Genomic DNA, 288,358 nt, shown 5'->3' on the forward strand with positions numbered 1-288,358 from the left:
CTTTCTCCTCTTTCATTCCTTGTCCCAAACCCATATTCTCCTGTAACCTTTTCTTCTACTCCTTCCCCTACAACCGCATTCCAGTCGCCCATGACTATTAGATTTTCGTCCCCCTTTACATACTGCATTACCCTTACAATATCCTCATACACTTTCTCTATCTGTTCAGCTTGCGACGTCGGCATGCATACCTGAACTATCGTTGTCGGTGTTGGTCTGCTGTCGATTCTGATTAGAACAAGCCGGTCACTGAACTGTTCCCAGTAACACACCCTCTGCCCTACTTTCCTATTCATAACGAATCCTACACCTGTTATTCCATTTTCTGCTGCTGTTGATATTACCCGATACTAATCTGACCAGAAATCCTTGTCTTCCTTCCACTTCACTTCACTGACCCCTACTATATCTAGATTGAGCCTTTGCATTTCCCTTTTCAGATTTTCTAGTTTCCCTACCACGTTCAAGCTTCTGATATTCCACGCCCCGACTCGTAGAACGTTATCCTTTCGTTGATTATTCAATCTTTTTCTCATGGTAACCTCCCCCTTGGCAGACCCCTCCCGGAGATCCGAATGAGGGACGATTCCGGAATCTTTTGCCAATGGAGATATCATCATGACACTTCTTCAATTACAGGCCACATGTCCTGTGGATACACGTTACGTGTCTTTAATGCAGTGGTTTCCATTGCCTTCTGCATCCTCATGTCGTTGATATGACACAGAGAAAATGTTAGTGCCGGCCTGGGTGGCCGAGCGGTTCTAGGCGCTACAGTCTGGAACCGCGCGACCGCTACGGTGGCAGGTTAGAATCCTGCCTCGGGCATGGATGTGTGGGATGTCCTTAGGTTAGTTAGGTTTAAGTAGTTCTAAGTTCTAGGGGACTGATGACCTCAGAAGTTAAGTCCCACAGTGCTCAGAGCCATTTGAACCATTTTTTTGAAAATGTTGGTGGTCCATACAGACCAACGAAATTCTGAAGAAAACAGTAACAACGACGTGTAATCAAACATTTCTTGAGTACGTTTTTGTAGGGTTGAAATTAGTCGGGCTTGAATTTAGAAGTACAGAGACAATGAGGAAATGAAGAGCAAACCGGGGCTAAGAAAAAAATATAAAACTGATAATATTTTTACCAGAGGGAACGGGCAACGAGATTTTTCCTGCCCTCTTCGCCGGAGTAGTGCCTGGCCTGTATGAAGAGCAGCTCCACGGTTTCCATCGCTCTCGCCTTCCGAGCAGACGCCCAGGAATTCTGTCAGTTGACGGTCTTCGTCGGCCGCCGGAGGTGGCGCCGAAACACTTGGGCCGTCTTAAATTTCCATTACGGCGGCTAATTAGATCGCGAGTGGCAATAAGGCGGCCGGCGTCTGAACACAGGGCGCTCGTTTTCTCGCCCCCGCCGGTAACTGGCTTACTGCTGCGAGGAGGCGGCTGGCGGCGGCCGGCGCCGCGCTCGCTGCCTGCCTCTCGTCAGCCTCCTGCTACACGGCGGGACCCTCACGTCGCTACGGCAGCAGCAGCGGGCGGCACCTGTAGGGCTCATCTTCTACACGTCTAACGAGGGATGCAGTCATTTACATTTACGCTTTATACTGATTTATCTTTCCTGGTTCATCCGGTAATTAATCAAATCGTCTGTTTGCACGATGCAGAAATGGAACTGGTTAGTAAAATCGTGGAGAGGGAACTGCCAAGGTGTGGTTACCCAGCAAAGAAATATTTTTGTCATATTTCCTAGAGTCGTCTTGCCTCACCATTTTTTTGAAGATATGTTTGGATGCTGTAGTAGACCTTCTATGAAAGCAACTCCTCATTAACAATAATTCAATCACAAGGAAAATGGACTACGCTCGGTTATTACTGCCTTAATTTGAAATAAAATTAAAATTAGTAAAAAACAATCTCGATCACAGAGACAGTTATTAAAAACATGGAGGGTTTTTAATAATTTTTTTCTTACTCGAGCGGTGAAAGGCGCTGTAGTCATTGACTGTGCGGGTGGTCCCGGCGGAGGTTCGTGTCCTCCCTCGGGCACGGGTGTGTGCGTTTGTCCTAAGGATAATTTAGGTTAAGTTGTGTGTAAGCTAAGGGACTGATGACCTTATCAGTTAAGCCCATAAGATTTCACACACATTTGAACATTTTTTGAATAATTTTTTTTCATAATGCGGGGCAACAGTCATAATATATTTCTTTAAAGTCAGTACCGCCATTAGACTGTTGTTTATTTAAAGTGTTATATTTACACTTACACAATCATCATTTCGGCTTCAAAGTGCCACTATCAAGTGTTTTCTGAAAGCAGGTTAGACAATAACAGTGAAATACATAACAAGTGATGATTACCGATAAGAATCCTTATTTGTAATGCTTACTTACAAGTGTTGTAAATTGCCTAAGATGACATACTGTCGTATTAAAATACTTATTAGACACATTGTCTAAGAGTCGATATTTCTGGCAGAGCCTACTACTTTGTTTCATTACTGAGTACACCGTCTTGACTGAATGACAATTGGCTAAGTTTCCAGAATGAGATTTTCACTCTGCAGCGGAGTGCTAGTTCTGCATGGTTCGCAGGAGAGCTTCTGTGAAGTTTGGAAGGTGGGACACGAGGTACTGGCAGAAGTACAGCTGTGAGGACGGGGCGTGAGTTGTGCTTGGGTAGCTCAGGTGGTAGAGCACTTGCCCGCAAAAGGCAAAGGTCTCGAGTTCGAGTCTCGGTCCGGCATCCAGTTTTAATCTGCCAGAAAGTTTTTAATTGGCTAAGTGTCAAATTGTCTTGGTCAAAGAAATTCCTGTTACAAGCAGGTGGCCTTTTTTAGTCTTTGGACTCAGTGCCCGGTAGGATAGGAAAGGTTAGGAGCAATTTATTTTCTTTGGTAGTTGTTACATCTTTGCATCATTCCAAGCGAAGGCGGGGAATGGCGACGTGCTGTTTTGGTAGTTGTTACATCTTTGCATCATTCCAAGCGAAGGAGGGGAATGGCGACGTGCTGTTTGCACCTTAAATGCTCTTCCAACCATCAGTAGTAGACAGCTTAACACAGACAACGAATCATGCAACACTAGACTTACTACAACATACAGAAATGCAAGTTACCGGAACGGCAGTCACATTTCGCAATGTATATTGCGTAATTGCCTAAGAAAAGCAGACAAAAATGTCTTACCAATGTTCTATACAATAGATCTTAAAAGGTAGCTGAAGCATAACACTAATTCAGAAACTGATGACTGGAGATAGCGTCATAAAACAGTCAAAGAACGATATCATCCAACTGCTTGCCAACCTTCAAATGTCTACACACTATCGCCGATGAAGCAGACTAGCATAGACGAAGTAAATGTTAGAACACGGCACGTGGCATTAAAAGTACACAACCAGAGACTGTTGCACACCAGCTTCATTTACGGTGGCCCAAATCCGATATGTAACTGTCCAAAGCACCCTCTAGGCAGCGACCTATGAACGATCAGTCACACAATCACATAACCTACAGCACACTCCGGACCGACTTGGGCCGAGAACTTCCATTTAATCGTCCAAAGTTCGTCCCACATCAAGTAACTGGCGTTGCTAGCCGCGTTTTGCTATTCAGCCGTGCCTCCATTCACCAACTGCCTCCGGGCAAAACGTACGTGCAGCAACTATATCAATTACCTATGAACGACGCTAGAATCAATTCGACCCGCAACACGGCTCAGATATATTACAGTTTGTAACAAGTTGTACAAAAACATACGCAGCGTGACCCAGAACTCCACCAACAATATCTTAGAAGTTTTTCTGGGATATTTTCCGAGGATTTTGATGTAAAGTACCCACAGGCCCCTGCGGCTAGTTACAGAGCAACTGCCTTTCGTTTGATGTCATACCCGCTGTGTCGGTATTGCGCTGAAATATCTGCAGAACGGTTCAAATGTCGACAATATGTCCTGTGTGCCTTGTTTGGACAGAAACTTGTCGATTCACTCTCTTGGTATTTTGTGTTGAAGGGTTACTTCACTCTTGGCCCTGAAACTTGCATTCACAACTGCTCGGTCCTATCTTGTGTTTTTTTTTTCCAGCAGTGTTATTTGTACGTTAACAGGGATACATACCAGTATGGGTAGGTTTACTGAGGAAGAATCGGCCCATATATGTCTCGTCTTTGGGTTCCCTGAATGAAGTGGAAATGTGGCTTGACGACGCTCTGTTCAGCTGATCCCCGTCGACGGCGGCGACGTCATCGCAGTGTTACTTCGGTATACGTGCGCCCATGAATAACCACATTCTTACGTTTTCCTACGTTCTGACGATTGCATATACAGGCCTTTTCACCTTGTGAAATTAGTTTCACTGAAGCAAATGTAACACTGGTATGAGATGATAATAAATAACAATTACAATATTACTCTGTAACGAGACATCAAGCACCGCGGGTCCCTTATTTAAAAATAGTCAGAAAATATCCTTGAAAAACCCCCTAAATTTTCTCAGTGCATTTATTTTCCACCCTGTGTATTAGCTATCTCGTTACCTGTCGAAAAGTTAGTCTGCGTTCCTCCAGATTTGTTTCGTCCATAAATTAGCTGTAAGCTATTACTAATTTAAAACATCCATCCACGTAATATTCCAAAACTTAATAATAATGACGGCTTCTAACAACAAAATGGAAATGATCGTAGGGCACTGTTGGCCGGGAGGCCCCATACGGGGGAGTTCGGCCGCCGTATTGCAAGTCCTTGCTAACAACAAAATTTCAGAGACACAACATAAAGAAGTACAGAAATGAGAAAGAAAAGTTAGCTTTTTATTGGTACAAAAATGTGTCGGGAACGACAAATGAAATGTGACACTTAAGAGTAACTACAGGGTGTTCAAGATAATGGTCGAATACTTTAGAGGTGGTAGTACTCATCGAAGCAGGAAAAATAAGTCCAGGAAACGTAGGTTCATAAACGCATACTTTCCGAGACAAACACGTGTTTATAGGAAGTGCTGCGCGACGCTTGGTTGCGGATATTAGCATAGTCGTTGGATTGGCGCTCCTCAAATATGTCGGCATGGTATTATGATGTCTCGCTCACAGTACTAAAAAAATGGTTCAAATGGCTCTGAGCACTATGGGACTTAACATCTGAGGTCATCAGTCCCCTAGAACTTAGAACTACTTAAACCTAACTAACCTAAGGACATCACACACATCCATGCCCGAGGCAGGATTCGAACCTGCGACCGTAGCGGTCGCGCGGTTCCAGACTGAAGCGCCTTTAACCGCGTGGCCACACTGGCCGGCGCTCACAGTACTCTACCTACCATTAGGTGGTCTGTTGTCGCTTGTGTGGTTCGACTCGAGCTGTAGGTTACGTTAGTTTGCGTCGTGTTTGTGTGCCTTGTACTGTTAGCCTTGGGTACGTATCATGGTTTCTCACTTTTTTCCAAACGCGTATTCACTAATGTGTTTACTGTGTGTTTCACTCTCTTATCTGGAGAGTGCTACACAATCAACTGCTTTATCCATATTACCTACAGCACTTTCAGGCCCTAACGCCACAGAATCATCAAGGCAGACGGCGGCTCTCAGTGGCTGTTGCAGAAGTGTGCCGCAGATCCCTGTTCATATGCAACACTTTGTTTACCAATGAGGCAGGGCTCACTAGAGATGGTGTTGTGAATTTCCATAAACATCAGGTATGGGTAGACGTAAATTCCCAAACAATTCAGGAAAGATGGCATCAACACTGATTCTCAATCAACGTATGGGCAGGCGTACTTGGCGATAGATTAATAGATTAATAGGGTCACAAGTGCTACCACGAGGGTTAACTGGTGCGCATTATCTATACTTTCTCATTAAAGCGTTGTCTACCTTGCTGGAGTCTGTGCAATTGCAGTATTTAATGCAAAAGTGATTCATACATGAACCACATTTCACAAAGTGCGCGACCATCTGACGCAGACGTTTCACAACCGCTGGACAGGTAGGGGGTAGGGTACACCTTGGCCTGCTGGTTCCCCAGACATCAATCCCCGAGGCTTTTTATTATGAGGAAACTTGATGGAATTGGTCTACGCCACGCCAATCGACGATGTGTGGACATTGCAGGGTCTCGTCTTCAGTGCGTGCAATCAGGTACAACAACGGGTTATACTTCAAAGAATGCGTCACTCCTTAAGCCGGAGGGCAGAGGGGTGCATTGTCATGAATGGACGCTACGTTGAACACCACCTGTAAACACGTGTGTATTACAGAAAGTATGCATTTCGGGTCCCATGTTTAACGGGATTGTCTCAGAAAGTATGGACTTCAGGACTAATATCTCTTGGAATTATTTTTCTCCTTTCGGTGAGGACTACCAACTCAAAGTATTCGACACTTTTTTTTAACGCCCTGTATAGGTAATTGCATCGCATAGAGTACTCTAGGTGCAGATCCATTTTCATACTACGTTTTTAAGAGCTTCATACAGCCGACGATGTAATGGAGTGTTTGCAATTTCGACACTTTCACGCCAGGCGAGGTACTGCGTATCCAGTCTCCCTTTGAGATAAGAAGCGCACGCCCAGTTGTGCATCAATTTTGCTTTTCTTTCGCCAAATTATAGTACATACTTAGAAGTAATAAATACTACTGTAATACCATACGCATGTTCAGCGTTTTCCAGAAGATCTAGTTCAGAGTTTTATGAGCCTCTCGAACACAAGAGCGCCAGACGTCAGCATGTAACACAGCGGAGTTTACCATGACTGCCACGTGCCGACGTGTGCACGTGGGCGGTCGCACAACGCCGCATACAGAGCAAGAGCCGAGTAGGAAGGTGACAAATTCAGGAACTTTTTGATAATGATTTACCCAACGATGCATCTATAGTTTTCCTATAATTTTATTTCATTTACAATGAAAACCGTTAACGTAGTTTCCGAGAGAAAAGAATCCCCCATGGAAATGCTTCCTAACATAATGAGGTCCTTTAGGGGGATTCATAATTTACTCCAAATGTTGGCAAGTGTTAAAAATCTGCTCAGATGTTACATAGGCATCTTCTTACTTGTGTTTAGTATAGAGATAGTGGGAAAACTGCTTTTCAGGCGGTTGAGACTGCGCCAGTTGTGGGAAAAAGGATATGGTCGGTTAGTGTGTCTCAGCAGGCACGCTCTGGCCACCCAAGAAAGTTGTAAATGGTTCTTTTTTATTTATTTATTTAATTTATTACTTATTTAAAGTCTGGAGACCACCGGAGGGTGGCGCCAGCGGCCCATAACACATCCAGCTCACTCAGATTCAGCATATTGATAGGTTAGCAGCTTCAGCCATCGTCATCGCACTAACCACATCTTGCCATAGGCATTTACCGCTGCTCAGTACTCTGAACAGAACACAGCAGTTTCTTTCAAGTTCGCTAGCTGTTTCGTTAACTCAACAAACTCGTATATCTCGCGCTCTGACTGAAAAACAACTGTGCCAACCTTCTGGTAAGATAACTTGAATCATACGCCGTTGTTACTTGTGGCTGCTTCTCATAGTTTAGTATTCTCTCTCCAATGTGATCGTAGTTCTGTGTGCTTAGCTATGGTACAATACACGTCCTCTAAGTCGTTCGTCATTGTGTAACTATAGTGAAGGCCGCCCTCGGGTTAATATTGTGTTTTGCTGAATTCTAATCTCCGTCTCAGTTCTACCACGTCAGTTTATTGATAGTGTTGTGATGTTCACTCACCTTTCCCCAGTTTCCAAACAAATCAACTACGCCCGGGAAGCAGTAAAGATGCCGACGACTTACCGGGTCCGATGATGGCAATGTAATCCATTCAGAATGGCGGTTGCATCTTAGTACCTATCGCGACCGCAAACTGGGACAGGCTCCTTTAATTTTCGCCACCTGCGTTTGCAACAGTTATTGGAGATAGCGGGGTGAGGTATCGGAAGCAGAATAATGCTGCGTCCTAGTCTAATATCAGACACTCATCAGTATGATGACTCTTTATTCGCCATTTAACGATCCATATTTTACAAGCAGGGTAATTGGAGATTTGTAGTGGATCGTACCGAACGAGTGAGCTGCTCGGTTATTAACTGTTGATTACGAACTCGATCGCTTATACAGGGTGGAGCAAATGAAAGCGGGGCGGAGAACACAGTTCCAGGCATCAAAGAAACGCAGCAGAAGAAAGGAAATACAGTACTGACCTGACTCTAGAAGATGCTGTAAGCGACCACTGTTCATCTCCTGGCACTTTTGGGCACTGTTAAGCAATTTGCTGAAGGCGGATCGAAGCTGGAGTGCTGGAATTCCTGCAGTCTCATTCGAAATGTTCTACTGCAGTTCTTGATAGCTTTGAGGGTTGTTGGGATACACTTTAGGCTTGACGGCTCCCCACACAAATTAATCGCAAACTGGCAGTTCAGGTGCCCTGGGTGGCCAGCTAAGGCTGCTACCAGACTGACCTCTGATAACAACTCTGTCAGGCATGAAGACTGTGTTAATGTGCTCCAAGGTTCGACCAACTTTACGGACAGTTGCTTCATCCTGTTGGAAGCAACTGTACGTCTTTGTCTCCTCCATTAATACTGCCACAAATGGTTTCCACTCGCTGGGACCACTTTTATTTGCCCCACCCTGTAAATGCTGATTCAAAAAGAAATAATTTATTTCAGTTGTTTATCACAGAAAACCTATGACACATAGAACCCCATTGGACATGTCATTGGATAGAAGAGGTTCGAAGTTTTGATACAGCTGCACTGTTGTGTGTTTCTACCAACATGGCGGTTACACCACAAAAGAAATCAAAAGCACAATAACCCTGGCTTCGTTGTGGGCGGTGGTGGGGTGGGTTGACTGCTGTGGCCTGTTGTGGGGTTGTGAACCACTGAGGACTACGGTGGGACGAAGCCTCTCCAGCGCTTCTAGGTCCCCAGTTTAATACATACATACACGATTTCACGTGTATGCTGTTAACATTTATTGTACTAATATTTTTTACCACGGGTGACGAATCTTCTGGATTCTGGGTGAAGAATTCGGGATTTTAGCCTATAAATTGCAGGACCAAGGCGTGCCAACACAATGCGGTGGATAGGGCTCACTTCGGTGGGTAAGTACGTTTAAGTCGTAAGAAAAGCACAAATGTATCAAGAAATTTTGATTTAAATGTGTCTGAGGCTGCCAGGTAAGTCGGAAAGCTAGTTCCCCTTTTTTAGATCTCTAAAACTGCCCAGGACATATTCGAGTTTTTTGCGCTATGATACTAACATTTTTCAGTCCGGTTCCCAACTTTTACTCTACTGTAATTTTGATATTAGACTGCTATAGCTTGGCAGCCGATATAGATTTTTGTTGACTCAAGGGACGACTAATCCAGTATAGGTTCTTTTATTGTCTTACGAACTATGTTGTTTACTTCGCAACAACGGATAACGTTTCCACAAAACCACAGAACGACCTTTGATTACATGTACTTGCGTATCTACTTACAAAATTAGAAACGATTCGCACAAATTTGGAACACAGAATTGGCGCGTGGAAAAATCCTCACAAAAAACATGTTTCTTGCGAGTAAAATCCAAATGAAGCTAAATTTTTGAGACCAATTTTTCGGCTATGTTCTAAGAATGAAAATTTTATTTATTTGAATTACTGTAAGCCGTTTCTGCGTATTCAGTTCACAAGAGAATGAATTTTACGTGCTACATTCAACTCGGAGTTAAACCACCGCATCTCGACAACGGGTAAACAACCTAGAATAAAGAAAAAGTTTCGTTTTGATATTATCCATTTACCTACTTTAGTGCGAAGTTTGAAACGATTTGTTCAGTTTTAAAGTACAGAAGTGGCGTGCTTCAAAACCCTCCCAGAAAAAAAAAATATATATATATTTTTTTCACTTATTTGCACGTAATCCGAGCGGTGGACATGAAAATGCTGCAATTAATTGAGAATTAGTTTCAGCCCAGTTAATATCCTTTCCAAAAGGAATTAATCGATACGCACAACTTGCCTGGACGCCGGATCCGGTTCATCCTTCAAACTGTGCTTAATATACTCTCACATAGCTTTCCGAAGCAAAAGAAAAAAATATACTAGTTGTGAATATCTTCTGGAGTTCCACGCATTATTTTAGTGCAGTGGATAAAAACAGTAAGGTGAGAACAAGGGTATCCATCATTGTAAACAAACTGTGGTCAAGGTAGGTGACCTTGTGGGAAGCACTTAATGAAAGGTTGATAAAGCTCAGTCTGAGAGCTAGAGCCGTGAATACAAAGGTAATGTGAATGAACGACCACACTAGAGATCCACTGTTGAAGTCAAAGGAAAATTTTGACCTGAACCTGATGGAAACTATATAATCCGTGCCAAATGACCATGAACTCGTACTGCCAGGAGAGTTTAATAGCAGAGTATGAAAAGAAAAGGTAACGCTATTGGAATATGTGAGGAGGGTGTTAGGAAAGAGAATGGGAAAAGGTTAGTGGACTTATTAGAGCAGTATGGATTACCAGCAGAAAATACATTATTTGCTCACAAGGATATACACAAATTTATGTGGTATAACCATACAAGATGGTTGAAATCAATTTATGATTATCTAATTTTGGGGCAAAAGACAAATAAAAAAATTCAGGATGTCAGATTTAAAAGAAGGGCAGATCATGAAAGTGACCATCTTCTGGTGCAATGTCAAACTTATATCCCCTATTCTTTCAGGAGTAATGGTGAAGCAGCGGACAGCATTTTATAAATAGATTACAGGCAATGTTGGAATCGCTAGTAGGATAAATAAAGTACGAGGTGTAACAACATCAATGAACTGTGTTCTGTGGTAAAAAAAGATAAGTAGAACAACAAAGACGAGAATGTATAAGACTACAGCGCAGAGTTTAGTTTTGTAAGGAGTAGAAACCTGAGACTTTAGAAAAAATGGAAAAAAATATGGATTACTTAAGACGATTTCAAGCTGTACTAGGCAAGATAATAGAAGAAATGACGCAATCCAACAAAGGATGAAAATGGATAGGGATATCTGTGGTGACATCCAACGAAAACAGCTGATGTCGTTTGGCTGTGTGAATAGGATCAATGAAGGCAACATACAAAAGAGGAAACAACGATGGATACCATCCCAACGGAAGAAGTGGTTCGTCCACGACGCAACCTGGCGAAATGATGTGGAGGAGGCAATGCAAGCAAGGAATATGGACGCTGAGGAAAGTCGAAACAGAAGAAGATGGTGACTGGGCTAGAAGAAGCGACACCAGCCGTAGATAATTCTGAAAAAGAAGAAGATGCAGTAAGACAGATGATCGAATAGCTAAATGGCCACTGGGCCTGGCTAAAACCAAAAGCTTTTTACTCCATGTTTTCTAGTTCAAAGAGCAAACCCCCATCAAAATCGCGATCCTGCGAGCGCCCTTCTCAGACATATCAGCGCCGTGATGATAAAACTGAAATAAGCTAATTCAGCTTTGTGAAGACTGAAGTTATATCTGCGACTGACTGTTGACAGCAGCTTCAATTAAAACCATTTGCAGAAATACATGTGAGACTCATTATCAAGCGATATATTGTTTTTACGTTCTCATTAGTGCGTCTTTTGTTAAGGTAATGGAATATATTTTCAGGACAATATCGGCCTCCAATTTCGTTACTAAGTATCTGATTTTCTCTGTATGTAGGAAAGGCTGTATTTGTTGTCATTTCATTTCGATTTCACGTAGAAATATGAAACTTGGAAAAACCAAAATATTACAAGAGTGTACGCTCGATCGGCCTACAATAAAACTAATGAAAGTGGCTTGGAGCATGAATCTGTTTCTCTCATGACAATACGTAACATAAATGAAGGTATATTTTTGTTTCAGAAGAGAGGAATATTGACACAGAAACGTGATTGACCGTTTAGACTAATAATTTAGGTTTCAATTTGTGTCTTATTTCTATTATATACCTTTTAAAGATAACGCCAGCAAGAATGGAAAGTAGGATATACAGTTGTGTGGAATGAGAGAACAAGAATAAATTCACTTCCTGCAATGTATAGTTGGTTTTATATGACAAAGGCCTGCAACGTGTTGGATGTGGACCTTGCGACCTGGCCATATTCAAATCCTAGTCTAATATAAAATTATAACTATACAGGAATTTTAAGATGATTTAAGTTAGTGCGTACTCCTCCAAAACACAAAAGAGGCTCCGGTTCAACCATTGTCAAAAAGTGTACGATTGTTACTGCTCAGTGTTGGATAACGTTGAGATCTTTATTCCAGTTGGTCAAATGGTTCAAATGGCTCTGAGAACTATGGGACTTAAGGTCATCAGTCCTCTAGAAATTAGAACTACTTAAACCTAACTAACCTATGGACATCACACAGATGCAAGCCCGAGGCAGGATTCGAACCTGCGGCCGTATCGGTCACGCGGTACCAGACTGTAGCGCCTAGAACCGCTCGGCCACCCCGGCCGGCCCAGTTGGTCATATTTTATAACATCATCAGATGGGACAGTAAGAAGAGCTAAACTAAAAGTTGTTAGTCATAGCAAAATACTGAAATCGCTTTCTAAAGGATGGCGGATCAAACGCCGGTCTGACAATCCAGATGTTATTCAAGGCTGATGATCGGAGGATTAATTCAGAAACGACTGTGACACGCCCTATATTATTTCATCCTCTTTCTGCAGTCAGTGATGGTTGTCCGTCTATGATGAGATCCTGATAAAAAGGGCGTTAAAACTCAATCTTCCTTCTATTCTCGAAAGTAATCATCCCCTCTGTAACGCCACTGTGACTGAAAATTAGAACTCTTGTTTCTTTTTAAATATTTTTTGACCAACATTGGACCTCTTTAATCAACATTATGAGTTATGTTGTTCTCTTTGTGTTGGATCTATACTTTTTCACTGTTTCAGATAGTACCCTTCTCTCCTCATCCGAAATCACCCTTCCCATTCTCTAATTTTTACTGCTAGTGCGATATGTTTGTCCTGAAGTGTCTTGAACGCGTCTGTCTTTATTTTCAAATCCTCCATCACAATCTGTAATTTCATCATGTCCTCCTTCATCTCTGCGATCCATCTAATGCTGCTCTTATTATTTTATAACTTCTCTATTATTCTCCTGCTAATTCTACTTTCTGTTGTCGAGGAAAGAGACCTGTTTCTTTTTCATTGTACTTGTCACTGTTTATATTTCTTTTCAAACTGTTATTCTCTAAACTCCATCTTTTTGGTATTTTTTTATGTATACATGTTCTGACTATCGATCTTTCTCTTTTGAGTAATTTGTCTATTGTTACCGTGTTGTTTTTTTTAATGTAGTTTCGCTAGTCTATGTTATTTGCGCCTGTATGCCTGTTTTGTAGTGTTTCAGTCTTGTGGCTATTGAGAAGCATTCTTAGTAACATATGTATTTCAATCAGTTTGTTTATTCTATTCTGCCGTAATGATTTCTCATTCAGGTTGTGTGTTATTGTTTCTCCCAAGTATTTAAACTTTTCAACAATTTTTGTGTCGTGTTCTTTAATTTTAATTTTGTTTTCCAGTTGCGGTTTCGTTAGTACTATTCCTGTTTTCTCAAAAGATGTTTTAAAGCCAATACTCTGGGTTATTTCCTGTAATAATTGTATTTGTCCTTTGGTTTCCTGAATGCTATTGGCGAGAAAAGAGAGATCATCAGCAAATCCAAAACAACTCAACTTTTTATCCCCTTTTTGTGTTCCAACCTCAGTGTTCTTTGGATTGTTCTTGTACCATTCCCTCATTATGTATTCAAGGGCACAATTGAAAAGAAGTGTTGACTGACCGTCTCCCTGCCAAGAACCAAAATTTACAAGAATCATTAAGGAAGCTCCCCTTTGAATTTATTTTCGAATTTTTATTTGTTAAGATAAATTCTATTAGTTTAATTAATTTTCGGTGGAGTTTGAAACGTCTCAACATTTTGAACAGTGTGGGTCTATGGATAAAAAATATTCTTTCTTAAAATCTATATATGCATTAAATGACTTCTTTCGTTTGCAGTAATATGCCATGACTAATTTCAGAGTAATTATTTGTTCGGCACAGCTTCTCCAAGGTCTGAAGCCTGCTTGGTATACTCCCAGTTCCTTATTCAATTGTTCTTTTATCCTATTGTGTAGAATCTTGGAAAAAATCTAGAGAAAAATCAAGTAGGTACAGTAGAAGAGCGAAATTTCTTTATAGTTTTCTGGATCACTTTTGTCTCCTTTCTTATGAAGTGGGTTAACTGTAGCCGTGGTCCATTCTTCTGGGACTTCTTCTGTTGCCCAAATTATTTCTAAAATAATATGGAAAGATGTCTGCGTTGTTTCACCAGCATGCTTCCACATTTCCGCAAACACTTGATTTTCACCACATGCTTTGTAGTTTCTCATTTCCTCAAGTGCAATTTCTATTTCTTGTGTTGTAGGTGAGTCTATATATTGTGGTTTTGTTTTTACAGGGGTGCCTTTTAGGTTTATCACAATTCAAGAGCCTGCTGAATTCTTCTGACAAGATTCCATCTTTATTTCTCAGTAATAGTGTGTGAAGATTGTAGTTACGTAATTGGTTATCAATGTATTGTAAATAATCTCTTGAATTGGTTTTGTAGTACCTTTCTTCAGTGGAACTCAGTAGATTCTTTTGGTATCGCCAGTTTGTTTTTCTGTTAATTTGAAATAATTTTTTTCGAGTGTTTTTGAGGTTAGATGCATTCTCTTCTGTTTTGTGGGTTTTAAATTTTGTCCGAGCTTGCATTTAATAGATTGCCCAGGCTACAAAGTTTATCACGTATTACTAATTTTATTTAATAACGTAGCATAAAAACCAATGATTCTTGTTAAATAAAGATTAAAAATATTTCTCTCTGCAGTAGAAGTCCACAGATTTGCCACTTTCCAACAAATCAGAACGCTGTTGTGGGTGGGGAGAGGGAATAAGACAAGGAACTCTACCTTTCATGTTAAATGCACATGCACATATTAGTTGAGCTAACCACTCACGACCCGCCTTGACAACTTGGACTCAGACAGCGGCTCTCTAACTTCCTTCCAATCTTCAAACAAGCTCTTCTACACACCTTGTGTGGCTAGCATTTCAGGAAGAGAGTATTCACCGAACCAACGTCTTTACGAAAGTTTAGAGGTTATTTTCTTAACGAATCTTTCACTCTGCAGAGAAGAGAATACTGTGTGGAAGCAGAATGTAATTGTTCTCCGGACCGGAGCTCGAATGCTGAAAGGAGCCTTCCCTCCGAAAGGTAAGGTTCCACTGTGATTTTAGAGGAGGACCATAAAGTATGTATTTTATTTGTCTAAAAACTGAAGAAATGAAATGGAGAATCTATTACACATTGTGTTTGGGGTAACGTAAATAATAAGATAGAACGGTTAAGATACACAGCGTTCAGCAACAATGTGTTGGTATCTTGTCTTTCTATTTATACATGTAGATATCATAGAACGTCCTTTCTTGTTATAGCTAGCGCTTTAACCCTCTCGTCACCAAGCTTTTTCACACCTCTGTTTTACCAAGCGGGGTATTTGGACTACCCTAAAAGAAATTTTTGTATTTTATTGTAATATTTGTTCTCAGATTTCGTTATTTCCATTGAATGGATTTATTTAGTATTGAAAAACAGCTTTTCAGGTTATTGGAAGTACTTAATCAGATCACAGATACAAAGTACAAAAAATTTTTATATCTTTCAGTAAATTCAGTACTCAACGAACAGAAAATTAATAATCTATGTACCTCAACAGTCACCGCAGTAGAATAACACAAGACTTTTTTCAACTTTTCAGTCAAGTACATTTTTGCACTGTATGCACTTCACAGTAACAGTTTCTTCCCTGTGTATATTACAAACAGGTTTCTTCCACGTTACACAACAGAATCTTGTTTTCCGATCTTCGTTTCTCTTGCAATCTTGACATCGTTGTGGCGTTGGTAACTTGGAACACTGAGTCTGGATCACTGCTGTAGTAATTGCAATACCACAAGCTTTCAGTGCATCTTGTACATCTTTATGAATACTGTTGATATTTTTGGCTCTTTCTTCCATGTTCCCTTTGCTGAGTCCAAATGCCAGTTCAGTCATGAAGAGTGTACGTTGGCTTCGGTTATTCTTCTGCCATTCAGGAAATCTCTGAGTGTGCAGAATACATGCATTCAGTGCTGCAATATCTATCATTTCCACGAACATTCTTAGTGGCCACCGCCTCGTTCTTCTAACACAACTGTACTCTCTTGTCATTTTGTCCCCATTATCTACAGCACCTTTGGTTTCGTTGTAGTGCAGTATGATTTCGGGTTTGTGTTCACTTTCTTCACCACTCACTTGTGTCTCATTATGCTGAGTAGAGAGTAGTATTACCGTCTTTCCCTTCTTTGGAACATAGGAAACTAGGGTCAAGTCACTTTTGAAACCAAGCATTGAACAGTGAACTTCTCCCTTTCTGTTTGGCAAATAATCCTTCGGAATCTCTTTCTTATTGGAACGCAAGGTACCAACCAATGTCGTGTTTCGTTTTAGTGGTTCAGCAGGCAATGGAAAACTAGTGAAAAAATTATCAGTTGTTACGCCATGGGCATTATTCAGAAATGGTTCTATCAGATCCAAAACAACTCGCTGTCCTTGATTCACTTTCCGAGTATTGTCCACCATTCCTGTGTAAATTTGGATCCGTAACAAGTAAGATATGTTCACATCAGCACAAAGCCAAATTTTAATGCCATATTTGCTAGGATTGCTCTTCATACAAACCCTAAAAGTGCAGTTTCCTCGGTACGTTACTAATCGTTCACCAATAGTCACGTATTCATAAGGAATGAAGTTCTAGCACAAATTAGATTGAAATTTGTCGAACACTAACCTGATGGCTTGTAGCTTGTCCTTGGTTTCTTCACTTCTCTGTGCTCTTGTGTCTCTTTTGTCAAATCGCAAGAAATTCAGTATAGACAAAATTCGGTTTCTTGACATGGCAGCAGAAAAGAATGGTTGCCGAAAGGCAACATTACTTGCCCACAGATCGGAAGCACTTGTGCGATGTCAATGAGCTCAACCAGCTCCTATTGGAATTGCTAATACTTTGTACACTTCAGTTGCATTTATATCTCTCCATGTCATTTTGTTCAAAGAATGAGCTGCATTCCACATAGAAATTACTTGTTTGGCTTCCCTGTTCGTTTTTTCTACACTACTGGTCATTAAAATTGCTACACCAAGAAGAAATGCAGATGATAAACAGGTATTCATTGGACAAATATATTACACTAGAACTGACATGTGATTACATTTTCACGCAATTTGGGTGTATATATCCTGCGAAATCAGTACCCAGAACAACCACCTCTGGCCGCAATAACGGCCTTGATACGCGTGGGCATTGAGTCAAACAGAGCTTGGATGGCGTGTACAGGTACAGCTGCCCATGCAGCTTCAACACGATACCATAGTTCATCAAGAGTAGTGACTGGCGTGTTGTGACGAGCCAGTTGCTCGGCCACCATTGACCAGACGTTTTCAGTTGGTGAGAGATCCGGACAATGTGCTGGCCAGGGCAGCAGTCGAACATTTTCTGTATCCAGAAAGGCCTGTATAGGACCTGCAACATGCGGTCGTGCATTATCCTGCTGAAATGTAGGGATTCGCAGGGATCGAATAAAGGGTAGAGCCACGGGTCGTAACACATCTGAAATTTAACGTCCACTGTTCAAAGTGCCGTCAATGCGAACAAGAGGTGACCGAGACGTGTTACCAATGGTAGACCATACCATCACACTGGGTGATACGGCAGTATGACGATGACGAATACACAAGCTTCCAATGTGCGTTCACCGCCATGTCGTCAAACACGGATGCGACCATCATGATGCTGTAAACGGAACCTGGATTCATCCGAAAAAATGACGTTTTGCCATTCGTGCACCAGGTTCGTCGTTGAGTACACCATCGCAGGGGCTCCTGTCTGTCATGCGGCGTCAAGGGTAACCGCGGCCATGGTCTCCAAGCTGATATCCATGCTGCTGCAAACGTCGTCGAACTGTTGGTGCAGATGGTTGTTGTCTTGCAAACGTCCCCATCTGTTGACTAAGGGATCGAGACGTGGCTGCACGATCCGTTACAGCTATGTGGATAAGGTATCTGCCGTCTCGACTGCCAGTGATACGAGGCCGTTGGGATCCAGGACGCCGTTCCGTATCACCCTCCTGAACCCACCGATTCCATAGTCTGCTAACAGTCATTGGATCTCGACCAACGCGAGCAGCAATGTCGCGATACCATAAACCGCAATCGCGATAGGCTACAATCCGACCTTTATCAAAGTCGGAAAATGATGGTATGAATGCTCCTCCTTGCACGAGGCATCACAATAACGTTTCAGCAGGCAACTGCTGCTTTTGTACGAGAAATCCGTTGGAAACTTTCCTCATGTCAGCACGTTGTAGGTGTCGCCACCGGCGTCAACCTTGTGTGAATGCTATGAAAAGCTAATCATTTACATATCACAGCATCTTGTTCCTGTCAGTTAAATTTCCCATCTGTAGCACGTCATCTTCGTGGTGTAGCAATTTTAATGGCCAGTAGTGTACAATGATGCTCATGATTTCCTGTGAGATAAGTAATAAAAGTGACTCTCTTATTATTTTGATTGTTCTTACATCATTCACTGGGTCAGATGTTACGTTCAAAATGTTGCGACGCCGATGTCGCCCACCTTTTGGTGGTTCACTAGAAAATTGTAGTCCACTTCTAGAAACAAACAAATATCCAGTGTCTTCGTCTTTCTCTTCTTATTCTTCTTCATCGTCATCCTCTTCTTGTTCTTCTACTTGTTCACATGAATGTGTAGTGTCTTCTGATATTTTATCATCAGCTTTATCTGATGCTATGATATGGTCTTTGTCAAGAGGTTCCATATATTCATTCAGTTCATTATCCATGTCCCATTCATTTTCATTGTATCTGACATCAGAATTGTAAAGAATTTCCATGAAGTCGTCGTTAGAAAGTCCTTTTACATCCTTACTTGCAGATGAAATACTATCTTGTGTAATGTCAACTCAACAGTGAACGTCAAATTCAACTCAACAGTAGTAACCAGCTACAATAACAAATATTGGATCTATGACAAAACTCAACGAAGAAGATGAATGACACATATATTTACCAAAATCTTCTTTTTCTACAAATAAGAAAATAAGGCATTTCATACCAAGCGGGGTAGTCGCACAATCCCACCAATAAATGACTTGAATAACAATGATAAAGCCAAAAAAATTAGACATTCATGATTGTGAATTCAACGTCAATCATTTTAGTACAAAATCATGTAACCAAAGGCATGTCGCCCTTCAGATAACGTTATTATAGGGAAAAAATCAACCTGAGGTAGTCATAATAGCCCGCTCGGTAATGCAAGGGTTAAACACTTACGCTAGGCGCTTTACTTCAGTAACAAGCAGTCACGTCGACAATGAGGTCCTAGACGCAGTATTTATCAGATACAAGGAAACACTTACCAGTCGCCTTCTTGCAGAAATCATCTTGACAGTTTACTCGGAAAGACAAAAAGAAATAAGCATGACTTTATTTCACAAACGAATCTGTAGCAGCATTAAGGAAATCTGTTCTGTTGGACGAATGGTTCAACTAGCAGAGCAGACAGCATCGTGAGTCAGTGTCCACAAAACTCCAAGGAAGACCCGAATGTGTCACACAAAGACTTATCACTAAATGAAGACTTTCGATCCCAATCCGCACGTGATTATTGTGTGAGCTAACCACGTTGATCCCAGTCTCCAATATTCAATAGCACTCAGGTCTGATCTGAGACTGCTGTCAGCACGGATGAGCCTGCCTCAAGTGCCTCGTCAAACTCTGAGACTAGTTGGGAGGGGGAATTGTCGAAGGCCTTGGACGCCGGTATTCTCCCACAGGTGGAAAATTGTTGGAAGTAGGGAAGTAGTGGACTGAGGAAATAAGGAAATAGCCGTTGGCAATAGAACATGTCCACCTACTTCAGCACCGGCACATTCCCACACATTTTTCTGAATGAGTAATAATAGGAAAGTAACTGCTTCTACTTTTCGTGATAAGTTGCAGAAACTGAAGATACAGTGATAGGTTAGAAAAGCTGGAAATTATCAGTCGTTCTGTAGTGGTGTTATCAGTAGTGCGAGAAAAAGTGACCATCCAATAATATTACTGTCAGAACATAGTTTAGTACAGAGGAACATAGGAAGGAAGGTACTGAGATGAAGGCCTCATTACAGATAATAACACAGATGGAAACTCAGTGTAGCACAGAATAGCAAGATAAACTACATGTGTTAGCCTGTGCAAACCTCTTCTACTCAGTACAGCTATAATAACATCCATCCATTTGGACCTCCTACTCTAGTCAACCGTTGGTCTCCCTCTACAATTTTCATTCTCCCTCCCCCCTTCCCCAAACCCCTGCCACCCCCCAAAAGAAAAAAGAATCATTTCCAAGTTGACGATGCTTTTCTTCCAAACTGCATTTTATGTCGTCTATACTTCAGTGATCGTCAGTAATTTTGCTGCCCAAATAACTATTTTGATGGCAGTGTCTGGTCATGACATTAGATACGTAGACACTGCCGATTGCGATCTGGACTATTAAAAAAACTTTGTATATAAAAATTTTTAGCTTTGACAGATAGGAGGATTCATCCACTACTTTTAATTTCTCTTTTCTTCTAATATAATTACCTAAATATTATTTGATATATTCGAATACCTTCCACTGTCTTTGCCCTGGTTGATGTTAGTCTTATAATTTATTTTAAGGATAATATCAACTCCGTTTAACTGATCATCCAAGTATTTTACCCTGTCTGAGAGAATTAAAATGTCACTGACCCACCTCAAAGTTTTAATTTCTTCTCCCTCAAATTTAATCCCTTCCCCACATTTCTGTTTTGTTTCCTTTATAGCTTGCTCACTACTCATACTGAACAATATAGGGAATAGGCTACAACCTTGTCTCGCTCCCTCCTAAACCATTGTTTGTCTTCCATGCCATTCGACTCTTATAACTGCAGTCTGGTTTCCGTACAGTCCCTCGATAACCGTTCACTTAATGTATTTTATCCCTTCACAATTCAAGCAGAGTACTCCAATCATCGTTGCAAAATTTTCATCTGAATGTAAAAATGCTGCAAAATTAGGTTCACCTTTCTTCATCCCATATTCAAACAGCTGCTTCTCTTACCTCCAAAGGCTCCTTCAGTGCATTGTTTCCGTCTTCTCTTTTCCTCATTTCAATATCTTGTGCACTGTACATGAAGCGCCAAAGAAAATGGTATAGGTATGCGGATCCTAACATCAGGAATACGTTAAAACATCAAATCTTCGACATCGCTGCGGGCGGATGAAGATCAACTAGTATCAGCATACGAACCTTTAATGAAACATCGATTATACAGGATTTCGGAGCCGAAGGCCCATTCGTGTACCCTTGATGACTGCACAACACATAACCTTACACGTGGCCCGGGTCCGTCAGCACCGACATTGGATTGTTGATGACTGGAAACATGTTGCCTGGTCGGGCGAGTCTCGATTCAGATTGAATCGAGCGGATGGACGTGTACGGTTATGGAAACAACTTCGTGAGTCCAGGCCCTTCATGTCAGCAGGGGACTGTTAAAGCTGGTAGAGACTCTGTAATGGTGTGGGGCGTGTGCATTTGGAGTGATATGAGATCGCTGATAAGTCTAAATGCGAATCTAACATGTGTCACGTACGTAAGCATCCTGACTGATCACCTTCATCCATTCATGCCCCTTGTGCTTTCCGACTAACTTCGGCAAGTGCAGTAGGACAATGCGACACCCCACAGGTCCAGAATTGCTACAGAGTGGCTCCAGGAACACTGTTCTGAGTTAAAACACTTCCTTTGGCCACCAAGTTCCTCAGACATGACTATTATTGAGAATCTGGGATGCCTTGCAACGTGCTTTTCAGAAGAGATCTCCACCCCCTCTCACTCTTACTGATTTGTGAACAGCCTAGCAGGATTCATGGTGTCGGTTCCCTCCACCACTACTCCAGACATTGCTCGAGTCCATGCCACGTCATGTTGCGGTACTTCTACATGCTCGAGGGGGCCCTACACGATGTTAAGCAGATGTACCAGTTTCTTTGGCTCTTCAGTATAGAAGTACTACTGGTCATCGCCTTTTTGCCTATTTGAAACTTGGCAACCTTTACTATTTCGTATCCCAAAATTACTCATTCGTCTTCTATTTCTATGGCTTCTCCTGTTTCAAACTGTCGCTGTCCAGTGCTCCTTTGAAATCTATACACAAAAGCAGTCACTCATCTGTGAAGAAGTAGAAGACCTCTATGAACCGTTACAGCAATTTGCAGTACAGTTGTATGTCAGGGGATTTTGCTGCAAACATAGACCAGAACTGAAGAACGAATCCTCACTGGGAAACTTCGCTATGGTACTGGAAAAAAAAAAACTGTATGTCAACATCAGAAATATTTCAGAAGAGGTACAATATGTCCGCATCCGACTCATTCGTTGAGAACAAAACTTACACAAAACCGGTTAGGTCGAATGGAACTACAAGGGAATTGATTATATTTTATCAAATAACACGGAAATTAGGCCGGCCGGAGTGGCCGAGCGGTTATAGGCGCTACAGTCTGGAACCGCGCGACCTCTACGGTCGCAGGTTCGAATCCTGCCTCGTACTTAGGTTAGTTAGGTTTAAGTAGTTCTAAGTTCTAGGGGACTGTTGACCTAAGAAGTTAAGTCCCATAGTGCTCAGAGCCAGCACGGAAATTAGACACCATGTGAGTTTGTTAAACCAATACAGAATATCGAATTATCAATTAAAATACGTTGTAAGCACGAAGAAGGTGAAGGAAATGAGAAAAAAAATACGAGGCACTGGAAGGAAGCCATGAGTTTCAAGCAAACAATAGCAGAGACGTTATAGAATGCAGTAATCCGATATTAAGAAACTTCATTGTTTAGCTACAACATTTCCTCACTTAAATTAGTGGGAACTAATAAAAATGGAGAAAACTGGTGGATCTCGTTGAATGTTTGTCCAGTTGAAGAAATGTGTCAAACTTAGAGACGATTAATAATTATTATGAATAAAATGACATTCGAAAAGTAATGGCAGATTAAGTGTGAGAAACTGTTAGAAGTATCAAGAAAGGAAAGGCATTGGAAGACGAATGTGCCTCTGTAGTAATGGCTACAGCTGTAGGCAAAGAAAATAAGGGGAACTTGCAACAGGACTTATAGAACGGTTTTATACCCAGACCGTTCCTCAAAACTGTAACAAATCTATAATTTGCCTACTTCACAAGGAAGGGACAGTTAATAGCTAAGATACTACAAAGAAATCACCAAATCTTTTGATAAATTTTCCTACTGCATAAGAACAGGAAGCACTGGCTTCTAGTATAACAAAAACATAGGCTGACGTTCGAAGTAGATTTTTCGTCAGGTCCAACGAGAAGGAAGATACAGGGAGAAGTAAGTCCGTGTGACTTACTGTCAAGCTTGAGATACATTAATTTTGAGACACATTTTCTATCAGTTTCAGCTAAATCTGTCAGACCACATCTTGAGAGAGCCAGTATGATAACAGCGAATAACATGTGCGTCAGTCCTTAAACTTCCATTAGATGTCAAGAAGGGGAAGCAAACTCGAGACTGGGAGAAGAGTCGGAGAAGTGAAACAATATTCAGCAATCCGAGAGAAATTTTTTAAATCTGTGAGCCAGAAAAAGTAAGAAGTAATAAGTTTTAATGGAGCATATGTGAACCATTGTAGTGTTGCTAACGACGTTCATCTCTATTATATTAAAAACATAAAACTAGATATTAAAAATATCTAGATTCTAAGTCGTCTGACGGTCAGTTTTAATTCAATTAACATAATTTTTCAGTAACCACGACGGAAATAAAACAGTAAAAATTAACAAAACTGTCATACAATAGGTTCACAACATTTTTGTATTCAGCTTAGCTGAGAGTAAGAGAAAGGAACAAAAGAGTAAAAGTCAGTGAGCAGTTTTGGAAATTCAAATATAACTTTCAGAAATTAAATTCCATTGTGTTCAAAACTGATACTGAGTGCCAAATATCTGTTGACCACGATGCTGGTAACATGTCATAAAACAGAAAATGCCTGCATGTGAAGAAGTGGCTATGTGTACACAAATGTAAATGATAGCTCAGAAGCAGAGGTATATCTTGGAGTACACGTGGCGTAAGAACACTTGCAAAGTATTGATGGTGAATCCATAAAGGAAGGAGGACAAGAAGGAAAAGAAAATGCAATCCAGTTGTGTAAAATGACTGAGCAGTTCTTTTCAGTCAGCAGTGGTAATTGCAGCTGTAATTTGAATATCTACGGTGAAGTAGAATGAGAAAGTTGTAGTTTTGAATTATAGCATAAGCATACTGATATTAAAACGTAAATAAAGTTTCACAACACTCTACATTACAATAAATAAGGCTACGTCGTTGTATAGACATAAGTAAATTAAAGGACTCAAAATGCGTAATACGATGATTTCGCAGAAAATGTAAAACTATGTGAAAAGCAGTATATGTCAAGAACGATTTTCCATTCTCCTTCACCTTTAACTTTCAAAAGCCAATTTGGTACTAAAATGAAGATGAACCGAAGAGCACATTAACGCAGAAATACGCGAACACTACGTGTTATCCACGCTCACCGCGTGAAAGTTATGAAGCTATTAATAAACTGAAATGGGCTGCTATCTCCGTCACAGGAGAAGTCTTTAAGCTTATCTGTCTCCCGGTGCTGCCTACGCTGTATCCAAAAACGGCCCTAAATGGCTCTTCCAAAGTAAGGTACTCGGCGAATATATTTAAATGGAGCGCTCTATCCGAATCTAGATATCACGACTACAATTTAACAATGACGATTTTTAAGACCGTCTCTTCACTGGAAATGCAAAGACTGCGCATGATCACGCACTACTGATGACTTTGACTTATGATAATTGTGTGTCATTTTAGAATATTTATAATTAAAATACTTGTAAGGCGAGAGTTGTTATAATCTACAATGTTTCAGTGTTTCAACATAAAGATACGTTTAACATTCATGTTTTGAAAATGCGTTGATGTCATTACAGCTGAACATATAAGGGGCGATAAAGGAGTTTCAGTTTGAGGCTGTTGCTGAATCGTTTATGTAACCCAGCGTGACTTAGATGCAGGTACATAAAGACCGACACACAGGCAAGGGGTTAGCGTGGCCTATCAGAAGGAAACATTTTGATTTCCCCTTACAACGTGGCAACAGAAAAATTTATTAATAAGAAAACGAAGTTTGCACCGATATCGGAAGTAATGTTATTTGTTGTAGGATCTTTCATTATTGCAAAACCTAAAAACAGTAATGAGAAACTTTGTTTTGGGAAACCTACTTTATACAAGGAGACTTCTCTGACACGGTATGCGTGTTGCAGCATGTGGCGAAAAATTGTTATGAAAGAAAGACAACCATATCCACACAGGCTGTTCAACTTAAATGAATACTTGACTGGAAACTAATGGTCAGCTTCGGCCTCAGGTTATTGAAAAGTACTTGAAAGGATGTGTTGTAATCCATCTGCACACCTGAAAGTAAGCTAACTCTAAACTCACCAGTAGTACTTGATAAGGTATGTGTTGCAATCGAAGAACATGTCTGGAATAGGTTACTCTTGCTTTCTTTTTAATTTATCAAGAGCCTTGTGCCTGGCAATGAAATGTAGCTTATTAAGTTTTCCTGTACGGTAATGTAATATCATTTGGTCTGCTGCTTCTGTTAGACCATCTAATTTTTTTAAATACTTACATCTCGCATAACTACATTTTACATAAGAATTTTTTACATTGAGTTCTGAATTGTTGATATATCATCCTGTTAGTATTTAAAATGTACGGAAATGAATCTTACGGCTGTTAGTACATAACATAATAATTACGTTGTTTCGCTCAAGACTCAAGTCCAAATACAATTCTTCATTCTCGGTTCCTACCGTGCGATAACAACACAGCTTGATTCATTATAAGCTTCAGTTAACAGTTTTATAGCTGTTTTGTGCATGCACCTGGTGGTTTGTAGTAACAAATATATACAATGAAATTAATCGTAAGTTTGAATCAATTTGTCCCTATCTAATCAACGGCGGATGAGCACGTAAACATATATTAATTTAATAGCACGACTGCTGCTTTGTGCTGTTTCACTGCGCCCTAATAAATTATCTTACCTCATCAGAGACAAAGCTAACGAGCAGTCGATGAATAAACAGTGCAGCACAATTATTTGTGAAAAATTAAATCTGAAATTAGGTAGTCCGTTAGGACAATAATGTAACTTGATGCTAGTGTTTGATTTATTCTGTTTTGTTTAAGACAAAAAAATAAGTCATATAGAATGATTGCTTTACAGACGCTAAGAGAGTGAAGGAGCGGCAAATTTCGTAGTACTCTCTTGCCCTTGGGATGGGAAACTGCCCCTAAGGGGGGGAAAATCAGCAATGATCAACGGCATGAGGCTGCAGAAGGGAATGGAAAACACTACATTAAAGACACGTAACATGTATCCAAATGACATTGGCCTGTAATTGAAAAAAAGTAACATTAATGATGATCTCTCCATTGGCAAAAGTTTCCGGAATAGTCCCCAATTCGAATCTTTGGGAGGTAACCACGAGGAAAAGACTCAATAACCGATAAAAGAATAACGTTCTACTAGTCTGCGCGTGGTATCTCAGAAATTTGAACGTTGTAGGGATGTCACTACATCTGAACAGGGAAATTGGAAGGGTATATATAGATATAGCGTGGGCCAGTGAAGTGAAACGGAACGAAGGCAAGAATTTCTGGTCAATAAGTACAGAAAATGGTATAACGGGAGTATTATTCGTTTTTAACAGAAAGGGAGGGTAGAGAGTAAGTTACTGTGAACAGTTCAGTGACAGGATTGTCCCCACCAGAATCGACGGCAAACCAAACCCGACAGCCATAGTTCAGAAATGCATGCCTAAATAGCAAGGACAAGATGAAGATACAGAAAAACTAAGTGAGGATATTGAACGGATAATTCAGTAGGTAAAGGGAGGTGAACATCTAATAGTCACTGAGGACTTGAATGCTGTTGTAGGGGGATGTAGTAGAAGAATGGGTTACAGGAGAGCATGGGCTTGGTACTAGGAATGACAGAGGAGAATGATTGAGTTATGCAATAAATTTCAGCTGCTAATAACCAATAATCGGTTCAAGAATCACAAGAGAAGGAGGTATACCTGGGAAAGAGCGTGAGATATAGGAAGATCTCAGTTACATCGCCTCATGGTCAGGCAGAGATTCCGAAATCAGATACTGGATTGTAAGGCGTACCCCTGAGCAGATTTAAACTCAGATCATAATTTAGTAATGATGAAGAGTACGCTGAAATTTATGAGACAGGCAGGAAGAATCAACGTGCAAAGAAGTGGGATACGGAAGGATTAAGGCATGAAGAGGTACGCCTGAAGTTCTCAGAGGCGATAGATACTGCAATAAGGAATAGCTTAGTAGCACTGGTTATAAGCGCATTCCTGACCAAGAGAAGTCTACTAATAAAACTTAACTTGAGAAAGAAACTTATGAGAATATTCGTTTGGAGCCAGTTATGTATGGCAGTGAAACATGGACTGTGGGCAAACAGGAAAAGAAGAGAATTTAAGCGTTTGTAATGTGGTGTTATAGGAGAATGTTGAAAATTAGGTAGAATGATAAGATAAGGAATGAAGAACTTCTTTATAGAATTGGTCAGGGAAAAGAACGTACGGAAAACACTGACAAGTTGATCTGTTAAGACGTCATGGAATAACTTCCTTGGTACTAGAGGGAGCTGTAGAATGTAAAACTGCAGGGGAAGACAGAGACTGGAATACATCGAGAAAATAGTTCATGCAGAAGCTAACCTTTTTGCGCAACTCTGGAGACCTTTTCGGTTTGTTCCCAAGTAATAACGATACAATATCTTATTCATAACATACTACCAGACTATTTGTCAATATGCCTAATATGCTCATTTCATAGCTGATTTCAGTACGATTTAAATGGTTTATCATAAGGATATGTAATATGTTTTACTTTAGCTGTTGTTATAATTTTACACATAAACAACAATTACTTTTATACTACTTATTTTCTAATTGTGGGTTTAATTCTACGTAACTTTTCTCTTTCTTTTGGTTTCACTTCAATCTCCAGACTCTTTGTAGCTTCACTGGAAATGATCTTAGTGTTTTACCTGAATATACGAAGCTTTTGTGTTTGATACGGAATCTCAAATTATTGGTTCAAATGGCTCTGAGCACTATGGGACTTAACATCTGTGGTCATCGGTCCCCTAGAACTTAAAACTACTTAAACCCTAACTAACCTAACGACATCACACACATCCATGCCCGAGGCAGGGTTCGAACCTGCGACCGTAGCGGCCACGCGGTTCGAAACTGAAGCGTCTAGAACGGCACGGCCACACCGGCCGGCTCAAATTGTTGTTTAGCGTCCCTAACATGGCAGTGGCTCAGTTTTACCTCTGGACCCAGTGGGAAAAGCTAGAAGGCTCTGAGCGCTATGGGACGTAACATCTGTGGTCATCAGTCCCCTAGAACTTAGAACTACATAAACCTAACTAACCTAAGGACATCACACACATCCATGCCCGAGGCAGGATTCGAACCTGCGACCGTAGCGGTCACGCGGTTTGAGACTGAAGCGCCTAGAACCGCACGGCCACACCGGCCGGCGAAAAGCTTGAAGGCTTCCGTTTGCTCGGCTCGGTACGACTCTTTGGACCTCTGGAAGACTCATCCTTAGCTTTTCGGGCCGGCTGTACACTGCACCTTACCAGCCACGTTCCGCACAACCGAACCTTCCGTTCTTTAACCAGTTCATAAGTAAAGCAAATCTGCTTGTAACGTCACAACAGGTGAAACCAGCTTATATACAACGAGTGCAGCCTCTAAAGATATTTTACCTGCTCATCAATATAAAACAGTTGGAACATTACAGTTTAACTCGTTGTCGATGACGAGATCGTTACGGACGGAGTACATTCGCGGACAGGAAAGGTTGGTGAGGAAGTCGGCTGCGTTCTCTTCGAAGGAAACATCGTATTATTTCTGTGTAAGAGAAACGTAATCGACGGATCCTGATTCGAACCATAGTGTGACTCCACTGACTTTCCACTTGACCACAACGATCAACCGCTGGTCTGTTTCGTTGTAACACTCACTTTCGAGTTTAGAGTAGGTTTCGTTTCGATCGCGTGTGTTGTCAAAACTGGTAATAAGTGAAGAAAATTTACGGTGCACCTAATCTTGTAATTAAATACATTTTCCGACTTTGGTTTCATAGACAAATGACAGTTATTACAAAAGTAGAAATTTGATTCCTATTCTGACGTGTTGTAAATTTGTGTAATTAGTCTAGAACTCAATAGGCCTGATTTAGACGGGTATGCTTCACATATGGGAACACAACGAATCGCATGGTCCTTAGTCGTCAATCACATCTTTGAAGCAGTATTTGCAGGAACGATGACGTAACTGAAAACACTTTCAAGAATACTCATCCTTTCGACATATCACAACATTATTATAGCCAAGTGAATTACTAATATATCAGATCGCTCCTTTTAATATAGGATTGTAGAAAAGGGAAGATACTGATGTTTAATTTTCGAGAGTAATGTAATGCGCGATGGTGCTCGAGGAAATATCACAGGGGCTGGATTTCATTTGTATTATCTTGTGTTCCAATACAAGTAGACAAAGTATCTAAAAATCACTCGACACCAAGTCAAGTGGAAGCAAATTCTCTAGATTTACTCTTCGTACACTTTTCTAGATTGGAATAATAGCTTGGATGTACTCACCAGAAGTCAGAGTCCAGTCACACGGGATCTGCAACAGAAATAACGCTGATGTAAGAACGGACGTAGCATGTATTGCAATGAAGATAAGAGGTAGGCTATACTTCAGTAACAGGCCAGACACCACAACCACTTGCTGGAGGTGGTATTCCTGCACAAGTGGCAAACAAGAGATGGGACCCGTTGCTCCTGCTTTTCGCTTTTGCCCACACCTGCGAATCTGGTGTTGTTACTCTCGTAAGGGCGAGAACGCATTGGCCAACACACAAGCAAGGTTGTCTTAGTTGTTGCTTTTCATATCTACCGCAGCTATCTGTTGCTGACAGTTTAACATATTTCTCAAATCTTCTTTGAATCATAATGTATAATCATCATCTCAAATTTCAACTAATTGTTTATTTACTAACGGCAGAGATCAAAAATTTCTGAGGACAGCAGTTTCTGTTATAGACGTAGAAAGAAAAATAGCCACAGAAGCCACACAGGCTAACCATAACATGAGCTGGAGAATTCTAAACCTTGTTTCTTTAAATTTCCAAAAGAAAGATTGGTGAATATACGAGGGCTGTCCAGAAAGTAAGTTACGATCGGTCGCGAAATGCAAAGGACTATGAAAATCCGATAAAGCTTTGCAAAGATGTGTTGGGAAGTGTCTCTAGTATGACTCTAGGTAGAATTATGTCGCTCTTTCCGTTCCTGAGCTCTTAGTGAGCGCGTAAAGATTTTATAGAAAATAGTGTCTCCCACCAAGTACGAGGGCCTGGTGAGAATTTTTCCCTGAAGCTATGCAACCAACATTACATAACTGTCGTGCGGTTTCTTCTTCAAGACAATTCTCAGCCTCATTCTGCAGGGGCAATGAAGATGCATCGTTTCAATTGGAAATGTTTGCTTACCCACAATACAGCCCGTAATTGTCTCCCACTGAGTTTCATCTCTGCTCAAGCGAACCGCTGGCTATAAAGACAACATTTTGGCACAGACAACAAGCTTTAGGCCAGCGTAGAGAATTGGCGGAAAGCACTGGCGGCTGCATTCTATGATGAGGGTATTGGAAAGTTGGTACAACGCTACGACGAATGTCTGAGTCAGAACGGCGACTACGTAGAGAAGTAGCAGAAAGGTGTAGCTAACTGTTACAAAAGAAACATTTCTGATTTTAACTGTGATTTTCATTTCGCGATCAATCGTAACTTACTTTCTGGACAGCCCTCGTATATCTGTCACGCTCATTAATGCGTGTCACTACATATCAGTTACAAAGACGCAAGACAATTGGATCAATCCAAATCAGTTTTTATAGTGCATCTTTTATTCTAAATAGAGTTCTTTACAACCCCTGGTGATACTAATGAGACCCACAGACAACAATACATAACTGCCGTAACTGATAACGTCTGTCATTCGACTTGCTATTGCAGCAGACGCTGATTACACACGTTGACCATTATAAAACTATACGAAAAATAACCTAAATTATTTACAAACTACGGCGTGCACACACTTTATTCAATATGAAACGTCACTACAGATATTCGGATTTAGGTTTTGACATGTTCGACATGCCTGCCCTCATTGGCGATGGTGTAGCGCAGATGAATAGCGAAATTGGCTGCATGATTCGCTGAAGTGCCTGAACATCTATGCTGTCGATGACCTCCTGAATGGCTGTTTCCAGTTCGGCAATGGTTTTGGGGTTATTGTTGTACACCTTGTCTTCAGTATAGAACCACAAAAAGGAGTCGCATGTGCTTACATCCGGAGAATATGGAGGCCAATCGAGGCCTAAGCCAGTGACATCTGGGTACCCCAGAATGCGGTCCCCAAAGTGCTCCTTCAGGACATCAAATACTCTCCTGCTTCGATGGGATCGCGCTCCGTTTTGCATAAACCACATCTTGTCTAAATCAGAGTCAATTTGGATACTGAGGATGAAATCATATTTCAAAACATGTATCGTTCGGTAGTCAACGTGCCATCAAGGAATATCGCACAAATTATTCCATGACTTGACATTGCACACCACATGTCACCTGTTGAGTGTGAAGAGACTTCTCGATAGCGAAATGCGGATTCACAGTCCCCCAAAGGCGCCAATTTTTCTTATTGACGAACCCATCCAAATGAAAGTGGGCTTCGTCGCTAAACCAAAACATACAGCACATACTAATTCCCATCATGCCCCGCTACCAATCGCGCTGTTTGAACGCCCTAACGCAAACCATTCAGAAGTAATGTCGATCTTCTTTTATAAATGAGTTAAAAGTTTTCTGGATGTAGTACCGCGTCATAATGTATAAAGCTACTGCTGGTGGAGAGAAACGAACGTTTCAGCCACGGTTGCAGTGGCCTTCCTCTGGATCTAGCAATTATATTCTTTCAAATAGTTCAATAGTTGTCACCCTTTATGTTGGACCTATGGACAGATAGCCTATTAAGAATTCGCCGTAAGAAGGCATTGGCACATGCGTACATAGAGTATTTTTTGGATTATTCTATCATAGACATGGTTTTACTTTTCCCAGAACAGAGCGAAAATGTAGGTAGTTTCATGATTATGTTTTTGGTATGGAGCAACCTAGATGGCAGTATACGGTAGTGAAAATATGTAGACATTTGAATAAACTACTCGAAATTTTAGACGTCCCTTGCAGAAAGTTATGGTTACTTAATGAACTTTACCACTGCCTCGAATTTTCCCTCTATAATGACAAACAAATGAGGTAGATTCTGTCAAGGGACCAACAAAGGCAAAAAGAAAAGAGAGCATTGACTTTGTGATCAGTAGCAGGCGCCAGGACGCCGTGTGTATAGACCCTCCGTTAGCGGTAGTTATACACAGACAGAAAGTTACTTTTTTGTGGCCAGCAGTAGTTTGACTGCTTTATTGCGACCTGCCACAACTTCCTTTTCTGTGACAATCATTTTATCTCTGAGTGGCACTCACGCCCAATTATTTATTGTTTTATATTTTAGTCTTTGTCATTCCCTACAGCTTTTTTGCTCTGCGGCCCCTAGTAAGACGGGAAATACCTTGTGATGTCTTAACACGTACTATTTCCCACCTCTTCTACAACTTTTTCCATACATTTCTGCTCCGTAGAAAAGATCGTTAAAAAATGCGTACCGAATATGGCTCACAATGAGCCATGGACCTTGCCGTGGTCGTGCGGCTACTGTGTCTCCACGTTACTGTTATCCGTACCGTGGGTCTAATCACGACGGACGGGTATGTGCTGGGAGACCTGACGAAGATGTGGTTCCTGAAGAGGGTCAGCAGAGGGGCAACTGTCTATATGATAGATCTTGCCTTGTAACATCAGCTAATATGGCCATACTTTGCTGGCACTGCGAACAGCTGAAAGCAAGGGTAAATTACAGCCGTTGTCTCTCCCGAAGGCATGCAGCTCTAGCATTTGGTTAAATGAAGATGGCATCTTCTTGGGAAAAACATTTCGGAGGTATAACTGGCCCCTATTCGGACTTCCGTGATCAGGAAAAACAAAACTGCCAATCTACGTATCGGAATGTCGAATGTTAGATATCTTAATCGGGAAGGTAGGTTAGAGAATTAGAGATAGATCAGTTCTAATGATGATGAGAAAATGGGAATGTGGATAAGCTGCTATGAACAGCTCAGTGAAAAATTATCGTAGTGAGTGCACAAAGAAGTTATCCACCGCAGTAGTAGAAGTTTATATGCCAACTAGCACCGCAGATAATGTAGAGATGGAAATAATGTATGATGAGGTAAAGAAAATATTTAGATATATAATGGAGAGGAAAACTTAACTGTGATGGGGGACAGAAATTCCATAGCACGGAATCGAAGAGAAGGAAAGACAGTAGGTGAATATGGAATATGGACTAGGGAAAGAAAGAAAAAGCAACCGGGTAAAAAGTTTCACAGTGTTTCATTTAATCGGTGCAAACTCTTGGTTTACAAATCAAGAAAGAAGGCTGTATACGTGGAAAAAATCGGGAGACACTGGAAGGCTTCAGATTAATTGTGTAATGGTAAGAAGGAGATTTTTTGAACCAGATTTTAAACTGTGAGTCATCTCCAGGGACATATGTGGACTCTGTCGACTAAACTGAAGAAATTTCAAGAAAGTAGAACATTAAGGAGATTAGACCTGGATAAATTGAAAGAACCACAGGTTGCTGAGAACTTCTGAGGTGTTGTTGTTGTTGTTGTTGTGGTCTTCAGTCCTGAGACTGGTTTGATGCATCTCTCCATGCTACTCTATCCTGTGCAAGCTTCTTCATCTCCTAGTACTTACTGCAACCTACATCCTTCTGAATCTGCTTAGTGTATTCATCTCTTGGTCTCCCTCTACGATTTTTACCCTCCACGCTGCCCTCCAATACTAAATTGGTGATCCCTTGATGCCTCAGAACATGTCCTACAAACTGATCCCTTCTTCTGGTCAAGTTGTGCCACAAACTTCTCTTCTCCCCAATCCTATTCAATACTTCCTCATTAGTTATGTGATATACCCATCTAATCTTCAGCATTCTTTTGTAGCACCACATTTCGGAAGCTTCTATTCTCTTCTTGTCCAAACTATTTATCGTCCATGTTTCACTTCCATACATGGCTACACTCCATACATATACTTTCAGAAATGACTTCCTGGCACTTAAATCTGTACTCGATGCTTCTGGAACCGCGAGACCGCTACGGTCGCAGGTTCGAATCCTGCCTCGGGCATGGATGTGTGTGATGTCCTTAGGTTAGTTAGGTTTAACTAGTTCTAAGTTCTAGGGGACTAATGACCTCAGCAGTTGAGTCCCATAGTGCCCAGAGCCATTTTTTTTTGTACTCGATGTTAACAAATTTCTCTTCTTCAGAAACGCTTTCCTTGCCATTGCCAGTGTACATTTTATATCCTCTCTACTTCGACCATCATCAGTTATTTTGCTCCCCAAATAGCAAAAACTGCTTTACTACTTTAAGTGTCTCATTTCCTAATCTAATTCCCTCAGCATCACCCGAGGTAACTCGACTACATTCCATTATCCTCGTTTTGCTTTTGTTGGTGATCATCCTATATCCTCCTTTCAAGACGCTATCCATTCCATTCAACTGCTCTTCCAAGTCCTTTGCTGTCTCTGACAGAATTACAATGTTATCGGCGAACCTTATTGTTTTTATTTCTTCTCCATGGATTTTAATACCTACTCCGAATTTTTCTTTTGTTTCCATTACTGCTTGCTCAATATACAGATTGAATAACATCGGGGAGAGGCTACAACCCTGTCTTACTCCCTTCCTAACAGCTGCTTCCCTTTCATGTCCCTCGACTCTTATAATTGCCATCTGGTTTCTGTACAAATTGTAAATAGCCTTTCGCTCCCAGTATTTTACCCCTGCCACCTTTAGAATTTGAAAGAGAGTATTCCAGTCAACATTGTCAAAAGCTTTCTCTAAGTCTACAAATGCTAGAAACGTAGGTTTGCCTTTCCTTTTTCTCCTGATAACGACATCCTCTTGAGTAGTCCCCGCCCGGAGATCCGAATGGGGGACTATTTTACCTCCGGAAAATTTTACGCAAGAGGACGCCATCATCATTTAATCTTACAGTAGAGCTGCACGCCCTCGTGAAAAATTACGGCCGTAGTTTCCCCTTGCTTTCAGCCGTTCGCAGTACCAGCACAGCAAGGCCGTTTTGGTTCTGAGGTGTTATAAGGCAAGTATTAACTACAATAGGAGAAAGGAATACAGTAGAAGATGAATAGGTAGTTCTGAGGGGAAACAGCGAGGTGAACAGATGATCATATAGCTAAGAAGGCAGGACATAATAGAAATCCTTGGATATAACAGGATATGTTGAATCTGATGAAAGGAGAAAACGGAAAAACAGAACAAATGAAATAGGCCGAACTATCCGACATATGATTGCGCAACGGCTGAACAGGAATGGATAGAGAACAATTAATTTAAATAGCGGAAAGATGGATACCACCTACACAAAAATTAAAAAGGTCTTTAGACAGAAGAGAAACAGCTCTATGAACATCAAAAGCTCAGATGGAAAACTAAAGCTAAGTAGACAAGGGAAAGCTGTAAGATGGAATTTATGGAGGGGCTATACAAGCGAAATGGACTTCAGGCAATACTATTGAAGGCGAAAAGGACGCAGATGAAGAATCTGCGACATGAATCTGACATAACACTGAAAGACCTAAGCAGAAACAAGTTTCCTGGAGTAGACGACATACTGACATTCTTTGGAGAGCCAGCCATGGCAAAATAATTCCACCTGGTGGGAATAGAAATCTTTTAGACGTGGTGCTACAGAAGATTACTGAATATTGTATGGGTAGATTGCGTAACTAATGAGGAGTTGCTGAACAGACTTGGGAAGCAAAGAAATTTGTGACGCAACTTGACTACAAGAAGGGATCTGTCGATTGGACACATTCTGAGACAGCAACAGATTACTAATGTAGTACCAGAGAAAAATGTGCGGGCGCCAAATTGTAGTGGGACATCAAGAGGTGAATGGAGTAAGCAGGTTGCAAGGATGTAGGGCGCAGGAGTTGTTCGGTGGTGAAGAGGCTTGCACAGGATTGAGCAGCGTGGAGAACTGCGCAAACTACTCTTCGAACTGATGACCGCAACAAGAACAACAACAATCTAATATCATATGGTACTTCTTTCGGCAATGCAAAATTCAATGAAAATTTATGACGTACCGTGAAAACAGAACAGTAGGCTTGCGACTGCATCTTTCTTCACTTTCTCCCCTTTATTGAATACAGAATTTTTTAGGTACGAAATAATTCGTTAACCCTCTCACCTAATCCTTCTACTGAATTCCAGACGGATAAATCTGATTTTAAACTGACTTTTTGAACTTTAAAGATTATTATTTAACAATATTTAATTCCCTCTTCACATTTTCCAGTATAACTGAAAGTGAGGTCGTGGTTTATAAGTTTTTAATGAAATATTAACCTTTGGCCGAACCACACGTAAACATCGGTAACATTAAACAGCTCTTTAGCCGTGTGGTTTATCATCACGTATATTTGGTTGAGACACAGCTTAATAATGTAATAAATTCTTTCCTATTCAAACAGATTGGTTATCCCCATAAGATGATCTCGAAGCATCCTTATAGTAATCTGTGTGCAGAAATCGTTGCACCTTCCAATCAATACCACAAAAAAACATGCTGAGAGCGGCACCAGCACCTCTCTGACGAACAGAAAGAAACTGAAATCCGGCTACACAGAGATACAGCCAGCCCTGACGCGCCTCACACCAAGCTTCGCGGTTTCGCTTTTCTGGCGACTAATAACTGGCTTGCTGATCCAGCAAAGAAACTGTTTCCTACTGTGGCATGTTGACAAGCACATTTTTATGTCCAAGCATACGACAGCTAGCAGCCAGCATTGACTAAAGTATACAGAAAGTCTTCAGATAGCTTCCTGAAAATTTCTCCCGTAAGAAGAGTGGTGTTGGACCCTGAGTTAGGATTTCCGTAGTTCCTCGGGCTTCAGATGGTTGTGACGCTATCTACAATAATGCGACCACCATTTTCTCGTTTGGTCTGTGTCGTCACCAAATTAAACAATGAATTGTTCATCCCACTGTGAGCGGGACATAAAACGGTGGCCCTTCTCTTAGTACTGTAGAATGATTAAAAGTATTTCATGTTTCAAAGGTCTGCTGGAAAACCACTGGAATAAAATTCATTGATCATTATTTCATGTTATTGGTAGAATTCATGACCTGATGTCAGTAAAAAGGCGTTACTTGCATCGCTTTATCGTTCTCAAAACCAGAGTGCAATTATTGAAATCCAAAATTGGAAAAATATATTTTAGGCTAGCTCTAGATGTTACCAGAGGCTTACCAACGAATATTTACCGGGTATTGCTTACCGTATGCATAACGTTTTGCCCATTTTTAACGGAGCTAATTTTCTTGGAGTTTAATCGAAACAATTTTAAAATCTATCTGACCTCCAGTCTGGAGTGTTTCACGGAGCTTGTAATATTTTTCCCTGCAGTCTATTGTCGTACTGTTTCAATAATGATGAACGGTTTCGTTCAGTTACAGGGCATCTTCAGAACAATAGTATTTGGAAAGCAGCCAGTCAATTTCAGGTGCCGTACGCAGCGTCCCTAAGTGACTAAAGTATACAAAAAGTCTTCATATAGCTATGTTCTCTCCAGCTCTGTCAGTTTAGAAGTACATCTGAAAACACTTCTACTAGATTAGAAGCAGAACAGATAACTAACATATTAACTGGAAATTAAGTAAAATTTCTGTCGTGTAGTTCTAAGCTTTGCCTGCAACTCATGCAGCTACATTTCATGGTTAATATCCCGCTAATGTCGATAACACACAAATATTCGTGCAATTTGGCATTACATTCAGTCGTTAACTGCACTTAATAACGACATGATTCGGTATTCGCTAATATGTAGTACGTTAGCAGCTAACGCAGAATTCATAGAATCCATCCTTGCAATGTACGAAGCTGTATTTAGGTAATGTGATTGCTGTGAATCAAAGCAAAACTGGTATAACAGTGCTTCATGATAATCAATGCGTTTCGTACTTTAACATGCAGCAAATTCAAACGAGCAACTGCCTTGCATATACCGGTGAGTTAACGAACGTTTTACACAAGCACTTAGTTCAATTTCTACTCCATGTGTTAAATACGGGCTCAGTGAAGAAGACCCTGTTTTCAAATGTAAATATCTAGAAAACTAAGATAGAAAGACGAATGCAACAAAGGGTAGGTTTCTTGTGGGAATTTGTACAGTAGTATCGAAATAGTTCGAAATGCTGCTAACAGACTGTGCTGTACCCACTGCAGCTCGGTCACTGTCAGCATGTATAATTTTACTCGTCCTCAGTCTGCAAGCAGACTTTGCAATCACATCACAACTTTTTCGAAATGCCCACCACTCGCAATACGGAGGTCGAGCAGGCGAACAATGAAATTTGCCATCACATACTGCAGTTTCTCAATGGAAATGGACTGAAATGAAATACAAACCGCCGATTTAAGCTCATCCAGCGTGGCGGGGTGTTTCCAGTAGACAGTGTCTTTCAATTTGCTCTATTTTCGAAGTATTCATGAAGAAAGCGAAATACCTGTTCGGTGCGGTGCGGTGCGGTGCGGTCTGGCCCAATCTTGCATTAAGAACTCGATGACTAGTCTATCCTCCAATGCTAGCTGCGTGGCACCAAACTGATCATAAGTTGCTAATTAAAGTTCACTAGTCAGCATTTCTCGCATAAGAAAGGGTCAATAACGCCTCTGCTGCATACCTCAGCCAAACAGTAACTTTGCGGTTTCGCATCACGCAAATGGCGATTTTCAGAGCCTTAAAACCTCTGGTTATGTTTACTCACGACCATTTAGGTGTGAAACTGTGATGACGAGAGTTAATTCGTAAGGAGATCAGAAAATGAAGATCTCCTTGACTCATCACTCTCAGCGCCAGTTGTAAGTAGACGGTAATCATCGGGAGATATTTTCTCCCATGCTTCAACTGTTTTCCAGTTTCCTGGAAACTTTCTTAGCTCTTCAAGATGTCAAAAAACATTGACGAATTTTGTATTATGGGAATTAGTTCCTGGTCCAAGTCATTTTCCACTGCCTAACGTTTCGTCTCCATCTGCTAGAGATATCGTCCGAGGCTATAAAATTACAGATAACAACTCAAACAAGATTAGAAAGCTGAACTGGTTATATGTATCTACGCAAAGGTCTGTTAGTGACGTCGCCAGTCCACTGCCTAAGATCGAGAATCCGGGAAGGCTTGTCCTATGGAAATTGTAGTGGGGAAGTGTTGGCGTTATTTACTTCATTTAACATTAAAACACAGAAATCGTCGAATTCCGGTTCTCTTTTCCTTCTAAAGCTGTTTTTGTAGATTTTAATTTCCGTGGCTTTGTCTGGTCTCATGCTGACATGTCAATACAGTTAAAAGCATATTACCGTTGAATCGAATTTCATGGTTCCCTCATCCCTGTGCAGGATATGCTACCACTAGTCTAACACCGTTTCCCACAAGACGATTTTTGAACTACCATCTGAGTGGAACTTTCCTGGCAGATCACACTCCATTGTAGAGTGAAAATGCACTGGGCTGTCTGGGTCTTAATAGTCTCTGATGGTGTATTTGGAGAGGACACTTCAAGTAGCCCATTATGTAATACCTATAACACCGAAATCATCAAGCATGTAATTAATACATGCCTTGAAAACCTGCAATTTACGTGCACTGCCTGGTAGAATATGTGAAGCATGCAGAAAGGAAAAATGAAACTTATGGGGATGGGATGATATGTTACGTTATTTCAGTAAATACAAAATCGGGTCAAATTTACAAATATGATGGCAGTATGAGAGGCACTTATCAGTACTATGTTGCACCTCCTCTGGCCTCGATGCATCCACTAATTCGGTTGAGAAGGATGTCATATAGCAGTTGAATCCTTTTCTGAAGCAACTTGATGTTCAACTGCTGCAACTTGTTCTTGATACACTGCATACTGACACTGGGGAATTTACGTTCGAGTTGGTTTCACATATTTTATTTCAGGGACAGACTTTGACGACCACGGGAGCACGAGATCTCATTTGAGAGGTGAAGCATGAGGACGTTCCCATACTAGAATCCCATAACAGTTGTAACAAAGGATTGCTTCCCTCAGCTTGACGAAAAAGGTAACACTGCCCCTCCGAAACATAGGATGAGACTTCTCCCCAAGGCCCCGCACTACTGAAATAGTCATCAGAAATACTGAAGAAACGTGATTCATCGCCAAACACAGTGTGACGCATTTCATCAGCAGTCCATGCTTCCCAGTCGCGACACCACTCCTTGTGCACTCGTTTGTGTTGCAGTGACAACGGCAGCCTACGGCAGTGGATGGTACTTCGCTAATCCATCTGGTGTTAGTCTCCAAGTAATAGTCCTGGATGACACAGAATGTTTTAAGTAGATCACTGCATGTTCATGAATGACAGGGGTGGATGCTGGAGGGTTACAATGCGCTTACTGCGCAATCCAGCGAACCTCTCTTGTGATTGCCAGGGTCGTCGACGGAACACTTGAGGGCTATGCCTATCATCACAGTCCAACATTTGAATGCCACATAAATCTGGATACTGCATGATTCTACCAGCCAGCGGAAAGGACACCCATAATAAGGCCCCTTTGAAAATCTGTCTAATTCTGATAACGTTGTCTGATACTAGTACCTGGAATCGGCGTGTGCTGCACAGTGATCCCTAAAGCTCTAAAACTGGTCAGGCTGTTTATGTACCCTACAAATCTTGATAACACTAAGCAAAAAATGCACTAACGCACTCTGGTCTGGTTCACAGAGAATTGCGACCCCCAGATATCCGCCTATGTTGTGTACTTGTACAAAGTTACAATGGCAGCCGACCATGTGGCGTTATCTCAGACTGTGCATATCAGACAACATCGTACATAGGTCAGAAATGTGGAGCAGTTCCCATTTTCTGATACACGGTCCAGTCAGTAATGTGAAAATCTGTCAAAAGCATGAATTACCAAGTTTAGCAAGGCGGACGTGCGGGAAGAATGTCATTGGGCTTGTTGAAGGTATCGACAGGGATGTGGAGCCATACAGACGCAATTGCCGTGACCAGATCAGATAGGTTTCTCGGTTGAGGGTCGATGACGTGAACAGCCCGATCGAGGTACTCCCACAAATTCTCAAATGCATTTAAATTCCGTGAGTCTAGTACCCACGGAAGTGCGGTAGACCCATCCTGGTGCTTTTCGAACGAAGCTCGTACACTGCGAGCTGTGTAGTAATTGGCATTGTCCTGCTCGTAGATGCCCTCGTGTCGACGAAGAAACAAACTGTATATAGGGGTGAACATGGTCCCCTGGGATAGAAGCATACTTGTGTTGATCTATTGTGCCCTCCAGAATGTACAATACATGAAGGGAGGGTATCCAAAGACTATAAGGCTCCCCTCTGTGGCTTGATCCCTTACAATGATTATTGCAGAGCCAAGTACGCCAACCGTCGTCTGCCTGATGGAAAGTTAAGCATGATTCATGTGAAAATGCCACCTGTTGCCACTCAGTGGACGTCCAGTTACGATAATGGCCTGCAAATTCAAGCATTCGTCACCTACGAAAGCCAGTCTGCGTGGGTGAATGAACCAGGCGCTTGCTGCGGAGGCCCATACTCAGCAACGTTCGCTGAACGGTGGTTGAGGACACACAGTTGCACTCCCTTACTTCATCTGGGTGGTCAATTAATAAAACGTTCTCGGTTTTCAAGCCGCGTTAATTCAAATAAAATCCTCGAGCTTTCGATGACCATCTCCGTCATCGTCGTCAGGAGTTCACTGACTACCGTGGCTGCTATGGTTTCTCGCTTATACACGCATGATGACATCATCAGTAGCCAATTAGATAGACACGATGTGGCGCGAGCGCATAAGTCAGCCCGGGCAACTAGCACAGCTATTGCTCTTGGCAGCACCGGTGACGGCAGGTGGGGCCAGGAGCAGGCGTCACGTTTGAAACTGCCGCTCCCGCGTCGCGCATCTGTCTCTGCTTTCCTTCGATGTCCAATACCCGCCCCCATGCCGTGCTCAGTGTGTATCCCTTGTCTCTGTTGAAAGTGTTGATATCCAGACGAATCTCGGCCGCTTCCTTTATAACGGAGTCACAATATGTAGACGCATGAGTCTACACTTTTGTATTTTCTAACTGTAATTTACGTCCGTTTTCTAGGCAACTTGTCAAGCTCGCTTTTTTTTATATGGCGCTTGTGCTCAATACAACGCTCCGCAACCGTGCGAATTGTTTGTCCGATATACATGCTGCAACATTCATAGAGTACACCTTACACGCCGGACACTCCAAGAGCAATGTTGTCTTTGACAAGGCGCAACATAATCTAGTATCTTGGGGGCGGGCGGGAACACTGGTCTTGCCCATGTTTCTGCAGCAGACGCCCTAACTTACTGCTAGTTGCTCCACAGTATGACAGGAATGCAGTCCGTTTAGACTCTTCTACTGATTCACCAGATGTCTGGTGGTGGTTGCTGTAGCTTTCAGCACGCGGAAGATTATTTGAGGTCTCTGACACCGCTTGTGAAGGTAAGTGATTAATTTCGTTGCTATATTTTGGTTATCAGTGCTATGTAAGAAATGGCGTGCAACAAATATTTTGTGATTATTTCTATAAAAGAACATGTGACATAAATGGATCCTACGGCGTGTTCTTCACGCCTTGCCGGACACACGATTGTCTTTCATCATCGGTCAGACATAATTTCAGTTTTTAAATTATATTTTCTTCACTTTTTTCGGACTGACACGGTGGTAAATGAGAAAGAAAGTAAGAGGAAATTGCTCGAAGAAAGCATGAAGATAAAGAAGAGGAAACTGATGGGTCAGAGAAATCAGACCTTGAGATCATCACCTTTCAAACAACATCTATAGGAGAAAAAATCTCCACCGAACATGCGGAAAAATAGGAAAGGCTGAGATAGAGTGAAGGCAGCTGAACCAAAATTGGGTGGTCGGAAAGAAAATAAACTCAGAGGGGGAGACCGTGCAAAGCTAATTACAAAACGGCGAAGAAACACGTAATGTACTGCAAATAATTAGTCAGCAGAAAAGGCTAAAAGTACATTATGTGTTTGGAGTCATTTGAAGAAGACTGGATGCAGTGTACTAAACATTTAGGATGGGCACCTATTGGGAGTGTGGATTTGGAGAATATTTTTTATGTTGTTGGCTATTTCTGGAAAACGGTGATCTAAGCACCAGTGAACTGAGCTGAAACGGTAACAAAATGTTGTCATGCTAATGTGTTCTCTCATTGTTAGTAACTAACAGTGCAATGTGTCGTTAGCAGCTGTTATTACAAAATAAAAGAAAGGCAAAGCGAACCAGATAATTTCTATAAGCCTTGTAATTGTAGCTCTTCTACTTTCGAAGTAATTACGTATTACCTATAGGAAAACTAAAATCGTTGCTGTGTGAAATCATAGAAGGGTACGAGAACAGTATATTAATATTCCGATTAACACCACAGTTACACAGAGGAGTCAAAAAACTTAGTCTTCCGATACCGCATGACTCTCCTCTACTCAACGTAAAAAAAAAAAAAAAAAAAAAAAAAAAAAAAAAAAAAAAAAAAAAAAAAAAAAACACACACAGAGAGAGAGAGAGAGAGAGAGAGAGAGAGAGAAAGAAAGTGGGAGGATCTTAGTGTAAAGTATTAGACAACTCTACATGCTCTTCTAGTGAAGTGCACACACTGTCAGGAGTTCTTAGCATGATATCTCGTGCTTACTCTACACGTGCTGCAGCGAGCCCCGCTCTCCTATCCTCTGCTGAGCAGCATCCAAATGGCGTGCCTCAGTTCCCCAGAGCACCGCCGCTGCACTCAGCCAATCATCCGCTGCGCCGCAATCGAATTTCCATCCGGCCCCGGAGTCGGCAGGTATTACAAAATATGTAAATTAACTCGCTCCGGGCCGCTCATGAATATCGATGAGGCGAAAACGGAAGTTGCCCCGCCTAGCTGCGCTCCATTGCGTCCTCCCTGTACCGTCACCCCTACCTTCTCCTCCGTAGATCCTCGTCTCATCCGGTTGGGTTGCCTCTTTGGAACAATTCATCTTAAAAATGCTTTTATACCTGCATCACCTCTTTAATTTTAGCAACCTATTTTCACCGTTACTGCATAACTACCATACTTATTTCGGCTTTAATGTTAGGCTTAGACAATCGACGTATAGCAACGTCGAGAAACTGATGGCGCTATAAAAATGTTTTGAATAATTGGTTTCCTTCAAATCTTTTACACAATTACCAAGATAACCAGAACAGTGCTGCTTTAGTAAGATATTTTTTTGACCGAATGTATGCCAAATGAAAGTTAGACAATGGTAGCACCGTATTCAGAATGTCCATATGATATCTACTCATAATGTCAAATCCAAGTGGGAGACCAATAGAGAGCGTGAGCGCACGGCTAAAACTGTAACGTACATGTCGGAAACACAATATACTTTTCGTTGAATGACGTCTAATTAGCTTCTATTACAGACAGCTCTCAAGGAGGTATTCATCCGCTCATCACTTTCATGTGAACAGTTTCTAGTGGGATGAATTGTGTTGCCGAGCACAGTTTACAACTTGATGATGTAAAAAATGGTGCAAATGGCTCTGAGCACTATGCGACTTAACTTCTGAGGTCATCAGTCACCTAGAACTTAGAACTAATTAAACCTAACTAACCTAAGGACATCACACACATCCATGCCCTAAGCAGGATTCGAACCTGCGACCGTAGCGGTCGCTCGGTTCCAGACTGTTGCGCCTAGAACCGTACGGCCACTCCGGCCGGCTTTTGATGGTGTAATTAGTATTAAGATGTGACTACGGTGATAGATTTACGGTGTACTGTGTGGCGTCTACGATCCTACATTCCACTAATACATGGTAAATGCTTTTAAGAACTTTCCTGGGAGAAGAAAAACTTCTTAGCCAAAATCGTAATAAAACACTGCATTGAGGGTGGAATAACCAGACACAGGGGACGAAGTCTGAAACATTTGTATTTATAGCCACGCATTATGTCATTGTAGCAGGTTAGGCGGTTATTTGCACTCTTTTATCCAAAGTTCTCAGCGGTCCTGTCAGCACCGTGGCATCTGAATTATCTACGGTTTCCCCTGCCCCTGCATTTCTTTTCAGCACTTGAATGCCTTGGAGCGGCGCAGCTAGAATGTTGCATTTCATTACACAGTACTCTGACATATTATGCTGAGTAGACAAGACGGGTTGTCGACGTTACTACTTGTATTTGAAGATGGTCCATAGTGATCGAAACACAAAATCTAATTAAAGAAGTGCAACTGAGACAGAATATAAATGACAATAGTTGCTCAATCTCTCAATACGATTATGTCGACTATAGTTACTACTCTGTATTATACGGTTTGCATAACGACACTCTCGGTGGCATCAAAGTGCGTTGTTTGCTCTCCTTGCTACGACTGTGCTTGATGTATGGAAATGTTACGAGTTCGCAATGTTTTTTGTGACATTGGCACTAGTTGTGTGCTCTAAATTGTGACTGTGACACAAGGTCTGTGTCGAGCAGTAGTTTCTAAAATTTATTAATGCTGTGCAACAGAAGTACCGATGTATTGCAAACATCATACTTTAGACATTATGTGTCGCTCACTTTGATCTGGGAGTCAATGGTGTGAGTCCAGTCTGTGCTGAGGGGGTTTTCCTCTGTAGGCATTCTGATATTTCTTGGTGTTGATCACTAATTGGCCTATATCTTCTAACAAGCTGTTTCACGCCCCTGTTGACCCTGTTGAAGATACTATCATTAATCCTTACCATATTCTTCAAATAGCCATTGGCGCTTCGTAGTAAATCGAATGTTTTTCGTTGAGTCTGTGCTCTATCACCCCTAATGTCTTTGTCTATCCAAGATGCCACCTACCTATTATAGCGTAGGGCCCCCGCAAGCACGCAGAAGCATCGCAACATGACGTGACATGGACTCGAATAATGTCAGAAGTAGTGCTGGAGGAAATTGACACCATGAATCCTGCAGGGCTGTACATAAATTAGTAAGAATATGAGGGAGTGGAGATCCCTTCTTAACAGCACTCTGCAAGGCATCCCAGATATGCTCAATAATGGTCATGTCTGGGAGTTTGGCGGCCAGTGGAAGAGTTTAAACTCAGAAGAGTGTTGCTGGAGACGTTATGTAGCAATTCTCGACGTGTAGGGTGTCGCATGTCCTCCTGGAATTGCACAAGTCCTTCAGAATGCGCAATGGACACGAATGGATGCAGGCTGTCAGACACGATGCTTACGTCAGATTCGTATCTAGACATATGAGTGGTCCCATATCTCTCCAACTGCGCACGTCCTACACCATTACAAGGCCTCAACCTGCTCGAACAGTCCCCTGTTGACATGCTGCGTCCACGGTTTCATGAGGTTGTCTTCATACCCGTACACGTCCATCCGCTCGATGCAATTTGAAACGAGATTCGTCTGACCAGGAAACATGTTTGCAGTCATCAACAGTCCAATGTCGACTCTGACGGGCTCAGACGAGACGTACAGCTTTGTATCGTGCAGTCATCAAGGGTACACTAGTGGGCCTTTGGCTCCGAAAGCCCATATCGATGATGTTTCGTTAAATGGTTCGCACGTTGATACTTGTTGACGGCCCAGCCCTGAAATCTGCCACAGTTTGCGGAAGGGTTGTATTTCTGTCACGTTGAACGATTCACTTCAGTCGTCGTTGGTCCCGTTCTTTCAGGATCTTTTTCCGGCCACAGCGATGTAGGAGGTTCGATGTTTTATCAGATTCACGATAGTCAGATACACTCGTGAAATGGTCGTGCGGGAAAATCCCCACTAAATCACTACCTCGGAGATGCTGTGTCCCATCGCTCGTGCGCCGACTATAACATCACGTTCAAACTCACTGCCATTGTGGCAGCAGTAACCAATTTAACTACTGCGCCAGACACTTGCTGTCTTATGTAGACGTTGCCGACGGCAGCTCTGTGTTCTGCTTGTTTACATGTCTGTATATTTGAATATGCCTGGCTATACCAGTTTCTTTGGCGGCTCAGTGTATCAAGTGTACGACGCAGCGCTGCGGAATACAAGCGTACCTTCTCTCCGACTCTTCGATGCAGTGGCAGCCGCTTTCGTACTGGTTCATTCCTGAACCAAGCATAAGTTTCGTCTTTGGCTGTTGTCGGAGAAAAGTTTCGTTGCTCTATTTCCCAAACAACATGCGGTCATGGCTGAAGAGAAAGGAGTCCCAAGAAAAGGGAGTCCCACGAAGGTTTTGGAAGATATTCGTGGAGGACGTCGCGGTTAGCGCGAGAATAACAATGCGATAACTTAGTGAAATGTTGGAAAAGGTAAAAAAATTAACAGGGGGGTTAAAATCCTAATGATCGAATCAGGCGGTCAGCTGTAAATAACTGACATAATTTTGTATCTACAGCAGTCACTTGTACAAGATATTCCAGACCCATCGATTTCAAAACAATCCTAATGAGTAGCCGGGTGAACGCAGTTACTATGGTAACTGTTTCAGGAATTTGCTGACACTGCAGAAAATATACAGGAACTTATAGCTATTGCTAGATCACAAAGAAGTATTTCATCGAGAGGCTGAAATCAATGGAACGTGCATTCCCATCTGAGGACGTGAATGACGCTGGAATGTTGTTGTTAGATGCGACGTATGGTGAGACACAGTATCTGAAGAGTTTGTTACACATTTTGGATTTCCCTACTGTTTTAGTATCTGCTTTCAGTGTTTACTTAACGACGGCGACTTGTAATTTGTACAATACCTCTTCATTTTCGAAACATTTCTGGTGCTACTTTATAGTACGGATCTAAGATGTGAATTTTTAAAACCGATATATACAAATATAATATAGGGTAAGGCTGTTATTACAAGCACTAATGAAACCGCTACCACCCTTCCCCCTCCGACCCTTCCATTTACGCTTGAGTTTTGGCCAAGATTTTCGAGACAATCGGTGTGTGTCGAGAAGAATCCTTGTCTCACTGAGAAGACTGAAATATTTCTACTAAACGCGACGACGACACATGGAACAACGTCTTTCAACTGTACCATTGTACAGTGCATAATAACACTCGCTGAAACAATTTTGCATTTTTTATTAAGGTAAGAGAAGAATGAAATTTGAAGACATGTAGTGAACATCTCAGATATACACATATCAAAAGGGTTTTCCATCACCTCGGTTCCGAGAGTTCCGGAACCTGTACACATAATTGGAATAGAGATCAACATAAACGTAATTTTCGCCCGTTTTACTGCTTACGAAAACCACACATTGCATGTTGTAACATCATACAGCGAGACCTTCAGAGGTTGTGGTCCAGATTGCTATACACACTGATACCTCTAATACCCAGTTGCACGTCCTCTTGCGTTCATGCATGCCTGTATTTGTCCTGGCACCTATCCACAAGTCCATCAAGGCACTGTTGGTCCACATCGTCTCACTCCTCAAAGGCGGTTTGGGGGAGATCCGTCAGAGGGGTTGGTGGTCACGTCGTCCATAAACGGACCTTTTCAGTTTATCCCAGGCATGTTCGATAGGGTTCATTTCTGTAGATCATGCTGGCAACTCTAGTCGAGCGATGTTGTGATCCTGAAGGAAGTCATTCACAATATGTGCACGACTGGGGCGCGAATTGTTATCCATGAAGACGAATGCCTTTCCAATATGCTACCGATACCACTATCGATCGGAGGATGGCATTCACCTATGGTACAGCTGTTACGGCGCCTTCCATGACTGCCAGCGACGTACGTCGTCCCCACATGACGCCACCCCAAAAAAGCAGGGAACCTCCACCTTGCTGCGCTCGCTGACAATGTGCCTAATTCTTTCAGCCTGACCGGATTGCCTCCAAACACGTATCCGTCGATTGTGTAGGTAAAGTCATGTGCGACACTCATGGGTGAAGAGATCGTGATGGCAATGCTGAGCGATTCATTCCGCATGTTGTTGGTCCCATATGCATGTTGTCGTGGTTGCACAGATGGACTTCGCCAGGGACGTCGGGAGTGAAGTTGTGCATCACGCAGTCTACTGCGCACAGTTTGAGTCGTAACCCGACGTCCTGTGGCGTCATGGGAAACATTATTCAACGTGGTGGCGTTGCTGTCAGGATTCTTCCGAGCCATAATCCGTAGGTAGCGGTCATCCACTGCAGTAGTAGCCCTTGGGCGGCCTGAGCGAGACATGTCATCGATAGTTCTTGTCTCTCTTTATCCCTTCCACGTCCGAAAAACATTGCTTTGGTTCACTCCTGCAACGCCTGGACACTTCCCTTAATGAGAGCTCTTCCTGGCGGACGCGATCGAACGTCGGTATTGAGCGTCTAGACATGGTTGAACTACGGACAACACGAGCCGTGTACCTCCTTGCTTGTGGAATGACTGGATATGATTGGCTGTCGGACTCCCTTCGTCTAATACGCGCTGCTCATGCATGGTTGTTTACATCTTTGGGTGGGTTAGTACACCTCTGAACAGTCAAGGGGACTGTTTCTATGATATAGTATCCAAAGCCAACGTCTATCTTCAGGAGTTCTGGGACATGGGGTGATGGAAAACTTTTTTGACGTGTGTATTTGAACTAACTTGTGCAACACTTGATACTGAAGCCAGTGACGGCTCGTAATCACACATTCACAACTATCTCGTAAACTGTTCGTTTGCTGATCCGTGTTGCTGGAAAGGTTTTGCTTCAGCTGTCGTATATTTTTTGCCGTGTTAGTTTTTGTTATTAGTTTTGGTACACCGTACACACGAGGGGCGTTCAACATGAACTGACACATTTTTTCCTCATTCAGTTTCGGCTGAAAATAATGCGGAATTTGTTGTGGAACATCGTGGAACATTCCCGCTTCAGCCACTGTACTTTCATGCAGTTCCCATACCTAGCGGCGTTACACATATCCTTCAAAATGGCTTCTGTAACGTTTGCAGAATGTCTACGGAGACATGGCAGGGAGAAAAAGCACCGTGAGTCGTTGGGTGAACCGTCTGTCGTTAGTGCAACAAGGTCGAACAAACCTGGCCGATCTCCCGTGCTCCCGTGCGCTAGCCGGCCATACACCGCTGTCATTCCTGTAATGTCGGAATGTGCAGACACTCTCATTCGAGGTGATCGATGGCCCACAACCGAACACCTGGCTGCACAACAGGACGTCACTTTTGGTAGTGCTGGCACTCCACTAGTTGGTGTATTGAAGGTTTTGCGCCTGTTGGGTTCCTCGCTGACTAACGGAAGCTCCTAAACAGCTAGGAAAGACCACCGAAATAGCTTTCTCTTTACGGGGCTGATCGTGTCAATTTTTTTTTCGTACTTCGTCACGGGCGATGATGCATGAGTTCATCTATCGAAAGCCACGCAGGGTAGCCGCGAAGTCTAAGGTACCTTAATCCTAATTAAAACCGAACTGCTTTCACTAAAAGTGCTCAATAATTAATGAACACTCCTCGTAGTGTCATAACTCAGAGATACACTATCAGGCATTCCCGCCTACAGTGTACGTACATGCAGAATCTTGAGCACGGGTGATCTGAATATGGTTCAAATACCTCTGAGCACTATGGGAATTAACATCTGAGATCATCAGTCCCCTAGAACTTAGAACTACTTAAACCTAACTAACCTAAGGGCATCACACGCATCCATGCCCGAGGCAGGATTCGAACCTGCGACCGTAGCGGTCGCGCGGTTCCAGACTGAAGCACCTAAAACTGCTCGGCCACAGCGGCCGGCCGATCTGAATATGGTTGTTTAGCGACCGAAACTAGTAATCAACCGTCAATTGTAAAGGAATACATAAGGAGTGATAAAAAAAAGTTTCCGTTCGAAGACCGTACAGTCCACAGTCGGTATGCCAGTCACGTGAAATGGCGGTGAGGATTAAGGCAAACATCCCACTGACTCAGAAGGCTGAATATACCATTTGGTAAAACGCTGGGTCCTGTTGCATGAAGAAGTCCTTAAGCGCTTGCTGAAAATTCACATCCAACAGGAATCCTCCTCTTTAAGGAGCCGAAGGCGTGATAATCGCATCAGTAGAGATTAGAATCATAGGATGGGTGCTTAAATGTCTCCAACACGGTTGGCGTAGCTTCTGCCTTACATTTGCAGTACGGGGATGTCCGTTATCACGAAGCAGCTAGGAACCTGGTGCACAATTCTACAATGATGGTTTTCGACAGACATTATACCCCATACACATTCTACTTGTCTACTTAATTACGCTGCTATTCACAATAAAGTGCCTGGCAGAATGTTCAATGAAGCACTATGAATGTCTACAGGTGTTTGTCCTTCGCAAACCAATAAAAGAGTGACAGCCAAGGACTCATTTGGTAATAATGCCGCCATAGTTCACGTTTCCGCGTTGATCACACGCACGTCGGAAAGATACGAATGCCACACTGCTCGCCGGCCGGAATGGCCGAGGGGTTCTAGGCGCTTCAGTGTGGAACCGTGCGACCGCTACGGTCGCAGGTTCGAATCAAGCCTCGGGCACGGATATGTGTGATGTCCTTAGGTTAGTTAGGTTTAAGTAGTTCTAAGTTCTAGGGGACTGATGACCTGAGCTGTTAAGTTCCATAGTGCTCAGAGCCATTTGAACCATTTTGCCACACTGTTCCATTGCCCATGTGTCAGACTTTAATACCCCCGACGGTGTCGCGTAAGGTTGCATACACGCTGCAGCAGCGCCCACAGATGGAAACTTCTTGATCGCCCCTTATGTTACTGCGAGCAAGACATCTTGTACTTTTGTATAAATTTAATACAAAGTCTCAGAAATACATAAGATCCCTTATATCTGTCACCTGAAGATCTCAGGTATTGCAAATTCATTCACAGTTGCTCACAGCTGCCTGGAGATGACACTCACCAGTGAGATCAGTGTCTTTTCCTAATGCGAGATTCGTCATTTGGGATTAAAAAGTTAGGTAGAATCCTTAAATATTCCGTCTAATTATCTTTACACTTGTATCAGATCAGGGTTTGCCTTGTGGTGATGAAATCTGAAAATAAGACAAGTTTCAAATGAGGCTACGAACAGTGAAGCTGATGAGAATTTAAATGTCCTCGAGTACTTGCGAGAGTTTGTAATTATACATCTGACACGTCGAATTTTCGCGTCCGCGCGATAAAGGGCAGTGCGGCCGCTGAAACAAGTACAAGACGACGTCGCCGCAATAACGAGCTACATGGCTTAATCTGCGTTACTTCCAGACTCGCGTTAACAAGAGTGCGGCGGCGTACGTATAACGCAGCCGCGTCTGTCGACGGCCGAGAGGGCGGCACCGGCAGAGGTTGATATCCTCATTTCCGGTCCACCGTTAAAACTTGAGAAGTTGGTGCAAAGTTGTATTAAAGGCGAGCCGGCGGGCCAACAGGCGGCTATCCGGCTGCGGCCGGTGCTAACGGCTTGTTGGAATAAATCGCGGCGCGCGCACAGAGGAAGGGCTGCACGGTGCGCGCCACTGGTAACCAGGATGGGCCGCCCTCAGTCTAATTTCCTGGCGGCATGTGGGTGTGCGTGGGCGCGAGCCGGCTGTGCAGTACAAGTGCGTGTCCGGCTTTGGAGTCCGTCTACACTCAGTGGTCCTTGCTTGTAGTTTCTAACAACCAGATTACTTTGTCAGTATGTTTTCTCTACGGAATCCCAACAGCATACACAGTCCAACTTCATTAATTTCACGTTCGACGTCAACATACCGAAACCACTCACAGGCGGCAGATGGCCGCACTAGCAGTGTAGGGAATATAAATCGTGTCGGGGGCACGTGGACAACTGTGGAGTTGGTATCGTAATATGGAAACAGAGAGCTTTATCTGACATCATTGGATTTTAGGCCAAGGGTGGTAGCACTTCCGAAACGGGTAAGTTCGCGTGCCGCCGTGAATAAAATATACCGTTCACGGGAAAATGGCGCTATCCAGAACCGGTGCCGAGTCAACTGTGGTGGACGACAGGCCATAGGGGTGACAGAGATGAACGAAGGCTGCAAAGAAGTGTACGGGCGAAGAGACATGCTACTGTTGAGCAGTTGACCACCCATGTGTCCTCGGTGTCTTTCGCGACGGCATACATCAATGAAAAGTTCTCCGTTTTCAACCCGCGTTCATTCAAATAAAATCTTCAAGCTTTCGATGACCATCTCCGCCATGGTCGTCAGGAGTTCACTGACTGCCGGGGCTGCTACGGTTTCTCGCTTATATAGGGATGATGACATCATCAGCAGCCAATCAGATAGACCCGATGTGGCGCGCGCGCACGTAAGTCGTCCCCGCGCAGCTAGCGGAGCTGTTGCCCGTGGCAGGCAGCACCGGTGACATCAGATGGCGTCAGGGGCAGGCGCCAGTTTGAAACTGCCGCTCCCGCGTCGCGCATCTGTATTTGCTTTCTTTGGATGTCCAACGCCCGCCCCCATGCTCTGCTGAGTGTGTACCCTCGTCTCTGTTGAAATCGTTGTTGTTTAAATGAACGTCGGCCGCTTCCTTTATAACGGACTCCCAATATGTAGATACATGAGCCAACACTTTTGTATTTTCGATCTGTATCCGCTATGGCCGAATTGTCAAGCTTCCTTTATTCTATATGGCGCTTGTGCTCAGTACAACGCTCTCCAACCGTGCGAATTGTTTGTCCGATATACATGCTGCCACATTCGCAGGGTACACTATACACGCCAGACACTGGAAGAGAAATGTCCTCTTTAATAGAGCGCAACGTATCTCGTATCTTGGGGGCGGCCCGGAATACTGGTCTTAGCCCATTTTCTGCTGCAGATGTCCTAACTTACTGTTAGTTTCTCCACAGTATGACAGGAATACAGTCCGTTTAGCCTCTTTTACTGATTCACCAGATGTCTTTCGTCGGCGGCCCTTGTAAGCATTTGCGATGTCTCTTTTGCTGCATCCGTTTTCCCCGAAAACGCGTTTTAAGTTCTGCAATTTAGACTGTAGACGGTCGTTGTCAGAGATAATCTTGGCTCTACGAACCAACGTGTTCAGGACCGCTTTCTTGTGTACAGGGAGGTGGAAACTATTGGCGTTCAAGTACCGATCAGTGTGTGTTAGTTTCCGGTACACTGCATGACCATGCTGGCTACCTGCCTTCCGCTCAACCAAAGCATCCAAGAATCCATCTCGACAGTAAATTTAATGTTGGGAAGGACACCATTCATGTGATCAACGAACTGCTGTAGTGTATCTTCACCATGAGGCCGTACCAGGAAAGTGTCATCAACGTATCGTAGATAGCGAGACGGTCGTAATGTCGAAGTTTGCAGAGCCTGCTCCTCAAAGTGATCCATGAAGAAATTTACGACTGCTGGAGGCAGTAGTGATCCCAAGGCTGGGCCGTCCGTCATCTCACAATATTCATCACAGTACAAAAAGTACGTTGTCGTTAGGATGTGACGGAACAACCTAGCGATTCCAGATGGAAAATGTTGGGCCAAAAGATCCAGCGTATCTTGTACTGGCACCCTTGTAAAAAGTGACACAACGTCCAGTCTAATCATTAGGCCGTTTGGGCCTATCTTCATTCTCTCGAGTGTCTCAACAAATTTCTGCGAGTTGACAACATCCTGTCAGATGTATAGCAATTCTATAGGTGGGCGGACTGCTTGCACTAACAATGGGCCTCAGAGGAACACTTTCCTTGTGTATCTTTGGTAATCCATAAAGCCTGGGAGGTCTGGAAGCACGAGGCGTTAATTTCTTCACTTCATCTGGTAAACCAGAATCCTTTAGTAACATCCCTGTCTTTCTGACAATGGCGTGTGTGGGATCACGACTAAGCTTGCGGTACGTGGCGTCTTCTAATAAATATAGCATCTTCAGGTGGTAGTCTGCAGAGTTCAGGACCACGGTGGCATTCCCTTTGTCAGCTGGCAAGACAACTAAGTCTTTATTCTCATATAATAACCGTAAGCAACCTCGTTCCTCGTGGCTAATATTAGATTTTGGTGGCTTAGCTTTCGCCAGAATATGGCTGGTAGTTAGCCTGACGTCCTGAGCTGCATCGTGAGTAAGATTCCTAATGCCCCGCTGTATTCCACTAATTATATCCAATATTGGCAGACGTCGTGGAGCTGGAGAGAAGTTAAGGCCTTTACTCAGCGATGATATAGAGCCCTCGTCCAGTTCTTGGTTGGAAAGATTAACAACCGTTCTATGGGCCTTATCGTATTTCACGATAGTTCTTCCGTGATTGAGTCGGTTGAACTTGGCACTTTTCTTTGACGTTGCCTTGGATAAACGTGCATGTTGTTGCGCTGCGCCGGCCGGGGTGTCCGAGCGGTTCTAGGCGCTACAGTCTGGAATCGCGCGACCGCTACGGTTGCAGGTTCGAATCCTGCCTAGGGCATGGATGTGTGTGATGTCCTTTGGTTAGTTAGGTTTAATTAGTTCTACGTTCTAGGGGACTGATGACCTCAGATGTTAAGTCCCATAGTGCTCAGAGCCATTTGAACCATTTTTTTGTTGCGCTGCCATGGCTACATCCACCAGCTCCCAAGCGAATGGTGACAATGTTGATGACAAAGACAGATGCTCGTACCTTGTCTGTCGTATCCGCTGTCTCGCTATGGCGAGACTGGTCCTTTTTCAAAATTCTGTCCACTGCAGCAGTTCGAATGTGGTGCTTGACTACTGCAAAGCGAGAAATTACCTCCTTGTTCCGGCAGCGTTGTAAAAATGCCAAAGAAACCAGCAGATGTGATCTCTTTTTCCGCAGTTTTTCTAACAGTCTCACACTGCGCATTATGTCCTCACCGTAGAGGAAAGCTACGTGTCCTCGGAGTCTTTCGCGACAAACATCTGTTCCTAGTCCTTACAGTACACTTCTGCTATCTGGCGGCGGAAAGGAAAACCACAGTAGTGGCCGTTACTGTAAGCCGGCCGGTACTGCACGACTCTCCTTTTCTTCATGTTGGAAACTACATTTTGAGGTGTTGCAGCTAGGTTATTCTTGAAAATTAGCCACGTTATTACATCTTACACGATGGGTCATTTCAGCCATACAGGGCATTTTCAACCGCAGTCGGATTCGATGTGTTGTACAATTATTTGTCTACAATATCTTATTAAAACGCGTTGTTGAGGATTGTGTTCCTAATGTTAGTGGTTGTATGCTAAAGGAATTGTAGCGTCTGGCCACCCAGACTGTAGAACGTTGCAAGAGCAACAGTTTGTATCCTCATCAGTTGCAACCTGTGCAGTTCCTGTCAGCAAAATAAACCGCGCAAGCTACGTTCACCCACTGGTTTCTAAGCCAGGAGACGCAAATGCCCCATCAGTGCACAGATGGCGTTAGAGATGTTCAGATGCCTTCCGATCTGCACATCTTAGCTGTGGACCACCGCTACTGGTACAAAGGATGAGCCAGTATAGCATAACCGTCCGCCTAACCGTACATGAAGTGCACTTCCCTCAGCTACCTATTCGAGTAGGCGTCGAAAGCCTCGGAATTATCTGCCCTGTTACCGTGGTCTAGTACGGACAATTCCTGCGAGAAGAAAAACGTTCAAGCGAATTTAATTGTTTTGAGGGCCGTAACTCGAAGCATTTCCACATTCATATTCTAATGAGCTTTTTTGTTGTCTATGTATGCGGAATACATAATTGAAATTTTGACCCAAGACCATAACTTCAGGTGTAGATTCAGTGTTTTAAGGCCGCCGACAAGTTGATCGAAGGCCCTCAGGTGGCCTCCTTTTAACCAACACACGGCCATCTCTGGCACCGAGGTAGAACTAGCTTTCTACAGAAAACACAACAGACATCCAAGCTGCCCTCCAATTCGCTCTCCCTTCACACCTCTGAAATTGCAAAGGGCGGTGGTTTGGAGTAAGTGAAATGTGTTCTAAAGTTCGTCTGGTTTCGAGCTGTCCTCGAAGTAACCGATTTGTGACAGGTCTTTGTATCATTGTGGTGCAAACCGCTGCTCAGACTCCCTCTCAGTAGTGCCATGTGGCCGTCCGGTGCCCAGCCTCCCCGTGAGCACAGTTATCAGTGATCATCTACAGTTGCTACATTCCGGCCAAGTGTTTCTGAAATATCGCAGAAGGAACATCCAGCTCCTGGTAGCCCTATTCTAAGACAAGATTCAAAATTCAGTGAGACGTTAACAGAGTCTTTGTCGCCTGAATAGCGTTGACTAGCATCAACTCACAACATCCAATCTCAAAGCACCTAACCCTCATCACGACCATTGCTGCTTGAATTTACAGGAAACCAGATTTGCGTCCTCATAGTGGATCTTCTAGCGCCACTTTTACGCGACTGGAGAGAATTTGAATAGACATCGCCTTTTAGATGTAGAAACACGCATTCCAACCTTTGTTTAGGTCACTGCATGGTCTGCCACCGCCGATTTAATGTGGTGACCCCGCTCTGAAATGATGTTAGATGACGGGGCAGCCCGTCTCACCAATACAGACCAGTCCTTAATCAGAGCTAAGTGCGTATACTATTGACATGTATAATTTGTCCATGACGCCTTAATCGGAACACAGTGAGTTATTTATTTCGTTTGCTGCTTTAGTAGATGGTATGCACCCCCTGGTTTGCAGAACTACTGGGTAATCGTAACTTGAGCGGAGTAATTTCTTACCAACAGGACCTACACTACGTGATCAGAAGTATCCGGACACCCTCCAAAACATACGTTTTTCATATTAGCTGCATTATGCTGCTACCTACTGCCAGGTATTCCATATCAGTGACCTCAGCAGACATTAGACATCGTGAGAGAGGAGAATGGTTCAAATGTCTCTGAGCACTATGGGACTTAACTTCTGAGGTCATCAGTCCCCTAGAATTCAGAACTACTTAAACCTAACTAACCTAAGGACATCACACACATCCATGCCCGAGGCAGGATTTGAACCTGCGACCGTACCGGTCACGCGGTTCCAGACTGGAGCGCCTAGAACCGCTCGGCCACTCCGGCCGGCAGAGAGGAGAATGGGGCACTCCTCGGAACTCATGGACTTCGAACGTGGTCAGGTGCTTGGGTGTAACTTTGTGTCATACGTCTGTACGCGAGATCTGCACACTGCTAAACTACCCTAGGTCTACTGTTTCCGATGTGACAGTGAAGTGGAAACGTTGAGAGACAAGTACAGCACAAAATCGTGCAGGCCGACCTCGTCTATTGACTGACAGAGACCGTCGACGGTAGAAGAGGGTTAATGTGTAATAGGCAGACATCTGTCCTGAACATCAGACGGGGATTCCAAACTGCTTCAGGATCCATTGCAAGTGCTATGACAGTTAGGCGGGAGGTGTGAAGAATTGGATTTCACGGTCGAGCGGCTGCTCATAAGCCACACACCAAGCCGATAATGCCAAACGACACCTCGCTTGGCGTAAGGAGCGTAAACATTGGACGATTGAACAGTGGAAAAACGCTGTGTGGAGTGGCAAATCACGGTACACAATATGGCGATCCGATGGCAGGGTGTGGGTACGGCGAAATCCCGGTGAACGTCATCTGCCAGCGTGGTAGTGCCAACAGTAAAATTCGGAGGCGGTAGTGTTATGATGTGGTCGTGTTTTTCATGTAGGGTGGGTGGTTGGGGGTGGGGTGGCACCCCTTGTTGTTTCCCGTGGTACCATCACAGCAGCGGCCTACATCAATGTTTTATGTATCTTCTTGTTTCCCACTGCTGAAAAGCAATTCGGGGATGGCGATTGCATCTTTCAACACGATGGAGCACCAGTTCATAACGCACGGCCTGTGGCGAAGTGGTTACGCTACAATGACATCCTTGCAATAGACTGGCCTGCACAGAGTCCTGACCTCAATCCTATAAAACACCTTAGGGATGTTTTGGATCGCCGACTTCATGCCGGGCCTCACCGATCGATGTCGATACCTCTCCTCAGTGCAGCACTCCGTGAAGAATGAGCTGCCATTCACCAAGAAACCTTCCAGCATCTGATTGAATGTATGCCTGCGAGGGTGGAAGCTGTCATCGAGGCTAAGAGTGGGCCAACACCATACTGCATTCAAGTATTACTGATGGAGGGTACCACGAACTTTTAAGTCATTTTCAGCCAGGTGTCCGGATACTTTTGATCACATTGTGTACACCTTTCAAATGCTTGGTAAATGCTGGCATCATGTCACCAACGCTCCGGACGTGGGTTGGCGGCTTCGGTGGCGATATTTTCCCAGGATGCTATTGATTTGGTGCTTAGATGTCTTATATTTCTTTCTTATACCCTCGATACAGCCATTTACACTGACAGTGGTTCGTATCTTCACCCTCCTTGTTGTCGGTACCACAGATTCGGTGCACTTTCGTTAGTTTATGAACCATCGGGTTTTTGTTGGGGTTATGAGAGGTGAGATTCAGATATATCCGTGCATGCAGGCTACGTTCACCGAGATCACGTAATCTGTCATAGACGCTAATGACCACAAAATGTAGCACCCCGTCGCTTTGGACTACTGTGTTCTGTAATGTTGTTCGGTAGCAGAACCTGCGAATTTCGTTCCTTTTTGTGGTCATAAGACGACTGTGTCACCCGCAAACGGAATCAGCATTTAGGACGCATGGGAGAGAAAAGTTACGCCACCAATTAGAAAGCTTCCATGGAGGTGTCAGCTGCTACTCTCAAACTTGGCTTTTCACTTAATCTAAGTGGTCACTAGACAGTGCCGTACGAGGTCACATACAGGGTGGTATAACAAATCTTTGCTACTTGAGTCAATATACTAACCGTATGGGTACCCAATTTTACAGGCATGATGTTCAGACAGTGCGCTGCAGGATTTGTGTTGATTTTAGCGGCGATACTGGTACGGGAGCGTAGGGTTGTAACACAAGCAGTGTAGGATTGTAACGCAAGCAACAATGTGCCTTACAGCTGCAGACAGTCACCAGAGCCTGGACAAGGTCAGCAGGGCTTTATTCATAAAGCTGTTTTATCAAAACAACAGTAATAGAGCTACTGCTCTTCGTTTGTATTAACGCGTTAAAGGAATATGGAGAAGTCCGCTTTCGGGATGGGTTGCAGAAAATGATTCGGTAGTTAGAATTAACTAGTGATTTGCGGATTGTTCCTGGGAGAGTCTGAAGGCCAGTTGCGCCAAATGTTGTTGAGGAAGTTACTGTTGCCATGGCTGAAAATGGTGGTCAAAAATGGTTCAAATGGCTCTGAGCACTATGGGACTTCTGAGGTCATCAGATCCCTAGAACTTAGGACTACTTAAACCTAACTAACCCAAGGACATCACCCACATCCATGCCCAAGGCAGGATCCGAACCTGCGACCGTAGCGGTCGCGTGGTTCCAGACTGTAGTGCCTAGAACCGCTCTGCCACCACGGTCGGCAGAATATTGGTCGCAATGTGCAATCTTCAAGCAGTGCACGGGCTTTGCCACTACAGTTGAACATTCCGTGGTCCACAGTTCAAAAGTGTTGTGAAAAATTGTGAAATGTAATCTCTAGTGTGGTTCCAGATTGTCGTGGACGTAGATGGGCTTCATGTTCAGTAATGGTTGTAACCTGGAACGTAAAAATAATAGGCGTCTAAGAAGTGTTACCTTCTGGCGTGAGAATTAAAATGTGTTTCTTTCGGTGGTTTATTCGTTATTTCTCTTACGCATGACCCTATACATGTTTCCACAAAGTTTCACTGTCGTAGGATCACTCATCTTTCATGGCGGCCCTCTGAAGTAAATAAAGATTAATTATAATTACCCTATATACCAGGTGCAACGTGCTAGTGTAGAATATTCACCATATCCTGTATGGGTATTTGACAACGTTGTCAATGAAGACTACCGTTTTAAATTATATAGCATACGTAGTCATTTTTTTTCATGTATACCGCCACAGTATAGTTTCGGAATTTTTCGATGGGTCGGCTGTGCTACAGAAAGAGACAGTTGTTTCCTGAAATGGCCTCTCCAATCACCAGATCTCACTCTATGTGACATTTTTCTGTGGGGACACATTAAAGATCTGGTGTATGAACCGCCTCTACCACGTGATGTAGCATAGCTCCGGGAGAGAACACGGGAAGCGACTGCCGCAGTCGACGATGCCATGCTGGAACGGGTATGGCAAGAATTCGATTACCGTATTGAGGTCTCCCGCGTCACTCATGGTTAGCATGTCAAATGTTTGTAAAAAGAACTTCCAGAGTTTCTCTTCAAAATGCTACATGCATGACATCTGTACAATGCTTAGTTCTGGTGCAGTAAATAATGGAAAGTGTTCCCAGACTGAAACACGTTGATACATCAAAGAGGATTGTTTTGAAATGAACTCCATCCAGGAAAGCCGCCAGGCATATTCGATAGGACGTGCAGGACGGCTCTTCTACGTCAGGTATCTCTGAGATAAAAAACTGACTTATTGTCACCAATACAATTGTCCACACGTACAGCGCAAGAACGTCGGGAGTGCCACCTATTGTTAAACTGCCAGTACAGCAACTACTGTTGTAGCTTCCCTTGACGCGGCAGTAGAGAAAAGCCGATAATGACGTGCCAGCGTCAAAAATGGACCCAGGAGCGACACGACATCGTTTTTGCAGGCAAGTGCCGATTCCACCTCGACGGCCGTATCCATGTATGGAGGCTCCGACGAAGAAGGACGTTGCCAGATTGCATATGTCATCGTCATATGGGCACAGCACCTGGCGTGTGGTGGTGTTTTTTTTCGGGTGGGGGGAGGTGTGGAGCGGTGGCGTGTGGGACCGGGACATTGGGTAGACAACGTTATCATTTGTGCTTCACATAGCGGTTCATTAGATAAACAGGCTTTACTCCTCTGTTTCAAGGCCGGTGGGTGGGTGCTATTCAACTCGTGTTTTGCCGTGGCCAGCAGGTCCACCATATCATTTACCCACTGATAACACCTGGTCATGAGTTGATGAGAGACAACACCACCCCGTCGTCCACAACGACAGAGCTGAGGTAGCACCCATTTGTCATTTAAGCTCATTTCGACTAAGTGCCCGTCCGGGCTATATCAGTTAGTACTGCAAGAGATTGCAACTCTGGGTCTACTATAAATCTCTAAATCACCAAAAAAAGTGTCCAGCTATACCAAATCTGCACAATAACTAATATCTTGTTACTTTTTATCCTTCCCGGTGTTGCAGTTTTGGTGGCGTGTAGTTTACGTTCGTATCAGTTCCTTCCTGTCCGGAAACACTCCGTATCTGCAAACATTTTTTGTAAATACGTTGATTGACATTTCGCTTACTTTGTAAATATCATGCCTTCCATTTTATACAGCACAATGAAAATATGGCTTGCATATGTTAATCAACACCTTTATTGTCACCAACTCAAAGCCCACAAATTATATGTTTTCAAATCAGTTACTATACTCGTGAAATTAGTGGTAAAGTACGGAAAATTATGCGTCATATTTATTGCGAAGCTTACGGCTGTTCTATTGTTCCTAAGTATGACTCATTTTCATTTCTTTGTATTTAAATTCAACTCTTTCCGGTGTACTTACTGCTGCTGCTTGATGAGCTGTGCCCAGTAGTTACACAGATTTGTATAACTCTCATCTAATCGGAACACTTAATACAGAATTTATCATCATTCGATGACTTCCGCAAAGAGTTACTGTGAATTAACTCAGTGTGATTGATCAGTGACCTCAGTCATCGACATTAGAAATACTACCGTGATTTGCTGACCTTTGTTCCGCAATGAAATCGCAGTCTGTCATCAACCGTTGCTCTGTCCATGAGCACAGGAATGCGCTGCATACGATTTTATAGGGAGCAATTCTACACATTACGTTCGCCAGCGATAGAAATAATTGCAGTTGATGCCGGGTCAGATGTTAATATGCGCAATACCATCAGTCACTGTGTCCTTTTTATCGAGAACACAGTTAAACACTTGTCATTTATTGGCAGTGCTGTTCCAGGTAATCGGGGCTACAGTGATTGTCACAATGTTGCCATGTACGAATGCACAGCATGTTCCCGTTTCTATAAAGTTAGTTTACAACCGTAAAAAAGGAAACTCAAAACACAGTGCTTGGGTTAACTTTTGCAAGATTTGATTAGGAAATGTCAAATCTGCCGCACTGAGTTTGAAGCAACTTATACCATGTACTTAATTCTATCAATAACCTCATTTAGCACATAACGGTTCAAAGCTGTTTTTCATCCTCGAAATGCCCCTGTTGAGATATTGCTGACAGTCCCAAGTATCTACGACAATTTAATAATATCACCTTACATGACAAAAATTACACGGATACGAGAACCATGTTTCATTTTTTATATGTTTTTTATATTCGTTACCTTTGGGCTTCCTAATCCGAAGTACTAAAACCATATTACAGAAATGTGACATTTCGCCATTCTAAAATATTTATCTTTAAAACAGTTCACACTACTATAGAAAAGAAGGTGCCGTTAGTCTGGGACAGAATGCGTAAACTCTACAGAGATATGTTCTATTGGAACATGTGCACTGATAGAACAGAGAGAATTTTAACAGAGCAGGAATGCGAGGACCACATGTTGAGACAATTCGGCATGGATCGCACAGGAGCTACATTTGTCCAGCTCAACTTTTGGCTATGTTAAGGCGTAATGAGGAAGTCGCGGTGTCACTGAAAACGACTGTCACTATAGTTGGCCATAACAACCGCCAATTTCGTCACCGTAGTGCATTAAAAATATTACAATGGACTGTAGATTAAAATCAAGTATTGAGGATGTCCTGAAACAAACTTGTTAAAATTATACAGATGGTTGACCATCCTAAATTGAGTATAGAATGAGTACTTGAAGATTAAAAAATTGTGACGTAACTATTAATTAATCGGAAATGTTAGCCATCTGAAGATGGATATAACAGCCCGAAACCGGTTATTGCTTTGAAATGCAGCATTCTGAAAAAAATATTTAAGGCTAGTTGCGCTTTTCACCAACAATCATTAACGGCAACGATGTCACTAGGTTCAGCATGGAAAAATTAACATTAAAAAGTGGTGGTCGAAAATGTTTAGCTTTTTATTCACATACAAAACACACTTTATAGCAACAACTTAAAAGTCACAGCAGCTGCTTAAAGTGAGAACTGTTTCAATGCATGCATTGCAACACAATCCACTGATAAAGTCATGATTTATTATCCTTCACGGGACTTTACGGCTGAAAGCATGACACAGACATTCTGTAGGGGTCATTTCCAGAACAAGATGATTGTAAGCAGTAGGATTTAGGCGCGCAAACACAACTGGTCGCAATAACAAGACATAGCTTACAATAACTCAGACTCCTTTATTAACCTGAAGTGACGTTTTATGTCGTGATACAGTCCGATGGGAGAATGAGGGCATAGCGGATGACTAGTGAACTGTATCTTATAAATGCGTATTCTGGCGTCAGAGATCTGAGGAGAGGTGGGATTTTCCGAGCCTTTATTGTTTATTTTCGTACGTTGGTGTTTCTACCACTATGTTTTATCAGTAAGGTGGCAAAGGAACACAGTATCTATGTATGTATTAAAGCGGGGACCTAGAAAAGACGGAGAGGTTTCGACCCGCCGTAGCCGTCTGGTGCATAACCCCACAACAGGCCACAGAAATCCACCCACCCCACTGCCGCCCCATACCGAACCCAGGGTTATTGCGCAGTTCGGTCCCCAGTGAACCGCCGGGAACGTCTCATACCAGACCAGTGTAACCCCAAATGTTTGCGTGATAGAGTAATTATGGACCGTGGGAACGGCGTTTGCGCAGCAATTACCGACACAGTATGACTGAGGCGGAATAAGGGGACCCAATTTGCATTCGCCAAGTTAGGTGGAAAACCGCCTTCAAACGATCCACAGTCTGGCCTGCACATCGGACCTCGACACTAATTCGCCGGGCGGATTCGTGTTGGAGACCGGCATGTCTTCCCGCTCGGGAAGCAGCACGTTAGACCGTACGGCTAGCCGGGCGAGCCAAGGAACACAGTACCCACAAAGATACAACCATAGCATTCTTCCTTGCAGAAACTCACATGGACTCGTTGAACCAGATCACTCCAACCACCAACCGTAATACTATTCAACTTCTTTGACTGATATGAATTATCGGTTGTGCATCACAAAAATTGCCCAAAAGTTCAGCTACGACTGTGACCTGCTATCCACAAAATAATGTTAATTGGGCGGTTAGTTCTTTGGACTAAATTAAAAGCTTCAGCGAAAGTTAATGTTTTGGGCACTTTCCTGTTGTCATCAAACGAACAATAACATTTGTCTGAAGACGTTTTGACAGGTGATGTGTTGGCGCTTTTTTCTGTGGAGTATTTGGCGTGGCCTCATTTGTAGCCATCTGGGAACCAATATTTTCATATGGAAATGATGCCATTTAAGAAAGCTCACAATATAAATCCTTGGTTCCTTGAACAACAAATATGGCTGCATAAATATACCCATATGTTTCTTTCACAATACATCGACAAACGGTTTCTTTTTCTTTTAGTTACAAAACATTATGTTGTTCATGTCGATATGCATTATCCATAGTACAGACCATTTTTATCATAGTGTTTCATCTGCAGCTGTGTAACTGAAACGGAATTCGAAATGTGAAGCTCGATACAATGGGTGTCTTTTAGCGTCGCATTATGAATATTGTGAAATTTAGATAAAAAAATAGTTATTAAGTATAGTGTGCGTTAACTACTGATACACCTCAAATTTGATTTCTGCAAGCTATTCATAAAATGTATTTTATCGTGCTAAACAACGCTGCTCAGGGTAGCCGCGCAGTCTGAGGTGCTTTTACATGGTTCGCGCGGATCTTTCCGTCAGTGGTTCGAGTCCTCCCTCAGGCATGGGTGTGTGTGTTGTCCTTAGCGTAAGTTTGTTTAAATTAAATTAAGCCCTATGTAAGGCTAGAGACCGATAAAATCAGCAGTTTGGTCCCATAGGAACTTGCCAAAAATTCCCAAATTTTCCGAGCAAAACAACGAGATACTTCCATTAGTAACTGAAAGGTAACACAGTTTGTACCATATAAAAATGATTGAGAATGTATGCAAAATCTAGTTTACTGACGCCATTTATTTTCCCAAAACAAAGACACATATAAATTATACAAAACAAGCTATGATTGAATACTGTAAACAACTAACATTTGGTAAAAACCGCAGTGGACAAGGTTGCTGGGTGGCAGATGTGAGTCAAGCACTCTGACCCTAAAATGTGGATGACACAATCTGAAATGATTAGATGCTGAGTAGACTTTGAGTGATAAATTTACAGAATTTTCTCTATATAGGTGCAGCTGAGAGCAAGTGGCAATTGAGATCTGTGCGCTCTGACAAGGCCGGAGCGGCAGTACATTACCCTGTCTGCTTCGTGCAACAATGTAACTTGCAGCTGGCGAGATATATGCGGCAGAGGCGAGACGCGAGGTGGCACCTGCAAATCGATCACGGCCACGAAAGAAATGCAAAATCCCATGGTCTAGTTATCAGGCAGATGGATCGCAATTTACTCTCTACCAGGGCCCTGAAATCATGGTAGATTTCAGTGTGTGACACATCCATTAGCTGGTCATACCAAGAACCAATCTGGCTCGCTTATACGACAGAGCGCGCAAGGATACCAAACGTCAAGACTGGTAAACCAAAAACGTAAAAGTGTGTCCTCGGCAAATGAGTAGTCCAACATGTTTGAAGTAACACCGTCAGTACAGTAAGTTCACCACGGGCTCCCCAGTCTAAACTACTCGCAAGTGAAGTCAATCTCAGGAAACATCCGAAGCACCAACTACACATGCCAGAGCATCGACCAGAAGTCTCCTACCAGACCAAAGTCCAGCACCTGAATGCCTCGCACCTCTTCAGAAAAAAAAAAAAAAAAAAAAAAACGGCTTCCCTCAAAGTGCACGAACGACACCACCTTCACGCCATCTTGAGCCAATCATAATGCTCTAGAGGCGCTAAATCTCCCCTTCCACACGACAGAATAAACTCCTGTCGAAGTAGGGCAAGAGTTAAGAAACATGCATCTCTGGAAAAAGAAGAAACCGGCAATTACTGGGTTTTTTAAGTTCTCGCGGAGGGGGAAGATATTTTTCTCCGACGTTGCATCGCTTCCGACAGCAACAAGCGAAGAGATAGACTCTCAAAGATCCTTATCGAAATCGCCATTGCCTTGGAGCTTGTTAGTTGTAGCTATGAGTTGTACTAAATATTTCTAAACGTTTCTCAGACGCTGGATTTTCTGATACAACCGAGGTGGCCGATGGAAGTGGGTCACAGGCCTATTTTCAATATCGGCGAACACGAAAATTGGTGAATTTTTGCAACTAGTGGTTCTGCACTCAATGCCCATTTTACGACTCCACTGTGTAGATGTGTCCCTTCAGTCCGTCGCCCCAGCCCAGATTTCGGCTGGTGCCAATGCAGGTATATCAGCATTGTTCTGCTGGAGACCTGCTTCAACAAGGAGCTGCTCTGTCTGCCCTGTACAGCTGTGGGCCTTTCCAGCAAGATTTACTGAGGGATGGGCTCGCTGCCAATTGCTTCCAACTCTCAACATACCACTTCTACCAGCTAAGAACCATAAAAATACCTCATGCTCTTAGTGCACTACTGGGCTCCATCAACATCTGCTCAGGCCCTTAACTTTCTAAGAGTCTCACTCAAGATGCGTCAGGTTGTAATAAAATCTGTAATAACTCTCTGTGAACGAAAAGTAGGTGAAAGATATAACGGATTTTTTACGTTGGGATAAATTTATTTTATTTTTTGTCTGATGTTTTCGATAAATAGCTGAATAAATTGTAATTAGGAATAATTTAATTAAGCAGAGTAGAAAAGCTAAAGTGAAAGAGATGTTCATTGGGCGGACATTGTCGTAATGTAATGTCGTTGCGTTGTTCGGTTGTTAAAACAAGTCGTTTGTGTTCCGTTCTGCTGTTCGGTCGTGCGCATATCTGAAAGGAATTATTCGGGGGCTAGAATAAACTTTCACATAATAGTTACGATTCGATGTTCCGACAAAAGGGGTTAACGTCAGTGTTAATTTGAATGGTGGGCGACAGGATTGGTTTTGATAGATACCTGAAAACGGACGTAACGAAAGTTGTTCGCATATCATCCTTGAACGTGACTTTTTAATTAATGATTGCGGGCTCATTAAAAGTTATTATCTCATGTTTTGTATCAATCCCTCTTTCATCCTACACAGTGATCATTCCTTAACATTTACGTCATAAGAAAAAGGATTATTAATAAAAGTGATGTTAAATGACAATTACGTGTTATACCGTTAGTTTAGAACCGACGTAATATCTCTGAAATGACATTGATATATAATTTGTGTTAAATACTGAACTGAGATAGGAAGTGGATTTAAATTAGCGAACATTTGATACTGAGACTATAGAAGCAGAAGCGCTTAAGGTTTCTCTTCTCTAAAATGGCAAAATAGGTACGAACTTTAACTCAATAGTCGATATTATGTATTGCAAAGACATTAGCATTTCATACTTATTTTGACGATGCGCTGTTAAACAAAGGTACGTTGAGTCTCTGTACGAGTAATAAAACTAAATGTAAAACCATAATTAATAACGGCGAACTCCGCTTTAACAAACCGTATTGCGTGTCGCCATCGGGCAATAACTGCTCAACCCTGGAGGCTTGTGTAGTGAAATTAGAAGTCGGGCATATAAAATAAACTTAAAAATCCATTCAAGCTACAGTGGAGTCGGCACAACACGATGTGGGCAGTTATAGAGAGTAACTTGTCCTCTCTCATAATAACATACTGATATGATTATTCGATATCATTAGCAAGAAGGGTTCGACGTTGATTTCTTCACTGATTAGAGGCATTCTTCCACTAGGTAATAGCGATGTAATATGTTAGCCGCGCGGGATTAACCGAGCGGTCCAAGGCGCTGTAGTCATGGACTGTGCGGCTGGTCCCGGCGGAGGTTCGAGTCCTCCCTTGGGCATGGGTGTATGTGTGTTTGTCCTTAGGATAATTTAGGTTAAGTAGTGTGTAAGCTTAGGGACTGATGACCTTACCAGTTAAGTCCCATATGATTTCACACACATTTGAACATTTTTTGTAATATGTTACCTTTTGAGCTGCACTCCCAGTGCATGCTACTACCACAGAAGGTGGTGAGTAATCAGTACTAAAAAGCCGTTGCTTCTCGGAGCGCTCCTTTTATCGCATACGTTTTGCGCCGCCCACCAGCTATGTTAATGTTTAATGCCCTTGGCGGGCCCTGACTCTCGTTCAGGTCGCTTAACGTCACCTTCTTCGGAGTCTCTCGGTCATAACGAGGCACCGTTATGATAAGGAGGTCCCGTAATATAAACAAATGCAGTCGGCTGACGACAAGGCGTTACTCTTTATGGACCATTCGCCCCTGGGGGGGGGGGGGGGGGAGAGGGGTAGGTGAAATCTTCCTCCACCTTCCACTTTTAGCTGTACTCAATTTTGCATTACAGACATCTGCCTCGAGCTACGAAGGTACAGACGGCAGTAATCGCGGCGTTGAACGTTTTTAGTGTGAAATACTCATTTTAAAACAAATTGAATCCAAACGGTGAAGTGAGTTTATTAGTTTGAATAAATGTTATGTGCTGTCGTCAATGAAGCAATGGTTATGTCATCTATGTATGATACATCAGATGAAGTATTTCTGCGATGATGGAGGGGCAGATCATGACACGTGGGTACACAAAACTTCACGAATGCACTGCATAGGAAATGCCGTGTTGTCTGACAGGGTTGCTTCTGTAAAATTGTAATATTTTTTTATAAGTAGAAATATACTACCACTGTCATTAAAATGGCGCTGCACGCGATTACAGAACTAACAGACATGATTTCCATGTGCATTCAAGCTGTATGAGCGTCGACGATCCGTAATTGAGAACGATCAGATTAAACTCATCGAGGATGATCTTTATCGTCTCTCCTTAAGTGGCACTGATTTCGCACCCCCACGTGTCGGTTCTAAGCGGTGGCGTGTTTGAAATGTTTTCCTTGGCCACCCTTAACAAAATCGCGTTGATTTCAACCCAAGACGCCGCGATTCTGAACTTTAAGTGCACAGGCGTCAAGAGAGGGTTTCTAATGACTTTCTAGTCGCGTAACACGTCCTCGGTGGCATTTGTCAGAATTATGGTGCAATTTGGTGTTAATGTGATACGTCATTAATACACAGCTCCCATGAACTTCTGAGGTCTGACGTTTTTTCTCATGTGTCGACACATTCCAGTTTGAAGCCTCAGGTTGACGTCGCAGGGAGCCACGCTTTATTACAATTACAGAGAAGGGTAGGAGGCACCTGCGACCGAAATTTCAAACTCCTTCGTCACAGTGGGAAAAACTTCAGAGTTTCAGGTAAGTGATCCAGTGTTGCGCAGTGTAATTTCGGCAATGTACCATTTTCCCGGTGTCAAAGATATTAATACTGGTCACAAGTCATAAAAATTTGTAACACGGGAAACTAGGAATTGCACACAAACTCTTCACAGATTTGTATGTATATAATTTCAAAAAGAAGCTATTGCTCAGAAATTGGTGGCGTCCTCTTCTGTTTTGAAGCTCATATTGTTTCTATATAGAGTGTTGTCAGAAACAGTCTGGAAAGCATTTAAGGTTGTTGCAGGTTAGGTTGTGCTGAGAAATAATCATTAAGAAAAAAATTCGGTTTGTTACGCTGCTTCCGAGTAAATAGATGTTAGTCAATTTGGCCGTTGTGCGCCCGAATTCCAGCGGGTCGCCAGGTGCAGTTAGTGACAGTTGTTCTCATAGATTTGATGATAAGTCACGAGGCTCCTCAGCCTCTGGATCGTTCTCCCTACTTACTACCGCCCGATGAGCAATTTTTGTAACAGTCGTTTTGTTTTAGGAAACTAAAGTAAGAACACGTCTGGCGACACAGTCTCTGCTGGGCCGCTTGAATTTGCGAGTGCAAAGCCTGATTAGCTACCTTCACTTCTAATAACCTAGGAAGCGGCGCGACGCATCTAATTATCTTCTTAACAATTATTTCTCAGCTTAACCTATCCTGCAGCAACTTTATAAGCTTTTTGGACTGTGAACATAACTGAGAGAAGATTACACAGGCTTTCCTACGAGGAATGGTCAGTATGCTGCGACAGGAACTATCATGAGAAAAAAATATTCCAGGTGAAGATGGGTTCTAAAACGCATACCTTAAGGACTGTGAGCTCCTGTTAAGTAGAAGAGATGTGTTTGTAGGTAGATGATATGTGTTTCACAGTAGCGAAGATGAACAAGTGCTCCTAGCTCTTAAGGAATGAGGAAGAAACACGAATAGCGCAACCACCAGACGGTGAAAGGGATTTCCAAAGCCCTCCTGAAATGAAGTTTCGCCTCCCGCGAACAACGACACCCTGTTGTTCGCTCACCACCTGTCCCACAGTGGGAGGGCCCAGCACGTCAGCACCCGAACCCGTTCCCCGCGCTCCTCCTCTCTTAACGTCATGTTATACATCCCCGCAATGGAATACAACCACGAAACAAATTTCAGTCTCCTCCATCGGCATCACTGAGCCATATGTCGATGCACCTCATGATACTGACAAGCGTTGTGTCTCAACAGAATGGCGTGTAAAATCCTTCGATGCAATCGTAAATCAGTCGTGAGAGAATGGGTTTCCCAAGAAATTACCACAGCAGGCCCTCTGAGACATGGCTCAACCTCAGTTCTAATTATTCACTACATGGCTATCACATAATTTGATAGGACAGTGTCAATGGTAAAGAAGGATCCGCTCTGCATGTCCGTTCGTGGGTACAACTTTTCCTGAAGTAATTAATCGGCACGCAAATAAGTTTTCAGGGGTCTGCAACTAGGATTCAGCTTTCTAAGAGAGACATGACGTTCTGCAGCTAGAATTCTGCTTGATATATATGTATACAGTTAGTGACTCGCCCTATATATGATGAGTCACTAACTATTGCCACCTAGAGTAACTCCGAAAGTATGATAGATCCTGAAAAGCTCGTGGGACAAATGTTGCATGGAACAACGGGCGCCATAATATGACTCTTGTTTTCTGTTGCTAGGTCTGGTCGCTTCAGAGATATGATGGTCAACTTTTTTTTAATAAACGGGACGCTATAGTTTGGTACTTATTTTCTGACAGCGGCTATCGAGACGAATCTAATTATGTTTAACAGAAAGGTCTCTGAAGGTCAACGAAGGTCACAAAGGTAGCATGAACGTCCATTTACAGAAGGTGTTCTAGGTCATGACCGTTGGTATCAATGCAGTGGTGCAATCTTCTTATCATGGATTGAGTGGTATCACTTCGGCACTTATCGAAGCACATGCTCTGACAATTCTCTCTTTCCTATATCGTGTAAATAGTAAATATTTGCCGAATGCGCCTTAGATATCTAACGTGCCATTGGCATGTAAACACCATTCGACGGTTTCGCAATACAACACTAATATAAACGGCAAGACTAGTATCGTCGGATCGGGCGAATGTGAATGATGTATTCCTTCTAAGAACAAGTCGAAATGCTTCTCATTTATGGAGAATACCAACGAAATTCAGTGAGAGCTAGATACTTGTATCCTGAAAGATATCCGCAACGTACTCACCCTACACGTCGTACATTTAAATATGTGTATGATAGATTGACAACAGCTGGGTCTTTAACGCATCGGAAACTAATCCCGCAAAGGAAAGTTGTTAACGAGGAAACGGAAATTAATACTCTTGCCACTGTGGTTCGAGATTCATGTGTTAGTTCACATCAAATCGCAAGGGAATCTGGCATGAGTCAGAGTACTGTTGTTCGTATTCTGCATCGCCATAGATATCATCCTTACCATATCAATCTCCAGCAAGAATCAACTGGTACGGTTCGTACGCGTCGCATTGAATTCTGCCGATTCAGATTCAGAGGGATGACACATCTACTAATTTCATTTTATTTACTGACGAGGCTATGACGAGGCTACTTTCACAATATTTGATATGGCAGTAGTTATGAAAAAGCACCTTTATGTGGGTAATTCACATTCAAATAACGTGAGCATTCACCTACATGTAGCACCTAAAATACGAGTCATATTCCAAGAATAAAAATTAATAGCAGAAATATCCGTAGTATTCGCAGCTGGTTGAAAGATACAAGTAGCTTAATACACCGTGTAGATATATTCGTCGATCGCGCGATTTTCGGCAGCCCGCCTGGCTCCGACCACAAAGCACACTGATAACTGGCTCTCTTGACTAGCGTATGTCGTGCGTGCCTTCTCTGCGCCCCGTCTGTGGTACAACACTAACAATACCAATTCGCCAGCAGTTAACAATTGCCACGAAACTTCGAGAACCAGTCTCAATAAAGACACTTCGAGCACATTTGGACGACGCAGTATGTAAACTGAGCATACAAGATTCTATCTTACATTATCTTCCGTCAAATAGACATTTCATATGTAAAACCAAGCTATCCTCTGCATACGTCTCTCTGTAACATCGGTTACCAACCTCATTGTGGCCGTAAAGTTCGGCAAAGCTGTAGTCGGAATAGATTCGTCAAAGAGCTGCACTGGAGTGGCCAAAGAGCCACTTGCGGCTCGTGAGCCTCGGTTTTGCCGACCACTGCCTTATACCAATGATCCTAACCGATTTACCCGTTCGTTTCAAGCCACTTCAATTCCCACTCAACGTATCGTTGGTAATAACATATGCAAGGGGGTCGAAGCCAGAGGAGGGGAAGAGCGTTAAAAGAGGATGGGCAGAGAGAAAGAGGGATGAAGTGGACACAGAGAAGAGGAAGGAGGAAGTAGATAGAGAGGGGGGGAGAGGAGGAGATAGACAGAGACAAAGGGAAAGAAGATCAATTCGTATATACGATTCCCACAGTTTTTACGCAATGGTACGTGCTACAAGCGGTACACCATTCCTTGCAGACATGTTGTATAGTCTGTGTTGATAAACCAACAAATTGGGCACCATCATTCCGCTGTGTAGTAGTGGTCACTTCCAACCATGGTATCCCTTTTCTGCTATTCTGTCACGTCTCCATGCGACCTATATTGTTGCACCCATTCCATACAACTGACTGGCTGGTAAAGCAAAGGATGAAATATGTCACAGGTTTAGTTTCATCTATGCGCCTAGTAAAAGTTCTACCCCATCTACACTGTCCAAAAGCGAAGTGTCTTCTTTCGGATGTGACCAATATCTTGTAATGCTGTAATGCGAAGAAAAACAAAACACAGTATTTATACTGCTATACAAAATTCCAATTGTAAGAAGAGGTAATTAGACATCAAAGAGATAAAAGTTAGCTGATGTGCGGTTAAAGGCTGTACAGTGAATCTGTAATTCGTGACACTTCTTCGTTCCTGCCCTGGCTATCTGGAAGCGCCAGCAGTGTTTTGGCGAAAATGATTGATAAGAAGGTGTGGTGGGGGGCGTTTGTGGCGCAGGTGGCGCCTCTCTGAATCACGACGGTGCAGTGTGACGTGGGAGGGTATCAGTCAGCTGTTCAGCTATCAGCGTGGACACATCTCCCGCAACCGAGTGCGATGACCATGGAGAGGCGGTTGGAATGTATGTGGCATCGCCAGCTGTCTGTGCAGGGATTTTTCGACGTAAGGGAACCTGCTGATGTTGCTGAAGCGGAGCAGGTGAAGCCGCGACAACCAGAGGGCCTCCGCCGGTATCCCCCTCCAATTACACCAGTTGGTAGCATGTGTCATGTATAAGGTGGAACTATGGGCCTCATGGAAAAAAGGTGACCCGGCTGAAAAAATGGTTCAAATGGCTCTGAGCACTACGGGACTTAACTCCTGTGGTCATCGGTCCCCTAGAACTTAGAACTACTTAAACCTAACTAACCTAAGGAGATCACACGCATCCATGCCCGAGGCAGGATTCGAACCTAGGCTACTGTAGCGCCTGAACCACTCGGCCACTCCGGCCGGCGGCCCGGCTGAGTCACGAAATTTGACTCTTAGTCTGATCACGAGGTGTGACCATTAATTGCAGACGTTGATCACGTAGGCTGACGTGAGGATCAATGAACTATTTCTGAGCGGATGTATCTGGAACATCTTAGGTGATTAGAATTTAGTAGACAGGAATGCAGTTATATACTTAGCTTTAATTCAGCATCAGCGGTGAACGTCGATCTTGACTTTGTACAATAATATTTACAGGTGCAGTTGTAGACTGAACTGCGAATACTTCCTTACAATTCTGACTGCTTCACACATATAGATCAATTGTCAATGCATAAAGTGTATGTGGCGCCTGGCTAGGTCGTAGCTACCGACATAGCTGAACGCTGTGCTAACTAGCGTCTCTGCAAATGAAATCCCTGGAGCTATAACATGTGAATCATTCCTATTCAAGTCAGCTGTAGAACTGGCCAGTGCTCTAAGACCAGCCGAGTGGCGACGCTTGGTCTGCTAGCGTCGACAGTGGCGACTTGCGGGTCCGATGTGTGTACTGACGAACCGCGGCCGATTTGAAGCCTACAACCCAGCAAGTGTGGCGCCTTGCCGTGACACCACAGCATATGCGTTGGACTCCTAGCAGAACGTCCTAAGTAGTTCTTAACTCCCAAGGAGTTCGTGGTGAAATCTCGATGGTGTGACAACTGTGGCGCACCATTCTTCATTCGGTATTCATGGTGCAAGTAAATGCTTTGTTTTGAACATTTCTTGAATGTGGACGATATCTATTTTGTGAAGTGTAATACATACATCCCATAGAAGGCCAATCGCTGCGCCTCCCAGACACTCATTCTCCGACCCCCTCTTGATGCACATGGTAAGTCGTTGTCGGCCAATGTTTTTCCTGTCATAATTTGCAACGCAACACTCTGAAATGAGCCTTGCTAAAGATTAAATCTACGACCATGCACTCAAGGATACCTTGTCATAAAAACAAATGTAAGAAATGGTTCAAATGGCTCTGAGCACTATGGGACTTAAATTCTGAGGTCAACAGTCCCCTAGAACTTAGAACTACTTAAACCTAACTAACCTAAGGACATCACACACATCCATGCCCGAGGCAGGATTTGAACCTGTGACCGTAGCGGTCGCTCGGTTCCAGACTGTAGCGCCTACAACCGCTCGGCGACTCCGGCCGGCTTGTACGAAATGACATCGCTATGAAATGCATCTGTAAGGACGCTGGTATCTGTCACTAAGTACGAGTGATTTCTGAATTATACTTCGAACAGCGTTGTTATTACCGTGGAGTGGTTTGACGCGCAGCTGGACTGCTACGACTGCGGGCTATCTGCGGCCGCCGTTACGCTGCGGTGTTACGGCTGGTGGCGCGCCTTCCCAGATAACCGCCGTCCAACATCGCCGGTCGTAACCGGCACGACGAGCCGATGGCTGTCCCGGCCTAATGGCCGACCGCCGCGCCACGTGCCCGGAAGTGGCTGGCCGCTCACGCGACTCCCAGACGCGGGGACGTATTCCGTGGCGCAGCAACTGTATCGCCGCTCTTCTCTGAGGCTCCTCACTGCTCACGCTAAATGTGGCTCTTCCACTCGGTCATTCGCAAGTGTGTTTCATTCAGTGTAGTCGAGCAGTACAGTTTAGAGCCCATGCACGGGAAACTGTGCACTTGATCCGAGGCTCAACCTTTCTCGAGAGAACAGAGCCCTTCCCAGCGAAACGATTCTGGCAGATCTAGCAATCAGCACGTTTCCAGCCAAGTCAAAGTGTGACTCTGAAGGCCAATTCGTGTGTACAAATAATTTCCGTCGTTTGCAAACACGAACAAGTGCTAGTTTGCTAGCCCCAACAAAAAAAAAAAAAAAAAAAAAAAAAAAAAAAAAAAAAAAAAAAAAAAAACCTGTTTATTGAGATTCTACTTAATTGTTCAGCTTTGCGATATTACCACATTCATGCCTTCCGCTTCACCTGATCAGGGCTATACACACACTACATTTTAGTTCATGATTCACAATAATTTTAATGTGATGGTTCAAATGGCTCTGAGCACTATGGGACTCAACTTCTCAGGTCATTAGTCCCCTAGAACTTAGAACTAGTTAAACCTAACTAACCTAAGGACATCACACACATCCATGCCCGAGGCAGGATTCGAACCTGTGACCGTCGTGGTCTCGCGGTTCCAGACTGCAGCGCCTAGAACCGCAGGGCCACTACGGCCGGCTTTAATGCGATAAACAGCAATGAAGTGGTGTAGTGGAATTCAACCAAGATCTGAATATATCTAATGACATCGTAGAAACACTGCTCACTAATAAATAATAAATTAACTTTTAGTACTACGACTACTGTTGCTAATAATACAGTTTGGAGACTGTCACCTGGCAGTCGACAGCGAGTGTCAACAAACAACATCTGATAGCCAGATAGGAGAGGGGAGGTGCGGAATCACAAGTTGTCTCTTAAGGCTGACAGCATATACACGTCATTTGTACGTCTGATCTGACTCTTTCCGGGGTCATGCGAATCTTACTCGAACTCTACAATGGTCCAGGATTAGTCCCCTTCATTAATTTGAAAACTACAAAAGGAAACAATGAGCAACGCTCAACCCAAAGCGAAGCGGAGTACACAAAGCGTTTGGCAACGGCTTCCGCGTTGTTGCTTAGGTTGTAAGTGTCGTAAAAGTGCTTGTTCAGGTACGACGTGTAGTGGTATATCCGCCACCACAGTTAAGAACTACTCCCGTCCAACACCGCATTACTGTGTAATAACAAAAATCCTCAAAGAGTTTGGCCTAGATAGGAAGCCAGAAGTGATTATCCAGCAAAACAACTCCGTCTGCAAAGTGTTCAAAGGAAAGGTGGTTGATGCCTCGGAAATCAGTACTCAGACACGGTTGGATGGACCGGCCGCTGTGGCCGAGCTGTTCTAGGCACTTCAGTCCGGTACCGTGCTGCTGCTAAAATCGCAGGTTCGAATCCTGCCTCGCGCATGGACGAGTGTGATGTCCTTAGGTTAGTAGTTCTAAGTCTATGGGACTGATGACCTCAGATGTTAAGTCCCGTAGTGTTTAGAGCCATTTGAAGTATTTGAACTGTTGAATGGACTGTCGCCTCTGCTCTTAAACTGTGTTTTGGTAAACGTCATCGGTGGATGGCGGGTATAAAACGGGTTAAGGGTCTATGAATCTTACAATCAACTGTAAGCTTTGTAGATGATCTGTAGATTTTACATACTTCGTGGATATTGCAGCAAAACAATGACCTGAAGACACACAAAGTGAAGGCTCGGCTTCGAATTTCCTTTGAGATGACGCTTTTCGTGACATACCCAAAATCATAAAGAAGAGAATTGAAAGCAAGATAAGGAAAAATTAAGCAGACAGAAACGTTTAGAAGAATTAGTGAATGGACGGAGAGTGAGAAACCTTTGTGTCATGCCTTATAAAAATGAAAATGGCCTACTAGCTAACGGTATCCTTCAATGTCGCAATTAAACGCTACCGAAGTGTTATTCGATCGGAGGTTCGGTGTGCGGCAGACACTTTTACAACTGAGAAGGAACGTCTCTAGAGGAATTTGACATCAAAGAAAGACTTCTAAGAAAAATAGTGGGTCTTATGCCCTCTGTTTGAAGGCACACTATCACCATGCCTACATATCGGTGAATACACACCCCAGTCGCTGACGTGAAGCGTTGCGTAGATGGTGCACCTACGCCCACAAACGGATACTTTTGATTGCTCCTTATGTATATGGACGCGGAGAAAATAAGAATTACCTTCATGGCCACGCGACCTAAAAGGCACTTATGAAAGGATATTAACCTGCTTTCCAGATACTAATACCGAAAAGGGAGTGTTTGCGGAGGAACAAGAAGATCTACAACAACTGGAAATTTCTCATGAACATATCCTGGAGTGTGATTCGCCTAAGGGGAGGGTTTCCAGGAAACAGCCGAAGCTGAAGTCAGGGAAGTCCTGGATCCAACAGAGAAAAAAATGACACCGGGAACGAATGCAGGAGCTTCGTGAAGCATTTAAAGTGGGGCAAAGGAGACAGTAGAACTCATGTGGATGCTAGGGGGAAGGGAAGAAAATAAAGAATAATGATACTAACAACAGTAATAGTGATAGTAGTGTATGGAAATTTATTTATGGGTGCACGAAAGTTATATTTTCCAACGTAGTAAATTTTGAAGGCAAGAAATTTACGTGGGTTTTGGAAATGAGAAACTTCTGGATAGTCATCTACATCTACATCTACATCCATACTCCGCAAGCCACCTGACGGTGTGTGGCGGAGGGTACCTTGAGTACCTCTATCGGTTCTCCCTTCTATTCCAGTCTCGTATTGTTCGTGGAAAGAAGGATTGTCGGTATGCCTCTGTGTGGGCTCTAATCTCTCTGATTTTACCCTCATGGTCTCTTCGCGAGATATACGTAGGAGGGAGCAATATACTGCTTGACTCTTCGGTGAAGGTATGTTCTCGAAACTTTGACAAAAGCCCGTACCGAGCTACTAAGCGTCTCTCCTGCAGAATCTTCCACTGGAGTTTATCTACCATCTCCGTAACGCTTTCGCGATTACTAAATGATCCTGTAACGAAGCGCGCTGCTCTCCGTTGGATCTTCTCTATATCTTCTATCAACCCTATCTAGTACGGATCCCACACTGCTGAGCAGTATTCAAGCATTGGGCGAACAAGCGTACTGTAACCTACTTCCTTTGTTTTCGGATTGCATTTCCTTAGGATTCTTCCAATGAATCTCAGTCTGGCATCTGCTTTACCGACGATCAACATTATATGATCATTCCATTTTAAATCACTCCTAATGCGTACTCCCAGATAATTTCTGGTATTAACTGCTTCCAGTTGCTGACCTGCTATTTTGTAGCTAAATGATAAAGGATCTACCTTTCTGTGTATTCGCAGCACATTGCACTTGTATACATTGAGATTCAATTGCCATTCCCTGCACCATGCGTCAATTCGCTGCAGATCCTCCTGCATTTCAGTACAATTTTCCATTGTTACAACCTCTCGATACACCACAGCATCATCCGCAAAAAGCCTCAGTGAACTTCCGATGTCATCCACAAGGTCATTTATGTATATTGTGAATAGCAACGGTCCTATGACACTCCCCTGCGGCACACCTGAAATCACTCTTACTTCGGAAGACTTCTATCCATTGAGAATGACGTGCTGCGTCCTGTTATCTAGGAACTCCTCAATCCAATCACACAATTGGTCTGATAGTCCATATGCTATTACTTTGTTCATTAAACGACTGTGGGGAACTGTATCGAACGCCTTGCGGAAGTCAAGAAACACTGCATCTACCTGTGAACCCGTGTCTATGGCCCTCTGAGTCTCGTGGACGAATAGCGCGAGCTGGGTTTCACATGACCGTCTTTTTCGAAACCCATGCTGATTCCTACAGAGTAGATGTCTTGTCTCCAGAAAAGTCATTATACTCGAACACAATACGTGTTCCAAAATTCTACAACTGATCGACGTTAGAGATATAGGTCTATAGTTCTGCACATCAGCTCGACGTCCCTTCTTGAAAACGGGGATGACCTGTGCCCTTTTCCAATCCTTTGCAACGCTACGCTCTTCTAGAGACCTACGGTACACCGCTGCAAGAAGGGGGGCAAGTTCCATCTCGTACTCTGTGTAAAATTGAACTGGTATCCCATCAGGTCCAGAGGCCTTTCCTCTTTTCAGCGATTTTAATTGTTTCTCTATCCCTCTGTCGTCTATTTCGATATCTGCCATTTTGTCATGTGTGCGACAATCTAGAGAAGGAACTACAGTGCAATCTTCCTCTGTGAAACAACTTTGGAAAAAGACATTTAGTATTTCGGCCTTTAGTCTGTCATCCTCTGTTTCAGTACCATTTTGGTCACAGAGTGTCTGGACATTTTGTTTTGACCCACCTACCGCTTTGACATAAGACCAAAATTTCTTAGGATTTTCTGCCGAGTCAGTACATAGAACTTTACTTTCGAATTCATTGAACGCCTCTCGCATAGCCCTCCTCACACTACATTTCGCTTCGCGTAATTTTTGTTTGTCTGCAAGGCTTTGGCTATGTTTATGTTTGCTGTGAAGTTCCCTTTGCTTCCGCAGCAGTTTTCTAACTCGGTTGTTGTACCACGGTGGCTCTTTTCCATCTCTTACGATCTTGCTTGGCACATACTCACCTAACGCATTTTGTACGACGGTTTTGAACTTTGTCCACTGATCCTCGCCGGCCGAAGTGGCCGTGCGGTTAAAGGCGCTGCAGTCTGGAACCGCAAGACCGCTACGGTCGCAGGTTCGAATCCTGCCTTGGGCGTGGATGTTTGTGATGTCCTTAGGTTAGTTAGGTTTAACTAGTTCTAAGTTCTAGGGGACTAATGACCTCAGCAGTTGAGTCCCATAGTGCTCAGAGCCATTTGAACCACTGATCCTCAACACTATCTGTACTTGAGACAAAACTTTTGTGTTGAGCCAACAGGTACTCTGAAATCTGCTTTTTGTCACTTTTTCTAAACAGAAAAATCTTCCTACCCTTTTTAATATTCCTATTTACGGCTGAAATCATCGATACCGTAACCGCTTTATGATCGCTGATTCCCTGTTCTGCGTTAACTTTTTCAAATAGTTCGGGTCTGTTTGTCACCAGAAGGTCTAATATGTTATCGCCACGAGTCGGTTTTCTGTTTAACTGCTCAAGGTAGTTTTCAGATAAAGCACTTAAAAAAATTTCACTGGGTTCTTTGTCCCTGCCACCCGTTATGAACGTCTGAGTCTCCCAGTCTATATCCGGCAAATTAAAATCTCCACCCAGAACTATAACATGGTGGGGAAATCTACTCGAAATATTTTCCAAATTATCCATCAGGTGCTCAGCCACAACAGCTGCTGAGCCAGGGGGCCTATAGAGACATCCAATTACTATGTCTGAGCCTGCTTTAACCGTGACCTTCACCCAAATCATTTCACATTTCGGATCTCCGTCAATTTCCTTTGATACTATTGCACTTCTTATCGCTATAAACACGCCTCCCCCTTCACTGTCCAGCCTGTCTCTGCGGTATACATTCCAATCTGAGTTTAGGATGTCATTACTGTTTACGTCTGGTTTCAGCCAACTTTCTGTCCCTAGTACTATATGGGCGTTGTGACCGTTTATTAATGAGAGAAGTTCTGGAACCTTTCTGTAGACGCTCCTGCAGTTTACTATTAGCACATTAATATTGTTATTCCCTGTTGCATTTTGCCTACTCCTACCTTGCTGCGTCTCAGGAGGCGTCTTGTCGGGCCTAGGGAGGGAAGTATCTAACCTAAAAAAAACCCATGTGCATTCCACACGTACTTCGCTACCCTTGTAGCCGCTTCCAGTGTGTAGTGCACGCCTGACCTATTCAGGGGGACCCTACATTTCTCCACCCGATAGCGGAGGTCGAGAAATTTGCACCCCAGAACTCCGCAGAATCGTCTGAGCCTCTGGTTTAAGCCTTCCACTCGTCTCCAAACCAGAGGACCGCGATCGGTTCTGGGAACGATACTACAAATAGTCAGCTCTGATTTCACCCCGCGAGCGAGGCTTTCCGCCTTCACCAATTCCGCCAACCGCCTGTACGAACTGAGGATGACCTCTGAACCCAGACGGCAGGAATCATTGGTGCCGACATGAGCAACAATTTGCAGTCGGGTGCACCCAGTGCTCTCTATCGCCGCCGGTAGGGCCTCCTCCACATCTCGGATGAGACCCCCCGGCAAGCAGACAGAGTGAACACTGGCCTTCTTCCCCGACCTTCCCGCTATTTCCCTAAGGGGCTTCATCACCCGCCTAACGTTGGAGCTCCCAATAACTAATAAACCACTCCCCCCGCGTGCCTGCTCGGACCTTGCTGAAGGAGCAGCCACATGTCCACTCACAGGCAGAGCGGGCGATGCTACACGGCCAGCCTCCACATTGACCCTCCGCCACGTGCGCCGCGAACGCCACTGAACCCGCCACTCCCCTTGGGGAGAGGGTGGCCCAACCGCGCCCAGTACACGCGAAGATGTCTCGACAGCAGGGACAGTGGGTGAAGCATGCAACACCTGGGGTGTACCTTGCGACGCACCAGACTCCACACTGCCGCTACACTCCGAGGCAGCAGCCTGAAGACGGCTGACCGCGGCCATCAACACGCTCAGCTGTTCGCGAACAGTGGCCAGCTCCTCCTGCGTCCGTACACAGCAGGCACACATCCTACCCATCCTAAGGAATCAATTTACTGTAGAGAGTTAATCAACTTTTAACTAGACTGCTAATTCACTAAAGGTGGCTGTTTATTCACTAAACTGTGGTTGCTAGGCACTTCTTGTAGAAAACAATGAAAATAGCACTACCTGTCTCTGGACTGTATTAAAAACAAACACTAGCACTACTGGCGCTATGGTTGACTAAAGGGACTCTCTGACTGTGTTCAAAACAAACACGAAATCTATGGAACTATTAATAGCACTCGACAGTTAAAGCTTCCTAAAAGCAAATACACACGGAAGAAGAAGTGACAAGTAAGAAAAATACAGTTAATACTTAAATTAAGGTAGCTCGCTGCAAAAGGCGATCATTATCGTTACTTTAGTTCTACATCTACATCCACACAGATACTCCGTAATCTATCGTACGGCACGTGGAGGTGGGTACAGTGTACCACAACTAGTCATTTCCTTTCCTGTTCCACTCGCAAATAGTGCAACGGAAAAAACACTACCTGCCTCCGTAAGAGCTCTAATTTCTCGTGTCTTGTGTAGGATATCATTACGGGCAATGTATGTTGGAGGCTGTAGAATCGTTCTGCAGTCAGTTTCTAATGTTGGTTCTTTAAATTTCCTCAATACTATTTCTCGAAAAGAATGTCACCTTCCCTCCAAAGATTCCCATTTGACTGGTTCTTCGAACCAGACACTAATAAATCTAGCAGCCCCCTCCGAATTGTTTCGATGTTTTCCTTTAATCCAACCTGATATGAATCCCAAACACTCGAGCAGTACTCAAAAATAGTACTACGTGCTGTCTCCTTTGCAGGTGAACCATACTTTACTAGAATTCTCCCAATAAACCGAAGTCTACCATTCGACTTCCCTACCACGCTCTTCAATTGCTCTTTACACGAGTGTATTTCGGAAAGTAAAGATACACCGTACGCCAGGGGAACAGAAGAGTTTTGGCGAGCAAGTTGGCAACACTGGTGTTAACCTTGAACCGTTAGCTTTCTCCTCGCGTTCGTTCGGCAGTTGAATGTTGCTTCTGGTTGGAGAAGGTCGTGTTTAAAATGGCTACGCCGATTCTGAATTCCGCAAATGCGAAGTGCGCTCCGTCATACGTTTTCTTCATGCAAAAGGTCAGCGACCAGCGGATATTCACAAAGAAATTGTTTCTGTTTATGGGAACATTATGAATCGACAAAATGTAACGAAATGGGTCGTTATTTCTCTGGAGGTATTTAATATCGCTTTGTCATGTTACGCCCAGATATTTAACCGACGTGACTGTGTCAAGCACGACAGTACTAATGTTGCATCCGAACATTACGGATTGTTTTTCCTACTGATCCGCATTAACTTACATGTTTCTGCATTTAGGATTAGTTGCCATTCATCAAACTAACTAGAAATTTTATCTAAATCATCTTTTATTCTCCTACAGTGACTAAGCTTCGGTACCTTCCCATACACCATAGCATCATTAGCAAACAACCAGAAATTGTTGCCCAACCTGTCCGCCAAATCATTTATGTATAACACTTCGCCGGTGCACTCCTGACGATACCCTTATATGTGACGAACACCCGCCATCGAGGACAACATACTGGTTCTATAACTTAAGAAGTCTTCGGGCCACTGACATATCTGTGAACCTATTCCATATGATCGTACCTTCTTTAGCAGCCTACAATGGGGCACCATGTCAAATGCTTTCCGGAATCTAGAAATACGGAACCAGCCTGTTGCTCATCATACATAAACCGCAGTATATCATGTGAGGAAAGGGCAAACACAGTTTCCCACGACCGATGCTTCGTGGACGTAAGATTCTCACTCTTAAGAGAATTTATTGTATTCGTTCTGAGTATGTGCTCAAGGATTCTGTAGCAATCCGATGTTAGGGATACTGGTCTGTAATTTTGCTGGTCCGTTCTTTTGTCCTTCTTACAAAGAGGAGTCACCTGCGCTTTTTTCGGGTCGCTTGGGACTTGGCGTTGAGCGAGAGATTCGCAATAATTGCAAGCTAGGTAAGGGGCAAATGCTGTAGAGTACTCTTTATATGTAATTAACTATTTTTTACACCATCGATGTTATTCAATTCCCTAACACAGTATATGTTCCCACCCTATTCTCACAGAAAACCACTTGAAATGAGATGGTTATCTAGTTGAAACGTTACAAAATTAAGTCTTATCCGTTGGCCTTATTGTTGCACTCCGTGCGCCAGCAGAGTAAACGTTTCTGAAAGGATTTGTGCAACTTACACTTCTCGACAACGTTCAAAGTCTCCCCCAGGCTGCTTCCAGGAGCGGCAGTATTATAACGTATTTACGCGTTTGTGGCTGGCACACTTGCGCTCCGGCAGACTGCAACGGTCGGGCTGCGGGAAACCGGAGAGGCCGCTAATGAATATATGTGAAGCTGACGCGAGTGGACACGGGCGAACGCGCGCGCGGGCGTAAATCACTGCGCGGCGGCGACACGCGCCGGCAGAGCTCACCACCGTCGCTGGCGGCAGCCTGCCACTGCACGCACTGTGCCCTCAGAAAGCGACTCTGGAACATCCTCACAAACACATACTGTAGCCATATGGCAGTGGCTGTCACAGTGCTACCTCAGGACAATGCCACGCCAGCAACGCTTTCGAGCTCTGTTCCTGATAGTTCTGACTAGCTGTCATGCACCTTGAGCGCATTATGGTACAGTAATCAGCTATGGCGAAAGAGGCACTGGACTGTAGTTGTTACCAGCCAGGTGCTATCTACCGATCTAACACCATTCGGAAGGATCGTATGTCAAATTTTGTTTATATAGCATCTGTCTTCGCTAGATAGCCGTTCCCGACTTGAAAGGGGAAAAAAAAGAAAAACAGTTCATCAGGTTACCTTCCATTATGAATGCGGATGCACTCAGCGCCTGTGATATGATTTATAAATTGTAGAGCGCAACAATGAGTCCTCCTTTTCCTTTTTTTTATGGTCTTATTTGGCAAATCAAGATTTCGGCATGCATCGAGACTAGATAATAGTGCATTCATAATGGGTGGGCACTTGCTGAAATCTCGGTTTGCCAAACAAAACCTGCAAAAAAAGGACGACTGATTGCTGCGCTCTATAATTTATAGAAAAACAGTTGTTTGCTGGACTCCCCCTTTAGGTGTCGAGAGCTGCCTAATTTTCTGTTAGGGTGGTCTGTAAGACGCTGGCTTCAAAATGCATCTATGCCATATGCTGTGGCGCACAACGCATTTTGTACGCCTCCCCTGGCGAGATCACTCCTGCTGTGGTGACGCCATTGGGCCGGCCGAGGTGGCCGTGCGGTTAAAGGCGCTGCAGCCTGGAACCGCAAGAACGCTACGGTCGCAGGTTCGAATCCTGCCTCGGGCATGGATGTTTGTGATGTCCTTAGGTTAGTTAGGTTTAACTAGTTCTAAGTTCTAGGGGACTAATGACCTCAGCAGTTGAGTCCCATAGTGCTCAGAGCCATTTGAACCATTGACGCCATTGGTGACACTGATAAATATGCTATCTCTAGCAGAGACCTCAACTTTCGTGAAACACTCAAGCTCTCCTTCTCAGCACTGAAAGTTCCTTCGATAAGACGGTGTCACTTGAGAAGGAATGCTATCCTTAATATTTTAAAGCTTGGAGATAACCTCTAAAGGTCAGTATACAAGTAAACAAAATACGCAAGGAATACAATTTCTAAGTTTCATAAACATATCTGGGAGACACTCGTTGGAAAAACGTTTTTATGACTAGATGACAGTGCACTACACTGAGTGACACAATTGCTGATGTGTGTAGAAGATCTGTAAATGGTAATTCAGATTTACAGAATAATTGTCTGTAAACATATTTACTGCAATCCGGGCAAACAAAACTTCTTCTAGTAAGAAGATTACATTTTCCAAATCAAGTAATTCAGTTTCAGAATTAGTCTTTCAGATCTCTTACTTAGCTTGTTTTAATTTCTAGTCTGATATTGAAAATAAAATACACATAATCCAGGCAGTCTATGTATGGTATGATTAGCAGAATATTGAGCTATAAAGTACGAATACAGATCGCCTTGAAATTCTATAAAGTGATGGCGGTTCCTGTCGGCTCTTGCAGAAATGAAAACTTTTTTAAAAATAAAATAAAAATATCTAACAGCTGAAATGAGATTCCTGAGAAGAATGAAGGGCGGGAGAAGCAGAGATGTGATTAGAAATTTGAAAGTATCGTGAAAGTTAGTGACACCTTATGAGAATGCTAAGTCATAGAATTGCCCAGAAGTTCCTAACTACAAACCGAAAGAAAAAAAGAGGTACTGATGTCTCCAGTACGATTTGAATGATATTTCTTCTGAGTTTGGAACGGGCAATAGCCTAATCCTTGAAAGGAAGATGATGATGCAGTAAATAAATTGAAAATAGAATAAGTAAATAAATAATGATCGACGAGGATTAATGCGTGCCGGCCGCTGTGGCCGAGCGTTTCTAGGTGCTTCAGTCCGGAACCGCGCTGCTCCTACGGTCGCAGGTTCGAATCCTGCCTCGGGCATGGATGTGTCTGATGTCCTTAGGTTAGTTAGGTTTAAGTAGTTTTAAGCCTAAGGGACTCATGACCTCAGATGTTAAGTCCCAAAGTGCATACTGATATTTGAACCATTTCATTCGTGCGTAAACGTGGCATCTAGCAACTGTCGTACGGTCTGTGACGGACTAGTAAGGTACACAGCTACCTTTTTCTACTTCCATCATACAATGGTTATTTTCGTGGACTTCTTCATCAGTGGATGGGTCACTGAGATATTCCATCTGCCGTAAGGGAATACATGCGGACCTACATTTTCAGGCTTGTAGGTGCCACCACCTTTCACAATCTATGGCTGTCCGTAGAACGGTGGTGCACCTGGAACACGTTGTGTCTCACAGAAATATTCTTCCTTAGGAACTGGAATACCTACAATCCGTGTTCCACATCAAATTAGCACTGTTTTAACAGGGAATAAACCACTCACAAGATAATTAAGATCAGGCGTTCCTCCCATACATTGGCAGTATTTTGTCTAAATTAGGGAGAATACTATTTGTAGTTCTTGTCGTCTTCAGTCCAGAGACTGGTTTGATGCAGCTCTCCATGCTACTCTATCCTGTTCAAGCCCCTTCATCTCGGAATACTACTGCAACCTACATCCTTCTGAGTCTGCTTAGTGTATTCATCTCTTGGTCTCCCTCTACGATTTTTACCCTCCACATTTACCTCCAAGACTAAATTGGTATTCTCTTGGTGTGGTGCCTCAGAACGTGTCCTACCAACCGATTCCTCCTTCTAGTCAAGTCGCGCCACAAATTCCTCTTCTCCCCAATTCAATTCAATACCTCCTCACTAAGTACGTTATCTACCTATCCAATCTTTATCATTCTTCTCTAGCATCACATTTAAAAAGCTTCTATTCTTTTCTTGTCTATACTGTTTATCATCCGTGTTTCACATCCATACATGGCAACACCCCGTACAAATACTCTCAGAAAAGATTTCCTGACACTTAAATCTGTGCTCGGTGTTTACAAATTTCTCTTCTTCAGAAATGCTTTTCTTGCCTTAGCCAGCCTACATTTTATGTCCTCTCTACCTCGACCATTATCAGTTATTTTGCTTCCCAAATAACAAAACTTATCTTCTACTTTAAGTGTCTCATTTCCTAATCCTATTCTCTCAGCACCACCTGATTTAATTCGTCTACATTCCATTATCCTCGTTTTGTTTTTGTTGTCCTCCTTTCGAGACACTGTCCATTCTGTACATATGCTCTTCCAGATTCTATGCTGCCTCTGACAGAATTACAGCGTCGTCTTCTCCGTGGATTTTAATTCCTAATCCAGCTTTTTCTTTTGTTTCCTTTACTGCTTGCACAATATACAGATTCAACAATAACGGGGAGGCTACAACGCTGCCTCCCTTCCTTCTCAACCAATGCTTCCCTTTCGTGCCCCACGACTCTTATAACTGCCATCTGGTTGTAAATAGCCATTCTCTCCCTGTATTTTACGCCTGCCAGCTTCAGAATTTGAAAGTCAACATTTTCAAAACCTTTTCTATGCGTACAAATGCTATGAATGTAGGTTTGCCTTTCCTCAACCTCCCTTCTAAAGTAAGTAGGTCGGATTCTACTGATTTTTCCATTCGTCTGTAAAGAACTGGTGTTGGTATTTTGCAATCGTATTGGTATAGTTTGTTAATTTTCACACCTGTCAACACCTGCTTACTTTGGAATTGGAATTACGATATACTTCTTGAAGTCTGAGGGCATTTCGCCTCTCTCATACATCTTGCTCACCAGACGGAAGGGCTTTGTCACGGCTGTCTCTCCCAAAGCTATCAGTGGTTCTAACGGAATGTTGTATGTTCCCGGGGCCTTGTTTCGATTTAGGTCTTTCAGTGCTCTGTCAGATTCTTCACGTATTATCATACCTTCCGTTTTACCTTTACCTACCTTCTCTTCCATTTTGATAATACTGCCCTCAAGTACACCGCCCTTGTATAAACCCTCCCCATACTCCTTCCACCTTTCTGCTTTCCCTTCTTTCCTTAGGACTGGTTTTCCATCTGAGCTCTTGATATTTATACAAGTGGTTGTATTTTCTGGGAAAGGCCTATTTGATTTTCCTACAGGCAGTATCTACCTCAACCGTAGTGATATACGCTTCTACATCATTACATTTGTCCTCTAGTCATCCCTGCTTAGCCAATTTACACTTTCTGTCGATCTCATTTTTGAGATGTTTGTATTCCTTTTCGCCTGCTTCATTTATTCAATTCTTATACTTTCTCCTTTCATCAATTAAATTCAGTATTTCTTCTACAACCCAAGGATTTCCAGCAGCCTTCTTCATTTTTACCGATTTGATCCTTTGCTGCCTTCACTATTTCATCTCTCAAAGCTGCCCATTCACCTTCTTCTGTATTTCTTTTCCCTGTTCATTTCAATCGTTCCCTAATGCTTTCTCTCAAACTCTCTGAAATCTCTGATTCTTCCAGTCTGTCCAAGTCCCATCCCCTTAAATTCTTACCAGAATACTTAAGAGAAGTAAAAGAAAAGAAGAAAAAGATAACTAAATCATCTTCCGACCGTCCACAAAGTACTGTATTCTTCGCTGATTGGTGAAGGAAGCCTGGGGTCTATAAAAAAATTTCATTGTGGTAAAGTCTACGTTGATCAGATGGCATGCACAGTACAGGACAATGTGTGGAACATGATTGCCACACACTCTTTTCGCAGCCCAGTGAGCAATAGCTCAGCAATGTGCCTTCTCCCACGAAACTATCGCCCACGACGAAATCCTTATCGGATTACATTATCAAGGTACTTGAGGAAAAATTTTTGTCGAAAGATCTTATTAATTGGCGGCTTTCAAGATAAGGACTGGAACGTGTTGCCTTCTGAAATGTTTCGAGAAAGACAAAACTCTATGCAAAATGATACATCTAGCGACATTTTTTATTTTGACCTATGAAAACTATACGGGTTTGCAATTCCACGAGGGTGTACATGAAATAGGCCTTAATGCACGCGGCTGCGCACCTCAGATAAAGCCGAACTCGACATAGGGATATGATGCAGCGGGCAGCTATGCACATGCACCACAGCGCTAATTTTTAGTACCAAGTTAGCGAAGTGCACCAGCAGTCTCCCGTTCGCACATTACGTGGAAAAGCATATTTGTTTCCAGTATTACCCACGTTCTGTAAAATTCTGTTCCCGTACGAACGAGCGAAAATTTAGGTTCATATGAACAACAGACGAAATTGGAACATGTACAAAAGTCGTTAAGTCCACCTCTCGTACGAAAACGAAGAACATCGAAAGAATTTAAGGCATTCTATGTGTATTCGAGGGCCCCAGGTTTCAAACTGCATCCAGCTATCCAGGTTAAAGATATGCGAGCTTTTCTGAAGACGGACGTTGCAGTAATCAGAGGTTTTGGAGAAATATTGAAAGGGTATAGTACCGCCGACATTGAAAATAGGTACAACATTCTTCGTTATTCTTGTCAGAACGACATATTTTTTGTAATAATAACTCAATGTCACTTAATACACCGAAGCCGGATACCAGTGTAGGAAAGAATGACAATTTATTTATTTAATTGATCACATGTGCAGTCCCACAACACTTGGCGCGCGGTGAGATCGATACCACGCGAAGAGGCTTAGGCGGGCGCTGCTGAGTTAAGCATGGGGCTAATCAAGGTGCGAGCTGACCTGAAGAACGACCATGTTTTCGGCACTCTGCCGCTGGACCTAGTATTGGTGTGCTCCATAAAGACAAAAGAGTGGAGACATGGTATGCATGTGAAATATTTGAGAGTAGTTTGGAATAATAATTTCTCTAGTTCAGGAACTTTTGTGGGGAGACTTAAATGTCAGGCAGGTAATATTAAGGGGATCGTAGTAATCTTCGGAAGTGACCAACGGTCACAATGAAACCACGTGCAGCAATAAATTGAAATACTTCCGAATGCTTAAGCTGAATTACTAGCGTGTGTACTATAAGTTGGAAATATTTAAGAAATGGCGTGTGCAGGACTTGAAATTAGAGACGAGTACTTCCACGTGGTGAGTACTGTGTTAGTCTCAATCTGTGTATGAGACAAAGGATAAAGAGAAGTACTCGTCCATGGTATCAGTTGAGGACTCGCGTGTGTGATGAATATGTTCTTAATATTACTTTGCGTGTTATGTATCCGTGTGACGCTTGATCCAAACTATAATACTCTGAGAGAGAAGCAAGGTGAGTCAGCCGTCTATCCAGCAACGCCACTTGGCTTGCATTGCACAGGAGGACGTGCATATATCCTCCAGAGTTCATAGTAGGAAAGAAAAGTTACGAAGTGGGGCAGTGTTGTATGAAACTGGGATGAATACTAATTGAAGTGGGAAAGCTGAAAGTGATGTGATTATAACGTTGTGACTATTCTTTGTATTTTATGTTGCCAGTTTGATGTATTTCATGAAATTTAAGTATGTGTGATTGGCATGGATGAGTAACAAGATAGATTCAGAGGCAGTGGGTTATGCATGTTCCATTTTGTACCACTCGGTCTGGAGGAAATTTTCGTGATGATGGGTGTGAGAGTCGAAATGTGAGATATAGCAAAAAAGATCCACCATCCCATCCAGAAAGTGCGCTGTAGTATTAGATAATTATGAGACCAGAAGATAGAGAATCACCAATGTAAATCCATGCCCACTGGGCGGAGTTTCTCACGTGCAATTGTTGTAGAAAATGTGATGGTGTGTTTAGGTTATAGAATTTATCGGAATAAAAAAGATAGTGAAAAGAAAAAGATTGGTGGCCTTTTCCTTCGAATAGTATGTTGTCATGATATCCAGAATTTATAATGTGTGCACCATTCATATTTAGTGCAATGGCCACGTGTTGACCAAAAGCCGTTGGGTAAGAAAGAAAATGTGGTATTGCCAGTGCGTAGTGAACAGTCAGAGTTGTGTAAACTACTAATAGTCAGATTTGCGTTATCCGTTTCCGTTGCGTAATATTCAAACAGGAGAATAATTTGTAACTTAATTGTGAGTACTAGAGCTCATGTTACTCGATAAATAAGAATGAATCCAATCGCTTGGCAGGCCACTCATCTTGCAGGCCTGACTGCTTGATGCCATGCCACACTATGAGCAAGGCATGTGGGTGCCTCTCAATATATATTCACACTTCATTTTTTACTCTTCTTCAATCTGTGTTGGCTGTTCGTTCATAATAATCTCATCAACGAGCAGACTTTAGACGCTTATCTTCCTTTCTTCGTGGAATAGTGTGTCCTAAGACCACTAGAGTCCCAAATGAATGTATACACCCCTCTGTAGCCCATGAGTATTACTTCCTTCCTTTTCCAGGCATGGCGGCTTCAAAAATGGCCGAAGGCAGGGTGAACCATGAGCAAAAGGAGTTCATTCTGACTGAGGACGAAAGTGGAACGCGTAGACAATTCATAATATAGTTCAGCGAAATGTATCAACGCTACTCACAATCATTCGTTGCGAGATACGTTTGAGGAAGAAGGATCTACCCAGAAAGCCCACAAGAACGATTCCGGAAGATTATAATAATCCACTGGCCCCACAAAAGAAAGAGAAGTCGTCGGAAGGTTTCATTACTCTACATAGTCTGACGACAAGCGGCATCATCTCGTTAGACGAAAACGAGCGTCCATCGCACTTTGAAGCGTGTCCAATGGAAAAGTGTTATTTCTGTATTACTCCACAATGTGAATGAGGATAATCCGACACGAAAATTGAATTTTTTGAACAATAACAAACAAGATATGCACAGGACAAACAAATCCCATACTTTTAAATTGGATGGGCCACTTAATCGGCACTATTATAACTACTGGGCACCTGAGAGTCCTCAAACGACACTGGAACCCATGTGAACCTAGCAGGAGCTACATTGAGGAGTGGTTTATCAGCATCTGGTTTGATTTTACCTTTTTTTAGCAAACTTTCCAGTAGGATGGAGCACGGCCCATATAACATCGCGGTTTAAGGGCCTAAATTGACCAACAACTGCCGGACAGGTGGATAGGATGAAGAGGCAGTAACGAGTATGCTCTACGCTCACCAGATTTTACCCATCGAAATTAAAGATTTACCCTTAAACTGCTTTTTAATGCCGGCTGATGTATCATTAGGAGTCTCTCTTGTGGAGCCAGCTCGTTCGCACATTTATACGTTGAAAAAATGCGGCGAGCCGATATGTCGACGACACAGCAACAGAAGGCGTGTTGTGTTCTCCGTTTCAACATGTGCAATTCAGCAACAACTGTGCTATGTGATTTTTGTCGAGTTTACGGCACCGCGTTGTCACCCACAGTTGGCTGATCTCACCGTAAGTAATTTATCCTTTGGTGCGCATTCGTGACAGACTCCATCTCTATGGCTGCTACTTCATCAACATGGGTGAACCGTCAAGTGACATAGCAACAGCTAATGCAGTAATTCCACACATGATCCTTCGAGATTGTTTGTACTCAGATTGTTCTCTCTCGTTCTTTTTTCTTTTTTTTGGGGGGGGGGGGGGAGGAGGTAATGGGGCTGTTGCGCATGGATTTTTTAAGTACCCAATCTGCATGCCTCCCCTTCCAACAACTTTGGGTGAATTGCGAAGCCACATAGCATCAATACTGAATGCAGAAACTCTCAGACATCATCGCGCGTTTCAGTATGTTGTGCTTACGGTGGAGGGAACATTGGACATTTGTGAAGGATAAATGAAAACTTCCATCCTAAACATAGTTAATAGTAACCCAAGAGAAAGTAAGCCTACATGTGTATGATATAGGGCCTACGCTTGTGAAATCGTATGATTCTTTTGAAAATAAAACTTTGTATTCCTAACGATAAGTTAAAATTTACCCCAAGTTTCTTGAATGATTGCTTTAGAAGATAAAAAGTTTTGTGAAATCGTACGAATCTTTTTCATATACCCTTATTATATTGTCACTTAATCGAAGAATGATACTTATTAAAACTGTAATATACCGGGTGATCAAAAAGTCAGTATAAATTTTAAAACTTAATAAACCACGGAATAATGCAGATAGAGAGGTAAAAATTTACACGCATGCTTGGAATAACATGGGGTTTTATTAGAACCGACAAAAAACAAAGTATTGCTCGACGCGTGAAAGATTTCTTGCGCGCGTCGGTTGGTGATGATCGTGTGCTCAGCCGCCACTTTCGTCATGCTTGGCCTCGCAGGTCCCCAGACCTCAGCCCGCGCAATTATTGGCTTTGGGGTTACCTGAAGTCGCAAGTGTATCGTGATCGACCGACATCTCTAAGGATGCTGAAAGACAACATCCGACGCCAATGCGTCACCACAACTCCAGACATGCCTTACAGTGCTGTTCACAACATTATTCCTCGACTACAGCTATTGTTAAGGAATGATGGTGGACATATTGAGCATTTCCTGTAAAGAACATAGCCTTTGCTTTGTCTTACTTTGTTCTGCTAATTATTGCTATTCTGATCAGATGAAGCGCCATCTGTCGGACATTTTTTGAACTTTAGTATTTTTTTTCTAATAAAACCCCATTTCATTCCACGCATGTGTGTCAATTTGTACCTTTCTATCTACATTATTCTGTGATTTATTCAGTTTTCAAATTTATATTGACTTTTTTATCACCCGGTATATCCCTGGTACAGTTAACTCAATACAAAATAGTTATCTGGTACCATATGATAGTGGAAAAAACAACGTAATCGGTTTCAGTCCTCAAAAGTCATGTTCAGGTACTATGGGTGGCATTTGTCGAAAAAGTGTTCATAAGTTGCGGCTGTATGAAACAAGATTCACATAGGACTAACAAATTCAATACGTTGCTGTTTGAAGTGATGAGGTCACTTTCAAGTTAAATGGTTCAGTTAATCGTCACAATTATAGCTACTGAGCAGCTGAGAATCCTAAAATGACAATGGAACGCCATGTGAACATACCAGGAACTACAGTGAGGAGTGGTTTATCAGAATTTGGTTTCATTGGACCCTCCTGTTTTTAGCTTACAGTAACTGGCGAAAATTACCTGTACTTTCTACAGGAATACCCCATGGCACTCCATAAAGCCCTAACATTTGTTTATTAAATGCCGCCCATACCATGTGAAAAGGGCTTTTGGCTGAAGCTGGTTATGATTGTAACATAAAATATTTATTGTTTCAAATATGGAAAAAAACCTTATCCTAAGATCGTAACTTCATGCAAATTTTGCGAAGATTAAAAAACAGGTGACTGCTGGCAGAGAGTGTAGTGATTTATTTCGGGCTTTGATTCATTAAAGCTCGAAGTTTGGATCTACGGTCAAGAATAAAGCGAGCTTGTGGCAGTGGCTCTGTGGTGATACTCTTGAGATACACTGAGCCAGCGCATTGTCGCCTCCGAGCCGAGATTGATGTCGCCTCCGCGATCCTAGCGCCTCGTGAGGCAGGGGTAGGTGTGGAGGTCTCCCTCGCTCTTTCTTTCTCTGTCTGCGCTGAATCCCAGCCACCCGGGTGATCAATCGACGGGGAATCCACTGCTGAAGAGCGGCATCAGCGACAAGAAATGACTCGTTTTTGCACCGTAGAGGTTCCGAAACCGTTCCGTGTCTCCTCTTATTCTCTGCTCCTCCGTTCTCAAATCCACGATTTCCGTCTCGAATTTTTTCTCATTTATTACATTTCGGAAATAACTCAGCCCCACAATATACTCCACAATACACGTCAAAAACTACAGAGAAAATATCACTGCGGCTCTAGTTGATGCCATAAAATAAGGGCATAAAAATGCACTTTTTACCTGTGAATGGTATTTATAAGCGAAGTGATACCCAGTCAGTTGTGATATTTACGGGAGTAGCAGAAATCGTGCCAAATATTGGAAATTTGTGGTAGGGTTCTAAGGGACCAAACTGCGGAGGTCATCGGCTCCTAGGCTTACACACACTAATTGATCTAAATTAAACTAACTTCCGCTAAGAACAATACACATACCCATTTACGAGGGAGGACTGGAACCTCCGACGTGTGGAGCCGTGCGAAGCGTGACAAGAGGCCTCACACCTCGCGGCTAACGCGCGTGGCGGGAATCGTGCTGTTACTGTACTAAGCAATTGTAACGTTCTCATTTGGCGTGGTGTAGAAACTAAGGAGAGTGGTCAGAGGCGCAACTTCTGACGTCTTTTAATTTACGATATGGCTGCATTTTACGCCTGACTGAGAGAGACGACCAAGTGCAAGAGAGGGGCACTCCTCGTAGAACTGGGAAAGCAAGTCATTCGTATAAAACAGATAAATTAATTTGCTAGATTTTTATCAGCATCACAGATGTAACAAAGAGCATGGTGCCAATTTGTGAAAGATCTATGGATGACGCACTGATAAGTGTTCAAAACGTGGATGCACTGTGTGTAAAAACCAGTCGGCGATGTCTTGCCTTAAATGCAAAGCCTCGTAGTTATCGCTTTGGAATTTGATCAAAAATATTTGTAGTTTCATTAGAATCGTTTGTACCTTTTACTGAAATAAATGACGAAAAACAATTTTCCATTTTTATTTATGCTCATGCCACTAATGTCAAGTTTTTGAACGTGAAAAATACAAGATATTTTAGTAACATCTAACTGTAAGTGTCCTAAAAAAAATGAGGGTTACTAATGATATCTGAAGGGCAAATATTTTTACATTTTGCTAATGGACATCAGAAATGAACTTTTATTTCAGCTCTTGTGGTAAATAAATGTGTGCTAACTTAGGCAACAGCGAAAGGGGAAGCAGAGATGAAATTTTAAATATTTGCTTATTTTCTCAAATGAAAGGCCTTACTGAGAAATTCCTGCTTTCAACATCAGATCGGACACAATGATCCCAGCATATCACAGAAGCTAGTTAGTCCGAAAAAACTGTGCTACTGGCCACACTCAGAGGCGTACACATTCCGCTCTTAAGATGCCCATGCCTGCCTGTTAGCCATGCAGGCTGACTGCCGCACGTTACCAGCAGAACGGGCTGGCTGCTTTACCACCAACGAAGTCAAGTCACGCCAACCCCAGGCAGGCTAAGGGAATCTTCCGCGGCTTCTCGTCTTCCCGCTGTGACTCGTTGCGTACGAGATAATTGTGCACGCTTTCCGTGTAGTGTTATGAGTAGGGTTCGGAAGTTGATGAAAACCCTTATTTCACTGTTAACAAGACGAGACTCAATTAAATATGTATTAACTTTCAGTCATTTAGGCCAGAAAATGATAGATTTTTTTCCGCATATTTAGGCCAGAAAGTGGTGGATTGTCTTTTCTTTTTTTACTTTTCGGTGTATTTTGGGATTATTTATTTCAAAATGAACTTACTTGTCTGCAAATTCATGCTCTTTCGATTAGTACTGGCTGTTGCCACCGAGCGAGGTGGCGCAGTGGTTAGACACTGGACTCGCATTCGGGAGGACGACGGTTCAATCCCGCGTCCGGCCATCCTGATTTAGGTTTTCCGTGATTTCCCTAAAATCACTCCAGGCAAATGCCCGGATGGTTCCTCTGAAAGGGCACGGCCGACTTCCTTCCCCATCCTTTCCTAATCCGATGAGATCGATGACCACGCTGTCTGGTCTCCTTCCCCAAAAAACAACCAACAACAACAACTGGCTGTTGCCAGTTCAAACTACCATCAGGTCGTTTCTAATACATATTGTCTGTAAAAAACAAAACCATCTCTGAAAGTCGAGATCCTTCGCACCTAAGAACCTGAAGATGTCCATTAGACTACAACGCCAACTGAAGTAAGGTTTTGGAATTCTAGTTGCTGTAACGTTGTTGAGTTTCAGTCAAATATGATCTAAGTTATGCCACTTTTAATTACTTTCTCTGGGCTGTGAATTCATTCTAAGTGGACAAAATAGTTCATTCTGAATTCCCCAGTCGCATTTTGGGAAACACTAATCCATTATTCATATTACATTAAACTAAAAGGTACATGTATGAAAGAATAAGCATTTTTGTCATACTAAACTTTCTTCGCACTACGTTGCATATCACTGAGCCATATTTCTTTCTACTTCAGTCAGTGTTAATCCTAAATTTAAAAATTTCTGTACACTGCTAAAAGGCTACAAGTCGTAAGAATACATTTCCATACACTTATATTTATGGAGTGGGGAAACCGCTACTCAAATTTGCAAACATGTCGTAACATCCTCGAGTTTCCCGTATCAGTGCTTAGTATATATTTACACAATTTGCATTGCGAAACAACTTCTTGTTTAATTGAAGCTGCCTCATAAACACACGAGAACTATTCCCTGGGCTCGGTTTCGTGACTGGTTTATATTCCCCACCTTAAATTCTTCTCAGTCTCCTTTAAGTCTGGTTTGTTCATTTCTCTGCTTTCACCGTTATGATAAATGAGCTGCATTGAAACTGCCTACCCAAAAATACACTGACGTGACGGAAGTCACTGAATAGTGATATGCACGTAAGCAGATGACGGTAATATCGCGTTCACAAGGGATAAAAGGGCAGTGAATTGGCCGAGCTGTCATTTGTACCCAAGTGAAACACGTGCGAAGGTTTCCGACGTATTATGGCCGCACGACGGCAATCAACAGACTCTGAACGCGGAATGGTAGCAGAAGGTAGACGCACTGGACCTTGCATTTCGAGAATATTTAGAGAATTTTATGTTTCGAGATCCACAGTGTCGCGAGTGTGCCGAGAATAACACATTTCAGGCATTACAGTTACCTACGGCCTTCACTTAACAACGGAGAGCAGCGGCTTTTGCGTAGATATGTCAAAGCTAACACACGAGCAACACTGTATGAAATAACACACAACAAATGCATTAGAACAGTACTGGCATTTGGCGTTAATGAGCTATGGCAGCAGACGACCGACGCGAGTGCCTTTGCTAATACCACGACATCATCTGCAGCGCTTCTGCTGTTTCGTGACCATATCGATCGGACTCTAGACGACTGGAAAACCGCGGCCTTGTCAGATGTGTTCTGATTTCAGCTGGTAAGAGTAGACGGTAGTGTTAGAGTATGGTGCAGACCCCACGAAGCCATGGACCCAAGGCACTGTAGAAGCTGGTGGTGGCTTTATAATGGTGTGGGATGTGTTTACGTGGAACCACTGGATCCTCTGATCCAACAGAACCCACCATTGACTGAAATTGGTTATGTGTCGTCGAATTGCAGACCATTTGAAGCCATTGAAAGATGGAGTTTTATGGATAACAACGCGCCATGTCACCAGGCCACAATTGTTCGAGAATGGTTTGGAGAACATTCTGGACAGTTAGAGTGAATGATTTGCCCAGCAAGATGGCCCGACGTGAATTCCATCGGATATTTATGGGACCTAATAGAGAGATTAGTTCGTATACAAATCTCTACACCGGCAACTGTTTCGGAAATATGAACGGCTGTGGAGGCAACATGGTTCATTATTTCTGCAGGAGACATGCAACAACTTGTTGGCCCCATGCCGTGTCGACTTGTTGCACTACGCCGTACGAAACGAGGTCCGACACGATATTAGAAGTTGTCCCATGACTTATCTCATCTCATTTAATACCTGGATAGTCTCGTTCGATTGATAGCACAAACTGCTGTCAGGTGCAGCAGGCTGAACGGGTCCTGCGGAGCTTGCCAAACTAGCGAAAACCCAAGTTGGCCTCTTTTAACCGCTCTGCTTCGGTACACATATACTCTCGTGTCTCCGCTGCGGCAGGCTGAGTTGCTTTAATGGTTGCAACCGAGATAGGGGCAGGCATTTTGGAAACAGAATTCATACGTCTATAGTCATACTAATAGAGTTCAATTCCGTGCTCTCGCCGCTGGCTGCGGTAGTTTCGCCGTTTGTGACTATTAAAAAAAATTGTACTGAATTCGTCGTCCCCTAACCTGCTGTGACCTTACACTCATATTTTTCTCCACCCTCTGTGTTCCACAGTGTCTCTACTCAGCAGTCTGCGCCAACGCGATGTGCACGTGACAGCCTTCTCGTAAACCGCTAAACCACAGTGGCCTAGCTGCTAGCTACTTGGGGAACACTTGGCGCGCGGTGAGATCGATACCCCGCGAAGAGGCTTAGGCGGGCGCTGCTGAGTTAAGCATGGGGCTAATCAAGACGGCTCTGTAGCGGTGCCCGGTCCCGCAGGCCATCAATCACTCCGAGTGCTGCCGCTGGCAGTCCCACGGCCTGGCCTGGCCTGCAACATTTGCTTGCATAGCGCCAAGTGCTTCCGTCGGCTCTGCAGTAGCAAATGAGGATTTCCTCTCCCCTGGAGGCAGAGAAAGATGAAGGGAAACCAGGCGACTGAAACAATTCTCGTGGATTACAAGGCATAATTTCATTTCATTTTGTTTTCCACTTTAATTTCGCTTTGTACAAGATGCAAAACACAGCCAAGAAGGCAGCGCCTGAAGCCTTCCGTACAAAGCAATTTTCGCTGCTCACGCTCCCTGGAACTGTGGTGGATTACTGCACGCAGATAGTAGGAGTCGGAAGCAGAATACATATCGGTACAGTAACAAGTGGGGTAACAATTCAAGCACATTACGACACATTTCAGACTCGCGCTGGTGAATGCAATTCGTAATTTTTCGATGGCTGGTTCAGTTCATTCGTCATGAGCAGAAAGTGATAATTTCCCCGCGTGCCGGCCGTCGCGATCATAATAAACACGTTTTTATAGTTGAAATAGAGTACTTAGTTCCATTAACCTAATTGACACCTTACAGGATGGTTGGAAAGGAAGTAGGAAGACTAGGGTTTAACGTCCCGTCGACAACGAGGTCATAAGAGATGGAGTTAAAGGTCGGAGTGTTTGAAGGAGGGAAAGGAAATGGGTCATGACCTTTCGAAGCAACCATCCCGGCATTTGCACGGTATGACGCAGGGAACTCAAGGAAAAGCTAAATCAGGATGGTTGGAGGTGGATTTGAACTTTCTTACTATGGAATGCGAGTTCAGTGTGCAAACCTTTGCGCCACCTCGGTAGGTTGGTACGGTCGGAAATTATGTGGTGAGGACACCTGATACTACCGCTAGCGCCGTCTGAAGAAGACTCTTCACTCAGTCGTGGAAGTAATATATAAAAGAATGGAACTGTCAACTCGGTGTTTTAGTAAATATATCAATGAGATAAAACAATGCAAAATCTCAAACACGTCGTTGTCGGGGATAAAAGTCTACACTTTGAGCGTCTGTTTGGCGACCCTCCTCGAAAACTCTACGGACTTGCGTTTTTTCTTCTTTTTCCAGTTGCGAGGAACAGTTCGCTCCTCCAATGACCTTCTGTACATTGCTGCAGGAAGAGAGGCAATTATTTGTTGTTTTACTTTAAAACATTTCTCAGAACCGAGCTTAGCCCGAATGCAACTGGCTATAATGAAGCAGCAATTTCCTTTTGAGATTGTTGACGCATGATCATTTTCCTAGGTTCGTATCTATGAGTAATCTTATGGCACCAGGCTCAGCAACACGCACATCAGGGTATGTGAGCACAGCTAACAGTTTCGCAGACACCAAGCGAGGTGAAGCTCTCATGTCATACTGGACAGGCATTCGTGCACAGGACCTCTGACCATCGAGATTCAGATAATACGGATTTCGTCATATCGCTTAAAATGGATGCTCGAATTTTTCCGCTGGAAAAACATGCCGATTTCCTTAACTAATATTTCCGAATCAAAGTTCGTTGTCCGCCTCTAATTACCTCATTAACTACGGGACATTAAACCATAATCTTCTTACCTTTACCAGGATGCTCATGGTAAGTCAGTTTTCAACACCGGTGATTTCAGTTCTTATGGATAAATCCGTGTGGAACGCTTCATAAATTTATTTATTTATTGCACCCTTTCGGCTACTGTAGGCATCAAATCAAAACTTATAATCTGCAAAGCTCGGTTCAGTGTCAGTACCAAAAATCCATGCCTAACTGCGCCATATGTTTTTGACATTGGCATTGAACCTTGTTTTGCAATTTCTGTGTTTTGAACTGATGATGTAAGCAGTCAAAACAGCCTGATAAATGAACAAATACGGTGTGTAACTAATGTAAGGGCAGAGATTTTTATATGTGGTACCTTAATAAGTACACCAGGATATTAATATAATACAATGAATGAGCTTTCAAAGGTTTCTGATTCTGGACTGCGCTTTGGTTTCTCATATTTAGTATTTTTTGGCTACCGACGTCAGTTTAAGATTAGATGTGTGATTATTTTTGACGGTTTTCCTTTGGCATCCTACACAGTATCCACGGCTGTGATATTGGTTATCACATCGCCATTTTTTTTCTTTTTTGCAGTAAATAAGTTGTGTTGAACTGTAAAGGTATAATTTTCACATGGGTTGCGCTAGTTTCAGATACTGTGTTGAAAACTGTTGTGTTTTGGTTTTAATAATTTACAAAAAATTTTTATCATTCTGTCTAAATTCTGTTTCTTATAATAACTTAAAAAATAATTTTTTTTGTAGCTATGTCTATCGCTCACTTAGCGATACTGTCAAAAAAGGTACTTGCTGTGTTGTAATGACGTAACGCTAATACTGTAAATGTGGTGTATAGGCTTTTTAGCTGTATTCTGACATGAACAAATCTTCAAAAATATTTTGTAAGCATTTGGGAATATTTATGCATGTCTATTTGGACTCATGGTTGTTTTTATATATCTTATTTGACTTTTTTTGGACAGTGTCTCTGTACTGCAGGGACACCTGAGTTGTGAGTGTGGTCAGTTCGTTTGATGCATTGGCTATTTCCAGTTAGTCCAAGACTATGTTATAGGAACCATTTTTTGTGTACCTGGAAATTCAATGCAAAGATTTTGTGTGTCTCTGGCGGAAGATTTGTATAGTAAAATTTATGAAGGTATGTTGTCAAATGGCTCTGAGCACTATGGGACTCAACTGCTGAGGTCATTAGTCCCCTAGAACTTAGAACTAGTTAAACCTAACTAACCTAAGGACATCACAAACATCCATGCCCGAGGCAGGATTCGAACCTGCGACCGTAGCGGTCTTGCGGTTCCAGACTGCAGCGCCTTTAACCGCACGGCCACTTCGGCCGGCAAGGTATGTTGTCAGTTAGTTTGTCTATGGATTAATGTTGCATGATTTGGATGACAATTTGTAGCGCTTTTTGTAATTTTGCTACGGATCCGAAGACGGTAACTTAGTTTTACCGAAATCGGTTGCCTGCAATATAGTTTTTATAGCGATCTCGGCTAAGAAGTTCTTCTCCTTCTAAGTAACCTACTTAAGTGATATCGCTAACACATGCATGTGCAGCTATGTTCGACTCGGAGACAGCCAGTTCGGGTCGAGGTAGCAGAAAATAGCTTTGACACCAATATTTGAACGGCAAACACATAGCGCTGTTCCTGACGACCTGTCTTAAAACTATTGCCACAGACTAAATTACAAGCAGTGTCTTAGCTGTGATGATGTGTTACATTGTTGATGTTTGTCAGATCAGTGCATACACGACTATTGCAATCAGAAGCACACTTTGGTGCTTAACGAGATGTATTTTGATTTACCATCTCCCTTTCCACTCTGGCCTTCAGAAAGATAACGATCACTACACTTACGGTCTACACGCGCTCATAACATTAATTTACACTGGAAAGGTCCTCTTAAGAAACAACACTTGCACTGCAAGAAGGAAAGCTGGCATTGTACATAAATGTAGAAGACCTTCCGGTTTGTCGACCGAATAATGTCTCATGGGTATATTACCTTTTTCTTTCTACGGGGAGTACTGTTGAATAATTCATTCTGGCTAGGCCATTGCTGTCAAAATTATACCATTGTACTCAATATCGTGTCACCTTATTTAAACTGAATTTTCTCCTGTACCTCTCCTAAAGGTATTGCACTCGATCTTCCAACTATCTGGCTTGTTAAACTAAACGCACTACATATGTCCCTATGTTGTTTCTGTTGACTTTCGTGCAAAGATTGGTTTTATGCTTCTATCCAGACTGTTCTATCCTATGCCAGTCTCTCCGTCTGCGTAATTACAGAAACCTGCATCCATATCCATTTGAACCCGCTTACTGTATTCGTGCCACAGCCTCACTCTAGAATTTATACCTCAGACACTTCCCTCCAGTTCCAAGTTAACGATCGCTTCATGCGTTACAATGCATCCTGTTAACCGATGTCTTCTTTCAGCCAAGATGAGCCATAGATTCCTTCTTTCCCCAGTTCTATTCAGTATCGTTTAATTAGTTACCCGATCTACCCACCTAATTTTTATCATTCATAGTGCCACATTTCAAAAGTTCTATTCCCTTCTTGTCTGAACTGCTTATCGTCCAAGTTTCAGTTCCGTACAAGATCACATTTTACACAAATTTCTACGTAAATACTTCGTAACGTTTACATTTATGACGCTTAATGAATATGTCTTTTCTGGAACGCATTTCTAGCTAAAGCCAATCTGTATTTTGTATCCTCTCTGCTTCGTCTGTCATCAGTTATTTTACTTTACTGTTTTTATCGTCTGACGCCCTAATCTAATTTTCTCAGTATGGCCTGATTTAGCTGCAATGCATTACATTACCCTTCTTTTGCTTTTGTTGATGTTTCGTCTTATAACCTCTTTTCAGGACAGTATCCATTCTCTTCATTTGCACTTTGGTGTCTCTGATAGAATTGCAATGACATCGACAACCCTCTAAATCTTAAAAAATGGCTCTGAACACTATGAGACTTAACAGCTATGGTCATCAGTCCCCTAGAACTTAGAACTACTTAAACCTAACTAACCTAAGGACAGCACACAACACCCAGTCAGCTAAATGTTAGAAGACATTTTTTCACTCTATACCTTGTTCGCGAAAGACAAAGGTACCGAGTTCGACTCTCGGTTCGGCACACAATTTTAACCTACCAGGAAATCTCAAAGTTTTTATTTCTTCTCCTTGAACTTCACTTTCTCAAATTTTTGTTGCTCAATGTCCAGATTAAATAACATCTGGTGTATGCTACCATCCTATCTCATCCGCTTCTCAACCACCGCTTCCCTTTTACGTCCTTAGACTCTTGTTACACTAGTTTCTGTACAAGCTGTACACAAACTTTCGCTCGTTGCAGTTTATCCGTGCTACTTTCAGAATTTCAGAGAGTGTATTACAGTCATCATTGTCAACATCTTCCTCTAATCTACTCACATAAGGCATAATAATATGATGAACACTTTCAACAGCCACTTTTAAAGGTTTTTCTGTTTCATGATTTAAATTTTTCGGATTCACTGTAAGACACCGATATAGGACTAAAGGTGATATTCACAGATTGCTTACTTATTGTGTTAGACCTGTGAAAACTGTGACGTTGATGCCATCAGTGCACCTATTGGTAGCACTCAGTCCCCGTATTGCTCAGTATCGGCGGAGTTAGGCAGTCAGAGCGGCTGCCACAGCCACGAATCGCAGGATGGACTGACAGTTCGCCAACGGGTCGCACAATGCAGCCAGTCAGCTGTCCCAGAGGAGGTGCAGCACCCAGTACTGCGAACCGGCATACATCGACGCGCGCTGAATAATAATCGTGCACATCGATTCAGGGATGAGGTGCTGTTACTGTATAATCAGCTTCCAGTGTGTGGTATCTGATAGGACATGCAGCATGTTCACACTGATATAAAAATGTCGACTGTAAACTTTTGCGGTCCGACTCGAATAGCAGAGCCACGCATTTTTCACACGTTTTCCATTCTCATCATCGTGATTACAAGTCTAAATACAAGACAAGCAGTCAAACGAAGAACGCACATTATTCTCTATATTCGAAACAGCTGCGCAGAATTGCTCAAGTAATATTATACAGGGTGAAAAGTATTTAAACCGACAAACTTGGGAGATTGTAGGGGACATCAAAACAAATATTTTTCCCTAATGTCATTTTTTCCTATAAGGAGTTTTTAAACCGGTAGAGGAAGATTTCTCTGGCGGCAAATTAATTAAACCAACAAACACTTGCCGGCCGAAGTGGCCGTGCGGTTAAAGGCGCTGCAGTCTGGAACCGCAAGACCGCTACGGTCGCAGGTTCGAATCCTGCCTCGGGCATGGATGTTTGTGATGTCCTTAGGTTAGTTAGGTTTAACTAGTTCTAAGTTCTAGGGGACTAATGACCTCAGCAGTTGAGTCCCATAGTGCTCAGAGCCATTTGAACCAACAAACACTTATCCATTTTTTATGACCAAGAGACAACACATTAACACAACCCAATTTCAGTTACAGTAGATTTTCAAAAATACCTTCAGTGACACGTAAACAAAGGTTACACCGTCAGATCATGTTCTGTCTGACACGGGCAAAAGCCCCAAGAGTATACCGAATTGTTCCTGCTGCTGTTACTATCCGGGAAACCAGATCCTCTTCTGATTCAAGAGGAGTTGCGTAAACAAGGTTGCACATCTCTCCCCACACAAAAAAGGCCTGATGTGACATATTTGTGGATCGAGCAGGCCATGGTACAGGACCACCTCTACCAATCTTCTGGGAACCGTCGGTCCAGTAATCGACGCACACAACGACTGAAGTGTGCCGGCACCCCTTCATGTTGGACCACATGCGTTGTCTTGTAGGGACGTTTTCCAGCAATTCTGGCAATGCTCTGGCGAGAAAATTGTAATAGTGCATGCCATTTAATGGCCTAGGTAGAAGATACGGCCCAATTAAACAGTCCCCAACAACACCGACCCACACATTAACGAAGAACGGCATTTGATGAGCGCGAGTAACTGTGGCATGTGGGTTATCCTCACTCAAAACATGCGAATTGTGCATGTTGAAGACTCCATCACGCCCAAACGTTGCTTCATCGGTAAACAACACAGAGGATGGAAATGCAGGATGCATTTCACTCTGTTTCAGGTACCACTGCGAGAACTGTGCTCTGGGCAGATAATCAACTGGTTTCAGGGTGTGTACACGCTGTAAATGAAATGGAGGTAACAATTGCTCTCGAAGGACTGTTCTTACATTCGCCTGATTCGTCTCCATGTTACGAGCAATTGCACGAGTGCTGATTGAAGGATCCCACTCCACATACTGCAAGACAGCTTCCTCAAATTGCAACGTTTTACCGTGCGACGGTGCCCCTGTCCAGGTAATCTGCTAAATGACCCGGTCTCACGCAGACGTTGGTACACAGCAGCAAAGGTCGTATGATGCGGGTTACAGCAATTAGGATGTTGTTGTTGATAAACCCGCTGTGCAGCTCGTCCGTTGTGGTGCGCTACGTAGTACGCACTAACCATATCAGTATACTCACTCCAGGTGTATCGCTCCATTAGTAAGCAGAGACAATGCACCACTACACTGGTGGAAAGCAGTCACCTACAACTGAAGATCGTAATACGCCTACTATCAACTGAAGATCGTAATACGGCTTCCACCTGTTTAAATACTCCTCATAGGAAAAATGACATTAGGGAAAAATATTTGTTTTGATGTCCCATACAACCTCCCAGAGTTTGTAGGTTTACATACTTTTCACCCTGTAGATTATAAATGCGACCTTGCAAATAATTATAAAATTTAATTCACTGAAACAGATACCCATAGAGAACAGAATTTCAGTGTGAAATTAGGTGGCAGTGATGTGTCCTGTGGCATGGGGAGGCAATCAGGCAGAAGAAAAGACTACAGATGCATTGAATGTCAGCGAAAGGATTTGGATTCCAGTCCACTTAACTCAAACGTATTAATCGAAAAACAAATTCCCCACGAAACAGCTGATAGCCCTTTTCTAATAACTTAGTATAAAAAGGAACGGAGGATCGAATAGAGAATATGACATTCTGAATGTAGTCGGGTACGAAACTAAAATTAAACATGAAATAATGTTCTGATGCTTATCACAAGTTATTCCATGGAGAAAGATAACCAACTAGGAAAAAGAAATGCCCGTGATCCACACTTAAGAGCATATGACACGATTCAGTACACTTCATAGTGAATGTACAATGAGAAAATAACAAGTTGTTATTAAATAAAAAAAGAGTACAAAGACGAGAAAGTCATATAAAGTTTGTACAGAAGAAAAAGAAATGTTCAGTAGCGCATATGTAATAAATTGTATTCTGATAGGTTAATGGAAGATCGAACCTAATATAGAGGCCATTTAGTCACAAAATCCCTTCGTTATTTTTATGGTAAGACCCTGCAGATACCATATATCTAAACGGAAATGACTTGCCTAGCCATACCAACACAGGAAATGTGACCAACTTTCTTCTTGCAACTTTTAACGGGCAGTTATATGCTTATCAGCTATGTCGTGTGTTCCAGTACATATAACGAACTACAATGGTACTAGGGTGGATAATGCCAATCCAAACGAAACTGTGGTCACTAATCTATGCAAAGGAAACGCACTACTAGTATATGTCGATTAATTTTCATGCGAGTACATCACTGTTACAGTTCCTGTGCACACACTGATCGAGTTCTCTTTTCTGCCGTCACCTGGAATTTATCTATTGTCAATAGAAAGTGTTAATGGTTGTTGAAATGTAACTCATAATAATTTTCTACGTCATTTAACATTTAGTTACGTACTTGTCCGCTAACTTGTGTTCATCAGTCAATTTCAAATGGAACATTTTTGTAGTTCCACTAGTGTCACGGAGATACAAATAGCATGGGCCAGAATCAGAAAGATAAATGCAACTACGAACTTCTCACATAAAAGAGCTCATAGAAACATGGAAATAACGGGAAGATTAACAAAGCAGAGCAAAAGTAGTATGATCAACGATGTTTACGTGTGCTAAATGGTTCAAATGGCTCTGAGCACTATGGGACTTAAGTGCTGAGGTCAACAGTCCCCTAGAACTTAGAACTACTTAAACCTGGCTAACCTAAGGACATCACACACATCCATGCCCGAGGCAGGATTCGAACCTGCGACCGTAGCGGTCGCGCGGTTCCAGACTGTAGCGCCTAGAACCGCTCGGTCACTATGGCCGGCTACGTGTGCTATGGCAGTATCTATAAGTCGTTTATTGTCATCAGAATAACCGGTGACAATACAATTATAAAATTAGCCTCAGTCAACACACAAATTATAGCCATTTCATTTACTGAATTTATAAGGAAGATTCTCGTACATCACAGTTTGAGTAAGTGCTCATCATGACCTATGGAGAGCGTATATGTTTTCTAGCCAGGTCGATTTCACTCACGTGAGATGTAGAAAAGAGCTACAAAAATACTTTTGTTGAAATATTTTGGTAAAATAAACTAAAAGACACAACACAGTAAATAACCGAAGCTTCATTATTGTGCCTTCAGTAAGGTATATGCCACGTTGTGTATCAAATTTTGAAAAGGAAAAATATGTAGCAAAGTACTTCATATTTATACAGTCACAGTGTTAGAAAGATGCAGAAACCGGTATGCGTTTCCTAGCACGAAGTGATACATATGATTACGTTCGGCTCGCTAGTTCAAGTACATCTTTATGCATACATTAATTAACTGTATATAACTTGCGTCTTTTGTACGTATTTTCTACGTTTTGTCTACCTTAAGCGACTGTGCTCATGATCACCTATACAATTTCACCGCTGTGATTAGAATATGTAATCTGTTTCATTTCAATAAACTTCGAAGATTTCTACCTTAAGGAAAATCACAATGGTCCTTTTGGAATTGATCTTACTGCGTTACTGAAATAAATGAAAATTACAAGAACAATGATTCTCATGGTATTGTATGTTGAGCGACCTAAAGATTTACATCATTTGATGTTATAGTTACTTATGAAACTCACCAACCTGCTGCACCTGCACGTGTCTGCTCTTCCCACTGCTATGACCGATTACCCTTTTCTCTAGCGCCAGAAATTCTCTTTAGTTACTCAAGTTAGAGTACCACCAGACAGAGCATTTGGAAATGTGCACATTGATCATAATTGACAACTACAGAACTAAATTTTCTATTCTTTCAGTGTCGGTCTTAAAATCGTAAGCTATAACTCCAAGAACAAATCTGAATTTGGATTATATTTGTGACAAAATTTTAATCAAATAATGCTACGAATTTTGTCAGATATTTCTTAGTTAGCGAGTAAAGGATATGGAGTCATTGATGTTAATGGTATGGGTTATCTGTGGGGGTTGTGTGGATATCCCGTGCCAGTTTCTTCAGATTCTTTCCCCCTCATTTTCTTTGGTTCTAAGCTTTCCGGCTGAACTGACGGAAAACAGGAGGAACAAGCTGTAGATTAAAAGGCACCCTCAGCATTCAAAATTCGCTCGCAAAAATGTAGTTTTGATCAAGATGTAGATGTATAACGCCAGTATATGAATGACAACGTGAAAGTCTAAGTGCTACAAATAAAACAATAAAATGCAGCAGGTTGCTGTAGTTCTGCAAATGATTTAAGCCACTGTCTCGGACGTCAACGGCCATTAACTGTCATAAATTAATGTTAGATATCATGAATATGTTACCGATAAGGTAAGCCTGTGACGAAGTAGTGATGTCAAAATGGATTTACTCCGCCGTCCGCTGTGGCCGAGCGGTCCTAGGCGCTACAGTATTGAGCCGCGCGACCGCTACGGTCACAGTCTCGAATCCTGCCTCGGGCATGGATGTGTGTGATGTCCTTAGGTTAGTTAGGTTTAAGTAGCTCTAAGTTCTAGGGGACTGATGACCTCAGATGTTAAGTCCGATAGTGCTTAGAGTCATTTGAACTATTTTTTGAAACAAAAACCATGAAATAAACAAATCAATTCGAGTTAGGTGAGGTGGCATAGAACAGTGTCCACCATGAATTAGAGCCATTCTTCTCACTATAGATACGGGATCCACTCCAATAGTAGACAGGAGTAACTCACAGGCTCGAGGAGACGTGAACAGGCAGCCATCGCTCGCCCCAGAATATAACTGAAAATTGGGAAACGAAACACATTGGACAAATAATTAACCACGTCTAGGACTCATCACACCCCATGATATACTACAGTCGCCGAAGAAGAGAGTCCATAAGTTTCTCAAGGCACGCCATATCCATCTTCAGCTACTCGGTGTTGGATTTTGTAGCGCTACCAAATTGCGACAATCTTCAAATTGTCCCCGCCATTTTCTGTTGAATTAAGATTGGTTGTTTCAGCAGCCAAGCGGGAGATAACCGAATGGCTAAGTGTCAGCGAAGCTATTAACATGTGGGTACAGCTCTGTGAACATGCACCATTGTGTTGACAGTAAACTCATCGTGAAGATGAGGAAGAATGGGCCACAGTTTGTCACTGATAGTGTCGAAATGAAAAAGTCGTCTTCAAATTAACGGTACCCTTAATGACTGGGCCATGGTAACGGTACGAAAAACAGCACTGAAACATCAGCGAACCACCTCTAGCTTGAACTACACCATCCATAAAATGAGGGTTAAGCGCTTTTTCGTGGTGCGGGTGCAGTCGGCGTCTTACATCGTTTGAAAAGAGCCAAATATTGTCTGGGGAGATCACTCTGGACGGCTCCACTCAGCTACTGTCCAGTTTTTGTGTTGTTGGCCCACTGAAGACTCTGAAGTTTTATGTGCAGCTGTGGGCAAAAGCCTTTACCTCATTGCGTGTAGTTCCATAAGCACTGTTGGTCTGGAAATAACGACCATCGGAAAAATGCTCCCGTCGAAACAAAAAATTAATAAAATGTTCCTTTTCAGAATGAGAAGTGGGGTACCAACTACCCCATTCTAGCTTCCTCAGAGCCTTCAAAAATGTTCCGAAAAGTATTTGGCATGGGAACATATTCGCCCCATTTTGAACATGCAACTCACCATAAACTCCCATAACCTTCCCTAACTCTTACTGTCACATACGAGACGATCGCTGCAAGTCGCTCGTACCCACACAGTCCCAACTGACCTTTCTCACTCACTCATTCACCCCAAACTCATTGTCATTATCTCCCGTGTCGCAGCCGCAGTCAACTTTGTTCTGTCCTACTACTACAGTTTTCTTTCACTGTCAGTATCTCGCTGCTTCTCTCTCTTACTGATAATATCGCATGGTACCTTTCTACAGCTGCTTCTCGCTGTCACTATTTTTCTCTTCCTCGTTGTAATTGTCGTATACTCTTTCACTATCACTGGTCTTCAACCACTTCCATTTTCTCTTTTGTTTCCTATTTATTCATTCACCCCATCCCCCACCCCCGCCACCTGGCTCTGTCTCCTTTACTGTTTTCCGAGTAGTATCCTGTCACTGCCGACTGTGTTATACTGCCACTGTGTTTCTCTCCTCCTCTCACACTGCCATTGTCTCCTTCGCTGCTTCTAATACGAAACCACTGTCTACTGTCTTCTAATATTTATTAGTTTCCCGTCACTTTACCACTACCACTGTGTTCTCTCTCAGCATAAAAAAGCGTGAGTATGTTCGCATCTCAAATATTTTGGGAAAATTTTGAAAGAGGCCGAGGAAAGTAGAATGAGGCAACTGGTGCCCCTCTTTTCGGTCCAAGTCTTTGTAATAAACTGGAATATTTAGCATTTTTTGTACTCTAATAGGAGCTTTTTTCGGCTGATTCCCTTCTTTTCCCTGCTATAGGGGGGCATATAACTCATACGAAAAGAAATGTATTGGTCCACAAAGTAAAAATAAAATAACGTGAAACTAATTTCACACTTCAGACCGGATTCTACAGGCAAAAATTTTTTGTGCGTGCTTCTGTACTACTAGGTGGTTTTCAGATGATAACGGAAAGACTTTGCAGCATATTTCTCCGTGCTACGTAATTTTATAAACACACTTCGCTTCACACCGCATTTTACGTGCGTATTTTACGTGTACAAGTAGGGTATCTTTGAACCTCTGTGTCTCGGAAAGGGTAAAATATGAAGAAAATTTTCAGAGATGTTCGCGATCGGGATCATAGGAATAAATAATAAAAATTTCATTCATTTGATGGGCATAGCCCTCTTGGAATGACTATGCACAGGCTAGTTTTTGATTCGCTGGTGACGGTGAAAATGTTTTGGTCGTTTTCGTAGGAACCACCCATGAACTAATGATGCCTCCATAGGTATCACCAAGCCCATCGTAGACTACATCAAATGCAAGAAGAACCAACCGATTTGCTCCATTTACCTAAGGAGGAGGAGGAGGAAGTGTGTAATATTCATACTTTGACCCAGTAGCGACACTAAGAGGTTACTTCTGTTCGGTATACAAATGGTCCTTTGTTGAAGGACTGTTCAAAACACTTAAACCTACCATGCCGAAGGTATGAACAATGGTAAAATCCCTTTTCTGTGCGCGGCGTTAAGTGGCCAGTGTTGTCGTTTAAAGAAGTGTCTAATACTCGACCCACTGAGTTTCTATCTACTTGACAGTGCAACAATTTCATGTATGGAAACGAATCCAAGACGTAAACCACTTAGGAACTTTACCATAACTGTAGTTGATGGGCCCCTAAAGCGGAGTTGCAGGTAGAGTAACTCACGGCGCGGCAGTGGTGTGGTGTGGCAGAACTTAGGAAGCCTGGCAGGCCGCTGGGCGTACGGCAAAGTTGCGCGGCAGCCGTTTCCATATGTCAAGCCGCGCGCCGGCGACAAGTTGCGACGTGCAGTTTTGGGAACGTGGCGCTTGGCATGGCGCCGCCGATAACTTTTTGGGTGGTAATGCGCGGCCGCTGATTAGGCTCACCATCAAAGTTTAAAGTTTTAATCAGCGGCGGCGCCAGACCATTAGGCCGTCTGCTGAATACTGCAGCAGCCGCGGGAACTCGCCTAGCCTAGGACGCGGGGAGCGCAGGAGGTGCGCGTGCGCGCGGAACAGCGTCTGTTAGCTGCCGTAAAAGCGACAGCTCAGACAACTTTGCTCCTGGGTACTCAAACATCAGCAATGCTGTTACTGCAAGTTACCGTACCAGGTCACGCTGGACAGCGCACAAGTTATTGAAATTCTCAACTGCCGGTCAACCTATTACGGGGCGCACAAAGTAACTTGGCCTCTTCCTGCGCAAACGGTGTGCCAGGGAGGGGCAGTGCTACTGGTGGTAGTGGTGGTGGTGAGGAAGGGGGGGGGGATGTAGGCACAACTAGCGCACAGTAGAGTAGGTGCAATTCGACAGCTAACGTCTAGGCATCAATGCAAATCTGATATAATCTGCTGCTAACAAGACAGAACAAACGTATTAACAAAATAAATTAAATGACAGTCAATGATCTCAAAAAACTGTTGTGAAACTATCGACGTCGCTAAATAATGGCCATCTTCAGATCTGATTGACACAGAAGAACCCTTACATTATATAAACACGACTATGACGCTCATCACCAATCAAAATCGATAGGCTCACGATAATTTGTGATAACCGAGCAGAATTATAAATCCCTGCCCTTCGTTACTCACTGTGCTTGTCGGCGACTATGGTTAAGCTTGTAAAACACGCAACATTGTATTTCTTCTTCCTTCCTTTTCTCTTTATTGTGCGATTAGAGCAGCTAGCGATTCCTGCAACTCTCTAGTACTGTTGTTAAAATATTGTTCCACCCCAAAATAGTATCGCAGCCTAACGCTAAAAATTTGTTAAAGTTCTTCTCTGTCGACACCAGAAGCAACCAGCCTGAATCAATGAGCGTCCCAGTCCGCAAACAAACCACGACATCTCGGCAACAATTACATATTGTCGTACTTGTGACAGGCCAGAGAATCACAAGGAAACCAGTTATAATACAAGAGTAATTATTCAGCCATTGATGCAACAGGAAAGAGAGTATGGAAGACGAAGTTATCAAAGTTTGAAGCCACTAGGAGAGCTGACCACAAGAGAAACCTAGTACACTTAATGTCAGTACTATCTCCGCCGCAGTAGAGCACACGGAAAGTGCCAACTTGAATGCTACGCCTTTCTTAGTCTCACTGTCAGTTGTTGCTATGTCATTGTACAGAGTCCAGGCTACGTCAGTCGACTATGTCTTCGCCTAACAATTTACAATTAATGGAGTCGCAAGTCTCGCTGGAGAGATTCTGCCGCTCGTAAGTTGCAGCACCGAGTCATCACTGGTATGTGCAAAGATCGTCTTCACTCTTCTGGCCTACTGGAAGCTTGACTAGCAGGGCCGAGAAGCTATACGCCAATCTCCTTTGGGAGTCACTGTTTCTGCTCACCCAATTCCTGCAGCCGACCTGATGCCGCTGCCTGTGTAATGGAAGGCCACAAGTAGAACTCTACATGACCAGGAGCACTACAGACTGGGCTGGAGGGCGGGAGCACGTCCTCAATAAAAGTGCTTCAGATATCCCCCCCACGGAGTCTGCCGCCGTCCATCGCGGGTCAAAGCAGATGCGACGCTTAGTGGCCAGCGATCTGAGACGACATAATGGTTGCCAAATGTGCCTTCTGTCGTCGCATCACCACTATCAGACGACACACGCCCGCTACTGCTGACTGAGTCCGCACCAATCTGGCCAGCGAATGGAGAAGACGGCCAGCAACTCAGACAAATTACGTGGTCCAGAATGCCATTCGAGGCAGGGAACTTCAGAGTCTTATCGTCCACCGAGTGAAGGCTGCTTACATTATGACACGTTAGAGGATCCTGGTTGCCTGTTACTGGACTATCTCTGAGCACTATGGGACTTAATATCTGAGGTCATCAGTCCCCTAGAACTCCGAACTACTTAAACCTAAATAACCTAAGGACAGCACACACATCCATGCCCGAGGCAGGATTCGAACCTTCGACCGTAGCAATCGCGCAAATCCGGACTGCGCGCCTAGAACCGCTCGGCTACGGCGGCCGGCTACTGGATTGGCCCACGGATTGATACGCAGACTGTTTATTGTTGTGTTAATAACGATTTTGCATAGACTTACGGACTTTCTGGAATCTTCCTTGCACGATAAAGTTTTTCCACTGACACCGATCTACTTTATTCTGAATTTGTGAACTGTAACTTTTTTGGTGTTTGTGTTTATTTTGTTTTGGATTACATTACTTACAAATGAATTGCAAATAATTATGCAGCACACGCAGATAAGTGGTGGGCCGAGCTGTTGCTGCTACGCACGCAACCCCAGCCGCAGCGTCAGCCCCTGAATCACGGCACCAGGGCACCTCGCCTCTCAGATTTGGCCTTGAGTGGCGCCCCTAAGCAGCTGCTTCCGGAGGCCGCCATGTATAATGCAGCGCAGGGCTAAGTGTACCCGCGGGTGTAGGCTCCTGGCGGCTCCCAGTATTCACGATCTGCGTGTACACGGACTGCGCGGCGGCCACCCACGCGCCAGTTATTATACAGTAAAGTGTTTTACAAATTAAATGCAGAATTTTACTTAGAAATTAATGAAAGGTCCGCTTCTTCGTTTCGTTAACAGACATGTGGCTACAGACCGAAACTAGACGTGCTTGATATATTGTGTTCTATTTAATCAGCTCGTTTTATTGCTCACTACTTCACACTGAAACAAGACTGTCTTCACGCCTATGTCTATCAGGAAGTAGCAACCGCAGGTGGTCTTATGTGTACTTGGTATGTCGGGTGAGGTTATGAATGTCATACAATACCTATTCTAGGGGACCTATTCACTACGTACGATGGATAAGTCTTAATAAACCTAACAGGTGCAAGTTGTTTTATTCATAAATCATAAAGTTAATTTGATAGAGTCCACCATTCCTACTGAATGCCAGAGTTAGTTACTTGGTTACATTTTCCGCAGATAAATGGAATGACTAGCTTGTCGAAATTAAGTGGAACTGTAGTTGCTTGATAAGTGTTAACATTAATGAACACAAAATGTTTAATTCCTAATCATGCAACTAAACTTGCAGACGAGGACATTTCTATTTATTTCATCTTATTGGCTACCACTTTTTACGTAACAGTTTCTCCATGGAATACAAACAGTTTACCGGGAGAAATGGTTTAAGGTTAGATTTAAATCTTGCTTTGCCATCTGTCAGACATTATGTGCTATTAGTCACATGATCAAAAATTTTTGATGGTGCGTATTGAATTCCCTTCTGAGCCACTGACAGCTGTAACAATGGGTGATTGATGTCATTTTATCCAATAGTTTAGTTGGTATGGACACCACTTCTCCTCTCAAACTGTTTTGATTAGTTATGACAAATTCCATTATTCTGATGGCGCAGTTAAGATGTGTAACTCTTTGAAGAAATACGAGGACTAAGGGCGAACACCACTTGTTATCCTTACTGCACGCTGTTGTGCAATCAAATATTTTTCTTCAAATCGATCAGTTTCTCCACAAAATTACTTCATGAGACATTATTGAGTTGAAATGTGCAAAAAGTATCAGGAGATTGATTCATTTCTTTCGAAGACTAGCAAGTATACGAAGAGCAAAAGTATCTGAACTTAATTGTTTGGGTAGCTCAGTAATCTGCTTTTCCGGTTGAAGTATTCATCAATATGTACAACTACAAATCGGGAGCATTCTGTCCTGTTTACTGACTCTTGTTCATGTCCTATACCAGTTGTTGGTATATCTCTGTTCTTAGCACTTTTATATTCATAAGTCCATCTTGATCACATATATTACTTTACACTTTATGACCGGTTTCGGCTTATAGCCATCTTCAGATCTGTTCTAATTGTAAATATTACAACAGATCTGAAATCGCGATAAGCCGAGATAGGTCATAAAGTGTAAAGAAATCAATGTGATCGAGACGGACCTGTGTAAATAAAAGTGCTAAAAATAAAATGATGGTGGACTCGTATACAGACTTTATGTCTGCAATTGATACATCTCTGTTTGTTGCACATAACTGAATATAGTGCGTTTTCTCACAACTAAGGGAAAGTCCAATGTCAGACTACTAGTTAATAATTCTTAGGGAAATATCATTAACCGTATCTTCTGTCACCTACTCTCTAACGAGATTTATTACAACACTAATATCGTTTGCAGAAGATACAAATTTAGAATTCCGTATGATGAAAGTTAAATGGAAGGTCATTCACGTCCTTGTGGGACTCCCTTCATGATTTTTTTTCATCTATTCACTAAAATTTTGGCTCCTTTCAACGTTGTTTGAATTATTCAGCACAACTTCATGCATTCGGTTTGTTATGTATGATTCAAAGTGGTTGGTGCAAAGCCATCACTTTCATAAAACTTAAGATTTTCACACAGAATATATTCTACGCACTCAGATACCTTGAAAAGACCACAAAAATAGCAACTTGCGATATTTTCTTAATTAAGGCTCGTAATATTTGGTGAATGAATACATAGGCAGTATTCTCAGTAGAGCAAACCCTCTGGAATCCAAACTATGATGTACTAAGTTGTTTCTAACTAAATGTGAAACTGCCCTTGCGTACAAATAACTTACAGGAATGAATCCGTGTGACGTCGTCGAAAACCGCCGATATTTCAATAGGTGCACCCCATGCTCCTCCTAGCATCAGTCCCGTAAGTTCCTTGAACATTGTATATGCCAGAAGAAATGAAGTGCTACTCTTGAATACATTCTTTCTTCGAATATCTTGCCTAAATATAACAGTAAAGAAATGGATGATAATTATTTAAGTCTTTTTTGACACTTTTGTTACAAAGAAGCTTAAGGATGGCGTATTTTAATTCGTCTGGCAGAATTTCATGTGGCAGTGACGCATTACATATATTACTGATGACGTTACTTATTAAGTTAGAACAACTTCTCACAATTGTGTTTGAAATTCCATCATCACCGTGTGAGGTTTTGCTTTATCGAATTTCTATAGTTATAGTAATTTGGGTGAACAATGTTGGTGCTAATTCTAACTAATTCATTTGTCATTTTTAATATATTCGCTTACATCGTCAAGTGAACCATTTAATCTTACTATACTACTGTTTGTGAATTATCAGTCACAACACTGTCATTTAATTTAATTGTTGTCGTGTCTCATACACTGACTGGTTGTCCTGTCTCCCATTTCACAACATAGTTTTACTCTTATTTTCTGCGTTATTACCTTCTGTCAAGTTGCGCATATTTCTGGAGATTTTAACCACTTACCTTAGAACACTACACTATTTTCTGTAGAACGCAAGTATCGTCGGAGTTAGATTTATTCAGGCGTCTATATGAATTTCCGTTTTCCTCTTACAAATAAATTTCAGTGCCTTTGAGTATCCATGTGGTACTTAATTTCTTGGTAAGCTTTCTGGATAAAAGCTACCATTAAATACTGACACAAATTTCTTGCTGAATATATTCAGTATCATAATACTGTTTCATTCATATGCAAGGTGGGGCAGGACGCCACAAATATATTAAGGGTGAATAAATACATCAAGGTATGTTTTCACGAAGTTACGGCGGGAATTGTGAGTTATTTCTGACGCTGAAAATTATTTTTTATCGTTTGCAGTCGCCGAATTATGATACCAACCTTGTTTCTTTCTAACGAAACTATGTGCATTTTTCTGTGTCTCTTGGAAGAAGCTTCTAAGGGTATTTCAACGACATAACAAGGGTGGGACTTGATCAATAGTATCGGGATAACAGCGCGGAAAACCATTTTCACACCGTTAGGAGATTAGGAGAACGGTTCGTGTGTTTGTTTCCACGTCTGTCCAGCCAGCTGCTCAAAATCTTGACCTTGAACATTGATGGACGTTATAAAGTGATCCTGGAGAAAGAAGACGCTATATTGAACTTTATCCGGAGTTAATAGCATCACAGGCTCGTGTCATGCCTGCGGGAGTCATCAGTATTTCCTAATAGATCTCTTGTTTTAATTTTCGTTAGAGATAAAAGCCCAGAAGTGTTAAGATTGCTGAGAGTACAGACCAGTTTGTGGTTCCTGAACGACGGTTACAATGCTCTTCAAAGGTTCTTTTAAGAAGATCCGTTATTAAATGTGAGGAATCTGAAGGACATCCGTCATGTGGATACTACACTCATTGCTCTATGTCCAGTGCGGGAGCAGCATACCTTAGAAACTCGAGATACTTCAGTGTATTTGTATACCCAACAACGAAACAGGGACCAACGATGAGGGTCCTGAAAAACACGGACCATGATTGACAGACCGGAAACGCTGTTTTTATCTACTTCTTTGAGCCGGCGGGGATCCTGAACGGACAGTTAGTGGATATTGCGAAGATTGATTTGCCAAACTGCATCACAATGAACTTTATATTAATAACATTGGGAGATTGCGAGAAGTGATTTGCAAATCCGGATCACTTTGAACTTTTCATTCATAACATTGGGGGAACTGTAGCCAGTTTTGTAAGTGATTGAAATGAAGATGCAGATGCAATGAAAAGTAAAGAGAATGAAATGCGATGGGATGTAGTGTTCGCAGTAGCATTAGTAGCAGCGTAACGTGTGGTTGATCCCTCTCGTACTTCCGTAATTCTCTTAGCGACATTTGCACTGTGCGTTGCTGCTGCTAAAATGTTTTTTTCATTTCTTTCATTGGTTGCTCTTGTGTTTCCTTAGAGTATTTTACTGTCCAGACTTACACTTTCTTGGAGAGGTCTGGATACTCTTCAGCATACAAGCACAACGCTGCTCTGATACTTCGGCGACTTTTGCTAGAAAAAGATTCACTTTTTCGACTATCGTATACATTGTGAATGTCTCAGTAGCTTTAAGAGCGAGTCATTTGACTGTTACAGCAGAACACAGACTGATGAGCTAAAAGCGCACAGTTAAACACAAAAACACACCTGAGTTTCTTGTTTCCCTCCACTTGGTATCAGAGGGCAGACGTTTGTGGAACCTCTTCTGCTGATAACCGGCCGGTGATCTACGGCACTGTTATCTTGACACTATTTGATCAAGTCCTATCAGGTATGGATATTGTCGATGGTTTTTTGCGTCAGACCATTACAATTATGGAATTTCTGTCGGCAGTCCTCTTCACTGACGAAACAACCTTTACCGGAACTGGCTTCATCTATCTGCATAACCGTCGTCTGTGAACTACAGACACGGTGCGGGGTCAGAGAAACTTCCATTCATCAACTCCATATACCTTGACAGTGATGAAATTCCAGACACATCTGATTAGATCCATTATAAATGGTTTTTAAAGCCTACGACTGTGGAAACAATAGGTTTTGGTTATAAATAAATCTTCTGCAACCAGTCACGATTTTCTTCATTTACTTTTCACACGACGCATTTCGGGAAATGATTCCCATTTTCAAGTGCGTTTTTTGTATGAATTATGCCATTTCTGTGTGGTGTGTCTATGTGTGAAGGTCTGCTTCATTTTGTTGACTAAGTTACCTAATGGTCCATTTGTGCAGAGTCTCACACACACTAAACATCACATTCGTGATTTCCTCTCAGAGAGGTCACAGTTCGTAGCGACAGACGGTAAATCATCAAGTAGAGCAAGGTAGTGTCATAGGCCATCTGCTGTTCCTGATTTATATAAATGACCTAGGTGATAATCTGAGCAGCCCCCTTAGATTTTTTGCTGATGACGCTGTAACTTCCCATCTAGTAAAATCATTAGACGACCAAATGTGGCAATTAGCACTAAACAAAGAAACGTGCGAGGTCATCCACATGGGTACTAAAAGAAATCCGATAAATTTTCGGTATACGATAAATCGCACAAATCTAAGGGCTGTTAATTCGAATAAATACCTAGGAATTACAATTACGAGCAAATTAAATTGGAAAGACCACATAGATAATATTATGGGGAAGGCGAAAGAGAGACTGCGCTTTGTTGGCAGAACACTTAGAAGATGCGACAAACCCAATGAAGAGACAGCCTACATTACACTTGTCCGTCCTCTGCTGGAATATTGCTGCGCGGTATGGGATCCTTGCCAGGTAGGATTAACGGAGGACATCGAAAAAGTGCAAAAAGGGGCAGCTCGTTTCGTGTTATCACGCAATAGGGGTGAGAGAGCTCAAAAATGGTTCAAATGGCTCTGAGCACAATGAGACTTAACTGCTGAGGTCATCGGTCCCCTAGAACTACTTAAACCTTACTAACATAAGGACATCACACACACCCATGCCCGAAGGATTCGAACGTGCGACCGTAGCGGTCGTGCAGTTCCAGACTGTAGCGCCTAGAACCGCCCGGTCACACCGGCCGGCGGTGAGAGAGTCACTGATATGATATGCGAGTTTGGGTGGCAGTCACTGAAACAAACGCGGTTTTCTTTGCGGCGAGATCTATTTAAGAAACTTCAATTACCAATTTTCTGTTCCGAATGCGACAATATTTTGTTGACACCCACCTACGTAGGGAGAAATGATCATCATAATAAACCAAGAGAAATCAGAGCTCGAACGGAAAGATTTAGGTGTTCCTTTATCCCACGCGCCATTCGAGAGTGAAGTAGTATGAAACTTGTTCGATGAAACCTCTGCTAGGCATTTAAGTGTGAATTGAATAGTAACCATGTACATTTAGCTAGTTGTAGACTACTTGCTGTACACTTTAAACATCGAAAATATCTTACCTTACATCTTATTTTCGATGTTTAAAATGTACAGCAAGTTGTGTGTGATGTTTAGTGTGTGTGATACTCTGCACAAATCTCACACGTCGACGACATCGCTCAAAAATGGCATAATATACACAAAAACGCACTTGAAAATGGGAATCATTTCCCGAAACGTGTCTTGTGAAAATAAAATAAAGAAAATCGTGACTGGTAGCAGAAGATGTATATATAAACAAACCTATTCCGGACACATGTGCATAGGACCTCTTTTCTAACACTTTCAGTTAGGAATCCGTCCCAGCAGTTTGTCGCTTTTATTAATGTGCACCCTGTACATAGGTCTTTCAGTATCTAGGCATTTAGACCCTTCGATTCGAGGGAATATAGTAAGACACTAATCACATACGTTAGCACGATTACCGAAATGAGGACATGCCTGATAGGTATGCAGCACACCTAACCTCACAGGTAATGCGGGTTGGATTTTAACTGACCAAATCAACTGGGAAAACTACAGCAGTCAACATTTACTGTTACCCACGACTGTGCCGCTAAAGCGGAGTTATTGAACGCAGTTTTCCGAAATTCCTTCACCAGGGAAGACGAATGGAATATTCCAGAATTTGAAACACGAACAGCTGCTAGCATGAGTTTCTTAGAAGTAGACACTTTAGGGGTTGCGAAGCAACTCAAATCGCTTGATACGGGCAAGTCTTCAGGTCCAGATTGTATACCGATTAGGTTCCTTTCAGATTACGCTGATGCAATAGCTCCCTACTTAGCAATCATATACAACCGCTCGCTCACCGATAGATCTGTACCTACAGATTGGAAAATTGCGCAGGTCGCACCAGTGTTTAAGAAGGGTAGTAGGAGTAATCCATCGAACTACAGACCTATACCATTGACGTCGGTTTGCAGTAGGGTTTTGGAGCATATACTGTATTCAAACATTGTGAATCACCTCGAAGGGAACAGTCTACTGATACGTAATCAGCATGGTTTCAGAAAACATCGTTCTTGTGCAACGCTGCTAGCTCTTTATTCGCACGAAATAATGGCCGCTATCAACAGGGGATCTCAAGTTGATTCCGTATTTCTAGATTTCCAGAAAGCTTTTGGCACCGTACCTCACAAACGACTTCTAATCAAGCTGCGGGCCTATGGGTTATCGTCTCAGTTGTGCGACTGGATTCGTGACTTCCTGTCAGGAAGGTCGCAGTTCGTAGTAATAGACGGCAAATCATCGAGTAAAACTGAAGTGATATCAGGTGTTCTCCAGGGAAGCGTCCTGGGACCTCTGCTGTGCCTGATCTATATAAATGACCTGGGTGACAATCTGAGCAGTTCTCTTAGGTTGTTCGCAGATGATGCTGTAATTTACCGTCTAGTAAGGTCATCCGAAGACCAGTATCAGTTGCAAATCGATTTAGAAAAGATTGCTGTATGGTGTGGCAGTTGGCAGTTGACGCTATATTACGAAAAGTGTGACGTGTTCCACATAAGGTCCAAAAGAAATCCGTTGGAATTCGATTACTCGATAAATAGTACAATTCTCAAGGCTGTCAATTCAACATAGCACCTGAGTGTCAAAATTACGAACAACTTCAGTTGGAAAGAGCACATAGATAATATTGTGGGGAAGGCGAGCCAAAGGTTGCTGTTCACTGGCAGGACACTTAGAAGATGCAACAAGTCCACTAAAGAGACAGCTTACACTACACTCGTTCGTCCTCTGTTAGAATATTGCTGCGCGGTGTGGGATACTTACCAGGTGGAATTGACGGAGGACATCGAAAGGGTGCAAAAATGGCAGTACGTTTTGTATTATCACGTAATAGGGGAGAGAGTGTGGTAGATATGATACGCGAGTAGGGATGGAAGTCACTGAAGCAAAGACGTTTTTCGTCGCGGCGAGATCTATTTACGAAATTTCAGTCACCAACTTTCTCTTCCGAATGCGAAAATATTTTGTTGAGCCCAACCTACATAGGTAGGAATCATCATCAAAATAAAATAAAAGAAATCAGAGCTCGAACAGAAAGGTTTGTGAGTTCGTTTTTCCCGCGCGCTGTTCGGGAATGGAATGGTAGGGAGATAGTATGATTGTGGTTCGATGAACCCTCTTTCAAGCACTTAAATGTGAATTGCAGAGTAATCATGTAGATGTAAATGTAGATGTAGATGTACTTATGGTAGTATACGGTAGCCTGTAGTAATTTTAGTATTCTAGTTACTTTTATTCAACTTGGAAAGATACGAAAAGGACAGAAGTAAGCATATGCTGATTATTTGAAATATCTTATTTCCTGTTGAATGTGGAAGTAAATAATGAATAAATAAACTAATGTATATAGTTTTAAAAGCATATATTTTGTTTACATTAAAGATAAATGAGTATATTTGGGGACACACATTAAAGATCTCTAATGCGCTGAGAAATATCTATATTCGTCCACATGGTACACAAATGCTTTTAGTTATTACGCTAAAATATAACGTAAGATTCAAAACATGGGACACGTTTCAGTAAGCGCCTAGCCCATACCTGCGACATTCTTTGAATTAGACATCCTTTCTGAATTAAGTCGGCATACGCGCGTTTCGTGAGAGAGGAAACATGTGCATATCACAGCCAAGCCTGATGACGAATTAGTAACGAAGGGTCGCAGTGTCCGGGAGAGCGCGCTGTTGACGCAGCTGCCACTGTGCCACTAACTGCGCGTTGCGTGTTTGGTTTGGAGCGCGGGGGCAGCGTGCAGCCGAGATTCGCGGGTTGCGGGTGGCTGCTAGGGCATTTATAATTCAGTTGCTGGGGCCGCCGCTGCTGCTCCGGCTTAGCTGCGTTATGGCGCTGGAGCACTCGCCGGTTTCCGTAAACACAACACTCAGCTCACACTTGACACCGCGTGGGCCTCAACTTCTCACGACGCGTCGGACGAGTCCCCAACAGCTTTACGTTTCTGCGAATTAATCTTTCATTTGCTCCTCAAAAGATATGAAGTGAAAATATTTATATACAATTATATCTGTCTTAGTGCAGCTTATAAACCAAAACTTTGTGCGTCGTGTTACTTACTTTTTCACTCGAGCACATCGTTCTGTATTCTCCATTCTTATTCTGGTGGTCACTCGTTAGTAGTGAAAGGAGTCGTCGAAAGAAATGTACTCATATTATCCTGTGTACATCTATGGATGGCAGATTTTAGGTGGACGTGCGTTCCTAGATGCCTATCGTTGCAGAAGTGTGCCTAGTCAGGGCTCCTTAGAAAACACTTTTGACATGAATCATTTTCCTTCCACTGTATCAGTCGCAGATGTGTCAGTCCCAAAAGATAAAACGCTCGTTCAGACGGATATCTATCGATGGGTCAGGGTGTAGAGTCACCAAATTGATTTCGCAAGACGAATTTTTATAGCTCGTTAGTATGCTTCTGATAGACAACTACCACAGGTTCATTCAGCACTCAAAGTAGATGAAACGAATTTCCGTGAGTGTTAAACGACCTGCTACGGAAAGTGCTCTTCGTCGTGATTTGCGATCGCAGTGCTCTCCAACGACAGGTGTGAGTTGCACCTGGCGCGCTAATCCCAAAGTTTGTTTACGAAAGTGGACGAGCGTGAAACAGATCCGCTCACTCTGTTACCGGCAGTCGATGAAGGGCGCAGGAAACCGCGAAGTGCATTCTGGAATTGTCGATAGCTTGAATAGCGAATAGCCGGTGGAGATACACTGCATATGGTGCACAACGATCTGAGACACATATCAATACATGTTATTCATCAACCCAACTAAATCTCCATCACATTTTCTGTTTGAAATTGAATATAGTTCAAGTCAAGTGTCTAATTTCACTTCCCACATGCATAACATCCGTATCCTCGATGTTTATTGATTACCAGCACTCTGAATCAGCGAACTTTATCAAAAAGGTTTCAAGAACGAGATTCTTTCCCTAATTTCTATCGAGTGGAACAGGCGATTTTTTTTTCCTAGCTGCTTAGCAGCACTGGAAGAGATTTGTAACGGCAAGATACAAACACGGGGCAGTTCATAGATGCAAGAGATACGTAACTACCTTTAACACAAGGTTTCATGATAGCAAAGCTTCCAGCGCGTACCATGTGCTTACTTTCTAGCATAGACTGGAAGACATGTTAAAATTCTTGCTACATAGAAACAATCCTGTCTTTGATTTATGCAAAACGAACCGCTGCAAATTTATGATATCGCTTATGCCGGATAATACTTTTATGAAATCATTAAAAATGCCCCAGAAACTCTCAGAAAAAAGTAAAAGAAATATTCCGAAATAGATGGACGCGAACCTGTTGCATTTTTAAAAATAGTTTACGATGCTACCAATTATGCTTCGGTTTCAACATGACAATAGCGCTTAATTTAGATATTATGTAGTGTCTAAAAGCTGTAACTAAATATGTAATTATTTAACGTTGAACTATGACAAATTGTACCAAAACTTAAGCGCTTTTGATAAATCATCATTTTGTCATAGTAGCGGAACAGTATAGTTTCACAAGCAAGAAAGCTGTAACGTGAGAAGCATCAAACACAAAAACCTTTATTACCGATACATAGTTTCCTGTCATTTTATTATAACAAATCGTACTTAAAAAGACGTTCTGCTTCGCATCAGTCACGTGGGAAAAACACGGCAGTATATTTCCTTCATGCTTCTCATTGAAGTGGGAATTTCACACTCTGACATCACCAACTTCTCGTTCACGATCGTTTTCAGGTCCCGGAAGAGAACGCCTTAAACGTATACACTATAAAACCACGAGCGCGCTTGGGTGTGTGGCCGTGTGTTGTGTGTGAACGATGAAGTGTGTGTGTGTGTGTGTGTGTGTGTGTGTGTGTGTGTGTGTGTGTGAAAGTGTTTGTTGGAGAGGGGGAGTGGAATGGGGGCGGGTGAGGCGAGGCGTTTGGCACCAGAATCAAACTGAGCTATTTGGATGCTAGGTGACGTGCAAAATGGGTACGATTCAAAACTGTCAGTTTTAAGAACTCCTCGTCAAATTTATAACATAATTCACCCAACTAGTTCAGAAAATTTCAGTATAAATTGTGGTTATTACTACTTTCCACGCATCTCAAGACAATATCACCATTTGCAATTTTTGAAAATATATTTCTCTAGAGTACTTGTAGGTAAATCTATATTTCTTGGACTACCTTCTCATAAGAGTATGTGCCTGTTGCACTGCGCAAACTGAAACAAAATCATAAGCTTGGTGGCTGAGGCTATGAACTGTTACTCTGACGGTTTCCCCGTAAAATCGTCGTCTGATAGTTTTTTCACGATTTTCCTAACGCACTTAAAGTAGAGGTTGGAATGCTTTCTTTGATAATGCTACTGCCGATTTCATGGTAATTTCTTACGCTTCTGAGCTATAATTCTGTCTCTAAAAATTGTCTACTGGAATAAATACATCAGATGAAGTTCTCGGCGGGAAAAACTGCTAGATCTTGGCAAAAACGGGTAAGTTAAGGGCCACTCGAAGAAGACATTAGATAAACAGATATATCAATCATTTATTAGTGATGGTTCTCTGAATCGAAATTTATAGAGACACGTGTCGCAGGTAAATGAATCATCCTTCTTTAGAGTAAAATATGGAGAGACTGAAATCCGAGCTTGACACGAGAGTAAACTTGAAATAATTTATGATCCAGCGGTACACAGGAATATATCAATCAAGATACCTGGCAACGACTGACATGGAGGAAGGATAAATGATTAAGTCTCCGGATTTACCGAGATGGTTATCACGAGAACTTTTAGATACACTGAAAAAAATGTGATATAAGTAGCTGGATGAAAGTTGATAACAATGAAATATTTTTTAAACATCATTCTATTTGTTTAAATTTCTGTATTAGTTTTGTTAACAGTGTTCAGTTTCAGACGTATTTGTTCACTTTCAATCCTTTTTTACGTTAAAAATACGCCATTAATCGAGATGTAAAATACAATATATTAAAATATGTGCTGGATCACAAGCAAATACGAAACGTTAAGGTAATTGTCTGGAAGCCGGAGTAGGATGCAGCGCATTGCAGTCTGCAGTCTGTAAATAACTGCGGCACCCGTGTTGCGGTAGTCAAAGTACCGTATACGAATGTAATTTCAAATTTTTTAAATTGAATATGTACTGTTAAACCAATTTTTGTAACTTTAGGATGATTTTAGAGATATTTTGGAGATGGATACCGTGCAAAAACATTTCTACCTTCTGTTACGCTATGCGATGGACAAGGATGTGATTACTACGTAAAATTTGTCTGCAAATACCGCTTAAAGGTAGTAATGAAATATCAGTAGTTGCGTAGCTGTACCGCGCTATGATAACAGCAAGCAAGAATACGTAAAGAGTACAAATGATGCTGTCAAATATTCTTAACCACATTTCGCCAAAAGAACACAGAACATTTAAATGTCAAACTATGAGAACAGCTTCATATGTATAAATGCTATACTATAAGAAGATTTTATTACTCACATGAGAACACATCAGTGCGTTACGTCAACTGTAGCAAATAATTGGGATTTGTGCATTCGGATTGCTGGAAAACAATTTACACACATTAACATTTTGTATTTCACATTTTGATTAATTATGTATATTGATAGTAGTTCATTGATAGAAAATGATCAAAAACATTCGAAACCAATTTCTGATAGTTAAATACTTATATCGAATCTTAAATAATATCGGAGGCCTGTAGTGTCTGACAATGAATTCCATCAGTGGAAATTGTTCCCTTTCATGAGCGTTTCTCATTTTCCTGAGAATGATCTCGCGTGTCACTTACGTCTATCCATTTTCAGCCTCTTTTTTCCATCTTACACGTGATACAAGTTCTGGCCATACACATTAGCATACTCTATCTGCTTTTTCTTTACGATGCATTTCACACAATAGCAGGAAATCTTCCTCATGTTTGAGAACGTCAATCTTGCTACGGCTGTTCTCTGTCTATTATCAGGATCCACCTCCATTTCATTTCTGTTCTACTTATTAGGCACTTAAACAAGCTCTTATCCAAATTCTCACCATTCACAATTATTCTCATCCTATCACCTTCTCGCCTCACCACTACTTTCTTTAAACTTTTCCAACATTAAATTCGTTTCTCGGAAACTACTTTCAATTGCTTTACTTCTCTACGCTTATTTACACTTTATCGCCTTCTCCGGTGATCTAGATTTCATTTATGCTTTTTGAGCTCATTTTTCGTCCCTTGATACAAGAGCTATATACACTCCTGGAAATGGAAAAAAGAACACATTGACACCGGTGTGTCAGACCCACCATACTTGCTCCGGACACTGCGAGAGGGCTGCACAAGCATTGATCACACGCACGGCACAGCGGACACACCAGGAACCGCGGTGTTGGCCGTCGAATGGCGCTAGCTGCGCAGCCTTTGTGCACCGCCGCCGTCAGTGTCAGCCAGTTTGCCGTGGCATACGGAGCTCCATCGCAGTCTTTAACACTGGTAGCATGCCGCGACAGCGTGGACGTGAACCGTATGTGCAGTTGACGGACTTTGAGCGAGGGCGTATAGTGGGCATGCGGGAGGCCGGGCGGACGTACCGCCGAATTGCTCAACATGTGGGGCGTGAGGTCTCCACAGTACATCGATGTTGTCGCCAGTGGTCGGCGGAAGGTGCACGTGCCCGTCGACCTGGGACCGGACCGCAGCGACACACGGATGCACGCCAAGACCGTAGGATCCTACGCAGTGCCGTAGGGGACCGCACCGCCACTTCCCAGCAAATTAGGGACACTGTTGCTCCTGGGGTATCGGCGAGGACCATTCGCAACCGTCTCCATGAAGCTGGGCTACGGTCCCGCACACCGTTAGGCCGTCTTCCGCTCACGCCCCAACATCGTGCAGCCCGCCTCCAGTGGTGTCGCGACAGGCGTGAATGGAGGGACGAAAGGAGACGTGTCGTCTTCAGCGATGAGAGTCGCTTCTGCCTTGGTGCCAATGATGGTCGTATGCGTGTTTGGCGCCGTGCAGGTGAGCGCCACAATCAGGACTGCATACGACCGAGGCACACAGGGCCAACACCCGGCATCATGGTGTGGTGAGCGATCTCCTACACTGGTCGTACACCACTGGTGATCGTCGAGGGGACACTGAATAGTGCACGGTACATCCAAACCGTCATCGAACCCATCGTTCTACCATTCCTAGACCGGCAAGGGAACTTGCTGTTCCAACAGGACAATGCACGTCCGCATGTATCCCGTGCCACCCAACGTGCTCTAGAAGGTGTAAGTCAACTACCCTGGCCAGCAAGATCTCCGGATCTGTCCCCCATTGAGCATGTTTGGGACTGGATGAAGCGTCGTCTCACGCGGTCTGCACGTCCAGCACGAACGCTGGTCCAACTGAGGCGCCAGGTGGAAATGGCATGGCAAGCCGTTCCACAGGACTACATCCAGCATCTCTAGGATCGTCTCCATGGGAGAATAGCAGCCTGCATTGCTGCGAAAGGTGGATATACATTGTACTAGTGCCGACATTGTGCATGCTCTGTTGCCTGTGTCTATGTGCCTGTGGTTCTGTCAGTGCGATCATGTGATGTATCTGACCCCAGGAATGTGTCAATAAAGTTTCCCCTTCCTGGGACAATGAATTCACGGTGTTCTTATTTCAATTTCCAGGAGTGTATATATATATATATATATATATATATATATATATATATATATATATATATTATTCTGAAACTTATTTCATTAAAAATGCCAGTGCGTAAACAATGCTCCATCTCATTTTTTAAATCAATTTCTATAATTTTTCACACAGTTGTTGCCCTCTCCTTTCAGTACTGCAGAAGCCTTTTGCTTCAGGCGTCTAAGCTGCCTGTCCTTCCACTACACTCGCTTTTACTTTAGTATTTTCTCAAGCTTACCAATGTAATACCGTCAACCCGTTTCCGCAGGTCGTCTGCAAAACTCTTAAGTAAACAGCTTCCTTCTCTCTGCTCGGATACGTATAAAATCTTCTGAAATCCTTATAAAACCAAAATATGCTTAGGTGAATTTATTTCATTTTTCTTTTCAGTCTTTTTTTAGATTATCACAATAACATGAGAAAAGAGGCTGCAGCTGGTTATATGCTCACTCCGTTATCCGGTACAATTTTTCCTTTGTACTGCATTCGTTACTATAGTTTATTTCTTAACTATTCCCAAGTGTCATACAAACAGCTTAAAAAAGCAATTTCACCAGCCTCATTATCAGCATAGCTTGAGTTTTATTTAATTCTTTATCGGAAACCAGTTTCTCAACAGTCTTTTGACTACAAGAAATTGATATGTGCAGCCTCCTATATAATGGAACTAAAACTAACTATACATTCTTAGTGTAGTTCAGCAGAGTGCGTTGTGTCTCCAATCCTGCAAAACGCAGCCATTTTAAGTTGTTCGTTCGGTTAATACGTCTCGAAGGAGCAGAAAGGTCCTCAGCAAGGAAAGCGTCGTTCGAACTCTTATTGTTCCCTCTCGGTTCTCGTATATATTGTGTAGCACCCGTCTCTCCCTGTAGCTTCCCCCTATTTTTCTCATAATTAAGAACATCTTACGCCACTTGAATGTCAAAATCTTTTTCCAAATCCTCCGTATGTATCTTGATTTGTCTTTAGTATTGCTTCCATTGGCAACCGCAACGTCAGAATTGCCTCTCTGGTGCCAAACTGATAGTCATGTAATATATCCTCATTTTCCTTCCATTCTTCTGTATACTACTCGTCAGCAAGTTGGATGCATGAGCTATCAAGCTGATTGTGCTATAATTATAGCACTTGTCGGTTCTAGCAGTCTTCGGAACTGTGCGGATATTTTTGTTTTCCGAGAGTCAGGTGATATATTGTCAGACTCATACGTCCTACACCAACGTCGACAGCCGTTTTGTTGCCACTTCTCACAATGATTCTAGAAATTCTGATGGAATATTATCTGTCCTTCTAAAGCTCTTTTAAATTCTGATTTTAATATCAGATCATCTACCTCTTCGATATCGACTCCCGTTTCTTCTTCTCTCACGTTATGAGACAGTTCTTCACTCTTATAGAAGACTTCAATGTACTTCTTCCACTATATGCTCTCCCCTCTGAATTTAACAACGAAATTTCCACTGCACTCTTAATGTTACCACTCTTGCTTTCAATACCGTAAAGGTTGTATGTTTTTCTATTTGCTGAATCAGTCGTTTCGACAGTGATTTGTTTCTCGATATCTTTACATTTTTCGTGTCACTGTTTCACCTTAGCTTCCATGCACTTTCGGTTTGTTTCATTACTAAATGACTTGTATCTCTCTATTCCTAAATTTGCCTGGAAACAATAGAACGTCTTTCTTTCATCGACCAAATGAAGTACTTTATCTTTTATTCACAGTTTCTTTGCAGCTACCTTCTTTGTGCCTATGTTTTCACTTCCAGATTCTGCGATTGCCCTTTTTAGAGATGTCCATTCCTCTTCAAATGAAATGCCTGCTGAGCTATTCCTTATCGCCTTAGAGAACCATAAGCGAGTCTCTTCATTCCTTTGTGCTTCCATTTGCCACTTCTTTGCTAATTGATTCTTCCTAACTAGGCTTCGGCCTACTCTTCATTACTAAATGATGATTATTATCTAATTTCGGAATCTTTGCCCAACCATGATGGTATCTCCCAGCCTTTTCCATGTATACCGTCTTCTCTTGTGGATTTTGGACATAGTGTTCGCTGTTACGAGCTGAAATTTATTACAGAACCCTTTCATTCCTGGTACGAAGCCCATATTCTTCTGAACCCTTGCTCCTTCCCCTACAACCGTAATCGAATTCCACACGACTACTGGATTTTCTTCTCGGTTTATTTACTGAACTACTTGTTCGATAGCCTCATATACCTTTCTCTGTCTCTTCAGCTTTTGCTTGCGACATCGGTATCTGTACCTGAACTATTGCTGTCGGTGTTGGTTTTGCTATGGATTCTGATGAGAACAACACTATCACTGAACTGCTCACATTAATAAACTGTCTGCCCTATTTTTCTATTCATAACGAATCCTACTCCCGTTATACCATTTTCTTTTTCCCAGAGTGTACCGACTTCAGGGGAGGAGGGAAGAATAACGAGAGCGGTGCCGGTAGACCCTCCTGAATGAGAAGACCTAGGACGTAGCGCCCAGACGACGGGAGAGCGGACGCTGTACCTGGCCCGCGCGCGGGGCGCGGACCGCACCGACTCATAGGAAGCGCCTGAGGGTGGGGAGAGATTGTCCTGTATATACCTGGCGCCGGCCCACCGCCGGTCAGTACATCAGCGCACCTGATGATAGTAACGTGGTGGATTGCCGAAATATTGTTTCCCGTGCGCACTCATACCAGCCTGTTCACCTGAAATTTATTTCGTCATAAAATACGCCTGGAGAAATTGAAGAATCACAATCAACGATCAGTTGAGCAAAAGAAATTTGATTTCCTGAACCGATTTCAGGCACGTAGCTGTATTTTTTTATTTTTAATTATTTATTTATTAATTTTTTACAGCCACTATGATCCACATGACCACAGCAATATGCTGCATGTATCTTATTTCGACACTAGCAAATAATGCGATAGTCGTAACTTGTGCAACTGGTCACTGATTATTTCAATAAAAATAAATACACTTATCGAAGATAGATAAAATACTAAACTAAGAAGAACTTAATTAGTGGCTTAAAGGAAAATTTGTATACGAATTTTCATAACCAAATAAAGAATGGGCTAATGGGATAGGAAGTCGAACGGTTAGTAACGCAAAAAAATGTAATTAATTGTTCGATGATTTTCAGAATAATTAGGGACATTGTGGTGTGCGTACTGTAAGACCTTCGGTACACACACCATCAGATGATTTGACTTGTCGCTCTAACGAAGTAGGCGAGTGTCAGCAATATGTCTCGTGGTCTTATCGTGGCGTGTTTATCTTCTGCCGTTAGGTCAGACGATAGAAATGCCACTTGCACGCTTAGAGTAGCAGATTGACGGTGACCAACTCCAAACAGAACTTTATTAATTTTCACACACATTTATTAAAATAATAACAAGCATAAAAATAACTTAACTGGGTTATGGATGTTATTCACAATTGACAATCTGAAGTTCCTTTGGTCTTGGTACGTTAATCTTATTCTCACATATCTCTGATACTTGACAAAGGGTCTATTCATCTATCTTCATGGCTATGTACAGGAATACGATAATCTTATTAGGCGCAGACTGAAACTTGACTATCGACTGGTACAGACTAATGCAGACTGGTACAGACTGGTGCAGACTGACTAATCGGAGATCTGTACACTCGTTATGATACCTCGAGCGTTCAGGTATCACTGCGCGAGTGTGATCCGCGAGGAGAAAAGGTTCTACGTTGGTAGCAATCTCATTGGCTGCGCTAAATATTAATACGCGGATCGGCGGAAGCAGAATTTGGTCCGTCTTTATGGCAGCGCCATCTCGTAGAGCGGAGACGGACGAGCACTTCGCCTGCGCTGTTGTGCTTAGCGGGGCGCGCTCTAGTGGGAAAGTTGTGTACGCGCTGACTACGCGGAACTATGTACACGACAGACATAATACACTCCTGGAATTGGAAAAAAGAACACATTGACACCGGTGTGTCAGACCCACCATACTTGCTCCGGACACTGCCAGAGGGCTGTACAAGCAATGATCACACGCACGGCACAGCGGACACACCAGGGGAACCGCGGTGTTGGCCGTCGAATGGCGCTAGCTGCGCAGCCTTTGTGCACCGCCGCCGTCAGTGTCAACCAGTTTTCCGTGGCATACGGAGCTCCATCGCAGTCTTTAACACTGGTAGCATGCCGCGACACCGTGGACGTGAACCGTATGTGCAGTTGACGGACTTTGAGCGAGGGCGTATAGTGGGCATGCGGGAGGCCGGGTGGACGTACCGCCGAATTGCTCAACACGTGGGGCGTGAGGTCTCCACAGTACATCGATGTTGTCGCCAGTGGTCGGCGGAAGGTGCACGTGCCCGTCGACCTGGGACCGGACCGCAGCGACGCACGGATGCACGCCAAGACCGTAGGATCCTACGCAGTGCCGTACGGGACCGCACCGCCACTTCCCAGCAAATTAGGGACACTGTTGCTCCTGGGGTATCGGCGAGGACCATTCGCAACCGTCTCCATGAAGCTGGGCTACGGTCCCGCAGACCGTTAGGCCGTCTTCCGCTCACGCCCCAACATCGTGCAGCCCGCCTCCAGTGGTGTCACGACAGGCGTGAATGGAGGGACGAATGGAGACGTGTCGTCTTCAGCGATGAGAGTCGCTTCTGCCTTGGTGCCAATGATGGTCGTATGCGTGTTTGGCGCCGTGCAGGTGAGCGCCACAATCAGGACTGCATACGACCGAGGCACACAGGGCCAACACCCGGCATCATGGTGTGGGGAGCGATCTCCTACACTGGCCGTACACCACTGGTGATCGTCGAGGGGACACTGAATAGTGCTCGGTACATCCAAACCGTCATCGAACCCATCGTTCTACCATTCCTAGACCGGCAAGGGAACTTGCTGTTCCAACAGGACAATGCACGTCCGCATGTATCCCGTGCCACCCAACGTGCTCTAGAAGGTGTAAGTCAACTACCCTGGCCAGCAAGATCTCCGGATCTGTCCCCCATTGAGCATGTTTGGGACTGGATGAAGCGTCGTCTCACGCGGTCTGCACGTCCAGCACGAACGCTGGTCCAACTGAGGCGCCAGGTGGAAATGGCATGGCAAGCTGTTCCACAGGACTACATCCAGCATCTCTACGATCGTCTCCATGTGAGAATAGCAGCCTGCATTGCTGCGAAAGGTGGATATACACTGTACTAGTGCCGACATTGTGCATGCTCTGTTGCCTGTGCCTATGTGGCTGTGGTTCTGTCAGTGTGATCATGTGATGTATCTGACCCCAGGAATGTGTCAATAAAGTTTCCCCTTCCTGGGACAATGAATTCACGGTGTTCTTATTTCAATTTCCAGGAGTGTATAATACTGATCGATATTTAAGTACATTATAATTCGTAGTTTATGAAGGTAACTGGCAATGCATATAAAAAGGCTTTGGAAAAATACAGTCAAATCATTCGTGAAATGATTGTCTGGAAGCATGAATTATAACAGGTTAGAGAAATATTTGACGCGCCTTGAATGTTCCTCGAAATCAAGTACCGCAAATATCCTCAGCAACTTTTTAGAATTCTCATATTATAAGATAAACAATGAATTAAATATTTACTATTAAAAACAGTCTTGATCACGATTTATTTATTGAGGTGTCCGGTTTCGACCACTGCTGTGGTCATCTTCAGACCATTGAGTAGGAACCTATTTCAGCTGGAGAATCCAGAATTCCTACTCAATGGTCTGAAGATGACCACAACAGTGGTCGAAAGCGGTCACCTTAATAAATAAATCGTGATCAAGACTGTTTTTAATAGTAAATATTTGTAACACCTTGACCACTGCCACTCCCATAATGTATTTAAAAGTAATGAATTTAAAGTTTAAATCTGTCTCTCATTTTCTGTGCATAATTTCGAGAATCGTTCACGGAGCCTCAAATGTTTCACTCGTCTCTCTGATTTCATACTTTTAGATAAATCATTTCAGAAATAATCTGACAGTTTTTTTTTCTCAAACCTTTACTATTCTTTTCACTTTTGCAGGCTGCATATCGGAACGATGGACTCCTCTGGTAAAAAATGTAAAAGACATTTTACCATCGTCGACTTCGATCCGATATCCTGTACACGGTGTGTCACTCGAGGCGGCTCCTGCTAGATTCGTGATACGATCGACGTAGGAGGTGCTCGGCCTGGGTCACGCGGCTGCCGAGCGCCACCCACGTCGCAGTACGGCAGAATGTGCCGGCCCCGTAATCCCGACACGTGAGGCGGACGTGGCGTTCGGGATCAGCGCGGGTAGCGAGGCGGCGACTACGTGCGCCAAACGAGCCAGCAGTGATGGGCGCAGGGGAGGGCAGGGGAGCCGATGCGTGATGCTGCCGAGCGCTCACCGGCACAGATGCAAATCACGTCCTGTAATACAAGTCGACGCCTCTGCTGCCTGCAGGGCCCTCACCACACGTCTCGGACAGCCTGCAACGAGGAGATTCGAGACGACAGCGGTCGCCGTGGAGACCATCTCATATTATCGAAAGTAGGTGTTCTCAATACAACGTATTTTTTATCATACACGCAGCACTTCGTCTTCAATACAGGTGGCGTCCGCCGTTTTCTTTCATTGACTATAAAAAAAAAAAAAAAAAGACAGCTTCTTTTTAGGATTCCGTGCCTCAATCAGTAAAAACGGAACCCTTATACCGTCGCTTTGTTGTTGGTCTTTCTGTCAGACTGTAAAGAACTATTTCTGTCTGGAACAGGCAGACGTATCATGAACTTTATGTCACATATTAAGATCTATGACCTCTTTGCAGTGTAAAAATGTTAAGTTTCTGAGTCAATGCAATTAAACGACTCGGACATTAACGTCAGTTATTTCCATACTGGAAAACTCTCTTATCAAAGTCCCTTGATCTAGAATTTCGAAATTTAGCAAGAAGCAATGTTGCAGAACACAAGTAAAGGAAAAAATCATAAATGGTTACTTTGCTGTTATACAGGGTGTTACAAAAAGGTAAGGCCAAACTTTCAGGAAACATTCCTCACACACAAAGAAAGAAAATATGTTATGTGGACATGTGTCCGGAAACGCTTACTTTCCATGTTAGAGTTCATTTTATTACTTCTCTTCATATCACATTAATCATGGAATCGAAACACAAAGCAACAGAACGTACCAGCGTGACTTCAAACACTTTGTCACAGGAAATGTGCAAAAGATCCTGCGTTAGCGAGGATACATGCATCCACCCGCCGTCGCATGGAATCCCTGATGCGCTGATGCAGCCCTGGAGAATGGCGTATGGTATCACAGCCGTCCACAATACGAGCACGAAGAGTCTTTACATTTGGTACCGGGGTTGCGTAGACAAGAGCTTTCAAATGCCCCCATAAATGACAGTCAAGAGGGTTGAGGTCAGGAGAGCGTGGAGGCCATGGAATTGGTCCGCCTCTGCCAATCCATCGGTCACCGAATCTGTTGTTGAGAAGCGTACGAACACTTCGACTGAAATGTGCAGGAGCTCCGTCGTGCATGAACCACATGTTGTGTAGTACTTGTAAAGGCACATGTTCTAGCAGCACAGGTAGAGTATCCCGTATGAAATCATGATAACGTGCTCCATTGAACGTAGGTGAAAGAACATGGGGCCCAATCAAGACATCACCAACAATGTCTGCCCAAACGTTCACAGAAAAACTGTGTTGATGACGTGATTGCACAATTGCGTGCGGATTCTCGTCAGCCCACACACGTCGATTGTGAAAATTTACAATTTGATCACTTTGGAATGAATCCTCATCCGTAAATAGAACATTTGCACTGAAATGAGGATTGACACATTGTTGGATGAACCATTCGCAGAAGTGTACCCGTGGAGGCCAATCAGCTGCTGATCCTGCACACGCTGTACATGGTACGGAAACAACTGGTTCTCCCGTAGCACTCTCCATACAGAGACGTGGTCAACGTTACCTTGTACAGCAGCAACTTCTCTGACGCTGACATTAGGGTTATCGTCAACAGCACGAAGAATTGCCTCGTCCATTGCAGGTGTCATCGTCGTCATCCGAGGTCTTCCCCAGTCGCTAGTCATAGGCTGGAATGTTCCGTGCTCCCTAAGACGCCGATCAATAGCTTCGAACGTCTTCCTGTCGGGACACCTTCGTTCTGGAAATCTGTCTCGATACAAACGTACCGCGTCACGGCTATTGCCCCGTGCTAATCCATACATCAAATGGGCATCTACCAACTCCGCATTTGTAAACATTGCACTCACTGCAAAACCACGTTCGTGATGGACACTAACCTGTTGATGTTACGTACTGATGTGCTTGATGCTAGTACTGTAGAGCAATGAGTCGCATGTCAACACAAGCACCGAAGTCAACATTACCTTCTCTCAATTGGGGCAACTGGCGGTGAATCGAGGAAGTACAGTACATACTGACGAAACTAAAATGAGCTCTAACATGGAAATTAAGCGTTTCCGGACACATGTCCACATAACATCTTTTCTTTATTTGTGTGTGAGGAATGTTTCCTGAAAGTTTGGCCGTATCTTTTTGTAACACCCTGTATAAGACGAAAAGATATATTTTGTCATTTTTCATCGAACTGTCTGTCTGTCTGCACGTCTGTTACGATCCCCTATTTCCTCTTGAACGCGTTGGCGTATAAAGTTGAAATAATAAGGTCTATAGTCTATAGTTAGTTGATGTAAATCATTTACGCTTCTGAATCAATGCAATAAAACAATGTGGCCATTTATGTCACAATAAGGTCACTCATCAAAGTCTGTAGGTTGGTTGGTTGGTTGTTTTGCGTGAAAGGGACAAAACAGTTAGGTCATCGGAGTAGGGAAGGAAGTCGGCCATGCCCTATCAGAGGAACCTGGCATTTGCCTGAAGTGATTTAGGCAAACCACGAAAAACCTAAATAAGGATGGCAGGACGTGGGTTTGAAGCGTCGTCCTCCCGAATGCGAGACAAGTGTGCTAAAAATTTGACGTTGACATAGAATCATGAAATTTGGCAAGAAGCATAATTTGACAGTACAAGTAAAAGAAATATCGAAAACTGTCAATTTGTAATAATATGAAAAAATATTTTTTCTCATTTTTCATTCCTCTGTCCCTTTGTCTCTCCATCTGTTACGACCTCTTTTCTCTTGACCGGATTGACTAACCAAATTCAAATTTCTCTCGTACACTAAAGTCAATGATACCTTGGCTATGTAAGAACTTTTAGCTTCTATGACAATTCAAACAAAAGATTAGGCTGTGTATGCCAAATATTGCGAAACTTGCAAACCCGTTAATCAAAATCTGTGGGGCACTTCCCGTTGATGTAGAATCATGAAATGTGGCAAAGAAGCAAGGCTTCGCAGTGCAATTAAAGTAAAAACTAAATTGTAATTATGTCACATAAAAATATATTTTTGCCATTAGAACATATATTGCGGTTATGATGTATCAAAAGCATAGTAAACGAACATTACTACATCCAAACATAAAATGTAAGCTCTAGTAATGTTCTAGTAAGTAAAAAAAAATATTTTATCCTACCCCCATGAACCATGGACCTTGCCGTTGGTGGGGAGGCTTGCGTGCCTCAGCGATACAGATGGCCGTACCGTAGGTGCAACCACAATGGAGGGGTATCTGTTGAGAGGCCAGACAAACTTGTGGTTCCTGAAGAGGGGCAGCAGCCTTTTCAGTAGTTGAAGGGGCAACAGTCTGGATGGTTGACTGATCTGGCCTTGCAACACTAACCAAAACGGCCTTGCTGTGCTGGTACTGCGAACGGCTGAAAGCAAGGGAAAACTACAGCCGTAATTTTTCCCGAGGGCATGCAGCTTTACGGTATGGTTAAATGATGATGGCGTCCTCTTGGGTAAAATATTCCGGAGGTAAAATAGTCCCCCATTCGGATTTTCCGGGCGGGGACTACTCAAGAGGACGTCGTTATCAGGAGAAAGAAAACTGGCGTTCTACGGATCGGAGCGTGGAATACCAGATCCCTTAATCGGGCAGGTAAGTTAGAAAATTTAAAAAGGGAAGTTAGATATATTAGGAATTAGTGAAGTTCGGTGGCAGGAGGAACAAGACTTTTGGTCACGTGAATACAGGGTTATAAATACAAAATCAAATAGGGGTAATGCAGGAGTAGGTTTAATAATGAATAAAAAAATAGGAGTGCGGGTAAGCTACTACCAACAGCATAGTGAACGCATTATTGTGGCCATGATAAACACGAAGCCAATGTAGTACGGTAGTACAAGTTTATGTGCCAACTAGCTCTGCAGATGATGAAGAGATTGATGACATGTATGATGAGATAAAAGAAATTATTCAGGTAGTGAAGGGAGACGAAAAATTTAATAGTCATGGGTTACTGGAATTCGAGAGTAGGGAAAGGGAGAGACGGAAACATAGTGGGTGAATATGGATTGGGGTAGAGAAATGAAAGAGGAAGCCGTCTGGTAGAATTTTGCACAGAGCATAACTTAATCATAGCTAACGCTTGGTTCAAGAATCATGAAAGAAGGTTGTATACATGGAAGAATCATTTAGATACTAAAAGGTTTCAGATAGATTATATAATGGTACGACAGAGATTTAGGAACAAGGTTTTAAATTGTATGACATTTCCAGGGGCAGATGTGGACTCTGACCACAATCTATTGTTTATGAACTGTAGATTAAAACTGAAGAAACTGCAAAAAGGTGGGAATTTAAGGAGATGGGACCTGGATAAACTGACTAAACCAGAGGTTGTACATAGTTTCAGGGAGAGCATAAGGGAACAATTGACAGGAATGGGGGAAGGAAATACAGTAGAAGAAGAATGGGTAGCTGTGAGGGATGAAGTAGTGAAGGCAGCAGAGGATCAAGTTGGTAAAAAGACGAGGGCTAGTAGAAATCCTTGGGTAACAAAAGAAATATTGAATTTAATTGATGAAAGGAGAAAACATAAAAACGCAGTAAATGAAGCAGGCAAAAGGGAATACAAACGTCTCAAAAATGAGATCGACAGGAAGTGCAAAATGGCTAAGCAGGGATGGCTAGAGGACAAATGTAAGGATGTAGAGGCTTATCTCACTGCGGTAAGATAGACACCGCCTACAGGAAAATTAAAGAGACGTTTGGAGAAAAGAGAGCCACTTGTATGAATATCAAGAGCTCAGATGGAAACCCAGTTCTAAGCAAAGAAGGGAAAGCAGATAGGTGAAACGAGTATACAGAGGGTCTATACAAGGGTGATGTACTTGAGGACAATATTATGGAAATGGAAGAGGATGTAGATGAAGATGAAATGGGAGACACGATACTGCGTGAAGAGTTTGACAGAACGCTGGAAGACCTGAGTCGAAACAAGTCCCCAGCAGTAGACAACATTCCATTGGAACTACTGACGGCCTTGGGAGAGCCAGTCCTGACAAAACTCTACCATCTGGTGAGCAGGATGTACGAGATAGGCGAAATACCCTCAGACTTCAAGAAGAATATAATAATTCCAATCCCAAAGGGAGCAGGTGTTGACAGAAGTGAAAATTACCGAACTATCAGTTTAATAAGTCACAGCTGCAAAATACTAACGCAAATTATTTACTGACGAATGGAAAAACTGGTAGAAGCCGACCTCGGCGAAGATCAGTTTGGATTCCGCAGAAATGTTGGAACACGTGAGGCAATACTGACCCTACGACTTATCTTAGAGAATAGATTAAGGAAAGGCAAACCTACATTTCTAGCATTTGTGGACTTAGAGAAAGCTTTTGACAATGTTGACCGGAATACTCTCTTTCAAATTCTAAAGGTGGCAGGGGTAAAATACAGGGAGCGAAAGGCTATTTACAATTTGTACAGACACCAAATGGCAGTTATAAGAGTCGAGGGGCATGAAAGGGAAGGAGTGGTTGGGAAGGGAGTGAGACAGGGTTGTAGCCTCTCCCCGATGTTATTCAATCTGTATATTGAGCAAGCAATAAAGGAAACAAAAGAAAAATTCGGAGTAGGTATTAAAGTCCATGGAGAAGAAATAAAAACGTTGAGGTTCGCCGATGACATAGTAATTCTGTCAGAGACAGCAAAGGACTTGGAAGAGCAGTTGAACGGAATGGACAGTGTCTTGAAAGGAGGATATAAGATGAACATCAACTAAAGCAACTACAGTAGTAAAGGAGTTTTGCTATTTGGGGAGCAAAATAAGTGATGATGGTCGAAGTAGAGAGGATATAAAATGTAGGCTGGCAATGGCAAGGAAAGCGTTTCTGAAGAAGAGAAATTTGTTAACATCCAGTATAGATTTAAGTGTCAGAAAGTCGTTTCTGAAAGTATTTGTATGGAGTGTAGCCATGTATGGAAGTGAAACATGGACGATAAATAGTTTGGACAAGAAGAGAATAGAAGCTTTCGAAATGTGGTACTACAGGAGAATGCTGAAGATGGGTAGATCACATAACTAATGAGGACGTATTGAATAGAATTGGGGAGAAGAGGAGTTTGTGGCACAACTTGACAAGAAGAAGGGGAGACCAAAAGATGTATACACTAAGCAGATTCAGAAAGATGTAGGCTGCAGAAGGTACTGGGAGATGAAGAAGCTTGCACAGGATAGAGTAGCATGGAGAGCTGCATCAAACTACTCTCAGGACTGAAGACAACACCAACAACAAATAATTTGTATCTGCATATATAAACTTAAGTACCCTGCTGGCTTCCTATTGAATGTCCAGACTAGTCTGAGGAACTATTGTAGACATTTTGATTTTGTCTTGCCGGCCGGAGTTGCCGAACGGTTCTAGGCGCTACAGTCTGGAACCGTCGCAGGTTCGAATCCTGCCTCAGACTTGGATGTGTGTGATATCCTTAGGTTAGTTAGATTTATGTTGTTCTAAGTTCTAGGGGACTGGTGACTTGAGAAGTTAAGTCCCATAGTGCTCAAAGCCATTTGAACCATTCGATTTTGCATTGGAATTCTCGAGACCGGTATCTTGCCAGTACCCACAACGAAAACAGGCAAAAATAGTTGAGATTCTCGATTTCCACGATGGATGAACTACATATGTATGTACACGGAATCCTCAGAACGTGAGCCCTACTCGCACTTGACCAATGTGTTTATTCGTTAATCTCGCTGACCGGCTTTTGCGAAACTATATTCAGACAAAAAAGCCCATGAGAGCGTCGAAGCTTTGGCAGCATTCCTGAGGTAGAAAGTTATTCGGGCTACGAGTCACCTATGAAAAATGAACTTCTTCACTATTCTTCACAGCAATCGTGCTACGCCAGCAAACGGAGTACGCAGAGTCACGGGTAGCGAGTAATTTTATGCCTCCATCTGTTCTCCTAAATTACATCCTCTGAACTTTTTCCCCACGATAAATCTCTTATTTGATAGTAGTAGACTTCTTCTGTCCAACAACGCACACTCCGCTTGTGTTAATCTGCTTTTCATGTCCTACCTAGCTTTGTCCGTCAACTGTTAGTTTGTTTCCAAGTTGGCAAAATTTCTTCATTTCATCTACTTCGTAGTCCCCAATTTTCATATCAATTTTATCGCTGATCTCATTTTTGTTACTCCTCATTACTTTCGTGTTTCATCTAGTTGCTTTCAATTCATTCTCAGTACTCATTAGATATTCATTCCGCTCAAAAGGCCTTGTAATTATTCTTAGCTTCACTGTGGAGAACCATGTCCTCAGCGAATCTTGTCACCTATATACTTTCATCCTAAGCTTTAATCTCGCTGCTAAAACTCACTTTTATCGCCATCATTCACTCAGAGCCTGAGCAGTAGGAGCGCAGTCTACATTTTCAGTTTGAGCACTTAGTTCTACATCTTCGATTCTCACTGTTTCCTCATGTTTCTTGTACGTATACACTGAAGTGCCAAAGGAACTAGTATAGGCATACGTATTCAAACACAGAGATATGTAAACAGGCAGAATACGGCGCTGCGGTCGGCAATGCCTATATAAGACAACAAGCGTTTGGTGCAATTCTTAGATCGGTTACTGCTGCTACAATGGCAGGTTATCAACATTTAAGTTACAGCCAATAAAATTTTTCTGGGTTTGTGACCGCGTTGCCAATACATACAAAACTACCGGCGTTTCGGTCGCTGTTGCAAGCGACCTTCTTCAAGGTGTTTTTGTTTACTGCTGAATGAGCGAACTCTGTTTCTTATATACCTACAGACATGGTTGTTATCTAATTCTGATAGCCTGTTTAGGGTGAAGAGGGGGGGGGGGGTTGTTAGAAGTTTTTAGTGGCATTTTTTGTTATTTATTTTGATTGGTGTAGACCCGACGTTTTGATTTTAGGGACTTTAAACGTGATGTAATAGCGAGTGATGGGACACAGCATATGCGAAGTAGCGGTGAAGTGGAGTATTTCCCGTATGACCATTGTACTCGTGTACTGTTAGTGTCACGAATCCGGTAAAACATCAAATCTCCCACATCGCTGCGACCGGAAAAATATCCCGCAAGAACGAGACCAACGACGACTGAAGACATCCGTTCAACGTGACAGATGTGCAATCCTCCAACAAATAGCTGAAGATTTCAATGCTGGGCTATCAGCAAGTGTTAGCGTGCGAACCATTCAACGATACATCATCGATATGGGCCTACAGAGCCGAAGGCCCACTCGTATGCCATCGATGACTGCACGACACAAAGCTTCACCCCTCGCCTGGTCCCATTAACAGCGACATTGGGCTTTTGATGACTGGAAAAATGTTGCCTGGTCAGACGAGTGTCGTTTCAAATTGTAGCGATCGGATTGACGTGTATGAGTTTTGAGACAACCTCACGAATCCTGCATATCAGCAGGGGATTGTTCAAGCTGGTGGAGGCTCTATAATGGTGTGGGGCGTGTGCAGCTGGAGTGGTATGGGACCACTGATACATCTAGATACGGCTGTGACAGGTGACACGTACGTAAGCATCGTGTCTGATGACCTGCATCCATTCATGTCCATTGTACATTCCGGCGGAATTGAACAGTTCCAGTAGGACAATGTGATACCCCACAGATCCAGAATTTCTACGGAGAGGCTGCAGGAACACTGTTCTGAGTTTAAAAACTCCCGCTGGCCACCAAACTCTCCAGATATGAGCATTACTGAGCATATGAAGGATGCCTTCCAACGTGCTGTTCAGAAGAGATCTCCACCCCCTCGTAATCTTACGGATTTATGGACAGCTCTGCAGGATTCATGGTGTCAGTTCCCTCCAGCACTACTTGAGACGTTAGTCGAATCCATACCATGTCGTGTTACGGCACTTTTGCGTGTTAGCGGTGGACCTACGCGATATTAGGCAGCTGTACCAGTTTTTTTGTCTCTTAGTATGGTGTGTTACATATAATTCTCAACAGCTTACTCCAACTTTTTCTCATAATTTAGAAAATCTTGCACCGATTTTCATGATAAAGTATAAAGTACTGAATTTCTGCCCCTCTGATTAATACACAATTTATGATGTCCCCATAGATGCATAATGAATGGGCGTAGCGTTTCACACTTTCCATGCCATTCTTAGCTACTATTTGTAAAGAAGGATATGCTTCTGATTGCCTTTCATACGTACACAGTACCAGCAGTGTGGTTGATAGTAAACTGTTAATTATGCACTCAGTTGCTCCTGCCGGCCCTGTATAAACTACGAGTACTTCGCTTTTTGACGTCCCAACGTGTGCTTGAGAGCAAAGGGTGTATGTGACTGTTCATGTTGGATGAGTCACCTTCATCACCGTCATAAACGAACTGCCACTTCATAGAACCCTTGAGTAAGAAGTCAGTACAAGCATACAGATGTTCCTTGGCTGGCGACTGAGGAAGCAATTAGATAGGAAACGTTAATGCATCTTTCTGTGATGTAGTTGACCAAGCAAGGAAACTGATGTTCAAATAGTAGTGACAAAGATGTGATGAAACTAAATATTTCCAGACTTTTGGGGCTCCATATTCATGTTGAGGTACAGCATGTTTTCTGTTTTTGCTATTAACCATTGGATACTTATTGTTGTCACCTTTGTTACGGGTAGAAATTACGCAGTATTATGGGGTGGCCTAGCGGTTCTAGGCGCTACGGTCGCAGATTCGAATCCTGCCTCGGGCATGGATGTGTGTGATGTCCTTAAGTTAGTTAGGTTTAAGTAGTTCTAAGTTCTAGGGGACTGATAACCACAGAAGTTAAGTCCCATAGTGCTCAGAGCCATTTAAACCATTTGCAGTATTATATTCTAACAATTAAAGGAATTTACCTCACTTCGCAGCAATGTTTTTACGTTAGAATTGAGGATTTATGTGTCGGAAATGCTGCCAAGTCTCCCATACAATTTGCTTAGGCTGTTAAACAAATGAACTCAGCATAATTGTGACGTCCTCACTACGCAGGGCGGTCAGATACAGTCTAAACAGAACACACCACCATTTAGCTGTATATAACTGTATTTTTCTTCTGTGCAATATACCTGCTTAGGGCTGACTTTGCCGGATGGGACGTGTTAATGGTCTAAGTAGATTATACCGGATTATGGCGTAAAAGCCGAAAGCTATATGGTACAGAAGAAATGTACAGCAATATACAGTCAAATGGCAGTGTATTCTTTCACAAAAAACTGTATGACTGTGCATCAGCGTCATCAAAAGATTTTTAGTCTGAAAAGTTTGTAAGGGTTCCGTGGGGTAGGTTGTGCTGAGAAATAACGGTTAAGAAAAAACTTTGGTACATGGGACGGTTTCTGAGTTCATTACGATTGAAGTTAGCAACCATGCAGTTGCAGGCGCAATTCAAGCGGTTCGCCGGATACAGCTAGTGCTACTTATTGTCATAGTGTAGATTAGTGCAGGAGACTGCTCGGCCTTTGTGTCGGGTTCGTTCCTGAAGTACCATTTAAGTGTCCCTCTCTTGTACGATTTTAGGAAACCAGAGAACAAACACGTTTGGCGGTACAGTCTCTGGCGGGCAACTTTAATTTACGCGCAACTGCCTGATCGGCTAACTTCAATGATAATTACATCGAAAACGGCACAAAGCATCTAATTTTTTTAACAATTATTTCTCAGAGGAACCTAACGCACACTGTATGCCCACACTGTATGACAGATACTCTATGCAACCACGATCGATAGTTCTTGTCCGCTTTCTTAGAAATTCTGTAAAGTGATGTCAGGTAATTCATTGACTGTCACGTGCAAGCAGCCTCTGTCTCTCTCAGAATTCGCCGCTCTGGCCAGTCGCCCTTATTTGCTTACTACTTTCTCTTTTATCATCTTTATTGCCTTTCTTTTAATTTGAATCACTCTCTCGCAAGCTTTAAATGTATTGAGACGAGTCGTCTCTTTTTTTTTTTTTTTTTTTTTTTTTTTGCCTTCTGGATTTATAATGTTGGCTTTTATTGAAGTGAACTAGTGTTTCGCAGCTGATCGCGCCGTCTGTTTACAGTAAGCTGTAAAATGTTGGTAGCACACGGTCTGCGGTGTTGGTCGTGTAAACAAGGCGGCGCCTTATTCGTTGCAGTTGTGCCTGCGGTAAATTTTAAGAACACTTAGTCAACGGATTTTGCAGCGTGCGCCAGGGCTGTTGCACAATTTACGAGGGCGGTCAGCAGATTTATGCAGAGCAATTTAAAGCTGCCGCTGCAGTTCCTTAGTGCGGGCGCGGCTGGCACCCTGTTACCACCCCTCCGCGGCCGCCAGTCAGCGCGAAAAATGCCTCGCCACCCTGGCTCCAAACTTCCCGGCGATACTGTAAAAAGCTGTTGATTCACAGAGTCTCCACTTCCGCCACTTTAGTGGATCTCGTGACGAAATCCTCTCTTTCTCTTTTCTTTCGCCTTGAGCATACTGCTCCGATATTGGCACGAATCTTGAACGTTGGGTGCTCTATGAGCAAGCCTACTGCCCCCTGCCCTTTTTTAGACACAATATCCAAAGCTTGATGTAATTTGTCTGCCTGTGTGACTAAGCAACCGCGTCCTTCGGGTCCCGCAAGATGGCACGCGCGCTCTCTACCAAGCCGACTAAACGGAGGTGTGCATGGCCGGATTCTGTTAAGGAAATATCACCAACCTCATATTTTAACGCGGGAAAAGCACACTTGCAAGATGTCATCCTCAGTAATCGATCCCGTCCGAAACTTTGAGCCGTAATTCTGATACTGTTGGGTTATGATCTTATGATTATGTAGCTTTTAAAATTTCTAGTGCACTGGTTGTATGTCTGTCGCTCCGCGCCACTGCAGCAGCGAAGTAAGGTACCGTACAGCTGAGTGACAACCGGAGCCCTCCTATTCGCGGCATGGTGACGGCAAAGCAAGTTGAGGGAAAAGAGGGTGACGTCAACCCAACGTATGTTCGTATCTTGCTCGAGAACAAAATACGAGTACATAGTATGTCAATCTCACGCACATAAAAGTTCAACACTATTTAGCAATATTCTCATACTGACCAACTGCAGCTATAAGTAGGCCTCAAAATCAAAATAAAGAATCCTGAGCGACTGAAAAATTGTTGTGAAATGACGTTCAGGATTTTTCATTTACAATTTAATCTTGCCAATCACGTCGAAAAACTGCGCACCTCCTGACAATGTACTTTACAGTCGGACATTAGGCGGCTCAGATGGGGCAGAACGAGTGACAAACAACCGATGCATGTGAAAGTTTAAGACCTGTTCTTTCGGAAGACCATAAATCCGTATTATCATAATTATGGCCCAAAATATTGACGCAGGATTGATTGCTTGGGCTGATATCTTGCAAATATGCTTTTTTCTCCTTAGACTATGAAGTCAAGTTGCTAATGTCTCCTTGTCAGTTGTTTGTCACCGGTACTGGCAGGATTGCTATTGAAGGTCAAGTGCTAGTTGTCATCAGGAACATGGGCGCTATAGGCACTTACCATGATCGAAAGTCGTTTGACGCTGCCTACTGTACAAACTTACTTGCCTAAGAAACAAATCGCTCGGAGTTGGTGGAACACGCCCAGTGAATTCTGTCAGCTATTTGTGGCTACAGAATTCATATGAAAAGTGCAAGTACTGAGCATTTTCCATCGGCGCTGATTGGACTTTTTTGGTAGGCGCCTTAGGGTAGACTGCCAATTGCCTTGCCGTAGTGATAACACCGGTTCCCGTCACATCACCGAAGTAAATCACTGTCGGGGTGGGCTAGCACTTGGATGGGTGACCATCCAGTCTGTCGAGTTCTGTTGGCAAGCGGGGTGCACTCAATCCTTGTGGGGCAAACTGAGGAGCTACTTGATTGAGAAGTAGCGGCTCTGGTCTCGGAAACTGACATACGGCCAGGAGAGCGGTATGCTGACCACATGACCCTCCACATCCGCATCCAGTGACGCCTGTGGCCTGAGGATGACACGGCGGTCGGTCGGTGCTTTTGAGCCTTAGTGGCCTGTTCGGGAGGAGTTAGGGTAGACTGTATGAAAGGTTATTCCGAGCTATCTGCTGTGCTGCAGGGTTCTTTATATTATCCGCTTTAGTTTTCAGTTAATTCAAGTTTCATTCAAGGAGTTTTCCGTTTTCAACTTGGCTATCTTACATGGCTATAGGTCTCCGTACGTTTATGCCACAGGAATTTCTGTCTATCAGGGTTGAGTCCTGTTTGTAATTTATGAGTATTACTTGTGCTGACTTTGTGTAATTTATTTTGTACTCCGAATTTGCTGTTTCAGTTGCAACCTGGTTCGCGTTATTGTTTAAATTTTATTTTCGCTTTCTTTTATAGAACTAGCCTCAGTCGTTTGTATTCTACTTAATAACTGCCGATTGGCTATATTGATTCATCGGGCTAACAGGCGTCGGTTGATGTGTAGACTAAATGCCTCGTAATGATTGACGCATTCTGTTTTTGAAACATGTATTGACTGAAATCATTTATGTACTTTAAACATAGCTGCGCTACAGCAACGGTTCCACGTAAATCAGACTAAGAACAGCCGACCAGTTGCAAAGGATAAAGTAATCTTTACCTAGGTTTCAATAGATATAAATCTATCTTCTTCAGAAGACGGCAGTATTATAACATGAAGTGATATGTCCTTATCGTTTGCCTAAACGATAAGGACATATCACTTCATGTTATAATACTGCCGTCTTCTGAAGAAGATAGATTTATATCTATTGAAACATAGGTAAAGATTACTTTATCCTTTGCAACTGGTCGGCTGTTCTTAGTCTGAAATCATTTATGTTTGTTTTAGTAACGCCGAAATTTCATTCATGTTTTGTTGATAATTTTTGATAGAAAGTTGTAGTAGCCCTAGTGCTTGCAGATGAAGGCAAACCTATCAGTTACGTACGTCCGGAATAGCAAACGACATTCTTTTTTGTTTGTTTTATTCGATTTGGTTGCTGCTAGTCTATTTATTCCCAGGTAGTAATCTTATTCACCATGCTAGAATCCTCTTCCTCGACGATATCGTGAGTTAGCGGCAAAAAGAGCTCATTTATGTCTTCAAATAACGTAAAGCATCCATAAACAGAGTAAAATCATTTTAACCATATATTTTCAAATTAATCATTAATAGAATATACTTCACAAACTTCAGGCTCCTCCTTCTGTCTTGTCCGTATACAACAGAGGAATTCTTAACAATACAAACATCGAATGTCTGCACCGGATGATGACATTGCAACTGATGGTGCGCTGTCCTCTGGCACCATGACACCTAACGACGCCTCCATCTCAAGTCAGCGTCCACCCGGACACTACCTTCCCCCACCTGCGTCTGATGGGGTTGCCTGTAAAGTGCTTTTATTATCACACGACTTGTTTCGGGATCTTATACGCTCATCTTCAGCATCAGGTTACGACACCTGAAGATGAAACTCCCTTGCAGATTAAAACTGTGTGCTGGAGAGAGACTCGAACTCTAGATCTTTGCCTTTCGCGGGAAGGAAGGATTCAGGAAACATTCCACAGGCTGTGGTAAGAGACGTCTCCGCAATATCCTTTCTTCCAGGAATGCTGTTTCTGCAAGTTGAACAGGAGAGATTCTGTGAAGGTTTGAAGGTAGGACTCGGGGTACTGGCGGAAGTGCAGCTGTAAGAAGGGGTCGTGAATCGTACTTAGGTAACTCAGTTGGCACAGTCGTCCTTTGGCTGCGTTGAGGCGCACACGCCTTGTTTGCGTCTCGCCTTTGGTGCTGCTTGCGAGCGAGCGCGCGTTTGTTTACTTCCGCTTAGCGGCTTGTTTAGAGTCCGACAGCATTGACCAACACGACGCAATTAAATAAACATTTCCATTAGATCACGAACGACCGAAGGCGTATGAAATTGAACGTTTTATGCGGGATGTAATGCGACTCCCGCCACAAGACTTTCTCGGAATATATTTCTCAATCCTTAGTACCACTCTGTACATAAAGCTCGTGAATGCCGAGCAGTTCGTCGACGTTGTGCGCCGGACGCGAACGATCTGAAGTTTCGATACTCTGACGGAAACATAGGGGCTGTAGTGGTTGATCGCGCCGGTTTTGGTCTCCGAGCGTTGCGGGTTTTCAAACTCCCGTTTGAAGTACCGTCGCGCGCTGTGATGGCCGCTTTTAAACCTTACGGCAACGTTGCCAGCCACGTGGCTGAAACGTGGAAGATGTTAGAAACGTACCGTGTCCTCAGTGGTGACCACCAGATAAAAATTGAACTACGGAAACACGTGCTTTCCTAATTGGTTATTGCCGACTGCAGGGCTGTCATCATGTACGATGGACAGCCGCGCACTTGTTCAGATTGTGGCCAGGAATGGCACGTCCGTTCTGAATGCCTCCGACGTAGGCTGGTGCAGATGCCAATCGGAGACGTTGCTCCTTCTGCGGAGTCCAATGTGTTACGTCTGTCTTACGCGTCTGCGGCTGTACTGCCTGTTACGCCCCCTCTGAATCAGTCGGTACCCGTGTCGCCTCCTCTCGACAACGTGATGGACGTTTCGCCTGTCGCTACTACATCCCTGCCGCAGGCCGGCACAAGCTGCCTGTTTCGACCCTATGGTTGCTGATAATCGAGCTGTTCCTACTTGTGCTATTCTGCCATCTGGCCACATGTCGGACGATAGCCGCACACCACGGAACAACGTGTTAGGAAGCAACGGCCGCCGAGGAAATGGAAGAGAGAACGCCGTACCCTTTCTGATGACTGCGTCGATCGAATGTCTGTACAGGATGGTGACCCTGCAACTGACGGTGCGCTGTCCTCTGGCGCCATGACACCTAACGACGCCTCCATCTCAAGTCAGCGTCCAACCTTCCCCCGCCTACGTCTGATGTGGTTGCCTCCGTTTCTGTGTCTGACACTACCTGTGGGCGCACCTGTAATAAAGTGCCACTGAACTGGCCCAGTGAAGGGTCTGTCTCCTGGACGGACGACGTCGATGCTGAGGATGGACATTCTGTAGGGGTACAGAACGATGGACCTCCTTGGTGGAATCCGCTTACTCCCCGTCACAGTGACGTGCCCTTCCGTGAGGGCCTGAGTCCCCTGTGCTTCCCCCGTGTTTGAATTGCCTGTTCTGGCTACGGCAGCTTCCCAGACTTATTGCATAGCCACGGTCAATATCAACACTATTCACGTACGCCACAAACCGGCTTTGCTCCACGACATGCTTAATGCCGCGGACGTTAACGTAGCTCTCCTTCAGGAGGCGCATGTAGCAACTGTCTGTGTTACCCATGGTTTCACAGCACATTTTTCTCATGCTTCCACTACTGGTAGTGGGGTGGCGATCCTCTTAACTGACGGTACCCTCGCTGGTGGAGTTACCTATCTCCCTGTTGCCAGAGGTATGGCTCTGAGCCCTATGGGACTTAACATCTGTGGTCATCAGTCCCCTAGAACTTAGAACTACTTAAACCTAACTAACCGAAGGACATCACACACGTTCATGCCCAAGGCAGGATTCGAACCTGTGACCGTAGCGGTCACACGGTTCCAGACTGAAGTGCCTAGAACCGCACGGCCACACCGGCCGGTGCCAGAGGTACGGCTCTCACGTTTAATGGCGTCGGATCGTCAATGTCTAGGCGCCATCTGGTTCACGTCGCCGCCTTGAATATTTCACCTTATTCTCAGAGACAGTTATGCCGCTGTCCCTGGATCGGCCAGGATGCATTGATCATGGGAAGCGATTTCAGCTGCACCCAGGCACCCAAAGACCAACTACCACGTCATTCTCCGTGTGCGGGGACAGCAACATTTCTCCAAGCACCTCAGCCAAGTGGATTCTTGGCAGCATGTTCATGGCGATCGATCGGGGTTTGCACATATCACTAGACATTCTTCCAGCCGACTCGATCGTGTTTACATCTTCCGCGAAATTTTCAGTGGGGTACGAGCTGCTGAAGTCTGGCCCACTGCGTCCTCTAACAATGACAAATACATCTACGCCATCAATCTCTGTCGCCAAAGGGTGTGGCGCGGCGGTGGACCATGGAAACTGAACACGATCCACCTTACTTGACACGACAGCCGGCAGCTTATCGATACCATGTGGGCAGCTTTTCGTCGACGCCGTGATGCTTATCAGTCTGTCCTCTCATGGTGGGTGCTCTGTGCAAAGCCTGATCTACGCAAGTCCTTAATGGGTTACGGAAAGGAGGTTGCGGTGTGGCGGCGACGGACTCAGGAATTCTATTTCACCATTCTCCGGGAATGTGCTATGATGCCGTATTCACCAGAGTGCCAGGAGATGGCGAATCTTGCCAAGGCACAGCTCACATCCCCCTCTGGCCGCCACCTTGAAGGATCTATGATCAGAGCGCTCACACACGAAGGGTTATTGCAAGAGCATCGATCTATGCATCATGTCATAGTTGAACGACGCCACCGTCAGAGGGATTCGATTAATGTTCTTATGACTGATGACGGGCAGCGTTTTGATACCCAACGGGATATCGGGTCTGCCCTCCATCCACATTAAGTTGCGCTGTACTCTGAACGACGTCATAACTATGAAAACATTACGGTGGTCCCCTGTCTCTCCTTTGGCTCGGTTCCCGTGGATGTGACGATGGATCTGATTTCTAACATCATGGAAAAGGAAGTCCACGACGCTATCCAGACGGGTTCTACAAACAGGTAGCCTAGCCCTGACGGCATCCCACTGGAGTTTTATCGAACATTTCGTCCCCTTCTGGAGCCAGTGTGTACGGCAATTTGTCAGGACCTTATGTGCCGATTCCACATGGTTTCCTTGATGGTTTTCTCATTCCTATCCACAATAGACGGGGTAACTCACGGATAAGCGATTACCACACTTTGACGTTACTCAACAGCTATACAAAGACCTTTAACCAGCGGGTCGGCTGCACGGCTTAAACGGATAGCTTGGTACGTGATTTCTTCCGATCAGTCTTCTTTGGGAGGTACCAATAACATCCGCACTGCCCTCAGCTGCTGTCGGGCCATTATCGCTCTTGCTCACGCACGTCATCTGCCAGGACTTTTGGCAGCTCTTGACTTCAGCCTCGCGTTCGATCGCCTCGATCACTACTTCCTCGAAGAGTTGCTCCGCAATATGGGCTACTCTGATACTACCGTCGACGTCGTAATGCCTCTCCTTCGTGGAGCTACGTCTCGTGTACTCTATAATGGCCGTCTTACTCCTCCCATTTCGATTCGTCGATCAGCGCGTCAAGGCTGCCCGCTCTCTGCATTTCTGTATGCACTCTCCATGGAACCGTTGCTATGCGTCCTCCGTCAATGCCTCTCTGGGATGTCTCTCGGTGACCACGCATTCAGCTGCACTGCATCTGCAGACGTTCTCGTCATAGTTCTTCGTAGCAGTGCCGAGATCAGGTAGTCACTGGCAGGGGTTACCACTTACTGCGAAGCTTCTGGTAGCTGCCTTGACGTCTGCAAATCCAGCGCCATGGCTGTAGGTGCGGGACTTCCTATGGACAATGCCGCTCTTTGCGTGTAGCTGATACTCTCCGATGCTTAGGACTCGATTCCGCAAGTGATTTGCTGCGGACAGTTGCCCTCAATTGCCGACGTGTACTTTACCAACTACGAGCTGGGCTCTTAGATCACTGTACACGAGCACTCGATCTTCTGCAACGCACACAATGCGTAAATGTATATTTGGCGTAATGTTTCTCCCACGTGGCGCAGACACTTCCTATTCTGAGATCCACGGCCCGTCGCCTGCTAGCAGCATTGGGCTCGTTTGTATGCTACGGCTGTTGTTCAAGAAAAGATACGAAACGCTAACCCTCCTACGGTACAGGGGTGGTTTAGGTCTGTATCATGCGCCTGACATGCGGAAGCCCTTTTCATTGGCCCTCACGTGACGTTGTGGTGACGCAGTCCTACCTGCCTTACGAGCCTATTGCTGGCGCTCTAACACAACACCCTCTCGCAGAACCTACCCAACTTTCGGTAGCCCCGCCTTCCTTCGTTTACTTCCGCCATTTTTTCCTTGAACTGAGCTACGTCCGTACTGTGATACTGCCAGCGCAATTGACGTCCACGAAGGCGATCTCCCACATGCCGACTGGCGAGCCGTTTGGCCATCAATGTGCGCTGCTCATCTTGACACTGATGTTCAAGCTTCATGGTACCTTACTGTCAATGGGAAGCAAGTACGCCGGTCACGCATTCACAGGGTTCACCTCACAGACACCCCTTTGTGTTTCGACTGTGATGCTATGGACACGCACCGCCTGGTGTGCAGATCGGCGAGAGGTGTCTGGTTCTTGATGCGACAGATGTTGTCCATATTTACCCGTACGATTCTTCATCAGACACCTCTTAGCTGCTCCTCTTTCCAGGACGCGAGACACTCCCCACGAGCAAAGACGAACTCTGCGAGGTGCATTTGTGCACACGCAGCACAGTACATGTTTGCTGATGGTGAGAAATGTATCCCTGACTTTTGGCCATTTCTTAATTAACGCCACTGTACAGTTGTCCACAATCCAAAATACATACAATTTATCTCCAGTTTCCTCTTTCTTAACCCACTTGAAAGCTGGGGAATTTCTGTCTTGAAGAGCTGATCCCCGCCTCTTAAACACTTGGAACCGAAATATTATTTGGTAACCGGAATGTCCTTCTTAGTCTCGCGTCTTGCTGCATCCTCCTCAACGCGTGACGCCAGTTTCCTGATACTCTTGATGGTATTAAGGACAATGACAAGTAAATAACTAAATAAAAATAAAAGAACGAAGACAAAATAAGTAAATAAACTATGTTCATTGTACCTCTACTCCACGTTCTCTAGGCTTTCCTTGGTTCCTGGAGTGTGGGAATGGGACATTGTGGCAAGGCCTCGGGTTGCGACCCCTGCTCACTTTGCCACACACCTCCTTTTGGCCACCGGGGAGGTTCCTTTCCAAAAAAAACTTTTAATCGCCAGACAGTTTTATATCAGCGCACACTCTCTGCACTCAATTATGTTGCTGATTACTATGCGTATTTCTAATTAAGGAGAGGAGGTCTTAGGGAAAATCAAGTTTAGGGGAAGCTTTGTGAAAGCACCAGTGGCAAAACGTATTTGAAGAGGAGTTCCCCAAAGTTCCCCAGCATGTCAACGATGGTATAATACACAGTTAAGTGACATTAATTTGACCACCGTCTACGTTCGACATCAACGTGTAATACCCACCCACATAGGTAGGTGGCAGCACTAGCAGTAGATAGTACGTAAAGCGTGTCGGAGAACACAGTAAACAGTGCAGTCGTTGTCGTAATGCGGAAACAAAGTGATTTATCGGAAATCCAAAATGGCATGATCATTGACTTTTAGTGCCAAGAGTGGAAGCACTGGGCATGTGGTCAGCACACCACTCTCCCGGCTGTATGTCAGTTTACGAGACAGTACATGGCAATGCTGCTGACCATATCAGGCAGAGAGGCATCAGTAGTGCACCACTGGCTGTGGAAAAGTGTACAGACGAATAGATGTGCAAATGGTGAGCAGTTGATCGTCCAGATGTACCAACAATGTCTCCTCAACGACCATTCAGTAAACGGTACTTCACATGGGCCTCTGCAGCAGGCGCCCATACAGACTGCGGTTCATCGCGAACGAAGGCTGGAATTTGCTAGCCAATATCGCAACTGGATATCCACTGAATGGCAACGGATGGCCTTTCCAGAAGCGTTACGTTTTATGCTCCATCGGACAGATGACCTTAGGCGTGTGCTGCCCTGCAACAATCACTGGAAAGGTCGAAACCGGTGGAAATGCAAACGGCCCTGAGCACTATGGGACTTAACATCTATGGTCATCAGTCCCCTAGAACTTAGAACTACTTAAACCTAACTAACCTAAGGACATCACACAACACCCAGCCATCACGAGGCAGAGAAAATCCCTGACCCCGCCGGGAATCGAACCCGGGAACCCGGGCGTGGGAAGCGAGAACGCTACCGCACGACCACGAGATGCGGGCGAAACCGGTGGAGGGAACATGGATCAATAAAAGTATGCTTCTATCCTTGGGAACTATGCAGTTTGTCTTTCCTCGGCATCTACCAGCTCGCAATGAATGTGCGTGGTCCGAAGAGCACCAGGATTAGTTTAATGTAACTATGAATGCAGCTGCCCTTGCCTGTTTGGCTGGTGGAGCCTTCCACTGCACTGCCACTTGCGCTGCACGTTGAGTCTTTTTTAACCCAAAGAGACGCATTGCAGTTGGTGTGGCACCTGGAAGAGGAAGACATCCTATACCAGTGGAAATTACTGAAGAGATTACTGTCGCTTTAAATAATCGTGCAGCACGTCCCCCGCGTAGTGCTACTGCTCGTGCTGTGTCACGAGAATTGTCCGTCCCACGGTCAACAGTATTCAATGTGTTGCGGCCTGTATCGCACTGATACCCGCACAAGATCCAGACGGAGCAGCATCCGAAACATCATGATCCGCAGCAACGTTCTAAATTTGCTCTTCGTTTTGTGGCATGTATCGAAGTTGATTACATGATGCTGGGCAACATTCTGTCGAGTGAGAGACACATTTTCCACTACAGTGTGCAGTGAATACAGAGAACTGCCGAATTTGGGGTACTGTTGAACTGCGTGTTGTGCACGAATAGTCACTGCACTCGCCGTATATGAATTTGTGGTGTGGTTTCATAAGCACCTTTATTTTCGGTCCGTTCATCTTTGAAGAGACTACACCCAGAGAGCATATCAGGTGTACCGTCAACTCTGAATGTTATTGCGATCTCCATGAACAGTGAATTCTTCTTTGGTAGAGTACAGCTTTGTGGGAACCACTGTTTTCAAGCGACACCTTACGTCACCCGCCCAGTGAGAGATGTACTTCATGCAACCTTCCACGAACGTGTTATCTCCAGAGATTTTCCGGGTGCATAGTCTGCAAGATAACCTGTACTGAATCCACGTGACTTTTGACTCTGGGGGTATCTAAAAGAACACGTTTACCAGGGACACGTTTGGTTTCTACCTGATCTGAGGGCAAATATACAGGAAAACGTTGATCAGTTTCCGCCGGAATTGTAGCGATCACGTCGCTCTACGGATGCAGCATCTTACCGAAGCATCCTTTGCTCATGTTGAACAAAATGTGTAAGCAGCGGTTAATAATTCAAGTAACATTATGCCTATCTCACTTGTTTGATCTTCTCTGCCCACCTCCCGTTCCTAACCCATTACGTACGGAAAACTATCAATACGTCTTCCCTGCAATCACAGTGTCAGATTTGAACCTGGCAGCTAAAACTGGAACTGATTTTTTTCCAATGAAAATCGGTTTCGCATTAATGCATTAGAATACCTACCAAGTTTCCCTGCCATGCTCTAATTACAACCCACAATGGACCTATGTGAGTAGCTTCACTTTATGCATAACCACCCAGTCATTGGAAGAAGTTTGGCCATTCAGACTGAGAAGTCACTTCAGGTGATGCGGTACGGTCCGCCTAATTAGGGCTCATTTTCACAATGTAGCTAGTGGTGATGGTGTCTAATGTGAATCTGTGAATGTTCTAAAAGGCAAAGGCGACGGACTGTACATTGATATATTCTAGTAGATTGAGCTTTGGTACAGACTCGTAGATTCAATCCAGACGTTACTTAGGCTAAAATTCTCTGTATGAGAGCGCAAACATCTTGGAATATTTCTTTTGAGTTTCAGCCGTTATGGACTACATTTAATTCAACTGTTTCTCCTTTCTTTCCATCCATATTTCTCGATACTTCTCTCCTCTGTCGTCTTTTCAAGGGGCTGCAAACCTCATCATGGGCTTTTCATGGAAGCCTTCGGAATCTATCTCTGAGCCGTAATTGTTCCTTATTCTTTTGTGAAATAACTCCGAGTTCGTCTATGTCCCTTCAGAGTTCCTATCATCCTCTTAACTTACAGAAATAAGTTGATATTCTTTTTGTCAACCTGTTGGAGGTCACCCTATGAAGATGGTCTTAGAAAGTTATTCTTTCCCTAATCAGGTCAGTAATTTCTCCAGTTGTGTTTAAAGCTCATTTTCACTATTATAACTTCTTTTGTGATGTTTTCACTCTCTAACTAATACCAAAATTTTCCTTACTATCATCAGCCAGTTGTTACTTGTATTGATTAGGTCATTTATTCATTTCTTGCTCATTGCGAGGGCTCTCTGTACGTGAAACCTTCCTTGTTTCTGTGTTTTATATGCATACTACGATTATTACTATTATTATTATTATTATCGACTTCTTAGGGTGTGGTCCGTCTAAGCACCGAATAACAATCTACACGGCTTATGCCACACCCGCTTGGCTTTTTTTTATCAGGCATCCTGAATGTTGTGCAATACATGCTTCGAGACATGTTACAGAATTACAGTTTTTTATTTTTCCGTTACTGTTAGGTTAGAAATAACACTTTGGAGTAGAAGATAGGTTGAATCATTGTTTCATTCTTATTACTGTTATTTGGAACCTTTTCAACACAAACGCGTCAATCTGGAATTGTACCTTGTTGTCCCGTGTACACCAGGATAATTGATTTTCAGCGTTTTTAAGCACACTTCACGTATCAGCTCTCTTTTACTGTGTATTTCTGTAAAAATGTGTGTTGGTTCTGTGTGTTTACTGTTTATATGGTTGGCCACTGTCTTTGCGTGCTTTTCGATCGCATTTTGTTTGCATTGTGGTGTATGCAGTTGAATATTCGTTTGCTTGTTATGTAGGTGGGTTAGCTATTACACTTGATGAGAGACGCTCAGGACAAAGAGGGTGGGGGTGGGGGCTTGTGAGGAGGATGAATTTGAGTGAAAGGAACCGCATATTTTTTATTAATGGAAGGGTCTGTGGAAGGAAGCATGGGTAAGTTTTTATTAAATCTTACGTTTATCCACCGTTATCTGTGTTTACTTTCGTGAAAAGGAAAACAAACATGATTCAGTAACAAATCGTGATTTTTGTACCAATACACAATGGAATAGAAATCAGGATTAGTGTTGTTGTTCCTATTATTCAATCTGTATTCTGCTCCTCACTTTGTTAGTGTTTCAGTGGCTTACATGCTCAGTGGGTTTACTTTTATTAATTTCGCCATTTACTACTTTTCCGTTCATTGCGATGGCTCTTTTTAAGTGAAACTTTTCCTCTTGTGTTAGGAATCGTCGTTCGTGATCCATCATTCTAATAATTTTCATTCCCTGTTCTACTCTATAGTGTTACAAAATATTTCCGGCTGGGGTGGACGAGCGGTTCTAGGCGCTACACTCTGGAACCGCACGACCACTACGGTCGGAGGTTCGAATCCTGCCTCCAGCATGGATGTGTTGGATGTCCTTAGGTTAGTCAGGTTTAAGTAGTTCTACGTTCTAGGGGACTGATGACCTAAGAAGTTAAGTTCCATAGTCCTCAGAGCCATTTGATCCATCTTCTACATCTACTTCTACATCCTTACTCCGCAAGCCACCTGACGGTGTGTGGCGGCGGTTACCTTGAGTACCTCTATCGGTTCTCCCCTCTATTCCAGTCTCGTATTTTTCGTGGAAAGAAGGATTGTCGGCATGCTTCTGTGTGGGCTCTAATCTCTCTGATGTTATCCTCATGGTCTCTTCGCGAGATATACGTAGGAGGGTGCAATATACTGCTTGACTCTTCGGTGAAGGTATGTTCTCGAAACTTCAACAAAAACGCGTGCCGAGCTACTGAGCGTCTCTCCTGCAGAGTCTTCCACTGGTGTTTATCTATCATCTCCGTAACGCTTTCGCGATTACTAAATGATCCTGTAACGAAGCGCGCTGCTCTCTGTTGGATCTTCTCTATCTCATCTATCAACCCTATCTGGTACGGATCCCACACGGCTGAGCAGTATTCAAGCACTGGGCGAACAAGCGTACTGTAACCTACTTCCTTTGTTTTCGGATTGCATTTCCTTAGGATTCTTCCAATGAATCTAAGTCTGGCATCTGCTTTACCAACGATCAACTTTATATGATCATTCCATTTTAAATCACTCCTAGAGCGTACTTCCAGATAATTTATGGAATTAACTGCTTCCAGTTGCTGACCTGCTATATTGTAGCTAAATGATAAGGGATTTTTCTTTCTATGTACTCGCAGCACATTTTTTTACGAAATATTCAGAGAAAGAGGAATGGATGTTTCTACATTTCGAGATTCTTGCCTCTTCTTTGTATTTCTGCCTGTCATACTCGGGTATAGTGCAGCTTAGATATGAGCATTACATGCAGGTCAACGCTCGTAAATTTTGCGCCCGTACCACTGACTGTCAGAACATACAGTAGGCGTGTATGAATGTCATAACGCGATTACGCCGGGATGTTGTCGAATAGATCTGGGGGTAAACAAGACGCCGTAAAGGCAGGAGACCGCACAGCGGTAACTGCGGCGCGGCGGATGCGCCGAGTCGTAAAGCGCGCCGAGATGATGCGCCGTTAACACTCCCGGAATCGTGCCGCTCTTTTTACGGCTCTGAATTTGACAGGTTACACCATGTTACCCAGCTGCCAGCTGCAGAGGGGGTTTACGCCTGGCCTTAGCCAATCAAGGGAGCCAGCCGCAGCGTTAACGCGCCGACAAGCTGCTCCCAGTTATGGCTCGTTAACGGCGCACTGTCCGTATTAGCCGCTGATGGGCAGTTAGGCCGAGCTCTCCTGTGGAAGACTCACGCCTTGTTCTCGGCATGACGTACAGCCTGCTCGTCGTTATATGTTAGCTGTACACGGCGGAGCACGACGACTTGAAGCGGTTGTTACACGATGTCCGAGTTTAACAAGCGCAGGTTCCAGTCTCAGTGAAATACAAACAAAAGATGGCTCTTCTGCTCTTCAGGCGGGGTAGGACATAGCCTGTCCCTCCAGGACGTAATTAATGCCTGCTATCTACAATCAGGATTTTCAAATGATGGCTCTTTCTTTTGTTAACTGGTTTCATCTACTCAAAATACGGGAATTCGAAACGTAATCATATTTTATGTGCATCTTCATATTTTCTCTGGGTGATGCTTGTTCCATAAAACTTCGGGCGTGAGGCAGTATAAACTTCTTCTTCTAATATTTCAGCTGTATACTGTCCAGCTATCTCGAGAGTGAGCCGAGGTGATTTACGCTCCAGCACTTGCTACGTGCTTTTAAACCAGTGGTCCGCACCACTGCGCACGCGGCCACAGATACACAATTCACCAGAGGTGTTGATCGCCGGCAAAGGGGCGTAACATACAGGTATGCATGGAATTAGATACAACAGAATTTCAATTGCTTCTTTCACTATTGTGTCCCAGAAAGATGAAGTCGAGGCTAAAATTTCAACGTCATCGCACATCATAGAGCATCCAGTGTCAATACAGCAATCTGCCACAGCCGACTGATTAGGTTTTAAGAATCAGGTATACCTGCGGTGCTCTGTGCATCCCTTATGGACTATACGTGTCATCTGTCCGATGTATGAACAGCCACACTCACAGGGGATCTTGCAAACATCAGGCTTCTGAAGCATTACATTATCTTCAACGGTACCCAGGAATGCTGCTGTCTTTGGTGGTGGCCGAAATCTTACCCTCGACTTCATCTTCCTGGAACTCAGTAGTGAAAGAAGGAATCGAAACTCTTTGGGCGACGAATTTGATTAATAGATATGGTGGCTTCAGTTCGGACAAATCACGTAATCCGGCACTTTCTGTAATGACCCCTCAAAGACATTTCGGCGGTGCAGCTCACAGTGATACAAATCGATATCGCCGCGCGGGAATAGCCGAGCGGTCTAGGTGCTGAAGTCATGGACTGTGCGGCTGGTCCTGGCGGAGGTTCGATTCCTCCCTCGGGCATGGGTGTGTGTGTTTGTCCTTAGGATAATTTAGGTTAAGTGGTGTGCAAGCTTAGGGACTGATGACCTTAGCAGTTAAGTCCCATGCCGGACGTGGTGGTCTAGCGGTCGCAGGTTCGAATCCTGCCTCGCGCATGGATGTGTGTGATGTCCTTAGGTTGGTTAGGTTTAAGTAGTTCTAAGTTCTAGGGGACTGATGACCACAGATGTTAAGTCCCATAGCGCTCAGAGCCATTTGAGCCAGAGCCCATACACAAATCGATATCACCGTGTGAATTGACCGCACAGCCATAGGTCTAAATCCACGCATATGATATACCTCCGTGCCGCCAATCAGCGTCTCTAGCGCCCTGTGTATCAGTGGTCGTATAGGCAGTGGCGCGTGTCCGCGGTTCTGAGAAGACGGAGCAGGTGCTGGGGCGTCAGTCACCTCGACTCACTCTTTAGTGGGCTGGACGGTATACAGCCGAAATATTAGGAGAAGAAGTGAAATTCATGCTGCTGCAAGTCCGAAATTTTATGGAACAATATTCGTATTTTATTTTTAAAGCTCCTCAGCTTCTTCAAGGAAAGAGAGATTAAATAACTACCAAGAGTTTATTTAAAACTTTATTTATTTAAGACACGTTTCGATAAAACGATCATTTGGTATCACAAAATTATCAGCCTACATGGAATCGCCCTGAATGTTCCTTCAAAAAAACTAATTCGAAAAACCATCCTTTGCCACTAAGACTACTTTCAGTAATTTTGAAGTTCATGGACATACGATGTACGTTTAATAAGTAAGACGACAAATGTTTCTTCTGAATGCACGTTTGATTTATTCACGGTTCCTATAAACAACATTATTTACCATTCTCTTGGATATAAAATCCTACTTTTCAACATAATCCCCGGTCAGTGCGACCAGCCTACGACACCTAATTAGGAGTGCGTGAATACCATCATGCTACCACTCTATCAGGCAACGTCGAAGCCAACCTTTTGCTCCATCAATAATCTCCCTGTTATCCACGTACTGCTTCCCGGGAAGTGCATCCTCCTTTGAGCCAAAAAGACGGAAGTGAGAGATTTGGGCTGTGGTGTGGATGAGGAAGAATAGTCCAATGAAGCTTTGCGAGCTCCCCTTGGATGCGCAGACATCTGTCAGACCTTGCTTTGTCATGGACAGGGAGAAGTGCGTTTACATTTTCGGGGCGACGAACCTTGAATGAGACTGCCCGCACGCTCCACATGAGTCACAGCTGAATGCGCTCGGCCAGCATGCGGGAGATTGGACTGCTTTGCACGACCTTGCTGCCATGCTGACAGACGCCCCGCCCAAAGACTCACCGCATTCTTGTTCACTGCTGGGTCTCTGAAGACATTCTGCAAGCACGTATGTATATGTACGATGCTCTTGTTTACCGCCAAAAGAAACTCAATGACAGCTCTCAGACTGGAGCGTAACTCCGTTACAGACGCTATTTTGAAGGCTACGTGTAGTGTGCCATCTATCGGAATTCCAAGAAACTTTAGAAGTTGGAACGGGAAAATTCTAATAATTCCCCTAACGAATTCAGCATTTTTTCAACTCATATTTGCCGAGAAAACAAATGTGTTGCATTATTTATTTAACGCGCCTCGTACAAAGTGCTGTCCAGGCGAATCCTGTGTTTGCAGACCATGCGTTTTTATTTATGTTGATGTGATTCCCGTGCCTGACTGGCCTGACCGAAACACATTTATGTTGCCATAATTATTTGGTAGAACTCCCTGTCATGGCGCGACAGCACCGTATCCTGTTCAACAACATCCGTTCCCTTCCCGCCAACAAGAACCTCTTCATGCACACCCTTGCAACCCACCACGTGGATGCCTTCCTCCTCAATGAAACCTTCCTCCAACCCCACCACATCATCCACACTTCGCCCTACATTCTCCACCGTTCCGATAATCCCTTCCCGATAGCATGTGGTGGAGTTGCCATTGGTCACCACCGCCAGATCCTGGTTCGGCTCCAACCTCTCCTTCCTGACCCCACCGAACACCTGATCCTTGGTCTGTTCTTCCCCGGCCTTACCGTTACCTGCGCTACCATCTATGTCCGCCCTAACACCGCTATTCCTTTCGACTTCCTCTCCAACATTGATCGTACCTTCTCCTCCTATGTGACCCTCCGACCTCAACATCCATAGTCGTTCTGCCACCCAGTTACGGCAGTGCCATTGGTTCCTCTCCACCCTCCAAGGCGACCTTGTCCCCATTCCCCAGCAGACCCGCCCCGAATCCAACTCCACTCTCGATATCATCCTCTCCTCCCCCAACCTCTTTGGCCACATAACGGTGGATGTCCTGGACCCCATTGGTAGTGACCATATCCCTGTCCTCCTCATCATTTCAGACCATCGTCGCCCCCACCCCGACCCCTGTCATGACTCTCCCCCAAAGTACGTCCATGATTATTCCCATGCCAACTGGATTGCCTACCGGGATACCCTCTCCACCCAGATCGATAGCCACCCCTTTACCTACCACCACCCTGACGATATTACTTATGCCGCCTCCTTTCTCCAGCAGACCTTGTCTGTGGTCGTGGCGGCCCACGTCCCTTCTGTCGCCATCCACCCCCACCGTCCTACCTTACCCCCACAGGCCTTCCTCCTCCTCCGTGAATCCCGCCGTCTGTACCGTGCCTTCCTTTGCACACATGACCCGGACACACTACGACGCCACCGGCAACTCCAGCGACACATCTGTATCTTGCTCGCGGCTAAGAAATGCCAGGACTGGCGAAACACATGCACCCACTTAAACGCCACCATTCCTATCAACTCGTCCAAGTACTGGTCAGCCTTCCGCTGCCTTACCGGATCTAACCACCCCCTACTATCCTCTCCTTCATGACAACCAACCCTCCCTTACACCTTTAGTAAGGCCAATCACTTTGCTTCCAACCTCTCCAATGTCTTTACCATTCCTGACGATCCCCAGTTCGATTACTCCCTCTTCCCAGATGTCCGTGATCGAATTGATACTTCTGTCCCTCCCCTCGCCCCTGGGTTCCAATATTTGGACAACACTGCAAACACAGGACTCAGTGCCCCGATCACTACACAGGATCTCATTGCTACACTCTGCATGAAACATAACACCGCTCCTGGTCACGACCGTGTCACCTACCGCCACCTTCGTCAAGCTCCTGGCCAGGCTCTACAATGTAGTCCTGTCCACTGACTGCTACCCCAACCTGTGGAAAACCTCCCATATCCTGATGTTCCTTAAACCCAGTAAACTGCCATCAGCTGTCTCCTCCTACCATCCCATTAGCCTTACCTCGGTCTTCAGCAAGGTCCTGCAATCCATCCTCACCCAACGCATCCACCAGCATCTCCGCCAGCACCACCTCCTTCATGTTACTCAGTGTGGCGTTTGGCTGTCCTTCTCTTCCGAAGACCTTCTCCTTCACCTCACTCATCTCCTCTCTGAACAGCTTAATTCCCGTCGTTCCGCGATGCATTCTGGTCACCTCTTCAAGCTCCAAACCCTCGCCCTTCCCATTAACTACGTCCATCTGATCGGCTCCTTTCTTTCCCACCGTCCTTCCTATGTCACCATTCACACCATGGATTCCTACACCTTTTTCCCCTCTGCCGGTGTGCCCCAGGGTTCCATCCTCTCCTCTCTTCTGTACCTCTCGTGTACGGTGGACCTGCCACCACCTTCACCCCCCCCCCATTCACCTTCTCCAGTACGCTGATGACACTGCCTTCCTTGCCCTTGCCCCCACCCTGCAGCTCTCCCAACACCTTTTCCAATCCCATCTTGAGCGGTTCAATGATTGGTGCAACCAGTGGTTGCTTAAGGTCAATCCTGCCAAATCCCAGGCGATCATAGCAGGCAAAACAACTCCTTCCTTTCGCCTCTTCGACTTCTACATCACCATCTATGGCCGTCCCATCGCCCTCACCCCCACCCTTAAGTACCTTGGTGTCACCCTGGACTCCCCACCTCTGGACAATCCAAGCCAAGGCATGCTCCCACCTCTGTCTCCTCAAACTCCTCTCTGGCCGAACTTGGGGTCTGGACCCCTCTACCATCCTCCACACCTATAAATCCCTCATTTGCCCTATCCTTTGCTACGCCCACACTGCCTGGATCTCTGCTCCCCCTACCTTTTACAAATCCCTTCAGATCCTGGAACGCCAAGCTCTTCACCTCGTCTTTCACAGCCATCTCCCCTCCTCCAAGCGGATCCTGTATAGCCTAATTCCCTTCCCCCGCCTCCTCCTTTTCCTCGAACGCATACCGATCTTCTACACCTCCCGCCAACTCAATCCTCCTCACCTGTTGTTCTCTCCCATCCTCTCCCGCAAACTCGATCCTCCTCACCTGTTGTTCTCTCCCATCCTCTCTCGCCCCCGTCTGCTGCTGTGCCTGTACTTCCATGTCCTGCCTGCACTCCGTCTCTCCATTCTCCACACCCTCTCCCAAGGTTGCTTCCGCCAGCTCCCCCTCCCTGATGATGCCCTCCTCCCCTCCATCTACCCCTCCTACCAACTTTGATCCTCCCTACCTCTTACTGTGTTTGTTTCCTTTTGGGCACCCTCCTCCCTTCTCTCCCCCTTCCCTCCCTCCTTCCTTTCTCCCGACTCCTCCCCTGGGCTTCCCCTACCCCTGTCCCTCTACTCCTCCACCCATCTCCTCTGCCATTGGCATCTCTGCTCTCCCCTCTCCCTCCCCCACACCCCTCTTCCCCTCTTGGAAGGTCCCCAGACTCTCACACGTTATGTGGACATTCGCGCTCCGGAGATCATCGCCTTCAATTTCTCGCGTGTGTGCCGTCGTGTTTGTGTTAGTGTTCACCGTCACACTCCTACGTTCACCTGTGCCGTCGAATCATCAGTGTTTGTGCGCTGTGCCAACGTGTTTCAGTGTAATTTTCATGGAGTGTGAATGGCTACGTGTTTTGTATTTTTGTATGTCTACTGTTTTTTACCTGTCACTCTAACTATTAATGTATCTTCTTACTGTGTTTTTTTTTTTTTTAAATCATTGGGAAATCGAAGGCTGAAGAGCAGCGTACGATGCTGCTGCCATCCTACCTATGTATCTGTATAGGTATGAAAATTACAATAAAGGGAAAAAAAGTTTGGTAGAAGCTCCATGGTGACCTTGTTCGCCTCTGACAACACACCCATCCTACTACAGAGTAAAATGCCGTAAGACTAACCCATAGTAAAAATCTACGCCCTAGGCAGACAGAAACAGCTTTATAGGAGTTCCAGCCCCATATTCTAGTAATTGAGCAGCAACCTCGATAAGAACAGCTAACCTTAAGAACCCCTGTGCGAATTCTGCAACGCATAATGTGCTACAGAACGAGTATCCTTAGTTATCATTATACAACAATTGGTAAAATGCAACTCACAGAGGAACTCATTATCAAAATCACACCCTGATGATAACACAAGAACCAGCAAAATGCCACATGACACGTCGATGAAACACCCATAAACGTGTATCAGCGTTCGTCAGATAAATAAGAACCGAATAACGGACAGAACCAATTAGAGATGTCAGTAACACAACATTAATCCAGAATAAATGACAAAAGAGTCCACCTTCCCCATCAGCCAGCAATTGCAAATATTTCTAAAATGTCTGACTATATGCCAAGATACCATAACTTCAAAAGAAACAATCATCTAGAAAAACGAGGTAGCAGGCCGTATAAGCACTAGCTGGAATAACAGTGAATAAACCATCACTGATCACGGGAACTAAAAACACGTGGACCTATGTATCAATATGACTTGTCCTATTGGTACAATCGATCCCTATGAACTACAGATGGCAGTATGATAAATTAGGCAAACCAATACATGCATACACAGAATGAGTATGTGGAATGCTAGAATCATAAGGGCCGGGACACACACATATTCATTATATAAAAACGAACAGACTAAAAACAATAGCAGTCCCATACAGTTTGAAGTAGCCATACAAACGGTGGTCGTAACGAAAATTTAATTATCAGGCGATATAATACCTCATCGCTGTTGTCTTCGAATCTTCGCATGGCGGAGACGCATCACTGCCTCCGTACTCACACTCTACGGCCGCGGAAACGAGTAACCAAAAGATGGGAAACACCCCCAATAGTGAGTCTGCTTTGCCTGAAGGGGAGGGGCAACCGCTACCAACCCCTGAAGCCTACACGAAAACAGGTGCGTGTCTGACTGAAGTCACACAAGCATTTAGGATGGCATCAAAAACTCAAAGTTTATCTATCTTCCAAACTCTATCACCCAACAGACGATCCTTCCCACATGACAACTCAAAACATTCAATAGCACATAGCAACATACAGGGAGAATAACGGGATATGCGTAATGCGATTTATAATAATCAGGGACGTTCCATCCTTCACCAGCGGCTGACAGATAATATGAAGAAACATAAAATGACAATTTACGTAATTCAAATGGCTCTGAGCACTATGGGACCCAACTGCTGTTGTCATAAGTCCCCTAGAACTTAGAACTACTTAAACCTAACTAACCTAAGGACATCACACAACACCCAGCCATCACGAGGCAGAGAAAATCCCTGACCCCGCCGGGAATCGAACCCGGGAACCCGGGCGTGGGAAGCGAGAACGCTACCGCACGACCACGAGATGCGGGCGACGTAATTCGAGCAACAAAGTATTATGTCCTCGTGATAAGGTAATGACTGAGGTGAAATAACTGGCTCGGTCCCATCGTTTGTAATTTTTTAAAAGATTTTTACGCTGAAGTATGAACGATACCATACTTCTGGTGTAAATAATTTTCTGACGCCTGATGACGATCGGTTGAGACGGTAATGACGTTACAAGTGGGGGTCTGAAGCAAGGCCACGAACTCATTCCAACGATTATGTCATGTTCAGGTGAGACCGTGGGCGGGCCTGATCGTTACAAGACTGTGACTGTTCACGAAACACTGCCTCACATTTGCTGCTTTACGATAGAGTGAACTGTCGCGCTCATGTAAACAGTTATGGTCCAGATGGCTCTGATGACTATGGGACTCAACATCTGAGGTCATCAGTCCCCTAGAAGGTAGAACTACTTAATCCTAGCTAACCTAAGGACACCACACACATCCATGCCCGAGGCAGGATTCGAACCTGGGACCGTAGCAGTCGCGCGGTTCCGGACTGCAGCGCCTAGAATCGCGTGGCCACCGCGGTCGGCTAAACAGTTATGGTCTCGGAACTGTTTCTCTACTGTAGGTAGTACAAAATACTGTAAAATACGTACATATTATTGAGTACTTAGAGTTTTCTTAAGTGCAACATGGGCATCACGTCCTAACCACGGAAAACGCCCCATAACCTAACATCGAATCCTACACTGAAGACCCAAAGAGACTGGTACACCTGCCTAATATCGTGTAGGGCCCCGCGAGCACTCAGAAGTGCCACAACACAACGTGGCAGGGACTCCACCAATTTCTGAAGTAGTGCTGTGGGGAACTGGCGCCACGAATCCTGCAGGGCTGTCCATAAATTCGTAAGACTACGAAGGGATGGAAATCTCTTCAGCAGGTCGCTAGGCATCCCAGATATGCTTAATAATGTTCATATCTGGTGTGTTTAGTGGTCAGTGGAAGTGTTTAAACTCAGAAGAGTGTTCGTTAAGCCACTCGGTACGAATTCTGGATGTGTGGGGTGTCGCATTCTCCTGCTGGAATTGCCCAAGTCCGTCGGATTGCACAATGGGCGTGAATGCATGCAGGGGACCAGACAGGATGCTTACGTACGTGTCACCTGTTAAAGTCGTATCTAGACATGTCAGCGGTCACACATGACTCCAACTGGACACGCTCCACACCATTACAGAGCTTCCACCAGCTTGAACAGTCCTCTGCTGACACGCTGGGTCCATGGGTTCAGGAGGTTATCTCCATACCCGTACACTTCCATCCACGCGATACAATTTGAAACTAGACTCGTCCCACAAGGCAACATGTTTACAGTCGTCCACAGTCCAATATCGGTTTTGCCTGTCCCAGGCGAGGCGTAAAGCTTTCTGTCGTGCAGTCATCAAGGGCACACGAGTGGGCATTCGGCTCCGAAAGCCCATATCGATGAATGGTTGGCACGCTGACAGTTGTTGATGGTCCAGCATTGAAATTTGCATTGATTTGCAGAAGGGCTGCGCTTCAGTCACGTTGAACGATTCTCTTCAGTCGTCGGTGGTCCCCTTCTTGCAGTATCATTTTCCGGCCGCAGCGATGTCGGAGATTTGATGTTTTACCTATTTCATGATATCGTCGTACGGGAAAATCCCAATTTCATCCCTACATCGCAGATGCTGTGTCCCATCGCTCGTGCACCGACTATAACACCACGTTCAAACTCACTTATATCTTGATAACCACCCACTGTAGCATAACTAAGCGATCTGACAGTATGTTGTCTTACATAGGCGTATTTGAATACGCATACCTGTACGAGTTCCTTTGGCTCTTCAGTGTATAAGGAGTCCTATCAGTGTTGGTTCTGTGGCATATCCCCTTTTCCAAAGATGTGCTCAATTGTTCAAAACCATTCTGTGGCCAAGATCGCATAAAATGTTGCTTCATTTAAGACAACTGGTTTCAACAGACTTTGCTGTTGTTTTCAGGTCTTAAAATTTTTCTGTTGTAAGAAATGGTAATTTTAAGCTGAACCCCACGCACAGATGTCTAGTGGGTAAATATCAGCACAAGATAAAGGTCTATCATTGCCATAATATTTAAAAACATACAATACCTTCTGCAACTGGCAAAGTGTGCTTCATGTTTTTAAATATTTGAGCAATGACAGACGGTTATAATGTGCTGATTTTTGTCCACTGGACATCTGCGTGAGGTTCAGCGTAAAATGAACATGTTTCACAACAAAAAGATTTTGAGGTCTGAAGATGACAACAGAGTCTGTTGAAATAGGTTGTCTTAAATAAAGAAATATTTAATGTTACCTTGGCTGTTGAATGGCTATTAACAATTAAAACAGATCCCCTTTCAGTACTCTCAAACGGAGGAAATTCAATTCGCTGAATTAGCTGAGACCAAAACAGATATCCGTACCTGAGTGTTAACCATACAGTATCCACGTGCTGACGGCTTTCATTGACTAAAGGTATCCCACAGACCTTCCTGTCATAACGGATCTGAAGCTACACAGTTAAAACATATTTTTACTCGAGCAATTAAACCAATAGGGATCAACCGGTTGATGGTACGGCTAGTGAGGCGCCAATCCTCGTGACGTTGATCCCACTGCAGCAGGCCGGTTGGTTGGTCGGCCGCTCAACGGCTGAGTTCAGTTCGGCTACCCCCGCTGGCCCGCGCGCCGGCTTAGCGTTCCCTTTGTTCGCGGCAGGTCTCCGCTGGAGGGCCCTCCTCATTAATTAAAGCGCATTGTCTCATTATCGTCGCCCCCTTGCCCGCTCCAGTTTCATCGGGACAGCAAACAAAACCGTTTCGCGTCCCCTTCTTAACGACTCGGCGATTTCTCTCTGCCTCGCTCTCGCTTCCCGTCTTCTGGGCGCTGCCATCGGATTTGGTTTCGGTGTCCGGAAGTGGAACTGCTCCGCTTTGCTGTAACCGTAACTTGGAAAACTGAAAGGAGTGTTTCGCTTCAGTTCACTTGTATCCAGAAGCAAATGTGCGACCGCTGCAAAGCAGCTAACTTTCACTAGCGAATAAATTCTAGAATGAAGTCGACCATTAACCTCGTAGGCTGGGATGGAAGGCGAAAGCTGTTGACGGTGAGAGTAAAGAGACACAGCAAATATCATCGAGAACGTTTCCAGCCTCTTTTTAATACGTTTTACTATAGTCGAAAATGGTGGGTACTAATCTAGTGAAACTTCGACTGTATTTACACATTCAGCCAAAAGTAAAACTTAGCTTGAATTTTTTAGTTATTCCTGCGCTTACTTTTAATTTTAATGTCATACAGTACTTACGAAAAGAAAAATAGTTGGTGAGTGCGAGAGGGAGGCAATACTAGTTTTTCATCACGGGAGACAAAACAAGAAAAATGTTGTTTTATCCCACATTCAATATATAGATTTTTTTTACACCGTCATACGTCGATAGCGAATACAACATTACTTGGTCAAGATATCGTACATATTATTTCTGAAGTCAACATCTCTTTTTCTCAACACGTACTAATCGTACCAGGATGAAAGAGGTATTATTCGAAAGGTTATCCAACCGGCTTCTGACAATGCATGTCGATTTAGCGCTAAAACGTACTATCTGTGGAAAATTTTAACATAATATAAACTTTTACCTACCATAGGTAAAAGGATATCCTGGATGCCTAGCTTCATACCTATATTTTACGAAGCTCACTTATTAACCTCGAATAACAGGCTCACCTTCTATTTTATCTTACTATAAATACCGTTTTATTTCAAGAATGAGATTTTCACTCTGGAAACATCCCCCAGGCTATGGCTAAGCCATGTCATCGCAATATCCTTTCTTCCAGGATTGCTAGTTCTGCAAGTTTCGCAGAAGAGCTTCTGTGAAGTCTGGAAGGTAGGAGGTGAGATACTGGTGGAAGTAGAGCTGTGAGGACAAGTCGTAGGTCATGTTTGGATAGCTCACTTGATCACTTGCCCGTGAAAGGCAAAGGTCCCGCACACAGTTTTAAGCTGCCAGGAATTTTCACCGCTTTATTTGTATTAAAGTGGACCATTTGTATACAGCATAGATAATAACTTGCTCGTCGTACAAGCTCACTTTTCTAAACGAATATACTTTCCGAAATGACAAATATATTTATTATTTTCGCCTTGAATCGTGAATAACTTATTGCTTCTAACGCTTAACGTGCCTACTGTAACGGAAAATGATGTCTCAAGTTAATATTATAGGTTATGTGGCCCTACTTACAGTCGCTGATTCCTCCCGTCGTACAAGTCGGGACGAGCATTCCGAATGCAGAACACATCTTTGGACCATTCAAATTTATATGCAAGTATGTATCATAAATTCATAATTATTATGTCACGTCGGTCAGTTCAGTTTTAAAGATGTTTTCTCTTCATTCGCACAATTACCGTTATCCCAAGTACTACACGTGTTCCAAATACTGTCATTATTTAAAACTGTTAAATTGCGAAAATTACGCACAGATCGTCTGGTACTGTATTCGAAATTTCGTTAGTGAAACGATGACACAAAAAGATAACGAATTCAGGTAGGTTGTGTATTTTCAGTCTGTATTTTTACCTCAGCGTTTGTTTAAAAGCCACATCATCCGTACGAACTACGTCATACCTTAGAATGACAGTCAACGTAAATTACCTAGTTAAACGAGAATGTGAATGCACAGGTCTTTCGTTGAGCAGTGTCCCAACTTATAATTGTTTTTAGATGAACTGTGATATTTGACGATTCGTGAATCAATTTCTAAGATGTTTGTAACATTATATGACTGTTCCAAAACACAGCTTTTACCAATTTCCCTCTTAAGTTTTTGTCCTTTCAGACCATCGCTAGTTATACCGTACGCTACCATGACTCATGTTTAAAAAAGAGGCTGATAAAAAATCGGCAACATTTTCTCTTACGACCCGTTACCCACTTCTAAGACACAGTTATTATCGATAAATTTCAGTGTTCATTAAAAATATTATACTGGAGTGGCAGAAAACGTAATGTACGCAAGTTTGTGTGTTTTAATATTCTAGATCAAATAACTGTGTGCGTTAACCTTACTTTTGTGGATGAAATTTAACATTTCTCTCCAGAAGTGGAAAATATATTCATTCAATTGTATGGTTGATCTGACGAAACTGAGGAACTTTAGCAACAGTTGGACGATCTGAGTCCTAAAGGCCTTGCAGGAAGGATGGTTGTGTGTAACATCCTGTCTACACTGAGACCAGAGGAGATCGAACAGAAAACTGTTGTGCGATACTGAAATGGAAAGCTGACCGTGCCCTCCGTAAAGACACTGTTCCGGGATCCGCTTGAATAGTTATCAATTCCTGAAAGCCTAAAAGAACTTATTTGTGAATAGTAATTCAAGCTAATTTATCGGGAAACGTATAGTGTACTACAGCCTGTAGTCACCAGGTTCGTTAATTAACTCCTAGATGCGTAAGTCATTCCCTTAATGTGCGCTGAACACGTTCCTCATCATACTAATGTTCCCTTAAATGATGCATACAACACGTCAGTAACGAAACCTAGCCAATAACGCCATTTTCTGATGGCAAAATGACATGACGTTCAGTTCTGTGCAGTCTTTGAGCGTCATGTTACTTCTGGCAATCCAGAGTAACACGATCAATCTTAAACGAATTTTGTCCATCCTCCAGAGAATAACGACGAATGTCTCCAGCAAAAAGCTTGTTTCCTAGTTGAGATACGTGCTCCTGAAGATACATTCAAAGGTATTTTTAGTAATCCTGTTATCACAGCGAGACACCTCTGACCTCTTTTCTTAAGGAGGGTCCTTTTCAGGACAGATTTGATAAATATCTTTGCAGATGAGATGTCGCTGCTACTATGTGAAATGACTCTGATATGTTAGTTTCACGATTATATTTATACAGCAAACAGGAGAGATTCATCAAGTGCGAATCAAATATAGTATTTACCATGGAGTCACTACCATTTATGATGGTCCATTGGACAATTAAGAAGACGGTGAATGGTTCTTCATAGAATGTGTGATCACGACCGACGCAACACACGCTCTGCAACTTATTCCTATGCTGACCACTGAGTTTTTGTTATGGGCGCTGTACAGCCCCAACTGAACAGTTGACAAATGTTAGATTGTCGTTGGTGCATATGGAATTGCTGCAGTACGCCTCGCTAATGCATCCCACACGTGCTGGAAGGCAAGCAGGCAGCTAGTCTATTCGTTCTATATCCCCATGTTCCAAGCGGTCCCCCATTTGTGCTGCTCGATGCGGTTGCGCATTTTCATCCATAAAAATGATGTCAGAGTCGAATGCTTCGCTAAAAGACGTATTGAAAGAGTACAGCGTCAGAATGACGTTTTCCTATGAATTTGCCGTGTTCAGAGGTTTGTGACGCTGCTAAGGGCATAGGGATCTAGGGTTACTTGCTTTTCTCGAATGAGAGCATTTTCAACCTGTGTAATGAATCGGTACGTAACTTAATATGACGAGAGGGTGGAACGTCTATTGTACCCAAGAACGCCATCGAACGTGATGATTTTGGTGGTTCATTTTCTCCCAAAACTGAAAGGGTGACTTACTTTATAACACGTTGAGCCCTTCAGAAGGTTAAGCCATTAGTCGACTGGACATGAAAAATACCCGCGCTACATGAAAAGATTAGACTGAAAATCGAGCAGTTCATATGAGAGTGGCTGTTAATGAACTTTTGATGGAATGGTTTGGAAGTGCAACAGTTGGTAATTATAGTTGTGATAGAAATTTCATCCATTATCGTTTACTGTAATTCTCAGAAAAGATAGTGTGGGGCGGCGGGTGGAATTATGTCAATTTTTATGTTGTTTATATAAATGTTAGGTTTGTAGAATGTAAAACCAGTTCCTATTATTTAGAATGTTATTTATGTGGTGTCATCGCCAGACACCACACTTGCTAGGTGGTAGCTTTAAATCGGCCGCGGTCCATTAGTACATGTCGGACCTGTGTGTCGCCACTGTCAGTGATCGCAGACCGAGCGCCACCACACGGCAGGTCTCGAGAGACTTACTAGCACTCGCCCCAGTTGTACGGAGGACGTAGCTAGCGATGCACACTGACGAAGCCTCGCTCATTTGCAGAGCAGCTAGTTAGCATAGCCTTCAGCTAAGTCAATGGCTACGACCTAGCAAGGCGCCATTAGCATTACATTGCATGAATCTACAGAGTCTCACCTGTATCATCAAGAACGCTGTGTACAAATGATGGATTAAAGTTAAGTATTCCAGCAGCTACGTACTTTTCTTTATAGCATTCATTACGTATCCTGTTTCAGACCTATCTCTAGCCTGCGTGGGTTAACGCATGCATATCGGCTTCCTCACTCAGGTAGTGTTCGTAGTGTTGGCTAACTGCTAACACTACATATATTGGCGACGAGGCTTAAAAGAGGGTTTCGCTTTCGTATTGCACTAATTTACTCGTCATGGCTTCGCCACAATCTCCAGATGTACTGTCCGAATTTTATCGCTTGGAGAATCAGCAGACGCAGGCGTTATTGAATGCCCTTGGACAGCTCGTTCAGGGTCAACGTGCAATGCAAAACGATGCGGCAGCCGCCGCTCCACCGCTACCGCAGACACAACATGTTGTTGCACCCCCGGTCCGGCCATTTGACCCAGCTATGGAAAGCTGGACGGTGTGGTCACGCCAATTTGGATTCCATCTCGCCGCCTACAGAATTCAAGGTAACGAGCGGCAGCCTTTTTTATTGGCCTGTGTAGGGGTGCAAACGTACCGTGTGATAGTGAAATTATTTCCCCGACGCGACGTAGCAACTCTGTCCTACGAAGACATTTTGTCTGCTTTAGATGCCTATTTCAAGGAAACAGTTAATGTAGTTGCAAAAAGGTATACGTTCTTTCGTACAAAACGTACGGCCGGTCAAACTAATAGGGAGTGGGTTGCAACATTGCAAGGACTTACTAGGGATTGTGCTTTTGAGTGTGAATGTGGCCTCCCTTATTCAGATACAATGGTGCGTGATGCAATTGCACAGAATGTTTCTGATGTTCGTATACGGGAACAGATTTTGAAACTAGTTAATCCCTCCCTTCAACAAGTGATAGACATATTAGATAGGCAAGACACCCTTGACTTTGCACAGGAATCATTTGAAACTTCGCCAGCCATGTGTCACATTAACTGGCCCGCCGGGCGCGCTGCACGGAACGATAAACAGCCCTCGCGCTCGTCCGCGCAGCTGCCGCCTAGAGCTCCACGTGTGCCGTGTAAGCATGCCAATGCAGTTCGAAAATCTTGCCCGCGGTGTGCAACTAGACATTCGCGTGACAATTGCCCGTCACGCCGTGCTATTTGCTTTTACTGTAATAAGAAAGGACATGTTCAAAGTGTTTGCCAGAAAAAGCTTCGAACAGACAATCACAACCATTCCAGGCCCTTTGCTTCGCGCCGGAATCGAACCATGGACAATCAGGCTCGTGAACCTTCGCCCATGGACATTCATGTAGTTAATTCCACTCCACCCAGTGCCACTTTCTCTAACAGTGACTGTGTTCGTCCCACAAATAGTGTGCGTCGCTGTCGCTGGAAATCTCGTCCGGTCGCAAGTGCTTCTGTACCAGAATCGGTTCAAATTGCGCGTGAAAGTCGCTCTTGTCGTCAGCAGGACAATAAACTTTTTGTAAACTTGGACCTTGAAGGCAAAGTGATCCCATTCCAGCTCGATATGGGAGCTGCAGTTTCCTTGATCAATCACGACACGTACAAACAACTCGGCAAACCTCCCTTGCGTGCCGCAGATGTTCAGCTCACTAGTTATTCAGGACAGCAAATCCCTGTGTTAGGACAGTGCACTATTCTTGCAACATACAGGGGACAAACAAAACTTGTGTCATTTTACGTTCTTCGTTCTTCTACTGCAGTGAACTTGTTTGGTTTAGATTTATTTCAGTTGTTTAACTTGTCAATAGTCAATCAGGTCCTATCAGTGAACCAGACTGTGCCTTCCGCCAGTGTTTCTTGTCTATGTGACGAATTTGCAGATATTTTTGCACCGGGCCTTGATTGCGCTAAGAACTATGAAGCACATTTGGAACTGAAAGTAAACGCGCAACCGAAATTTTTCAGAGCGCGCAATGTTCCCCACGCATTGTGTGATGAGGTCGCAAGAACATTACACGCATTAGAATCACAAGGTGTAATTGAACGTGTGCAGGCTTCTCTCTGGGCCTCACCATTAGTAATTTTGCCAAAACCTTCTGGAAAACTGAGATTTTGTGTGGACTTCAAGGCCACAGTGAATCCACAACTAGTGATTGCAACTTTTCCTTTACCCCGCCTGGAAGATCTTTTTGATAAAATGTGCCCGGGTAAATACTTTTCGAAGTTGGACCTAGCAGATGCGTACTTGCAAATACCAGTGGATGCCAAATCCCAGCGCGTCTTGGTGGTTAACACGCATCTTGGTTTGTACCGCTTCAAAAGACTGCCATTCGGCTGTGCATCCACCCCTGCATTGTTTCAGCAATATTTACAAACTGTTTGTGCGTTGGTTCCTACTGCAGCGAACTATTTGGACGATATTGTGATCTCCGGGAAGACAGCAGATGAACATTTAGCAAATCTTCGAACATTATTACAGGTTTTGCAACAAAATGGTCTTCGCTTGCGGAAGGACAAATGTGTGTTTTTTGCTCGTGACTTGCCATATCTGAGACATGTAATCAATGCCCAAGGCATACATCCCAGTCCAGAGCACCTCCGTGCCATACAAGATTCGCCGCAGAATTTGAAGCAGCTACAGAGTGTGTTGGGTAAAATTAACTATTATCATCACTTTCTCATGCATGCCTCTTCCATTTCAGCTCCGCTTCATCGCTTACGCCGTAAAGGTGTTCCGTTCGTCTGGACGACGGAATGCGAATGCGCCTTTCTCCAGTTGAAATCGGCGTTGCTTTCTAATATTTGCCTTAGGCTATTCGATCCCCAGAAACCCCTGTTGTTGATGGTAGATGCATCGGATTTCGGGATCGGTGCTGTGCTTGCGCACAGAGATGGATCGCATGATCACCCTATTGCCTTTGCGTCACAATTGCTCTCATCTGCGCAAATAAATTATTTACAGATAGAGAAAGAACATTTGGCTCTCATCTTTGGTGTTACTAAGTTTCATGATTTCTTGTATGGTCGTCACTTTACCGTCCTCACAGACCACAAACCTTTAACATCGCTTTTTCATCCGAACAAGCCTGTACCTCCACGTACAGCGCAGAAATTCATTCGCTGATCTATTTTCTTCTCGCAGTACCGCTACGATATTTTGTATCGGTCCACTGCTAAGCACGGAAACGCCGATGCGTTGTCCCGTTTGCCTGTTGCTGAGGATAGAGCATTCGATTCTTCCGAACTTGCTTGCCTGTTCATTGATTCGGAAACCGATGACATGGTAGAATCGTTTCCGATTGATTTTCGTCGTGTAGCTACAGCCACAGCTGCTGACCCTGTCCTTGCTACCGTTTTGCGTTTTGTTGTTACGCAATGGCCCGTGTCAAAGTCACGGATCGAGGATCCGTTGGTTCGCCGATTTTTTGCTCACAAGGAGAGACTTTTTGTTCGATGTGGTGTTTTGCTGTTGCGTTCTGATAATGATCAGTCCCGAGTCGTGGTCCCACGTTCGTTACAGTCCTCTGTCTTATGGCTTCTCCACCAAGGACATTGGGGTATAGTGCGAACGAAACAACTTGCTCGTCAGCACTCTCCTTGGTTCGGAATCGTTGCTGCGACTACAAATATGTGCTCTTCTTGCATGGCGTGTGCCGAACAACAATCCGCACCACCGTGGAAATTCTTTGTATGGCCAAAAGCCACTTCCCCTTGGCAACGCTTGCACATCGATTTTGCTGGTCCATTCTGGAATGCTAGATGGTTGGTTGTGGTAGATGCTTTCAGTAATTTTCCTTTTGTTGTCCGGATGTCTTCCACGACGTCATCTGCCACCATCCAAGCGTTGTCTGCTATCTTTTGCATTGAAGGTCTTCCACAGACTATTGTTTCCGACAATGGCCCACAATTCATGTCCGCAGAATTTCAGCCATTCTGCCAGGCCAATGGTATTCAACATCTGACATCCACGCCATTTTCGCCTCAGTCAAACGGTGCCGCTGAACGATTGGTCCGGACTTTCAAGTCACAGATGTTGAAGTTGAAAGAGTCGCATTCTCGGGAGGACACGTTGTTGCTCTTTTTGTCTTCGTATCGCTCTCAGCTCCGAGATGGTCGCTCGCCGGCTTAGTTGCTCCACGGTCGTCCTCATCGAACCTTGATGTCTTTGCTGCATCCACCGCATCAGGTTCCTATGCAGCGGCCGACTTCTGCTTTTGCTCCTGGCGACGTTGTATACTATCGCAACTATCGAGGTTCACGGCGTTGGCTCGCGGGGCGCATTCTTCGCTGCCTCGGCCGCGCGATGTATTTGGTTTTGGGGGCCTCTGGTAAGGTGCGTCGGCATCTCAATCAGCTGCGCCTCTGTCGTCGCACGGGTTCTCCCGCTCCCTGTCTGCTTTCAGCGACGGTGCCGTCCGGTCAGCGCCCTGGGGACCCATCTACTGGCTCGCCTCATCCCCAGGTGTTACCGACGCTGCCTTCCATTTTGCCCCATGGCGACGCGCCGCCGCCGCCGCCGCCGCCGCCGCCGGCGCCGCCCACAGTGGACGCGTCGCTGCAACCGCCTGGCGCCTCCCTGGGACCCACGCCGCCGATCGCTTCCCGTGACCAGATGTCCTCCGCCATGGAACTTTTGCCCGCTCCGGACCACATGGCGTCTTCGCGCGTCGGGTACCCCAACGCAATGGAGGTCGACCCTTCGGCCCCTCCTGTCTCTCTACGGGCGCATACACCGCATGTTGGCGTGCACCCTACTAGGTTTTCAGGCGTTTCCTAGCTCCCCTCGGACCGAATGGCAGGGTGCGGGTGGCACAGCCTCGCCTGTTGTTCGGCTCCCCACCTTATCGCATACGTCAACATGGGGTCCTCCCCACGGCGGGCGGAAACCTTATAACACTACCGTCCGCCGATTTGCGGGGGAGGAATGTGGTGTCACCACCAGACACTACACTTGCTAGGTGGTAGCTTTAAATCGGCCGCGGTCCATTAGTACATGTCGGACCCGCGTGTCGCCACTGTCAGTGATCGCAGACCGAGCGCCCCCACACGGCAGGTCTCGAGAGACTTACTAGCACTCGCCCCAGTTGTACAGAGGACGTAGCTAGCGATGCACACTGTCGAAGCCTCGCTCATTTGCAGAGCAGCTAGTTAGCATAGCCTTCAGCTAAGTCAATGGCTACGACCTAGCAAGGCGCCATTTGCATTATATTGCATGAATCTACAGAGTCTCACTTGTATAATCAAGAACGCTGTATACAAATGTTGGATTAAAGTTAAGTATTCCAGCAGCTACATACTTTTCTTTATAGCATTCATTACGTATCCTGTTTCAGACCTATCTCTAGCCTGCATGGGTTAACGCGTGCATATCGGCTTCCTCACTCAGGTAGTGTTCGTAGTGTTGGCTAACTGCTAACACTACAATTTACGCAGTCTTTCGCCGTTCTCAACACTGGCTCTCTAACTACAATATTGGCAACCAGAAAGTGATTAACAAAACGTGAAGTCTATAAGTAGAATTCCTGGTGCCCACTTCATCTGAGAATACACTTATAGTTACAGCTTATAGCTCTGATGAATTAGGAGATTGTCTGGGATTTATAATCAAAAAAGGTTCGTGAAAAAACGTTCTGTATTCCGAAAGTCACAGATGAAAACGAAAGAATCCACACAATCTAACTAACAGAGCAGTTCAGAGTCTAATGCGATGATGCAACTATAAATGTCCAAATTAAATGTTTAAATGAAAGCTCGCCATAATTTGATGATTAGGTTCATCAAACGCCACGCTAAATAATGGTAGAATGTTTGTCCCGAGGCGGCACGTGAAAATACGACAATACGCAAACTGAAGATCGATAATTAAAGTCATCCCAGAATTAACACTTCACTCGAAAATGATTTCATGGTTACGCGTATCCCGAGTAACTTAATACGGCATCCGAGGCTGTTTGTAGCAATGATACCGACGCGACGCGACTCCTGACACAGATGGCGTGCTATTCAGCGTCTGGAGAGAACTGGGGCCTTCCTTCCTCGCGCAGCATTCTTATATATAAAGCCGCAGTGCGGACGGCTAAGGGAACGCCTGATCATATCAGCTCTCCCGACTAGCCGCTGGGCTAGTAATGCACCACATTAAGTTATTGAATAAATCATAGCTTCTTTTGCTGATGGCCGATGAAGCTCTCAATTTAAATGTGCATTCAGCACACAGGTAAGTAATCATAATAAAAGTTTGACGTGGCTAAGTTAAATCTTTTAGGCGAGAGAATTATTTTAATTACACTGCACGCAGTAGACGAGCTCTGAACTTGCCCTTTGCATACACACTGTCACTATAGTTTTATAGTTATTCAAATGAAACTTCTCACATCTTTATGGTTATAGCGGATCTCCATTCTACTTAAATATAAACATCATAGCCTTATTTATTAGCCTACTTAATCTATCTTACTTTCTTAATTTTTAAGACAAAAATCAGAAAATCATGAATTTCAACTAAAATCTTAATTTGTGAGATCCAGAAGTACTGTTTCTATTAAATTATTATTGAAAAGGAATCTAAGTATAAATTTTTATCTCTAGCTCTTTTCTGTTGCGCCAATTATTTTTACAGAAAAACGTCCAAATTTCGAAAATGGTTAAAGTTATTGAACTGATATTCAAAACATATTAATTTAGTATTACTCCTGACATGCCAGAAACATTTTAGGTTATTTACTTGAATTTTAAAGTATTGCACAACATTTATGACGTCAGAGCTAGTTACAGCGGACTGGCTGGCACACAATGGAAAGACTGATGTGCATTTATTACGGCGTGAGTAGGCTGCTTCTCTACAATAGGCCATGTAATAAATGCATCCAAACAAAAAAAAATGAGGTTTTCTTGGAGGCATTAGAAATGTGCCAAGAGGAAGGAATACCAAGATATCCATCTTGCAGAAACAAGAACAACAGCGCGGAAATATTCAGTACATGATGGAATAGTTATGAAAGTTGTCAACGTTGTTTCGAGTGTTCCTTACATATCCTCCATACTATCCGATTTTGGGTGATTTCCATGTTTTTCGAGTTACGAAGATGGACATTCATGCTTGTCGATTTGCTTCCAATGAAGAAGTGCACCCCTGGGTACAATTATGGTAGTGTAGGATACCGAAAACATTTCTTCGTGAAGGCACTGATCGTCTTGTAGTTACGGTTATAACGAATATCTTCCAAATAATAATAATCAGTTTACTTACTTTTCTTCCGTCTGTCCCGTTTTCATTTGACTGCCCCTTGTAATATTAAATGGAGAATGTGAGTATATGTGTGCTTCTTTTGGCTGGTTTGCGAACTGGAAGGCATGAAGCTATCTGGTAGCCGTGGCCGTCATTGGATTCACAATTCTGCAACCTCCAGCAGCATTCATGTTCGCCGGCCGCGGTGGCCGTGCGGTTCTGGCGCTGCAGTCCGGAACCGCGGGACTGCTACGGTCGCAGGTTCCAATCCTGCCTCGGGCATGGGTGTGTGTGATGTCGTTAGGTTAGTTAGGCTTAAGTAGTTCTAAGTTCTAGGGGACTTATGACCTAAGATGTTGAGTCCCATAGTGCTCAGAGCCATTTGAGCCATTCATGTTCAATAACCTGGTCGCTAAGTCTTTACCTGAATGAAAATACAATATCTATCAAATGCGGACAAGCAATTTCGTATAGTTCACTGTTGACTTGTAAATAGTTCTGGCCTATTGAAAATATATTGGTTTTCCCCATATATTAAGGTAATCCTGTAGTTTCAGGATTTCAGTGGTTTTAAAATACTCTCTGATACATGTCATAGGTGTGGGACTGTACACCACTTCCTGTAGACGTTGGGAGTGGGAGCAGATGGAGCGTAGAGGAGGGATACAATTTTCAGTTTTGGTTTCGTATACTAGGTACGGTTAGTATGGAGAGACTAATTGAGGAAAAATTATCTTGCCTAGCTCTGCTCTGAAATCCGCTTTGGACGTGTGGTCAGATATGACAGGGTGCACCATTGAGTGAAAAGCTGCATGTTAGTTAGGTACTGTGTGTTGTGAGCAGGCTTTATAAAATTTTGAAACAGTGTGTGCGTGTGTGTGTGTGTGTGTGTGTGTGTGTGTGTGTGTGTGTGTGTGTACTGATATCAACGTTTAGATCGAGCAAATTTATGGATTTGCAAATCCAAATTGTGAACTGAATATTTTTGTGTTGACTGTTTTACTTCTGAGAATATGTGGAGTTGCCTCGCAGTACCTGTCCCCTGTCCTCATCTACACATCTTGTCCAGTATTTAATATTTGCACACAAAGGGTCTTTCATCAAAAATTGTTGCTAATAATCATCCAAGAATATTTCAATCAAAAGTAGGGAAGAGGGACCCCCACAGCAAAGCCATCTGACTGTTCAGAGTTACTTACAACTGAAAATAGTTTTTTGTTAAGCAGGCCTGAGTGGCCAGTCCCAACTCATTCAGTTCCACACCACTCACATTACATCTTTACGTCAATTTGGCAGAATATCAAAGCATTTCGCTAACTTCCCTACAGATATGTTAGAAAACTAAGGGACCGCGTGGGATTAGCCGAGCGGTCTGATGCGCTACATTCATCGACTGTGCGACTGGTCTGGTCCCGGCAGATGTTCGAGTCCTCCCTCGGGCATGGGTGTGTGTGTTTGTTTTAAGTAGTGTGTAAGCTTAGGGACTGATGATCTTAGCAGTTAAGTCCCATAAGATTTCACACAAATTTGAACAAAACAAACGGAGTAAATCAAAGGAAAGAAATTTAGCACAGAGGGGGATAGATAAATCGCTTATCTTATTTACAATATCCTTTGAGTTAGAAATACCATGATTTCATTTGAAATCCACAGCATCTGGACCCCTGGAAATATTGTGTTCGACAATATTTCTGGGTGAGCAGCGTATGCCCACTTCGCGCCGTATGTGGAGTTCGTTGTCGAAGGATATGCCACGAATTGACCGGCCTGATTGTACCACAGTTAAGAGCCGATCGACCACGTCTGGGATGCGCTGGGGAGACTTATTGAACATACACCAAAGATCAACCTGCAGTTGCTGACTTCGCTGTGGGAGAAATGGAAAGTTCCTGCCACAATATTTACTTACGAACTTTGTGGCGAACGTGGGAGCACGCTGAAGATCATGCACTGCCATGCGTGTCCCGCCGGCCATATCCAGCCGTTTCTAATGTCCAGGAGATCATCGCAAATGGTGGTGCCCTCTTCAGCGGAGTTAATGACTTTGAAAAAAGAGTCGTTTCTGTGGGTGTCATTGCGCATTTATTTCAGTTACCTTGCCGGCCTAAGGTCTTCGAGATATGGTACGTGACACTGACCCATCTTGCGACAGTTACTTTCGTCCTTAACTTCGGTACACCGCTGTATTTTTTACTGTTTTGTTTTATTTGCTATTAGAATACATTTTCAGAGGGAAACCTGCGAACACCTCAGTTACAAGCAGCAGACATATTCTCCTTTAGTTGTCGTAGCTAACAATGGACGACCGACGTCATCAGCGGCCGGGAGCCTTTTGGCTTCTACTCAGTCTTACGTCAGAGTCGCCATTACGAAACGACATCCTCCCGAATACGATGGAGAGGGACGACAGAAGGAGAGAGCGAGGCAGCGGAATGGAGCCGCTGCAGTCATAGATGTGCGTTCTTCGGTGGAATTATTAATTTCGTTTCCCGCGAGTGAAAGGAAGAAAGAAAGTTTTCCGATATATTTCCGCGGCGTTTGGACACAAAGCACGGGCGGCAACTGAAAGGCGCTCCCTGAGCGGCTTCGCGCCGATTGCGCCCTTTCAGCGGCGGACAAATGCGTCTGTCGGGCTGCCGACGGACGCCAATTACGCTCCGCCCCCGCCGCCCCCACCGAGTCTCACAGCGGCCCGTGGAGGGCCCTCGCCGCCACTCGCTCGCCTCTCCTGTAAAACCGCCGGCCGGCGTCACCTCCCGGCCGACACGAGGCAGAGCCGCGTCGTCAATGACTCGAGCATCCGCACACGCCGGACGGAACGACGGGTTACCAGCCACGCTCCCCCCAAGTGCATGCCACTTTTACATCAACAAGCAGCCTTGAAATGTGCGGAATAGGTGTGGTGGCACTATCATTTTTCCTTTCCCCAGCTCCATTCGCGATGGGTGAGTAGGAACAACGAATGTCGAAAAACAAGTTTATGCATAATTTCCCTGAAGTTCTCATCGTGGTCATTACACAACGTACTCCCCGAGGCTTAGCGCCACAGTTTCAGCTGTCGTATAGAGGGACTACGGGCGGATATCTCGATCTCCTCGAAGAGATGGAGATATTCTTCGATCAAAAATCGGACAGCTAAATAAGCAAATGATGACGAAGACCACCCAGTTTTTGGAGTTCTGGCTGTTCACGTTTAAAAATGAGCAGTCCATCCGTTTCCTAGGAAGGCGTTAACACGCCCTTCCTTAGGGAACAAATCTTGTCATTTCAATCCCCTCGCCCCCATATGAGCGTGGTGGGCTGTCACCGGAAACAAGTCACCGTTCTTTCGCCACAAGAGAAAAAGTTTAAAACATATAATGAAATTGGACATTGCGAATGAAAAAATGAATGTTTTACACAATAAAAGACACAGATTCTTGCGTGATTTAAAATATAAAACGCGGATTTGTTGATTAACTAAAAGACTGACACAAATGAAATAGCAAATAAATGTTTCACAAAAAATAAGAGAGGGGCAGTTGCATAAGGTTGTTGTTGTTGTGGTCTTCAGTCCTGAGACTGGTTTGATGCAGCTCTCCATGCTACTCTATCCTATGCAAGCTTTTTCATCTCCCAGTACCTACTGCAACCTACATCCTTCTGAATCTGCTTAGTGTATTCATCTCTTGGTCTCCCTCTATGATTTTTACCCTCCACGCTGCCCTCCAATACTAAATTGGTGATCCTTTGATGCCTCAGGACATGTCCTACCAACCGATCCCTTCTTCTGGTCAAGTTGCGCCACAAACTTCTCTTCTCCCCAATCCTATTCAATACTTCCTCATTGGTTATGTGATCTACCCATCTAATCTTCAGCATTCTTCTGTAGCACCACATTTCGAAAGCTTCTATTCTCTTCTTGTCCAAACTATTTATCGTCCATGTTTCACTTCCATACATGGCTACACTCCATACAAATACTTTCAGAAATGACTTCCTGACACTTAAATCAATACTGGATGTTAACAAATTTCTCTTCTTCAGAAACGCTTTCCTTGCCATTGCCAGCCTACATTTTATATCCTCTCTACTTCGACCATCATCACTTATTTTGCTCCCCAAATAGCAAAACTCCTTTACTACTGTAAGTGTCTCATTTCCTAATCTAATTCCCTCAGCATCACCCTACTTAATTAGACTACATTCCATTATCCTGGTTTTGCTATTGTTGATGTTCATCTTATATCCTCCTTTCAAGACACTGTCCATTCCATTCAACTGCTCTTCCAAGTCCTTTGCTGTCTCTGACAGAATTACAATGTCATCGGCGAACCTCAAAGTTTTTATTTCTTCTCCATGAATTTTAATACCTACTCCGAATTTTTCTTTTGTTTCCTTTACTGCTTGCTCAATATACAGATTGAACAACATCGGGGAGAGGCTACAACCCTGTCTTACTCCCTTCCCAACCACTGCTTCCCTTTCATGTCCCTCGACTCTTATAACTGCCATCTGGTTTCTGTACAAATTGTAAATAGCCTTTCGCTCCCTGTATTTTACCCCTGCCACCTTTAGAATTTGAAAGAGAGTATTCCAGTCAACATTGTCAAAAGCTTTCTCTAAGTTTACAAATGCTAGAAACCTAGGTTTGCCTTTCCTCAATCTTTCTTCTAAGGTAAGTCGTAAGGTCAGTATTGCCTCACGTGTTCCAGTGTTTCTACGGAATCCAAACTGATCTTCCCCGAGGTTGGCTTCTACTAGTTTTTCCATTCGTCTGAGGTAAAGAGGTATAAAGACGGGGTGTTGACTGAGTAAGCTAAAGTCACGCACAGATTAATCAGAGTATTATGACCACATAACTAATAGCTGGTAAGTCCAGCTTCGGCACGGATAAAAGCGGCGACGTATCGTTGCAAGGAAACAATAAATCTTGGTAGATAGTTGGACGGTGCTGGCACCACATCTTCATACACAAATCACTTAAATTCCGTAGATACTGGGAGCAGGAGAGGGAGGGAGGAGGCAGGGCATAACCTCTGACACTACGTTCTGTCACATCCCATATGTTCAGAGCTGGCGAGTTGAGGCGGCAGCACATCAGCTGGAATTCGCCACTGTGTTCGTCGAACCACTCTTGGCCTCGTGACTTGGCGCATTATCTTGCTGAAAAAAGCCACTGTCGTCAGCAAATATGATCGTCATGGTCTGCAACTAGTGTACGATACTCCTTGGCGGTTATGGTGCCTTGTCCGGCTCCACTGAACCCATGGGTACCCACGTGATCGTTCCCAGAACCGCCGCCAGCTTGTCTCCGTCTCGGAGTACAAGTGTCAAGGAGCTGTTCCCCTGGAAGGCGATGGATTCGCGCCCTCCCATCGCCTTAATGAAGAAGATATCGGCATTCATCACAATATGCAACGCTCTGCCACTGAGCCAGCGTCTAGTGCCGACGGTCGCCTGCCCATTCCAGTCGTAGTCGCTGATGTCGTGATGTTAATAATGGCTCATGCGTGGTTCGACGGCTGCGGAAGCCTATCGTCGGGAGTGTTCGGCGCACTGAGTGTTCAGACATACTCTGCCCAGCACTAAAGTATGTTGGTAGTTCCGACACAGTCTGCCAGCCTAATACGTCTAACATCTCTAATGAGGGGCGGCCGCCCAACCCCACGAAATTTGCACGTGGTTTCACCTTGGTTTCGCCATGTGTTGAAGACACTCATCAGTGTCACCCGAAAGTCGTGCAGTTTCCAATATGCTCGTGCCGAGCATCCGGGCTATCGCAAGCTTCCCCTCGGTCTAACCCAGATACCTCGCGCGCCTTCCACATAGTACGCGCGGACAGCACACACACTGATACTACGCGCACAGTGCGTATTTATGACTTGCAGTCATTCCGCGCCAGGTGACACTGCCATCACCTGAACGTGTTTATATCGACAGTTGGTCAGCGGTCATAATGTTCTGGCTGATCAGTGTCAAGAGGTGAAGCGAGCAGTGGTACCAGACTTAGTGGTCCTATACTACCGAGTCGAGGGGTATCATCGGAACGTAGCGCGTAATAAAGTGTTTTTGTGGACAGATTCGGCAGAGTGACAGATTCGGCAGAGTGAATAGCGGTACCGTTCGGGACAAAGCCTTAGGCTATGGGTGGAGAGGAGTGGAGAGGAAAGGATAACTAACCAGAGAGGTGAGATGGGTTCTATTTAGATCTGGTAAGTTAACACAAATTTAATTGAGGGCTTATATAGTGCCAAGAAAGTTACTCACAATGCGAGAAGGTTTTCCATTAAGTTTATCTGTACACATTTATTTCACTAACTTGTTCTTCGTTGTATTCCTATTATTCGTAACTTTGAACGACAATGTGCGTTTGTTAGTATAAAAAACTAACATTAAGGACAAAAAATCACGTTGTATCATACATCTAGTGGTCAGAAGCCGCAAGTAAACATTTTTAAGACTGGTGGTCCGTGATATGTTTTGATCCTTTGAAAGGAACAAAAAGTCTTGTATCTGTAATTTCTTTACACTAACTGCCAATAATTTGTAAAGTTACAATGAAATCGATTTATGTTGATTTCAATGCAATAGGGCATAATTGCTTAATCTTGTTTTGATTTTCAGTTACAGGTGAACAACATATTTTAATAAGAAACATGTATAGTTTGAATGTTTGTCTTATTGATGATATCTTGTTTCTAACTAACACATATTTCTAGAAAAGGCAGTTCTATTGGAACATACGCAAATTGAAATTACTGTAATGCCAGTCCACATTCTAGTTAGCGTTAGTGGTGTTAGAATTTTGTTGCACAATTTTTTAAGGTAACATATTTGTAACTCTAGAATTCTACATTTCATTTAATATAAATCTCTGTACAATCTATTGCCTTCTACTGTACAAACAAATACTCTGTATCATAAAGAGAGCGCTGATGACGTCGACCACAAACATGGAGCTTAGGTGCATAGGTTTTTGTAAGCAGCTGGCTCACTTTGAATCTTACATGTTATTTCAGATGTTCTTCGCTACGAACACCTATATTTGAAGTTATATTTCGTTCATGACCGTATACGTTTACTGGACTTAGCCCTGGTGTGAATTTTACCTTGTAAAATTCAACGTTCTCTATTGCAAATTGAAATATTTGTTTATGCATTCATCGTTCAGGTTTGACTTTGTGTGTTTGCGTTTTATTTTAACACTGAGGAGATCACTTTGTGATTCAAATCTTTATGCAATAATAAAAAATTGTTTTAAATTGCTGCCACGAATGCTGGTGTTTCTTTGCTTAGAATATTTCACAAAATGTGTCGGTAGGAGATAATAGGGTAGGTGCCTATATTTCAGGTGGTTGCCTAATTTAGGGTAGCTGAATATCTACCATGCTTTGTTCTATACTCCGTAGACTGCTCCGACAACCAGTAGCGAAGATAATTGTGGTACGCTATTTTGAGTTTGGGACCGTTTCGGTCTCCACAGCTATTTTTACAATACGGTCAAGATAAGCATTTTTTACAGATTTGAGATGGAGGACTTTCCTTAAACCAGGTATGATATCCCTTCAACGTATTTCACGTCAGACAATAGCATCAAGCATGCTCTTTCTTACGTAATTGATAAGACGTGTCGTCCACAGTTCACTTAAAGGTTAGGACGTGCGTAAATATAAGTAAAGGATGGTTCCACTATTCTGGTACCCGAAATTTGGCGGTAGTTTATACATGCAAATTTTCCGAATTTCATTTCAGATGCCACATTTGCAGTGTTTGTAAGACAAAGTTGTTGGGCCATTGATGGGTTTAGCGTACTGCAGAGTCGCAGCAAACGAAGTCAACAAACTGCAGCAAACGCGAATAAGCCTCAGAAGTGACAGTAGGTCCATTGTCGACTGAAGTTAATGGAACGCAGTTAAAATATGTATCCACCTTTGAAAGTAGCCCACATCCTGCATTTCCGCCGTCAAACCCAGCAACAAAAGCAGATAAAGCGGTAGTACTGACACCTCTTTTTTGAAAAGAATTCCCTGGCTAAAGGGAGAAAGAAAGCAAGTATCAGGATTATAGGGAAGACACTGCCTTCAACGAAACCTACTGCAGGAGCTTCATTTGATGCATCTGGTGCACCTTAAACATCTGGGTATATCATATGGAAGCTCTCTGCAAGAAGGAACCAAAGAATCACGGAGCAGCAGGATCATGGCGAGGGAGAACACGATTCAAGCGTTGACTAAACCATGATGAAAGACTCATCATCTTAATATGAAGAGGACGTGGAGTGCATTTATTGCGTGACGGTCAACTGACACCACTAAGGAAACCTGGATTACGTCCATCTGTTGCTTTTTCTGGTGATATGATTTTGTGCAGGAGTCGACGATACAGTTGGAAAGTTTTTAAATGTCACTTCTCTTCCAAAAAGTACAAAGGCTACTGAATTTTCTTGCTATGGCTGAAACGCCTGCAAGGCCTCAGAATTATTCGAGGACTATTAGAATCAGTGACAGACTTGACAAGAAACATTCGTAAATTTGTCACTGCCCTTATGAAACTGTTTTCATCATTCCATGTGACTTAGATAATTTGTTGACGCAGCATTATTTGCTTTTTAAACAAACATTTGTTGCGTATTAAGTCTATGTAAGTAATTCATTACATATTAGTGTTTATTTACAACCAATGATTAGGAAACTCGAAACCCGAAACTATGAAATATATCTTCATGAGGTAAAAATTTCACATTCTAATTATTTGTTCATATGTTAAAGAACGAGAAAATATCCGGAAGATATTTTTCAAGGGTAATATTTAAATACTCCCTTGTAATACACTCCTGTAAATTGAAATAAGAACACCGTGAATTCATTGTCCCAGGAAGGGGAAACTTTATTGACACATTCCTGGGGTCAGATACATCACATGATCACACTGACAGAACCACAGGCACATAGACACAGGCAACAGAGCATGCACAATGTCGACACTAGTACAGTGTATATCCACCTTTCGCAGCAATGCAGGCTGCTATTCTCCCATGGAGACGATCGTAGAGATGCTGGATGTAGTCCTGTGGAACGGCTTGCCATGCCATTTCCACCTGGCGCCTCAGTTGGACCAGCGCTCGTGCTGGACGTGCAGACCGCGTGAGACGACGCTTCATCCAGTCCCAAACATGCTCAATGGGGGACAGATCCGGAGATCTTGCTGGCCAGGGTAGTTGACTTACACCTTCTAGAGCACGTTGGGTGGCACGGGATACATGCGGACGTGCATTGTCCTGTTGGAACAGCAAGTTCCCTTGCCGGTCTAGGAATGGTAGAACGATGGGTTCGATGACGGTTTGGATGTACCGTGCACTATTCAATGTCCCCTCGACGATCACCAGTGGTGTACGGGCAGTGTAGGAGATCGCTCCCCACACCATGATGCCGGGTGTTGGCCCTGTGTGCCTCGGTCGTATGCAGTCCTGATTGTGGCGCTCACCTGCACGGCGCCAAACACGCATACGACCATCATTGGCACCAAGGCAGAAGCGACTCTCATCGCTGAAGACGACACGTCTCCATTCGTCCCTCCATTCACGCCTGTCGCGACACCACTGGAGGCGGGCTGCACGATGTTGGGGCGTGAGCGGAAGACGGCCTAACGGTGTGCGGGACCGTAGCCCAGCTTCATGGAGACGGTTGCGAATGGTCCTCGCCGATACCCCAGGAGCAACAGTGTCCCTAATTTGCTGGGAAGTGCCGGTGCGGTCCCCTACGGCACTGCGTAGGATCCTACGGTCTTGGCGTGCATCCGTGCGTCGCTGCGGTCCGGTCCCAGGTCGACGGGCACGTGCACCTTCCGCCGACCACTGGCGACAACATCGATGTACTGTGGAGACCTCACGACCCACGTGTTCTACATCTACATCTACATTGATACTCCGCAAGCCACCCAACGGTGTGTGGCGGAGGGCACTTTACGTGCCACTGTCATTACCTCCCTTTCCTGTTCCAGTCGCGTATGGTTCGCGGGAAGAACGACTGTCTGAAAGCCTCCGTGCGCGCTCTAAGCTCTCTAATTTTACATTCGTGATCTCCTCGGGAGGTATAAGTAGGGGGAAGCAATATATTCGATACCTCATCCAGAAACGCACCCTCTCGAAACATGGCGAGCAAGTTACACCGCGATGCAGAGCGCCTCTCTTGCAGAGTCTGCCACTTGAGTTTATCAAACATTTCCGTAACGCTATCACGGTTACCAAATAACCCTGTGACGAAATGCGCCGCTCTTCTTTGGATCTTCTCTACCTCCTCCGTCAGACCGATCTGGTACGAATCCTACACTGATGAGCAATACCCAAGTATAGGTCGAACGAGTGTTTTGTAAGCCACCTCCTTTGTTGATGGACTACATTTTCTAAGCACTTTCCCAATGAATCTCAACCTGGTACCCGCCTTACCAACAATTAATTTTATATGATCATTCCACTTCAAATCGTTTCGCACGCATACTCCCAGAAGTAACTGCTACCAGTGTTTGTTCCGCTATCATATAATCATACAATAAAGGATCCTTCTTTCTATGTATTCGCAATACATTACATTTGTCTATGTTAAGGGTCAGTTGCCACTCCCTGCACCAAGTGCCTATCCGCTGCAGATCTTCCTGCATTTCGCTACAATTTTCTAATGCTGCAACTTCTCTGTATACTACAGCATCATCTGCGAAAAGCCGCATGGAACTTCCGACACCATCTACTAGGTCATTTATACATATTGCGAAAAGCAATGGTCCCATAACACTCCCCTGTGGCACGCCAGTGGTTACTTTAACGTCTGTAGACGTCTCTCCATTGATAACAACATGCTGTGTTCTGTTTGCTAAAAACTCTTCAATCCAGCCACACAGCTGGTCTGATATTCCGTAGGCTCTTACTTTGTTTATCAGGCGACAGTGCGGAACTGTATCGAACGCCTTCCGGAAGTCAAGAAAAATAGCATCTACCTGGGAGCCTGTATCTAATATTTTCTGGGTCTCATGACCAAATAGAGCGAGTTGGGTCTCACACGATCGCTGTTTCCGGAATCCATGTTGATTCCTACATAGTAGATTCTGGGTTTCCAGAAATGACATGATACGCTAGCAAAAAACATGTTCTAAAATTCTACAACAGATCGGCGTCAGAGATATAGGTCTATAGTTTTGCGCATCTGCTCGACGACCCTTCTTGAAGACTGGGACTATCTGTGCTCTTTTCCAATCATTTGGAAACCTCCGTTCCTCTAGAGACTTGCGGTACACGGCTGTTAGAAGGGGGGCAAGTTCTTTCGCGTAGTCTGTGTAGAATCGAACTGGTATCCCGTCAGGTCCAGTGGACTTTCCTCTATTGAGTGATTCCAGTTGCTTTTCTATTCCTTGGACACTTATTTCGATGTCAGCCATTTTTTCGTTTGTGCGAGGATTTAGAGAAGGAACTGCAGTGCGGTCTTCCTCTGTGAAACAGCTTTGGAAAAAGGTGTTTAGTATTTCAGCTTTACGCGTGTCGTCCTCTGTTTCAATGCCATCATCATCCCGTAGTGTCTGGATATGCTGTTTCGAGCCACTTACTGATTTAACGTAAGACCAGAACTTCCTAGGATTTTCTGTCAAGTCGGTACATAGAATTTTACTTTCGAATTCAATGAACGCTTCACACATAGCCCTCCTTACGCTAACTTTGACATCGTTTAGCTTCTGTTTGTCTGAGAGGTTTTGACTGCGTTTAAACTTCGAGTGGAGCTCTCTTTGCTTTCGCAGTAGTTTCCTAACTTTGTTGTTGTACCACGGTGGGTTTTTCCCGTCCCTCACAGTTTTACTCGGCACGTACCTGTCTAAAACGCATTTTACGATTGCCTTGAACTTTTTCCATAACCACTCAACATTGTCAGTGTTGGAACAGAAATTTTCGTTTTGATCTGTTAGGTAGTCTGAAATCTGCCTTCTATTACTCTTGCTAAACAGATAAACCTTCCTCCCTTTTTTTATATTCCTATTAACTTCCATATTCAGGGATGCTGCAACGGCCTTATGATCACTGATTCCCTGTTCTGTACATACAGAATCGAAAAGTTCGGGTCTGTTTGTTATCAGTACGTCCAAGATGTTATCTCCACGAGTCGGTTCTCTGTTTAATTGCTCGAGGTAATATTCGGATAGTGCACTCACTATAATGTCACTCGATGCTCTGTCCCTACCACCCGTCCTAAACATCTGAGTGTCCCAGTCTATATCTGGTAAATTGAAATCTCCACCTAAGACTATAACATGCTGAGAAAATTTATGTGAAATGTATTCCAAATTTTCTCTCAGTTGTTCTGCCACTAATGCTGCTGAGTCGGGAGGTCGGTAAAAGGAGCCAATTATTAACCTAGTTCGGTTGTTTAGTGTAACCTCCACCCATAATAATTCACAGGAACTATCCACTTCTACTTCACTACAGGATAAACTACTACTAACAGCGACGAACACTCCACCACCGGTTGCGTGCAATCTATTCTTTCTAAAGAGGGCTGTTGAGCAATTCGGCGGTACGTCCACCCGGCCTCCCGCATGCCCACTATACGCCCTCGCTCAAAGTCCGTCAACTGCACATACGGTTCACGTCCACGCTGTCGCGGCATGCTACCAGTGTTAAAGACTGCGATGGAGCTCCGTATGCCACGGCAAACTGGCTGACACTGACGGCGGCGGTGCACAAATGCTGCGCAGCTAGCGCCATTCGACGGCCAACACCACGGTTCCTGGTGTGTCCGCTGTGCCGTGCGTGTGATCATTGCTTGTACAGCCCTCTCGCAGTGTCCGGAGCAAGTATGGTGGGTCTGACACACCGGTGTCAATGTGTTCTTTTTTCCATTTCCAGGAGTGTAGTATAGCACATTTTCTACAATTTAAAGACTAGTAATTTACTGGTGATTTTAAATTTAAAAATGTTAATCGATATTAGGTCACTTTGCCCTTTGTTCTCCATTTTCGAACATACGCTTTCGGAATTTCAACCGTGAAGCTTTCCATGTTGCGGAACACCTAGAAAGCCCTCTGCTAAAAGTGACTTTCACGTTATGTATCAGTACGAGGGATTCGAAACAGTCGTATGATTCAAAGGCTGTATAGTCAGTGTTTTCGGCTGCTAATGTAACCTTATCACTGGTTGAGCAATGTAAGACACGTCTTTAGTCAGTATTAAGAACATGGAGTCTCTAGAGAGAAGCTAACGAAACGCTCGGCTTACTGGAGAGTGATGCCGCACCCTTGGTACAATTCTTATAATTAAGCATCAGCTAATAATGCATCGACGGTGAAGGCCTCCAGGAGATACTACATTGAACAAAACTGAAATTTAAAATTGTACGTTTTCGGCATAGCATAGTGGTTAAGGACGTTGGTTATAAAGTATATTGATATTACATTTCTTTTTCATTTTAATATTTTTAATACATTCTGTTACTTTCCTATGAATGAAATACGAGTATTTTCTCCGATATGCTTTTCTCTCCACTGAATTTCCGCCTGACGCTGTGAATGTCGTTCGTCTGCTGCCAATTAAAGAACAGACAATTTTCTTGTGAAGTTGCAATGGGCATTTGTAACCACACAGGACGCTGAGACGGTTGCTCGCTCAGGTTGCAGTGGCTTAATTCTATGCTACACGACTTTTCAGGTTTATTCGTGGAATATACTCTGCAGTAGTCTGTTTGTGAGCGGAGTGATAGCTCTTTCTCCGATTCTAATCTTTATTAGAATGCACGGAGATCAATATCTATTTCTTATTAAGTCATCCATGCATATGGGTCGATCTGCACATTACATTACGGGAATTATCATAATTACGGGTTTATTTTTCTGTCGCTTGCAGTTGTGTGGTTCTGCACAGCCACGTGCTCTCCCAGTGAACATTTACACGTGCTTTTAATGATATTTTGAGTCCACTTAGGTAAAGAGTAACTGAGCTTAAGTTCGTCATGTATTCCTTTCCTCACAAAATCATTTTACAATCATTCGATCTATAATGGATACAAGTGCTCATTTCAGCTTTGTTTATGATTGGAAGACATTCATGTGCAATCTGTTTCTAATATCTATATCTAATTCAACATGACTACTCTGTGATCCACACTTAAATTCCTGGCAGAGGGTTCATCGAATCACCTTCAGACGATATGTCTACCACTCCACTCTCTGTAACAGCGCGTGAAAGATATGAATACTTCCTCCTATTTTATTACGACGATAATTTCTCCCTGCGTAGGCTGACGACAGTAAAATATTTACGCACTCGTAGGAGAAAGGCTGTGATTGAAATATCGTGAGAAGATGGAGCGAAAGAGTCTTTGCCTCAACAATTGCCAGTATGTCCGTGACCCTTTCTGCCCTATTTCGCGATTATACAAAACGAGCTACTTCTATTTGGCGTGCTTGGCTAGGGCATATTGCACGATGCATTTGAATTTTTGCTCCTCAGCTCTTCGTCCTCCTCACAGAATATCTGAGGCTGGCGCCTCAGATACTCTTAGCGACAGACGTAATTCACACAATTTCGAAGATAGGAAAAGCCGATTAGTGTTGTGGCACAACCAGCTTGACAACGTATGTCCCTAAGTTGCAGACGAGAATAATGTGCAGGTGAATGGAGAAGGAATCTAAGACTCTGACATATGCTAAGAACCTGACAGATGAGGATCAATTTGGCTTTAGGAAACTTAAAGGAACGAGAGAGGCCGTTCTCATGTTGTGGTTGTTATGGAAGCAAGACTGAAGAAAAATCGAGACACGTCCATAGGATATATCGTCCTGGAAAAGCGTTCGACAGTGTAAAATGGTTCAAGATGTTCAAAATTCTGAGTAAAATAGGGATAAGCTATGGGGAAAGGCGGGTAATACAATATGCACAAGAGCAAAGACAGAATATTAGTCTAGAAGACAAAGAACGAAACGCTCGTATTAAAAAGAGGGTCCTCCCTTTTCCTTCTTTTTTGCATGGAACAGGGACGCCGTGACCAGTTGTCTAGGGGAGGCACCATTGACTAATAAACAGAACGTCACGGTTCCGTGTTCGAACCCCACCGCTGCATAAATATTGAACAAAAATCATCAGCAATGGCGGCTGAAGACTTTCGGCATAAGAAGTCACCCTCATTCGGCCAACGGCTTTGCAAATGGAGTGTAGGAGCGTAAAGAGGCGGATGAATCAGAAATGATTAATGGAATGCACATGCAGAAGAAAGCGGAAACCACTGTATTAAAGACACATAATGTGTATCTATAGCGCATGTAGCTTGTAAATGAAAAGAAAGAAAAATGAAATTCACGATGATCTTTCCATCGATTAGATTCCGGACTAGTCCCCAATTTTCATCTTCGGGGGAGGACTACCAAGGAGGAGGTGACCCTGAGAACAAGATTGAGTAACCAATGACAGGATAGCGTTCTAGAACTTTGAGCATGGAATTTCAGATGTTTGGACGTGGTAGGCTAGCTAGAAAATTTGAAAATGGAAATGCAAATGCTCGATCTTGATATACGGGGGTTAGTGAACTGAAACTGAAAGAAAAGAAGACTTTCCGGTCAGGTGGGTATAAGGTAATTTCATCAGCAGCAGAAAATGGTACAACGGGAGTATAATTCGCTATGAAATGAAAGAAGGGCAGAAAATGACTTACTGTGAACAATTCTGTGATAGATTTGTTCTCATCAGAGTAGACAGCAACCCAAAACCGACAACGATAGTTCAGCTTCCCATTCCGATGTCGCAACCCGAAGAAGAAGAAGAAGAGACAGAGAGAGTAAATCAGGATATTGACTAGGCAATGCAGTACGTAAAGGGAGACAAAAATCTGCTTGACAGTGGCGATTGAAATGTGGTTATAGGGGAAGGAATAGCAGAAAGGTTTACTGGAGAATACTCACATGCGAATAGGAATGAGAGGGCAGAAAGACTAATTGAGTTCTGCAATAAATTTCAACAAGTAAGAGCAAATACTATGATCAACAATGACAAGAGGAGATACACTTGGGAAGGCCGAGAGAGACGGCAATTAGATCCACACAATTCCGAAGACTGCAAGAGCCGTCAAGTGCGAGAACTATAGTACACTCAGCGCAACAGCCAACCCATCAAAGTTGCTGACAAGAATAACATACAAAACAATGGAAAATTACTGAGGGTTTATTAGTTGACGATCAGTCTAGCTTTAGGAAAGGTAAAGGCACCATAGAGGTAATTGTGACACTGAGACTGATAAAGGAAGCAATGCTAAGGAAAATTCAATACACATTCATAGAATTTGTCAATCTGCAAAAAGTGTTCGACAGTGTCAGTTGGTGCAAGATGTTTGAAATTTTGAAAATAGGGTACAGTATGTACAAAAGCCAAGAGGGATCTACAAGAATGGAAGACCAAGAAAGAAGTGCTCTGATTGAGAAATGTGTAAGGCAGAGATGCAGTCTTTCACCCCTACTGGTCAATCTATACTTCGATGAAGCAATGACGGAAATAAACGAAATGTTCTAGAGTGGAATTTAAATTCACGGTGGAAGGGTGTCACTGATAAGGTTCGCTAATGACATTGCTATCCAGAGTGGAAGAGAAAAAGAGTTACAGGACCTATTGAAAGGACTGAGCCGCGCGGGATTAACCGAGCGGTCTGATGCGCTGCAGTCCTGGACTGCGCGGCTGGTTCCAGCGGAGTTAGTGCCCTCTCTCGGGCATGGGCCTGTGTGTGTGTTAGTCCTCAGGACAATTTAGGTTAAGTATTGTGTAAGCTTAGGGACTGATGACCTTAGCAGTTATGTCCCATAAGATTTCACACACATTGGAACATCTGAATGGACTGAATGGTCTAATGAGTACAGAATATGGACTGGAAGTAAAACGAAGAAAGGATAAAATAATGAGATGCAGCAGAAATGAGAACAGTGGAAACTTAACGTCAGGATTGGTAATGACGAAGTATATGAAGTTAAGGAATTGTGCTACCTAGGAGCTAAATGACTCATGACGGAGGGAGGAAAGAGAACATCAAACGCAGACTAGCACTGACAAAAAGGGCATTCCTGGCCAAGAGAAGTCTACTAGCATCAGCCATAGGCCTTAATTTGAGGAATAAATTTCTGAGGATGTACGTTTGTAGAACAATATTGTATCACTTAAAGATGGGCTGAGGAAAAACCGGAAAAGAAAAGAATCGAAGCATTCCAGATGTGGCTCTACAGAGAAGTGTTGGAAATTAGGTGGACTGATAAGGTAAGGAATGAGGAGGTTCTTCACACAGTCGACGATGAGAGATATACATGGATAGCACTCACAAGAAGAAGGAACAGGATGACAGGGTGCCTGTTAAGACATCAGGGAAGAACTTCAGTTGTACTAAAAACAGACGTAGAGGATAAAACCTGCAGAGGAAGACAGAGCTTGGAATACATCCAGAAAATAATTGAGGTCGTTGGTTGATAGCGCTACTGTGAAATGAAAAGTTTGGCACAGGAGAGGAATTAGTGGTGGGCCGCCTCAAACTAGTCAGAAGACTGATGACTCAAAAATAAATTAACGGTAAAGGGTTGCTGTACGTTTTTATTTATATAACATTTAGAAGTGTTGAGAATCAACCTCCAGTCCTTGCATCAACCACCAGTCCTCAAACTTTGGAAAACTTTGGCAACGTATCTACTCAAACATCGTTACTCTGCTAACCATTGACAGCATGTGACAATTCTTCCCTGTTCTATTGGCTAATGGCGTGTCGGAAAACAAACTGTCTTTAAAGCCCCGTATAGACTCCCATTTCTCTGCTCTTCTCGTTGTGATAATTTCGCGAGACGTGTGCTGCAGGAGGGAATAATTCGCCCGACTTTTCCTCGACCGTACGCTCTCGGAATTTGAACAGTACACTTCTCCCTGAAGGACAATGCCTCTCTTGTAGCGTCTCCCACCAGAGTTTGATGCGGTCTCCATTTGGCTCTCACTCCCACCTTAAGATACCGAGATGGTTAATACAGTGTGGTAAGTCTCCCAAATCGATGGTAAATCCGGAAAAATAGGTCAACCAAATGTTTTTATGCTACTTTATCCTCGTACATCCCTACGTTTCTCCAACGGGTAATCAGAGGTCCGGTAAGTTTCTCAAGAGAATCTTACACCACTCTTCCAGCAAAATAGTGGCATGTTCAGCTAACGGTGAAAAAGGCCAAATAATATTATGATCTGGAAACTGTGGGGGCCGGGCAGATGCGACCGTTCATTCTCATGCTCACGAAACCTGTCTTGGTTGATGCGAATTTTATGAACAGGGGCCCCGCCGCCTTAGAACAGGTACTTTGGAGTATTCCATTTGGTTGATTTATTTTGACTGCTGTAGGAAAATGTTGCTGAGGTGGGCGGAGTTCTGCTCGTAAATTATCGTCTAGAAAATCGAACCCAGCGCTGTAATTTTAGTAGGACACTAGAGAGCCCTCAAATTACACTAGAGAGCGTTAGATATCAATACGGGATACAGGTCCAAAACACGACTCGCCCACTTTCCAGCTGAACGCATGGGATTAAATGGCTGGCCGTACATAGGTGCTAAGATGACTTATCACACATCTATGGCGACCTTGTCAGTGATTCCTGCAACTTCGGTGACGAGAAGACGCCGCTATTGATCCACGTTGCACTCTTGGTTTCCTCTTCTCCGTCTTATTCGCAATCGAACAAGACATAACGGTCAGATAAAACCGGTCAGTAAAGTCAACACATAAACTAAAAAGAAATGTAATGCATTGAATATGATTACTCACCTTCAAAGTAGGTGCTGAAAGTGTCCTCTGCCCACTTCAGCACACATGTGATCACGCTTGAGGAGATTCACATGTACTGTTGTCAGTTCTTTTGTTGTCATGCTATTGATAACATCGTGTATCTTGGTCTTGAGATTTTTAATTGTGTATGTATTTGTTGACAAGCGTTTGCTGATTGTCCTCTCTGGTGTAAGCATCTCTTGCTCACGGGACAATGATGCAGCTGATTTGTGCTTTTTTCTCAATTACTTTCGACAAGAATCACTAGCTGCGGCTGCAGGTGCCTTACACATCAACGAAGTTCCACGCAGTGTCGGTATATCAGGGGAAATGGTTGCTCCGTGAGTGACTGTTTGGCCGACGTTTCCCGTTTTCCATTAATACTGACCCATGCGCTTGCGACGTTGCGTACGACGAGCCGGTTTTACGCGCCGGACCCTGCAGGCTTGTTAGTCCAGCACAGTGGTGGACATGGATCGCTGTTGACCTGGTAATGGTAGAACTGATACCAGGAGGTAACTTGTCGTATAACTACGGGTCGGAGTGAAATGAAAAACTTAAAACTGTAATTCAATGTCCAAATTTTCGGGAATTTGATCTGTAAGTAGACAGTACTGTCAACAATGAAGTAAGGAAAGTCCCACAGATGGCATCAGACAGGCCAAATTTGGCGACAATACTTGTCAAAATGGCGGCCCCACTTACGCCATGTAGCATGGAAGTCATTTATCCCGTCGAGACATATACGAATGATTTGAACGTCTGTGTTTATACAGAGTCTGCATGTTATATTGCAATCTCCTCCAGTCATGGGTACATGCAACTTCGTTTTTGCAATGTGTAGATGGAATCAGACCAAACATGATAGTGCTTATTACTTGTTTCACGCGGCGTCTAGTGGTAACGGAAAATCTTGATACCATTACAAACAACATCATTTTTAAAACGGAATTTTCGATGCCCATTCGATTGAGCAGTCCGAAATTAGTCTAGTGAGATGTTTTTTTTACTGATATGTATTCACTTGGGTAGCAAAAAAGTAGAATAATATTTACAGCAGCTGCGACTGAACAGCGGTACTGCAGGGACAAAGCTGTCAGCGGGCGCAGGGCAGCTTGTAAGTTGCTGCTGGAGTAATGTTTTGTTTTCGTGTTCTACTGTCCCCTTTAATAAACATCGATGAAACAAATATCGCACTAATTTGAAACCGCTGTATCTAGCGGGCATGTAAAATTCCGCTTTAAAAATAATTTTGTTTGTAATGGGAAGCAAACAGACGCATTGACACTTGGTGTCGCATGGAACATGTAGTGAACTGTTTGGCCGACTCAGCTACCCAATGCAAAACCAAATAGCAAATATCTGTCCAAATACCACAGAATTTCCGCTGGGAGCAGTTGGGAAAGAATTGCTCTAAACAAAGACTTTCAATAAAACTTTAATAATAAGTTCATTCTTGCAGTATGCGTGTTTCTCTGTTATTAACATGTTATAATTCTCAAACATTTCTTTTTTTATTCAGATCTTTGGTGAACAGTAAACGAGCGATGTCATTGCTTAATGGACACTACTTGTATTGTGAACAAACACGTTAGATGTAAGGCACAAGTGCGAAGCTCGAGTTGCCATGAAGAATAGTATGAAGTGTTTATGGGCCATATGGTTTATGTAGAGCATGTGTGTGTTTGCGCTGCAAAATCTTGTTTACGGAACTGGAAAACCATAAGGACCATAGCAAGAACAATGCCATCCCCTGGAACATATGCAGGTGTATGCAGTTGTTTCACGCTATACCCAAAACAATGAAGACACATTAGCATGTTTTAGTATCGAAACAACATATAAAGTGGCATTCAACATTAAAATAGCCTAGTACAACGCAGGAGTGGAGCACATGCTAGTGACTAAAACATCAACGTAACCACAAACTTTAGCTCTCTGAAGGTGTGCAGACTAGCCCGAAACCTGTTATAACATTCAAATAAAAGAGTGTAATGGTTTCTGTTCCTAGTTACGTTATTCATCAACAATTAAAACTAACAGAACTCAGTCCATATATCAGTGATTCAGCGTGGTACAACAATTCCATATACTGGGGATACATCTAAAACGAAACTTACATATTTTTTTGGAAATAAATGTCTATCTGTGGGCACAGCGTTGTAATAACTTTTCAATACTCTCGTCATAGAAGCTGTTGCTCAAATGTTCAAACGTTCGGATGTGTATGAATTCCTAAGTGACCAAACTGCTGAGGTCATTGGTCCCTAAGCTTACACACTACTTAAACTAGCGTATGCTAAGAACAAGACACACACCCATGCCTGAGGGAGGACTCGAACCTCCGGCGGGAGATGTCGCGTAATCCGTGACATGGCGCCTCAAACCGCGCGGCCACTCCGCACGGCGAAGCTATTGCATTGTACTGCGTTGTACTGTCGCAGTGTACTGAAAGTCCCGAAGGACCATAGCAAGAAAAGAGTGCCATCCCCGGAATCTGCCAATTCTCTATGCTGGTCTGGCGCCAGTTGTTTGTGCCAAAATGCTGTCATCGTATAAAGCAATTCATGTGAACAAAGAGATGAGAATCAGAGGGAGCCAAATCCGCGTTGTATGGTGGGTGACGAAACACTTCCCAACGAAAACGCTGCAGGAGCGTCTTTGTTGCAGCTGCACTGTGTATCCGAGGGTTGTCATGAAGAACGACACTGTTTGTTGACAAATTTCCTCTTCGCTTTTTCTGAATTGCCGTTCCTAGATGATTTGGACGGATCGCCTGCTCCCCTCGCTGAACAGGATCATCGGATGACACTCGTTTCTTTAACTGGGCGACTGTATCATGTACGTCTGTAAGTACTGTTTCAAAGTTCCTGCACCATTACCGCACACTGATGTAACATATTAGAATCACATTATGTGGGCTGCGTGAAATCAGGCAGAACCTCCTCAGTATGGAGCACGCACTTCGTATTTGGTGAGAGACACTATTGTTCTATGCGTCTTTGTGTGTTCATTGTCTGCTCTCAGAACTGGGAAGTGCGGCGTGACGCGGTGGATGTGACGCTGAAGACGGGCGGATTACAGGCACTACAAAACACATCTGCACAAAGTTTCATCGGATTTTCACTGTCGTCTTAATTATGAGCCCCTTCGGTCATTAAATAATGATTCACATAAACACTTTTTTATATAGCATGTTTTTGAAACGGGCGTACAACAGTATAAAGTAATATTTTCTTTGTCCATATAAATTCCTAACCCAATACAGATAGTCGAAAATTTACGAATTTTTAATAACTATGACAATATTTGTAAAATTAAAAACGAAAAATTTGAGGCACATGCAATATTGAAATTTATCCCCGAAATTCGAGGTACCTGTAAAGGGTATAGACGTACTACCTAAAGCAACATATGAAAATTGGCGCCGGACCGGGTCTCCAACCCTGATTTCCCGTTTATCGCGAGCGGCCGCCTTACCACTTAGGCTAGCCAAGCACGCTCCACACACCAATATAAATCAGCGATGTACAAATAGTTAACCTAAGTCACTAACAATTTTATTGTTCTGCGAATGATATGAAATCTTGTGTGATTTTTCTCAAGGACAGCGAATCTATACACTCCTATCAGCTACTGCATGTGCCCTACGTTATGTGTTTTAAGTTTTAATTGTCATAGCTATTAAAAATTCAGAAGCGCAAATTTTCAGTAGTGTCTGTCTGAGGTTAGGAATCTGTAAGGAAGCCATTATTTTGTAGTTTTTAGTCCGTTTTAAAAACGTATTATACGAAAAAGTATTTATGTAAGTAGTTATTTTCTGCTTTTAAGTCACGTCTGTGTGAAATTTTTAATAGATTTCAAACATTTCGGTAAAATTAAAATTGAGGCATGTGGTAAATTTCAGGTTTATATCAATTCCTCTTCACGTGAGTCAACTAGTGTTGTGCGTCCTTCTTCGCAGATCTCGCGAAAGGATCGTGAAGGTAAAAAAACGAAAGAATCTAGTTCACGCGGAGGCTTAACAATAGTCGTCGTCGTCGCGAAACATTTGCGACTGCAACAGGAAAAGGGCGAATTATAGTGGTACACAGAATACTATCCGCCACACTGCAGGCAAGAATGCGAGCTAATATTTCATTATCGCCCAGTTTTGAGGTATACTCAAATTTTCAAGTCTGTAGCTCATCTAGAATTTACTTTAAAATCATTTGCAAAATTTGTGCCGAACAGAAAAGGAGACAGAAAAAAAAACAATAAAAACGTGATAAGAAAAATAGCTCTCGTGGTAGCCTGATGTATAAGAAGACCTTTCCAAAAGAAAATTAAATAAACAAATGAGAAAAGAATAATGCCGGGAGTAGTTACAGTCTAATAAATGTTTTAGTGACTTGTTAGTGGTAATGGCATATAAAAACGTCAGGAAGATCTTTAAAGGGGATCGAGGCTACAGGTGTTTACTTATAGAACTGCTGACCGTTTACAATTTTTCAAATAGCACGGTGATCAACACCACGCAGATGTAGAGCAAAAGAATTATTAGTACTATCTGGTGCGGTACCCCTACGGGGCTCATTCCTCGTTAATTACCATCGTACAGTACACACAGAAGCGGCGGCAGCAGCAGCAGCTGCGTCGGCAGGGATCCAAGGGAAGGCGACGACCGCAAACAGCAAGCCTTCCCCCGCATAACGGCGCTGCAGTCGCTATTAGCAGGCGATATCGCGCCCCACTGCTACACACCTGGGGCGCCGTGTTCGGGCTTGTAATCCGCAGCCAAATGTCTCCCCCACGTCTGTCCCTGCACAGCAGAAGGCTCTCTCGTACTGCTCGCTACCTACCGAGACGTCGCAGGAGGGGGCTGAGAGATACGGGACGATCCAGCTAAGCCGCTCACCTTAGATTCTTGAGGAACTGTCTAAGAAATCGTAATTTTTGGTTTTAGGAATAAAACTCCATCGACTGTATGTGTTTACTATTTTGAGGATTTTATTTGGAAATAAAAATAAAGAATGGACCAATATGAATTCTTTAAAAATTCCTAATTTTAGTTTTTCCAAGAAGAATTGTAAGAAAATTCTCGCTAACCGATGTGTGACACCAACTCGTAGGTGTGTCAGTTACGGAAATTAATATCGATGTATTTTTTGAAACTGAACTATTGTAATATATATTTGGTGTAACGGGTGTACCTTAATATGAACATACGTCATTATGTTGAGATTTTTTCCTCTCTATCAAACAGTCCTCCCACAAACACCTGACAAACTTTATGAGCTGATATTTTCTGCGCGGTAGTACTGCACTAAGTGGATTACATCTGCTAGTATAGACGAACTGTCCTGAATCCACCTGCTGTGCAAGGGAAAATACGCTTTAATCGATGCTCCTACATCTGTTACTAGGAGGCACTAACCAAGCTAAAAATATACGGCTTCTAATAGCTACATATTAGTCTCCAAATGTAAATATTGATGTAACGTTTACTACGCAGCCCTCGGTCACCAACAAAAACATCTACACTTTTTGCTCAGCTGGCTCCACCCCTGTGTTTTATTCAACGTGTATTGCCCTAAAAACCATACTTGATGTTTTCATATTCGTGCTGATTATTAGTCGTATAGAAAAAATTAAGTCATTACATTTTGTACTGGGATACGGTTTCGCTCGAAGCCACCGCATTAGATTTATTCAAGAAAAACGCACTTAAAAGACACTTCTCTACGTTTTCCTTGAATAATTGGAAAACTACGGCACTTGTCGAAAACGTATCCCAGTGCAAAATTTAACTGCGTTAACTCTTCTACAAAAAGTTTCCGTTCATTTTTTACTGTTTGCTAGTAGTTTGTGCATGATGAGCAAGAGAATATGAAAATGGTGTGTGTGGTACCTAAGGGCGTTATATTTCCACCTGATGACTTTTTTTTTTTTTTTACGAGAGACACCACACACATACAGGATGGTTCAGCTAGGCCTCTCTATGGGTTTTGTGCTCTTATTCTCTCGCTTGGTACGAACAAACTATTAGCCCCACAGAAAAAATAAACAGGGCATTTTTGTAGGAAATATCGCTAACTTTTCTTGAGTAACGCTGGCCTCCATTGAAAATGTAGCAGTACAAAATTTACTTAAGTTCAATTTCCTACAAAATGGTCCTGTTCAACCTTTCTGTGGGTCTAACAGTTTGCATGTGGTGGGCGAGAGAGCATGAAAAGTCTCGCTTGTTGCGTTCCAAGGTGTCATGGGTTGCATACGTGTAGAAAGGGACAGCTGAACAGCTGAATCACCTTAGAGAGAGAGAGAGAGAGAGAGAGAAAGAGAGTGAGAGAACGACCAACATCCTTACGTGAGTACATATTAGGGTACAACATATAAAAATATTTGCACTTATACCCATTACACCATGTGATGTAATTAGGAAATGATGGGTGCAAATATTTTTAGAAGTGGTACCTTAATATGTACACATAATGTTGGTGTTAGTTGTTTTTTTTTTTTTTTTTTTCTCTGCGTCGAACAGTCTTTCCGCAAACACGTCACAAACTTTTGATCTGATGTTTTCTGTACGGTCGTACTGCCCCACTAAGTGGACTATTCCCCCGGCAGTAAACATATACACTCTTCAGCACCTGACCTGCTACCCATGAAAAATAAACGTTAACGGCTTGCTTTTGCCACAAGTACTTGGTGGTACAAGTCAATCTAAAACCATACAACTTGTGATGGCTATAATTATTAAATTGGAAATGAAGTAAAGTATATACCCAATTTGTTGCAAATTTGTTGGGTTATCAACGCGGACTGTCGGATGTTCGTTCCGTTTATATGTGTTAACAGGGAAATTAAAGCACGAAGAACAGCGAGTACTCGAACATCGAACGTGCTGCACCCTGGCAGTGCTGTCTGTTACAGCCGCTCAGTCGCTGCTGGACTCGTGGTTATTCTATCAGATGGCCATGTAAAATTCCGCTTTAAAATTATTTTTGTTCATAAAAGGAAACATCAGTAAAGGGAGTGGCATGAAATTAGTAATGAGCAGCTTTTGTTTAAATTGACTGTAGCTACATAACCCAAAAACCAAATTCGGAATAGCGAACGAAACACTATATATACACCACAAACACCCATTACTGAATAATTATCAGCGAGGAATTGGAAACAGTCATATCGTTTAAATATCTGACCGTATGAGTACACAGAGGTTTAAGGTGGAACGATGATATAAGACTATTGGTGGGTAAGGTAGGGCAGATAAGCGTCGTTAGGAAAATCCTCACGACACGCAGTCCATCCTCAAATGACGTAGCTTACAAAAATCTTATTCATTCGATACAAAAATATTACTCGACAGTCACAGGTCTCCCTCTGTGCCTGACATTGGTATCATAAGCCCAACATACAAAAATAGCCCTTACTAGCGGATACTATTGGACGTGACTGTATGCATATAACAACAGCAGCACCAACTTCTAACACCAGATTCCAACAGGGTGGAGGAACTGCCCGTACAGCCGGCCGAACCTTGGAGCACATTTACACAATCTTCATGGCTAACAGAGTTAACAGAAGAGATTAGTCTTGTCTCGACCCTAGCTAGTCACCCGGGTCACCTGTCAGTGTGCGATTGCCTCGTAACCTTGTGTGGGGAGTCCTCAGGTAGGGGTGTACCGCAACAACCCTCGTAGTCCTCGAGAACTGCAGCAGAAAATTGCTGTAGTCCAGCTTCAGCCGTTAGCAACTTTCTGAGCAGCATCCGCTGATCAGGTTAATACTGTATTTCCTATCGTCTGTTGCATTTCTTTGTGCCCAGAACCGTGTTCTCCAGGCCGCTTTTATCTGCCCCACCCTGCACTACTCAGCCCGTTGAAACAGCACACGGATCGCTTTAAGTACTGCAGATGGCTGTTAACTTGAGACAGGGCAGTGAAGTGGTGTGTACGTGTCAGTCGGTTTTATGGCATCAGCGTCCTAAGGTGGTTGAACATGGAGAAGTGTTAGCATAGCAGGTAAAGAGTTACGTCTCTGCAAGCGCTCATGATTATAACGTTAATTAAGTTGCTCGATTTGATGATGATCAACGGGGACTATTTATGTGTTTGCAAGGAGTCGTGTACCACACGCAGCAATGTTATCCGGCATGAGAGCAGTAGTCGTAAAAAAGATCGTAAGTGGCAGAGATCGGAGACGTCATATCTCTTCGCTGTCAAACGGTCTCAGACCCGACGGGAATTGCTGTCAGCTACTGTAGGTCCACCTCAACCAGTTTCTGTGAGAACATTCCGAAGGGTACTGCATGTAATGGTTATTCAGAGTAGGGCAGCACCTGAAGCGAATAGAAATGAGACCAACGTGCAAAATAGGAGGTGTGCAAGGTGAATCGAAGACTGTTGGAAAAATTCTGATCATATGTAAAGGAACCCACATACCTACCAGTGGCTAGTACAGCTTGTATCCTACAGTACTGGTCCTGCAGTTTAGTGTGACTCTAGACACTCGCAACACTACTGGATATATGTAGGAGACCGTCGTCCGGGGAAGGATGTGAGGCAATTATTTTGCGTGCGTCGTATATAACACGTATGAATCGTGAGAATAAGAGGGATTACGCTTAATTTGAGGAAGACATTTCTGAGGATGTACGTCTGGAGTATAGCATTGTATGATAGTGAAACGTGGACTGTGGGAAAACCAGAACAGAAGAGAATCGAAGCATTTGAGATGTGGTGCTATAGACGAATGTTGAAAATTAGGTGGACTGATAAGTTAAGGAATGAGGAGTTTCTACGCAGAATCGGAGAGGAAAGGAATATGTGGAAAACACTGATAAGCAGAAGGGACAGGATGATAGGACATCTGCTAAGACATGAGGGAATGACTTCCATGATACTAGAGGGAGGTGTAGAGGGCAAAAACTGTAGAGGAAGACAGAGATCGGAATACGTCAAGCAAACAATTGAGGACGTAGGTTGCAAGTGCTACTCTGAGATGAAGAGGTTAGCACAGGAAAGGAATTCGTGGCGGGCCGCATCAAACCAGTCAGTAGTCTGATGACCAAAAAAAAAAAGAAAAAAAAAGCTTGTAAAGAAGCATATAGGTCAACTATCTGTCGAGGAATATGAGAATCGCAAGACACGAAATTGAAAATACTTGCTAACCTTTTCCTTCACCAGTGTTAAGTCTTAAGAATAAGAGAGATTACGCTTGTAAAGAAGCATATGGGTCAACAATCTGCTGCCGAATGTGAGAATCGTACGACATGATATTAAAAATACTTGCTAACATTTCCCTTTGCCAGTGTAAAGTCTTCAGTTATGCTTTATACGTTGGCAACCACTGAGACAAGCGATCTGTCGTAATTTTTATATTAAGGATTGAAAATCCTCGAAGTGGTAAATAACTTTTCATTTTGATTACTAGTTTCAGCTACGCACGAGCCATCACAATACAATAAAATATTCTCAATTAGTGTAATTACCACAATGGCTCAACAAATCCTTAAAATATTTTCTTTTTATTTTGTTCTACTTTCTTAAAATGTCAACATTCATGTAGAACGTTACACAAAATACCTTTACATTGTTCATAGCCGATAAAGTAGAACGAATGTCATAAAGCAAACTAAGTTTATGCGCAGATGTAGATTTAGGAATCTTTGTGGAGGAATATTTAATAAAGAATTGTTTAGAAACTCTTCACGAAGTTTGCTAGAGTGTTGATCGATGTAGGTGACGCTAGCTGTGACGTTTGAAATACGGTAGCCTTTATTTATCAGAGAATGAGTGGGGGCAATGGCGTAAATATGGCGCCTGTGCGTGTGAAAGAACGTAGCTTGTGCATTATGTTAAGAGCAAACGTTCCAGTTTCAGACAAGAGTCTTCTACAGAATCATAACATAAAGCTCACATTGCTATACGTCTTTTTACTCGAGAACTGTGCAAAAGATAAAACAGACGACACAAATTTTATTATGTCTGCTCTTGATATTTAGCTGTCTGTGGCTAAGGAACATGTAAGAGGGCCAGGAAATCCTCGCCTTAATTCCGTTCTAGCAGCCGTCAGTCCGATTCTGACTGCTGTCAAAACGAGTACCAGAAGTTTAACCTTTGTCGAGAAAGTTAAAGCCCTTTGCTGATCTCATTATTTCCAAGTTCTTGGCAAGATTCGTAAAGCTGGAGGTCTTCTCCATTCTTTTCAAAAAACATTTCCAAGAGATCGGATGTTCCTGAAGGAAAGGGAGGAGTTATGCAAGGAGGCGAACAAAGAGTAATGGTGATTCATATTACTCTTCATTCTTTTGCGTCTATAATGCACTTTTATTACTGTCAACACAACAGACTCAACAAATTAGAAAAACATTCAATCTGTGTCTATATAGAGCACCAAATCTTAATTTAAATAGCATTTTATTAGCATTAAAACTGTAATCTTGACTTCTACATTCATTATAACAGTCTACGCGACACCTTCTTTTTACAGTCGCAATATAAAACAGAAAATCTTTAATCCGAAACATAACAATAATCTAAAATATTTACCCTCCAGATCACCATTCAGTTAATAGGGATATCTGCGTGTTTTCATTAAGATGCCTCCAACAGCAGGCAGCATTTCTATCTACTGAACAATCCAGTTACGCGTTAGTCGCAGTGCACTCAAATCTTCACGTAACCAACACTCCCCATGCGTTGAAAAACGCTGCATGGTGTTATAAATAACTGTGAGGCGACAAATGGAAGGAAACTGAAAAGGGAGTTAGGTTTTCCCAAACGTGAGTGATGTAATACATTGATCTCCAAGTGGGGTCTATACAATCGCTGTAGATTTTATGGTGGATGTATATGTCATTTCTGCTTTTGTACATATCACTGCAGGCAGCGACTGTAATTGCGAGAGCGATCGAAATCACTGTCTACTATTTTAGTGAATTCACAATCTTAGTTTGACGGTGCAACGAGTACCTAGCAAGTTAGAGTGGATGTTGGATACGAAATTAATTCATAAAATCTCCTGGTGGGCAAAGCAAAGGCCATAAGAAGTGGAGATACTGAATGTGCAATCAATAAATTTTTTGAAGTAACTGGAGAATGGGATTAGTGCTATAAATTTATTAAACAACGTTGTAAATGATTACAAACAAATCTTTGAATATAAATTTTATGTATGTTCTGGAGGTGACCGAGTGATGGCGATAACATACTGAAGCTCCACAGTTTATAGTTGTTTTAGTCTTCCTCCTGAAGACTGGAGACTCATTTACTAATTTCCTAATTTAATCACCTTACTGTCGTTAAGTTACTAAATTCCATTGTTTAATTTTGTTGATGTTCATCCAACAATCTGTTCATATTGCTCTTCAAGTCCTTGACAATTTCTGACTGAATAAAAATCTCGTTGTCATAATTCGCAGTTTCAAATTCCTCTCCTGGAACGCTGAGGCACACGATTTTCTTGCTCCGATTTTTTTTTACACACGATTTTCTTGCTCCAATTTTTTTACGTGTCAATATTTGATGGTGTGATGCAAATAACCGTTAAGACGGCTATTTCTTTAAAACAGGGCGTATGGCCTTGAAGCATAGAGAAACAACTGTAAAGAGAAATTGTAGGTAAAAAATTCACGGTAGAGCTCTTGAACTTAATATTTCAGTGTGCTTCTTTCAGTACTGGCTGCAAGGAACACCCTTAAGGTGGACACTAAATCCAATGAGATTGACGTCAGTCAGCTGTTGTTCCATTTAGTAAGTGCCGTGTCGCACTAGACAGCAAGTGCCAATGACATCACTCGCAACAATACATTTTGCGGGTTGCACCAAGCTCAGCCACTACAGTTCAAACTCGAAAGCCAGGAACACAATAACAAGACCAGCAAATGGCATTAACAGCGCTCCAGTCAGGCCACGATGACTGATAGAGGTAATTGAGAAGCTGCACTCTTCAGGCATCCGCCGTATCACTGGCAGGAAATAGGCCTCCAGGAATCCATCCGTTAGTTGGCTATTTAGGACTGCGCACAAGCTCTGGACGGCAGCTCCTTCGTAGCCAGCAGCCGGACGTTCTTGAGGAACACCGCGCCAAGGACTCATCCTCCGCTCTGGATAGCAAGAGGCCTCCACTGCACTGTTAGGCCACGCCACAGCTGGGAGTTAGTTCTACTGACCGTCAAGACAGAGTCAGAACTAAATTTTTCTAATTCAGTCGGACCTATAAATTTTCGTTCCTGTTGGACTCTTGATACTTCAGCAAGTGCAGTAACTGTATATGATTTCGTCAAGTGTATTTTCATTCTATAAACAGTAGCTGACTGCAGACCGGTTTACTAAACCAAAGCTGCAGTAAGCTTTTCTCCTGTTCAAGTTGAAATTCTGAATATTGCTTTATTTGGTTTGTATTGTATTGTATGTTAACCGGGGACCTAGAAACGACGGAGAGGCTCCGTCCCCGCTGCAGCCGCAGTGGGTCACAACCCCACGACGACTACCGAAGTCCACTTCACCCTTCCGCCGCCCCACACCGAACCCAGAGTTACTGTGCGGTTCGGCCCCCGGTGGACCCCCCACGGAACGTCTCACACCAAAGGAGTGTAATCCCTATGTTTGCGTGGTAGAGTAATGGTGGTGTACGCGTACGTGGAGAACTTATTTTGCGCAGCCCAGAAAGCCGTGCGTTAGACCGCACTGCCAACCGGGCGGGCTTTATTTGGTTACTTAAAGTGATTGACTATTTCCAGCATCATGGAACTTACTTACTTACTTTGTGAACTTGGAACTTTAAACTAATTTCATTGGTGAAGAAGTTTCATATATTTGCGTTTTGGAGACTTTTGTTCCATTCGGACTCACAAGAACTTCAGAATTATTCTAACTGAGTTTATCAATAAATTTGGAAGATCTTGCCTTCTTTTGTGGATGACTCCCTAGACGGGGACATTTCAGAATTAGGACCAGGCAGAAGACATCCATGCATCTTAGATGAACTTCAACGAGGCCATAAGTGCTTCGATGATCAGTACAATCAGCCATTACTCTCCAATTACACAAATTCAACTTGTCTGCAAAAATGTCTGGCGTTGTAAGCATCATAGAAAAAGCACTACATTAATTAAGGTAACTGATGACCTGAAATATGCCATTGATAACTGTGTACCACAATAATGTCAATCCTAGACTTCAGCAAAGCATTTGATGCCGTATGCTTTGACCTGCCTCTCAGAAAAAGGCGACATCATAAACTGTCAGATGCTAAGCTGAAGTGACTTGAAAGGTACATGAATAACAGACAGCAATATGTAATCTGTGGAAACGATATTCCGTCCCGGAAGCATATTCTGTCAGGAGTCTCACGTTTGTCGCTCCTGGGCCAATTATTGTTTTCCTTGTGGGTTCTTCTTCAAATATCAATGACATTTCGGAGAATATAAGCTTGAACTACACGTTAGACTTGGAAACATCTATACTCCGATCGTAAGGATGAATGGTCATCTGTCTTTGGTGATACGATGAGCAAACATCATGCCACTTCAACTAAATGCATACACGTCCCACCCAGTTTTACATGCATATGATGAAGGACACTGACTGTCGACGATCCTCAGCTGTCGAATTACTTCTAAAGTAATAAGCTAAGAATACAATGGTATCAGCTGTATTATGTACAGATTTACTACCCAATAGTGGGGTATGAAAATTTGTGCTGAACCAGGACACGAACCGAGAATTCTCATTTATCGCGAGCGGTTGCCTTAATCGCTTCGTCTGTCTGTGCACGCTCCTGGACCGAACGAATCTTCTATATGTCACACTGTCTACATCCTTAGATTGTAGTCCACTAAATTCATTATCTACCGCCCGTAACATTACTGGATTACTGCTGCAGGGAGACTGAGACTTTGAGTAATGGAGACCAATGTTATTATTGTCTTATGCCCTCCTAGTCTTATGATACTTACATGCATTCCTCAAAGGACATACAATTTTGACGATCTATATCTGTATGTAATGCTTCAAAATTTATTCCTTGACTGCGAACTCTTTGATATCAATTGTTCTAGGTGTAGACCTACTACCCAATATTGACACACGAAACATTTTGCCGGACCGGGAGTTAAACCCCGATTTCTCACTAATTGCGGGTGGTCCCCTTAGCTACTTCGGATGTCGATGCATGCTCCTTGACCGACCCATACTCAGCCAATCCGGTTCGAGTCCCGATCCAGCAAAAATCTTCGTATGTCTCTCTTGCGTTCTAGATATATACCTAATGCTATTGACGCCAAGAAATTGGCAGCCGGGGAACAATTTCCTCCCGCTTTCGAAATAAATATTTCCTCTACGGGATATTTCAATACCTTACCAAAAACAGTTAGTACTTGGGTGCAATGTTGATGAGTTTCTCAACTGGGACGAAAATATTGCCACCACATGCAGGAGGAAATCCGTTTCTTGGCACGTCCTTAAAAAGTTTCGGGACATGTTTCCACAGGATGTGCAACGTAACTTATGAGGAAACATCACCAACTCGATCTCGCATTCCAAGGCGAAAAAAGCACACTTTCAAGATATTAGTCACAGCAACCGATCGCATGCGGAAATTTGGGCCATAGCTCTGATAATATGTAGTTACTACCTCCAGTTTCTTGTCAATCTTTCCGCCTCCCTGCAACCAGCTAATGTCCTAGCGTGAAACACTGTTCAGCAGAGTGACAACCAGAGACCTTCTCTTTGTGGTATGTCGACGGCGAGAAAGAGGAGAGAGATGGTGTACACGTTAGCCCAATTTATTTTGAAACCTTGTTCGAGAAAACATTATTTTACGCGAGAAACGGCAAGTAACATGTAATATGTAATGTGTCAACGCCGTGCTGATATTTATTTTTATATACTGTAACTATACACTCGCTTCAAAATCAAAATGAAGATTCCTAAGAGAATGGAGAATAGTTGCGAAATGTGGTTAGTCATTTTCGATTCACAATTTAAGTATCACACATCTCCTGTAAATATGCTGTACTTCACTTAAACAGTGTTACCTTCAATATCGAAAGAAAATAAAGCACAGCAGTTACGTTAATAATAATTAAATAGTGCTGTGCTACTTCCTTAATGAAATTCTAAGTCGTTTCATTCATTTTTACTGCATTTGCGAATCTTAACATAAGAATGTTCGAAGCAAAGAGACCTCTTGCAGCAGCTGCATGTTAAATACCGCACACTAAGATACATTGAATTCATAAACCATGTACTCTCTCTACTGTACAGTACTTCGTACTTGTGCGTTAGGCGCAGCGAGTGGTAAACATCTGGTGTGTGAGAAAGTGTAAAAACTGTGTTTTCAGAAGGTATAACTACGTGATAAACCAAGAACGAAGTGGTGTGATTAAAGAAGATGTAAAAACGGATGTAATCTGTCACTCCTACTGTTCAGTCTATACATCGAAGAAGCAATGACGAAAATAAAAGAACCGTTCAAGAGTGAGATTACAATCCAAGGTGAAAGGATGTAAACCATAAGATTCGCTGACAACATTGCTATCCCCTGTGAAAGTGACGAGGAATTACTGTGTTGAACGCAATGAAGAGTATATTGAGTACAGAATATGGGTTAGGAGTAAAGCGAAGAAAGCGAATTGTAATGAGAATCTGCAGAAATGAGAACAGTAAGAAACTTATTATCGCAACTGGGGTAAACGAAGTAGATGAAGGTAAGAAATTCTGCTACCTAGGCAACAAAATAACCTATGACAGATTCAGCCCGGACAACATAAAAAGCAGACTAGCACACTTGAAAAGGGCATTCATGGCCAGGAGAAATCTACCAGTATCAAACATAGGCCTTAATCTCAAGAATAAATTTCTGAGATTGTACGATTACAGCACAGCATTGGATGGTAATGAAACATGGACTGTGAGGAAACCTGAACTCAAGAGGATCGAAGCATTTGAGATGTGATGCTAGAGGAGAATGTTGAAAATTATGTGGATTGGTAACGTAAAGAATGAAGAGGTTCCCTACAGAATTGTGGAGGGAAGGAATATAACGAAAACACTGACGAGTATAAGCCACAGGGTGATAGGGTATCTGACAAAAAATCATGTAATAACTTCCGTGGTAATACAGGGAGCTGCAGTAAGTAAAAACTGGAGACAAAGACGGAGGGTGGGAATACATCCAGCAAATAATTGAGGACGTAGGTTGCGAGTGCAATCCTGAAATGAAATGGTTGTCACAGGAGAGGAATTTGTGGTGGGCTGCATCAAACCAGTTAGAAGATTTGAGCCCCATTTGGCACAGAAACAGCGGGCATCAGGAGTATTAGCACTGTGGGATTTATGGCCTCTTAGCTCAACTTTTGTGATGTAGCCTGCTCTGCACAACAGGCATGTTGTGTGAGAACTAGTGGCCTGCCAAATCAACATGCTTTGCAGGGAAGCCTACACGTCTTGGGGGAAGCAATGAGCTCTGAAATGAAGGCTGACCTATGTGACAGGTGTGTTGTGTTGTAGAAGTACCGGCCCAATTTATCGACATGTTTGGCATAGCAAACTGTACACCTAGGACAAGTCCTTGATATGTAGTCTCCCCTGCATGACATGCAGATTGTGGGACTTGTACTGGTTTACTCTATTGAATTGCATTGCATGGGTTACACATGCCAAAGAGAATGGCTGGGGGCAGGCTTAAATCGGTAGAGGAAGGGATGGATAGGAGGAAATGGGCGGAGAGAGATGAGAAGGGGAAGATCCATGAGGCAGGTGGAAATTGTAGTGGGGTCGTAGGTACGTGGAAAAGGGAGAGCGTAATGTGGAGATGGCAAAAAAGAGGGGAGGAGGAAATGGTCAGAGGAAAAGGGAGAAGATAAAGTATGGGAAATGGTGGTAGAGGAAATGTAGAAATAGTAAGGGCAGAAAGAGATATACACTCCTGGAAATGGAAAAAAGAACACATTGACACCGGTGTGTCAGACCCACCATACTTGCTCCGGACACTGCGAGAGGGCTGTACAAGCAATGATCACACGCACGGCACAGCGGACACACCAGGAACCGCGGTGTTGGCCGTCGAATGGCGCTAGCTGCGCAGCATTTGTGCACCGCCGCCGACAGTGTCAGCCAGTTTGCCGTGGCATACGGAGCTCCATGGCAGTCTTTAACACTGGTAGCATGCCGCGACACCGTGGACGTGAACCGTATGTGCAGTTGACGGACTTTGAGCGAGGGCGTATAGTGGGCATGCGGGAGGCCGGGTGGACGTACTGCCGAATTGCTCAACACGTGGGGCGTGAGGTCTCCACAGTACATCGATGTTGTCACCAGTGATCGGCGGAAGGTGCACGTGCCCGTCGACCTGGGACCGGACCGCAGCGACGCACGGATGCACGCCAAGACCGTAGGATCCTACGCAGTGCCGTAGGGGACCGCACCGCCACTTCCCAGCAAATTAGGGACACTGTTGCTCCTGGGGTATCGGCGAGGACCATTCGCAACCGTCTCCATGAAGCTGGGCTACGGTCCCGCACACCGTTAGGCCGTCTTCCGCTCACGCCCCAACATCGTGCAGCCCGCCTCCAGTGGTGTCGCGACAGGCGCGAATGGAGGGACGAATGGAGACGTGTCGTCTTCAGCGATGAGAGTCGCTTCTGCCTTGGTGCCAATGATGGTCGTATGCGTGTTTGGCGCCGTGCAGGTGAGCGCCACAATCAGGACTGCATACGACCGAGGCACACAGGGCCAACACCCGGCATCATGGTGTGGGGAGCGATCTCCTACACTGGCCGTACACCACTGGTGATCGTCGAGGGGACACTGAATAGTGCACGGTACATCCAAACCGTCATCGAACCCATCGTTCTACCATTCCTAGACCGGCAAGGGAACTTGCTGTTCCAACAGGACAATGCACGTCCACATGTATCCCGTGCCACCCAACGTGCTCTAGAAGGTGTAAGTCAACTATCCTGGCCAGCAAGATCTCCGGATCTGTCCCCCATTGAGCATGTTTGGGACTGGATGAAGCGTCGTCTCACGCGGTCTGCACGTCCAGCACGAACGCTGGTTCAACTGAGGCGCCAGGTGGAAATGGCATGGCAAGCCGTTCCACAGGACTACATCCAGCATCTCTACGATCGTCTCCATGGGAGAATAGCAGCCTGCATTGCTGCGAAAGGTGGATATACACTGTACTAGTGCCGACATTGTGCATGCTCTGTTGCCTGTGTCTATGTGCCTGTGGTTCTGTCAGTGTGATCATGTGATGTATCTGACCCCAGGAATGTGTCAATAAAGTTTCCCCTTCCTGGGACAATGAATTCACGGTGTTCTTATTTCAATTTCCAGGAGTGTAGATGGTGAGGCAGAGGAAATAGAGAGACGTGGAGGAGGAGGAGGAGATATGATCAACGCATGTGTCGAATGCTTGCTTATATGGGGGAACCCACAGATGGAATTTATAACAAGCTCATCATAGTGATTGTCATGAAAAATTTGTAGTTTACAGTCAGGTGTAAAATTGGGTGTTATCTCCATAATCTGCTCGGGTTAAATAAATGAATATATTAATGAATAAATAGGTAACCTCCATGTTACATGGACTCGCAGTCTTGGGGCCCTCTTGACCGAAGCATAGGATGCATAAGAAAGGCAACCATCTGGATGAGCAACCATAGCCATCATGCTGTTACTCGCCGGCCGCGGTGGTCTCGCGGTTCTAGGCGCGCAGTCCGGAACCGCGTGACTGCTACGGTCGCAGGTTCGAATCCTGCCTCGGGCATGGATGTGTGTGATGTCCTTAGGTTGGTTAGGTTTAAGTAGTTCTAAGTTCTAGGGGACTGATGACCACAGCTGTTAAGTCCCATAGTGCTCAGAGCCATTTGAACCATTTTGCTGTTACTCGCAGTGACTCTTAGTCTAGTTTAACAATCGTTGCTAGAACATACTATCGTCGCCGAACCACGAAAACATCTTTTTTACTGTTCAGGTATTGCAAATCTTCTACTGCAATTGTAAAAATTATTTGACAATGATTCTCTCTTGCTCACCTCATCGTATAATGCTATTAGTTACCGTCGAGTTTCTTTATCCACCTATCTGAACATTATATGCAAAATTTATTCTTGTGTTCGGTTTAATGAAGAAACCACTGTTTGCTACCCATTTCAGTGTACTGATTTTTCTCAGCTGGTATGCTCGATTCGTATGTAACTTTCAAGATCACTGTATATCTTTTCATTGACTGAAAGGAAGCTCTCATTTCTCTGGCGTTGTTAAGCTCCCCCGCCTACTCAATTGTCTGTCTTAAAATTCTTTTTATAATCACGTCAACTGCGTCTGAGTCAATAGTTTGATCTTAATTTCACCATGACGTTAGGGAATCTGATGCTTAGTATCAGTCAGAACGGAACCTAATACGCAGGTTTACTTTTAGCAAAGCTTACCAAAGGGCAGGGAAGACAATAGCCGTTATTCCCGCAACTGATGGTCTGCAGACATTATGCAATAACCAGGAAATTGCCCCTGACTCAGAAGGTAAACAAAAACGAAACAATAAACAAAGACCATTTATAATTATTAAAATGTTTCGTTTCATGAGAAAAACAAGTGAAGATCGGAAAAATTTTATCATAGTGGTATACGCCTCCACTTGCAACAAGATAGGAGAGATGGCCTTGTTTCAGGTTTTAAATACCCAGAGGAGAACATGAATTGTAAGCAGAAGTAACCATCCATATTTTCCACCAATGATGTTCCAAGCAACTCACATTGTAATTTTTGCATCAGTGTTAGCAACATCATCTGTTTCCAAAGAGATGGGTAGTTACAAGTACATTTAAAACAACTGGTTTAAAGGACTGTATCCTCTCTTCATCATACTGTTGTTGGGCCTGTTAATCTACTGGTAAAGTGTGTGCCTGCAGACCAAGCCTAGCAGGGTTGAATCCCTGTAAGACCAGAGAAATTTTCAGTCTGCTTTAGTCTATCCTTATCCTCCCAATGATGTAAAGAATTACCAGGAACGACATGTAGTTCGGATTGCACGTTAAACTCTAGGCCCCCCCACTCGGCTATTAAATTGGGCTAGATTACGTCATCAAAGGCACGTCCTAATAAAATACATGCACCTGAGCGCTGAGCCACACTAAATTATTATTGTTACTATTATTATTGTTATTTCTTTCCTTCCTCAGACGTTATGTCTGGTTATAAATAGAATGTGGCGCGGACCTTGATCAAGCGTGACTTCCTTATAACTGTACAGTATCAGTTACATTGCATTTAGGAACTTAGGGGTAATTGAACATGTATCAATAATTACAGATTTCTGTAGTTGCATATATACGTTTGGATGTAGCTGTATTGCGTTGATGTACTGGCGGATATTGTGTGGTATGACTCCTGTAGTTGATAGTATAATTGGTATAATGTCAACTTTATCCTGATGCCACATGTACTTGACTTCCTCAGCCAGTTGGATGTATTTTTCAATTTTTTCTCCCGCTTTCTTCTGTATATTTGTTGTATTGGGTATGGATATTTCGATTAGTTGTGTTAATTTCTTCTTTTTATTGGTGAGTATGATATCAGGTTTGTTATGTGGTGTTGTTTTATCTGTTTTAATGGTTCTATAATTTGTATTAATCATTCTCCGGAACATTTTGTGGTGCATACTTGAATGTGGGAACGTGTCGTTTTATTAGTTTATGTTGTACGGCAAGTTGCTGATGTATTATTTTTGCTAATTGTAATGTCTTCTGGTGTATTCTGTATTTGCTAGTATTGTACATCCGCTTGTGATGTGATCTGCTGTTTCTATTTGTTGTTTGCAAAGTCTGCATTGATCTGTTGTGGTATTGGAATCTTTAATAATATGCTTGCTGTAATAACTGTTGTTTATTGTTTAATCCTGTACTGCAATCATGAATCCTTCCATCTCACTGTATATATTGTCTTTTCTTAGCCATGTGTTGGATGCGTCTTGATCAATGTGTGGCTGCGTTAGATGATACGGGTACTTGCCACGCAGGGTTTGTTTTTCCAATTTACTTTCTTCGTATCTGTTGTTGTTATGTGATCTAAAGGGTTGTAGAAGTGGTTATGAAATTGCAATCGTGTAGCCGATGTATTTATATGAGTGATTGCTTTGTGTATTTTGCTAGTTTCTGCTCGTTCCAGAAATAATTCTCTTAAATTGTCTACCTGTCCATAATGTAGGTTTTTTATGTCGATAAATCCCCTTCCTCCTTCCTTTCTCCTTAATGTGAATCTTCCTGTTGCTGAATGTATGTGATATATTCTGTATTTGTGCAATTGTGATCGTATAATTGTATTGAGTGCTTCTAGGTCTGTGTTACTCCATTTCACTACTCCAAATGAGTAGGTCAATATTGATATAGCATAGGTATTTACAGCTTTTGTCTTGTTTGTTGCTGTCAATTCTGTTTTCAGTACTTTTGTTAGTCCGTGTCTATATTTTTTTTAGTTCTTCTTTAATATTTGCATTAACTATTCCTATTTTTTGTCTGTATCCTAGATATTTATAGGCATCTGTTTTTTACATCGCTTCTATGCAGTCGCTGTGGTTGTCCAATATGTAATCTTCTTGTTTAGTGTGTTTTCCCTTGACTATACTATTTTTCTTACATTTGTCTGTTCCAAAAGCCATATTTATATCATTGCTAAATACTTCTGTTATCTTTAGTAATTGGTTGAGTTGTTGATTTGTTGCTGCCAGTAGTTTTAGATCATCCATGTATAGCAAAGGTGTAATTTTGAGTTGGTATGTTCCAGCAATATTATATCCATAATTTGTATTATTTAGCATGTTGGACAGTGGGTTCAGAGCAAGGCAGAACCAGAAAGGACTTAATGAGTCTCCTTGGTATATTCCTCGCTTAATCTGTATTGGCTGTGATGTGATATTATTTGAATTTATTTGGATATTAAGTGTGGTTTTCCAATTTTTCATTACTATGTTTAGGAACTATCAATTGAGGATCTACTTTGTATATTTCCAATATTTGTAGTATCCATGAGTGGGGTACACTATCAAAAGCTTATTGGTAATCAATGTATGCAAAGTGTAACGACCTTTGTTTGGTTTTAGCTTGATATGTCACCTCTGCATCAATTATCAATTGCTCTTTCCATCCTCGTGCTCCTTTGCAGCAGCCTTTTTGTTCTTCATTTATAATTTTGTTCTGTGTTGTATGTGTCATTAATTTCTGCATACTGACTGAAGTTAATATGTTGTATATTGTTGATAGGCATGTAATGGGGCGATATTTTGCTGGGTTTGCTGTGTCTGCTTGATCTTTGGGTTTCAGATAAGTTATTCCTTGTGTAAGTGTATCTGGGACTGTGTATGGGTCTGCAATGTAACTGCAATTTGGTTAGATGTGAATGTGTTGAGGTGAACTTCTTCAGCCAGAAATTTTCTATTTTATCTTTTACAGGGGCTTTTCAATTTTGCATAGAATTAATTGCTCCAATGACTTCATGTTGCAAAATTATCACTTCAGGCATTTGTGGTATCATCTTGTACGTGTCTGTTTCTGTTTGTATCCACTGTGCATGTCTGTTGTGTTGTACCGGGTTTGACCATATGTTGCTCCAGAAGTGTTCCATGTCTGTTATGTTTGGTGGATTGTCTGTTTTAATGTGTGTGTTATCTATTGTCTTGTAATGTTTGGTTTGTGTAGAATGTTTGGTTTTGTTTCCTTCTATTTTCACTTTTTTTTGTATTTTCTAAGTCGTTTGGCCAATGCTTGTAATTTCTGTTTCTTTTCATCTAATTGCTATATCGCTTCTTGTTGTGACATTTTACCTAATCTTTTTCGATTTTTGTCTGATTTTCATTTCTTATAAATTGTGTTAGCGGTCCGATGTCTTTTCACAGTTTTTCTATTCTTATCTGTAGCCTGTGTTGCCATGCTGATTTTGTGGGTTTCTTCAGTGTGTTGGTTGGATCTGATATCTACCTAGTGTCTATATTTAGTGTAGTGAGTGTTCCTATATAAACCAGTAGTTGTAACTCTTCCATTGTTGTATTTTCATGTATTTTGCTTTGTATGATTGTGTTGATAGTTGTTATTGTTGTTGTTTCGACTTGTGGGTTATTTGGTGGTCTATGCAAGAATGGTCTAATGTCTGTATTTGTATCTTTGTATTCTATGTATGTCAGCTGAAATTTTTCTTCTACAGCTAACATGTGTGTCACTTCATGTTCTATTTGTGCTTATTTTGTTGGCTGTCTTAAGATTTCGTTTTCCTCTGACTGTTTAATTGATGGGTGTTGTTCTTTGTTTGATTGCTCAGGTATTTTTGAGTCCATTACTGTATATTTTTTCTTCTTCTGATTGCACATTATTTTGTTTTAGTATTTGTTGTACTTGTTGTTTGATGTTTTGTAATTCTGACTGGGGTATCCTGTTAGTTTTGATTACTACACCGCTCTGATCAGCTAATCGTTGTTCTGTTAAAATTTTTAATTCTGGGTATCTGGTAATAAATGTTGTGTATACTTGTGATCTGTATCCAGTTGTGTTGATTCCTAAGTTTGTTGCTTGGTAATAACAGACTATGAGGTGTCGGTTAACTTCGTCTGACCATCTCATCCTCTGTCTCTGTTTTCCTTCTAGACTGGTTGCAGGAAGCATATCCTTCAAAACACCTCTATTTGGATTTAAATCATTCTCCGTGTGGCTAGCAGTGCCGTTAACATTTTGGATGGACATAGGGTTCAAGCGTCGTCCCCGACCATGACAGCGCTTGTCCGAGGCTTCATTAGTTCTGTCCTGAACCAACTAATCACACTAAAATGGGGGTTAGCCCCATTAGTGGTTTGTTCTTTTCGCCGCCTTTTACGACTGGCAGAACATACCGGAGGCCTCTTCTTTTCCCGGGCCTCCACGGGTTTTATTGATATTATTATTACAATTATTATTATTACTATTTTTATTATTAATAGGAAGCTGTTACGACTCAGGCCGTAACAAGCATTAGCATCCAGCCGAGTTATGAGCAGGTCAATAGTAGTCCCAATTATATTTCTGCAGGCTATAATATGCTAGCGTTAGATATCGTCAGGTCGGTAGGGAACAAGCGACATTGCATTCTACCGACGGTAAAAAGCTGTGTTGTTATATGTTGTAGCATAGGGAGGCGTTTCCACAGCGGACTACATGACCACAGCTGGAGTTCTTTCAGAAAACATCCATCCGAATGGAATATGAATTGTCGTGTCTCGCTTAGAAGTTTTCGGTATCCTATCTTCTTCTGGCGCCATCTTCCAGTCGATCATCTTTCGAATGTAAGGGTAGTCAACAAAGGTCCTCAGCAACTATGTCTATGAATTAGCCAGCAAGCCAGCCTAATGGTTCCAGGCTTCGAACAAATTCCGCAGGGGCAGAGCTGCTCATTGTCCACCTGAGCCTGTAACATCAGCAACCCGCGTCGCTCTGACTTTTAACTCCAGTCACCCTCACGTTTCTGTCAGGCAGCCTGCTGGGTCTTGCATCAGCGGTTGTGACAAGTGGTCAGCATGGACGTGAAGCGCTGATTCAGCCTTCTGTTCTACTGACGTAACACAACCAGACTTCGATATTGGCGGCAACAACTATATTGAAATATGGAGACATAGATCAACAAATGAAGCACAAATTTGTCTTTCACTACTATGCACCTACTGCGCAGGAATCAGAAGGGTCCACCTGGTAAGACTACAAATTTTACCGGAGGAGCTAGGACTACAGATACTTCCTCCACCCGGATATGTTGCTGCACGTGGTACGCTCCACTCACTTACTCAGCTGTGGAATTGCACCCATTGCTAGTTTTCTGGCGTCCTATCGACACCTTCCCATGTATTACTGCAGCATCCAGGTATAGCATTGTGACTACGGCTTATGCGTCTATACATCTGCTGGTTGCGAAGGCCCACGTGTAGCAAGGGTGACACAAAAAATTTTAAGATATGCGTATGCCATAGATTGTTGTACAATCAATGAAGAGTCATTACAGCGCACAGCTTGAAAGATAAGAGACGAGATTCCTCACGCCACACCTTTGTCATGAAACACGCAGCCCACTGTGAACCAATGCCTTATCACTGAATGATGAATCAATGCTATGGCTGAGGTAGCAATAACAAATGCGTTATAACCGCCATAGTCGTGTGCAAATCTACCTACCCCAACTTTATTATATTACAGAACGTGTATCTTACTAAATCGATTACAACTGACATTGAGGGAAAGATGAAGCGTAGGCTCTATGGGGCACATTTTTAACAAGCTGGCATCTCGTTTTGCAGCCCATGCGTTGTTAAAAAGCTATATACAGACTTAGTAGGCCCTCTTTGTAGTTTATTTCCGCCACTGTCTCCTGTAAGCAATTAGCGTTTGTGAAAAACAGTACTTGCTTTTTAATTTGTTCGATTTTCATACTGCACATGCATTGTAGCCTGCGAACGTGTGACGGAGACTGTGACGAACTGCAGTGGAGTCCGTCACTGTTAGTCGCACAGCATGTACATTCAGGTTCAAGAGTAGCATTTGATGGCGAAAGAATATCAATGATGATATTTTATGATGGCATTTCTGTCATCTGTGGAAGTGAATAGAAGAAGAACCTGTTGACTGGAATAGACATTGTAATGAGCACACACTGTGACCAAGCCAAAGGTAATAATGAGGAGCAGCAGAAACGAGATTAACGATATTCTGTGCTTGAAAACTGGGAACCATGAAGGACCCGAAGTGAAGGAATTTTGCTTCGTTGGAAGCAAATTGACAAATGACAGACGAACCAAGGTGGACTTAAAAAGCTGACTAGTTGATGCAAACAGGGCTTTCCTGGGCAAAAGGAACCCACTAACATGAGGAAAAAGTTACTAACAAAGTATTTTAGGAGCACAGACTTGTAAAGAGATGAATCAAAATTGTGGGGAAACCGGAAAATAGTCTATGAAGATGTTTGACATGTGGTGCTGTAGATGGGTGGTCAAAAATTGGTGGACAGAATAGACAAGAAATGAGATTTTGAGCAAAGTCAGTGAGTAGTAGAGGGAGCTGTAAACGGAAGAAACTGCAAGGGGGAGAGAAACAGGAATATGTCTAACAAATATTAAAGGTCGTCGTGAGGAGGTATCACTTTTCAGATGACGGCCTTGACAAAGGAGAGGATTTCCTGGTATGCCTCAGCAAACTACTCAGAAGACTGAAGAAAAATAAAAAAAAGACAAAAAGATATTCTTTGGTAAAAAGTTACATGCAGTCGAGAGTAATATCCTGAACAATGTGCTGATATTCAGGGTTCACTGGTGTGGAAATGAAACAACAAAACAGTGATTTTCTTGTTCATACAGAAACGCCAAAACACTTTTGTGGGAAGGTTGTCCTTCTCCTGTGCGTATATCGATGTTCGTGAATTTGACCCAACAAGAGGATGGTTTTCACCTACAAACGGAAAATCCAAACCCTGTTCTTGCATCTACGTTGAAGAACAAGTCACTCTTGAATATTCGGTAACGCTGCAACACTATTATAGTAAAGAAAGGACTGTGTCCTTCTCATGGACTGTCACATTAACGTGGTGAGGAGGGTTATGTATCTCAATGATCAACAGAGCTATGGTGACTGGAGCTTTGATACTGGCAGGGTGATCCGTGTCCTACTGGTCAGCAGGTGGGACAGCAAAGAATAGTCCCACTGGATTGTCCCCTATGGGGATAATGTTGGCGACAACTAAATGGGACCATAGCTCTGTCTCACATTGCTTCCATTTACTTGTTGAGATATATTCTGTTTTCTTTCCTATCGGCCTCTCTTGACCGACTCTTGTTTTTTCGATCCTGACGGTATTCGACGGCCGGAGGTTATCTTTCATTTTCATTTTCTATTGAAGAGAATATCGACGGCTCAGACATCCCAATGATACAAGTGGCAGAAGACATTTCTCCACGGTAGGCAGAGCTTAATGCCTATGAAAAGCGGTCTGCGAGGAGTGGTAATCCGAAATATTACTCAGTGGGCTTGGAAACTGTAAGGTGGCTGCCCCATCACCAAGCCTAAGCTGCGCAGCGCTCTTAACTCGGGTAGGTGGTTCTATATAAGCTGGCTCTGTCCAAAATACGCAGCCTTAAATGAAAAAGAAAGGATCAGGGAGACGACGAAGACAAGTCATGAATAAATGATTGGGTGTCACAAACAGGACAAAAATAGCTACGTGGGACTTAAGACAGATTGGAAACACATCAATAGAGCTAGAGCATAAATTAAGAGATAAAAAAAGTGATGCAGCTGTTATATAACAGAAACAAACAAGAGGTTAACAGACACAGTAGATCTTCTGTACTTATGGTAAACACATGAGTGCACAAAAAGCACGGCTGAGTTGTGTGGTGGCAATCCTAAAAAGTAACTAGTGGAATTATAGACTCATCCGTTACTAATGAAAGAATTGTCACATGTGTATTTAAAGCTCATTGAGGATATTTAGTCATTATTCGTGTACAAGCACCTAAGGAAGGAAAGCAAACACAAACAAAACTAGCAAATTCGAGCCATGTTGCCGCAGGGTGGTAGGTCCGCTACTGTTCAGTACCACTACATGGACAAAATAGAAAACGGTTCTAAGACAAACTGCAAACGGTCCTAAATAAAGTAAATAAGTGATATATCAGTTTCTCATATATAGAGTAAGCAGCATACTTGTCTGAGAAGTTGTGAATGCCTTTGCTGAATAACACTCCATCAAATAAGGCGAAGAACTTGGTCTCGAGCCTTCAACCAGCTTAAGATCGCTGATATATTTTTAGAAAAAAAAGAGGTACGTAACATTACTTGGAGTGCTAGGGACTGTAAGTGTTTAGCAGACTACGTAATGACAAACGAGAGTACATGAAAGTAAGTTCACGATGTACATGCAAGTCGAGGAAGCAATATCTGTTCTGACAACTATTTAGTCATCGCAACAGATACAACGCCTGCTAAGTGGAAGAAACAGGTCAAGAAGACAAAAAAAAAAATGCTTGCCGATATCTTTAAAGTTTATTTTATGTAACAAGAAAGTATTAGAAATTTTCGTCTAACCCGGCTACAGAAACATTTGCTAGGACTCGAACTTTTCAGGTTGTATAGAAATAATGAAAAAATATTAAAGAATGCATACACAAGGCGCAAAAGAGGCACTGGGAAAAAGGAGCACTTAAGTAAAAGTAAAAGGGCTAAGGGTTTGGAATGACAACACTGCAAAAGATATTGGAGAGAAAGACAGCGCACACAAGAAATTCTTCTCTCTCTAATGATCTCGATGTAGGTGGGGCTCTAACCTTTCTTTCTTCTACAAAAAAACTGCTCCAGAATAAAACACCAGAAGCCAAAAATGAAAGAAAAACGGAACCATGCTAAACAATAACTATGTTTGCCCACCAAATGTCATGAGATCATGTAATAGATGAAGTAGAAGAGGATATACACGGGAGGGAAACTTTAGTCTATAAACTAACGAAACCCTTCCGTACAGCAGAATAAATATAATTACCGAAGACCAGTGGAAATAATTTTATAAAAGACTGTGGCGAATAGATGATTCAGAATTCAAGGTGAAGGAGAACACATTACATAAAGGTACTGTGGATTCTTTCACAACAGAAGAACTGCAAGAAGTTTTAAAACGTATAAGAAACAGAAAATCGTGTGGATCAGATGATATTAATATGGAACTTTTAAAATATGCTGATCCCCTTTATTATTTTAGGTTATTACATTTATTTAATGAATGTTGGACTACTGTATAATTCCAAATTCTTAAAAATTATCAGACGTGGTAACAAGGTCAAAGAACAAACAATCCTGTTGGAAGAACATCCGCAACTGAGCATTATAGCAGAGGTTGAAAATACCGCTTCAGTTGTAAATTGCTTTATTTTCACGACCGGTTTCGGTCTGTTAAAAGCCCATCCTCAGGTGTCGTAGCTGTGCTGTGGTCCCCGAGCGCCGCTTGTACCAGGAGCGGTGTGCTGCCTATGGGCGCAGAACAGAACTCAATGAGTAGCCAGTTGCAATAATGACTGTGTGTACGATGTGGCCTATTCTACACCGTATTTTAGATCCATGGGACGATGCTGTCCTGACTATATTTATATGTTTTGATGATGCCATTATGTCGTTATCACTTTAGGACATGGTGAGAAATAAAATTAATGAATTAACTATCTGCATAGATGAATTAGAGTCTTCAAACCCAGCTGACATAATCTGCCTCTCTGAACATCATGTGACCACTGGTATAGAACTTTTAAGTGTTACAGGGTTTAGGTTAGCATCTCACTATTGTAGATCAGAAATGGAGAAAGGAGGAGTTGCCACATTCATCAGGAACTGTCATAAATTTAAGAACATAGACATTCATAAATTTTGCCTAGAACAGCATATGGAAGCATGTGCAACAGAATTAGAATTTCACAAAAAATCTTTCATAATATTAAGTGTATATCGAGCACCTGCAGGTAACTTTAATCTGTTTGTAAACCACCTTGAAGCTGTACTGGCCCATTTAACAACCAAAAACAAAGAAATAGTGGTTGCTGGTGATTTCAATGTAGATTTCCTTAAAGACTCTCCCAATAAGAACCTATTTGAGTTAGTAACACTATCATTCAACTTAATTCCCACAGTAAAGTTCCCCACTAGGATAACCACTTGCTCACAAACAGCCATTGATAATATCTTTATAGAAAAGTCAAATGAACAAAATTATATTACAAAACCAATAGTCAATGGCCTCTCAGACCATGACATGCAGTTCCTTCTGTTAAATGTTAATACTGAACAAGATATAAAATCTGTTAAATCTGAGCTCAAGAGGGTAATCAGTAAGCCAAAAATTGATTATTTTAGGACACTCCTCAGAGACATTCACTGGACTGATGTTTACAGTGCTCATGGCATGAATGAAAAATATAACATTTTTGCTAATAAAGTGCTTACCTTATTTGAACACTGCTTTCCCCCAAAACTTACCAAGGTTAGAGCAAAGTCTACAAAGAAGCCATGGATTACTCGAGGAATAGGGGTATCTTGTAAAACAAAAAGAAAACTGTATCTGTCAATCCGAAACATTTCCAATGTTGATGCTATAGCACATTATAAGAAATACTGCAAAATATTAAAGACTGTAATACGGATGTCAAAGCAAATATATTACAAGGAAAAGATAGTCATATCAGATAACAAAATAAAGACAATATGGGATATAGTGAAGGAGGAGACCGGTAGAACCAGACATGAAGAGGAACAAATAGCATTAAGAGTAAATGATGCATTGGTGACAGATGTGTATAGTGTTGCAGAACTTTTTAACAAACATTTTATAACTGTTACTGAAAAGATGGGGTTGTCAGGTTCGGTAGATGCTGCTATGGATTACCTTAGACCAGACATTTCAAGTAACTTCCATAATATGAATTTGACCCTCACTACCCCAACAGAAATAATATCCATCATAAAATCTTTAAAATCAAAAACATCTAGTGGGTATGATGAAATATCAACAAAGTTAATTAAAGAATGTGATTCTGAGCTAAGTAACATATTAAGCTATCTGTGTAACCAGTCGTTTATCAGTGGAATATTTCCCGAATGGCTGAAATATGCTGAAGTTAAGCCACTTTTAAGAAGGGAGATAAAGAAATAGCATCAAATTTCCGTCCAATTTCACTGTTGCCAGCATTCTCAAAAATTTTCGAAAAAGTAATGTACAGTCGTCTTTATAACCATCTTATCTCAAATAACATACTGTCAAAGTCACAGTTTGGATTTCTAAAAGGTTCTGATATTGAGAAGGCTATCTACACTTACAGTGAAAATGTACTTAATTCATTAGACAAAAAATTGCAGGCAACTGGTATATTTTGTGGTCTGTCAAAGGCATTTGACTGTGTAAATCACAATATCCTTTTAAGTAAACTAGAATATTATAGTGTAACAGGAAATGCTGCAAAGTGGTTCAAATCTTATATCTCTGGCAGGAAACAAAGGGTGTTATTAGGAAAGAGACATGTATCAAGCTATCAGGCATCATCCAACTGGGAACTAATTACATGTGGGGTCCCACAAGGTTCCATTTTGGGGCCCTTACTTTTTCTTGTGTATATCAATGACCTTTCATCAGTAACATTACCAGATGCCAAGTTTGTTTTGTTTGCTGATGATACAAACATTGCAATAAATAGCAAATCAAGTGTAGTCTTAGAAAGATCAGCCAATAAAATATTTGTAGACATTAATCACTGGTTCCTAGCCAATTCTTTGTCACTAAACTTTGAAAAAACACACTACATGCAGTTCAGAACTTGTAAGGGGTGTCCCAAGAGTATATGTCTAACATATGATGACAAGAAGATAGAAGAAGTGGACGGTGTTAAATTCTTGGGATTACAGCTTGATAATAAATTCAACTGGGAGGAGCACACCACAGAACTGCTGAAGCGTCTGACCAAATCTCTGTTTGCAATGCGAATTTTGTCAGACATAGGGGATATAAAAATGAAAAAGCTGGCATACTATGCTTACTTTCATTCCATAATGTCATATGGGATTATTTTCTGGGGTAATTCATCAAGCCAAGCTAAAGTTTTCCGGGCACAAAAACGTGCAGTAAGAATTATATGTGGTGTGAACTCAAGAACATCCTGCAGAAGCCTGTTTAGGGAACTAGGGATACTAACTACAGCTTCCCAATATATTTATTCCTTAATGAAATTTGTCATTAAAAATATATCACTTTTTCAAACCAATAGCTCAATTCATGGAATCAATACTAGAAATAAGAATAATCTTCACAAGGATTTAAAGTCACTTAGTCTTGTACAAAAAGGTGTGCATTATTCAGGAACACACATTTTCAATAACTTGCCAGCAGCCATAAAAAGCTTAACAACCAATGAAATTCAGTTTAAGAGAAGCCTAAAGGATTTATTGGTGGCCAACTCCTTCTACTCCATTGATGAATTTCTGAGGAAAACCAACTGATTTGTATATAAGTACAACATATCTTCTGCACAATTTCAGTGCAGTAATGTGTTCACTGAAAATTTGTGTGTGTGTGTGTGTGTGTGTGTGTGTGTGTGTGTGTGTGTGTGTGTGTGTGTGTGTGTGCAAGTATAATCTAACTTCTGCACCATTTCAGTGCAGTAATGTGTTCATTGTAAATAAGTATTACAGTAGTTGTATTACATGTTTCTTACCTTATAAACAAATAAAAAACTTTTTTATTTTAAATTCAGTGCAATAGTATTTGTAAAATGACTCTTAGTGTTCATTAAAAAATGACTATCATTCCACATGGGACCTGTGGAATGGTACATTAGCTTATTTGTTTTAGTTTAAATATTTGTCATGTATTGTTGTTTTTCTGACATGTTCCACATCCTGGAGGACCTCCTCACTACGGATCAATTGGAATGAAAGTAAATCTAATCTAATCTAAAAAAGATTTGAGAATGGTCATTACGGACTGAAACCGGTGATTGTCAAAAGAATTGATATTGTGATCAAAGACTGGAATAAAAAACATTTGACAGTATTGGATCACTGTTCATATACGCGACTATGTCGCAGCTGGTGATATTAAGACTCAACTCGATATTTGTAATATTAATGAAAAGATTGAAAAAATATAACATTATCAAAACATCGCGTAAAAGGAGTGAGTATCGAGAGAATCATACGTTAAGTCATGCAGTACCAACTGAGAGGAAGAAGGATCATAGAAATGCCCAGAGGTGGAGTGAAAAGTAAAGACAGAATAGGCACAAGTGCCTAAACCGTGACGTGCAGAAAAAAAGAAGAAGAAATGACCGTCCAGCCTAATTTCTATATAGCTATTTCATCGTAAACACAAATCGTAATTAAAGGTCAGAAGGGTATTTTGTTACCAAGATAATTCAATACCTACGCTCATTTTAGATGTAGGTTTGCATTATAATGAAAAATGTCTTTGATGTTTTCATCACTTCTTCGTCAAACAGGGGAGAAATACCTTTCAGGCAGTGTACAATAGCAGTCTTGATTTTCTGGTGATTGAATGTATCGTACGCACATGAAATTTCCTGCTGTCTTTGTGACGAAGATCATAGTAAAATATTGCCGATATTGTTGTACGAAGTGATCAGCAATCTATTTTTAGACAGGTGTACGTAGACCGCCCCATTTTGTCTCATTTCGCTGTATGTCACCACTTTTACTGCGATAGTTACGAATGTTTACTTCATAATATGCTGCCATTCGCCGATTTCTGAGAAAAGATCTGAATTTTTTTCCCTGAAAAGTTTTCTTTTACTAAGTTGCTTCTTAGAGAGTTGTCTGAGGCAGCTAATAGCATTCCTGTAAGATAAAATCGGTAGGGCTTCTCTCTCAAGTAGAAATTATTAAACATCTGGAAGTCTGATACAGTTTAGTCCATCGTTCTTTTGCGTCAGAATAATATCGAATAACATCAGTTCTGTGATCTAGAGACGCTCCGCTGCATTTGTTATAGACGTAAGCCCTGGGTATCCGACAAATGAAGAAAAATTTTAACGCTTTGGCCGGATCTCTTCGAGATTCATTTCGTACAGGGAATTCAATAAGTTTTCTGTATCATTTAGAAGTCCATATTTCAATAATCCGAATTGCCTTACTGAATCTAGAAATTCCATCATGCTGTTAACTCTAAAAACTGATATTCGTTTCCTGTTTCTTTCGAAATGATACTGTTGGTGTTGATCTTTCACCTCAGCTTACGATTCAATAAGAATGTAAATGGGCTGACATATCACTGTTATGGCTGAAAAATAGTGTTCAGAAACACAATCGGTTTTTGCTGCAGTGGGAAACATTCGTCCACGTTTCAGTCATTGCTTCATACATTAAAAATTTCAAATGAGTCACAAATATTCCAAATTCACAAGACACAACACAGCATGGACATTTCACTCTACTGTTTCACCACAATGGCGACAAGACCGCATTCTCTTCTACACTGGTAAAAAGAGTATGAGGCCATATGTAATATCAGTTTGTGAAACTTACACTCTCGAATGAATCGTGGGTACTAGTGGCGTGTCATATTACGTCTATGCTAGCGGCGATGCGCTAAATCAAACAGAGCGACATCCCTTCAGTGGTACTGCATCGTATTCATATTAAACATGTGTGATAATTTACAAGTGTGCTAATAACTTAGGCTAAACCAGTGTTAAAAATTCACATGGTTGCTGATTTAAAAAAGTCATGTATGTTCAGCGGCTTCTGTGGTCGTTGTCAGATCCGTTTAATTCACTTGGGTTTCTGATCATGTCATGTTATTTCGTTGTGGGAATCTGTACTCGATCAGTAGTTACTGTAGAGGGAGGTCTGTTAAATTAGCATTGACAGTCCCTAAGTATATAGAGTGCGTCAGTTAAGCTATTCACCTCAGGTACGAGAGGTGTTATGTAAGTAACGCAATACATTTTTTTCTCGGCCATTTTCGGTTGAAAATATGCAGAATTTGTTGTGGGACATCATGGAATATTTCCGATTCAGCCCGTATAGTTTCATGAATTTTCGATAAATGGCGGAAAACCAGCATCGAAGATATTGATAGACGCTTACTGAATGCCTACGGAGACCTGGCAGTGAACAAAAGCACGTTGAGTCGTTAGGCGGCATGTCTGTCATCATCGAAACATCGCGCAAACGCGTACGGTCTTCCGCGTGCCATCCAGCCGCACATAGTTGCGACTCCTTCAATTTTGGAATGTGCTGTCGTTTTTATTCGAGATGATCGACGGATAGCAGTCAAACACCTCGCTACACAGCTGTACATGTCTGTTGATAGTGGTGCCACACCTGTCCACTGGTTGGGGTACACTAAGGTGTGTGCCAGCTGAGTTCCTAAACGTCTAACAGAAGGCGGACCACGAGTGCATATAGGTCCTCTCACTAAAGTGACGTAAGGCCGTCGTATTCAAGGGAGAATATATTCAAAACCAGAATTTTACAGCCAAAGCAGTGAGGAAGAATATGATGTACGGGAATCCTGAACAAAACCTGTTCAGCTTTAGAAAAAAGGTGTTGCCTTACTTATTCAACGCCCCTCGTATTTCCAGAATGTTTCTCGATATTGCAATTCTGTTTTCACGAAGGTGAGTTCTGAGAAGGTCTTTGCTCCACTCCTTGTAGTTTCTTTTCATACCTACATTAATTACAGTGACATCGGCATCACTTTCGCTTTTCCAGTAGTCTGGTCTTAGTAACGAATTTTTAAAAGAGACGAATTCAACTGCATTTCGCCCCTAACAATCTGATTGCTGGTTTCAGAGCTGCTGCAATGTTTATGACTTACGGTTTATCATTTTTTTGCGGTTTTCAAAGGTAGGGATTTGTCGTTAGCAAATACTGAGGCGTATACGTATCACGAAACTTTTCAACGAGAAACTGAAACTGTCTTGTAAACTTTCTGTGGTTGGCCGGCTAAAATGTGGTATTATTATCCCTTAAGATGGCTTCTTGCTCATGCGTCGCACAGTACTGATATATTTTTATATCGCAGAAACCACGGTAATATACTTATACTACGTTTGCAGCTGAACTAAAAGTGCCCAAGCCAAGCTCCCATTGTGGCAGTATTAAGAACCTGAAGCGCAGAAGACGCTATCTTTTTAATTTCGCCTCCTCAAAAGGCAGCGTAAGAGCCATGTCAAGAGTTCCCGTTGGCTAGCAGAGCAGAGCAGAGGTTCCCTTTTAATAAAGCGGCCCGGAACGGCGCGCCGCGCCTCCAGCAGAAATGAAGTACGGGCCGGCCCCCGGCCATCACAAAGAAACCCGCTTCATTATGCGTCGATTAATTGCTACATCCGAGTTAATATAAATATTTACTTCCAGTCTAAGCTTTTTCCGATAATTGATATCGGAAGTTTTCATCTTACCCATTATCATGAAAGCTGTCTTTTAAATCAACATTTGAAAAAAAGCAGACTATAGCAGCTATCGTCACGCCCTTGTATCTATGGCTGTTGTACTTTTGTGCGTAGAATCGGTGCACAGGAATCTTCTATGGCTTTTCTTATTTCTCTGGTTTCCGCATGGCCATTGCGTTCTTTAGGAAATCGGGAAAAAAAGCGCCTACTAGAGCAGTTGGTGAACCTGCATAATAGTGCTAGAACGGATGTAGTATACAAAATCGTGCTGTTGTCAAACATACGACGAAGTCAGAGATATTTATCAACACTTGTCACGGAGTCAAGTGACAGGCTGTTCAGCATATTATCGAGTTCTGCACGCAGTGCAAAAAACACATGCGGGTTCTATCGTAGCCCTTCAATGTCAGACATAGCGTCAGTATTTCGATGGGTTTCTTGTCATGCTACGGAAGGAATGGCCTCGACTCATGTGTCTTGCAGCTGTCGAAGGTGAAGCCCTCCCGCTGAGCACGTGAAGTTTGTAGTTTTAGATTGCGATTTAATCGAATAGGGCTTGTAGCGATTAAAAGCCAACGAAAATTTGAAGAAACGAAAATTTTTTTCTAACATTTTTAGAAAATAATTCAATTAACCTCTCACGATTACGATGCTTAGATCAACTAATACAGCACCGCGTTACCATAGGCAGTTCTCACAAATTACGCGTACCTCAATGTGCATCGTAACAGCATAGAATCTGGTCAAAAGATTTATGAAAATTCTTCGATTGAATATTGATTATAAAAAGCGATACCTAAAAGTGCAAATGTTTTCCAGTAATGTTAAGTGAGTAGATGTTTTCTAACGAAGTTAAATGTCATTGACGAGGTGTTAAAAGTAAACGGAGTTTGTGATATTACTTAAAAATCTAAAAAATGGTTCAAATGGCTCTGAGCACTATGGGACTTAACTTCTCAGGTCATCAGTCCCCTAGAACTTAGAACGACTTAAACCTAACTAGCCTAAGGACATCACACACATCCATGCCCGAGGCAGGATTCGAACCTGCGACCGTCACGGTCGCGCGGTTCCAGACTGTAGCGCCTAGAACCGCTCGGCCACTCCGGCCGGCAAAAATTTAAAAGCAGAATAATGAATGGTTGCTATAATTATAACGAGTTTAATATTTATAGGTTAGCTGAATATGTATATTACTTTTGACAAAGCAAACACGAAATTCAGGAATCGACTGCGGGTTATCAAACTGCTGTTGTGTGGATGGCCTAGACACTATGTGGTGCGGAAAGGACGGAGCGAAACGAAAAGCCAGCAGCAGGCTTGTGTACGTAGCTGTGCCATTTCTGGCGATGTAAAAATTTTGTGTGCTAAAACTGCGTGTAATCTAGTGAACGGTAGTGTGGCAGTGGTGTTTGTGTCATAAAGTCGTCTCTAAAAAACGTAGTACCTGGAAAGCAAGAAGACCCACTATTAATGTAAGATGGAATTTGGAGGCTATGCAACTTCAAGGAAGTTAGCTACTGCATACGATGTGGTAGTAATGAATCTATTTCGTCCTACAAGACACGTGAAGGGCCTAGCCAATTATCATTCACCAATTTTCAAATATGGACCACAGCAGCTACGATAAGGAAGGCAAGACTTTTTATTTAATCTAGGTAATCAGAAGCGTAATGATTTATGATGTTACAAACTTTATCCTATAGTCACAAACCTAATCCTAATTTCCTTGTCAGTGTGTTTAAATAAGTTTGAGTATATCCAAGTTGTCAGAAGATCGTATAAACCAATTTAATAATTACGACAATGCAAGACAGTCCAAAGTATATTTAGCTATAAAATACAATTTTAAATGTATATTGTCAGTATAAAACTATCTGATCACATTGCTAATTCATTTAATGGTTCAGATTTTGAGATTACTTTCATATAATTTTCATTTATACGTAACTGCAGATTTTAAAGATGGTAGCCATTGGCCTGTGAACGAATCTCAAACATGCATCAATCTTGATTCCAAGTAGAATATAGAAAATTAATCGTAATAAAGTAAATTCATTTCAGTAATAGTTACATAATTTTTGAGAGGGTAAAATTAAATTACTAGTTCAGAGATGGTGACTACAAATCTATTTGAATTGATGTTTTCTTTTTCTTATCTCGAGAGGGACTGTCTTACGGTAATGTTATACGAATCTACAATTCGTTCGCTACTGTGGCGAGAATAAATTGGTTGGTTGGTTGGATTGAGGGAGGAAATCGAAGAGCGAGGTCATCGGTCCCACCAGATTGGGAAAGATTGGGGCAGGAAGTGGGCATTGCCTTTTCAAAGGAACCATACTGGCGTTTCCCTGAAGCGATTTCGTGAAATCACGGAAAACCTAAATCAATATTGCCGTACGCGTCTTTGAACCTTCGTCCTTCCGAATGGGAGACCAATGAGCTAACTACTGCGCCACCTCGCTCTGTGTGAAGATAAAACTACAAGGTAGGCAGTACAGTGTATTCACTTCGATACCCTTTGTTGTGTGCCGAAATTGCTGATCGAGCCCCGTTATCTTCATCAAGTTTTGGAGAGAATTCCAACTCGAAGCAGCAGCTGGGTAGAGTGCTGCGCTGTCGTAAAACCGACCAGGACAACGGCCGGTCTTTTAGTAGCTCCGTAGGTGTCTAAGCGTTTCCTTTCCAATACATTAAAACGTTGTTATACACCGTATCAAACATCACGGAAGGCAAGCACAGCTATTACATTTGCTAAAAGGTGCTAGTTCCGTAGTTGAAAAGAAATAGTTTCCCTGCTACGAAAACATTGGAAAGTTCGATTTCACGTTAAAATTAAAAGAGGAATCCGCGACATGCGGAATCCGCGGATTCGGTTATATGTTATAATGTACACATACAGAAAAAACTACAGGTTTCATATTCCGAACAATGGCAGTTCATTATTATTACAGGCAAAAGTATGACCTCAGTCCTAGGAACCCAAGAAAGGGAAGAAGTAGTAAATTACGATGTACAGAAATAATATAAGTTAATGAAAATTTGGATGTGGATTGCAGATTAATTTCACTCTAACAGTACTTTACACCACAAGAACCCACGGTTGGAGGCACTAAAGGAAAATACAAGTAAAACACAATTTTAGATACAAATACACTTAACGTTGTAATGAAGTGATACAAACAGAAGAAGTAAAATTTGACACACTGTAACTCAAAATAAATTAAATACACAGACGAAGCAGAAAATTATAGCCACCTGCTTAAGAGCGCGTTGCTCAAACCTTGGCAAAGCAATTCAGCAGTGATTCTGCGTGGCACAGTGTCGACATGTTCTAATGGTTCAAATGGCTCTGAGCACTATGGGACTTAACATCGGAGGTCATCAGTCCCCTAGACTTAGAACTACCTAAACCTAACTAACCTAAGGACATCACACACATCCATGCCCGAGGCAGGATTCGAACCTGCGACTGTAGCAGCCGCGCGGTTCCGGACTGTAGCGCCTAGAACCGGTCGGCCACCGCGGCAGGCTCTCGAGAAGTCCGTGAGAGGTTTCCGGAGGTAGAGGTGTGCAGCACCCCATGTTTACCCACAGGTTGCGCAATTCCGATACATTTTGCACCGACGTGGACGTGGAGCTGGCGTCCCAGGTGTATATCCCCCCCTTTCCGCCCCCACCTCCGACCCCGCCCTCTCATTCGTCCCCACCACTCTCCTTTTTCAGATTCCCGTAACACACTGCTACATAAATGTTTTGATAAAGGAGAGTGATGGCGTATCTCAGTACAGATACTCCACAAAAACTTTCAACTACCAAGATCGCATAAAATATTTCTTTATTAAAGACAGTCGTTTTCAACAGACCCTACTGTCAAGTCTGTAAGAAAGTTCATGTGCCTACGATATGTCTCTTAAGCTAAGATGAAACATTTGTTGTAGTAATATTAGTTTGGTATTCTAAAAATCGGAAGTGGACCTGTATATTCACATACCTCAAAATCTGTTTGTTGTAAAACATGTTCATTTGACGCTGACCCTCACGTACATCACGTCAAGTGGATAAAAATCGGCACGTTGTAAAGGTTTGTCATGGCTAAAATATTTAACACCCTAAAGCACCTCGTACGAAAGGCCCTGTCCACATACATGTATCTCACAGATGCTTGTTACGTTATGGCTCTGAGCACTATGGGACTTAACATCTGAGGTCATCAGTCCCCTAGAACTTAGAACTACTTAAACCTAACTAACCTAAGGACATCACACACATCCATGCCCGAGGCAGGATTCGAACCTGCGACCGTAGCAGTCGCGCGGTTCCGGACTGAGCGCCTAGAACCGCGAGACCACCGCGGCCGGCTTGTTACATTATGTAAATACGATACCACATCTGTCTACACATGCTGAACATATTCTAAACAGTGCGAATCCACTTTAAGTGGCATATAAGGTACAACTGACAGGTATTATTGTAAAGATAACATGTATATAATGTGTTGCAGCCACTAGATAGCCCTTGTATCGGAACCATGTAACAGATCGCAAATACTTCTCTTTTCATATTCACAATTAACTGGTGTACTGAGTAGCCTTTAAGAATAGTAAAGATTACGAGATTTTACTTTACTAACAACTGTAACACGTATTGAATTCTCACAATCCTCTCCACGCGCTCTTATTACTCCAAGCATAATAGGAAAATTAAGGTATTCACTCTGCAATTATTTTTATATTGTTATTGTGGCGCTTGCCTGCCGCAAACGCGTCAGGCGCATGAGCTCACTGTTGCGTGTGGGAGGGAGGCATAGGGGAACATGCAATGAAGAAACAAATATTTTATCGATAACAACCGTTTAAGAAGTGCAGATTTTTATTCACATGAAATCTTGTGCGTGACGTTCAGCTGAAACGGAACATGTTTTACAAGTAAAACGTTTTTGGGTATGCAATGCGCAGGTCCACTTCCGATTTTTGTAATACCAAACTAAAACTTTTACATCAAATGTTACATCTTAACTTAAGATACATGTTCCATGTACATGCACTTTCTTACAGACCCGAAGATGACAGCAAAGTCTGTCGAAACCGGTTGTCTTGAATAAAGAAATATTTAAAGCGATCTTAGCTGTTGAATGCTTTTTACAATTAAAAATGATCGTCCTTCAGTACTCTCAAACTGAGATAATTCAAACGCATACTTTGTTGTCAGACTCGCAATTTGCCTTCAGGATATGAGGATATACAGAAAATGGAATTTTGGAACAAAAGGTATTTTATTTGATTTAACAAAGGCATTTAATTCTGTGGACCACATAGTACTCCTGTGCAAATTGGAACATTATGAGATTAGGGAGAAATCTCAACTATGATTCACTTCACACCTCAAAATAGGGAAGGAATAGGTATTCCTCCAATGTGAACAACAGGGAAGAAGTTGAAACTGACTGTGAAAAGTGGAAGAAACTTGGGAAGAGTAGTGTCAGAGTGTTGTGTTATGGTTCTTCGCTTTCCCTAATATACATCAATGATCTGCCGCTAAACATGACAGATGACTCAAAGTTTTTTATATTTGCATTATGAAAGAATGCCTCAAAGTTTTGTCCGTTTGCATAATCAAAGTCGTGGACCCAAATACAAACAGTGTAGCTCAGAGAGAAGTCAGTAACATTTGCGCCTGGCTTTCAAGGAATCAACGCTTAACTGCAACAATTCTGCTTAAACCGTATTTTAGGGTAAATGGAAATAAACGGTTGGCGCCATTGGCCGGGAGGCCCCTTGCGGGGCAGGTCCGGCCGCTTTGGTGCAGGTCTTATTACATTCGACGCCACATTGGGCGACCTGCGCGCCGGATGGGGATGAAATGATGATGAAGACAGCACAACACCCTGTCCCTGAGTGGAGAAATTCCCCGACCCACCCGAGAATCGAACCCGGGCCCCTTAGGACGGCAGTCCGTCACGCTGACCACTCAGCTATGGCGGCGGATGTGTTTTAGGGTGTCAAGTAGTCAAACAATCAGTCAAATCAACAATTTCAAATTCTTAGGGTTGCGTGATGATGAGAGGCGTTCTCGGTTGTAGAACGCGCAAGATCTTCTGCAAGAACTCAATTCTGTTACCTTAAGTGCAAGAATGATCTCCAATGCCGCTGACACTGAAACTAGAACACTTCTTTCATTTGCTTGTTTTCACTCAACACTGAGGTGACAGAAGTCCTAGGGCAGCCATGTGTACGTATGCAGATGGCGGATGTATCGGTAAACATGGTATAAAAGGGCAGTGCATTGGCTGGGCTGTCATTTATACTCAGGTGGTTCACCAGGAAAGGTTTCCGCTGTGATTATGGCCGCAGGACGGGAGTTAACAGACACTGAACGCGAATGGTAGTTGGAGTGTACACATGGGACATTTCAATTCGGAAATAGTTAGGGACTTCAGTACGCCAAGATCTTAAGTGTCCAGAGTGTGACCGGAATATCAAATTTCAAGCATTACGTCTCATCACCGACAACGCAGTGGGCGACGGTCTTCACTTTACGACCGAGAGCAGCGGCTTTTGCGTAGGAATGTCAGACCCAACAAACAAGCAACATTGCAATGTAGAAGGTACAACGAACATATCCATTATGACAGTGCTGTGAAATATGTCGTTAATGGGCTACAGCAGCAGACGACTGACGCGAGTTCCTTCGCTGGCATCATGACATCTCCTGTAGCGCCTCTTCTGGGTTCACGACCGTATCGATTATATCCTAGACGACTGGAAAACCGTGGCCTGGTCATGTAAGTCCAGATTTCCGTTTGTAAGAGCTGATAGCAGGGATCGAGAGTAGCGCAGATCCTACGAAGTCATGGTCACAAGCTGTTCACAAGACGCGGTGCAAGATGATGGTGGCTCATGTGGTGTAGGTTGACTGAGTCCATTGGACCAATTGAAACGATAGTTAACTGAAAATGGTTACGTTCCGCTACTTGGAAGCCATTTGCAGCCATTTATAGACTTCATGTTCCCAAACAGCGGTGGAATTTTTATGGATGACAATGCTCCATTTCACCGGGCCACAAGTGCTCACGATGTTTTGAAGAATATTGTGGACATTTTGGAGCGAATGATTGAGCCACACAATCGCCCGACACGAATCCTATCGATCATTAATGGCACGTAATCGAGAAGTCGGTTCATGCTCAAAATCCTACATCGTCAACGTTTTCGCAGTTATGGACGGCTGAAGAGGCAGCATGGCTCAATATTTCTGCCCCGGACTTCCAACAACTTGTTGACTGCAAACAACGTCGAGCTGGTGCACTACTCAGAGCAAAATGAGGTCCGATACGATATTAGGAGGTATCCCATCACTCAGTATATATATATATATATATATATATATATATATATATATATATATATATGATGCCGCGCTCCACGAATTCCTCTCCTGTGCAAACCTCTTCATTTCTTAACAACTCTGTACGCTCAGCAAGAATAAATTTAGAACAGGAAACGGTGATCGCATAGATCTGCTGTGTTGGATTGTGAACTTTATTCAGGACATTGTTCAGGTGTCTCTGGATTCTGACACTGTGACCCCGTACGTAATTTCACTATAGGATTTTATTTTGACAGTACTGACTTATCAAAGGATCTTCATCATTCATTTGGGGACCACTACACGGAATAAACTATATGCACTTAGATAACACACATCCTGTAAACCTTGTACTATCTGAGTCCACATTTGGCTCCCATAGCCCCACGAAACCTGGTAAATAAACGGAAATATGAAGTAAAAAATATTAAACAGAAAATGAGTACACAAGCAACAATTTCACGAGTAAAATCTCTAAATTATGTACTTTTTAGATTTGTCCTATTCAAATTTCAGGATTCCCTTAATTGAATATTTCCATCAGCCCCGTAGGAGTATAATGCGAAAATGTGCTTCGCTATTTTTATATCGTGAATTTATCCTACGTATCTTAACCTGTAGTATATGAATCGTCGCGGCAACAAAGTTTGATCGCTTCTGTGATAAATGCTGAACAGGAAAGTTGAAGTTTCTGCTGTAAATGGCTGATTTGATTCCTTCAAAGCTCATCAAGAGAGATATGTTATTCCATCTGTCATCAGCTAAAAACCTATATGCGACAATAATTAAGTTATAAAAGCAGCTTCTAATTATTTGGAACTTATAAGGTATCCTTCTACAAACTACAGAAACCGTCATCATAATTATGATGTTTTATGATGAATGTATCTGCAAGTGTTCCCATTTTCCTGTCTCATTAGTTTTCAAACAACAGTCCTCTTGAATTGCCTCTTACCCAAGCTTCTACTCCTTTGTGCTGAGAACAGTTGTGAAGCAATACCATTCCGAGAACTATGTCCTCGTATTACCTTTGTGCCAACCTGCCAAGCACCTCGGGCAGTGCCCTGAACTCTGCGGAGGCTATAAATTCACAAGAACTATGTCGTAACCTGCCCCTGGTCGTGGAAGAGGGAATGCTACCCTCCCTCTTCTACGCTGAAAGCGCTCTTGACATGCCGCAGCCTGCTTCACTCTTGTGGCTTCCTGACACTCCAGCGACCCAGTCTCTCGCCAGTGGCTTGCCCGAACCGCAACTTGTCTCCTCGAGAAGACCGCAGATACTTCAGTGTTTCTATCAAGGCCGATGTTGCTAGGTCTGTAGCTACGCTTGACCGTAGCCTGACGTTGGAGGGTCGTTGAGGGTTTAACACAGCCCTTGGAACACAAACGTTTGTCACACGTCCTACATATCAAGAGCTTAATTTGATGAAAGCTACAGGTGTTCTTGACAGCTGTAAGTAGCCGCTAGAGTAGTTGAGGCAGATCTCTGTGTTCAAGTTGTGAAACGAAGACGTTGCAGTGCACGTTGCATAATGGAGGTTAATGGAGAGAACATTTATGAATTACTATTCTTTGTGGAGATGACTAGAAATGCGACTAACTAATCTGCTTATTATTCAGCCAGCCTAGGATATGTAAATTATAATTTTCGCAACTATCAAGATTTAATCTAAAGCATCATTAACTTATCAGCACGTAGACCAGTAGAGCCTGAACTGTACCTATCTTGTTGCCCTCCTTGTTTCTTGGCCTCCTTGTTTCTTGGCCTCCTTCTTTCCGCAGGGGCTGTTATAACAATAAAGTCGGTTATGACCGTCTTTTACAAATATAGTAAAAGTTACTTCCTAAATGTTGTTGCTGAGTATTGTCAAGTCATCTGCAAATGCTAGATATTTTATGATTGTCTTTTATGCACGTGTTCTTCCTAACTGAATTCCTTTTACTTTTTCTTCCCATTGCTTGATAATTTTGTCCAGGACTATGTTGAATAAAAGTGGTGAGAGACCATCTCCATGTCTGACCCCTATATGTATAACAAATGATTCTGAGATTTCTCCCATAAATTTTATTTTGGATGTTCTGTCAGTGCCCTAGTTTTTCTGTCTATTCCATATTCTTCTAGTGTGTCAAAGAGAGTCTGCCTGCCAATGTATTCAAAGGCTTTCTTAAGGTCCGCAAATGTAACTGAAGTGTTGTTCGCCTTTCTGACCTTCAAGAGTGTTGGCAGGTTCCAAATTTGTTCAATACAAAGTCTTCCCTTTCTTAACTATTCAGTAACACCCTGGACAGAATTTTGTAAGTGGGTGGTAGCAATGACATTCCTCTCTAATTATTGGGGTCTGTCCTGTCTCCCTTTCTGTGGAGTGGGTGAATAAGTGCGCGTTTCCATTCCCGTGGAATTTTCTTTGTACTCTATATTTCCAAGCGAATTTTATGTATTTCCTCTGTAATATTTTGGTCTGTGAGATTCCAGACCTCGGCGATAACACCATCTTTTCTTTCGGGATCTGTTGTTCCTTAGTCATTTCATAACCTCCTCTACCAATGTGATTGTAGGCGGCTTCGACTCTGGGATAGGTAGTGTTGTCGTGAAGTGTAATTTTTCTTTGGGCTTCTCACATTTGAGGAGTTTATCAAAGTATCCTTTAAGAATAGTGCAATTTGCTTTGGTGTTTGTTTCTAGAGATCTATTAGTTCTTCTGAAACAGATATTTGGAGGCTGATAACCCATTATATTTTCCCTGGATATTCTGCAGAAATTTCTCGTATTATTTTTCTGGAAGTTTTCCTCGATTTCATTTAGTATATTTTTGTCGTATGCCCTTGTCACTGTTCTAATATCTTCGAGGAGTGTTTTTGGACTTTTTGGAAATCTTGCCATGTTCTGTTGTTCTGTTGCTGCTAAACTTCTTCCATGCCTTTACTCTTATTTTACTGTAGCAATTTCGACGTTTGGACTATTATCAACAGGTGCTGCAAAAGATTTTGCTTCAGCACATGTCAGAATTTAAAATGCTCGCACATGTATACATGTCATCGTCAGAACTAAGCCATTTTTCTGTTCGAATACAGTAAAATGAAATGATTGCGAAGCTGTGTACATCGTGAAATGATGTAAATTAGATGAACTATTGCCAATGTGAACACTCTTAACACAAACACTACAAGTCAATGATAGAACAGACTATTTATTTTTATTTATAGGGGTTTGCGTTAAGAAGATCGACACTGGCAAGAGTTCACGTAATTTACATCGTTTCAAGAAGTACGTTGCTTCTCCCTCGTTTGATTATACTATATTCATACATTCAAAAGGATGAGTTCTGACTATAACGTGTGTACACGTGAGAATACTTTAAAGTTTTACATGTGCCGAAGAAAAATCATTTGTAGTATCACTCGATAACTGCCCAAAAACCGAAATTGCAATAGTAATATAAATAGTGTCTACTGTCAACGGCGAATATGATGTCCCTCAAAAAAATATAATAAAAGTCTTATTGAAGACATCTGCGTCCCGCTTTATTTCAAAGCACATTCAGTGGTCAGACTTCTTGCTTCCCACTTCGTTCTTAATATTCTCGCACATATAGATGGTCGATTTTCTTAGAACATTGCTGTTTGATGACACTGGATACATTTTCAATTTATTTAGCATTATTACGTTTCTTGACTGTAGGTTCGTATTTTTCTGTGATTGTGTAGAACTTCCCGGTTATGCAGGAGAATTAGTTTCGCTTACTCTTGCTTTATAGGACACAGTCCAGCGAGTCAGTTCAAAATTTGCATACACATTACGCTATTTACGGTTTCGTGTATAAATATTTTGTAAGTTATTATTTCACCTATAATACTTTTTTGGTCAGGTCTGTTTCAAACAGCCTCAATACGCCGGTCGGACTCGTTTTGTTTGCGCAGTTGCTTCAGTATTAGCTCCCAAGAAGCTATTGTTTATCAGAACAAACCCGCACTGTTGCAATTCTGATTAAACTTCGAGGGCTCACGACGGACGTTGAACCAAGAACAAGAGCTTCCCTCTCTGGGAGGGGGGGGGGGGGGGGGAGGGCGGGGGACACCCGAGTGAGACGGCCAGCCTCATTGCCACATTTCCCTGCGAGTGAATGGCGAGCCTATCGTTTGTGGCAATGCCGGTGCTGCCACCGCTGTCTTTCTGCGAGGACGGCGCGGCACTCAGAAAGCAGATAAATATGTCCGTTTAACATGGAATATTAAAACTCGATCAATGGGCCAGTATCTGCAGTTGAGCGAGTTTGAAATTTAATATTCTGCTCGGCAGAGTTGGGCGACGACGACGGCGACGACGATGGTGACGGAGGCGGTGATTTTGTCTGAAAGGACGCGAACGACGTAATGAGATTAGGCGGCCGGTGAAAAGGTCTAGGATGATGAAGACCTCGCGGAGCGTGGAGAGGGGAAGTGAGGAGGAGGGGTGGGCATTGGCTGGGTTGGGGAGGGGAGGGGACAAGTCGCCGCCCACGCCATAGCAAGCCACGCCACTCAATCTGCGGCCGCGGCTGGCCGATAAACGGGCCGGCCTGCTGGAGACGGGCCGCCAGCCCAGAAGTTCACTGCACGCCCTGTAGCCGGCCACGCGGTTCGCCGTAGGACGACAGGGCGCAGCGTGGCAGCGTCACTCGCTTACCCCGCCACCACTTTGTAACAGAATTAAAGGGACCAACGCATGACACGGAGCGAATTATCTTCTCTCGTCCTAAGAAGCTGTTCTGCTCTTTGTCAAAGTCGCTAGTGCAAGAGGGTCATAAGGCTAGTGAGACCACACCCCCTGCAAGAACATTACACTTTTAAATGCAGGTTGGTTATAATGAAACTTTCTACCACCTATCCGATGTATTTTTCATTCCAGATGATCCCTAATTTGATTATTCCCTCTTACTCAACGTCATCGAACGTACGGATACTTCCGCTCCTCCCATTGCTCCTAGCTTTCAGTACTTGGGGCATTCATCACCATCAGAACTTAACACTCCCATCACTACACAAGACATCAGCCTCACACTCCGCACTAAACGCAACACCACTCCCGGCCACGACCGCGCTTCCTACCGCCATCTCAAACACGGCCCTCCCTCCTACCTTGCAGTCCTTGTTGTCCTCTATCCCGACCTGCGGAAAACCTCCCGCGTCCTGATGCTCCACAAAACTAACAAGCCTTCATCTGATGCTTCTTCCTGTCGCCCTATTTGTTTCACCTCGGTGTTCAGCTAGTTCTCGGAATCCATTCTTACCCAGCGCATCCATCACCATCTCCACCAATACCACCTCTTTACCAACACCCAATGTGGCTTTCGATCTTCCTTCTCAGTCGACGACCAACTTCTACGCCTCTCCCTCCAGCTTAACTCCCGTTGCTCCCCCTTTTTGTCTCCCTTGACCTCGAAAAGGCCTACAACTGCATATGGCATCCCAGTCTCCTGTTAAAATTCCATATTTACGCTATTCCTATCAACTATGTCTGTCTGATTGCGTCCTTCCTCTCCTGCCGCCCTCTTACGTTACCATCCTTAACGCCGATTCCCGCACGTTCTACCCCTCTGCGGGTGTGCCCCAGCGCTCTGTCCTCTCCCCTCTCCTATACCCCCTGGACACAGCTGATATGCCCCAAAACCCCCGCCAGTCCACCTCCTGGCCAGTCCACCTCCTGTAGCATGCCGATGATATCGCCTTCCTTACTCTTGTTCCTACCCTGCAACGATCCTAACGCCTTCTCCAGAATCACCTTGACCTTTTTGCCACATGGTGTAACCAGTGGATCCGAAAAATCAATCCTTCCAAGTCCAAGGCAATCATCGTAGGTCATACCACTCCCTCCTTCTTGATCTTCCCTTTGCAATCTACCTTGGACTCGCCATTGACCGTCACCTCATCTGGATCCCTCATATCCGCTCTATCCAATCTAAAGCCCACAACTGCCTCTGTCTCCTTAAACTCCTGTCTGGGCTGACATGGGGGTTGAACTCCTAAACCATCCTCCACACCTACAAATCTTTTATCTGTTCGATCCTCGTTATGCCAGTACTCTCTGGATGTCTGCCCCCCCCAGTTCTATAAGTCCCACCAGTTCCTCGAACACCATGCACTCTGCCTCACCTTTCATATACACCTCCTGTCCCCCATCTGTTCCTTTCCTTCAACATATCCGAGTCATCTCCACCTACTGCAGACTTGCTTCCCCCCCCCCCCCCCCATCCTCTGGTCGCTCCTCTCCTCTCCAACACTCTCCCACAGCCGCATCTGTGTCATTGTGTCCCCCCTACCATCTACCTCTACACCTTTCATCTCCTTTCCCAAGGTGGCTTCCATCAACTCCCCCTTCCAGATGATGCCCTCTCCATTGTTCCTCATATAAACTCATCCTCACTTCCCCCTCCCTCCCCCTGTCCTTTGCCCGGGCTGCCTCTTCCTAACTTCCATCCTGTTTTTTCCTTGCCTACCCTCTCTTTGACTGCTTTTGCTTTCCCCTCCATTGCCTTCCTCACTCCTTCTTGCGTCCACCCTGCCCCCCTTTTCGGAGTTCTCTTCCTCCCACACTTTTGCTTTTCCTCTTCTCCCGCTTTGTTCCCTCTTATCTGTCTGGGTCCTCTCTCCCCCCCCCCCCCCCCAATCTGCCTTCGTATCTACTCTATAGTGCAGTGTTTAAGTGAGTGTTCAGTGTTGTGGGTCCCCTATTTAAGTGTTGTCAACAGACACCATACTGTCCCTAGGTGTGTTTTTAACTCTTGCAAACAGAAACCAGAGTGTCACTGTGTTTTTCAATTGTGCCTGTCTAATTAATGTGTGTTTTCATTGGCATCACCAATCCTTTGTTTTTATATTTTCAATCCGCAACTTTTCGCCATGTCACATTTCTAAACAGTCACCGTTTTATCGCCTGTTTTTATTGTTTTGTTATCTCCTCTTTTGTTGGCTGCAGAGCGGCATATAACGCTGCTGCCAGCCCGCCCCCCTATGGGGCTGAATCGAAATTCAGTAAAGAAAAAAAAAAGATAAGAAACTTTCGCTACTCTAGAGTCCCACCCCGCACCCATGTAAAACAAGTGATTGTAGGACACTGAAGCTACGTGGAAAAATTTGTAAGGACATGCGGAAGAGAAGTAACTGATAAATCATTGACAGAAACACATGTTAATTTGTTCATGGGAAGGTAACCTTCGTGTAACTGCGTACCATGTTTACGTTCCAGATTACAAACATCGCACCGTATGTCTACCAGCTGCATTCACGACAGCCTGGAACCGCAGCAATTTTTGAACAGCATTTTTCGAACGGTGGACCATGTAATGTTTATCTTTCATGATTCAGTTCTTGAAGATTTCATATTGCGGCCAGTATTCTCAGCCATGAAAACTGCAGTTCTTCAGTAATTTGTGGTCTAGTTCACCGTCAACCTCTCCCAGGAGCAATTCTAAAATTGCTAGTTGATTCGAAATATCGGATCGTAGTCTCCATGACTTCTCAATGATCCAATAATGAGTGGGTACGTACGCGAAGAAGCAGCACTGCTGTTGTTGTTTTGGTAAAACAGCTTTACGAGTAAAGCCCTGGTCACCTTGTCCAGACCCATGTTGGCGTTTTGCGACTGTTATGCACACTGGTGCTTGTATTTCAACTCAACATGGCGCTAACAATACTGGCATCCAACGGCAAGTCATGACACTTTTTTTTTCATCAGTCTTCTGACTGGCCCACCCTAATTTCTCTCCTGTGTCAACCTTTTCATTTCAGGGCAGCACTTGCAACTTACGACATCGAGTAGCTGCTGGATGTATTCCCATCTCTGTCTTCCTCTACAGTTTTTACCCTCTACGGCTCCCTCTAGTACCATGTAAATCAGTCCCAGATGTCTTAACAAGGGTCCTATCATTCTGCTCCTTCTCGTCGTCAGTGTTTTTCACATACTCCTTTCCTCTCTGATTCTACGCAGAGCCTCCTCATTCCTTACCTTATCAGTCCACCTAATTTTTAGTATTCATCTGTAGCACCACAGTTACTGCCTCTGGTCACAGGGTCCTGGGTTCGATTCCTGGCCAGATTTGGGATTTTCTCTGCCGGGGAATGGGTGGTTGTGCTGTCCTCATCATTTCATCATCATCATCATTTGTGAGAGTGACTAGATTCGATTGTGGAAAGAAAATGGACTGTGTAAAAATTAGAACTTTTACGGGAGCTAATGAGCGCTCAATTGAGCGCCCTACAAACCAAACATCATCATAATCATCATCATCATCTTCGTGTAGCACCACATGTCAAATGGCTCTTTTCCGGTTTTCCCACAGTCCATGTTTGCTTACCATACAATTCTGTGCTTCAAACGTATGTTCTCAGAAATTTCTTCGTCAAATTAAGGCCTATGTTTGATACTTGTAGACTTCGCTTGGCCAGAAATGCTCTTTTCGCCAGTGCTAGTCTGCTTCTGATGTCGTCCTTGCTCCGTCCGTCATTGGTTATTTTGATGCCTATATGAGTTTCCTTAAAATAACTTCTATAATTCTACCTATAATTTTGTGAGTTTCTTGATAGTATTTCTTAGCTCCTAATACACTGGTTTCCTTAAAGATTAAAAATAATATGGTCCATTGTGTACTCATCAAGAAAAGAGAAATTATCATAGAAAGGTCGTTGGCATCTTCTGCGATTGGATCTTAAAAATATATCGTATATGTGTTGGAACCAAACTGTGGTTCAACTAGTGACAATCAGGTACTTTGACTGAGGGCTACTTGCAGAACGACGCTAACATCTTCAGGCAGCATCAAGCGCTGTCGGTAAAATCACTCTACTTTTCGCAATCGCTGTTGACATGCTAAGGACCTACTTCCGTGCATAATGTTTAGTTGGTACTAATTTGCAATGTGGTGTATAGTATGTCTCGGTTGTATGGTAATATGTTGCCGCTATGACGCAACACGCGTTAACGGGCGAAGGTCTTTCCAAAAAATTTTACGTGGCTGTATACGCCGAGAATATCCATTGCGAGACTTTCCCATTTTCTGTACGAACAGTTCTCTTTCTTTGACTGTGCAGTGGCGTAGTATGTGACTTTGGCTGCTGGTCGCAAGACATATTGGTAACTGGGACAATAACTATAGGTCTAGGTGTGGTTAGAGTAGGTCATCAAAACTCATGCTGCCTGTGCTTACTATCAACTGTGTATATAGTCAGTGTTGTGGTAAGTAGTAGCAAATGACTTTCTCGTAGTGACTGTGTGTGAAAATTTAATTGTTGTGGAGAATCTTGGTTGTCGAGGTGTTAAGCAGTCCCATAACTGTTCTCAAGTTTCTCTTATAAGACCCCACATGGCAACATATTTTGTTTGATATCCCATTGTGGTCGTTAGTCTGGCAGTGTTATGTTGGGGAGAGGATTACTTTGAATTGGTAGCTTCTGTGAATTCTAGTATGATGCACAACCAAAGCCTTGAAAGTGTAGGTGCTGGTTTCCTGGGCAACCAAGCTCTTCTCGTGCCCACAATTCACATAAAGACTGTGTGTGTGCTGCCAGTTAAAGTACAACGGCAGAACGAGTGCAGGCCGGGTAAAGGAGGCGAGATTTATCAAGTTGACACATCGCAGATAAGGACTGAATTGTGGAATCCACCAGGAAGTCCTACTCTAGCGCTAGGTCGTGAGCGTTTCTTTTCACTGCAGTTGTGGCTTCAGAGAGTTCTTTTCCACAGAGACGTTGTTTGTGTCCTTTTCACTGTCTTGTAAAAATCTACGCATAAACATTAACGTACAAGGTGAAATAAGTCATTTTTGAAAACTGCTCCTTGTCGCCGAAAGACTGTTCTAATATGTGGTATTCCAGTACCAGAAAAACACGTTGTTCAGTGGTGATGTCAACTTCTTCCTTAGGTTCACTAACCTCCCTTCACATTTCAGAGATGGAAATGATAGCTCTGAGCTACGGTGTGCTACTTACAGGCACTACATATTGCGATTACAGCGCCGTCAGTTAGCAGCTTTTCGAACTATTCCGAAACATCTGTATAAAGTTCTTGCACTTTCACACGAAACATGTATTTTTTGACACCCGCCCATCTACCTCAGTTTGCGAGATATTTAATAGTTAGGTGAGGGGCTGCTTGGCTGGACATCACACAAACTACAATCTATATTTAACACAGCTTACATTTATATTGGTCACGTCCGTGGCTGAACACCTAGGTGGGCATTAGGCCTCAGAGAACATTGCAGCCAGAGGAAGGAGAACATTCAGGGGGTAGCCATATCTACTGCTGACAACAAATCTGACAAGGTTCGTGATTCAACACGCATAAGGGGCAAAGCACAAGAAGTTGAGTAGGAAAAGGGAAAGAACCTGCATTACCATAATAACAACAGGATAACTTCTGTAAAATAGGCGAAAATGACTGAAAGCAACAACGTCGCTCCCACAGCCATGGGCTGCAGGGCTGCAGACACTTATGTACAACTTTAGTCCTAAGTAAAACTCTCATGCTGGTGAACACCATTCTTGTATTTTATGTAGGGACTGTTGTCAATTTTTCGGTTGAATTTTTTGTATATTTTGTTCTTGTTATCTTCAGTCCGAAGACTACTTTGATGCAGCACATTTGTCTGTCGCGTGGAAGGTTTAATTCTAATATAACTATCTGCTACCTATTTCAATCGAATATTGGTCTCCTTCAATAAATTTTGGATCACCACTACTTCCAGTAACAAGCTGACGTTTCGTTGACGTCTCAGAACGCATCATCTTTCTAAATCAGCAGTTATTTGACGGGTTGGACCGCCACGAATTCCTCTCCTGTGTCAAACTTTCCATCTCAGAGTAGCACGTCCTTAATCTGCTGTATGTATTCCAATCTCCGTTTTCCTCTACAGTTTTTATCCTCCACAACTCCCTCTAGTAACATGGAAATTATTTCCTGAAGTGTTAACAAGTCTCTTCTTCTTGTCAGTGTTTTCTATATACTCTTTTCCTCGTCAATTCTGTGGAGAACCTCTTCATTACTTACTTTATCAGTCCACCTTCCAACAGTCATCTGTAGCGCCACGTCTCAAATGCTTCTGTTCTCTTCTGTTCCGGTATCCCCACAGCTTGTGTTCCATTACAAACAATACCGTGCTCCAGAAGTACAATCTCAGAAATTTCTTCCTCAAATTAAGGCCTATGTATGGTACTAGTAGACTTTGCTTGGCCAGGAATACCTTTAGCCTGTGTTAGTCTACTTTTTATGTCCTTCGTGCTCCGTCGGTCACAAGTTACTTTCCTGCCTAGGTAGTGGTATTCCTTAATTTCGTATAATTCGTGATCACTAATACTGATATTAAATTTCTCACTGCTCTGATTTCTGCTACTTTTCATTGCTTTTCCCCTTTTTTTTTAATTTACTGTTAATCCACATTCGATAGCCATGGGACTGTTCATTCCATTCAACCGATCATGTAATTCTTCTACACTTTGGCTGACGTTAGCGATGTCATCAGCGATTCTTGACACTGATATCCTTTGACTTCGAATTTTAATCCCACTCTTGAAATTCTCCTGTATTTCCGTCATTGCTCCCTCAATGTCTCGATTGGACAGTAGAGGCGAAAGACTACATCCCCTTTTTAAACCGTGCACTCTGTTCTTGGTCTTCCACTCTTATTGTTTCCTCCTGATTCTTCTACATACTGTGTATTACCCCTATTTTTCTATTCGATTATCAAACGTAACGTCAGGTCTGCCTCTGTGGTGCCTTTACCTTTCCTAAAACCAAAATGACCAACATCTGACATACCTTTAATTTTTTTTCCATTCATCTGTAAATTATTCTTGTCAGCAACTTGGTGCATGAGCTTTTGCGGTAATTCTCCCACTTTTCGGCTCTTCGAATCTTCAGAATTGTGTGGATGATGTTTTTCCGGAAGTACGATGGTATATCTACAGACTCAGACATTCTACACACCATCAAAGTAGTAGGTTCATTGGCACTTCCCTCAATCTTCCAAAGGTGTTCTAAATTCTGATTGTACGACTGCATCACCTATCTCTTCTGTATCGACCACTGTCTAAAAAAAATGGTTCAAATGGCTCTGAGCACTATGGGACTTAACAGCTGTGGTCATCAGTCCCCTAGAACTTAGAACTACTTAAACCTAACTAACCTACGGACATCACACTCATCCATGACCGAGGCAGGATTCGAACCTGCGACCGTAGCAGTCGCACGGTTCCGGACTGAGCGCCTAGAACCGCGAGACCACCGCGGCCGGCTCGACCCCTGTCTCTTCTTCTGTCACGTCATGAGACAAATCGTCCCACTTGTAGATGTCATCAGTGTACTCTTTCCCCCTATCCGCTCTCTCTTCTGCATTTCACAGTAGAATCTCCATTGCGCTCTTAATGGTGCCACTCTTACACCGAATGTTGTTTTGACTTTACTGCAATCTGAGTCAGACTTTCCTACCATAATTTCATTTTCGATATCTTCATACTTTTCATGTGGCCGTTTTGGTGACTTGTATTTCTATATTCCTGAATTTTCGGGACCGTTTTTGTACTTCCTTCTTTCGTCGAACAACTTCTTTTGTTACCAATGGTTTCATCGCAGTTATATGCCCTTTTTGGAGATGTCCACTCCTCTTCAACTGAACTACCTACTGAGCTATTTACTATCGAAATATCTACGTACTCAGAGAGGTTTAAGCGTTCCTCTTCATGCGTTAGTGCTTCCATATCCAGTTCTTTCTGCACTGATTCTTCCTGACTCAATTCTAAAAATTCATCAGTATTGAACGGTCTCTATATCTTTTCGTGGATACGCCTTACAATGCAGTATCTGGTTTTAGAATCTCTCCCTGACCATGAAGGTATATGGTTCAAATCCTACGGTGTCCCCAGACCTTTTCCAAATATACCTCTTTCGCTTGAGATTCTTGAACAGAGTATTCGCTCCTACTAACTGAAATTTATTGCAGAATTCCTCTTTCTCCTCTCTCATTCCTAGTAGCATTTCTATACTCTCCAGTAACTCTTTTCATCTACTCTTTCCCGTAAAACAGATTCAAATCTGTCATGTTTATCAGATTTTCATCTCCCTTTGCATACTTAATTACCCGCTCAGCATCCTCGTATGCTTTCTCTGTCTATTCTCGGCTTGCGACGGCAGCATATATACATGAGCTATCATTGTCGGTGTTGGTTGCTGTCGATATTGAAGAGATCAAATCTATTACTGAACTGTTCACGATAATCCCCTCTGTCCTACCTTCTTATTCATAAAGAATTCTACTCCCGGTATACCATTTTCTGCCACTCTTGATACTACCCTATACTAACCCGACCAGAAATCTTTGTCTTCTTTCCATTCCGCTTCACTAACCCTCACTATATCTAGAATGAGTCTTATCATTTACCGTTTCAGATTTTGTAGCTTCCGTACCATGTCCCAATTTATGATATTCCATTTTCCGATTGGTAGAACGTTATTCTTTCGTTGATTATTCAATTATCTTCTCCTGCGTGGCAGCCCGTCCCTGAAATCCGAATGGGGATCTAGTCCGGAGCATTTTGCCGTTCGAGAGATCATCATAACACATTTTCAACTACAAGCCACATGCGTCTTTAATGTAGTGGTTTCCATTGCCTGCTGCATCCTCATGCCGTTGATCATTTCTGGTTCTTGAGCTTTTTAGGGGCAGTTTCGCACCCAAATGGCAAGAGAAGGTCCTGAACACATATCCGCCTCTCAACCTGCTTTGGCAAGGCCATTGGCAGACTGAGGGTGATTTCTTACGCCGAAACTGTGCAACTGCCACTGCTGATGATACTCAGAATTTAAGCAGTGTCAGTGTTCGTACCCGGGAGCGAGGATGCTTTAATTCCGGATTTCTTGGTCCGAATCACCGAAACGTACCATAGCTAAATCATAATATGGTTAAAACCAAACAAATTTCTTTTATTTTTTATGAAAACTTGATAGACACAAATTCCACACTTCCGGGACTCGAAAGGAAACAATTTTTTTCTCTAGGAGGAATAAAATGAGAGATGGCTCCAGAACAAGGAAAAGGGGAAAAAAGGCAATCCAATTCCTTGGCGATTAACATATTTGCAAACGAAGCACGATAAGGTGGGAGCCTCTGCCACTTCAAATGAGCGTTCTTCATATATTGGCGAAAAAGAGGAGAGATCATGATCAAATGACGGAAAAGTTCGGACACAGAAGAAGCTTAACTGAGAAAGCAGTTTCAGCTGATTGGGTACGGAAAGCCATTTGTCAGCGAATCCGGTGCCAGCGTTTTCGTCCACAAGAGACATACCTTTGTGGTATTGTATCAGGTTGATGGCATTTGTTGCAAAGCCCATTCGGACTAAGAACAATGCGATAGGGGTGTTCGTTGGTCGGGCTCACATTGTGAATGACCCTTTACCATGATGAGGTGAATTCCATCGTGAGGATAGGAAAACTAACGCGAAACCACATTGTTATCCAGGATATCAATGGTGCGGCCATTTCAGTTGGATTGAGGGATGATTGTACTCGACAACGAGAGAGCAAAGATCTGTTGGTAAGTTGTGTAACTGAAAAAATATCGGTTCCCGGAATACATATTATAAGGTTCACGTATGTGCCGCAGTTTATAGAAGATCTGCCAAACATTGGCTGGGGGAGTCAGATTGGCCAGCCGAAGACACGTAAGCGAGATGTAAGAGCATGAGCAGTTTGAATACATGATGAAAAGTTAAGCTGATACGGGCAATTCCAACAATCCTAGAGAACGGGGCCTCGCACCACTTCCAAAGGAAACTCCAAGATAATTAATTTGTGCGTCATCATCGCGGGGTGTGAATATCTATGCAACATAGTAGAATTCGCTTTAAACGTAGGAATCTAAGATCCAAATTTTGTGAAGAAGACTAAAGGAACAGGGTTCGTGTTCAGAAGGGCTCCTTGAATTCGGTTCGTCACCTCTCGCCAACTGAGTGCAGCCCTTTTCGTCGGGCAGCGATCCACTTTAATCCCATATGATTTGCAGTGAGCAACCTCCGTTGCCCATGAAACGACAACGTGATGAAAACCTCGGAGTGGTAACAGGGTGCATTTCCGTTTATTAATAGGGGCCCCGGGAGAACAAGTGTTGTTATGCAAGGGTATGTCATCGTTATAACGTAGCAGTACCATAACATCATCCGCGTTCGCTCTACCAAGGTTTCTCTTAATATCTTCAAGCCATATAATACCGCGAAGCAGAGTTTCTAGGGACAAGACAAAAAAGCGACATGGAGGAGAGGCTCCCCTGCGATAAGCTCCGTGGGATGGAGATCTTGAGAGTAATATTTCCACTCAATACGACATATGCTTGAATACCAGTAAAAAGATTGGATAATACCTGACTAGCAGTGTGATTGAGACCGGTCGCCTTGAGCACCTGCATCAAGAAACCGTGACTGACCCGGTCAAATACCTTAATAAAATCAATAAAAAGCAAGGCTCCAGAGACAGAATCCGCTGGCAGCCACCGAGACAATGTCCCGTCATTCGACTAAATAAGTCAGAATCGTGAGCCCACGTACATGGCTTTGGCGAACAGCAATAATTCTCTGTAAAAATATCGACAAACGTCTATTAATCGCCAGGGTGACAGTTTTGGAATCGAAATTAGGTAGTGTGATGGGGCGGAACTTATCAGTGTCTAGACATCCGGTTGCCTTCAGAATTAGAACGATTTTACCAACCTTGAAAAGTCAGGAATCAAGTTGCCATGAATCAGCTGATTTACCAGTGACGTAATGGTATCACCTACAAGAGGCCAAAAATGTACATAAAATTCCGTAGGAATATGTCGAGTGCCGGCGAATTTTGCGATGGTCGACCAGCAGTATGACTATTTATATATAATAGCGATTAAGATAATTCAGAAATTCATGGCCGCGCAGGGTAGCCGCGTGTTCTCGAGCACCTTGCCACGGTTCGCACGCCTCCTCGCGTACGAGGTACGAGCCCTCCCTCGGGCATCGGTATGTGTATCGGCTTAGCGTCAGTCAGTTTAAGCATAGGGACCGATGAACTCTTAAATTTGGTCCCATAGCAACTCGCCACCACCACAGAAACTCATCATTTAGTTGGAGTATCCACGCAATCGAGGAGTGGAGTAAATCCATCAGGATCAATAGTACCAGTAGTCGTTACATCATAAACGCGGGAAAAGTAATTATAGATCGCTCAGGAAATGTCACGTTGGGATGTCAGTACGTGACCATCGGTGTGAGTGATGGACGCAATAGATGCTCTTTTTCAAAGCGTTTGCAAAAGGATATGGTGACCTCCTCATGGAGGTCAGTTCAACCCTAGGAAGGGGCGAGATTTTAATAGCACCTTGAGTTCTTCCATTTGTTGTCTCTTTAGCTGAAGAAGCTTCGCCTTTTATGGCATCCATAATCCGTAAGGAAGCTTGTCTGGCACCTTCATAAAGATCTCGCAAGACGGAACAATAAAATTCCGTTCCCGATGGAGATCCCTCGCCGTCTCAGCGCCGTAATGCATTAATGCTTTCCGCAACAATGGTTTTGCGTGCCCTGACCTCAATTACATAAAAGAAGAAGAACGGTCCTGCGAACGCAAGCTATAGTCCAAAACTCTCTAACTATAATCTCGAGGGTTTCTTGAAGAGATATGTGTTCAACATCCAGGGGAAGCGACACAGCTTTACTTGCTGCGGCACATGATTTAAAGTTACAGCTACGGCACTGTGATCAGTGAAACAAGTGTGTATCACGTCTATCGTTGACAAATGTCCACATAACGAATCCGATCGACAAAAGCGATCGAGTCTGCTGCTGGAAGTAACTGCAAAATATGTATAACTGACGAGAATGGGATGCTGACAGATCAATGCATCGCAAATTTGCAAAGAGCGCACCAAGCCGTCTAGCTCCTTCCTGAAATTAAAATTAGGGGTGTGATCCACAGGACGCAAAGCACAATTGAAATCTCGGCCTAACAGAAGATTCTGCGAAATTTTACGAAATAAATAAACTATATACTCTTTATAACAACGCGCGCTATCTGTGGACCGGCTAGCTACTGAAGATGCTTAAAGAAGAGTTACAGTAAGGCCACAAACAGTACTAGTAGATTGTTCAGGAGTCACACTAAAGAAAGTAGAACTTCCGGAAATAGAAAAAAATAGTCAAACAACACTTCTTGCAAAAATATCGCGTCTGCACTTGAATCGCAAATGAATTGCCCCAGCGCTGCAAGTCGAAGCTCGGAACTAATTCTGCTCACTATCAAGGTAAGAAACTTATAGGTCTCCATCTGTTTATGGCCAAAACTGCGCAGTAGATTACTTGCAAGTGACCTTTAAATTCGTGTATCACAGACCATGGCAGAGTCAACGGAAGACTCCGAATGTAAAGAGATGCCACCCTCTTCCTGTTTTGTTTTTTCTACGATGCCGCGCGCTCAGGTTGAAAACGCTGTTTGTTGCGGCTTTGCGGGAAGGCGACCACTGTATGCGGCAACGTGACGGGGGGGATCCTGCAGAAATTCAACATCAGATAGAGAGGATACAACACCCCAATCTTCCACTGGCTCCCTTGTGCCGATCTGGTTCTGATCAGCAGCAGCCTGTGGCATGCTTTCCCCATCTGTGGGCGCAGAAGAAGATTGGGAATACATTATAGACTCAAGAATACATCGCAAGCCCGCCGATATAGTACGGGCCTCAGGAGCTCGTGTATCCTCATGTGATTCCGAAGACGCGGTCTCCTTCTCGGGAGACACATCGGAGGATGTGTTGGACTCTTTCGAATGTGCAACAGCATCCAGCATCCGACACGTTATCAGCCGGTCTGAACCCGGGGAGGGGAGAGGTCTCCTCCAACGCAATCTTTTCAGCAGAGCGGAGAACTCCTCACAATCTTGCGTTACTATACGCTTATTTTGAAGTGGAGGTGGTGGCTGTGCGGAAGCTAAACGAGGTTAACGGCAGAAATGCGCTAGGACCATCACCCAATGGTCCGCGTTGCTCCTCGGAAACTTGGTTAGGGGCAATTTGGTGAACCAGCTCTATAAGGTTAGCGTTTTACGTTATTCATGAGTGGATTTTAAGACCATGACACCACTCGGACAATTTGTGCGTAGGTGTCCATTCTCATTATACATAGAATAGGTCCCACCTTGTCTTGTGTAAATTACGTGTACCCAGAATCCATACACCTGTAACTGAGAGGGGATATTCCGTTTGATTACCCTGTCCACGGAACGAACTCCACTATAAACTTGTAAACGATGTTGTGCGTATCAGCGTTTTCCCCGTGTATTCCGGATGTCCCCTAGCGGAAGCAGGACGGTCTTGAGGAAACTGTCATCAACTTCGGTCGGAAGATTAAACACCCTAACATTCGTATAGTGTACTTCCGCGCTCGCCCTAAGAACCATGCTACTACAGCCATCGCGATTAGTGAAAGGGACTTCTTCTCCCTCCCTTAAAAGATGTATGTCACCGTGAAACTGTTCTACAAACTTTACATATAACACGTACGATTCAGTATCGATGCAAGCCGTGTGAACCTGTTCTGAAGTTACCTTGATCTATGTGCAAGCCAATCATGAATTATAACGAACTTGGCAGAACATTCCATGTGGACTTGTCAAAAGTAAAACTGAAGATACCCGTGTGCAGATAACGCCAAGTGGAAAATTGAGCCACACACACGAGACGCCAAAAGACAGACAACGTATTAAGGCACACAATAACTCACACGACACTGGTGACAAACAAGGAAGCTCTCTCAGCACTATGATAGAGGCGGGAATAGGCAGACCCTAATCGCCTGGCATCCTTTACACCACGTGTGCTACCTATTTCCTGTCCACCATATTGTTAGTTAGTTAGGTTTAATCCTCTAGTCGATTCAGTGCAAATCATTTTAATTTGTTAATCGATCTACATATTGAAAACCTCCTCCTTTTCATTTTGAATTAAACTGAGTGCATACGATATTTACCTTCAGTATGATGTCCTGAAAATATTCCCTCTTATACAAAATGTTGACACTAAAATTATTACCAACGCTATCTGACCTATGACTGGTTAAAACGTCTCTACGTTCAGACAAGACTTTCTAGCATTTTAATTCATAATCGACATTATACTTTTTGAAATTCTTATTCCTGCTGTTACCATTCATTACCATCCTCTGGACTTCGGCCTTCATCAGTTACTTTGCTGGCGGAATAGTAAAACACATCAACTGCTGTTAGTGTCACATTTACTACTAAAGTGCGTTCGGCATCATCTGACTTGATTCGACTACCTTTCACGACTGTTGTAAAAATATTTTGTGTAGGTGGCGTTGGACAGCTTTCAGAAACGTATAAAACACAAGTGTATTTATTATTGTCTTTTGATTATCAATGTCAATCTTAAAACCATTTGAACTGTGTGCTCCATAACTGTAAAGACATCTATAGATATACAGATGTACCATATCTGTAGAAGAATACTACACGTCCGTTGTCTTTCAGTACAAACATTAACAAATCTTGAGCCCAGGTACTAACACGATGAAGATCCTAACTTTTGTTGATGTTCATCTTGTAGGCTTTTTCACGAGAGTCTGTAGAAGTTGTAGCTACAACGCTGTCTCAAATATCTGCTACACTTTCATGTTCTTCGACTACTATAACAACATTCTGGTTTGTGTTCAAGTTGTACACTCCCTATACCTAATTCCTGCTACCTTAAAAATTTCTAACATTGTAAAAGTCTATCTCGAAACTCACAAATTCTGTATATTTAGGTTTGCCTTACTTTAATGTGTCCTCTGAGATAAGTCATGCCGTCATTATTGCCTCACGTGTTCCTATGTTTGTCCAGGAGCCAAACAAATCTTCCCTGAACTCACCCACTGCGTTTTTACGTTCAAATGCTGCAGTTCTTCAAAATTTAATTTCTTGGAAGTTATAAGAAAGCGAAATGCTAACCATTTCTGTAATTAATTTATTATTGTTATTTTAAAACAATTATTTATTTCACCGCTATTATCGGAATTTATAGTCATCTGTGGTGCACAGTGATCTGGGGGGAGGGGGGGGGGGGGGAGGAGAAAGAAGTTCATAAACTGTGACATGTTCTGTATCTGATCAATAGTACAAATGTTTTAAAAATATATCGTCTATTCCCACAGGATATAGTACCAATAAAATCCATAACACAGCCTACAAACATATGTTCTTAAATATATATTTTCTGTCACACATGTCAGCTGTTCTATGGTGTCCATCTGTCTGTTTACAGTATATTTGCTGCTTAGTGTTGTTAGCCCCCATTCTTAACACATCCTTCAGGCTTCCTTCCTGCCAGGGAACATAACTGGCTGCCCTCGACTTGGTCAGATACGTAAAACAGAGGCTCCTGTTGCTGAATGGATGCAGCATGCACAACTGACTTTAAATGCAGGAACTAGAGATAGAAATCTGGTGGACGTAGGTCAGTGAACAAATTCCTCGAGCAACACGTGGCTCATTCACTGTTAGTCTATGGTACAGTCGTAGGACATTTTCAATATGTGATGCTACCCCTAATGCATAACCCACATCCAATGTGTTTCTGTGACGGTAACGTTTTCCAATAGTCGGGCGGAAAACGGTGATAAGAAGAATCTGTTGCTGCCTAAGTCTACTGCCCTATTGGTCAATAAACAACATCTGTTGCTGGGACCGTGTATGGCCTTATGATTCTGACACCCACAAATACTGTCCATACTTCGGCAGTGAAGCAAAACAGCTGCGTTGCTTCCATCGTAGTTCGAGGACTTGCATATCTGCATAGACGTAATTCTTATGGTAATTTATTATCTCAGCCTGTGCGAATCCCATCTTGTCAGTAAAGAAAATGCAGTCTAAGAAACGGGTACTTTCGGCGTTGTGCCTCAGTATACATTGCAGGATATGTACGTAATCCATTATTGTGGTCTGAGAACTTGCACGCGCTGTATAACGTCTGGTTAAACTAACTACTCAAGCAGAACTGACCACACAAGGGCGTGGCTTACACATTCCAGAAACTCCAGTTTTATGCATACTTGTTTCAGGGCATCTTCTGTTTGTCGTTGCATTAGCTCTTATCTGACATGCAAACTCTGCAACGGTTCAGATGGAGTGCGGCTGTCATGACACGTGCCTGTCGGATAACGGACTTGGTTAAAGCATAGCGGAATACCACGTCCACCATTTCCTGTACGGACTGTTTGCATCATTCACTATCCACAGTTTCACTAATCCTGTGCTGACGCCGCATAAACCGGACTGGCTGATATAAGAGGTATAGTTTAGGCCTGTGTCTGGCAGCAGCACCACGTTAGCCGGGCTGCGTAATGGGACAACTTTAATGTAGTACTGTAAGGTACATCGGCTCATCAGTCCCCAGTTTCTGAGAAAACTGCCACGGGTCCGTAACAGTATATTCTCCTGGATATCGAGGAAACAAACTTTCCTGACTAGCACTTCTATACACATACGATAACGCTTGTTCAACGAAGCCACCGCTCGTGTAGCGACCAAAGCATCTGACTGCGGAACGAAAAACCTGTGTTCGATTGCCAGTTGTATTCTGCAGGGTTCTTTTACCTTATTTATCAGTTTTTCTTATTTTTGTCTGTTTAGAAGTTGGTAGGCGTAATAGGGTTAATTAGGTAACTAAAGCAACAGGCAATTACAACGAGGTCGGAAAATAAAGTTCTCAAACAGCTTGGATTAATGAAGTAGCAGAAATTTAATCCTGGTCGTAATAGTGATCAGATCTGATTCGATAAATGTGCAATGCTTGTTACATTTTAGCAATAGGGAGAGACAATAACGTTCACAATAAGTGCATAGTGCAAAAGTTTTTTGAGGTACTACTTTGTGGAAATGGGTTAAACTTGCTTTGTTAATCTGTCCAGGACATTACACAAAATGCACTAAATTACGACCATGAGTAACACAAGCGAATACTGCACTAGATTACATCCGTTAGTATTACTAATGGATGGCGCATTAGATTACATTCATTACTATTACCAGTGGATCTAATCTGTTACACTATTGGATTGTATTACTAATGGATGTAATGTAGTGTACTATTGGATTGCGTTTGTGCTACTTTTCCACATGAAAGCGATATGTGCCTTTACACATGTACAGGCTATATATTCAAATGTGATGTGAAACTTGAAGTTTATGATAAATGTTTGAAAATGACTAACAACCAAAATTTGCTAATAGCACAGACAAAGTTAACTTGGATCATGTTTTCTTTGTTACAAGATATTGAGGCTACGGACATACATAAATTTTCTCAAGATATACTTTGTAAACTGAATTCTTCTATTTCCCGGATTAGGAGAAAGTGAAGTAAACACGTTGTAACTAGTAGATTAAACAAATGTCCTCTTATATCCCGCGAGGACCAAATTAATCATTAGTTTCATACGAGCACGTGGAAACATTAGACACAATTTTCCAGACGCTGTGATGGAATATTTAGCCGTCTACGAATGTATTGTATTCCGCATGCTACCAACTCCGACAAGGGTTAGTTTTTCTGATTATTTTTTTTTCATTAAGCGATAATGAACAGCAGCAGGAAATGGTATAATGGGAGTCGGATTCGTTATGAACAGGAAGGCAGGACAGAGAAAAAGACTGTGAACAGTTAAGTGAAAGTTTGTTCTCATCAGACTCGACAGCATACCGATACCGACAACAATAGTCCAGATATACATGGCAAAGTCGAAAGCTGAAGCTGAAGATATAACAGTATATGATGATATGGAACAGATATTTCAGAACGTAAAAGGGAGATGAAAATCTAATAGTAAAGGGGGATTGGAATGCGTCTTAGAGCAAGGAGGAGATGAAATTTAATTATTTATTTATTTTTGTTTATGTCCTGTGTATGTGTGTGTGTGTTTTGGTGTGATATATATAAAAAAAAAATTGCGTAACACCAAAATACAGACAGACACACATACACAGCACAAATATATATATATATATATATATATATATATATATATATATATATATATATATATATATATATCACACCAAAACACACACACACATACACAGGACATAAACAAAAATAAATAATTAAATACAATAAAATAAAATAAAATAATATGACACCAAAACACACACACACACACACACACACACACACACACACACACACACAAGCGCACACACAAATGCATACACGAACAGACCACTGATACTTCGATAGTTACACTCGTAAGTTTGGCAGTAATATTCGATCTTTGGCAAAAACATTTGACAGTCGGCAACAGAAACCAAAACATTGCATTAAAAAAAGCGTTCAGTGCATAGTGCTGTGGAATGCAGAAAAAACAGCAAATTGGCGCTCATAGGAAGAAGAACAAGACCAAAAATGCAACAGGAGCGTAATATGTAAGAAACTGTCTACGCAGCCTGTAAGTACAGTTCAAAACATTACTACTTAATAGGAAATACCAACCACCAGAACTGTTTATAACCTATAGGCACAGTGACAAAAAATGTAAATAAAATAGCTAACATATGTACATATTACAGGCCACTGATGATGCCTTGCAGAAAATAAAGGCGAAACGCGTATGGCACTAAAATTGTGTTTTACTCAGTTGCTGTCAGACGGTCCATAAGTGAAAATCATCAACATACCGTAGTATTACGCGCAACTGAGGAGGACAGGACCAAAAAATTGAAGATGTCAATACAGCTATGTCAAGCATTCCCTGTCAACGTGTACAACAGGTTCAAGAAAATACATCTGAGACTCCATAAGACGATACAGCATATAAAATTCAACAGAACATGCAAAAAGAACGATTTGATTCCAAGCTACATTAATGTAAAGGTTAAAAACAGTTCTACAGTGACACAAAAGTCGAAATCATTTGCAGAACGATATTGGTTACTACATGAAATTAAGATGCTCTATTCGAAAAATCAGCACCTAAACATGATGCTCTATGAGACTCATCTAGAATTGGCAAAAAACGTAGGAAACGCCGCAGTTTTCATGGCACTAGTAGAAAAAACTGAGCACAACACATACATAGCAATGAAACATTTACAAAACAAACATAAACACAAGATAATGAAACTAACAGTAAAAAAGACGCAAAAATACATTTACAGTTTAAATGTGAAACCACATGAACACCAACACTCATTCCATCCACGCTTAGTTAACCTAACAGAGACAGAACTACACGAAAACGAAAAAATGCTCTTGGAAAAAGGTTTGAAACACTGCACCAATAGCAAGGTGAACAATCAATACATAGAAAATCTCATAGTAGAAACCGAACACATCCTTACACGTGAAGAACAACAAAAAATAAACATAGGACTGACAAGAGAACTAGTAAAAGAAGAAATAAAAGGCATAATAAAACAAACACAGCAGACACACAATAAGAGCAACCAAACAGAAGCAGCTACTGTGAAAAGGTTAAAACAAAAGTTAACAAACAACAGCGTATTAATAACAAGAGCAGACAAGGGCAATGTAACAGTACTCATGGATAAAGAGCAATACATCACAAAAACCAAGGAATATACAGAACATACAGGTACCACACACAGCATCACTGATTTCATTCGATATAGAAAATATGTATACCTCCATCCCTATCACAGAAACAATAGAAATCATAGAACAAAATCTCTCATCCCACAGCAACCTCACCACAGACGCAATAAAAGAAATAACAGATATGCTCAGACTGACAACTGAACAAAACTACTTTCAGTTTGAGGAAGAATATTATCTACAAACTGATGGACTGCCCATGGGATCCCCAATATCAGGAACACTAGCAAACATTTTCATCAGTCAGGTTGAAAATCTGATATTTGATAAGATAACCACAAATGAAAGTTTCAAAATCATATATTGGTACAGATACGTGGATGACATTATTTGTTTGGTAGACGAGCCAAGTGAAAAAATAGATGAACTCCATTCAGAAATAAACAAAGCTCATAAGAACATAAAATTCACACTTGAAAAAGAAAAAGAAAATCAAATAAATTTTCTTGACATTACAATTAAAAAAGAAAATGGAAAACATACATTTAACATCTTTAGAAAACCAACAGCCACGGACACAATAATACATTCCACATCCAACCACCCCCAAAGCCAGAAATTTGCAGCACTAAGGCACATGTTACATAGATTAAACAGAATCCCACTCAGTAAGAGAAACTATGAACAAGAAATGAACACGATCATACAAATAGCTAGGAACAACGGGTATGACACACATGTGGTACACAGGCTCAATCAAAAAATAAAAACACAAATAAAAAACAAACACAACATTTCCACAATACAAAAGAACTCACAAGCTGAAAACTTACAAACACACTCAACAAACACACACAATGACAACACCACACAGAAAAGAACCAGATGGTACACCATGACCTAGACACACAAACTAACACACAGAGTTGCAAACATCCTAAAGAGACAGGGCTTCAAAATAGCATATAAGCCTGGGCAAACCCTTCAATCACACCTAAGCCAGCCAGCTACCAAGAGGGACAAATTCCAACAATCAGGAATATATAAACTGAAATGTCAAAGTTGTGATGCAGTATACATAGGCATGACATGCAGGAATTTTGAAACAAGATACAAAGAACATATCAGATGTTGGAAGTATGAAACAAACCATTCCACATTTGCAGAGCATTTAAAACACTACAACCATCATCCTACAAACATGGAACAAGAAATGAAAATAATGAGAATAAGCAACCATGACAAACATCTTATACAAATGCAAGAGAACTTCCACATCCAGAAAGCCATAGCAGAAAACAAACATGTGATAAATGAACAAACACACATCAGCACAGGCTCCTTACTACACTTAATAAAGGAAATGATGACATAAAAAAAGTATATAACACCAAAATACACACGCACACACACACACACACACACACACACACCCTCCCAAAAAAAAAAAAAAAAGAAAAAAAAAAAAAATTGCGTAACACCAAAATGCAGACAGACACACATACACAGCACAAATATATATATATATATATATATATATATATATATATATATATATATATATATATATATATATCACACCAAAACACACACACACATACACAGGACATAAACAAAAATAAATAATTAAATACAATAAAATAAAATAAAATAATACGACACCAAAACACACACACACACACACACACACACACACACACAAGCGCACACACAAATGCATACACGAACAGACCACTGATACTTCGATAGTTACACTCGTAAGTTTGGCAGTAATATTCGATCTTTGGCAAAAACATTTGACAGTCGGCAACAGAAACCAAAACATTGCATTAAAAAAAGCGTTCAGTGCATAGTGCTGTGGAATGCAGAAAAAACAGCAAATTGGCGCTCATAGGAAGAAGAACAAGACCAAAAATGCAACAGGAGCGTAATATGTAAGAAACTGTCTACGCAACCTGTAAGTACAGTTCAAAACATTATTACTTAATAGGAAATACCAACCACCAGAACTGTTTATAACCTATAGGCACAGTGACAAAAAATGTAAATAAAATAGCTAACATATGTACATATTACAGGCCACTGATGATGCCTTGCAGAAAATAAAGGCAAAACGCGTATGGCACTAAAATTGTGTTTTATTCAGTTGCTGTAAGACGGTCCATAAGTGAAAATCATCAACATACCGTAGTATTACGCGCAACTGAGGAGGACAGGACCAAAAAATTGAAGAAATCAAATAATAATGATAAACATGAGAAAAATTGGCAATAGTAATGAAGATTTCTGCAGATGTACATTAATATCTTGGTGTGTAAAGAACATGTTTACTAGTATAGTGAGTTTTGTGGAGGGGAGATTTAAGGAGGGAGAAAGAGGGAAGTAATTAGGTGAAGTGCATTCATGTACGGAAGAAGGCATTACTGTTGCTTAAATAGATACGTCATTGACTGTTTTTTTTTTTTTTAAATCGGACATGTTTTTAAGTTCTCTAACATAACGAGGGAGGTTATTGCAGAGTCAGGTTCGCGCTAGTGTAAAGGACTTGGAGAATGTGACGGAGTGATGCAGTCGAACAGAGAGGATTTTATTATGATGGAAACGTGTGTTTCTGTCATGTTGTTCCGACATAAGCGTTAAGGACGAGGAGAGAAATGGGGGACAGTGTACATTTATAAGGCAGTAGATGAGACAGAGTGTATGGAAATCTCTGCGGTTGTCTGCACCCAGCCAGGACAATTTTGCATACGCTGGTGAATTGCGATCAAAAAGTCGAACTTCGCAGATATATCGGACGCAGCCATTCATGACCAGTTCCAGACGTCGCGAATTTTCCTGAGCGAGGCCTTGTAGGATAATATCGCTGTAGTCAATGATTGGGAGTATAAGCGCTTGTACTAATTACTTTTTCAGATCGAAAGGGAAGAGTTTTTTATATTTTCTTTTAGGACATGAAGGGATGGTGATGCTATTTTGCACACTGCAGTTACGTGCTTTGTGCAATTTACATTTTCATCTATTATTACTCCCAAACTCTTTGCTGAGGGGAAAAGTTAATGGTTGCTCCATTTAGGATAAGAGATGGTACGGATTCCCGATGTTTTGGGATAATGAGCTTAGAGTGACCAACAAGTACTGCTTAGGTTTTAGATGTGTTTAGTTTTAGTCCTATGCCCTGTGCCCATTTTGATAGTGCATCGAAGTCAGTATTGAAATTTTCAATAGCTTTCTTAAGATTGCTTGGTTTTGCACTTAGATACAATTGAAGGTCATCAGCATACATACGATAGTTGCAACAGGTCAGAACCGTTGGCACATCATTGACATACAGAGAGAAGCGTATAGGACCTAATACTGAACCTTGGGGAACGCCTGACACTACTTGCCGCCATTGTGATTTTATATTCCCGGACAGGACACGTTGCTGACGAGACATCATGTATGAGCGAAACCATTGCACTGCATTTGGTGAGAAATTTTGACCGCTAAGTTTGGCTAGTTATATGTCGAAGTCGACAGTATCAAATGCTTTGCTAAAATCTAAGAAGCAAATGATAGTCGCTTCTTGTCTGTCCATGGCAAGTTTAAGGTCATCTGTCACCTTTATCAGTGCGGATGCTGTGCTTCGATGTTTACGGAAACCTGATTGGTATTCGTCTAGTAGGTTGTTAGTAATTAGGCAGTTGGTGAGCTGGTCATGGACTATATATTCTAAGGCCTTTGATAGTGCAGGAAGAAGGCAGATGGGGCGGTAGTCAGAGGGTGCTGTGGCGATGTCCTTTTTATGCAGTGGCTTCATTTGTCCCAGTTTCCAGGCCTCAGGGAAAATACTTGAGATTAATGAATCGTTGAAAATGTCTGTTACAGAGGGCAGTAGTTGATCAGTGATAAGTTTTACCATCTGGATAGCGATGCCATCATGTAGAGTGGATGCTGATATAATCCGCATTATGGCTTTCTTGACAGTACTGCAAGTGACGTGCTGTAGATAGAATTTTTCTTGTACTAGAATCAGAATTTAAAGGTGCTTTTAGAGACTTAAAATCAAATAATGCATTAGAGAGAGATAACACTAGCCAAAAATTAATATGTAACTGGGATGAAATAATCGTTTGTTAACTCTATCGATCGCGCTGATAGCGAAAACGAAAACGAAAATCTCGAAGAACTGTCCTTTCCGAGTTAAAGGGGGTGAATTTAATTACAGTTAGTTACATTTTATTAGCATTGATTGTCCATCTTCGAAATCTCGCTTATGATCAACTGAGTGATGACGTTTCAGGCAACAATAGCTGTGTGTGTCGCAGTTTCTAGCCCGGGCTCGTAGCACAAAGGGCAAGAGAAAAAAAAGGGAGGAGTGGAGCATTCTTCATTTAAGCGTAGTTTCAGTCTGTTACAAGCTGTTCTGTTTGTGTGCTGAAGAATGCGTAACTGAAGTGCAGTTATTGGGTGTGATATTCTCATTTTTGTGATTCAATAAGCGTCGCAAATGGGTAATCGGTGCTGACAATTTTTGCTACATTTACAGACAGGCTACATCGAAATCTCGAAGGAGGCCCGTAACGCCAAATACACTAGTCATCAGAAGTATCCGGACACCTGGCTGAGAATGAATTACAAGTTCATGGCGCCTTCCATCGGTAACGGTGGAATTCAGTATGGTGTTGGCCCACCCTTAGCCTTGATGGCAGCTTCTACTCTCGCAGGCATAGGTTCAGTTAGGTGCTGGAAGCTTTCTTGGGGAGTGGCAGGTCATTCTTCACGAAATCCTACCCTGAGGAGAGGTATCGATGTCGGTTGGTGAGGCCTGGCACGAAGTCGGCGTTCCAAAACATCCCAATGGTGTACTATAGGATTCTGGTCAGGACCCTGTGCAGGCCAGTCCATTACAGGGATACTATTGTCGTGTAACCACTCCGACACAGACCGTGCTTTATGAACAGGTGCTCGATTGTGTAGAAAGCTGCTCTTCAACAGTGGGAAGCAAGAAAGTGCTAAAAATATTAGTGGAGGCCTGTGCGGTGATAGTGCCACGCAAAAGAACAGAGGGTGCAAGCCTCCTCCATAAAAAACACGACCACACCATAGCACCACCGCCTCCGAATTTTAATGTTGGTACTGCACACGCTGGCAGATAACGTTCACCGGGCATTAGCCATACCCACGCCCTGCCATCGGATCGCCACATTGTTTACCGTGTTTCCTCACTCTATACAACGTTTTTCCACTGTTCAATGGTCCGATGTTTACGTTCCTAATTCCGAGATAGGCGTCGTTTGGCATTTACCGACATGGTGTGTGGCTTATGAGCAGCCTCTCGACGAGGAAATCCAAGTTTTCTCACATCCTGCCTGTCATAGTACTTGCAGTGAGTGGATCCTGATGCACTCTTGAATTCCTCTGTGATGGACTGGGTAGATGTCTTCCTATTACACATTACGACCCTTTCGAACTGTCGGCGTGCTCTGTCAGTCAATAGACGAGCTCGGCCTGTACGCTTTTGTGCTGTACGTGTCCCTTCACGTTTCCACTTTACTATCATATCGGAAACAGTGGAGCAAGGGATGTTTATGAGTGTGGAAATCTCGCGTATAGATATATGACGCAAGTGACACCCAGTCACCTGGCCACAATCGAAGTCCGTGAGTTCCGAGAAGCGCCTCGTTCTGCTCTCTCAAGATGTCTAATGACTAATCAGGTCGCTGATATGGAGAACCTGGCAGCAGGTGGCAGCTCATAATACCCGATATGAAAAACGTATGTTTTTGGGGGTGTCCGGACGCTTTTCATGACATAGCGTATTACGAAGGCGTACGACTGTAGTTTGGCTGTGAAATCTCTGACCAGAACAAGCCCTGGTTTCCTCGAGTGTGTTGCATATCTTGTGTCTCGAGTCTTCATTCGCAGTATAAGTGTAAAAGGTCGTTCATGGGCTTTGTTATACTCATGATTTGGTGAGAACCATCAAACCACGTGAATGATTGTTACTTTTGTACGAGAGTTCTATTTAAACATACTATTTCCAAAAATAAAATGTCTTCCTTGACATATTCTAACATACCTTGGGTCCCCAGACACCCATACAGTCCAAGATGAACATTTCAACACCATTCCGATAGGTGGAGAAAAGTTAGCTTGGGATGCCTTTGTTCAAGTTTCAACAAAATTTCTAGGAAATAAGAGGGCAGAAAGCTATAAGACTTTTAAGGCAAATCTTCTGCACTACTACAATAGACTGGGATGCAACATGTTCTTAAAAATACATTTCCTAGGTTCCCAATTGGAATTCATTCTTAAACTGTGGTTCTGTAACCAATGAGTGCGGAGTTCCACCTGCAAAATACGTTCATGGGACGTAGAGTGCATCATTGTTAGCCGATTACTGCTGCACACCATTCAGGGAGTCACCAGCAGAAAACTACAAACGCCAGGCAAAACAGTAGTGGTTGTTTTGGGGGGGAAGGAGACCAGACAGCGAGGTCATCGGTCTCATCGGATTAGGGAAGGAAGTCGGCCGTGCCCTTTGAAAGGAACCATCCCGGCATTTGCCTGGAGCGATTTAGGGAAATCACGGAAAACCTAAATCAGGATGGCCGGACGCGGGATTGAACCGTCGTCCTTCCGAATGCGAGTCCAGTGTGCTAACCACTGCGCCACCTCGCTCGGTAAACAGTAGTGGTTTCACTGACTTTCCTCCGAGGGATAACACCGAGGGAAGTGCATGCGTGAGCTTATATACACAATAACGTCAAGTTATCACAACATAAAATGAAAGTTAATTTTGCACTTTCATTAATGTTTTAGTTATCAGCATATCTGAAAAGCATTTAAAATGTGGTGCTACAGAAGTTTGTTGAAAATTAGGTGGACAGTAGAGGGTAAAAACAGTAGAGGCACACAGAGATTGGGATACATCTAGCACATAATTGAGGAATTACACTGCAAGTGCTATCTGAGACGAGAAAGTTATCACAGGAGAGGAATTCGGGGCAGGTTGCATCAAACCAGGCAGAAGAGTGATGACTCAGGAAACGAAAAAGGTGATAACGTGTGCCGAATGCTGGTATTAGTAGAAATCTTAGTCGGAACTGTTTTCATACAGAGAGACTTAAAAATTTTAAATCTTTATTAATCCATGTTGTTTGAGAAATTTACTTGTCTAGTTTTTTGTTATTCCTTATTGGTTTACTTACCTTATTAACCGTTCTTTTCCTTCTAGTTTCAATGTCAAAAAATACGAATGAAAAAAAAATGCAGAACGCAACTGGGAACCGACCACAGGATCCTTGCTTCCGAAGCAGATGGCTTAGTCGCGACACTAGCATGCTTTCGTTTAACGGCGCATACTGTATGGATACATGAACGGCAGTTCAAAAAAATTCATCCCTAGATTTCTTGAAAAGTTTGCGTTTGGGGGAGCCATAGTTGTTGATAAAAATATTCAATGCTCAATCTTAAATTGGACACAAACGACTTGCCAAATGTGTGCCGTGTCTGAAACCTTCCTCTTGTGAATACAGTTGCTAGGTTAAGGTTTATAAGATTTTTTTTTAGCTGTCTCCTGAGTAAAAGTGTGACACTTATTTTTTAAACGCTCTCGATGAATAACGCCTTCTTGCACTACATTCCGAACTCAAAGATCTCCCTCAAATTCACAGGAGAGAGATGGCCGTCATTCCTGTTTTTATATTCTGCAGCCTGTTAGAACTGAACGTGATATTTATTAGATGTGATTCGTTAAGTGTACAGTGCTTGTAACACCACAGCAATAGGGAGATACAGTAACGTTAACACACGTGGATAGTACATAGATTGGTTGAGATACTGCATTGTGGAACCTGGTTTAACGTGATTTTGATATAATCTATCCAAGGCATTTCACAAACTAAGTGCATGGACGTTTATGCAAGGACGGTCACTTGCGAAACTCTGTTTTTGATGCATGTGTTCACCAACCTAAACTTGAAGATTGGGACTGGGAGAAACTCTATGGTTGAGAGGTCACCATCAGTATAATGCTGAAAAGCATGTATCATAGAATACACTTGTTGTAGCTGGGATTCACAGTCAAAAAATTTTTTGAAGGACATCATCTTTACACCAAAACGATGGTGTAAAGATGATGTCCTTCAAAATTGTGTCATAGTAAACACGCATCACAGTAAACTAATACGAATCAGTGAGCGATAAAAATGTATTGTCTCTGTAGATATGCAATTATTTGCAACTAACCTGCCAGCCGCTGTGGCCGAGCGGTACTAGGCGCTTCATTCCGGAACCGTGCTGCTGCTACGGCCGCAGGTTCGAATCCTGCCTCGGGCATGGATGTGCGTGATGTCGTTAGGTTTAAGTAGTTCTAAGTCTAGGAGACTGCTAACCTCAGATGTTAATTTCCATAGTGCTTAGAGCCATTTCAACCATTTTGCAACCAAACGATAAATTCTTACTGTTTACCTTAACATCTGTGGCCGTTTGGTTCAAACAATCATCCCACAGCATTACTACTGAAGCAGTCTACCTTCGACACAAAGAATGGGAAAGGATTCATTAACTTGAGATATGCAGACTGTATACTAGTTCTTGCCAACAGTAGCGTAGTATTTCAATCGTCTATAAAGGAGTTATTAGATATTTGCGGAAAAGTGGACCTTTCCTTAAATATATGCAAAACAAATATAATGCACAGTAAGTGGTTAACTCAAAGACAAATAATACTGAACACCGACTGTCTAAAAATGTTTGACAAATATGGGTTTCTTGAACAGTTAATTGATATCTGAGAGGTATAAAATCATGAGATCTTCCACCGAATCAAGATTGGCTGGAGAGCTTATGGAAGAATGGCAACCGTTTTTAAATTTATCACGCTAACAAACGTTAAAGAAAGTTTTTCTCAAGTTTTTTCCTCCTTCTACTCAAATATGGCTATTAGACTTGGTTTTTAAACGATTTTTTCAAAAGAAAACATCGAACAGTTCAGAGAGCTGTGAAAGACCACCTTCAGGTCTCATTAAGAAGAAAGGTCAGAAAGGAAATGGATACGTAAGAGCAATAAGAGGAGTTCAGGATGTTGCGGAAAGAGTAAAGGCTCTAGAAAGTACATGGCCGGGACATATCGCAAGAACCCATGTCGTAAGCCTTACAAAGGCACTATTTGAGAGGAGCCTTAGGGAAAGACGAAGGCCACGAGGCAGATGACCCGGCCGCTGGGATCGGGAACTGAACAAAGTCGCAACTTTCAGCTGCCAGAGCACAGCAGCAGATAAGCAAGCATGAAAGCGGCAACTGGAATTGTTTCTGTTAAGATTAAACAGGCTACGAATGGTAATGGTTGAATTAGCGGAACAATAAATAAAGAACTTCCTGCAGGATTTTCTTGGGACAAAACAAAATATGGGGTACAAATTTATCTATTTAGCGTGTAGCACAGTATATGAAACACAGTAAAGAATATATAAAAATACTTAAAAAGACATAAATGCAGATAATAGAGGGTGATTATAATTGAAGTTAAAATTTCAAAACGTTGTAGAAATAACGTCAGTGGTCAGAATGGCGTCACATTGCAACAGGATATTATCGGAGAAGGGGGAAACGTGCTACAGAAGGGAAAACAATAGTGTCAAAATTGATCAGTATATGGCGCAGTGTATTTCAGAATACGTAAATGAAAACATCTGTCATACGCACGACTCACTAATGTTGGTATTAACACTCCGGGCACACGGCTTTTCCTCTTTTCACGTCTGTGACATTCGCCATGACTGTCTCAATGCAGGATCGCGCTCTGCTTGTAAAGCTGTATTACAAGAGTAATGAATGTTCACGTGTCGTTCTGCAGAAGTTCCGGACATTGAAGGGTTTGAAAAAAGGCGTTCGTCCGATGATTGCTGAGGGTCTGCAGAAAATGGGTCGGAAATTCGAAAATACGGGTTCTTTTGGTGTGCAACTTGTTAGAGGGAGGAAACGAATTGATTCGACGTCAGTGGAAGCAGTGACCACAGCAGGGCAGGAGGAGAAGAGTGGTGGTGTGCCAACGTATAGTGCACGGAGAATTGCCCGGACATAGCACATACCCGTCAGCACGGTGAGTAAAATCCTATGAAAGATCGTTCTTTGCTATCCATTCAAAATTACCCATGTGCATGAGATGTTTCCTGTTGACCTGCCAGCAAGAGAGACCTTCGCTTTAGAATTTATTGCTCACATGGAAGTGGACAATGATTAGCCGTGGAAGATTTTGTGGATTTTTCCCATCCGATGTGATATGACCTTGCCATGGTGGATGGGCTTACGTTACTAACAGTATCAGACCTGTACACCAATGCACACTGATTAGTATAGTTTGTTTAACGTCAAACATGCACTTTAGGCATTGTTATATGGTTCAGTTGACTTTTGCAGTGGCCACTATTAAATTATGATGGTTACAGCGCCATATGGCTACATTTTTTAACTATTTATTTTTCTTCTGCCAAACGTTTTCCCTTCTCCGATAATATTCCGTTGTAGTTTGACGTCATTCTGACCAGTGGTGTTATTTCTACAGTGGTTGGAAGCTTAAATTTAATTATAATCACCCTGTACATTAAAAATATGTGTTACATTGTAATGTCCAGTCTCATTATCATGTCAAAGCTTTATGCTGTGTCAGTGAAAGTTTCTTTTACGTTACACAGGTAAACTCTCACTTTACACTCCTCCACGATGAGCCGGATGGTTTCCTTCGACGCCCCAAAGTCACAGGATGAGGTGGGCGGCTTACCCCACTTGTGTAGACTGTACGCACACGCTCCCTGTCCAAATGCGATTTATATTATTCCAATCATGACGTGGGAGTTCAAACCCTTTGGGTCCCTGTAAAGGGTCTTTAGTATATCAGACTACAGGTGGAGCACTGGTAGTCTAGCTTTCACGCCAATTGCTGTCAATGGTGAAGTTACTCTCAGCAAACTGCGGGGCCAGACGAAGGTGCTGGTTTCTGGAACAAAGTCGGTTAGTTCTCAAACCGGAAATAGATTTTTATTTATTTATTATTGAGTCATCAGTCTGCTGACTGTTTTAATGTGGTCCGCCACGAATTCCTCTCCTGTGCCAACCTTTTCACTTCAGACTAGCAGTTGCAACCCACATCTGCAATTATTTGCTAAATGTATATCAATCTCTATCTTGCTCTACAATTTTTGCCGTCTACAGCTCCCTCTTGCACCATGGAAGTTACCTCATGATGTCTTAACAGACGTCCTATCATCCAGTCTCTTCTCCTCGTCATTGTTTTCCATATATTTCTTTTCTAGCCTAATATACCGAGAACCTCCTAGTTACTTACTTTGTCAGTCCATCTTTCAACAGCCTTCTGTCACACCGCACCTCAAATGATTCCACTCTCTTTCGTCCATATATCACTACCATACAGTGCTGTGACCCAAACGTACATTCAAAAAATTTATTCCTCAAATCAAGACCTATGTTTGTTACTAGTGAACTTCTTTTGGAAGAAGATTATTCAAGGTTTTGCAATATTATTTCAGCAGAGCTGCTTTTCTTCTTAAAAGAGGAGGAGCTATGTGGTTGAGTGCTCTATCTCAGCATAAGAGAGTAGTTCTTGTTCATCTAGAAATGAATCTTATGGATATACTGAATTGGCTGTCTTATTTACGTGAGAACTGTTGAAGACATCAAACCGAGCGCCAACTTTCGAAGTGTATCCATTGATGCTCTCGAGGTGGTACTCCGCAGTTTCTGGATAAGTTTGTTTGGTGCGCTTAGTTTGCAAGAAGTTTTTGCTGGATGCTTCGTGAAAGATAGCGACCTATCCAGAGTCATTTCAAGATTATTTAAGTGGTCCTGGTAAGGGAGGCCTGTGTCGTCCGTACGGACCTACAGTTCATAATCTGCCGCTTTGTTGTTCACGTGAAAGCTTCTGAACACAGTTTCAGAAAGACTGGGTATGACCCTCCACAGTGTAAAATATTTATATTTTGTATAAGGTACAAAGCAAAAGCATGTAATAAGCGGGCTAGATTAGGCAAACAGAGCATTCCTCGACAGTAGAAGTGTGCCGGTATCAAACGAAAGCCTTAATTTCAGGAGAAAGTCGGTTGAGAACAATGTGTTATATGGAAAACAGTAATGAAGAGAAATACTTGGTTATACAAGAAGTAATTCAGGATACGGGTTTTTTGTAAGAGCTAATCCGAGATGAAAAGAGAGGAGCCTCAGTGGAGGAAATCGTGGTGAGCTGCACCAAACCTATCAGAAGTCTAATGTGCAGAAAAATGGGAAAGAAAATCAGTACAGACACCGGAAGCACTCAGAGAGAGTGTTAGAAAACGGACTGATCCTAAGGAATCAAACACTCGGTTTTAAAGAGAGACGTCAAGGGTCAGCAAAATCAAGAACAGAAACAGCGTGGGTCAATTGACATTCCGTTCGCAATACAGCACGCGAATCAGGCAGAAAACAAAACGAGAGGAGGGTTCAGGATCAGGTGGGGCACCAGGGAGTGAGGAGGGGAGGTTGGTCCTCGGGGTGAGGAACCTGCCCCGCCCCCGGCCGCGCTGTGTGACACGAAACTCAATGCCGCCCCCGGTCTCTCCCTCTGCAGAAGCCACCCTACGTCCCTCCTAAATGCCAGCCAACACTAGCTACGCAACGCCCCCATTACGTCCAATTACGCCCGTTGCAAATTCTGCTGCTCGCGTCCCCACTCCGAAACACGCCAGTTAAATTTACGTAATTGTGTAATTTCGGCCTGTTAAGGAACGGAAACGCAAAGATGTTTGCTGCCTGCCGGTATTCGCAATCTTCAAAGAGCTCTCAGGTAACCGGCGGGGTTTCAGGCAATGAGAGCTTTATTCCAAAGATACTGGAAGCCATTTGTGTTTACAACTTTACCGCCGTGCTGTTATCTGGGAGTAATATTAAAGGAACGCTCTCGGTGGAAAGGGGGAACCAACTAATTTCGTTTCAGCTTCTACTGCTTTCTGCTGTTCGATTAGCTTAACGCTAATGTTTCCTAATCCCACTAACAAGCTGGAACACCAGTAATGAATTGTAAATATTGCGTCTTTGCTTTATACGTCACGTTCAGGAAATTCATTCCTTTACTCAAGGAAATTTATGGGTTGGGAAATCCGCATCGTATTTTTGTGATGAACAGCCTAACAGTTAGAAATAAAATTATAGTAGATAAAACGGTGTCTGGCGATTTTGTAACAATCAGTTTCGCGCTTTATCTGGGAAAAAAGTAAAAACCTTAATGTATAGCGAATAAATCCACAGAGGCAAAGATAAGCCACTAAAAGGCAACAGTGAGGAATGCAGTATTATATGCTGCTGAGACGATGACAGTATGAAGAAATGGGGCAGAACAACTAGAGAAATAAGAGAGAAAAATACTGAGAAAAATACTAGGTCTCAAAAGAGGCGGGGAGAGGTGGATGCGAAGACCTAGGGAAGAATTGTACCGGAACATGAGAACAATATCCGGGGAAATCAGACTCAAAAGGGTAAGGTTTGCTGGACATGTAGTCAGGATGAGTATGGACAGAATGCCGAAGAGAGTGTGGGAAACAACAGGGAGGACAAGGGGAAACACAGGAACCAAGTGGATTGTTGAACTTCGGAAGGACTGGTTGGAACTGGGGATCAAGATCGAAGGAAACGGAAACTGGAGGAACAAATATACACCGACAAATATGCCGGAGATAAAAGACAGAGAAGAATACAGGAAAAGATTAGAATGTCACCAATGGAGCCGCCAGGAGAAACGGAAACTGAAGATCTCGGAAGAAGAGCGGGAGAGGAGAAAAGAAAGAATGAAGAGGTTCTGGGAGAAGAAGGGGAAAATGCAGTCCACGAAGGGGCTACCCGTGGTCCTACAGAGGCCGTAACGCAATAGGAAGAAGAAGAAGAATGTTGAATGCATCCAGAATCGAAGTAGAATCTAAAAAGTTTTACATTAACAATTTTTTTGCATTGCCATCATCCGCAGCGAGCACAGAAATAGTCGTTTTATAAATAAGCAGAAACAAAAGGCAGTTTTTAGAGTGAAATTATGAAACTTACTGGCAGATCAAAAATGTGCGCAGGACCGCAACCCGAACTCGGTACCCTAGCCTTTCACGGGCAAGTGCTCTACCTACTGAGCTAAGCTCCTGTGTTCGAGTCTCTGTCCGGAAAACAGTTTCAGTCGACCAGTATGTTTCAAACGCAGTTTTTACTTAAAAAATGAATAGTTTTACATTACTTTTTCAGGTAAAACGTTTACATTTGCTAGGTATTCCAGCAGTTCTCAGTCCTGTTCAGATTTGTACTCTGTCTGAGTGCCTTTAGCTGCATAAATTAACATAGTCAGTAACTGTAACGAAATCTATTAAAATCACCACCATTCTGTGTCAAGTTAGTTCCTGTAAGGCCAAAGCAGCTTCAGAAACAACTACTCTCGTTAGAGTTACCGTCGAACACAGGCACAAAGCCGCGGGGGATTAGCCGAGCGCTCTCAGGCGCTGCAGAAGGCACTGCAGTCATGGGTTGTGCGGCTGGTGCCGGCGGAGGTTCGAGTCCTCCCTCGGCCATGGGTGTCTGCGTTTGTCCTTAGGATAATTTACGTTAAATAGTGTGTAAGCTTAGGGGCTGATGACCTTAGCAGTTAAGTCCCATAAGATTTCACATACATTTGAACAACAGGCACAAATCAAGTCATGGCTAAAAATGGCTCTGAGCACTATGGGACTTAACATCCGAGGTCATCAGTCCCCCTAGAACTTAGAGCTACTTAAACCTAACTAACCTAAAGACATCGTACACATCCATGCCCGAGGCAGGAATCGAACCTGCGACCGTAGCAGTCGAGCGGTTCCGAACTGAAGCACCTAG

Source organism: Schistocerca americana, chromosome 4 (assembly GCF_021461395.2).
Source record: "Schistocerca americana isolate TAMUIC-IGC-003095 chromosome 4, iqSchAmer2.1, whole genome shotgun sequence".
In the NCBI taxonomy this organism is placed as follows: domain Eukaryota; kingdom Metazoa; phylum Arthropoda; class Insecta; order Orthoptera; family Acrididae; genus Schistocerca; species Schistocerca americana.